General features: G+C 40.1%; 1 protein-coding gene across 2 annotated transcripts; it reads left to right on the forward strand.

The window, feature by feature from the left end:
* Positions 1–4,494: 4,494 nt before the first annotated feature.
* On the forward strand, positions 4,495–151,130 carry LOC126469685 (band 4.1-like protein 5). Of its 2 annotated transcripts, XM_050096838.1 has the most exons (17): positions 4,501–4,756; positions 33,386–33,490; positions 33,695–33,737; positions 41,014–41,190; positions 43,576–43,696; positions 48,888–48,975; positions 57,368–57,456; positions 57,637–57,738; positions 59,664–59,801; positions 59,888–60,007; positions 60,839–61,056; positions 96,488–96,625; positions 115,765–115,911; positions 122,070–122,133; positions 126,784–126,859; positions 127,494–128,201; positions 149,431–151,130. In XM_050096838.1, the coding sequence occupies exons 1-17, from the start codon at positions 4,607–4,609 to the stop codon at positions 149,593–149,595; spliced, it is 2,649 nt and encodes an 882-aa protein (XP_049952795.1). In that variant the 5' UTR covers positions 4,501–4,606; the 3' UTR covers positions 149,596–151,130. The 2 variants fall into 2 exon arrangements, with proteins under 2 accessions (XP_049952796.1, XP_049952795.1); XM_050096839.1 differs by lacking the exon at positions 127,494–128,201 and having other exon boundaries at positions 4,495–4,756.
* The last annotated feature ends 137,228 nt before the right edge of the window (positions 151,131–288,358 follow it).

Consider the following 288,358-nt stretch of genomic DNA (forward strand, 5'->3'; position numbering starts at 1 on the left):
TAGAGATGCTGGATGTAGTCCTGTAGAACGGCTTGCCATGCCATTTCCACCTGGCGCCTCAGTTGGACCAGCGTTCGTGCTGGACGTGCAGACCGCGTGAGACGACGCTTCATCCAGTCCCAAACATGCTCAATGGGGGACAGATCCGGAGATCTTGCTGGCCAGGGTAGTTGACTTACACCTCCTAGAGCACGTTGGGTGGCACGGGATACATGCGGACGTGCATTGTCCTGTTGGAACAGCAAGTTCCCTTGCCGGTCTAGGAATGGTAGAACGATGGGTTCGATGACGGTTTGGATGTACCGTGCACTATTCAGTGTCCCCTCGACGATCACCAGTGGTGTACGGCCAGTGTAGGAGATCGCTCCCCACACCATGATGCCGGGTGTTGGCCCTGTGTGCCTCGGTCGTATGCAGTCCTGATTGTGGCGCTCACCTGCACGGCGCCAAACACGCATACGACCATCATTGGCACCAAGGCAGAAGCTACTCTCATCGCTGAAGACGACACGTCTCCATTCGTCCCTCCATTCACGCCTGTCGCGACACCACTGGAGGCGGGCTGCACGATGTTGGGGCGTGAGCGGAAGACGGCCTAACGGTGTGAGGGACCGTAGCCCAGCTTCATGGAGACGGTTGCGAATGGTCCTCTCCGATACCCCAGGAGCATGAGTGTCCCTAATTTGCTGGGAAGTGGCGGTGCGGTCCCCTACAGCACTGCGTAGGATCCTACGGTCTTGGCGTGCATCCGTGCGTCGCTGCGGTCCGGTCCCATGTCGACGGGCACGTGCACCTTCCGCCGACCACTGGCGACAACATCGATGTACTGTGGAGACCTCACGCTCCACGTGTTGAGCAATTCGGCGGTACGTCCAGCCGGCCTCCCGCATGCCCACTATACGCCCTCGCTCAAAGTCCGTCAACTGCACATACGGTTCACGCCCACGCTGTCGCGGCATGCTACCAGTGTTAAAGACTGCGATGGAGCTCCGTATGCCATGGCAAACTGGCTGACACTGACGGCGGCGGTGCACAAATGCTGCGCAGCTAGCGCCATTCGACGGCCAACACCGCGGTTCCTGGTGTGTCCGCTGTGCCGTGCGTGTGATCATTGCTTGTACAGCCCTCTCGCAGTGTCCGGAGCAAGTATGGTGGGTCTGACACACCGGTGTCAATGTGTTCTTTTTTCCATTTCCAGGAGTGTATTACACTGCACTGATAATTTCATTATTATATGCTGACATTAACAGGAGAGGTATATCGGCATACTTGGCATGTACTTTCTGAATACTGATGCTTTTTGCTGATTGCACTTCGTTTCACACATTTCTTTGCGAATTTCAGACTTACTTTAATACCTTCAAAACTAGGTATGTTTATTTACAATCTTGGAAGTATTTCTTATTGCTGTTACATTGATGACATGGTCCCTTTTCGTATTGGAAAAGTCACCACCACTTTTAGTGACTGGGAAATATGGAAGTTACACCAATAAAAAAGGCAAGTTCTTCGTTTATATCATTCCACTCCTCTGTTACTACACACCACCAGCTTGGAGTGCTAGCATGACTGCAACTGCCAAAACCTTTTTGACAACTGAAGCGACTCCAAGCGGTTGGCGTGTAGCAAATTGACTCAAAATATTGCATTTTTTTTGCCCTATAGAGTTTCGAAACTGCCTATCACGGGGTAAACTCATATGGAGACTCCTGGTAACACTCCTTTGATTCGCCGCCACACCACTTGGAGCACTGCAAGTTTATCAGTCCATCATCTCGCTTTCTTATCAGCTCATTTTTAGTCTTCTATGTTTGTTTTCGTTTAATTGTTAACAGAAGTTGGTTTCATCAAAGTGTTCTGCTGATTACGAGTTGTCCTGCATTGCGTTGTACACTGAAGTGCCAAAGAAACTGATGTGAGCATGCGTTTTCAAATACAAAGATTTGTAAACAGGCAGAATATCGCGCTGCGGTCGGCATACGCCTATAGAGGACACAAAGTGTATGGGGCAGTTGTTACATCGGTTACTGCTGCTACAATGGCAGCTTATCAAGATTTAAGTGAGTCTGAACGTGATGTTATAGTTGGCGCACGAGCAATGGGACACAGCATCTCCGAGGTAACGGTGAAGTGGGGATTTTCCCGTACGACCATTTCACGAGTGTACCGTGAATATCAGGAATCCGGTAAAACATCAAATCTCCGACATCGCTGCGGCCGGAAAAAGATCCTGCAAGAACGGGACAAACGACAACTGAAGAGAATCGTTCAACGTGACAGAAGTGCAATCCTGCCGCAAATTGCTTCAGATTTCAATGCTGGGTCATCAACAAGTGCCAGCATGCGAACGATTCAACGAAACATCATCGATATGGGCTTTTGGATCGAAGGCCCGCTCATGTACCCTTGATAACTGCAACGACACAAAGCTTTATGCTTCGCCTGGACCCGTCAACACCAACGTTGGACTGTTGATGAATGGAAAGATGTTGCCTGGTCGGACGAGTCTCGTTTCAAATTGTATCGAGCAGATGGATGTGTACGGGTATGGAGACAACCTCATGAAACCAAGGACCCTGCATGTCAGCAGGGTAGTGTTCAGGTTAGTGGAGGCTCTGGAATGATGTAGGGTCTGGGCAGTTGGAGTGATATGGGACTGCTGATACATTTAAATTTGACTCTGACAAATGACACAAATGTTAGCATCCTGTCTGATCATCTGCAACCCATCATGTCCATTGTGCATTCCGACGGACTTGGGCAATTCCTGCAGGACAATGCGACACCCTACTCGTCCAGAATTGCTACAGAGTGGCTCCAGGAACAATCTTCCGAGTTTTAACACTTCCACTGGCCACCAAACTCCCCATAAACGAACATTATTTAGCATATCTGGGATGCCTTACAACGCGCTGTTCAGAAGAGATCTTTACCCCCTCATATTCTTATGGATTTATAGAGAGCCCTGCTGGATTCATGGTGTCAGTTCCTTCCAGCACTACTTCAGACATTAGTGGAGTCCATGCCACGTCATGTTGTGGCACCTCTGCGTGCTCGCGGGGGCTCTGCGGGGTATTAGGCAGGCGTACCAGTTTCTTTGGCTCTTCAGTGTAAATTTGTATTCTGATTACGTTCTTCTAGCATCTGTAATATCGGATAGGGTAGATGATTCCAAATTTATTTTTGTTTCAGATAAAACAGAAGCTGCTTTCGTTGCATGACGTTCTGCTGCCTTATATGTATCTGTTATTGCTTACGAATCTGAGTATGAACTGACCGATTTAAATGCATTGTAAATATATTGCTCGTATCTTACGTTATTTTTGTTTGCATCCGTTTTTCAAACTTTCTCACATTTAATGGAGAGCTCCATGTTAGCAGGTTTTGACTGCATTTGTATTCAGCCTTATTATATCTTGCCACAGTAAGAGTATACAATTCTGCTTTGAATTGTGCTGCCTGTTACCACGGAGTGGCATGCATCTTGCAATGTCTTGCAGAGTATGGATGTAGTAGATGTAAATGAGTAGGTCCTGTGCTTTGTGTACTTCCTTGCAAATGGTAAAAATACGACAGGAGTTACGCAAATTTTTTCACGTGTCATTAACAGGTACCACAAACAGTATAACCTAGCAGAAGTCAATGATAATTTCGATGGTTTCCATTTCATGCGAGAGTACGAAATACGGAAGGTAACAAAAATAACGTAGAATACGAGCTGTATAGTTATAGTGCATTTATATCGAGCAGTTCACATACTGATTCGTAAGCGATAGCAGATAGATATGAGTCCACTGAATACCATGTGACGAAACCAGTTTCTATTTCATATGAAACAAAAACAAATTTGGAATCATTTAGCCCACGCAATATTACGGAAGAGGGCAAAAATGAAGTTAGAAGAGTGCAATACGCGCAACAAGGCCGTAATGAGGAACATAGTTTCCACTTGATAACAGCCACACAGTCGAAATTTCAATATTGGGCTTTACAGATAAATACACTTTACCACCAGACGTACCCATAAAATATAAATGAAACATATTATTATCTAGTACTCGTATTTCAAAAAGCAATGATACTGATTTCCGCGCCATATTTCTCGTATTCAAATTTCACTGCCACCCCACTTTGAGCGCTGCCATCGTTCTCGTTTCGTGTCGTTTAACAAGGGCTTTGCTTTGTGATATTTTGGTGTTTTGTGCTGTTTGTTGTTGATTGTGCCAGTACTTTGACTTTCACAGTATTTACTATAATCTCTAAAACCCCTTTTATTTCCAGTTTGTGCTACTTGAAAACGTTTAACTCAATCAGTTACAAAATTAATAACGAATTATCTTTTCAGAGTTCTTATTACCAGAAGAGAATGTTAAATAATATTACGTTTACCTGTAGTTATTTCGTCATAAACAATGACAGGTTATTCCGCTCGACGCTGTTGGCAATATCTGAAACAATCCAAAATGTTTAAGTTTTCATTCTTTCGGTAATCGTAAACTTTGCCAGCGTTGTTTACATATCTTTGGTGTAATGTGTACACAGTGGGTTGTGTTTTGTATGTTAGTGAAAGGATTTATTTGATTTAATGCCTCGGATATAATTAACAATGTTAAGGTTCCTTAGTCGTAGAAAGGGGCGTAATGCTCAAAAGTCCAGTCATATGAAATTAGGTTCTCAAAGATCTGTGGTGAATAAACATTCCATCCAGTGTAGGGTCATTCTTTTGGATGGCACTGACCTCTCAATTAATTTGCCTGTAAGTATGATAAGGAGATTATTTGAATGTAAAATCTATTGTATTAAATTGATTTTGCTTCATTACAGAGTCGATATATCAAGTACACATATCTTATGATAAAGAACGTACGTGTTAGTTAACTTCATAATCGTCATGTTGCGAACTGTTGTTGAAACAAAATTTTGCGTGTTATGTCAGTGTTCACCGTAGTTCTGTTCACTGAATATAAAAATAATTTCGTGGCTTGTGTAAGTAGCATAGAAGCAACTATCGTACCGTTTCAAAAGTTGAAATTATAAACAAACATACTGATAATTGTACTTGATAGCAGTGATATACTAAATTTACGTTTCGGAACTTAATGTATAACCAGTGTTAGCATTTGTATAGTGTAGAGTAATTGGGTGGCTATAATACCATGTCACTCGTTGGAATTAGTTACTAGTTCTCAAGCTTATGTTCACAGTAACAGTCAAGTACTTATAGATATCTTTTGCACAAAACTATTAGATGTTCAGTTAAGTACACACAGTGTGTAGTAGTATGGACCAACTGTCAAAATGCACTTAGTTTTATACCAGGTGCCATTGTTATAGAAATCTTTATAGTGTTGATTTTCAATTTATAAAGTAAGGTTATTATATTACTCAGTTTTCAAACTACAAATAATAAAGTGCTTTGTCTCATATTCACTCTCTAAATCAGATGTGAAAATGAAACTGTGACGTGCGTTATCATTTGCAGTGTGGTAGACTAAGTGATTCAGGAAGCCCGCCACTGTAATCAACACAATCCATTGTGTCAATCACAATGTATTTCACCACTATTTTCCACTGTTTCACTCCTGGTTTATTACCGGCTTCTCACACTTGTTGCATAAAGCTTCTGTAAACTGTAATAGTTTTATCCTTTAAGGAACAGCTAAATGGTGATTGTTCGCCCTTGTTTTATTGCACAATTCATGTCATGTTTGGCATATTGTAAATCTGTGTCAGTTAAGTATTAGTACATTTTGTGAGCCATATTCCATGTGCTAATAATAAGAAATTGTATAGTTAGAGTATCAGCCAAGTATCAACATTATGCTGAATCAACATTTCTACATGTTTCATATCCACCATCATCACCTCTGAATTTTCCTGTTTTTACTTTTCAATTTTGAAGATAATGACTAGGGAACATACTGAAATGACACTTTAAATACATTAATCATATTCCATCAGCACCATGGAGATTATTCTTTTGCATGTTGAAAGAAGTCAAAGATATAAATTTAAGTGCATCACAATGAAATGACTTACCTTTTACACAGACTGTTGCATAATGGTGCTGATTCTAAGTAGAAACTGATCTGAAACCTTGAATTTAAGACTTTCTGTGATTGTACTCTTAAGTAGGAGTTGCAAAACAGAATATTCCTTAATTCCATAGTAAATTCTACCTAGTATCAATGTGACATTTGATGTGTTCTGGCAGCTTGTTAAATATAAGGGACAGTCAGATGAAAATGAGACAGAAAAAAAGTAAGTAAACCATTTATTATTTCAAAAGTCATCGCCATAACTGTTAATACATTTGTCCCACTCTGAGACAATATGGTCAGTGCCTTCATAGATAAATGTTTGTGGTTGCCTACAGAACTGTGTTTGTACCTACACATGCAACTCTTCAAACAAAGCAAGTAGACAACCATGAATGTCTTTCTTGAAGGCTCCAAAAGTTTCTTATCATTTGGGAGATATTATGACTGTATGGAGAATGTGTAAGGGCTTCCTAGTGAGACATCTGCAGCCTAGTCAAAACAACAGGCACGCCAGCCCCGGGAAAGTAATGATGACCTTTTCCTTTGACTGCAAGGGTCAGCTGCTTCACCCTACAAGAGAATGATGCCAATCATCAACCCACTTTTCATTGATTTTCTGGACTATCAAGTCCAAATGCCCAGGAATGTTGATGGATGGTATCATTCTGTTACGGGTTAGTGCCCATTCACATGTTGTCAAGGTTGTGTTGACTGCACAACAGAAGTTTTGCTGGGGAGCCCTTACACACCCTCCATACAGTCCCAATCTCTCCCCACGCGATATACATATTCTTAGAGGCTTGAAGAAAGACATTCATGGTGTCAATTTGCTTGGAATGAAGAGGTGCACGCCTGGATACAGTCATGGTTCTCTTGGCAACCACAAACATTTTTCCATGAAATCACTGGCCATCTTGTCCCACAGTGAGATAACTGTATTAACACTTATGGTGATTATGTTTGAAATAAGCAGTTTCACTTACTTTCTTTCTGTGTGACTCAATTTATCAACTCATTGAAATGTTTGTAGAAATTGCTTGGGCCAAGTGTTGCATTGACCATGTTTGAGAAAAGAGAAATATTGGCAAAAAAAAAAGAACATGAATGAGCATATGTAGGGTAAGGTGGGGTAAATCCGACCTAGTAATTTCTTGTGGCTATAAAATGCTTATCCGAGGTTGGATGTTGACGTTATATACGTTAAATTATAGGTAATATAAAGGAGCAAAATATTTTTGTTAAACCATCAATAGTTTTTGAGATATCCATATTTTAAGAAACTTGCCATTTGCAAAAATGGTGGGGTCAATCCGACTCCTATTTGTTTGGCTGATTTTGCAAAGAAATAGTTCTAAATGAATGGGGTTTTTTTGGGAAGTAATTATAAGCAATTATGTTTTTTACATAAACGAACAAAATACATTAAAAAATAATAGTGTTTAGAGTACTAAATTTACTGAAAGTTAAATTAATGTAAATTTTAATTGAAAAAAGATGATTTCATTGCACGCCGGTGCAACAGCAACGTCGATCTCGGAATGTTAAAACCATGAGCGACAGCTCATAAAGATATTCCCATTTGCATTGCAACAACTGCTCGGCGAATATCGTTTTGATTGTGTGTTGTCATTTTTCATTTGTAATTTTGTACTGTTTTCCAAAAAATAACAAAAATTCACTTTGTTTACATAAATAAACGATTCCATACGCATAAATGATAAAAAAAATATGCGGTCGGATTTACCCCACCATGCCGTGTTTCATTTAACACACATAGAAACAATTTACATGACATTTCCAACAAAAACAATACATACACTGAATAGGTCACTTAATGCACTACGAAAATCACTTACCTATTGTTTTGCGATCATTTTATTTAATAAGGCAAATCAATTGAAGCAATTTGCACAAAAATTAAATTGAAACAATCGAAAACACACTTGTTGCCTTTTGGGTCTCTAAATGTCAAATGCGGCAAAGCTGTCAAGGTGACATTTTCATTATTTCGAATGCTCTATATGGTAACACTAATGCAAAATCACTCCACTTTGCCGTTTCTCACAAATAGAGGGTGGTTGGGTTTACCCACCCAGTCAGATTTACCCCACCTTACTCTGTGTATTGTAGTAGTAGTAGTCAAAGTATCAAGTGATGTTTTTACCAGTCTGCAGGGTGTTCTAGTAGGCAATTACTAAGCTGAACATCTGATATTTAAATTACTTCTGAGAAATTTTCCAAAAAAATTTGAAATGTTGTATGTTCCCTGTATTTTGTTACTGTAATGTGAGACATGTTACATGAATTACACAAATAAAATTTTCTCAGTGTATCTAAGGCTGTATGCAGAATATATACATGCATGAGTAATATTTATATGCGGGTGTCCCTCCTAAAAGTCTTCAGATGTGTTTCCTCTGCTATTTTGGCAGATGTTTGTAATTTCCTTTTGAAATGTGTTGCTAGAGTCAGCCCAAATAAATACTGCTCAACACATGTTTCATTTGATGCCCAGCATCAATGGAAAGCATCAGTTTGTTTCCCATTACAAACAAAATTAGATACGTATTAACAGAAATATTAAAACATGATGAGTAACCAGTACCCTAACAGCAGCTGAGCAACAATGCTGCATGGCAGTAGCATGCATGCATGCGATTGATTGATTCAGTGGGGTTATGGGACTAAATGGTGAGTTCATCAGTCCCTGCAGCATGCAAGTTGATGCTGGAGTACTGGTTAGTCATAAAGTTTTACTGTTCCTATTAATAAAGATCAATGAATCGATTAACATGCTAGGCTAATTTGGGACCACTCTATCAAATGAGCAGGTAAAAATCTGCTTTAAAAATCACTTGTTTGTAATGAGAAAGAAAACAATACTTTCCATTGATGCTGGGTGTCAAATGAAAGATGTTCCAGTAAACAAAATTTGATTGGACTGACTCCAGCCACACATTGTAAAAATGAAATTGCAAATATCTGCCAAAACACTAGAGGAAATGAGCCTGACGACTCTTAGGAGGGGCACTGGTATACAGTACCTGAATACATGTTTTCTGATATTACCTATTCTCTTCCCTTAACAAATTCCTCTGTTAAACAGTTGTCAGGCTATAATGTTTTTATTTGGAGTAGTTGTATGAAGATGGAAGTGCATAAAGAATGGAAATCTACCTATAAATCACATGCTTGTCGGTAACCAGCAAAACGGGCCTTCAGTTCTTGTTCCTACTGGTAATCAAATAAATGGGCTGTCCTATCTCACAATTCTGGAATCTACTACTTCAAATTTTATTTCTTTCCTGTAATGTAGAAATTGAATTGTTTCATTAAGTTCATTGTTTTTAGAGAAGAACTGTAAAACAAAGGTATTGGGTGACACTATGTGAATTGGCAACAGCTGTTAAGGAAATCATGTTGAGGTAATGGAAATTAGTGTATTGTGAAGTGATAAATCTCAGCTGATAGTATGTTTCTTTTAATTTTCTCATTGAAGGAAAGAAGATTGTGCAGAAAGAAAGAACCAGATGCATAAAATGTTATTTCGTGTTTAATTCGAAATAAAGAATATTTTTCTTCAGTTGGTCTTCATTTTTGCACTCAACTGTTCTACAAATTGTTGTATCATAGTGTCATAGGTGCTGGAATTCTAGGTGAACTAGACCCTTATTCATTCATCCATCCATCCATCCATCCATCCATGCATGCAGGGACCATCTCACAGTGATATAGGATTTTTCATCACCATGATAATAAATATCTTCAATATACATAGAATGCACACAGAATGTGTTACTGTGTTTATGAGGATAGGGCAGTGGTCAAATGTGGCTTTGATGAAGGACCCAGCCCAGCATTTGCTTGAAGTGGTTTAGGAAAACTTAAATCAGGATGGCTGTACACAGCAAACTCTGTCCTCCCGAATATGAAGCCATTGTTTTAACAACTACACTGCCTCACTTGGTTTTCCCCTTCAGTACATCCTCTTGGTCATACACAATTTGCACTAAATATCTTATAATGACAACTAGTTTTGCATTGCACATGTCATGGCCCACTGCTGGTGACAACGGGATCACAAACATGTATGACACCATGTACTCCCTTAATTTGATCTGGGAAAACTGAGTCAACATCATCACTGTTGAGTGAGATGCTGAGGTCAGAAGAATGACATGACATTACTATCATGCACTATAGGCATTGGCACTTTTTCTGGTAAAAGCATTGCATTGTGATATATATTTTAATGTGACAGGCTATTGTAGTTGTCCCTTTTCATTACTAACCCCCATTCTTGAATTCTATAATCCTTGTGTCGCATACATTAATTATGATGTATGTTTTAGCTGTCTTTTTAAATAGGTTTATTTTAGCAATCTTTTTCCTTTGAGCAATTTATTATACAAATTTATTCCCAGCGGAAAGTGCTGTTATGGGACTTTTTTTTCCTCTCCTTTCCTTGGTCAATGTGAATCAAAACTGGCACTTGTTTTACAGTTATTTATAGCAAACTATTTTTAAAATACGTACTAATGTTTTCCCTGATATACACAACAGATTTCTAGATGTACTCAATTGACGCAATAAGGATACCCAGTTTTTAAAAATAGTTCTTTATTGTGAGCCTGACTACTATTTTCAGTTATTATTATTGCACCTTCCTGCAGTTAGAAAAGTGCGTCCATGTTTCGCTCCTTTGATTCCTTGAAAAGAAACCCATAGATAAGAATTGAATATATATCTTCGGATATTAATAAAACTAACATTAATAGTAAATTGTCATAAAATTTGAGCACATTTTATATGCACTATTACATGTAAAGTATTGCTGTGGTGATATTTAAACTATGAAGGACATCACATGCAATTTTCAGCTCACTGTTTCAAAATTATTAATGCGTGTATATCTGAAGTGAAGCAACATAATGTAACAAGTAATTGTAGGCATGGGAAAGTAAACATAGTCCTGTGGCCATACAATTAAGCAAGGAGCTTCACAAGCTTGTTTTGACATCAGATACTGACACACAAACGTTACCAATTATAACATTTAACTGTTCTCACATTTTACTTTAAATTTTTTTGTATGAGAACTAGGTTGATTCATCCAGATATGAATTTCAAAGTGGAATGGTTCATTGTGTGTTGCAGCTGAGATAGCATACAACTATGTTATTTGGCACTATTAATTGAGAGAATTTATTGGAGAGCATACAGTTGCTGAAACCACATGAAATTAATGGTTGTTGTTTAATGTTTCCTAATTATTTGCTCGTGTCTGTATGTGACAGGAATGAATGAATGAATCAATTAATCACTCAATCAATCAGTCATGGCTTCATTTATGAAAACTTTCTTAGGAAGGTAATGTGCTTTATAGATAATAGAGGAAGGAAATACATAAAAAAGATGAGTACAGAAATGATGTACCATATAGGAGACCAGTGTCTTTAAACTAATTACTCTCCCTTTTATAAGGGCTTTTACAAACCCCACTGCACCAATGTTATTGTCAAAGAATGATGTGCATAAATTGTGATTTTTTTTATTGTAATAGTGGTGTTACTAATAAATAAGGCACCTGTCAGATGAATACAATACTTAGCAACATTTCAGTGGGCTGGAATGATGGAGGATCAGTGTTCCAGCCCCCATCAAGCCATTCAGCTTCATGTTTTCCAGAGTTTTACCCAATGATTTTGCATTAATATCAGCACTAACTCCTCCCTCCCACTCCATCTTGCCCCAGCTGAGCTAATACTGTCTCTAATGGCCTTAACATCAGTGGGACGTGAAAATCTAGTTTTCGTTTAACTTCTGAAAGACAAGTTGAGCCATTCAGATCTGATTTCACCCAATCTTGTCAGACTTAGAATACCATGGCTTGCCATATTGTCACACACACACACACACACACACACACACACACACACACACACACAAAGGATCATGAAACTGTTGCTATTTCATAACTTATCGCAGTATTAATTTCATGGAGCATCATTAACAAACATATGACTGCAGACACTATTGAATTTTATACTTTATCTGAGTGGAATAAAATGAAAATGCAAACTTAAAGTGGGGCTTAGTAGTGTATTAAGAGCAAAGGAGGGATGAAATTGTACCTATCTATTTACAGTAGTACAGAAAACAATATCTTACAGAAATATTCGTATTGAACTTAGAATCTTAGTGTTTGCTTGAAGTGCATTCTGGTTCCTCCTTTCAATCCTCACTTAGATGTGACTGCAGAATTGAAAATTCAACCAGAATCACTCATCAGAGCAAAACGCAACCAGATGGTATGTAAACTCTTTGCAGTTCTGTATAAAATTATGTAAAATAACTTGCTCTCCATATAACAGTGCTTTATCTTGAGGTACTGGGGCAACAAAGTAAGTGGAAAAAGATGCAGGTGGTTCCCATCTTCAAGTGTAGGCATCGAGCACATTGCTGGAAGCAATTGAAGCAAATATTTGTACTCCCGTATTATGACATTTTTTGATGTCTCCTCTATAGTAATAAACACACATTTCTAAACCCACAGTTGTCTTAAATTCTGCCTTCCCTATTCTTCAAGATCCCACCGTCATAGTGATGTCCTTGTGGATGAAGTGTTTGAAGTCAGGAAGACATTTTACACAATTCCATACTTTTTCGTAGTGGAATAAGTGCTTTGTGTCTGTGAAGATTATTTGGGAAACAGAACTCATTAGTCATATTCAATGGGGAGAAATTGTCTAAAGTGAAAAAAAAGCTTTGGATGTACCCAAGGAAAGATAATAGGATTTTTACTGTTCATATTATATGTAAATGACCTGTTAATTAAAATCAGGAGTTCCATGGTGCTGTGCATATCGGGAAATTGCAATGACTGAAAACGGTAGTAAAATGCAGGAAGATTTGCAGAGAATTGAAGTTTAGTGCAGGGATCAGCATATAACATTCAACATAAACTAATTATGACATGTTGCACTTAAGGACTGTTAAGGAAAGTTTGAAAATATTCTTGCTTAGCAAGAGTGACAGGGTATATGTTGCAGAATGTCTGAGCAGTCAGCATCAAATATTCAGTGCAGACAGTGAAGATGTGGAGCACAAATGGATAAAATTGAAAAGCATCATTCAGTACATCTGAGACACATATGTTCGAAGCAAGGTTTTAAAGGATGAGAAAGGCCCAGTGTATTTTAATAGCCATGTTAGTAAGTTGCTTCAGTAAGTTACTTCATAATCAGAGAGAGCTTCATCACAGATTTAAGTGAAGTCAAAATCTAGCGGACAAACAAAAGTGCCAAAATACTGAATTCAATCTTCGGGAACTGTTTCACCATTCATTCAATTAATGCAATAACATTGAAATAGCAGATATTTATGTAAGTGACCACAGAATAGAAAAGCAACTACAATTACTCAGTAGCGGAAAAGCATCTGGACTAATGAGATACCTGTAAGATTCTACGGAGATTGTGTGAAAGAACATGTTCCCCTTCTAGCAGCAGTTTATTGTAGGCCACTGGGTCAATAGACGGTACCTAGAAACAGGAAAAAAGCAAATGTAATTTTTGTTTTCAAGAAGAGTCGTAGGACAGATGCACATAATCATAGATCCATACCACAGACCTCAATATGTTGTAGACTTAAGAAGCATGTTTTATGCTCACATATTATGATGTTTTCAGAGAACAAAAGTCTCCTCTATAGGTATCAGCATGGATCTTGCAAACAGATATCTTGTGAAACTCAGCTCGCTTTGTTCCTCTGTGAGTTCCATAGCACTGTAGACCTCAGTGCTTAGGTTGATACTGTGTTCCTTGACTTCAAGAAGGCTTTTCATAAAGTTCCATGGTGTCTTTTCATGAAAAAAAAAAAATGAATATTGGACCGGATTTCAATTTCAGAAGTACCCCAAGAAAGCGTGACATGACAGTTATTGTTTACAATATGTAAATAAATGATTTAGTAGATAACATCAGAAACTGCATAAGGCTGTTTTGATATAACATGGTTGCCCATAAGAAGTTATCAATGCCAGAAGACTATAGTGAACTCCAGGAAGATCTGCAAAGGATTGATGAATGGTGCAGAGACTTACAGTTGACCCTCAGAGTAAATATGTGTAACATATTATGCATACCTATTAGGAGAAATCGTCTACTGTACAGTTACATTATTTGTGACAATTTGCTGGAAAGAGTAAGTACCATAAAATATGAAAAAGTAACCATCCAGACTGACTTTAAATGGAATGAGCTCATAATACAAATTGTAGCAAAAACAGTTGCCAGACTGAGAAGGAGACATCATCAAGTTGCCCTCATATTTTGTGAAAAAGAAACACAGCTGCAAGATATGTGCTCCGGCAATTTATCCCACTCAAGCAGCCGCGCGAGGTAGCCATGCGGTCTGAGACATCCGACATCCTCTCACGGCTCACGCGGCTCCCCCTGTGAGAGGTTCGTGTCCTCTCTTGGGCATGGGTGTGTGTGTTGTCCTTAGTGTAAGTTAGATTAAGTAGTGCATAAGCCTAGGGACCAATGACCTCCACAGTTTGGTCCCTCAGTCCTTACCACAAATTTCCACTCTAAAATTTGGGCTGTAATTCTGATAATACACGGCTATGAACTTTCAAAAGTACAGCTTTAAACCTTCGTGTGTACAATTTGTCACCAATTCTGCCACGCTACAGCCACCTAATGCCTGAGTGCAAAGTGCTGTACATTGGAGTGACAACCAAGAACTTCCCTACTCACTGGGTGTTGAAAGCTAGGGAAGAGGAGGTGGAAGATGGACACATCTGCCCAATGTGTTTTGAAATCTTGTTTGAGAACACGTTATTTTACTTGAAAAGTAGTAAGTAATTTGAATACGTAATATGTCGTCCTCACACACATATGCATTCAGTATTATTTTAACCATATATATATTTATATATAATGTCCGAGATATCTTCCCAAATTCCTATATCGATTTCAGCCATGTTTGGCATGGACACAGATGATGTAATGAGTATCAGCACTATGGGATTTATAATGTAGCCCCAATATGAGCAGAGATACGGGGCAGAACATATTTTTCCAGCCCCTAACATATAGGGTGCCCTGCACAACAGGTATCAGTCTGCCAAATCAAACTGCTTTGCAAGGGCAGCCTAAGTATCAGGGGCAAGAACTGTGTTCTGGACCCCACTGTGTAGGATGCCATGCGTGACACATGTTCCGTTTTAGTAGTATCGACCAGCTTTGCATCACAGCCTGTATGTCAGAGGCAAGTAAATGATTTTCAAGCCCATGGTGTGTAGCAGGCATGTTGTGGGAATAGCATTGGCCTGCTGTATTTCAGGGGCTACACATGCCATTGAGCATGGCTGGGGACAGGTTGAGATGAATAGAGGAGGGGATGGACAGAATGAGAATGAGGAGCTTCACAGAGAGAGGAGAGGAGGAAGAGATGCGTGAGACAGGTGGAAGGCGTAGAGGGCTGGTGGAGAAGGATGAGTGAGAATTGGAGATGGAAAGAGAGAAGGGGGAGGAGCATATGGTCAGAGGGAGAGAGAGGAACATATAGTCAGAGAGAGGAAATGGACACGGAGGAGGAGGAGGAGGAGGAGGAGGAGGAGATGAAGAGACAGAGAGAGGGAGTGTAGAGGATGGTGTTTGTTGAGTATATGTGTCAAACGTATATGTGGCCGAAGCCACAGGAAAAGGGCTACTGAAGAATTGTTATGAATTGAAGTTAATGATTTTCAGTGTACAATTTAATCATGGCTGTCATGTTGAGGAATAGCACATCTCCAGCAAGTGTATTTCACTTTACGGTTTTAAAGTCCAAAGAAGATAACACACAACAGTTATGTTAATAATTAAAAAGTGCTACACTACTTCTTTAATCACACACTTGTACATTTACACTGCATTTGTGAATTGCAATATAAAAATGTCCACAGCAAAGAAATCTCTGGTGTCAGCTAAAGGTTAGAAACTGTGCAATTTAACACAATGAACAAAGTATATTACCAACGTCAAAACAGTATTTCATGAACCTCTCACTCACTCCACCATACAGTGCTTCACATGTGGCAATTAAGTGGCTACAGTGGGGCAAAGTGAGTGGCAAACAATTGGTGCATGCAAGAGATTAAAAGCTGTACTTACAGAAGGTCATAACTGCATGCTATCAGAATTATGGCCCAAATTTTCACACAGGATCAACTGCTGTAACTGATATCTTGCTAGTGTACTTTTCTCCTTAAAATATGAGATCAAGTTGGTGATGTTTCCTTGTGAGATTAATAGGAATAATCTTAAGGAACTGTAATTCATGCATGAAAGAAATGTTTGATTGATTCTTGAGCATTGCACATCAGCCTGGGATCCTTACCAGGTTGGGGTAGTAGAAGAGATAGACAAGATCCAAAGAAGAGTGGCGCATTTTGCCACGGGATTTTTTAGTCAGTGTGGGTGTGAGAGCTAAACAATCTTGAGTGGAAAACATGGAAAGAGGGGTGTTGCACACCACAGAGAGGTTTACTATTCAAATTTTGGGAGAGTACATTCTTCCCACATGTGTCTTATGAAATGTCCACAAAGAGAAAATTTGAGGAATTATAACTAATAGAGAGGACTACAGAGTGACTTCCCACACACCGTTTGCAAATGGAATAGGGAAGGAGAGATCAGATAATGGTACCAGAAATACACACCACCACACAATGTCAGATGGCATGTGAAGTATAGATGTAGAAGTAATTGAAATTTTAAAGTACTGAGGCACAATATGCACTATTTTTTGGTCATACCACTTGTAATTAATCACTGGTAAGCCACAACTTGAAAACATCAAAATGTATTCCAAGGGTTTCAAGGTAGGAGAAACACACAAAGCTAAGTGTATGGAAGAGAGCTGCCAGAAGGTTGTATTGGAAGCATCCTGAATAAGTGTCTGCAAAGAAGGTAGTGTACAAGACACACATTCAGCCAGTTCTTCAGTACTGCAGACCACCCATATGTATAAATTTTACAAGGTGAGATCGGTAGAAGAGTTAGGGAATATTCAAAGAAGTACTACAGGAAGAGACAAGCAATGTATTACTACATCCCACAGACATCTGCAAAAATTACCACAATAGTAAAATCAGAAATGTTCCAGCTAATACAGACTCACAGAAACTGGTTCATCTGATGCGACACTTTGATTTGAACAAAAGTGGTAAATGGCAGGTATACATGATGTATCCTCTGTCAGGCTCACCTTCTAAGTTTGCTTGTGGTATATAAATGTAATATAGATGTAGATTTATTTAGACAAATCGCAGAAATCCTGAATGAGAATAGATAAATTAAGTTTTGAATAGAAGTTCAGCATTTTACCAGTAATGGGTGTTCAAAATGGTGATTAATGAGAGCAGCTGGGGCTATTTTCTCAGAATGTACTTTCTATTACCTCACTCATCTGTTGAATGGTATTGATAATCTTACTTGTTTTTCCAGTGTTAAATGCTATTTTGTTTGCTGTAACCTACCTTTTCAGAAGAAAATAAGTCTCTTGTTACTGGCCACTTTTCTGTGGTATGCAAATAATTAATGAACTGCTGTGATTTTGTTAATGATTTACATCAGTTTGTGTTCCAGAGTATAAAGTTCCTGTTAAGTCTTTTCACATCGAATACTCAAAGTATAATACATTTATACGGAAGTTTGTTTTGGATTTATGATAAAAACAAAAATACAGTTAATAATGGCAGTGGTGTAAAACACTCTTTATCTTTTATATAGCCTGTCAACTTTTTACACACTGTTTGCTTAGTTTTAAAATTTTTCCTGGTGTTAATGATGGAAAGTGTAAAAGTAATCCCTTTTAGGTGTGTGAACTAAAACTGGTATACAGTAGCTGCCCTTACAAATTCGCGTTTTCTTCTTGGTACCACATGTGCACCCACAGATGCATTGTCCCAGAGCTGGAGCCCATCATACAAAATCGAGGGCTACCAGTACTACATCGCCCCATCATTTTGTTACTTGGCTGTTATTCTGTACTCAGTACAGTTTTACACTGTTTATTTAGGTTAAAATCAATAGTCGGCATTGCACTAATATTTGTTTATTTACCTGTTTCGGCTTATGTTAAAGCTAACTTCAGAATTTTTGGCCCCCTGTGGCTGGTGCTGGTGGCTCCTCGGTTTTCTCATGATACCATGATCATACACTGTGACATGTTATTCTGGAAACAAGTAATTAAAATGCAGGACAAGGTGGTGTATGCAGCTAATTTGTAGGAGTGGGAGGGAGACTCAGAGTGGTTTGTTTGATTTTCTTGTCATTGCAGAAATAGTGTTGAAGCTCAGATTTGTATTTATGTGAAACAGTGGACCACTGATAGCTGCAGTATGCTGTGAGGGAAGTTAAACTGGCGATAATAGATGAAGCTTCACTCTCCTCGTGATTAAGGAGTGTTTTTGGGTAAGATACAGGTTATGGGTTAGTTTGTTGTTATTTACAAAATGTATGGCTAGGCCTAGATGATTCAGTGGGGTGGTTGGATGCTGGTGAATATCACCTGCATAAAAAAGTAGTGATTATGATAACATGGAAGATACAGTGCTCTCACAATATTGACTCTTATAGGACACTTAAAGGAATGTGCCTTTGTCATATCTTTTCTCCACTGTTCTTCACACATAATTGATAGCCAGTAGGTCAGATTTGCAAATTTTTGTGTTGTGATCAAAAGCTTATCATGATTGCACGGGAACATCAGAACTGCTGTAGTTTTTACGTACTGTGTAGCTGGAACAGGGCACAATATAATTGTCTTTTAATGTCTTTAGACTTTTTTCATATCCACTGCCAACTTGATCAGCGTAGCTGTAGTGCCCTGAAATGTCTTATAAAGTGAGAGCATTTACCCTCAAGTATTTATTTAACTGAGTTTGTTCTCTGTATTCCAGAGTCTACTACAGATAGAGTAGTCTATAATTTGAGGATCAGTTTGGTGTTTCCTTATTATATTCTTGTTGGTACTGCAGCTGGATGATTCAGTTATTTTGACATAATATTTCAGCATCCCATCTGATTGCTGCCTTCAGGTGAGAACACTCTTTGCTGAATCTCACTGGAACTATTTGTTAGAGTTGCAGAACCATTAAGAATGTAATGAATTAATGCAGTGGGAAAGTTTATGTGGTCACATTGGTGTTTCCTTACTTGGCATGGGATTTGTTATATCATATTTAAAAGTCATGCGCTGCATCACTACTCCACAATCCATTGCAGCATGTGTGGCATAATGTGCATAAAACAGCTGCTTTCCCCCATTTACTGTGGTGTCTGGTGAAAATGACAGTTTGTGCACCTTATTGTAAGCCCATATATCTCCATTTTTAGTGTCATCATCCTCATGTGAAACATGTTAAAGGAACTATATTTCTTGATTTTCCTTGAAAAGGTATTGTTGGAATTTTAACAGTAAGCCTCTGTGTGATTTACAGAGTCTTTCTTTCCTAAGCATTTTTGTGATACACATAGACTGAAATGAGTGGGAATATTCATATAAGATGGACATTGGAAAAGTCTTGTGGCAAACAGTGTTGCATTAATAAGTATGATCATACAAATGATAATGCTGTTGTGTCCTGCATATCGGCAGGTTTGCGTATAATAGGTGTAATGAATCTACAGAAGATCTTTTTAACCATTTCTGCGTACATTGTTGGGATTTTTACACTGCTGACTTTAAATGTAAGTGAGAAGCGATTACTGAATTTTTCATTTGAAACTTTGTCAGCGTTTGTGGAAAATAAGTTCCCTATTCCCATACTATGCCTTTTGCCAGAAAATTTGTAGTGGTAGATCATTAAGTTTTAAAATAAATGCACTGTTGTTACAATTAAATTTTAAATAGATCATGCCTACATTCAACAAAATAGTGTCATTCTCAATGGCTGCTGTCATTTAAAATTTGCACATTAATTCTTGCTGTGTTGTCAGTAAGACAGGAAATGAAGTTGCAAATATATCCAGTTTGAATGTAAAAATAATCCACTGTGTAACATTTGTTCATACTGTAAAGGGCACTGACCTATATTGCTATGCAGTGTCTGATATTTTCTATATGATGATAATAAAAACTACTGCACCACATAATAAATAAGAATGGTGCTACTTATGCATAAACTGAGTGAGGTAGGAGAGTGGTTAAGACATTGGGCTCACATTTAGGAACAGTAGTATTCAGCGCTGATGACCTCGATGTTGAGCGCCCATAAGCCCCCCAGTAGCATTCAGATCCCCATCAGACTTTTTTCTAACTTGCATCAGGTGAGTGCTGGAATTATTTGTTCTTAAAGCTCACATTTAGTTCCATCCTGCATGCATCTCATGCTGATTTAGTGCTTCTTTTGGTCGTTGATTGTTGAACAATTCTTACAAATTGGTTGTACCTATAGGTACACCACCCCGTTGACATATTACTGTGGGGACAGGAAAATTTTGCGAAAACGATAATTCGAAATAAGCAGTTTTTAGGGAAGTAATGCGAAATTGGCAGGTTTTATGAGACCGTGAAATTTGTCATTCTACCATATAAAAATTTTATAAATCTGAGGACGGTAGTTCACTAATATTCATAACTGATAGTTACTAAATGTTAAAACTGCATTTTGGATTCCAATCTCCTCAAGACTGAGCCTCATGTATAATCTTAAACTGACCCTTCATTTGCCATGTAACGAACTTTGATGTGATGACAAAAATAGCACCAAAATTAGCAAAACTAATGAGGAATATGGCAACACACTAAATTTGACAAAAAAAAAACAAAAAAACACCAAATTTGACAAAAACGCTGATTTAGGCAAAATAAAGAATTGTGAATTTGGCACAAAAATAGTGCCAAATTTGTAAAAAAAAAAAAAAAAAAAAAAAATAATAATAATAATAATAATAATAATACTGTATTTAACGAAAAAGTAACACAAAATGTGTTAAAAACCAACATTGAATTTGACAAAAACAACCGTGATCTTTGCAGGAAATAATACCAAATGTAACAAAAAACACTGTGAATTTGGTAAATAAATAATAACAAATTTGGCAGAAATACGAACTTATCTAGAATAAATAATAACACTGAATTTGGCCATAAAATAAAAAGTTTTTTTTCCAATTCCTAGATATCAGATGTTATTTTGTTGTCTGTCAGTCACAAGGCAGTTCCCCTTTTGTTTTTTGCACAGGACATCACGACTGGTTTCCTGTAATACTAGATCAATATCTGTGTAAAGATGCTTATTCTGTAGAAAGTCTGATCTTACAGTTTGCGAAAGAATGTTTAATGCCTCCATTAATAAATAAAATTTGTCAGTTTGCTTAAAATTGATATAGATCACATGTGGTCTATTCTTTGGATATCACAGATAGCCAACAAGGAAGATTACTACTTCAACATAAAACAGGATGACTCATACTACTAAGAAAATATTTGTCATTGTTCTTTTCTTCTGTGACTGTTTTTGAATCTTATTCTGTGACAAGTTTAATCAAAATATATCAACTTGCTGACAGTAGACCAGTAGTTTATTCAGTTACAAACTTGCTATTGTGCTCCACTGGAAACCAAAAATGCCAAGTCACCTGTATAATTTCTTGGAAAAAGGTATGCAGATGTGTTTTGAGCAGTGAGAGGAATGAGCGCAGAGGTGTGGACTCGTTGTTTCGTAGATGAGCACCACTAATTGAAAGTATTTGGTAAGTACACAGATTTTGCAGTATGAATCTTATTTCTTTCATTTCAGACCTCATACATAACATTTTGTGGCAGTAAATATGAACACACCCACAGTGAACTGCTCATCTGCTATTTCCGACTTGGTCTGTTTTGATTAAACTTGTCACACAATTGAAATCTGAAAAGCTGTTATGGACCTTCATGCGACTAGAAGTAGTTTCATAGGAGTGCAAGAAGTCTCAGTGGCCATCTTTTTAACTTTCTCAACAAATAACTTATAAAACAAATCAGATTCTGTGGAACTAAAAACTGGCAATTACGTTCACATAACACTACTACAATGTGTTTTGTGGAACTAGAATCAGAGATTAACACAAATTAAAAGAATTTCCTAATTCAAAAGTTGGTCTGGATACCAAAGTGCTGTGCTGTGAATCTTTCCAATTATACAACCTTCTCATCATTGGAGCATTTGTAGCCTCTGTACAATGGAACAAATTGGCATTTTTCATCTCTCTAATGAATATCAGAAATCGCTGACACTGATGTTTATTGGGACATCAATAGTGCAGTGGGCATCCATACTGCACTACAGTTTGGTGTTTTCCATGGACACAAAAGTATTTTCCAAGTTAAAGTCAAAATAAAAACTTCCGAGTCAATCAGGCACTTAATTCTAAAGTTTTGGATTCCTTTCCTGACACTTAGCCTATCAACTAAGCTTTTAAATTGCACATAATAAAAACCGGCAAGCAAGTACAGATGATGATAGAATAATAATAATAATGTTTGTTGTTTATGTATGGATTTTTTGTTAAGTTACTAGCTTTGGTTAAGGAAAAATTGTGAATGACTGCACCATTTACCTATATTAATTTAAAATGCAGTAGTGATAACAAATAGTGCTGCTTTTAAAAATGGTATGTGTGTTTTAAACAGGTGTTATTCAAATCTTCCTCAAACCAGATCTGCTGTAGGTTCACACTAGTTTCTGTAAATCACTTCAAGCAAATAATAGAGTAAGTTCTTTATCAGGGCCGTGATCATCTTCCTCTCCCATCATTTTCTGACAGTTATAGTGTTCTGTCATCAAAGATTTCAATGACAAGGTATTAAACCACAGTGAAAGAAAGAGAGAGCAGGGGGCTCGGAGAGTAATCACAGCACATTTTCATTTCATTACACAAAACTGAAATATGCAATAGTGCATAATATAGGCATAGGTCTTGGGTGTAGTGGTTGTGGTTGTGTGTTGTGCAGATTTGGCACCCAGTGCTAGAGCCCTAGAGAAGGGTGACAATACAGCAGACACATTTGCATGATGTTGCATGTGGCCAGGTTATGGGAAGACTGGAGTCTGGCCACAGGCAGTACAAGATAGAACGGGAGAGCACCCACAGTGTCATTTCAGTAGTGGTCCCATCTGACAGATGATATCCTAACTACACAGGGACAAGTATTTGAGATGTGAGGATGTCACTGGTGTAGAGTGGTGAACTCCCTCTCAGACTTAAGTGCGGTTATATGTACTTGAACACTCTAGGCCAAAAGACTCTACACCACCACCGCCACCACCACCATTGACTATTGCTGACTGACATAGGCAACTTGTGCAACAATGGAAAGCATTACCTAAGCTGTGCAGGAGGAGTGAATGTAATTGAGTTGAGGAGCAGGTTAGGTTTAAACTTATAAACCTACCTGAAATAAGGGACACAAAGGGAAAAAAAAGGACAGGGGTGTCATGAAATAGGAAAAGTGGCAGATGAATGCGTAGAATAGGGACTAATGGCAATTGATACCAAGAGGATTGTGTGACCAAATGATGGTTTTGTACAGTGTTTCCCTCTTGCACAATTTGGAGCATCTGGTGTTGCTTGAGGCATCCTACTGTTGTGGATTTTGAAGCGTGTTCTGCTGAGAAACTTACTCTCCCATTTGTTGTCCACCCTTGTCCTTGATCACACTCAGACAGTAGTAATTAGTACTGGCAGAAAGCTGGTTGATGTTCGTACACACAAAAAGCTGTGCAGTATTTGTAGCACAACTAGCGTAAGAGACTACTTTTTTCAGCAGTAGCTCTGCGTGTGAATAGTGTATACCAGTGACAGGACTGGAACAGGTCTGTTGGGTGGATGACTGGGTCAGGTTTTTTTTTTCTGGATGTAGTCTCAGGGGTTGGGGGACAGGAGTGGGATCCAGATGGCCCAGGTTGTTTTGCATGTTGGGTGAGCAGCAGAGTACCACTTTAGAGAGGTTGAAAAGCTATTTCTAATTTCATTGAACAATGTTTGCATTGTCTGCTCACTTTTGCTAGGATCTTGTAAAACAGTTAACATTATAAATATTAATGATTTTAGCATAACTTTATATCTGACATTGTCACCAAACGCAACATTGAAATTGATATGTCTGTAGAGAAATAGGCTGGATTCCATTTTTTCTTGTTTATTTGTGATCCTCAGAAGCCGCCTTCAGAATTAAAGCAGATATAGAGATTTTTACTTAAAAATATTTTTGTGAATTATTGTTGATCATTTGTGGGCTTGCTTTCAGTTTTCTCAACTTTATAAAATTTATCTGAAGTTTCTGTCCTGTCTTCGTTATCACTCTACCCTCACAACATTGTTGACATAGATGAAGAAAGGCAGTAACATTAGTATAATGTATACCTATAAACAATTAAGTTAAAGTTAGCTGCTGTGTCAGAGAAGCAGAAGTCGTGTTGCTTTAGTATACCATTGGACTATGGCACTATCAGCCCTTGTTGTGGCTCTCTGAGACAGTCAAAGACAAGATGGGCAAGGCATACATCTCAGTACATTTAATCACAGTGAAATGCAAAGTGCACTCTGCCTTCAAGATGTGCTGTAAATTGGCTTTTTGTAGGCTACAAACCTAATCTAAGCATTTACATTTGAAGTACTTGCGATTGTTGCTAGCCACAGCAACTATAGCACAGTACTTGTTTGTGTGCAGCTTATGTTATCACCCATGCAACTGAATAGTCCCTCATTTCTATTTTCATTGTCAGTTTAGCACTTGTTATTTTTTTCCCCTCCTGCAGGGTAGCTATGGCAGTTACAAACTATTTTTAGACTGGTTTTTGTTTTTCAGGTTTCTGTATTAGGTCTTTTAAATTTTCTTGTGCATACCTAATTGAACTTATCATTGAAGGGGGGAGGGGGATTGGCTGCTGTGCACAAACAGCTGGACCAGTATTGGTAGGCTGCTGCCTCAGGATGAGATGACAGTGAGACATCTAGAAGACAGTTGTGACAGTTCATGTGCATCTGATGTCACCTTCCACCTCAAATATTTCTGTGCCATCTGATTTGCATGACACAATCCTTTTCACTTCTAGCTGAAGGTGAATGGCATGTCCAGGTTTTATGTTTCTGGGCAGAAGATGCATGTGGGCACTCGATGCAAAGCTGTGCCTTACAACTTGCCAGTAAATAACAAACCATTGTCTATTACTGAAAAAATATTTGAGTCACCTCATCTGTTGAGATTGAAGATTTCTGCAAGGTCCAAGCATGCTCTCAAATGGCACACAAGTACTTTTTACACAATTTCTGCCAATCTCTGTGTTGTCAGTGGCTGTAGAGTAGCCATGGGTCTGTGAGGCATTATAGACATAAATTATCCCACAACACCCTGTGTGCAGAGTATCAAGAATTGGTATTAAGTGAGAAATCTAGAGATATTCATCACCCCCCCCCCCCCCCCCCACCCTCCCTACTTACTACTTATCACCCCCATAGGGATCATGAAGATGAAATTAGACTGATTACAGCACACACAGATGTATTAAGCAGTCATTCATACTGTGGTCTATATGTGATTGGAACAGGAAGAAACCTTAACATGTGATACGATACTAAGTTCACTTTACCATGCACTCCAAAGTGTAAAGTACGTATGTCGAAATATGTAGTGTGTGTCATCAGGCCTGTGCTGCACTGAATACCCACCACTGTCACTGTGTCAAGGGTGTGAAATCCTACTGGGAAAACATATGTATGTAATTTTCACATTCATGTGTTCTTCTCATCCTGGTCCCTGGTGTCATGTATACCCTGTACTGACAGATATTGGAGGGGGGGGGGGGAGGAGATAGAGATTATATAACAGTTGCAGAAAGTGTGAGAATTTCTTTTAGAAGTGCATGCCATGTCCAAATTGGCAATACATTTGTTCCTGTGTTGATGGATATGGGAGAAATTATTGGGTACAGATGTAACTGAGGGCGGAAGTGAACAGAATGGTCATTATTATCGTGTAAGTATGGTTTATGGATTATAATAAAGTATTTGAATGGATAAAAATTCATTTCGTATAAGGTTCTTGGAAGTAAAAAGAGCTGTTTGTATGACAGCTATAATCAGTGATGAAGTTGGGAACGTTTCAAACAACACTTGTAAGTTCATTGTCTGTAGAAGGCTGTGCTGGTTGAGATCTTTCTGTGGTGAGATAAAGAAACAAAAGTCCAAAGTGATTTCAATGTTGCAGATTATTATTTTTGAGGAGCATAAGGCACAGTTAACTCTGGTCCACAAGAATGTGAAGCTCACTAATTGACAGAGACTAATTACCCAGAAGCCCTTGAAGTGGAGGCACAATTTGAGGCCAGAGAGTGACAAGTCAGTGGAAATAAGAAGTCAGTAGTTACGAGAATTAAAAACTTGTGTGTGAATCACATGTACAGTATAAAATGTTTGTATTTGAGTAATGTTTAGTCCAGTTACTAAGAAACTAATAGAACCTTTAAGAACTGCTATATTATTCTTCATGAACTATAAGAAAACAGTGAAGCAGTAAATAACATCAATGCTTACAAGTGTAAATTGAGTACAGTATGTGCTTTAATGTGCATTGTAATATTGGATTTTCATGCTTATTTCATTATTTAGGGCCATGACCAGATTCTACCAGCACATACAGAAACTGACACCAACCCACTTATGTGGAAAAATTTTGTAATAGAGCCACAAGAGGAAAAGTTATGTAGTAGTACTGACGACAATTATTTAATTCTGGTCCCTTATGTAAAAGCAGTGCCAGTGATGATGATAAATGTTTCAAATCCTACATGTACGTATATACTACACACGCCACGTAATGGTGTATGGTGTAGGGGAAGGTACGTTGTGTTCATTGTCACAACTCCATCATCAGGTTCCAGTCTCAAAAGGTGCATAGCCTCCATGTGACCTAGAATCTCTCTGATTTTATCTTCATGATCTTTTCACAAGATATACATAGGAAGAAGCAAAATATTGGTTGACTCTTCTAGAAATGTACACTCTCGGAACTTTAACAGCAAACAACACCGTTCTGCTGAATGCCACTCTTGCAGTGTCCTCGACTGGAGTTGGCTGAGCATCTCCATGGTGCTTTCACAGTTACTAAATGAACCTGTAACGAAACGTACCTCTCTATTTTGGATTGGCTCTGTTTCCTGTGTCATTCCCATCTAGTACAGATCCCAGATATATGAGCAGTATTAAAGTATTGGTCAAACAAGGGATTTGGAAGCTATCTCCATTGTGGATGGACTACACTTTTTGAGGATTCTTCAAATGAATCTCAGTCTGACATCTGCCTTACCTGCAATTAGTTTTATTGATTGTTCCACTTTGTCATTCCTAATGCATACTCCTAGATATTTTATGGTTGTCATTGTTCTGAAATCATGGGCACTTTCTGCCTATTTATGTGCAATATATTTTATTTGTGTATGTTGAGGGACAACTGCTGATCTCTGCACCAAGTATCAGTCATCTGCTGGTCTTCCTGCATTTCGCTACAATTCCCTAATATTTAGACTTCTCTGATACAACAGCAGCATCTGCAAAAAGCTTCATGAAACTTCTGACATTATTCATTAGGTCCTTTATGTATATTATGAAAAGTAATGGTACTCTAGCACTCCCTTGGGTTACACCCAAAGTCACTTTTACTTCTGAAGATTTCTCTCCTTTATGAATGACATGCTGTATTCTGTTTGCTAGGAACTCTTCAATCCGATCACACATCTGCTCTGATATTTTGTCCATTAGGTAACAGTGCTGAACTGTGTCAAACGCCTCCTGTAAGATAGAAACATAGCATCGAGCTGGGTGCCGCCGGTAACTACTGCTTTCTGGATCTCGTGGACAATCAGGGTGGGCTGGATTTCATACGATCATTGTTTTTGGAACCCATGTTGATTCCTGTAAGAGAGGTTGTTGGTCTCAAGAAATATAGTAATATATGCCCATAAAACACGTTCCAAAATTCTACAGCAGAGCAGCGTCAGAGATGTGGGCATATAGTTTTATGTCTGTTCGGTGATCTTTCTGGAAACCTATATGACTTGCACTTTTTTCCAGTCACTAGGAACAGTTTGCTCCTTCTCCGATGTAACAGTACATTGCTCTTAGAAGAGGAGAAAGTTCTTTTGCATACTTGATGCAGAATCTTATTGGTATTCCAGCAAGTTCAGTAAACTTCCCTGTATTGAGCAATTTCAGTTGATTTTCTGTCCCCTGGTCGCTTCTTTCAATACTTGTCATTTTGACATTATGCTGTGATTTGGAGGAGGATCCACAGTAAAGTCTTCCTCAGTGGAACCACAGTACAGTCTTCCCCAGTGAAACTACTTTAGAAAAATTGAAGAAGTGAAAGGAGTGATCTATATTAAACTTGAAAAAACTTTCTATAGCCAGTGAGTGAGCTTCCCTTCACGGTAGACGAGAGTCATATAGAATTTCTTGAAAGAATTTCCACCATTTGACTATTAATTGTTCATTTATTTTACGCAATCATGATATCGGTCTTATAGCATTTGAAAATGGTTATAAAGCCGAAATCATGATTGTGTAAAAAAATGAACAATTAACAGCAAACAGCAGAAATTTCTTTTATAGAAAATTATAAGCAAGTTCACATGAAGTAATATTTATGAATTACGACCAGTTTCGACAGTTTAAGTCTAAATATTAGGGAATTGTAGTGAAATGAAATGCAGGAAGACCAACAGATGACTGATACTTGGTGCAGAGATCAGCAGTTGTCCCTCAACATACACAAATAAAATATATTGCACATAAATAGGCAGAAAGTACCCATGATTTCAGAACAACAAACTTATGTATAATGTGCTGTATATTCTCCACTATGATGATGACATGGCACGAGTGATAAACTCGTAATGGAACACAATTTATATCCAAAAATATTTTGAAAGTATGAAAACATACAATTTCCATTTCCTTCTTGCAACGTCAAACAGAAAATTTTATCACAAATCGTGATGGTCGATGCATTCTGTGCATTACATTACAGATCAGAAGATGACAGTTTCAGCTGTCGAAATCAGTTCTCAATAATAAATATTACTGAATGCAATCTTGCCTATAAAATTTTTTTTCGAGTTTTGGAAAAAGATGTTTTAGTATTTTGCCTTTCTCTCTGTCATTGTATGTTTCAGTGCCATTATGGTCAGTGTGTGTCCGAACTGTTGGCATTGACCCATTTATTTATTCAACATAAAACCATAACTTCTGAGGATTTTCTGTGAGATCAGGGGATGGAATTTTACTTTTGATTTCATTGAACTCTTCATGCATGGCTCTCATTACACCAATATCGGCTTCAGTCAGTTTTTGTCTGTCTGTGGGCTTTGGCTATGTTTAAATTTGCAGTGAATCTCTCTCTCTCCCTCAAATTTTCTCAGCACATACCTGTCTAAGGAAAACTGCACAATGCTCTTAAACTTCGTCTGTGTATTCTGAACATTTTCGGTCCTGGAAATGAAAGGTTCCTGTTGATCACTCAGGAGATCTGAAATCTCTCTTTTTTACATTTGTTAAGCAGAAATATCTTCCTTTCCTTACATCCTTATTTACAGTTGTACTAATGATGCTGTAATGGCCTTATGATCACTGATGTCCTCTTCTGCATTGAGTGAAAAATATCGGGCCTGTAGGTAACCAGATTCATTCTGATTAACTCTCAAGGTAATTTTTGGATAAGTCATTTAGAATAATTTCACACAATTCCCTTTCCCTAGTCTCATCCTAATCAGTTGAGTCTACCAATCTAACCGATGAATTGAAATCTTCCAGTACTACAACATGACCAGGGACACTTATAACCTCTTCATTGAGTGCCCCTAAATTACATGCACACAACAAGGAAATTTACTCGAAATCCTCTCCAAATTTTCCCTCAAATATTCTGCTACTACCGGTTCTACAAAATCATCTGATGAACCAAGTTTCATCCACCTTTCTGACATATGTGTCAATTGTAATTTAACTCTTATTAACATTCTCTTTCTCTGATGTATCATAATGCTAGTCTGCCTAATTAATAGGGCTGTAACAATATTGTGAAAATGATAGTTGCTGCTCACCATATGCTGAGTCACAGAAGTGCCTATCCACAAATCAGCATCTCCACTATATGGTGAGTAGCAACTATCCTTTTCATAATATTGTTACATTCCATCTTGGGTTTTCCATTATTAAATTAATAGGGCTGTTATTTTTCCCTGTCTGAAATCAGAACTTGGCTAATCGGACCTGTGGAGGGATTTCCCTAGCCTAAAAGACCCGCACCACACATAACTTCATTACCCTACTTCCTAAATGTAGTTCACAGCTGAGCTATTAAGAGGAAGTCAAAAATTTTTCCATCTGATAGCATTTGAAAAATCTGTGTTCAAGGTAGTCACAGAATAGTCTGGGCCTCTGGTTTAAGCCTTCCACTTCGGTCCAAACCAGAGCACCACAGTTGGTACTGGGAACGATGCTGCAAAATTCTATCTCTGCTTCCACCTGCATGTGAGGCTAATTGTCTTCACCAAAGCAGCCAGCTGTCTGTAGGAACTGAGGATAGCCTGTGAACCCATATGGAAAGTGTCATTCGTGCTAATACGAGTCATGACGACACGTGTACCCAGTGCACTCAGTTGCTACTGGCAGAACCCCCTCCACATCTCAAATATGGCACCATACAGTATCAATATTGTGAAAAGGATAGTTGCCGCTCACCATATATCGGAGATGCTGAGTGAGTCACAGATGTGAGATGTGCCTATCCACAACTCAGCATACCCCCCCAAAAAAAGGTCACGGTGGACACTGACCTTGCTTCCCATCCTATTTTGCTTAGGGGCTCCGTCCTCAACCTGATGTTGGAGCTCTCAATGACAAGCTGTCCCCTACTCTGTAGGAATCAGCACGGGTTTAGAAAAAGACGGTCGTGTGAAACCCAGCTCGCGCTATTCGTCCACGAGACTCAGAGGGCCATAGACACGGGTTCACAGGTAGATGCCGTGTTTCTTGACTTCCGCAAGGCGCTCGATACAGTTCCCCACAGTCGTTTATTGAATGAAGTAAGAGCATATGAACTATCAGACCAATTGTGTGACCGCTACGGTCGCAGGTTCGAATCCTGCCTCGGGCATGGATGTTTGTGATGTCCTTAGGTTAGTTAGGTTTAAGTAGTTCTAAGTTCTAGGGGACTGATGACCACAGATGTTAAGTCCCATAGTGCTCAGAGCCATTTGAACCATTTTTTTGAACCAATTGTGTGATTGGATTGATGAGTTCCTAGATAACAGAACACAGCATGTCATTCTCAATGGAGAGAAGTCTTCCGAAGTAAGAGTGATTTCAGGTGTGCTGCAGGGGAGTGTCATAGGACCGTTGCTATTCACAATGTATATAAATTACCTTGTTGATAACATCGGAAGTTCACTGAGGCTTGTTGTGGATGATACTGTAGTATATCAAGAGGTTGTAACAATGGAAAATTGTACTGAAATGCAGGAGGATCTGCAGCAAATTGACGCATGGTGCAGGGAATGGCAATTGAATCTCAATGTAGACAAGTGTAGTGTGGTGTGAATACATAGAAAGATAGATCCCTTATCATTTAGCTACAAAATAGCAGGTCAGCAACTGGAAGCAGTTAATTACATAAATTATGTGGGAGTACGCATTAGGAGTGATTTAAAATGGAATGATCATATAAAGTTGATCGTTGGTAAAGCAGATTTCAGACTGAGATTCATTGGAAGAATCCTAAGGAAATGCAATCCGAAAACAAAGGAAGTAGGTTACAGTACGCTTGTTCACCCACTGCTTGAATACTGCTCAGCAGTGTGGGATCCATACCAGATAGGGTTGATAGAAGAGAGAGAGAAGATCCAACATAGAGCAGCGCGCTTCGTTACAGGATCATTTAGTAATCGCGAAAGCATTACGGAGATGATAGATAAACTCCAGTGGAAGACTCTGGAGGAGAGACGCTCAGTAGCTCGGTACGGGCTTTTGTTGAAGTTTCGAGAACATACCTTCACCGAAGAGTCAAGCAGTATATTGCTCCCTCCTACGTATATCTCGCGAAGAGACCATGAGGATAAAATCAGAGAGATTAGAGCCCACACAGAGGTATACCGACAATCCTTCTTTCCACGAACAATACGAGACTGGAATAGAAGGGAGAACCGATAGAGGTACTCAGTGTACCCTCTGCCACACACCGTCAGGTGCCTTCCGGAGTATGGATGTAGATGAGGTGTCCTGTACTGGCACAAATATTGCCTTCAGCAAAGGGCAACTTCTCAAACCTGTTTTTATAGCCTAAGGGGACAGCCTTATGTCCAGAACCCACTTTTGTCTTCTGCCTATAGATGCACTACCTCACCATTGTTCACTATTCACTGTCAGGTGAGTCTCGAATGGCCAGGACAAATGGCACTGTGACACAAGGGATCATAGGTGATGCTATAGGCATCTAAGGTTCCAAAGCATTCCTCTGATACATCAACACCACTGCAGCCAAGGGCAGCAGCCTGAAGCATGTTGACAATGGTCTACACAGATGGTGACCAATATTCCTACATCCATTCACAAATGCTGTTCTGATCAATCATAATCAATGTTCATCTATACCACAAGGAAAAATACATAAACATGTTTAATAAATTGACACTAGTCAACACAATTAAATACACTGATACTGTTAAGTTCTTCACTGAAGCATGTGGGAACAAACACTAAATTAAACACTGTGTATGAACTTAAATTGTTGCCTCTCCTTTGTGTCCACTTGGCTCTACGGCTGTGACTACTTATAAAGTATAGAAACCACTGAGATGTGAAGTATCAGTTTGTCTTGGATTCCCCCCCCCCCCCCCCCCCCCCCCCCCCCCAGCTTTGCATCATTTGGGGCATCGAAAGAGAATCCTGGGAAAAGGTGCATTATGATTACTGTCTATTTCTGCAATGTTAATTGTCATACTTCACTGGTAAAGAGAGAGCTGTTACAGAATATTTACTATTGTGAAACCAGTTGTTACCAATTAAAAATTGAGAGTTTTATCACCTAATTCTTATTATGTAAAGTTATGGATTGACAAATAATAGTAATCTCTGCATTAGTGAAAGATTTAAGAAAGAGAGAGTGGAAGGGAGGGAAAGTGAAGATGAGTTCTTATTCCTTATTTCTATCGAGCCTATTATGTAAGGTCTGTATTAGATTCGTTTTACTTATAAAACAATTTTTCCTTTTGTTTCTGTAAATTGGATCAGCCATTCTTTTGATGTTCACAGAAAAAAGCTGTTGGGAGTGATCTTTATGAGCAAGTGTTCTACTCCCTTGACCTCATAGAAAAGGATTATTTTGGGCTGCAGTACACTGATGCAAACAATGTGCAGGTACAACACTCGTATATTTTTGCTTGTAACATGGTTTTTTTGGCATTCATTACAGTGCTGATCCTCACCACATTTTTAACAATCTATCTTTACTCACACAGTAAATATTAATATCTGATTTTTTAAATTTTATTTTCACCTGAATTGTGTATCTGGAACACAAAAATTTTTAATACAAACAAGATGTGTGTTGTTCATTTTCAGCATTGGCTTGACCCAACAAAGGCGATAAAAAAACAGGTGAAAAGTAAGTTCTCCCATATTATAAAACTATTTTTTTATTCTATATCACAATTACCTATGAGTTTTGAACTTCAAAGAGTCCCTTGTGTAAAGACTGTTAGTAGACATAACACAAAGATACTTCAGGGAGGATATCCACACCAATGCTTATATGTGACATTTTTACCACTTGGTTGGCACTATTGCACAGGTTTTGCTATATCTGTGAGTAGCCGGAGATCAGCACCCACAGCACCAGGAGAGAAACGGGTGAAAGCCACAGGTTGGAAGGGCCACCTGTGGAAGAGAACATGACACTAACTGGTAGTGGAACCACATATGGCTGAATGATGGCAAATGGAAGACGGACAAGGACAAGCCAAAAGCAACCTATGCAAAGGAGGTACAAAGCAGAAACTTTCGCCACAACAATGGTCAATGGGGCAAGAGCAGACAGGCACAATCCAAATTGCAACCTAAGAGAGAGACCAACTGCCAAGTGAGGTTGGTATCGAATAGTCCAAGTACAGCGATGATAGTAACTGACAGTGTCAGATGTGAATACAGAACTGACTGATGCGATACTATGCCCTCTAACAGCCTTCTAGGTCAATTTTGTCCAGTAATCATTCAACTTTGGCAGAGCCAGATACCAGAGGTTTCTTTGTGAATTATGATGATCACATTAAGAAACACATTGCTTCAAGTTTTTCTAGATTGTGTGCCCAGTGTTGGGCAGCTGGATGCCCATGGGCACAGGTGGGTGGGAGTGTGCAAACAGCTGATCCGTGGACAGGCGGCAGACAGCTGGCCCAGAGCCTATGCGGCAGTTTCGTACTGGCCAGGTACATGCAGGAAGGACTGGCCAAGCGATTCATACATGCGCAGAATCCGTGTAATTGGGCTACTTGTAGAGTAGCCTATATTAACTGCGGCAGTCTGTGAGAGAGTTGAGACAGCATAGGATCAACCTGCATTACATGCTAAAATGTATTTGGACACAATCTAAAAATGAGCATGGAAGACACATTGATATCACTACTTAAGTTAGCTTCCACAGTTGCGAAAACATAGTGCAAGAAGCAAAAGTGATAGGCCTCAGCTCTCTTAAATTAATAAAACTTTTATCCATTCTGGATTTGGAACACTGCAACTGTCTTGTTAAAGGTTTCAGGAATTACTGCAACCAATCACCGTTTTTTCTTCGATTTTTATTTATTCATGACCAGTTTCGAATCGCCTGGCGATTCATCATCAGATGATACAATTTAGTTTGGAGTATTGTGGGGGTCATGCATCTGTGGCAAATATAGACGAGAAAGTGAGCACTGTATGTGGGAAGAATATTAAGATTGTAAGATTAATTTGATGGTATTACTCACCGTTTTTATTCTTGTTGCAAGCACTGCTCTGGAAAACAATGTATGCTTTCCAGTACTGTTAAATATCAAGTGATACAGGCACTTTTCCACCGATGGTGACTCCCACATACTTTCAAAATATAAACTAACCATAGAGTGTGCTGTTGTTGTCTCCAAAGAGTTTTGTGGAGGCAGAGATTTTCTTTGCTCATTTTTCGTTTTGTTTGGCATTCGTAATAAAATATATATTTATTACATAACTTTCTTTATAAAAATTAGTATTATGTTTTTACATTGCAATTTTTTTTTCTTTTATGCTATTTAAAAATCTACAACAAAGTGTATAGGACAATATTTCTGGTAGTGAAGTTATGTTTGGCATGTTTCTCATTGCTGAATAAAGAGGGTAGTATAAATATGGGGAGGGGAGGGGGGAAAGGGGAAGGGGGGAGGGATTGAGAGAGAGAGAGAGAGAGAGAGAGAGAGAGAGAGATATTTTTGTGTGTGTGTGTGTGTAAAAAAGAGGTGGAGAGGATTGTTTTTAGGTGTGGTATGAGCGAGATGGGGAATGGGTATGGGAGTGGATGAGTACAGTATTTATTAGTTTTTCAAATTTAAGGACACTTTAAAATTTTTGGAGAATGGGTTATTTGCTAAATCAATTTGTTCATTTAAGATGGTGCGGGGTGTTTCGTTGTTATGCATGAAAATTTCTAGATGTTCCAAGAGGTCCATTTTTATTCCTTTGTCTATGATGTGTAGAATGCTGATGTTGGTTTTTATGTCTGTGATTGAATGACTGTTTTGGGCAAGATGGGCTTCAAAAGTGGATGTATTTAAATTATTAAAACGGAGTGCGTCAGTGTGCTCTTCATATCGGATTTCAAAATTTCTTCCTGTCTGGCCTATATATTAGCAAGAACAGCTGTCACAAGCTAATTTGTATATACCTGATTTGTGATATAGTGTGCTGGTTGTTTTAATGTTGTGAATTATTTTGTTTTGTATTTTGTTGTTTGTGTGGAAACTGATTTTGACTTTGGGTGGTTTAAATAGTTGTGCAAGTTGATATGATACATTAGCAAGGAAAGACATACAGACACATTTAGTTTCTTCTGGTGCTGAGGAAAGTTTTGTGGATGGTTTTTGCTTAGTTTTCATTTTTGCATCTACTTCATCAGCTATGGTTGGGTCATAAGCATTGTTGTGGGCTATTGTTTTTGAAATGTTTAGTTCTTTGGTTTTTACAGCAGGTTCAGCATGAATTTCATTTACACAGATGAATGCTGATCTGAAAAATGCTAGTTTATGCCAATTTTGGTGGCGTGATGTATTATTTATAACATCTGTTGTTGTGAGTTTCCTGTATTTTTCGAATTTGTGTTTGGTGTTGTGACATGTTACATTTAAGTCAAGAAAATTAATTCCCTGTTGTGTTTGGTGTTCAGCTTTAAACTGTATTTTGGGATGTATATTATTTAGTTTATTGGCTGAGTTTTCTATTTCAGTTGCTGTTCCATTGTATAGTATCAATGTGTCATCAACATAGCATTTATAATAAATGACTTTGTCTTTTTCCATTTCAGCTAGTAGGCCAGTTAAACCACTGCCCATTGCTAAACTGTCTTTCTGAATATAGATTTTGTTATTAAAGGAAAAGTAATTGTGAGACAACACTAACTCAAGCAAATCCATCAGTTCATAGATTCCTATGTTACTTAGCTTTTTATGATGTTATAAGTTCTTTTTGATTATGTGTAGTGTTTCTGTTACAGGTATGTTGGTGTACGGGTTTACTATGTCGAGGGACGTAAATTGTGCTGTTGTGGGAATAGTGATATCTTTTATGCTGTCAGTTAGTTCATAGCTTCTTTATGGAGTAGTTGTTTGTAAATGTGTAGGATTTACAGAGAATTTCATGAAGTTTTTTGGTTATTTTGTATCCAGGACTGTTTATTGAGTTGACTATTGGGTGTAGTGGGTGGCCTTGTTTATGAACCTTGGGTTGTGATCTGAGCTTTGGGGCTGTTGGGTTCATTTATTGTGCAGTGTTTGGCTTCAGTAGTTATTAGGAGGAAGTTACATTAACAGGTTTTTCTATTTTGTTTTGGTAGATTGGGGTAGGATCAGATTCTAGTTCAGTTATGTTGTTATTTTTTTTTTAAATTCTAATGTTTTGTTAATTTGCTCTGATTCATACATTATTACAGCTGTATTGTTTTTGTCACCCTTAACCACAAGATTATTATTATAAACTAGTTAGTAATTCGTTTTAATGTTGTAGCCTCATTATGAGTAATATTTTGGAGTTTTTTTGTTTTCATGTTTTTCTTTATTATTTTATTTGCTTCATGTGCAAGAGCATTTAGGTCATTTTGATTTAGTTTTGCTGATAGGCAGGCTACCTTTGTGTCAGTTATTAGGTCTTTGACAGTGTTTTCATCAAGTTTGGGGGAAGTATTGTGTTTTAGCCCTTTATTTAGCAAATTTAGTTCTGTGTTGTTGAAATTAATGTTTGTTGTGTTTACTACCCTCTCAGAAAAATTATGTTTTCCATCAGGTAAGATGGAGTAGGAGTTGGCGGATTTTTTGGCAATGAGGTTTGAGAGCTTTTTCTTTTGTTTGGATGAAATTTTCAACATTTCCTTATCCACGGATTGTTGAACTAACACTCTGAATGTTACAATTTGGGGCAGCATAAGGTGATTGCTTAACTCTAAGTGCAGCCTGTAGACGTCTTTGTTGAGTAAGTCTTTTTGTTTATAATGAGGCCTAATTTCATTTTTGATCCATGTGACTCTGCATTTGCTTTTGGCTGCCTGAGCCAATTTAGGTCATTGATTACAACTTTGGCATAATTAGGAGTAATGTTTTCTAATATGCACTGCTTATTGAATTTAATAGCAAGAATAGTTTTCATTAACTTCAGTTTATACTTTCGGTATGTATTCGTTGTTCCTTTTACCTGACTAGATAGCAAAATAAAACTTTTATCCATTCTGAATTTGGAACACTGTGACTGTCTTGTTAAATGTTGCAGGAATTACTGTAATGAGAAACATGCCAAACATAACTTCACTGTTATTGTGGTGGTTGTGGTGGTGGTGGTGGTGGTGGTGGTCTTCAGTCCTGAGACTGGTTTGATGCAGCTCTCCCTGCTACTCTATCCTGTGCAAGCTTCTTCATGTCCCAGTACTTACTGCAACCTACACCCTTCTGAATCTGCTTAGTGTATTCATCTCTTGGTCTCCCTCTACGATTTTTACGCTCCACGCTGCCCTCCAATGCTAAATTTGTGATCCCTTGATGCCTCAGAACATGTCCTACCAACCGGTCCCTTCTTCTTGTCAAGTTGTGCCACAAACTCCTCCTCTCCCCAATTCTATTCAATACCTCCTCATTAATTATGTGATCTACCCATCTAATCTTCAGCATTCTTCTGTAGCACCACTTTTGAAAGCTTCTATTCTCTTCTTGTCCTAACTATTTATCGTCCATGTTTCACTTCCATACATGGCTACACCCCATACAAATACTTTCAGAAACGACTTCCTGACACTTAAATCTATACTCGATGTTAACAAATTTCTCTTCTTCAGAAACGCTTTCCTTGCCATTGCCAGTCTACATTGTATATCCTCTCTACTTCGACCATCATCAGTTATTTTGCTCCCCAAATAGCAAAACTCCTTTACTACTTTAAGTGTCTCATTTCCTAATCTAATTCCCTCAGCATCACCTGACTTAATTTGACTACATTCCACTATCCTCGTTTTGCTTTTGTTGATGTTCATCTTATATCCTCCTTTCAAGACACTGTCCATTCCGTTCAACTGCTCTTCCAAGTCCTTTGCTGTCTCTGACAGAATTACAATGTCATCGGCGAACCTCAAAGTTTGTATTTCTTCTCCATGGACTTAAATACCTACTCCGAATTTTTCTTTTGTTTCCTTTACTGCTTGCTCAATATACTACCAGAAATATTGTCCTAAACACTTTGTTGTAGATTTTGTAAATAGCATAAAAGAAAAAAAAATTGCAATGTAAAAACATAATACTAATTTTTATAAAGAAAGTTATGTAATAAATATATATTTTATTACGAATGCCAAACAAAATGAAAAATGAGCAAAGAAAATCTCTGCCTCCACAAGACTCTTTGGAGACAACAACAGCCACACTCTTTGGTTTGTTTATATTTTGTAAAGTATGTGGGAGTCATCATCGGTGGAAAATTGCCTGTTTCACTTGATATTTAACGATACTGGAAAGCATACATTATATTTTCCAGAGCAGTGCTTACAACAAGAATAAAACCAGTGAGTAAACCATCAAATTAATCTAACAGTCTTAATATTCTTCCCACATACAGTGCTCACTTTTTTGTCTCTATATTTGCCACAGATGCAAAACCCCCACAATACTCCAAACTAAATTGTATCATCTGATGATGAATCACCAGGCGATTCGAAACTGGTCATGAATAAATAAAAATTGAAGAAAAAACTGTGATTAGTTGCAGTAATTCCTGAAACCTTCTTAAATTAATATTTCCAATTTGATGGTGAAATGGAAATGTGATGCAGCAATTACAGATGACTCAGCAGACCGCACTTTTTACTTGCAGAGACTGTCAAGTATCAAGAAGAACATTCTGACAAATTGACTACCTTCTGTTGCTGTTTTTAATGAGGAGTTTAACTCTGTGTTAGCATATTTTGCTAGAACTATGTCGTTTTGACTCTTAAGGATGGAAATTTATTTTTTGTGATTTGGCGACTACCCTTAAGCCACACTTCAGTGACGATGTGATGGTATTATAAAACACTGATGAGATGTTGCATGCAGAGCTTACTGCAGTATATTGTGTAGTGTACCGATGTATGCGTGCACACTCTGGATATGTCTTACCAGCAACAGCTTATGGACTGTATAGAGCCCACCAGTGAGGTTGTGCTGCAGAATAGTTTACAGGAGAGAACTATAGCTTGGATACAGACTCACATGGTTAAAATTCCATCTGGACAGTTAGGGGCTGTTTTGAAATGCCAACTTTGTGCCATGCGTCAGTGATCCACATTATATGCGTGGGTTTGTCAGAATTGTAACAGTGAGAATGGGGTTTCTCATGATCATATCCTTGTGTAAATGTTCTGTCTTCTTGTTACATAGAACTAGAGCAATGATTACCTCCCTTATTTTCGTCAGGAGCTGTAGGGGAGCGTTTGTCCACAGTATTGTATCTCCCAGGAGAGTCTATATTGCAAGATATTGGAAGTAGTCTCTGTGTTCATAAAGCACAGAAATACTGCATTTGAAGATATATTAAAAAGTGTGCCATGACATCTACTTGAAAAGTATGTAGTAGTTGAAAGCTTGTTGTTTGATCCTCATTTAATAATTAGACCTCTTTTTTTTATGGGTACTGTTATTTTCACCTCTGAAAATACTTGATGTATGTGAATATGGCCATTCACAACATGGCTCAGTTTCGACGTTAATTTGCAACTAACTGTGAGCAAGTTCTCAGTTTGGAAGTAAGTAAGAGCATACAACTTCCAATAAGAGTATACTCAGTAAGGAACTTTGATGTTCAAACTGACCTGCAGATCATATTGTTATGGATGGTGATAAAGGATACAGTCTCATACTGTACATAGGTTCCACTGGTGTACAAAATAATTAATAAATAACAGACAAGATCCCATTCTTCACCTTGTCTTATTCTCTACTTTTGTTGTACTTTTTTTCAAATTATGTAGTGTTAATGGAATAAATATTAAAGTAACTATGCATAATGGGTGTGGGAGCTTGAGCAGCATAAGGCTCTTAGGGAAGATACACTAGACTGATATATTCAGTGCCACATTCCTTTAATAGTATTATTTGTTTTGAGTGTTAGTTCATTGCAATTGTTGCATTACACTCTCTCATTTGCAGTTGGACCTCCATACACTCTGCGCCTGAAAGTTAAATTTTATTCATCAGAACCAAACAGTCTTAGAGAAGAACTGACCAGATACCAGTTCTTCTTGCAGCTGAAGCAGGACATATTTGAAGGACGTCTAGAATGTCCTTACCAGACTGCTGTGGAATTAGCTGCTCTAGCATTACAGTGTATTTATTTTTTCTTTCTTTTCTTTGTAATTCTAGTTGACTCAAGACTTACAAAAAGGTGGTAAATGTGTCTTCAATTAACAGCACCTGAAATTGTGTAGTAACCTATACTAAATATTTCATGTAGCTTCTGGTATTGTCTGGTGGTTGATGTACTTGCTCATTTCTATGCATGTGTGATAGTTCTCACAGTGATTCAACTCCATGCTATTTTTTATTGTTTTACTACATTATTATTTAAATGTGCTGCTGTTAATTGGACCCTTAAGTACATAAATGCATGTGTTTTATTTAAATATTAAATTGAACAAAATGAAAAGGATAAATGAAAGACTAATCAAACTGTTGTTTAAGTACATAATAATTACTATCTGGAATAACATACAGTGTTCTAGCAAATAGCAATACAAAAAATTTATAAACAGCCAAGCTTCAAGGACTGCGGTTGTCTGCTAGAGTTAAGGGGAAACCTGTAAAATAAGAAAGCCACTCAAAGAATATACCATCTGGAGTGAGGCAGAAAAGGTTGAGAGAGAGAGAGAGAGAGAGAGAGAGAGAGAGAGAGAGAGAGAGAGAGACTGACTGACTGACTGACTGACTGACTTTCTGCTGCCACTAATTCTATTGCTGCTGTGTCTTCTTATTCTCCTCCTCCTCCTCCTCCTCCTTCTCTCCTCTTCTTTGCGTCATTATTCCACCAACACAAAAATCAGCAATAAAGAGGATGAAATACAGATAAAATCAGTATGCGTAATACCTGCTGCAATATTATCATGTATTGAAATTGAGATGACAGTGTGAAATTTCATATTACGATTCTTTGCACATATTATATAGATGAGTCATTGTAAGTGTAGTGTTGGCAGAAGAGCCAACACTGTGTTTCTAGAGGATGCCGAAATGCACGCGTTTAATTACACACTGACTGGCGTGAGGTCTGGAACAGGACAATATCTTGAGAATTGCAAATAAAGTACGTAGATGATATAATACTTAACTTTAATCCACAATTGTAGAACATCTCTCTTGATGATACATGCTTCACATAATAAATATCAATTGAATACGGCGCCTTGCTAGGTCGTAGCAAATGTAGCTGAAGGCTATGCTAACTATCGTCTCAGCAAATGAGAGCGTATTTGTCAGTGAACCATTGCTATGAACGTCGGCTGTACAACTGGGGCGAGTGCCAGTACGTCTCTCTAGACCTGCCGTGTGGTGGCGCTCGGTCTGCTATCACTGACAGTGGCGACACGCGGGTCCGACGTATACTAACGGACCGTGGCCGATTTAAAGGCTACCACCTAGCAAGTGTGGTGTCTGGTGGTGACACCACAGTAAGAACAGCTAAAACAGATAGTAGAGGCTTATGTTTCTATAGTTGGAATTGCAGCTTATTCATTAAAAGTATACACAAAATTGAAATGTAATCCTCCAACTTATAGAATAAATAATTTTCTTGAAGAAACCAAAAACAGAGCTGGTAAGAAAACTGGATGACTGTAGAGTGATTTGGGACCTAAAGTATATGAAGAGTTGAATATTATTTCTATGTCATGAATGATAATTTGTCCTACACCCGAGGTCTTACTTTGCTTTGAAGTGAGTGACACATGAAACCTGTCATGAATGGCAACAAATCTTATGCAGCTTAGTTGGTTTAAACTGTGTCCGGTTTTCCTTTCATAATTTACAATAACCAGCTCAAAACCCAAGATGGACAAAACTCTCATCACTAAAAGTGTTGGAGGAAATAGGGGGAAGGTGATATTCATTGATGTAAAGTATAGTGCAGGACATACCAGATCTATTTGTCTCCCTCTTTTCTTCCTCTGTCCTGCTCACTCATCAGCACTCATCTTGTACTCATTTATTATCATGAAGGCTCTAAATGGTTATTCTACACTCTTCATTGTATGTTAGAGCCATCCAGCACTCACAGTGTTTTCTTATTTTTGAACAATTCCTATCTTTCTGTCATCCTCTCATGATGTTAATAAAATGCTATCATAAACTTTTAGACATTGTCTCTGGCATGCCCAAAATCCAGCATCTCTGGAATTGGATTGATTAATATTACATCTAATGGACATCATAATTTTTTGGCTTCTGATCTGCTGTGTATGGAAATAACCATATTTTTTCTCAAAAGTAAATAATGTTTCTTATTTTCAGGTATTGTCATGAGTTAAGTTAGTGTGACACTTGGATGTCTGTGAACGTCTTGGTGCTTTTATTGTTATGACACGTCTTCCTTTTAACTTCATTCCTTACAAAAATATATGTAGTGCATTAAGTTATAAGCTTACAGACTAGAGTGACTGAAATTTTGCAATGTAAATCAGTTGTCTGCTTTCCTAATGGTGTAATTTCTTTTGGCTGTAGCGGAATTAGGTGATTATGATGAAGCTGTTCATACTCCAGCAGTGGTGTCTGAATTCCGCTTTGTTCCAAATCAAACAGAAGAGATAGAAATTGCTGTGTTGGAAGAATATAAAAAGCTGGGGTAGGTTATCAAAAGTCGATGTAAACAAATGTTTAATATATATATACAAACAACTATAATTTGTGTGTTTCAGCCTTGATATAGTATTATGTTTGTACCTATATCTGGAGCACCTTCTACAGAGATCTAGAAACACATCACACATTTAAATAATATGGATTTCAAACTCTCACAGCTCAGTAGCAGAATACCAGAGTAATTGTTGAGTTAGTGTTCGTATGTTCACAGTTTAATTTTAATCACACTGCAATGGTGTTCACTACTTTCGTAATCTACACTAACTGGTGAGAACCTCGTGGAGCACAGCTGGTAATGACTGAGTGCAATTTGGAAAAACCAGAGATTATTGGCAGTTATCTACATTTGCCACAGAAATTACAATCCAGCTTACAGAATTTATATTTATTTTTAGTGTGTTAAACACCTGTCACTCGCCCAATAGCAAATGCATTGAGTAGTACGTTCCTCATTTTCGGGAATGTTGATAGATAATCAGAGCCCTGGCAAATTATACCCAGAAATGAGGGACATCATAATCAAGAACCTTACCACCCCTCATAAAGAGCTATTCCATCATCCACTCAAACTGCACAACGTCCTGGTCCATCCCTACACCGCTACTACTACCAACACCTTGCCACAGGCCTAGATGCAAGACTTGCCTGTCCACCCACCCAGCACTTCAGACACCATTCTTGTCACAGGCTTGTCCAACACCATTGGAGGCAGGGCCACCTATAAAAGCAGCCATGTCATATATCAACTCTACTTCAATCACTGCACAACTGACCAGCTGTTATCCAAAGTATATGGCCACCGCCAAAGTGTGGCCAAGAACAAAGTTGACAACCCAGTGGTATAACATGCAGCTAAGCACAACATGCTTGATTTCAGTTGGTGCTTCACAACTCATGCCATCTGGATCCTCACCTCCACCACCAATTTTTTTGAACTATGCAGATGAGAACTACCCTTGCAACGCATCCTTTGCTCCCAAAACTCTCTTGACCTCAGTCTCTGTTAACCCACTGTTTCCATACCCTCCATCCAACAGTTTCCCCTTCATATGAAACTTCCTGGCAGATTAAAACTGTGTGCCGGATCGAGACTCGAACTCGGGACCTTTGCCTTTTGCGGGTAGGTGCTCATTTCACTGTCCCCATCCTCTGTCCTGTCACCATCTCCCATTCCATTTCTCCATGTCAGCTTCATCGTGCACTGCACCACACCTTTTCCGGTACATGTGGGTCATTTAGCTACTCACCCCAAACCCTTTTCCTGCTTCCTGCTGCTCCCCATGCCACACCACGCCACTCTATATGACACAACTCCGACCCCACCCCTCCCTGGTACACCTGGCAAAATGCAGTCCCAGTATTGTGTGTCCGGGGGGGGGGGGGGGGGGGGGTTGTGTGCGTGCTCTAGCCCAACAAAAGATTTAGCCTGAAAGCTAGCAAGTTGTTCTCTTTTGTGTGTGCCTGTTGATGAGTCAACACTCTACATTGTACCAGAAGTTTCCTTATTATATTTAAGCGCATATCACTAATACAAAGTGGATGCCAGCACAGCATTGAACATTAGTTGACATCACAGAATATAATTTCTTTCTGCAATTTGCCTAAAAGTAATTTCAGCAATTTGAAAATGTTAGCTACTCATACAATGTGCTGTTGTCAACAAATATGATGAGAGTACAAATACAACAAATTTTGTTAAGGGATCCTAGGTATGTAACATCAAGTTTCATTGCAAAGAATAGTTCATAATGTGCATCTTTCTCCAAATGTGCTGTACTCTGGAATATTTTTTTGTGTATGCCGTTCCACAGCTTCAGTAAATTGCATGAAATGCATTTTTTTATGTGTGTGGTCCACCAGAGCTAGAATTCAATTGCAATTACAGTGGAACACACATATAAAAAATACATTTCGTGCTTTACTCTGTTTGTCTTCCCTTTTCAGAAGAGGTTAAAGTTTGACACACCTCCCACATTGAATATCAATTCAACACATCTTTCTGCACTCTGCAGCAATCATAAAAGGTAACTTTAAGTAAAGGAGCTGTCAACCTCTAGTTTGAATACAACAGTATTTCATTACACATCCGTCTATTGTTGGAGCTTGATGCCTGTCTTCCTGAGACTCAGAAACTAGCTTTTTTAACTATTTAACTACCTGTAGTGGTTAGCACACTGGACTTGCATGCCTTGCTCTCCGTGACCCCCTCCCCACACGCATGCACACGCAAAGAAAGCAGGTGTTGACAGATGCGAAAATTATCAAACTATCAATTTAATAAGTCACGGCTGCAAAATACTAACACAAATTCTTTACAGACTAATGGAAAAACTAGTAGAAACCGACCTCGGGGAAGATCAGTTTGGATTCCGTAGAAATATTGGAACACGTGAGGCAATACTGACCCTATGACTTATCTTAGGAGCTAGATTAAGGAAAGGCAAACCTACATTTCTAGCATTTGTAGACTTAGAGAAAGCTTTTGACAATGTTGACTGGAATACTCTCTTTCAAATTTTAAAGGTGGCAGGGGTAAAACACAGGGAGCGAAAGGCTATTTACAATTTGTACAGTAACCAGATGGCAGTTATAAGAGTCGAGGGATATGAAAGGGAAGCAGTGGTTGGGAAGGGAGTGAGACGGGTTTGTAGCCTCTCCTCCATGTTATTCAATCTGTATATTGAGCAAGCAGTAAAGGAAACAAAAGAAAAATTCGGAGTAGGTATTTAAGTCCATGGAGAAGAAATACAAACTTTGAGGTTCGCCGACGACATTGTAATTCTGTTAGAGACAGCAAAGGACTTGGAAGAGCAGTTGAACGGAATGGACAGTGTCTTGAAAGGAGGATATAAGATGAACATCAACAAAAGCAAAACGAGGATAATGGAATGTAGTCGAATTAAGTCGGGTGATGCTGAGGGAATTAGATTAGGAAATGAGACACTTAAAGTAGTAAAGCAGTTTTGCTGTTTGGGGAGCAAAATAACTGATGATGGTCGAAGTAGAGAGGATATACAATGTAGACTGGCAATGGCAATGAAAGCATTTCTGAGGAAGAGAAATTTGTTAACATTGAGTGTAGATTTAAGTGTCAGGAAGTCGTTTCTGAAAGTATTTGTGTGGAGTGTAGCCATGTATGGAAGTGAAACATGGACGATAAATAGTTTGGGCAAGAAGAGAATAGAATCTTTCTAAATGTGGTGCTACAGAAGAATGCTGAAGATTAGATGGGTAGATCACATAACTAATGAGGAGGTATTGAATAGAATTGGGGAGAAGAGGAGTTTGTGGCACAACTTGACAAGAAGAAGGGACTGGTTGGTAGGACATGTTCTGAGGCATCAAGGGATCACAAATTTAGCATTGGAGGGCAGCGTGGAGGGTTAAAATCATAGAGGAAGACCAAGAGATGAATACACTAAACAGATTCAGAAGGATGTAGGGTGCAGTAAGTACTGGGAGATGAAGAAGCTTGCACAGGATAGAGTAGCGTGGAGAGCTGCATCAAACCAGTCTCAGGACTGAAGACAACAACAACAATAGAAATGACGAGTGACCCATGTTCTGCATTATTTGTGAGGGGGCTTTTTGAAGAGAAATATACCAGAAATCAGAGACCAAAGTTTCGAAAAATGTGTTGTTAATGTCAGTATTGTAGATCATGCACTTGGCATTTAAACAGGCTGCACACATAAAATATTTTTAATTATAAGTCAAATCCCCTCAGATGTATGAGCATTTACTTGTGAGCAGAAAGCTTGTTGCCATAATAACATAGATGTCCTTGGCAAATGAAATAAAAGCTGAGTCTGCCATCTTCATTCAGAGTCAGGCAAAAGTACATGCAAGAACTTCCCAAATCTAAAGAAATTTATGTACAGCAGTCAGTTAGAATACACAAAATGGTTTACTTTATTGACTTCTTACAAATCCATTGTTACTGTAGTCATCTGTGTGCCCTTGGTGCTACGCGTAAAAAGAAGAGCTAGTGTGTCATCTGAATTCAGCCAAAGATCAGCAAGTGGAACTTATTTGGCTTCTTTAGCTCCTTCAGCAGATGGTTGAATGCTGTTTGTGTTATGTAACACCACTTAGCTAATACCTCTTCCCGTTTTCTCTCCAAGCTTTTCTCAGATTTATAATTTTGTGCAGTCTATCTGGACAGTAATTTGTGTACAGTAATTAGTATATGTAACGGATCTTCAGTTCCACAGAATTGTATTTGGTGACCAATCTGACCCCAGCACATAGCTACTGCTGGTTTATTGTGTTGCCTAGATGACAAAAGCTCTTCTTTTTCTTGAAGTGGGTGTTAGTGCTACTTTTGTGAGTTTCAAAGCTTTTATTTTATGATACATTTTTGTTCTATGATGATTTATTTCCAACTGTGACATGAAAACCACATTGGTAAATATGAACACATCTCATAAATATTAGATAATGGGATAAAGACTATGAAAATTTCAAAATGGTTTAAGTTTTTTGTTTCAATTGGCATGAAGTCCCACTGAATTATCCCTTGTAATTTGTTCTTTTTTAAATTATTATATTCTAATTATTTTGCAATTTTGTAGTCCTCTCAACAGTAATATTCCATTTTTACAGTGGGTTCTAGGGCAGTTGAGAATCTAGTTACATTACTTCATGAATTTTTGTCTTATAAACATATTCTATCCAGGTACTACAGTTGCTCTTTCATTCATGCCATTTCACAGAGAATTCCTACCATGGAATCCCCAGAAACATCACATTATTCACGTGGTAGCTTATAAAGTAGAGTATTAAGTGTCCAGAATAAATTCCAAGCAATAAATGCACAATCTAAAAGCAGAAAGCAATGAACATAGCAAGTCTATTACATTTAGCAATGTGTATACCGGCTGTACTGCCATGCCATCTTGTTCATTTTATATAAATGTGAGTTCTTTCAAGAAAGAACAGTGTGACTCACAGTGAAAACTATAGTAAATATTTTATAGGTAAATTACTAAACCATCATTTAACCCAAGGTTTCACTTGATATACGTATATAGCGAGGGGACATAAATAAATAATCTTTCATATAAAATCACAGTTACAGTGGAATTAATTTCATGAAGATGCCTGCCCTCAGTGATTCTGTTGTAAATGACTTTCTGTTTATTTTACTCTTGTGGTTATCTCTTGAATTCCAGAGGACTGACTCCTGCCCAGGCTGAAATGAATTACCTAAACAAAGTGAAATGGCTTGAGATGTATGGAGTGGACAACCACATAGTCTTGGTAAGCTTGAACTACAGTTTTATCCATTTATTATTTTATGAGTCGCTAAAAGTGTTAAACAATGTTAATACAACTACCAAAACAGGGATCAGCAAGGTTGAAGCAATAACAGGAAAATCACACAACCTGAGCTTGTATATGCTTTAAGATGTCACTGTTGCTTTTGGGAGAGTGATTGAAATAATCAGCTGTCCTTCGTCTTACTGTTTCCCATTAGAAGATAAAGTAATTGTTACCTGCCAGTCTTCTGTTCACTGACCATGGAGTCGTAAGAGCTGTTCTCTTACTTCAATATTTTAGATTGGCAGAATTACTGATATAGAGAAATGAGGGAACAGGGGGAAAGCTTCAGGCTAATAACGCAAAGCGCTTTTAAAAAATCAAACAATGTTGTTCATCTAAAAAACAATGAATGGGGGGGTAGTTTCATTACACAGTTAGAACGAAATAAACCCACAAGCCTAGATTACTTGGCATGCAGCAATTTTGCTGTAGGAAAATAAAAATACATGGAAAAAAATTAAAAAGACAAATGATAACTCGTACAGTCCATAGAGAGTGTCATTTGGTGTCTTTATATGAACTTCTGTAGGTAAGTAATAAGAAAGAAGATGGTTAGCCACAAAGAGTTATGGATATGATTGCAAAAATGAACATTGTGACAAATTGTACCACATCACCATTGAAGAAATTGTGGTTCTGGCTGCTTGTGGAGCAAGAGGCATAATCGTGTAGTAAAACTGACTGAAGCAACCATGAGCATACTATTGCAAAGCATCCTAACTAAAACTGAACTGACTCTGTACAAAGCTACTTCCAAGCTGCTGGAAGCCAAGCACATTTCCACTAATAATAAAACTGTAAGACCATCATGTCTCTCTGTTTGAATACTCTTACCTCCAGAACTAGTATACAAATTTTCATAGGGGTTTTGACAGGAAAACTGAGCGTAACTTGGTGCCATGTCTAGGCTTCATTTCAGGAAGGAAGGAAGGAACAAGAAGAAGAACAAAATTGCAATTTAAAGTTTCGTCTGCTCAGATTAGTAGTTTGAATGTTTAATCAACATGACATAGTAAATAAAAGAATGAATAGATGATACTGTTAGTTAAGTAGTACACCAAAGAACCAATAGACAGTGCCGTTAAGTTTTTAACTCAATGAAAGATGTATTTTCGGAAGTTTACATTAGTGACAGAACTAAGTGCTGCAATCTTATTTTTATGAATAAAAACTAATAGCAAATTTACTTGGCTAGGATATATGGATTTACTGATTTTGCTTTCTGTATTAAAAACAATGACATTACTTTGCTCATTTTGATAGGTTTTATATACATTTTTTGTAGGGAAAGCAAATTTATTAAGTTTGCTTTGTGATTTGGGTGCTTGCTGATTACATATTGATTTCGTTTTGTTTATGAATAAAAATGCTAAGAAAACAATAGATTCTTTCTTAATACACCAGAACAGCTAAAAGATAGAGGACAATGCTGGCTGAAGAATCCATTGAAGATCGTGAGATGAGAGTCACTGTGACTCAAGATCATCAGGTTGTAACTCGATCTTTGGAAATTCCTTCTGAAAGCGAGGCATGACATAACTCTGAGAGTGTCATACATAACCTTTATCCCCAGAATTCTTCACTTACAGAAGCTTTTTACCAGTGTTACGTCATATAAGTGGAAATTTTGGCAGGAAGTCGTGAAGGCTAGGAAGTTTTTATACTCCTGATTCCACTTATTCCTAACAGTTTAGCATTTCACTTTAAACGTGCACAATTCCCAGTAAGCTTATGTTATGCCATGACTATAAATAAAGCACAAGGCCAGATGCTGCGTGTTGCAGATGTGGACCTTAGTCAGTTGCTTTGCACATAGCCAGTTTTATGTGGTTCTCTCCTGTGTTAGTGAAGCAATCAATTTCTTCATTCATCTCCCCAGTTATACTACTTTTAAGTGTTGTAGACAAAGACGCTTTATACTATCAGTAATGAAATGATACCTTCCAAGATCTGCAGCCGAATGTGACTTGGAGGGCATCTCTTTGTGGTTTTCTAGACTCGGACATAGCAGAGTAGTGTGTCCCCTCAGATGAAAAAAGGTTCTTGTTACCAGCTTTACCGGGGATGGCAGTGAAGTTGTTTCCTGCGGCTTCTGGCTGGCAGGGTGGTGTGACTTGCTGGTATTAAGGTTGGGTAACGGTTGTGGTGCCAGGTTAATGAGAGAGGGAAAATCTAGTATCCCTACATAATGGCATATCTGCAGCTGAAATGTGAACTTAACAGCCCTAAATCGTACTGATTTTTGCTACTTCGTGTTTTTTTTTTTAATTGATCAGTAGACATGAAAAATGATCCACCCTCATTGTTTGATGGTCCTCTACGTAGATGATGCATTGGTAGTTTCTGATAGCTGGGGAAAAGATATTTATGAATAAATTGGCTGACAAGAAAGTAAGCAGTAGGCCCGTGATATCTATCATTGAACTCAGGAGTGCACGTACTGTATGGCTCCACTATTGGAAACATGATTGTTGTGTAACTAAGATCTTTCTTTGCATGGAAATGTAGTGCACAACACCCGAGGCTTCTCCACGTAGGTTATACAACTCAGAAAATTCTCTGGGTAATAATTCGCAACCATTGTCCATACAACATAACAACCCTACAGATCAAAACTGTGTGCTACACCATGAATTGAGGCTGGAACCTCACCTTTCACAAGCAGTGCTATTCATGAGTCACACTGAACATAGCTCAGTGGGTAAGAGTTATGCCCATGAAAGGTGAGGTTCTGGGTTGGAATTTGCCCAGAACTTTCAGATTGGCACACACTCCACCGCATAGTGAAAATTATTGTGTACCCCAAATTGTACCACCTTACCCCACAACTCTTACCCGTGCAGAAAGCTCCTTGTAAATTTTTCCTGTTCTACACTCCCAGCTTTGGCCAAACATACATTTTTGAGGTAAGAGTGATCCATTGTAGCACATACCAACAAGTAATGAGAATAAATGGCAACAAACATGTTGACTTTCTGTGTACTATTTTGAGTCACAATACTTTGTTTTGTTATCAGAGTTCAGCAGTGTGTTTTGAAGCTAAAATTCAATTTTTAGTTACCACATATAAATTACGTGGAATAAATATGATTTACTTTTTCACCTAGCAGTATATGAGATGAGAGAGCTTTTAATTTTGGAAGAATAGTAGGTCATAAGAAATTATGTGTGAAAAAAAAAAAAAAAAAACAAAACAAAAAACCAGGCTGGAATAATGACAATATTATTAAAATTATAGTTGCTACTCACCATATAGCGGAGATGCCAAGTTGCAGATAGGCACAACAAGAATACTGTCAAACAAGAAAGCTTTTGGCCAAGGAGTAGTTCGTTGTAATCAGACACCCCCCCCCCCCCCCCCCACACACACACACACACACACACACACACACACACACACACACAGGTTGCCAACGCTATAACTGTGTGAATTTATGACAATTATTTCCATTCTGCCACAGATATTTGCCATCTGCAACAAATAAAAATTGCCACATTTGCACTTTCATTTAATGAAAGTTGACATTTTCTTTATGTACTGCAGGAGTCAAATCCCGCTCACAGCTGGCCTTTTATAACTATACACACGTTTTTTGTACACTTACAGCTATTGTTAAGCAATAACTGTAAAATATTACTTGTTATTTTAAATCATGCATAGAGATGAAATAAATTAAAACAATGCAGAGCAGATGAGTGGCAGGGGATGGAAAGACTGTGAGGTATCTTGGTTGCATGAGTGTGTGAATTAATGTTTGGTACTTGTCGCAGAGAAATTACCTGGCACACATTGGCCAAAAGGTGTGCCAGCAACTAAACAGTGACTGCTGTGTAGTATAACAGTTTAAGACTTTTCTGGGTAAGAGGTAACCTGCAGAACACTATACTGTCTCAATGTTCCACCCGAGGACAAATTTGCTGTCTGTTGAAGGGGAATAATGAAAATGCCATTACTTTCAGAGCATTGTGTTCATAAGCATATGATTATCTAATGAAAAAAGTATATCCTTTGGACTGCCATTCAATACACCAAAATGGACAATACTATTTAAATGTCAACCAGACATTTTAAAAGAAGTACTAGGTTTAATTAAAGATAGGTCAACAACATTTTTACACAATTTGAAGCAATGGGATTTGATGAAATGAACATTGATAGTTGTATGAGCTATGATTCATCCAACAGTATGATAATGGGACCACACAAGAATGTTCGTGTAGTTGCGATACAAAATTTATTTTCAAAGTGGAAGTTGCCAATATATTAAAATGCTGATGTCACAATGACAAGTAATTTATTACAGCCAATCATAACACAATTTCAAGGAGTTGTAGTTTTTATCATTTCTGTTACATGTGATATGGTAGCAAGAAATTCAAAAGTGTGGTAACAACTTCGTGTATTCTTTTCTAAGACAATTTTTGTTAAATCAGTGGACAATAAAGGAAAATTGAGTACCAGATTTGCGACCGTGCGGGGTAGCCGCGCGGTCTAAGGTGTCATGTCACGGTTCATGTGGCTCCTTCCGTAAGTGGTTCGAGTCCTCCCTCGGGCGTGGGTGTGTGTTGTCCTTAGCGTAAGTTAGTTTAAGTTAGAGTAAGTAGTGTGTAAGCTTAGGGACCAATGATGACCTCAGCAGTTTGATCCCATAAGATCTTACCACAAATTTCCAGTACCAGATTTGCTGAAATTATTCTGAAATCATTTTATTTAACAGAGTCACCCTGCCAGATAGTACTATGTGTACAAAGACATTAATAGACAATCTCCTGCTCACATATCATATATCAGAAGCTCGTGTCAATGTCGGGGTGTGCATGTCGGAATGGCTGCACAGCTATTTTCACGTCACATTGCCTAAACTGTGGAATATATTCTGCATAAAGATCATGGAGGAAACATCATCATAGTGGTAAACGAAGTTTTTGGTCTGTCGAACTCAGGTACACCCATCAGCAAGCACCTCTGAGAAGTGGTTATGGTATCAACCTCAGAAGTCGAAATTTCTCTGAAAAGGTTTTTGAAAATCTGTTCAGTTGTGCAAGTGGGGGAAAAGGAATATTCTCCCATTTCAGAAAGGATTTCTTACTTCAGTAAATTAACTTTTTGGTCTTTTCATAGATGTGAAAGATACCCAGGCTACCCACGCTGTGACTGCCAGACTGAATTAAGATTGTCTTGAACATTTGTTTTCTTGAATTTGTAGTCTTGGTGTATTTTCCAGTACAAACCAGAGTTTTCTACTAATACTGACTGGCAATATCACTAATATACTTTTCGCTTGATGCCCCCATTGCAGAGAACAGAGATCAGCTTTCTGCCTCTGAAAACTATGCAGAAGAAACTGTGTGAGAATTTGAGAAATTTAGTTTATTGTGCAACAAAGTAACTTAGATTTAATGTCAAAGTACTACAGATTAAGAAGACAACATGAAATTATTTTTGTTTCTTCTCAGGGAGCAAATATTTTGCGTTGTTAATGTGGAATAGAAACCCAAGCAGCTTTAGTACAATCAAGATTTCCCAAAATCATAAAGAAAATAATTGATTTATTTGTCAGAACAAGAACTTTTGTCTGCTGCAGGTATTTAAATAAGAGATCTAAATTAGATGAAATGAAGTGTGCCTCGGCAAAAGAAATCTCTATACTGCATTATCTTGGCAACTTTGAGTTGAATGTTCTGCATCAATGTCATAAAGAAAGTTTTGTTATCAGTCTCATTATGTCCTCTGAATATGTCAGAACTAAATTCACATGCAAAATTCTAACATATTCACTGTAGTTACAAGCTTAAGCCATAAATACTGTTGGCAATCATATGCAGCCAGGTTTGGATAATGGCAAGTATTGTCAACACTACTTCTGCTTAGCGTTTTTCTCTTGACTGTTTCAATTGCCAATTCTTTTGACACATCTAACACCTTTCCAGTGAGATGCTCAAAATGAGATTAAAAGATGTGTGACAAACTGTTTTTACTGTCTCCGATCGACACTAGCAAAGTGCACAGCTGCTCCCATACTGGCTGCCAGATGATGTCACACATCACTGACTGTGAGTGTGTACATACCTGAATGACGTACCTTCGTACTCTGTGTACCTAAGGTACACATAATGTGGTGAGAGTATCACTTGTCAAAATATTGTGCTCTTTAGACAGTGATAAGCGGAAATACACCTGTGGACTGTTCTGTCGACAGGCTTATTGTTTATTCAGACATAAAACCATGATATGTCACCTCCCACTTCCAATTTTCCTTCTCCTCTTTGACTTTAAAGAACGTGTTACCATGAGCAAGGAGAAAATTATTTTGTCTTCTATCGGAAGTCCAGATAATGGTGTCACATTCTGTATATTGAGCAGCTTTGTTTGTTGCATTTATCAGTCTGTTTATTTTGTGCTTAATTTCATAGCATTAATGTTTTTGTATCACAGTCTAATCAGTAGTATTACCAAAACTTGTGTAAATTTTAAGGTCCACGTGTGTGTAGATGGAAAGTTCTGAAAAGTAACTGTTCAGTATTTTGAGCTTGTGGGTGGCTGACAAAGTGGTTTGTGACTGCAATACATTGTAGATGACCTTAAGTGAGAGAAGCATTGACAACTGCCTCAAAATATATGAGAAAGCTAAATCTTAACCAAATTGAGACACTTTTGAAGTTTACTGCTTACAGATCAAAACCTTGAGATTCTTAATATGTGAAGTAACTTAGTAGTTCTTTGTTAAGGCTGCAGAATAAGAGGGCTGCCTTTTTAAGTGTTAGCAAAAACAATTAAAGAAAATGTTTTTGTGTAAATTGTTTTACTGTTTCTCAAAATATTCATCTTTAAAATTCATACAGTTTTGCATTCATTCAAATTAGTTCCAGAAATATTTTCCCCCCTTCCAGTATCAATACCTTGGAAGCGCAATTTTAGGAGGATTCATTAGCTTCTCGAGTGATGAAATTCACTTTACACTTATTTTTCATAGAGAATTAAAAGTCACTCAGCAACAAATCATGTTATTGCAACCAGTGAGATGTCAGTTCAGTTTTTTCTCCATCACGTAGTCAGTCATTGATGTATTGTGAGATAGCTGACATTGCCAGGACAGGGAATGCTGTGAACTTTTCAACTGTGGCAAACAGTTGTATAATAGTCAGCGTCAACTGTTGCTTTAGGGGATAGAAAAGCAGTTAATACTTACCCGTTGTAATTGAAGAAATGAGTGGAGAGTCTTGACTCGCTTCAGAACACGCAGTTTCGTCTCCTATTACAGTGTCATGTACTGATTTTGCAGTTCCTCCATCAAATTGTTCGAATGTTTCCTCATGCCAGTTGATGCAAGCCCATTTTTCGTGTGGAACTGCTGAACATTCATGCAAAACTAAACATACTGCAGTCTTCAGTATAGCTAAAGGCACCTCTGTCTCATGGTAAGTCGTGCCAATCCTCGCCAATTCTGTTGGACATGGGAACAACACTTTCCAGAACAATGGCAGTTTTCTGTCAATCTTCACAAAATTTTCCACTGACGGAAGCACTGCAATGGGGAAATTCTGCATACCAATTTCTAACAGTAGCTTCTGAGGGTGATTGATTATGAAAAGTTGAACTGAGTGATTTGAGGCACTGTTCTTGAGTTAGACCATTACGAAAATCATAAAATGTTGCAATAACTAAAACCTTCATGTGAAATTTCACTTTTTTTTTCAATGCTTGCCATGACTAACTCACTGTTAAATAAATTACTTGGCCAATTTCTGAGCTGCCATTGTTTTAACAGTAACAAAGGACAAATTAAAAAATAGACATGTCACATCTCAATAGCGTTGTTTGGAAAGAACAAACACTGAACAGGCACTTGTAACTAAACTTTGACAGTGTTACAGTTAATAGCAATTGTGGGGTAGGATGGGTAAAGAGATTGTTAGGACTTAATATCTATTTTCATGTTTTTCCAAAGGATACGGTAGTTTAGGTTACACAAACAGAAGTTAAAGCAGCCTCTGCTGATAGCTTGGTTTATTCTTGCTTACCCAGCAGTTAATGGGGCAGCTTACAACTGAGCACAGGTTCCAAACTATGGGATAACTTGGTATTTTTCGTGTAGCCAAAATATTACTAAAGTACTGACTCAAAATTGAGTACCAAATCTTTGGTGTTGCAGCCTGACACCACCAAGTCAGTGAGATACCCTGTGTGATCCCTGTAGTTGCGATTTTCCTACTGTTGTATTCTTACTTGCTTTGCTTCTTTGTAGAGTGATACATTTCCTGTGATGCTATAATTTTTTCTCATATTGTATGTAGATATTTCAGCATTTAAAATACTGTTATTTTTCAGGGTAAAGATGGTTGTGAATATTCTTTGGGCCTGACACCCACTGGAATTTTGGTATTTGAGGGAACACAGAAAATTGGACTTTTCTTTTGGTGAGCAAAACTATGCTTTAAATAACAGTATAGCAAAATTACAGATTTAGATTTTTCTTTTGATGCCTAATAAAAGATTTTTGTAATGCAGATGTCATTGTTTGCAGAATGAACCAAAATAAGTTTTTGATGAAGGAGAGAAGTTTTTTCATTTTTTTTTTTTTGTTTTTTGTTTTTTAGGCCCAGGATTGGAAAACTGGATTTCAAAAAGAAGAAGTTGACTTTAGTTGTTGTTGAAGATGATGATCAAGGACGTGAACAAGAGCATACATTTGTTTTCAGGTGAATGATTATGTCACTGTGTAGTTTCTTAGAGGAGGATGACTGTGTGTGTGTGTGTGTGGGGGGGGGGGGGGGGGGGGATGGGTGGCACACCTGTCTTAACTGGACAAGGTGGCAGAATACTTAAACCATGGCAAAGGAGTAGGGTAGAAATGATTTCAGCCGAATAGCCATGGCGTATTTCCTGCCTCATCCTTGTGCATAAAGTTCTGCTCTTCCTTGTTTTCTTTCACATATTTTTCCTCACCTATTACATTTTGTTGTCTTGCCATGTCTTCATTTTTTTCTATGTCCCTTGCAGTTTGTTTTGAGCTAATCTGACACCTTCACCTTGTTAATTACTTTCTTATCATTGTTAAGCCTCTGCAGTTATGTAGTTATTGTCTTTACTTGATTTCCTGCACTGTAAGTTTCTCCTAGAGTTTGAAGCAATTTTTTTTTCTCCCCTCACCAGCCTCAGCCCTCCTTACCCCGTTATATACTACCTTTCTTTTTTCCCGTTATAATTTCTGGAAGCTAGAGATTGTGCCGACATTCTGTGTTTAAGACCTCTACCTCAGTTTTTCTTTTTTCAGTATCTGGCAATACAGTGTAAAAATATGAATATTTTGGAAGAATTAGAGATACACACATACAAGAAATTTTCTGAAGGACTTAGTGAACAAACTGATCCAAAACACAAGCCCTACTTTGAAAATTTTATCGAAATTTTCGACAAAGAGATAGAATGAATGTATGAAATCACAGATAACACATATAAAGCAAATTTTAACCAAATAATATCTACCATCCCTGTCTCCCAAAGATGAAACATCTGTAAACATTCAGCATATAAAGATACCAACTGAGACAGCTGTCAAACAATTATTACAAACAATTTCATATTGTTAAATCCAAGTGATTACAATATTATTATTTCATAAAAGACAACTCACAGTTGACCCTTGGATACCGTATGATCTTCAACTCCACCTAGATGTAAGGAAAATAGTAATTTATAAAAATGACATTATTGATCATAAGTAAGGTGTAAACAAGATTCGCTATTCACAATATTCACAGGTGCACTGAAAAATGCAAGCTTGTTGTGCAGAAATCTCTAAATACAAGCTAATTGGGTTTACATTGTAGCTAGTGGAACTGATTTCTTAGTAAACATTAGTGAATGTTTACTAAGAGTTCTATACATAATCATGGAACAATAGCCTGTGTGGAAAAATAAACAAAAAGCTCAAATTGGCATATTCTATTGGGGACTAAAACTGGATAATAAATTGCTCAAGGACATGAAAAAATTACTAAAATAAATCTGTTTAAAAAGACAACTAAACATACTTCGTAACTAATACATACTATTCAGTTCAAGATTACTTTGAGGACTCAGAGTAGGGGGGCGAAAACAATGACAACAACAACAACACCCTCTCATGTTACAGTACACGATCACAATGTTACACTTTTACAAGAAAATGTGTCAAGAACTACAGTGTATGATAGTAATGTCTTGTCATTTCCCTGAGTTCAGCATCTCACTCATATCATATTTCAAGTTATACAATTAAAATTACGTATGACCAAAATAACATTGTACAAAAGAGACCAACCAAATGATACAGTGCATTTGTTAAAACACTGACTTCACATTGTTCACCCTCTTTGTCCAGCCGTCTCGATTTAGGTTTTCATAAACCATTTCAGGCAAATACTGGATGGTTCCTTTAGCAGTGCTGTGGCTGATCATTTCTCCTATCATCATAAAACATATCTATATATACTGTGTGTGTGTGTGTGTGTGGGGGGGGGGGGTGCATGCTAGTACTATATTTGGTCATTGTATTATGATGATGACAAACCCGAAAATGAGACAATCTTTGGGTTCATAAATAAATACAAGGAATCAGCGAAACAATGATTTGTGTTGACAGGTTACATAATGAAAAAGCCTGCAAACATCTCTGGAAGTGTGCAGTAGAACATCATGCATTCTTCAGATTAAGAGTTCCTGTGAAAGGTCCATCAGCTAGACAGAACTTTTTCAGAATGGGCTCTCGATTTAGATACAGGTAATGGTAATAAATTTTCTTTTGTGCATTCATTGTTTTTATAAACTTCAGTGACATTGATCTTTGTACTTAATCATTTATTTCAGTGGAAAGACCGAGTTTCAGACAACTCAGCTTAACAGAGCAAGACGAACTGTGCAGTTTGAACGCCGCCCGAGTCAGCGCTATGCTCGGAGACAATCTCACATTCTGAAAGAGCGTCAGAAGTAAGCTGTCATTGTTCTGTACTGTTCATATATTAATTATGCCCATCTTTCCTCTTCTGGAAGGTGGTAATACTTTCACTTTCATAAATTATTTTTGGATACTTTATGTTGATGTAACAATATTAAGTAAACAGCAATAATAAATTTCAAACAGTGTAACTGTTATGCTTAAGATATTATTGATTCTGTTTTTACTACTTGAATGATCTTGTTTGTTAAGAGCACAATAAATAAGAAAAGGTCTAGATAGAATAGGGTTGAATGCACACACATGTGGATATGAATATGTAAAGAGGATGTTGTCAATATAACATTAGTTATTATAGAGCTGCAGAGCAAAAGATGAGAAGATTGCAAATGACATAAGATGGGGTAGGCTGGTACTCCAGACTTGGCAGTCTCAAATAGATTTACTAGAAGCTGGCTAACTGAGTAAACACAAAACCAAAACACTGTATATTTGGAAATTAAATAGGTGAGCTATGTAAACAGGGAGTGTAGAGCACTGGCAAAATAATTGTGGTAATACCAGTTGTAGAGATAGTCCTGATAGGTTAAAATATATACAAAGAAAATTATCTCCAAAGTGAAACCACAATATTATATACAAAAGAAAATAATATACAATTTGTATGTACCAGGAGAAATACACAGCAGAATGAAGCACATGTACTGCTATCATGCGCCCCCCCCCTCACTCTCTCTCTCTCTCTCTCTCTCTCTCTCTCTCTCTCTCTCTCTCTCTCTCTCACACACACACACACACACACACACACACACACACACACACGTAATTCAGATATTTTTAATTGTATCTTACTTTGCTTCCAGGAATCCTGCAGCAAATGAAGACTCAAATTTAAAGCAAAATGAGTGTGGCAATTCTTCTCTTTATGACTCAACTGTATCAGGAAAAACAGAGAATGTATCTGCACTCATCAACACAAGGGATGAGCCTGCAACAGATTTCCAATCAGTGGGCATTTCAGCCACTACTGCTGAAATTACAGTGCAGTCTGCAGATGTAGCAAAACCTAAAAACAGTGCAGGTAATAAACTGGTTTATTCTTTGTGTATATTATTACTAGCATTAAAGTAATTTTGAGCAATCGTATCCCCATGACAAAGGTTTTTTTTCCTAGATTCAGAGTTTTTATGTCTAATATTTGTAATCGAACAAAAAGTCACCAACATTTTACTTTCATTTCTGTAATTATGTAAAATTCTTTACTGTTATCCATCTTCAAACCAATGGACCATTTTGCACTGCACTACTATTAAAGTTGTGTTAGCTCTCGTATTTTGCAAGCTGTTTTGTCTAGAAGTGTTCACTTGGCCTTGCCCTTTTATCCTAACTGTTTGTTGTTTTAAGCCACTACATTGTCAGTGCTTTCATAGTTCTCGCTATTTCAACCTCATCTTCTCTTACTTTCATGTTATTTCTTTTCTAGCCCTTTCATGTTATTTCTTTTCTAGCCATTCCTGCTTTGCGATTTTGCAACTTATAATTTCCTACCTTTCTGTAGTTACTTCACTTTTAATTTACATTTCCAATAAATTATGGCCAGAATCCACATCTGGCCCTGAAGATGTTTTGCAGTTTAAAATCCGTTTTTGAAAACCTTGTATTCCCATTATATAATGTGTATCAAATCACCTGGTGTTTCTTGGTCTCTACCACATATACAAACTTCTGTCATGATTTTCAGCTTGAAAATCTTCAATGGTTAAATTGTGCTCTGTGCAAAATTCTACCAAGCAGCTTCCCTTTCACTCCTTTCTTCCATCCAAGTTCTCCTATTAGTTTTGCTTCTCTTGCTTTTCCTGCTATCAAATTCCAGTCCTCCATCACAATTAAAACTACTTCTCCCTTAACACAATGAATAACTTCTTTTAATTTATCATACTTTCCTTTCAGTTTTTCCATACTCTGAAGAACTAGTAGGTATATAATACTTGTACTATTGTGCTGGGCACATAGCCTAGTGCCTATCTTAGTTGTGATGATTAGTTTATTTATATTCATATTTTCATTATTAGACATTTAATTGTTGTTGTGGTCTTCAATCCGAATACTGGCTTGATGCCGCTATCCATGCTACTCTACCCTGTGCAAGCCTCTGTATCTCTGCATAGCTATTGAAACTTATGTATATTTGAACCTGCTTTACAGATTCTACCCGACACACTTCCTTCCATTACCAAACTGACAACTCCTCGATGTCCCAGAATGTGTCCTATCAACCGACCCGTTCTTTTAGTCAAGTTGTGCCGCAGATTTCATTTTGCCCCAGTTCGATTCATTACTTCCTCATTAGTTATTCAATGTACCCATCTAATTTTGAACATTTTCCTGTGGTATGACATTTCAAAAACTTTTGTTCTGTTCTTGTCTAAACTACTTATCAGACGTTTTTCACTTTTGTAAAAGACTACACTGGGGGAGTACAAATACCTCCAGAAAAGACTTCCTAACACTTAAATTTTTTCTCTGTGTATGCTTTTCTTAATATCGCCAGTGTTCATTATTTATCCTCTCTACTTTGGCCATCATTAATGATTTTTTGTACAAATAGGAAAACTCGTCAACAACTTTTAGTGTCTCATTTTCTAATCTAATTCCCTCAGTATTCCCATTTATTTTGACTCCATCCCATTACCCTTGTTTTGCTTTTGTTGAAGCTCATCTTATACTTCCCTTTCAAGACACCGTTTGTTTCAGTCAACTCCTCTTCCAAGTCATTTTCTGTCTCTGACAAAATTACAGTGTCATCTACAAACTGCAAAGTTTTTATTTCTTCTTCCAGAACTTTAATTCCATTTCCAAATTTCTCTTTGGCATCCTTCACTTCTTGCTCAGTGTACAGATTGAATAACATCAAGCACAATCTGAAACTGTCTGACTCCCTTCTTAACCACTGCTTCCCTTTCATGTCCTTTGACTCTTACCTCTGCAGTCCGATTTCTGTACAAGTTGTAGATAAATTTTGCACCCTGTATTTTACCTCTGCTACCTTCAGAACTTCATAGAGTGTATTCCAGTCAACATGTTCAAAGTCTTTCTCTAAATCTACAAATGCTATAACAAAGGTTTGCCTTTCTTTGGTCTACCTTCTAAGATACGTTGTAAAGTCAGTATGACCTCACATGTTCCTACATTACTCTGCAACTCAAACTGATCTTCCCCAAGAACAGCTTCTACCAGTTCTCTCGTGCTTCTATAAATAATTTGTCAGTATTTTGCAACCATGATGGATTAAACTGACGGTTCAGTGGTATTCACACCTGGCAGTACATGTCTTTTTTGGAATAGGAACTATTACATTCTTCTTGAAGTCTGAGGGCATTTCGCCTGTCTAGGATATCTTACACACAGTACAATTCTACTTTTACAATTTTTCTGATTTATGCTTTATGAAAAAATGTTCTTGGAGAAAAATCTGATATAATTGACATTAAATGATGCTGACATGGCATTGGAATTCGAATAGTGTTTACAGACATTATGTGGTTCACTTTCATGCAGGGCACTCTGCTCAGCAGGTCTGAATTGTGAAAATCGGAACAGTTTGTGCTTTATCTCTTATCATTGCTCGGTATGGTGACTGGTGGGAGTAACTAGATTTGTTTAAATAAAGGTATCATGACAAGTCATCACTTGTAGCGCTCGTTGATACCTGTGCCTCTTTGCATTGAAGACGCATTTTGAGAATTTATTCTTGTTGTCAAGTGCAAATATTTACGTCAGTATTTTTTGTAGTCTCTCACAAACAAACAGTGTGAGTGATAGTTTGCATATGTGTGATTTTCTGTAAAACAGCCTAATGGGGGAGAGACAACACCTTATAACCTCAAAAAGATGACTTCATTCCAAGAGACACAGAACAGCGCACATGCTAACACCACACACAATATTTAATGTAAATATTTGTGCTTGACAATGAGAGTAAATTCTCAAAAGTGTCGTGCTAAGCATTTAAAAATATTTAACTGATACAGTGTGTCATTATTTAAATAATGAATGACTGTTACAGGCTTTCCAAAAACATCGATTATGATGTATGAAGTTAAATCAAGTGTTTCTCCTTCCCATACAGTTAGCAGTTAAGTTACAATAGCAGCTAAACATAATACAAAATTCAGGTTTGATGTCTATTATGTACATATATCATACGTAATTTGTGAAAATGGAAAGGAGGATTCTGTATGTAGCTTTCACCACTTAAAATGTTATTTCTCACATTTTACATTTTCCCACCATTTTTTAAAGTCCCTTGACAAGTGTAAAAGTGGCATTTCACTGTGTTAGGTGGAATAGTTTCATCATGCCTGGATCTCCCAAGGGTCATGATAATCGGGAGAGTGTGTTGTCTACTCATGGGACATTGTTTTAACTTGGGTCTTTCAGCTCTCTTTCAAATTCTTCTCGTAATATCTCATCTCCCATCTCATCTTCATTTATTTTCTCTCCCCTTTATACAACATTGTCTTAAAGTTTATTTTCCTTTTATAGCCCTTCTGTACATTCCTTCCATCTTTCTGTTCTTTGTTTAGTATGGGCTTGCCATCTGAGCTTTTAATATTCTCTCTTCTCTAAAGTTTCTTTAATATCCTCTAGGTGGCATTTATCTGTCCCCTTTTCATGCATGCTTCTAAAGCCTTGCATCTCTGATCTAGCTGTTCCTTCTTTGCCAGTTTGCTCTTGCTGTCAGTCACATTTGTAGATGCCTGGATTGCATTTAGCCTCCTTCATTAACTGAGTTTTTATATGTTCTTCTTTCATCAGTTAGATTCAGTATATTGTGCATTATCCAAGGATTTCTGCTGGGCCATGTATTTTGAATATTTGATTCTCTGCTGCCTCACTTTCTCCTCTTACACTCTAAAATGAGAGACTGACTTTTTTAAAATCACCCTACCAGCTGTTTAACACACTGAAATTTTGAAGACTGATCTTCAGGGTAATTTCACAAGCCTTATCATGCCGTATGTTTCCAGTTACAGGAATGCTGCCAATTCTTATTCCTTTAAACTACTTTAAAGAATATTTTCCATATCACTGAATGTTAACATGCAAATATTCTTCCTTTTGCATCAGAGAGATTGCTGGATTTGGCATGTAAGAACACTTCCTTGTTTTTTTTTTTTAGTGGACCATGAAATAAAGATAGTGCCAGATTTTACTTCTTTGTCATGTCGGAAAGTTTAACATTACAATAGTTGTGAGCTTTTGCTGAATTGTAGGCATTTTATGTTTACAGACTATATCTCTTCAAAAGTAAAACTGACAAATTTGGCAGTAACAAAGGTTACATTTCACGGCTTGTGCTTCCTAACTAAGTGACCATGATGTCAGATCACATTACCGAGGTCACATTGTTGACAAGGCAGAAATCCCTTTCTAATTTGTTAAATGGATTATCTGGTATCGCTACAAAGGAAGTTGAAAGTGCCCAAAAAAACTATGATCTATGTTCATGTTGATCGAAGGAATTGATTACCGTATGTTTACTGTCATCACATGACACCAAGTACAACCTCCATTAAATATATTCACAAATGTGAATATGGACAACTATCAGCAGTAGAATGGAATGATGACAATGAAACATTGTGCCAGACTGGGACTTAAACCTGGATTTCCCACTTACCGCAAGTGGTTGCCTTACCATTTGGTTATCCATGCACAGCTCATGGCCAGACCCAAGCTTCCATACTGTCATCAACCGTGTGTCTACAACCTGTACTCATACATTCACTTACATATATTCCCATACAGGAGAGATACTTTACTTGAAAGTCACTCGCCTTATGTCAACGCATAAATATGATATTGCAGTGCCTGGGGTATTCCAGTTTACGATGCAAAGTTCCTTTGGAGATGCACTCCTGGCCGTGAGTCTTGCACGACTAGCCAAATAGTAGAGCAATCACTCATGATAAGTGGGAAACACTGGTTGATGGTCGTCCATATTTGCAATTGCAAGTACATTTAATATATTTCATGATGGCTGTAGTCACCTCAATATCGTAAGTGCAATCTGTGTGAAAGTGATAGAAATCTGAAGCTTACTTGGTCAGGTTAAGAACTGTGTAAAAACTGGATTTTAATTTGCAGAATGTTTCATGTTTATTCCCTAAAAGCAGACTTCTTCGTAAATCTAGGGGGAATAACATAGTTCTTATGATAATTTCACCGGGACCAACAGAAATATTAGTTAAAAGTGGGATTTCCTTAAAAGCAGATTTCTTAATTCAAGGTTTTACTTTCAGAATGTTGCCCCTGCTACTACTGAAAAAGCTGCTGCTGTTGCTCTTCAGGAACCACATTTTTGTTTGACCTCTCCATAGATAACCCTCCAATGTGTTTGCACGTGATATGATATGACTATCTGTATCTCAGAGGCTCACACAAGCCACTCCACCACCTCAAGGTCCATCGTTTGTTTGGGGGGAGGGGGGGGGGGGGAGGAGCAGCAGCTCCTACACATTATTGTTATTTGATTATCCTGTAGTGACCTGCCCAGAAATCCTGTTCTACCTGCCATTGTATTTCATTAATACCCACTGTATCTAACTTCAACCTATCCATTTCTCTTTAGCTCATTCTATGCAAAGTGGAACAGAAGCCCCCCGACCATCTACAACCTGAAAGAAATTTACACAGATGTTACTTAGAAAATAAAAATAAGCTGCACAAAATTTTTGCTCCAAATACAAACAAATCATAGTATTAAGAGGCGTCCATTGGAGGGCTGCTGAATGTTGTGCAAACTGCATGACACTTTTGGACCAATTTAGGGTGGTTTAAAATTTAAACTGCAGTGGTAGTAGTAATGTAAGAGAGATATCTGGATTAAATGCACAACTTTTAGTGCTCTTCACACTGTTAAAATTTCAAGGCTAAGTTATTTAGTGTTTTCATTTTGCGTGAGGTCAAAGTTGGAGGAAAATCAATCATCATGTTTTCAACCATTTTGTGACTGCAACAATTTTTTAACAAAGTAACTTACAAACCGTTTCGTAGTTCTGGAGAAGTTACTAGTCATCGATTCTACCAACCACCGCAGATTATTTGCAAATATTCCAGATGTTATTAATACATAATCATTCTGTACAGACAGATATTCATGCAAAATACTATTCAACACAGTTTTCTGAAAACTGTCTTGCGCAGATATCACTTAGTTCCAGTGAGATGAATGTAGAATTATGGGCAAAGTTTAAGCAGACTGTAAATTGTCGTCTGGAGAGTTACGTGCCTAGTAAGTGGATAGAGGATGGAAAAGAACCACCCTGGTTAATAACGAAATTCGGAAGATGCTGAGGAAGCAGAGGCTGTTGCACTCTCGGCTCCAAAGAGCACACACAGATGATGACAAGCAAAGTCTAGGAGAGATTTGTGCATATGTGAAAAACTCTCTGTGCAAAGGACACAACTATCACCACCGCAAAGGACACAACTATCACCACCATCACACCTTAGCAAAAGATCTGGCAGAGAACATCAGAAAATTCTGGTCCTATGTAAAATCGCGAAGTGGCTCTAAACTTCCACTCAGTCCTTTGTTGACCAGTCTGGTGTGGCTGTTGAAGATAGCAAAACGAAAGCCAAAGTTTTAAATTTCATATTCAAGAAATTGTTCACACTGGAGAATCATTCAAACATACCATCATTAGACAATCGGACAGACTCCCATATGGACGACATAGTAATAAGCATCCCTGGCATGGAGACACAACAGAAAGATTTGAAAGCAAATAAATCACCTGATCTGGATAGAAGCCCCATTCAGTTTTACAAGTAGTAGTCAATGGCATTGGCCCCTGACGTAGCTTATATTTATTGTGAATCTCTTGCCCAGCACAAAGCCCCAAATGACTGGAAAAAACCACAGGTGACTCCAGCATATAAGAAGGGTAAAAGACTGGACCTGCAAAATCACAGACAAATATCCTCAACTTTGGTTAGCTGCAGAATCCTTGAACTTATTCTCAATTGAAATATAATAAACTTTATGGACACTGAGAAGCTTTTGTCCATGAATCAGCATGGTTTTAGAAAGCATCACTCGTGCGAAACTCAGCTTGCCCTTTTCGCACATGATATACTGTGAACTGTGGACGAAGTGCAACAGGCACATTCCATATTTCTAGATTTCAGGAAAACATTTGACACAGTGCTTCATTGCGTTCTGTCAACGAAGGTTTGAGCATATAGAATAAGTTTATGGCTTGAAGACTTTCTAAGTAATAGAACCCAGTATGTTGTCCTCGATTGCAAATGTTCATCAGAGACAAGGGTATTTTCAGGAATGCGCCAGGGAAGTGCGATAGGACGGCTGTTGTTCTCTATATACATAAATGATTTGGCAGACATGGTGAGGAGCAATCTGTGGTTGTTTCCTGATGAAGCTGTGGTGTACAGTAGGGTGTCAAAGTTGAGTGTGTGAAGGAAAATACAAAACAACTTAGACAAAATTTCTAGTTGATGTGAAGAATGGCAGCTAGCTCTAAGTGTGGAAAAATGTAAGTTAGTAGGAAGAATAAACCAGTAATGTTCAGTTACATTATTACTAGTGCCCTACTTGACACAGTCAACTCATTTAAATATCTGGGCGTAACATTACAAAGCGATGTGAAATGGGACAAGCATGCAAGAACTGTGGTAGGGAAGGCGAATGTTAGAGTTCGGTTTATTGGGAGAATTTTAGAAAAGAGTGGTTCATTTGTAAAGGAGACCACATATAGAATGCTGGCACGACCTATTGTTGAGTACTGCTGGAGTGTTTGGGATCTGTACCAGGTCGGATCAAAGGAAGACATCGAAGAAATTCAGAGGTGGGCTGCTAGATTTGTTACCAGTAGGTTCGAACAACACATAAATTCTATGGAGATACTTCAGCAACTCAAATGGGAAATGATCGGCGGTCGTTTTCTGTTGTCTGTGTGCGAGTGAAACAGGAAAGGAAATGACTAGTACTGGAACAGGGTACCCTTGTCACAAATGGTATAGTGGCTTGCTGATTATCTGTGTAGATGCAGAACCCAGACCGAGAAGCAACACTTCATGAAAGTTACATTCATTAAATCTGTTTTAAGGTAATTCACTGGCTCAAATCCTTTTTTACAATTACAAAAAAAGAGGCCTTATGTTACTCCGAAACATCCAAATAATCAATTGTTCAAGGTGGTAAGTCAGGGCCAACATCTGTATCCATCTGTCCTACACAAAATAATTTTAAGTAACCATTCATACATGATTCTTCAGCTTCTCCCCACATAATTCATGATGAAATAATTCACAGGTGAACGCCCAGATGTCAGTGTCCAATGTGGACGACATTTCAACAAACAACCACGTTGCCCTCATCAGGTGCTATGTGGTTTTATCTCCTCCCCCTCTCCTTCTGAACTGGAACTCTGTGTGAGGTTCAGACCTAGCATCTCCTCTCCCCCCCCCCCCCCCCTTCTCGGCCTCCCTCCCCTCCCCACGCATACTGCCAACTGATTGCTCAGTCCACACTTTGTGCCCAGTGACACATGCTAGTGGCAGTTCTGCTTCTGTTCCGCCTGCCACAATGTAACTTCATTGTGGTATATCAGTTTCATTGGCAGGGAATCGGCCGGCTGGACCCTGGACTTCTGTAGTCCAAGGTCGTCCTTCTGGATAAAGCACCACAAAATGAAATACTCAACGGCTGAATCCTCCTGAGGTTCCTTTTCTGTTTCCTCTTGTTGCTGTAGGACATGGCTCTCTTAATTTGCCATTCTGTGGAGCCATTCTTTTGGAACACCGTTCTCAGATGTTCAAGTTCTTGGTTGAGACTCTCATTGTTGGAGAGCGTGCAAGCCCTGTGTACCAATGTTTTGAGGACTGCGCTTCTTTGCACCCAGTGGAGGCGGCTGTCAGCTTGCACCCACCTTCCCCCTCTGGCCGTGAACTATAGACTTTGTAACCAGCTGGCAGGAGGGGCTGGATGGGCTGTGTGCAGACCTTGCACCCATTATGTTACGTTTTGAAGCTGCCTAGTAAAGTAAAATCTTATTGTAGGTTTAACAACAAAGTTGGGAACAAATATTTCAGTGTGACATTGGACACACAAATTACTAATAGTTTGCTTATAATTATAAAAGGATGACTCACCTACAAGTTTGCACAAATGTGAGTATGGTATGGAGATGTCTGGCAGGATGTAAATAATTCAGGAGTAAAGGTAACAACTCACCAAACAGTAGAGGTGTCGTTGGCAGCACATAAAACAGAAAACGTCACTACACATGTATACATATGTGCACATATATGTACTGTATCTCGAAAAATTATTTGTCTGAAAGATAGCAAAGTTTTCAGTCTTGTTTATGTGCCTGTTTACAACTCAGTGCCTCCACTTCTCCGTGAGGCTGCCTTCACTCTTAAATTATTTATATTTGTACAAATGTACTGCTGTAAGTACCAGTATTAGACACATCTTCACACAGTTGTTTCCTGACATACTGGCTAGTATGTGCTGCAATTTAGTTGTTGGTGGCAGCTGCCAGTGATTCAACACTCTTTGAACAGCAGAGTATAAATCAAGAAATAGGAAAAAAAACTGTACAACACTCTTAGAGGGAAAAAAACTAATTTATTTGAGCAAAAGGGGCTTATGCCTATTCTGAATATATTAACTAGATTTTTTTTTCTTTTCTTTTCATTTGGGGTTATAATGCACAGACATAAATAACCTTCAGGCAGAAGGAAATAAAAGTCTCCTCTTAAACTGTGGAAACTGGACTGATACTCCTTTGCCCAAAGAAGAGTGAATTGCCATAATGACCAGGCTGCCACCAGCAATTAAAACCCAGAATTTGTGAGCCAGTGTGCCCCTGGAAACTACTGTGTTGATATGTCTAGAACATGAAGTGAAACACTTGTATGCTCATCTATAAGTGAGTGGCAACTTGTTCGCCTTTGAATTATTTCCATCGTAGATTTCAACTGTCATAATAATTCCTAGGTCATGATTAGGTATAGATTTTTGAAAATGTTTGACAGTGGTACTTCCAAGCTAATTTCTTTTAAGTCTTATCTAGAGGGTCTCCAAAAAGTAAACCCTTCTGTAGTGCAAAATACATGTCCTTTCTAGTGAAACAAACTACTTTCAGTTTTAAGCTGTCCTAAATTTGGCCAGAACTTTCTTAGATCTCGCACAACATTTTACAGATTTCTGCTGAAAGCCTCTTAAAACATTGAATTTTTTCATATTTTGACCTAAAATTTAGAACAGCTTAGTTTTATTCTATAGAGAACATGTGTGAAAAGTTTCATTGAAATCAGAGATCCGAAGGTGTGATATGGAATGACCCCTTTCAAGTTCTTGAATCAATCTACATGATTAAGGGATCTTAACATTCCCCACTCTGAACACCAGATTTGTTTGTTTCTGATGATGGCATTCTCCTGAGTAGTCACCACTCAGATATCCAAATGGAGGACTGTGGTCTGAATATTTTGCCCAGGATGATACCATCATTATTAAGTCATTCAGGAGAGATCCACATCATCTGAAAATATACTGTAGTTTCCCGTGTTTTCTGCAGTGGTGCATTACCTACATAGTCAGACCATGTTGGCTCAAGTTACAAGGCTGTATAGCTGAAAAAGCTACTGCCTTCAGTGTTAGTCTGATCCCTCTATAGATACTCCTCTGATGCGGTTGCACAACCTACATACATAATCTAAGAGTTCAAACAATACACAGAATTTTAAAAGCTTCACCACAGTTCAAATGCAAACATTTTAGATAAGGTTTTGCCATGGCTATTATGAAATAGCAATTGAAAGTACACCCCGCAGTAGCCAGTCACATTTATTATTTCTAATATGCATTTCAGATGGTTGAACATCTTTTGATTTGTGTCAATTTATAAGGTGCATATGTACTATATGTATGATTTTTGGTTGCTCTATGGCACTATCTGATAGCAGAGGACAGGAAACAAAATACTATTTTAGTGTAGCGCCCAAAGTTATGTGAAAGATGTAATTGTATATTTGCACAGTAATATAAATTTGAATACCTTTCAGTGGTCACAGGATCCTTTTCCTGTCATGTTTGTATCACATACACTTTATAAACGCTGAACTAATAAAGATGGTGTATTAGCAGCTAACAAGTACAAAGAACATATAACAATAATAATGTTGGCAACAGTGGTACATTTATATAATGTTTTTAATATTATATTAAGTTACCATATATCTTCGAATCCAAGACTGCTCCAAGTGCAAGATGACCCCTGTTGATCAACAAGGGTTTACAGAAAATATATATATATATATATATATATATATATATATATATATATATATATATATATATATATATGGCAATGCATTTGTTACCCAGCACTTCTTAAAGCCATTCACAACTGATGCACTGGATATGAGTGTTCGAGTGGTGTGGATCCATTCTGCAATTGGTGATACTGAAGGCTTTATCAGCTTCCCAGTAGGGGCCTGGATTTGACCAATTTGAAGTAACCAGTTGTTATATATATATATATATATATATATATATATATATATATATATATATATATATATATATATACAAGGTTTATTTTGAAAACTTACAAATGGTTGCCTTATTACAGGTAACTGAAGGAGACAGTTAGAGTACTGGTACACAGAAAATAAGATCAGATAAAGACATCCCTTAGTCAGATATAGATGCCACTAAGTCCTCTCCTCTTGGAATGGTTGACAGAATCTGCAGTGTCTTTCACTGTCATGGTTATCTTGCATTTTTCCCCATGGCAATGCATTTGTTACCCAGCACTTCTTAAAGCCATTCACAACTGATGCACTGGATATGAGTGTTCAAGTGGTGTGGATCCATTCTGCAATTGGTGATACTGAAGGCTTTATCAGCTTCCCAGTAGGGGCCTGGATTTGACCAATTTGAAGTAACCAATTGTTGTACGGCTGCTTCATATGGTCTTTAAATGGCTTATTCATCACCACATCCAACACTTGCTGCGAAGTCATGCCTCTTGGAATGACAAGAAGATCTGTGTTTAATTTCAGAATTTCTGCCTTCACTACTGGTGTCAGATGCCCGTCGAAAGCATCAACACCCCACAGTTCTTAAGAAGAGCTCCTGGCCTCTTGCTCTAGACCGTACAGAGCCAATCTATAACCAACTCATTGGTCACCCACCCTTTTCCACCGGAATGAAATATGACACCAGACAGCAGCTTACCTATGGCTTAGTTTTACAATTGAGGATGATGTAGGGTCGCATCATTGTTCCATCAGCAAAAACATGCATCACATTGATTTATGATTTGTCATTGCCCGTATTGTGAACCATTACACTCTTGGCACCTTGCTCCTTAAATGTTATACTGAATGGCATGTCGAAGTAAACAGGAGTCTCGTCGGTGTTCCAGATTTGCCCTTAGAGGTAAGTATGTTTCCTCATCAGTCTTATAATGTCTCACTAATACTCGACCAACTTCTCCAGGCACAATGCTGGAAGACAGTGAGCAAGGGATGTTTGACATTGCAGCACAAGTCTATTGCATCCTGTCATCCTTATACACCACCCAGAGCCGGCTGTAAACTGGACACAGTGTTCCTGTGCTAATTTACATGCTTTATTTTCTGTGATATCATAGGAAACTGCCATTCCTTCTTTGTTTCTCGCACACAAATGCCACTACTTCCATTTCAATATTTTTCAAAAATTACCCTTCATTAGACACTGAAGGCTTTCCTAATCTAAAGTGCATTTTTCAGATGTCCTTTGTCCTTTTGCCACCTTCAGATATGGCTTCTGTGACTCCATACTCCCTCACCTAAGTTGCACAATTGTTTGCTGCTTCTGCATGGTGAACAACCACTATTTAAAATTTGAATCATAGTAATGTCTGTATCCTGCTGAAAAATTCGATGGCAAATAGTAGAATTACAAAACTTCCTGGCAGATTAAAACTGTGTGCCCGACCGAGACTCAAACTCGGGACATTTGCCTTTCGCGGGCAAGTGCTCTACCATCTGAGCTACCGAAGCACGACTCACGCCCGGTACTCACAGCTTTACTTCTGCCAGTATCTCGTCTCCTACCTTCCAAACTTTACAGAAGCTCTCCTGCGAAACTTGCAGAACTAGCACTCCTGAAAGAAAGGATAATGCGGGGACATGGCTTAGCCACAGCCTGGGGGATGTTTCCAGAATGAGATTTTCACTCTGCAGCAGAGTGAAAATCTCATTCCAGTAGAGTTACAGCTTAATGGAAGCTCTAGGTTCTATTCAGTAAAGAAAAAAAAAATCTCCACGTTGTATGCTGCAAATGCAAGGCGACCCCTTACTTTTTGGTACAAAATTTTGGTAAAAAACCTTATCTTGGATTTGGAGACATGCAGTAATGTTGATGGCTTCCCCTCTTCCCTCCACAGTTGCTAAGTATTTAATTAGTTACTTAGTTATTTATATGTTTCCGTGATGATTTCTAAATAAACACTTGTCTGGCATGACGATGAAATCTAATAGATACAGATTCACCCACCCCTGAAGTTTGCATGCTCTGTCAGCTTTGGGGAAGGCTGGCTGACCGCTCAGAGGAAGGCAGCGCATATGTGAGGATGGAATGTAGGAGGTAGAGGCAGCAGGTGCATGAAATTGGAATAGGACACACGAGCACTGGAGCTGGTGAGGTCTTGCTGCGAACAATGGCGATGAAGTGATGTCGGGGATTGGGAGATCGTGATAGAACATTGGAATGGGAGACGCAACTGTGGCCTCTTCTTCCTGCATTCTTCTGATCTTGCACATCGCAAACCTGCTGGCTTTCCCTAAACTGTAGACCACCCTCCCACCACCCTCCCTCCTGCACCCTGTCTCTTTTCCTCACTTCACCCACCCCACACAGCTCATGACCCCAATCTTCATGCCTAATTGCAGCCTCAGTATTGTGCATTCAGCCAGCACAATGTAACTGTAAAGGAGGGGGAAGGATTCATTCGAAAGCTAGTGTTACATTTATTCCTAAGTTATTTACTTTCCATGCCTTGTTTATATCATTGGCAGATATAATCCATACATTACTCAGTTATTTCTTGGATATATGATGCAATAGATGTAAGTTTTCATAGAACTTTGAACTGCTATATTAACCACTGACTTTAGCATTGGTCAGTACATCCCCACATCAGTACTCTAATAAAAGCATCCATTTGCTATTCTTTATATGTACCAATTGTAGAAGTACATCTGTAAAAACACAACAGAAGCCATAAGCTTACTCACAAAAACTGGGAATTTATGCTTAGCAACCTACAACACTATCATAATCCTGCCCCACCCACCCCCGTGCTATCTCTCTCTCTCTCTCTCTCTCTCTCTCTCTCTCTCTCTCTCTCTCTAACTTACACACACACACACACACACACACACACACACACACACACACACAATCAACTTGTTCATTATAATTATTAAAATGTTGTGTAAATTATTATTTTTATTTGTTCTTTGTACTAATGAGCTCCTAATAGTCGATGTTTGCTTAGTTCAGTGTATATGATGTAAATACAACAGGAAAAAGGAAAAGAATCCTGCAGCCACCGAAAGGCATTTATAATGTAATGTTATGTTTATTGGTTCCATAGACGATATACCGGTGGTTATAATTAAAGTACAGCTACTCACAGATGTCCAGTGTAGGCTGTAATTATCGTATGACAGTGAAACTGGGTAGATATTCTAATGCATTCTACATCTACATATGCGTACATACTTCAGGAGCTGCTGTATGGTAAGTGGCAGAGTGTGCCCTGTACCACTACTAGTCATTCCTTTCCCTGTTCCACTTGCAGATAGAGCCAGGGAAAAATGACTTGTCTGTATGCCTCTCTATGAGTCCTAATTTCGCATACCTTATCTTTGTGGTCTTTATGCGAAAGGTATGTTGATGGCAGGAGGATTGTTCTGCAGTCAGCTTCAAGTGGCGGTTCTGTAAATTTCCTCGGTAGTGTTCCTCAAAAAGAACATCACCTTCCCTCCAAGGGAAGCATATCCATAAAACTTGCATGTTGTTCAACCCACTGGTCACAAATCTAGCAGCCGCCTCTGAATTGCTGTATGTCTTCCTATAATCTGACCTGGTACAGATCCCAAACACTTGAGCAGTACTCAAGAATAAGTTGCACTAGTGCCAGGTATGGGGTCTGCTTTACAGATGAACTTGATTTTCCTAAAATTCTCCCAATAAATTAAAGTCGATCACTCACCTTTCTTACCACAATCCTCACATGCTCATTCCATTTCATATCGCTTTGCAACATTATGTCCAGATATTTAAACAAAGTGACTGTGTGAAGCAGGACACTAGTAATGGTGTATCCGAACAATGCGGGTTTGTTTTTCCTACCCATCCACATTAATTCACATTTTTCTCCATTTAGAGCTAGATGTCATTCATTACATCAATTATAAATTTTGTCTGTGTCATCTTGTCTCATCCCACAGTCACTCATCTTAGACACCTTCCCATGTACAACATCAACAACGAACAACTGTAGATTACTGCCCACCCTGCCCACCAGATCATTAATGTGTATAGAAAATAATAGTGGTATTATCACACATCCCTGGAGCAATCCTGAGAATATCCTTATCTCTGATTTGTTATTGCAGAACCAGTTTACACTGGACAAAATACTAGTTCCAGTTTGGCTAACAAGTGCAAATCTGGCAATGTGAATGCAAGAAAGAAATATAGAAATTTTTCCATGTGTAATGGATTAGGAATGGAACATGGGCAGGAAAGTTCAAACAAGTGAGAAAGCATTAATGTTGGTTTTATTATTAAGTGCCACTTACACAGTTTGGTCAGTATGAGCACCAGAGACATTGACAAGATGATGCATCCATAAAATGACTTTACCACCAATTGCTCGCAGCAGTTCCAGTGGAATCTCAGCAATTTGTTCCTGTATGTTGGCCTTCAGACCATCAGGTTGAGACCGAACGTGTCCCTGGAAAATGCATTCTTTAGGATATCTCCAGAGCAAAAAGTCACATGGTTCAGACCAGGTGATCTTGCAGGCCATGCATCCGGAAAACCTGTAGAGGTAATAAGTTCATGGAAGGTTCCATTAAGTAGATCTTTTCCCTTGAGGGTTCAGCATTCATTTGCTGAGTGCAGGCTCAATGACCACAATGTTTCTAAGCTGGGGAATGGTAAGTGCTGCCAGTACTATGTCACTGTAAGCTCTGGCCATGCTTCAATGACCACAGTGTTGCACGGCGGTGGAACATTGTATGCCACAGGGAATGGGGATCTTGGCTTGATCACCCGAATCACAAGGATGGTAGAAACTTCTACAACAAAAACCCTCAATCTCAAGGTGTGCTGTGCGCTGATGAGATGCATGGATATTGAGGAGGAACAGTCATTAGTGGGCAACTTCTGAGGAACGTACTGCACCTCAGTTGTGTAAGGCTTACCTAGGCACAGGTCTCTGCCTAGGTGGACTTGTATTTCCCTAGCTGCTTGTGGGACCTGCATGGATCCTTCGAAATCTTCTCTTCCTCCCACCAGCGAAAAGATGGGTGACTGGTGGGTACCAACACCCACTCATACGAGAGGGCTCATATAGCCAGTCCTTCGGACTTGGGGATTACACAGAATCTTTCAGTATCAGGTAACAGAATAAATGCTGGTGCCCAGAATGTGTTTCTTGTAGTTAAATGGAAAGAGGGGAGCTTCAAGAAAGTTTTGCCTTTTTTACATACAAAAAAAGTTGAGAGGGAATTGCTGGAAGTTTAAAATTTGTCAAGCGCTTGCGAAACGGGACCCTGGTAAAAGAAACATCCAGTTCCCAACAAGTGAAGAACTTCCAGAAAGCCCAGTGTCTCGAGGAGTATACAATAGAAAGTGAACTGCATACCATCTTTCTGCTCTCCAGCCCTTGCAGACTCTGTTTAGTGGGAGATCATTGATGACCTTCATTCCAGCAACCAGTTCACACTTCGCATTCACCTACTGGAGTGAGCACTACTTGAAGAGAAGCCACTAAAATGGATGGTCAATGGGACTAAGTGGGTACACCTTCAATTGTAGCAAAGGTGTTCTTACTTGCAGGTATCTGGTTGACATTCCACAAAAAGAACTGAAAGTGAGTGGTCCCAGTAAGGCATCATTGAGGTGTAGAACATAATGAAACGGGTGGATGGCGATCTCTTGAAATCTGGCTCTTCTGTACTAACTTTCAGCAGCATGAAGCTTTCAGAGCACGTTAAGGCTGGTTTTCTCCACCTCAATGTGTGGCCTTATCTTCCTAACCCAATGCACTTTTTTATATGCCAGTGCTTTGGGTACACCACCTTAGGTTGTAAGGGAGCAGCCACTTGTGGCAAATGTAGTAAGCCTTCTCATGAAAGTGTTCATTGTCCATCTCCTCCAAAGTGTTTAAATGTTCCAGGGATCACCCTGTATGGAGTAGGGACTGCAGCATCTCCCTTAAAGAAAAGAAGATACAAGAGATCAGAACAACTAAGCCTCTCTTGTATGGTGAGGCCACCAAGATCTATAAGGCCATGCAGCTACCGAAGTTTACTAACTCCTTTGTGTCTGTTTTTAAACAGCTGTTTCAGATGACTTACGGTGCTACCCAAACGGGTTGCTGGTGTCAGCACTAATACGTGTGCTACCACCAGAGCACACAGGTGTTGCAGGGAATAAAAGGGCGGATATAGCAGCCAAGGAGGAGTGTCATGATCCACAGCTATTTCAATGTGCCATACACCTTCATCCCTCATGCTATAGCCTTGCTGTTGAGCTGCAGAGTCTTTTGTCAGTGGGAGGATGAGTGGCTGGAAGTGATGGACAATAAGCTCCATCTAGTAAAGCCCACAATACGGCCGTGGCATACCTCCATCCACCAAATCGACAGAACGAGGTCCTCCTTACCCATCTTTGCATAAACCACAGCCATGTGACGCATGGCCTCTTGCACTTGCAAGAGGATCCTCCAGTGTGTGGTGATTGTGGCATCCAGATCACTGTGTGCCACATTTTATTGGACTGGTTTTTTTTTTCATTGCCCCCCCCCCCCCTTCCCTCTTACCAGGGGGCACAATGGATTTGCCGACCAATGTGTCCTCTATTTTAGGCAATGTTCAAACAAACTTAGAGTTTTAAAGTTTTGTGAATTGTCCAACATTTTTCCACAAGATTTCAGGGAAATGATTTTAATGTATTAACGGGCTGACTGGCTCGCCCATGCTTTTTGTAGGTGGTCAGCAAGTCACATTTTCCTGTGCCTTTTTTTTAGCGCCTCTGCCATTTTACTTGTGTTTTAATCTCTTTTATAGCGCATTTTAGTATTTCTTTGTTGTCTTAGCGCATATGTTAACATTTATGCCATTTTATTCATATTCGTTTTTTTTTAACGTCTGTAAGGGCGCTGATAACCTCGCGGTTGAGCACCTGTAAGCCTCAAATGCACACAAGCAGATCTTTCACTGGGTGAGTGACGTGAGGTGCTACCTCATCTTGCACGAAAACTATGCTGTCCACACTGTTGCCCTCTTCCAAAGCAGGATTTGCATGCTCTACAAGGAAGTCTCGGTAACATGCTGACGTCGCGACACACCTGAGAGGCCCTCTGGATGTATTCTCTTTGAAGAAGAAAGTAAATATGCTTGTGAATCCACACAGCATGATCACTTGCGGCAAGTGTAGTGGCTTTTTGTGCACAACGCACAGTTTAACAATACCCCAAATTCGGCAGTTCTGTCTATTCACTGCACCTTATAGTGTAAAATACGCCTCGTCACTCCATAGAATATCACTTGGCACATGCCATAAATTCTGATCCGTGCCATAAGCCAAATTGCAAATGCAGGATGTTGCTGTGGGTCATGAGGTTTCAGTTGTTGCACCATCTGGATCTAATGCAGATACCAGCGTAAAATAGACTGAAAAACTTTCTGAACTGTTGACTATGGAAAGGACAATTTTCATGACATTGCACGAGCACTAAGACTACATGTGGGGCACTGCATGGCCAGTTATAGCAGCAGCATCCTCATCAGTAACTTGCACCAGGATAGGACACCTTCTTCCAGATGCTACATCAAGTTCACTCGTGTTTTCAAATTTCATTATCATCATCTATAAACCATTTAATGACATCATCCCTCTCCTCAGACCTTTCAGTTTGTGACACTCTCTCAATGCAGCACTGTAATTGCTGCTGTTCCCATAAAACGACTGCATTAAGAGCGCATGGTCTCTCTTCTCAATAGCCATATTATTCACTCACAGTAACGCTTGTCTCAAATAACAGCGTGGATGTCATACTGTCACTCAAACAGTGTACACTGCCAAATTTTCACGTGGTGCCCACAGTTGGAAATAATTTGCTTTCAAGCATAAATCCATTCTGGATTAACGTATCTACCAAGTTTTGCCACCATTTGATAATTACAGCCCACACTGGACAACCGTGAGTAGTTGCACTTTCATAATAACCATGCGATGCATTGTATGGATCAACTCAAATTTGTATCACAAGCATAGAAAAAGAATGCATGTGTCCAGTAACTAGCATTTAGCAAGTTATGTATGTCAATATTCTAGGCCTGCACCATAGTAAATTACAGTTTTTGTTACATCATATATGAGTGTGTGCTTAAAAGGGATGCCTTCAAACTTTTTACATCAAAAAGGTTAGAGATTTTTAAATAAAATAAATGTTATTAACATTCTACGTCTCTATTCGTCATGTACTCATATTTATTTCTCAACAGTCGCTCTGGTGACTGACACATTTGTCCAAATGAGAGACCAATTTGTTGATACAGTCACTGTATAATGTTTGACTTTGCTGTTGGAGCCACAACTTCCTCACCACTTCATCACTGTCAAAGTGAAGTCATTGAAGGTGTTGTTTAAATTTTGGAAAGAGGCGAAAATCGCATGGGGCCAAGTCACAATTTTATGGAGGATGATTTACGAGAGGGAAACCAGGCTGATCTGTCGGCAGATGATGGTTGAAGGTATCGCTATAGCAAGCAGAAATCTACTAATACCAGTATTGTTGGCCCCTTTTTTGATCATAACCGAGGTGGAATCTTCCTACATGTCGGTCAGGGGTCTCAATATGATGTAGTAAATCACCGAAACTGGTAGCCAAATAAAATAAGTTTGGAAACTGGTCAGCTGAAAGGTGTTTAGTTTGACATCCTGTAGACAAAAATGTTCTCTGTTTTTCCCAACTTAACGGATTTACACACTCATTCCAACAACTGGTTATTTGGTGTGACCACTTCTGGCAGCAGTATAGGCCTGACAAATGACAGGGCATGCTTTGAGTGATGTCAACAATCTCATGTTGAGACAATAATGCCCATTCTTCATGCAGCGCTGCTCGCAAGTCTGAGTGGATGCTGATGTGATGCAACCCATGTCCCTAGTGCATCCCAGACATGCTCAATGGGATTCAAATTGAGAGAGTGAGCAGGCCACGCTATGGGTGCAATATCTTCTGTTTACAGGAAAACATCAACCACCCATGCTCTATGAGGTCGAGCATTATCATTCAGCAATACGAAGTCTGGGCCCACAGCACCTTGCAACAACCACACAGGAGGTTCCAAGATCTTGCCACAATACCTGACAGCAATTAAACCTTACCAATTTAACCGTACAATTTCATGAAGAGATGTTCAAGTGGTCAACAAAATCCCTGCCCACACTGTTAGGAATCCTCCTTGATATCAGTCTCTTTCCACAGTGTTTGGGTCCAAAATCGTGTTTCACATCCCTCCAGATGCGTATACATTGAGAATCACTGTCCAGACCAAATCTGGACTCATCTGTGAAAAGAAAATTGGCCCACTGTTCGACTGTGCAGGTGGCATGTCGACAGCTCCACTCTAGACGTTCCTTTCTGTGAAGATGCATCAGAGGTACACATACAGCTGGTCTCCGACAATAAAGGCCACTCTGCCGATGCCATCTGTACACTGTTTGCCTCTATACAACATGTCCAGTGGATGTTGCGGGCCAGATGCCAGTTGCCGTGTAGTAGAGTCAGTACCATCATGCCCTTAAAGACAAATAACGGTCCTCTACACACAGTTGACCCCGGGTCTTCGGGATACAGTTACGATCTCTATAAACTGTCACCATATCCGAGAAACAACGGAACGATTCACACTAAGCTATTGGCCCACATCAGTTTGCGACTGTCCTACTTCCATTCTTCCCACAGCTCTCAACTGCAGAGAGCTCGGTAGGCGTTTTCTCTGTATCATACTGCATTGTCAGTGACTGTGTACACAGTGACTGTGGATATGGGACTACCCAGCAAACACTGTCTATTTGATAGGTGCCCTGACGACATCATTGGCATGGTTGTCCTTTGATTGGAATGCCATTTTCCGTGCAGCACACGATCATACTGACATCTGTTGACAGTTTGTGTGATTATATCGTGAATTAACACAGGATAGGGAAATAGTGGTTTGTTACTTTCATTTTGCATGCCATTGTATGCCCTCCATTGCTAGTTTTGCCCCTTGCCATCTGTGAGTGGTTATTGTACATTGTCTAACATAGGCAGTGGTCACAGTAATTTGAGTGTGTGTGTGTGTGTTACATTGCAGTTTGTCTTACATTGCAGTACAGATAAAATCACTTGTATAGGATGGCCTTAATTTGAATTTCATAGTGTTGTCTGGCCTCATGAAAGAAGCTCTGTTTCCTTATGTCATGTTTTGATAGCTCACATATCAGGAACATACACTCTAAGGCAAAAAAAAAAGGCTCAGCGTGAAGGAATTTTCCAAATAGGACGGAAATTGGTAGATGTGATGTACACATGCAGACATACAAGTGATTACAATTTCAGGAAAAAATGCATGATTTATTCAAGAGAAAGAGCTTCACAAATTGAGCATGTCAGGAACAGGTTGGTCCACCTCTGCCCCGTATGCAAGCAGTTACTCACCTAGGCGTTGATTGATTGTTGGATGTCCCCCTGAGGGATACTTTACTAAATTCTGTCTAATTGGTGCATTAGATCATCAAAATCATGAGCTGGTTGGAGAGCTCTGCCCATAGTGCTCCAAATGTTTTCAGTTGGGGAGAGATCCAGTTACCATGCTGGCCAAGGTGGGTTTTGCAAACACGAAGTCAAACTTAGAAACTCTCGCTGTGTGCAGGCAGTCATATCTTGCTGAAATATAAGCCCAGGCTTGCCATGAAGGGTCATAGCTTACAACCAAAGGGGTCCTGCTATGGAAACAAATAGAACCCCAGACCATCACTCGTGGTTGTCGGGCCATATGGCAGGCAATAGGTTGGTAGTGTACTGCTGTCCAGTGCATCTTCAGACACGTCATTGGCCTGGGATCTCATTGACTGAGTATAACTGTTTTCAGTGGTGAGCCCCACTTTGAATTGAGCCCCGATGACCAGCAAAGACGTGTCTGGAGACACCTTGGACAGTGATTGGATACCAATCTGACTGTCACCTACTGTACAGCCTGACAACCAGGAGTGGTAGTCTGGGGTGCCATTTCTTTTTATGGTAGGTCTCTTTTGGTGGTAATCTGTGGTTTCCTTAGTAGCATAGCAGTATGTTGACAATATTGTAAGTCTCATTTTGTTGTCCTTAACGGCAAGCCCTCCTGGGCTTACATTTCAGCAAGATAATGCCTGCCTACACAAGGTGAGAGTTTCTACTGCTTATCTTCATGCTTGCCATACCCTACAATGGCCAGCAAGGTCACTAGATCTCTCTCCTGTTCAGAAGATTTGAAGCATTATGGGTAAGGCCCTCCAGCCAACTCAGGATTTGGACAATCTAACACACCAATTGGACAGAATTTGGCATGATATCCATCAAGAGGACATACAACAACTCAGTACGTCACTGCCAAGCTGAATAACTGCTTGCATAATAGCCAGACATGGACCAACACATTATTGACTTGATCAATTTGTAAAGCTCTTTCTCTTAAATAAATCGTCTAATTTTTTTTTCTGAAGTTGTAATCATTTGTTTGTCTGCACATGTATGTCACATATACCAATTTCCAGCCCATTCTGGTTATTCCTTCATTGTGCATCATTCTTTTGTTGTAGAGTGTACTTCAATTTGTTCAGTACGAGTTGATATAGGCATATACTTGGTAGTATTATCATCTTAAGTAAATGCTGACCTATAAGATTTTCTCCATTTAAGCCTTGCTAACATTATTATTACTCTTTTCTATGTTTTGAGTACTCTCTTAATATTTTGTTTTGGGGATACTGTCCCCACAAGTTGTGTCGTAATGTAATCTAGACTTAATTAGTGCATAATATTTTATTTTCATTAGATTTGTGTCTATTTGGTTGCTGAATTTGTGCACGAATGTAGGTTTCAGCTGAGTTTTCCACTTACATATTCTATGTGCTTATCCCAATTTTCATTTTCATTGATCATTATCCAAAGAAATTTTGTATGTATGGCATTTTTTGCTATTCACACATCAGTGAAATTTTGATATTTTCGTTATGTTGGTTTTTTTGGTCTGAAATTTAAACATAATGTTTTAGCAGTGTTTTTATCCAAAATTTATTTCAGCAAATCTTTGGATAGAGCTATTTCCTTCCAAGTTACCTCTTCCAGATTTTCTGTATTATTACCATTGAATAGCAGAGTTCTATCATCTGTGGAAGTAACTATATTTCTTTAATTTATAGCATTTAAGATGTGATTTGTGTATAAAATGAAGAGCAGTGGACAAATTATGGATCCCAATGGGACAGACGAGTGTAGAATTCTCACTTCAGCTGTTATTCTCTCACTTGACATTTTTGTTACTTCTGTATATTGGCTTCTGTGATGGAATCCAATCCCCTGTCTTCCCTCTTACACCATATACGCCAAACATTTCTAATGTTTTATGGTCTACACAATCAGAAGTCTTTCTTTAGATCCATAAGTACTCCTACACATTTATTTTTAGTCTATCTCAATGAGGTCTATGATTGTATATATGATAGCTTTCTGGAAGTCAGATTGGCTTTTATTGATTACCCCATATTTTGTCAGAAGTGCAACAGTTTCTGTATGTAAGCTCATTCAAATATTTTTGATATGACTGGTAGAAGAACTGTGTGCTTCCATTATTCTGCATTGTATTTGTTTCCATGCATTAGTTTAATCAGTGATGTCTTCAAGCAATCTAGAACATTCCTTCCGTGGATTATGGGTTGATTTGTTGTGTAAGACGTTTTTTGAGCTCCTGCTTCTTTTATAGATGATATTCCATCAGTTCCACGTGGTTTTGTATGTTTTAAGTTTTTATTATTATCTGTGGTGTTTCTTCTTCTGCCACTGTAAACAGTGTCATAGATTTTTTATGGGGATTAATAAATGATTTCCATATATTATTTGATCTAGAAACATGTAAAAAATGTACTCATAGTTGAACATTAGATTTCTACATCTACATCTACATTGATACTCCGCAAGCCACCCAACGGTGTGTGGCGGAGGGCACTTTACGTGCCACTGTCATTACCTCACTTTCCTGTTCCAGTCGCGTATGGTTCGCGGGAAGAACGACTGTCTGAAAGCCTCCGTGCGCGCTCTAATCTCTCTAATTTTACATTCGTGATCTCCTCGGGAGGTATAAGTAGGGGGAAGCAATATATTCGATACCTCATCCAGAAACGCACCCTCTCGAAACCTGGCGAGCAAGTTACACCGCGATGCAGAGCGCCTCTCTTGCAGAGTCTGCCACTTGAGTTTATTAAACATCTCCGTAACGCTATCACGGTTACCAAATAACCCGGTAACGAAACGCGCCGCTCTTCTTTGGATCTTCTCAATCTCTTCCGTCAACCCGACCTGGTACGGATCCCACACTGATGAGCAATACTCAAGTATAGGTCGAACGAGTGTTTCGTAAGCCACCTCCTTTGTTGATGGACTACATTTTCTAAGCACTCTCCCAATGAATCTCAACCTGGTACCCGCCTTACCAACAATTAATTTTATATGATCATTCCACTTCAAATCGTTCCGCACGCATACTCCCAGATATTTTACAGAAGTAACTGCTACCAGTGTTTGTTCCGCTATCATATAATCATACAATAAAGGATCCTTCTTTCTATGTATTCGCAATACATTACATTTGTCTATGTTAAGGGTCAGTTGCCACTCCCTGCACCAAGTGCCTATCCGCTGCAGATCTTCCTGCATTTCGCTACAATTTTCTAATGCTGCAACTTCTCTGTATACTACAGCATCATCCGCGAAAAGCCGCATGGAACTTCCGACACTATCTACTAAGTCAAACTAGACTCAAACAGATGGGGTCACGAATTCCATCTCTTAGGGACTCATGACGTCAGATAGGACATCTGGCCAACAACTATCACTAAGATTGCCAAAATCCATACAAGAATGTTAACTCCATAGAGAAATGCGAAAAGGCAAGGAGAAATAGGAAGAAGGAGAAGAAGAAGATTGTATCTAGAATTTGGTTTTTTTTTTTTTTTCTCTTATTTTGTAGCCTGCTATGGCAAAATGACCATTGAAGAGATTTATTGTGTTACTCTGTTCTGTTATAGTCTTTTGCTGATCATAAACTGTTTTGCTATGTTTCTGTGTAACAGATGGTGTACAATTTGCATTCACGGTAGACCGACAAGCCCTGCCTTTATTGTCAGAACTACTTCTGTAAGTTTTTGCCTCTAGTTGTTTGGCTGCATGAAGTTCATTGACAATTTTTGAAATACTTTTTAAGGGTTTAATCATTGCTAGGTTTGTGAATCCTATACACTATTTTTATCTCATTTATATCACTGTTCACATATGCAATCAAAACCCTCCACATAACTTTGAGCCTAGTACTGAAATATTATGTTGTTTTCTGTCTTCTGCTAGCAGACAATGCCACAAATTAGTCAAAAGTCATATGTACGATATACACTCCTGGAAATGGAAAAAGAACACATTGACACCGGTGTGTCAGACCCACCATACTTGCTCCGGACACTGCGAGAGGGCTGTACAAGCAATGATCACACGCACGGCACAGCGGACACACTAGGAACCGCGGTGTTGGCCGTCGAATGGCGCTAGCTGCGCAGCATTTGTGCACCGCCGCCGTCAGTGTCAGCCAGTTTGCCGTGGCATACGGAGCTCCATCCCAGTCTTTAACACTGGTAGCATGCCGCGACAGTGTGGACGTGAACCGTATGTGCAGTTGACGGACTTTGAGCGAGGGCGTATAGTGGGCATGCGGGAGGCCGGGTGGACGTACCGCCGAATTGCTCAACACGTGGGGCGTGAGGTCTCCACAGTACATCGATGTTGTCGCCAGTAGTCGGCGGAAGGTGCACGTGCCCGTCGACCTGGGACCGGACCGCAGCGACGCACGGATGCACGCCTAGACCGTAGGATCCTACGCAGTGCCGTAGGGGACCGCACCGCCACTTCCCAGCAAATTAGGGACACTGTTGCTCCTGGGGTATCGGCGAGGACCATTCGCAACCGTCTCCATGAAGCTGGGCTACGGTCCCGCACACCGTTAGGCCGTCTTCCGCTCACGCCCCAACATCGTGCAGCCCGCCTCCTGTGGTGTCGCGACAGGCGTGAATGGAGGGACGAATGAAGACGTGTCGTCTTCAGCGATGAGAGTCGCTTCTGCCTTGGTGCCAATGATGGTCGTATGCGTGTTTGGCGCCGTGCAGGTGAGCGCCACAATCAGGACTGCATACGACCGAGGCACACAGGGCCAACACCCGGCATCATGGTGTGGGGAGCGATCTCCTACACTGGCCGTACACCACTGGTGATCGTCGAGGGGACACTGAATAGTGCACGGTACATCCAAACCGTCATCGAACCCATCGTTCTACCATTCCTAGACCGGCAAGGGAACTTGCTGTTCCAACAGGACAATGCACGTCCGCATGTATCCCATGCCACCCAACGTGCTCTAGAAGGTGTAAGTCAACTACCCTGGCCAGCAAGATCTCCGGATCTGTCCCCCATTGAGCATGTTTGGGACTGGATGAAGCGTCGTCTCACGCGGTCTGCACGTCCAGCACGAACGCTGGTCCAACTGAGGCGCCAGGTGGAAATGGCATGGCAAGCCGTTCCACAGGACTACATCCAGCATCTCTACGATCGTCTCCATGGGAGAATAGCAGCCTGCATTGCTGCGAAAGGTGGATATACACTGTACTAGTGCCGACATTGTGCATGCTCTGTTGCCTGTGTCTATGTGCCTGTGGTTCTGTCAGTGTGATCATGTGATGTATCTGACCCCAGGAATGTGTCAATAAAGTTTCCCCTTCCTGGGACAATGAATTCACGGTGTTCTTATTTCAATTTCCAGGAGTGTATATACATGTCTCAGTAACTGGTATAAATTCACGTGACAGTGGAGCTTTAACTCTGCGAAATGTGTAGTGGAAATAAAAGTAAATTGTGAGAGGTTACAACTACTTGCTTGTTTCAAGTGATATTCACCACACTTGTCTTCTTGTTGTCTACATTAGAGCCAAGTCCATACCTACATTTACGGCTGCCTTCCCACTTTGTTAAAGTGTAGTGTTATTGTCTTATGTGCCACAACTTGCGTACAAAGCTATGCCCATTCAGAGGTGCATCAGGGCTGCTGCACCCCATTTGAGTGGCCTGTGTGATTTATGCTATTGAGGTACAGTTCGTTTCACTGACCACAGCTTATAGGCACTCACCACCAGCAGCTATTCCTAGCCCCATTGTGGCATGGTTCATTAATTCAGCGGTGGAATGACTCCCTGCAGGGCAATGGCATATTGTGTTACCTGTAGGTCTCTTTGGCTCTGTTATCAGTTTACCAGTTCCCCCAAGTATCTATGATCTGTAAGATGTAGCAGTAAAAACATACTTCTTACTCCATTTGATGAAAAGGAGAAAGTAGTCTTTTATATCATTTTCTCTACTTGATAATCTTGTTATAGTGCTTGTAAGGCACTGAGGGAATCTGAGCAGATGAGAGATTTCTTCCCTTGATTACGTTTCCTCTACAACAGCACCCTCAGGACTGCATACAAGTCAGCGCTAAACACAGTAAACATTTGGTGGGAAGATAAAAACTTGTACATGATCAAGGAAGATTACTGTGATTACGATAAAATTATGGTATTCATCTGAAACATAATGAAATAGTGTCACATGCTGAGGAGTCTTAATGTTATAGCCATCTGTGCAATAGCATTTTGTTCCTGCTTTTGAATGCAATACAACACCTGTTTTGTGTAGCATGAATTTTTTTAAGTCCGTGGTATGTTTCAAGAGGCATGTGGCAACAGATGTGACTGCACAGGTTGCGCATTTCCTGTAAATTACATTCTGGTGATTTGTGACTGCAAAGCTGGTGCCCAATAGCGTTCCAGATATATTTTCATTGGATTCAGATCAAGCGTATTTGATGGCCAAATCATCAATGTGAGTTCACTTTCATACTCTTCAAACCATTGTAGCAAGATTCTGGCCTTGTGATATGGACAGTTACCCTGTTAGAAGATACCTGCCATCGCCATTGGAGAAAACATTGAGTATGAACGGATGCAGGTGGTTCATAAGAGTGCAGTCATGATCACATAGTCCACAGCCTTCAATTATTACCACATGTCCCGTGAAAGCTGAAGTGAATGTCCCCATAGCATAATAGCGTCCTCCACTGACCAGTACTTGTGGTGCAGTGCATGTTTTGAGCAGCAATTCATCTGAATTATGGCATATCCAGACACAACGATCAAGCCGGTTTAACAAGAAACATGATTCATCTAACCAGGCGACACGTTTCCATTGATCCACATTCCAGTCATCTAGTGCCCACTGCAATTGTAATTGATGGTGTCATTGGGTCAAAATAGGAACACATGTGGTCGTCTACTGTAGAGTCCCATTTTCAGCATTGAGAACTGAATGTTTTGCTCCAAAGTACATTTGCCTAGGCCAGCATTGTTCCCTATCATAAGATCTGTCACAGATAGCCTCCTATCTTTCTTTACGGAATGGGCAAGCTGACTACCTCCACATTCTGTGATCAGGTGTGGACATCCAACATGTTGTCACCTTCTTATGGTTTGATTTCACTGTCCTTCAGCCACTTTCTGCTGAAGCTCATGACATTAGCCCATGAACATCAACTCTGCCAGGCACTTAAATGTGATTTGCAGAGTATCCATGTAGATTGATAACAATGGGGACACAAACGCCCAACCAACATCGCTATTTCCATGTGTCGGGCCATAACAGTCTGCCCTTTGTCAATGTCCCTTATGGCAGTGGATTCCCCTATTTGCAATCTGTCTCACCATTAGAATTGTCTGCTTCATTTATGAACTTTCCTTACTGTGTCACATGCCCACAATGCCATCAAGTAGCATTCAGTTTTACAGTGGGTGGTGGTCATCAAATTTTGGCCCATAAATGTAAAAATTTAAAATGCTGAACATACACTGAAGATAATTCTACAGGTTGCACCTTTACTTTAGCTGCTTTGTAGAACATCAGTATATTGCACATAAATATCTAAAAGAAACCCCATGTGCAGGAATCATGAAAGATCTACTTAGCCACTGACAGTTGTTAAATAATTGTTCTTAAGATGCAAGAACACAGCATGACAGAGATGTCTATATACATAGAACTTCTTGTATGTTTGGCACAGCATGTGAATGAGAGTAATGCTCAATACAGCATGTAGGGAGGGGGCTACTCCTAAATGCCACCCTCATAGTGGTCTGTATCATAATCTCTTTAAATATTAGGGTCTGGCAATGCTTCGTATATCCATAGCGAAACTAAAATCTTACAAAGACTTGATAAAACTTTAAGTTAGACAAGTTATGTATGCTTTCCAAACAATATGTCTAATGTTTATTTAAAATATCAAGTCCTTTTAGAGAACTTGCCTTCAGATTTCTCAGATCAGATGTGGCAACCTTGATAGCTTTTAGCCAAAAATTACATAAAAAACATTGACTCTCACGCAGAGTTGAGGGAAATGAAAAACTGAATGTGAATTTTTGGAATGAACACACACATTTCTCACTTGAAAAACTGTATTTTCAGGCCTCTTCTGCAGCCTCCCAGCTGTCATTTGCAATTGTTGTGTGGTTGTTGCTATGCTGAAAGAAGAACTAAAACTTAAAAAGTTGTCCACGAACTCTAGCAAAATGTGTCGCAGTTGTCTGAGTGACTAGTATTTTGGCAGTGTGGAGATTGCTATTTAAAATTAACCCATGCCACTGCCACCTCTTGACATTTCCGTGAACTCTTTGTAATAGTCTCCCATTCAACTGCACCCTGATGAGATAGTTTATTGTGTCCAGGAATTAATGCCATGATCTCTCTTTTTCTCCTTAACAATTGTGCATCATTTCACCCTCCTCCTCAAAAGATTACAATTTTCTCTACAGTCAGTTGGCATTTGAACTTGCAAAAAGCCACCCTTCTGCCCCCTATTTCAGAGCTACACTAGAGGGCAGAAGGTCTTTTGTAGTTGGGCTGCACACTGTGCAATAGTTATCTCAGTGGTCTTGCAGATTGTCTCTGTAATTTATATAAACACAGGAAGTTGGTTATAGAGTGTACAGCTAGACTTGCTAAGTGCACATATTGATAACTTTCTTGTGGGTATTGTTATTTCTAGTGAATAAATCCAGGTCAAGAAATGGTCACTGAAGTGTAAGTTACTGACATCTTCCTACTGAGAAATTAATGCGTGGGCAGGAGACGTTGAGTTTAGACGAACTTGTAGCAGTACTGAAGTATGTGCTATGCATCATGTTCAGAAAACCTACAGTCATGAATAACTGAATGAGACACATCTACTTGTAATCATGTGGCACTTCCTCTCCCCAGCTTCATTGCGCCATGAACCCCACTAGACAGTGAAAACATTGGAGTGCCACTCTGATCTATGACTGCTCAAACCAGTACCAACAACTCATCAAAATTGATTGGAACTGGGCCCAAGGTGCACATATCTCACTTGACATTGTCCCAGATGAGTTCAGTGGGATTTTGAGGTCGGTCTGTGGAGCATTCCTCAAACCGTTGTGACCAAGTTTGGGAGCAATGAGGTCTTGCTGCAGGTACAGCTCTTCTGTGAATTGTAGCCAAGCAAAAGATGAACATGAGTGGACAGAAGGTTTATTTCATCCCGTGTAAACAATCTCCAGTGACAGTGTCCATCTGTGTTTGTTAATCCCTGTAAACTGTGATGTGCAGTGGAGTTTTAGCTTCTGGGCCCCAGTGTCAGACAGCCACAACTGGTCACACTAACGTGCTGATATTAAGCTTCAAGCCCATCTTGGACTCGACTACATGCACGTAGCCAGTACAGAGATGGAGATGTGATCCACTGAGATGATGATTTTTTTAACAAACAGGGTACCACTCCTCATCACCTGGCTTCCTTCAAATTACCACCAATTTGTTTCAGCCCCTTCTGGATGTACACTCCTGGAAATTGAAATAAGAACACCGTGAATTCATTGTCCCAGGAAGGGGAAACTTTATTGACACATTTCTGGGGTCAGATACATCAGATGATCACACTGACAGAACCACAGGCACATAGACACAGGCAACAGAACACGCACAATGTCGGCACTAGTACAGTGTATATCCACCTTTCGCAGCAATGCAGGCTGCTATTCTCCCATGGAGACAGTCGTAGAGATGCTAAATGTAGTCCTGTGGAACGGCTTGCCATGCCATTTCCACCTGGCGCCTCAGTTGGACCAGCGTTCGTGCTGGACGTGCAGACCGCGTGAGACGACGCTTCATCCAGTCCCAAACAAGCTCAATGGGGGACAGATCCGGAGATCTTGCTGGCCAGGGTAGTTGACTTAAACCTTCTAGAGCACGTTGGGTGGCACGGGATACATGCGGACGTGCATTGTCCTGTTGGAACAGCAAGTTCCCTTGCCGGTCTAGGAATAGTAGAACGATGGGTTCGATGACGGTTTGGATGTGCCGTGCACTATTCAGTGTCCCCTCGACGATCACCAGTGGTGTACGGTCAGTGTAGGAGATCGCTCCCCACACCATGATGCCGGGTGTTGGCCCTGTGTGCCTCGGTTGTATGCAGTCCTGATTGTGGCGCTCACCTGCACGGCGCCAAACACGCATACGACCATCATTGGCACCAAGGCAGAAGCGACTCTCGTCGCTGAAGACGACACGTCTCCATTCGTCCCTCCATTCACGCCTGTCGCGACACCACTGGAGGCGGGCTGCACGATGTTGGGGCGTGAGCGGAAGATGGCCTAACGGTGTGCGGGACCGTAGCCCAGCTTCATGGAGACGGTTGCGAATGGTCCTCGCCGATACCCCAGGAGCAACAGTGTCCCTAATTTGCTGGGAAGTGGCGGTGCGGTCCCCTACGGCACTGCGTAGGATCCTACGGTCTTGGCGTGCATCCGTGCGTCGCTGCGGTCCGGTCCCAGGTCGACGGGCACGTGCACCTTCCGCCGACCACTGGCGACAACATCGATGTACTGTGGAGACCTCACGCCCCACGTGTTGAGCAATTTGGCGGTACGTCCACCCGGCCTCCCGCATGCCCATTATACGCCCTCGCTCAAAGTCCGTCAACTGCACATACGGTTCTCGTCCACGCTGTCGCGGCATGCTACCAGTGTTAAAGACTGCGATGGAGCTCCGTATGCCACGGCAAACTGGCTGACACTGACGGCGGCGGTGCACAAATGCTGCGCAGCTAGCGCCATTCGACGGCCAACACCGCGGTTCCTGGTGTGTCCGCTGTGCCGTGCGTGTGATCATTGCTTGTACAGCCCTCTCGCAGTGTCCGGAGCAAGTATGGTGGGTCTGACACACCGGTGTCAATGTGTTCTTTTTTCCATTTCCAGGAGTGTAGAATGAAGATTCAAAATTGCCATCTTCTCTTTTTACTGCAAAAGACCATTCTGGCAACTAGTTAGCTTTGTGCTCCACCTATTATTATTATTATTATTATTATTATTACTACCACCACCACCACTACTACTACTACTACTACTACTACTACTACTAGTAGTAGTAGTAGTAGTAGTAGTACTATTATTACTTTCATTTTCGTTTTGAGTGCCTCAGTCATCTTTGTTTGTTGGGTCTTTACATTCCTTCTTTACATTCCTTGGTAGTCTAGCTAAGGCATTAGGTGAGTTAGAAAAAAGTGTGGTACATTCCGTGGAATTCTTACAAGCATCTAGAAACATAAACAAGTAGAACAGTTTTGTACTTCTGTAAATTTGACATGACTGTGGAACCAGTCCGAAGGAAAATTTATAATGTAAACAGTGTGTCATTTGAGAAATGGTAGAAAATGATTTAATTATTGACCACCTCACAGATTACCTAATGTGAAGCATTCAGGTAGTCATTGACATTAGAGGCCTTTCTATGATGTAGTAAGCAGTGAAGAAATGATGTGCTGTCCCCTTTTGAGGGTTAAAAATTTGTTGATAAGAACAGCAACATTGCCAGACAAAGTTAGAGAATTATTCTGCTTTTCATTAGCGTTCACACCATCCAGGACAGTGTTCTCTGTATCCAAAATTAGGTGTTATATTATTTAACTTTGTGGCTGAATACCTTTTCTGTTGCTGCAGTCATCAATTTACATAAGGAAGGGAAGTTGTGTAGGGCACTTGTCTTTGAATTGTGTATATTTCATTCTGTGTGTGATTGTATTTTAATTGTTTGTGTACCATATTTACTGAGGTGGAAAATGGGACCAGCCCAGCATTTTCCTAAAGGAAAGTGGGAAACTATCTAAAAACCGCTTTGAGGCTGGCTGGTGCACAAGTCATGGTCGTCAATCTACTGCACTGATTAGATCCAGGTCTGACCCACCTTCCTACCTTGCAAGCTAGTGTGCTGCACGTTGCACTACACAAGCAGGTAGTTATTTTTATGTTAGAGAAAAAGTAAAATAACCTAGTTACACAAAACTTCTGTTGAAGACAGGATTTAAAACTAAGACTGGCATCAGTCCATGACATTTCAATATGTTGACCAACTTACTAACAGACTTTGACATTATGCCAGTCATTGCCGCATTGCTCCATCCCTTCCTGCACAATGCTATATTGTCTTGTCAGATCCTTAATCTTACAAATTATTTTGAGTGTATGTAACTGTGTCCATCCTTTGTGCAAAGTGTAAAAAAATGTAGTTGTATCAAAATGTTTGTTTTATGAGCAATGCTGTACATCTAATCTGGGTTGCCTCCTATTTGTTTGTATAAAATTTTTACACACACACACACACACACACACACACACACACACATTCACTTTCACTTTTAGATGGTTTTATTACCTTATCAGTGCTTAAATGGTAGTTTCACACTACACAAATGATTGAGGCTTTCCTGTGACTTTTATCTTTTTGTTACAATGTGCTGGAAATGAAATTGGTAAATGGGAATCATTATTTAGTATCCCTACAGTGACGAGATCATTAGAGCCAAACGAAGTGGAATTGAAGAACTGTAGTTGTAAGGTAGTAGCTCTGCAGTTTATTTTTACTTTCTGAACAGTACTGGTTAAGCCACACCTTCTATACTGCCCCCTTTCTCTCCCCCCTCTCCCCCCTCTCTCTCCCCCCTCTCTCCCCCCTCTCTCCCCCCTCTCTCCCCCCTCTCTCCCCCCTCTCTCCCCCCTCTCTCCCCCCTCTCTCCCCCCTCTCTCCCCCCTCTCTCTCCTCTCTCTCCCCCTCTCCCCCCTCTCCCCCCCTCTCCCCCCCCTCTCCCCCCTCCCCCCCCCTCTCCCCCCTCCCCCCTCTCTCCCCCCTCTCTCCCCCCTCTCTCCCCCCCCTCTCCCCCCTCCCCCCCCCCTCTCCCCCCTCCCCCCTCTCTCCCCCCTCTCTCCCCCCTCTCTCCCCCCCTCTCTCCCCCCCTCTCTCCCCCCCTCTCTCCCCCCTCTCTCCCCCCCTCTCTCCCCCCTCTCTCCTCCCTCTCTCCTCCCTCTCTCCCCCCTCTCTCCCCCCTCTCTCCTCCCTCTCTCCCCCCCTCTCTCCCCCCCTCTCTCCCCCCCTCTCTCCCCCCTCTCTCCCCCCTCTCCCCCCTCTCTCCCCCCCTCTCTCCCCCTCTCTCCCCCCTCTCTCCCCCCCGCTCTGTCTCTCTCCCCCCGCTCTGTCTCTCTCCCCCCGCTCTGTCTCTCTCCCCCCCGCTCTGCCCCTCCCCCCCCCCTCCCCCCGCTCTGCCCCTCCCCCCCCCCCTCTCCCACGCACACAAACAAAAATCACCTATCATGATGAGAGGGAAAGATAATGAAGTTGATACACTTGGCTATGAGAGCACCATTCACTCTTGTTTTCCATGTATTTCACACAAAATGGTCCTAGTATTACTCATCATATTTGACATGTGGGTTTTTCTCTTTCTTTTTTTTGTTTTAGGTACTGCTTTAAATACAGCTGAAGACAGACTTGACTCATTGCTCAAAACTCTGGCAAAAGAGACAATGGGTGTTGCTAATTCTGAGGATTCAAAAAATAATGCAGCATCAATGTCGAACACAACTAACAAGATTGATGGTGAGCAGTTTGTAGATATACATTTTGACAGTAACTATACTTGCTGTGTAAGATAGCATAGTACTAATGTGGCTAAAGAATCTGTGATCAGCTATTCAGATTTAAGTTGTCAATTCTTTACCAAGATAATTTGAAGTTAAATGCCCCCTTCCTCTCTGCCAGGGGCTCTCAACTCTTGTTGAGTATGTATGTGGCAAGCCATTGCAATACTTCCTCCTTTCCTGTAATGCAGTTTTAGTCTCTGACTATATCTTTTCTCTGACTTATTCTTAGGACAGATTCCCTGCTGACAACATAGAGCTTTCTTGTAGAACATCGATTCTGTCTTGTCAGACTTTGTTCCCTTATTATACACCATATATTTTGGTTAACTTATGCTCACTCCTGATAGCTGGGTTTAGTGATCATCCTTTAAAATTTTTTTTCGTGTTGTGTGGGTCATGCATGGAAGGTTGCCCATTACACAGCATGGCAGCCAGTCCATGGGGGGTGCTGTCAGGTATCTATACGGTGGTAGCCCCCAGTGAAGCAGTGATTGCACTATTGATGCCCTAGCTGTCACCTGCTTGCACTTGCCATGGAGTAGATGTATGTCCATTTGGAGGCACTGTGGCTGGGGCACTGACCACTACATCAGGTGGCCCTTGCTATGTCTTGGTCCATTGATGTTGCTAGGTCATTAGCAGTACCTTGTGTATTTATTCCCTCGACGTCAACATCTGGTCGCATACATAAACTTTACCAGGGGTGTGATAGGCCGTCCCTTCTCGTGGTTCCTATAGCACCATCTTTGGGAATCCCTCCTTGAATCCATCTGGAGAAGCAAAATCCTCCTCTGGCATCTACCGGTGACACAGCTGCCTCTCAGAAACCCTCTCCACGGACATCCATGGATCAGAGACCCAAGACCAGCCAATCGTTAAAGGAGCCATGAACTGTGGGTCCCAGGGCTGCCTGCCCTTCTTCCGTTCCTACACCCACAACAGATAAGCCATCAAAAGAATATCAGCTGCTGAAAATTGTGAAAGAAGAGGAGGAGGAGGAGGAGGAGAAGAAGAAGAAGAAGAAATCTTAGAAGAAGGCTACTCTGAAGACCACAGAGGTTTCAGACATTCATTGATGTTGTTCCACCCCCAATGGTGACAGACAATGATGCTGGTGCGTGACCTGTCCTCCTCAGGGACCCTTTACGTCTAACCAGGACACTCTCAGCATGATAATCAAATGGAACTGCAGCGGATATTACTGTCACCTGCAACAGCTACTGCTAATATCCTCTTATTCTGCAGTCTGTGTTGCTCTCTAAGAAACACACTTAACTGATGACTGTTCCCCAACTCTTTGAGGTTACCATGCATTCTGTTGGAACCATACTGCCCCTGAGAGAGCATCTGAAGTGGTCTGAACATTAGTTCACATAGACGTCATAAGTGAATGAACATGCTTCCTTGCCACTTTGGAAGCAATAGCAGTGCAAGTGTAAACTAGACTTGCAACCACCATTGTAATGTTTATTTACCTTCATGCAGGACGCTTACTTGCCTTGAGATGACCACCATAGTCTAACAACATTTCTCCTGCTTGGAGATTTCAGTGTGCACCACCTCCTGTGAGGAAATACACTTCAGGAGGCAGGTGCCTTCTGATTGCCTAGCTTCTTTCTGATCTCTCTCTCTCTCTCCCCCTCTCCCTCTCCCCCTCTCTCTCTCCCTCCCCCTCCCCCTCTCTCTTTCCCCCTCCCCCCTCTCTCTTTCCCCCTCCCCCCTCTCTCTTTCCCCCTCCCCCCTCTCTCTTTCCCCCTCCCCCCTCTCTCTTTCCCCCTCCCCCTCTCTCTTTCCCCCTCCCCCCTCTCTCTTTCCCCCTCCCCCCTCTCTCTTTCCCCCTCCCCCCTCTCTCTTTCCCCCTCATCCCTCTCTCTTTCCCCCTCCCCCCTCTCTCTCCCTCCCCCCTCTCTCTTTCCCCCTCCCCCCTCTCTCTCCCTCCCCCCTCTCTCTCCCTCCCCCCTCTCTCCCTCCCCCTCTCTCCCTCCCCCTCCCCCTCTCCCTCCCCCTCTCCCTCCCCCTCCACCCTCCCCCTCCACCCTCTCCCTCCCCGGCCACCCTCTCCCTCCCCCTCCACCCTCTCCCTCCCCCTCCACCCTCTCCCTCCACCCTCTCCCTCCCCCTCCACCCTCCCCCTCCACCCTCTCCCTCCCCCTCCACCCTCTCCCTCCCCCTCCACCCTCTCCCTCCCCCTCCACCCTCTCCCTCCCCCTCCACCCTCTCCCTCCACCCTCTCCCTCCACCCTCTCCCTCCCCCTCCACCCTCCCCCTCTCCCTCCACCCTCTCCCTCCCCCTCCACCCTCCCCCTCTCCCTCCACCCTCCCCCTCTCCCTCCACCCTCTCCATCCCCCTCCACCCTCCCCCTCCACCCTCTCCCTCCCCCTCCACCCTCTCCCTCCCCCTCCACCCTCTCCCTCCCCCTCCCCCTCCACCCTCTCCCTCCCCCTCCACCCTCTCCCTCCCCCTCCACCCTCTCCCTCCCCCTCCACCCTCTCTCTCCCCCTCCCCCCTCTCTCTCTCCCTCCCCCCTCTCTCTCTCCCTCCCCCCTCTCTCTCTCCCTCCCCCCTCTCTCTCTCCCTCCCCCCTCTCTCTCTCCCTCCCCCCTCTCTCTCTCCCTCCCCCCTCTCTCTCTCCCTCCCCCCTCTCTCTCTCCCTCCCCCCCTCTCTCTCCCTCCCCCCCCCTCTCTCTCCCTCCCCCCTCTCTCTCTCTCCCTCCCCCCCCTCTCTCTCCCTCCCCCCTCTCTCTCCCTCCCCCCTCTCTCTCCCTCCCCCCTCTCTCTCCCTCCCCCTCTCTCTCCCTCCCCCCTCTCTCTCCCTCCCCCCTCTCTCTCCCTCCCCCCCTCTCTCTCTCTCCTCCCCCCTCTCTCTCTCCTCCCCATCTCTCTCTCCCTCTCTCCCCCCCTCTCTCTCTCCTCCCCATCTCTCTCCCCCTCTCTCTCCCCCTCTCTCCCCCCCTCTCTCCCCCCCTCTCTCCCCCTCCCCTCCCCTCTCCTCTCCCCTCCCCTCCCGTAACGGTGACCTCTTTCCCGTGATCGTGTCACTTCCTTGTCATCACCCGATGGACTGATTACCACATTTGACCCTTCAAAGAGCCAACTGCCAGATGTGTTATTCTGCTGTCACCTTCAGCCCTTTCTGTCAGACAGCATCAGTGAGGTAATGGGAGGCATCTCCAATGTAATCACATGCACCACTGGAACTGCTATGCCTCTTTATACAAGCCCCATCTTCTGCCACCTGGTGCCATGGTCAACGAAAGACATTGCCACAGCTATTCAGGATCGTTGAAGGGCTCTGCAATGTCTCGAGCAACATCATTCACAAATCACCCTTCTCGCTTCTGAACAGTTTCTCACTAAAGCTCACTGTCTTATTAACCACAGTAAGAAGGAATGGATGCACTATGTCTCCTCCATGGGAATGAATGCCTCTTCATCCCAGATGCAGCCAAACTCTGTATTCTTCTGGGCTACCAAAGATCAAGAATTGTTCTGGGCCTCTTCCTTTGTGGGTACCAGTGTGTCACTTCTTGCTGACATGCCTTGTAATGCCCTACATGACAGCATTGGCATCTTCTTCTTATGCCATAACCTTTCGAATCCATAAACAATAAATTGAAGACATCTTCCTATCCTTCACTCTGTCATGCCAAATTATATAATGAACCTTTCACTGACAGGGAGTTGCTTCAGGCTCTTGACTTGTCACACGATACTGCCCCAGGCTTTTATTTGATTCATAACCAGATGATCCAACATCTAAATGTTGTTCAAAGGCTCCATCTACTCAGGGTCTTATTTGGCTAGAAAGTGGTTTTATTCCATTGGAATGACAAGATAGTATCATTGTCCCAATAATTAAACCAGATACAGGGACTGGGTGTTGTGTAGTCCTAATCATCATCATTTCATCCCCATCGACGCGCAAGTCGCCAAAGTGGCGTCAAATCGAAAGACTTGCACCAGGCGAGTGGTCTACCTGACGGGAGGCCCTCGTCACACGCCATTATTATTATTATTATTATTATTATTATTATTATTATTATTAAACCAGACAAAAACCTAATGTCCATCAACACCTGCTGATGGATTAGCCTCCATAAAACACACTGCAAATTACTGGGAAGGATGGTAGCCCAACAATTATGCTAGGTTCTAGAATTGGAGGGGGGGGGGGGGGGGGCAGTGGCTTTTTTTCCCTTATCAGCATGGTTCTAGGTAAGGGCTACCCACAACCGACCATCTGGTTAGGTTGGCAACAACAATCTGATAGGCATTCTTCTAAATGCCAACATCTCATTGTAGTCTTTTTTGACCTATATAGGGCATACTACACCAGTTGGCACCATCACATGTTTCTCACCCTTCATAACTGGGGCTTTCAAGGCTCCATACAAATTTTTATTTGTCAGTTTTTATCTTACAAGTTGTTTTGGGTTAGAGATGGTACATTATTCAGCCTCCTATGGGTCCAAGAAGACAGTGTCCTGCAGGCCTCTGTGGTAATTTTGTACTCTTCTTCACGTCCATCAATGGGCTAATGACATCCGTTGGACCACTGGTCAACCCATGCTGTATGTATACGACTTTGCATTTGGTATAACTCGCAGTCTGTAGTCTTGGCTGAACGCCATCTCCAGGTGCTAGCTGAGGGCCTCTGCATTGACCCTTCCCCGTGGTTTCCAATTTTCTCACACAGAAACATGAGTTGTGCGTTTCTGTCATCATACCATGGTCTATCCTGAGCCAGAACTCTACATGTGTACCTAGTGCTTGGACGTTGTTGCACAGTCCCGATTTTTGGGACTCCTCTTTGGTAAAATGCTGAGATGGCTGCTCAATATTCATCAACAAGAGACTAGTTGAATCCAAAAGTGTAACACTCTCAGCTTCCTTGTCCACACCTCTCAGGGTGCAGACCTTGAAACTCTCCTCTGTATTACCAGGCCTGGTCTTGTCCCAGTTGGGCTAGGGTTGCCAGGCGTATGGCTCAGCAGCACTCTTAGCTTTGAAACTGTTGGACCAACTCCATCATTGTGGAGCAAGACTAGCCACTGGCACATTACAGACATCCAGAGTGGTCCCGTAGTCAGTCTCATTGATGAAGCAAGGTTCTTTTCAGTTCCAGCAGTACCAACTCTTGCTCACTTAGGCAAACACCATCCGACAATTCCCTAATCGTCCAGCTTATCAAATTCTTTTTTGTGTGCAAGGGACACCAACCCCCTGACTTTAACCATCAAGTGGGATTAAAAGTTGAAATGCACCTTGAGATCCACTGTCACGACCTCTGCCTACCCCTGCTTAGAATGCACTCCTTAGGGAGTAGCAGGGTGCTACCGTCATTTAGACTGATGGTTCTAAAACTGGGGATAGGCTGGTATATCCTTTTACATCTCCAACTGGTCAGGAACAACATTTGTTGTCAGAAATGTGTAGTTTTTAATGCCAGAGCTGATGACAATTGATAGAGCTCAATGGTTTTTATTAAACAAACCTGTCTTGACCATGTTTTAATTTGTAGTGACTCAGTGCGTAGTCTGTAGGCTATTGACTGTCATGTCACCCTGTGATATCAGCTATTCATGACTTTCCTTCTGACCTTGGTTGTATAGCGTGCTCAGTTGTTTTGCTCTTTATCCCAAGTAATTTGGGTATCCCGGGAAATGAGCAATTGCTCATCCAACATTCATTTTGACAGTTTCAAGTGCAGATTTGAAGGTGCAAATGAAACCTCTCCTCAATCGGAGATGGAACATCATCTCGTGGGCTACTGCACCCCTCTAACGAACTTCACACTTTCAGCGAGACTACTGCTACATCGTACTCGGCCTTCCATTCCTCTGAGAAGGAATACACCATCCTATGTAATCTCCACATCACTCAACCAGATTAACCAATAGTTTTATTTTATCCAACTAGCCACCCCACACTGTAAAGGTCTGTGTAGGGAAAGTACGGCCAGCTTGCCAGTGGGCATACTGCATCCTCCATTTTGGGCATACTGCACCGCTGGTGATACAGTGACTTCTGCAGCATATTTAGCTGTGTATATTAAATAAGTGCACTCAGCTATCTAATGAATTGCTAAAACTGATCAGTGGCCTCAAATGGAACATGTCAGATATTTAGCAACAAAAAATCTCAACAAATTTAAGCTAAACAAATCTAAAAGCATTTGTCGTCGTGAGCATGAAACACAGTTTTTCCCTGCTATCCTTAAAAATGTCTGTTTTGTTATACGAAATAAAACATTGGATTCAAATATATATGCACAGAACCTTAGTAAATAGAATTGATAAATGTGCCTATATGATTATGTATGCTTTATATTTTGTCAGATCTAGCCCATAAAATTTTGTCTGCAACTTGTTCTATGACGTTAGGAGAATAATTATGAAAGTACAAGAGAATACAATATTTTTAAAATGTGTTTGAATAAAATTAGGCTTACAATCAAAAGTAGGCTGTAGGAAACAGTAACGACTGTATTCCTTTTGATATAATATAGATTGGCATCAAAGTTGCAACCGTAATAATAGTCTCCTGGTAACATTAATTGTTACTGAATGAAAGGTCGTAAGTTCAATCCTCGTGTAGTGCAAAAGAAATTTTCTTTTCTTTTTGTACATCATATTGTGTGGAACAAAGTACAATTTATTATTTTGAGCACCCTAAATGAAAGTTTAAGCCATAATGTACAGTCAATCAGGTCAAATTTTTTACCAGTCATGATAACTTTGTATAGTACCATTCACTATTTTTTGTTTTATGTGCCAGCAGTGGCAGTTTTACATCTAAGATTTCTATTTGTAATGAAATTACCACTAAACTATCCTATTAGCTCTTGTGACTGGGTTGGAAACTAGGTAACAGAAAAGTAAAAAGGAAACAGTCGGCCAAAACCACAGCACTGAGGCATTATTCTACTTAAAACTTCGAAAATACACAACACTTCATATGCTTCACACGTAACTCTTGGGCCCACAATGGTGCTAATGCCACATGATGCAGTTTCAGCCAATCCTGAACTGCGGACAGCGGCAAACGCATGGGAATAGGATGGCCATACTTTCACTTATACAGAGGTTTACCACATTGTTGTTGGGAAGCCTTACATACAGTAGCTCACATCCTGGTGGAACACCTACTCCTTCTGCCTCTCCAGGTTAAGTGAGGTCTTCTGGATTCTTTTCTTCTAATATTACCAGATGACTCATGAACAGATGTACTGGTTCACAGTTTTTTCCATGAAAACAGTTTCCATTTTCAGAGATAATGCTTAAAACTTCTTTTAGCATAGGTGCGAGATGGATGCGGTTGGGACTGGGACATCTCGCATGCCATGCTGGGTGTGGGAAACCCTCAACCCTACCTCCTTCGCCAGCTACCTTGGTCATCCCTCTTTTACTCTGTTTTAATTGTTCTTAGATACAGTTAGCCATTTTTCCACTGCACGCTCTTTTTCCATTTTAGGGGTAGCCCTCTGATGAATAGTGGATGCTGTTCCCCTCTTTAATATTTTGATCATAACAAATCTAAGGTGGTACATCTGTGAGAGAGAAGGACCCCATCTCATGTAGAGCCCCAGATGACTCTCACCTGGCCCAATCTGCCCACTGACCTGAATATTTGTCTTGCCTTGTTTTATTATTGTTAGTGCAGCTGACGTCTATTACGTTTCTATCCCTCTCACTTTTACTATTATAAATCTTCTGGTTAGAAGGCATGCTTTACTCTGTAACTGCCTTCACCTGTAACCGTGTTGACAAGATGTCGGATGTTCTGTTGACTATCTATCATAACTAGTCTCAAAATCTGTCAATGCATAACTGCTCTGCACTTGAATGATGTACCCACTTTCCCTCCACCCCTTGTAAATGTTTATATCTTTGCTTAATGACTTAGTATGTTAGTGGAGATCTCCATTCATACTGTGCCCCTCTGCAAGTTTCAGAGTATTTCACAAACACACAAGTTATGTTCCATTGCACTATTGCAGAATCTCCTCAGTGGAGTCAGGCTGCTATAACCCCCCATTTGAGAACCCTCTTAAAAACACACCACACACACACATGTGCAAACGTGTAGAGGCTATTATGTACAGTGGTGCCTTAGATAGATGACATCTTGAAATATGTTCAGAAGATGGTATTTTGTTTGTATGCATCTGAAAACATAACATGAGCATCAGTAGAGGAGGATCGCTTGGCTGATATACACACGCTGCATGGAAAACAGTAATTTGTTCCCTTTAGAGGACACACCCGGTACGGAAGCATGCTTTGAAATTTGGGCACTGTAGTTCAAAAGTATACAAGCTCTTGAAAAAGCTCCATGCCCATTGGTACAGAATCTGTTAACAGTAATTAATGGGCAAGTGGGAATAAAAGTGCTGACTGCAGCCCTGTCAACTGAAATGAATTCAATATTTTGGGTAGCATGTTTTTAAAATCAGACATACCTTTGGAGAGTATCCCATAACTACTTAATGGTACTGTATTCTAGAAAGTGTGTTATATTTTGCTGAGAGATTATGCATATATTTTGTACATCAAAAATGCAGAAAGTGAACTATATCATGAAGGACTTTGAAAGTGAACAAAGAGACTCTAGCTGTTTGCATTAAGATTGATTTCATCTCCTTGTTGACAACATTTTTTCCAGAAATGTGTAAGGGATATGATGTCCAGTTTATTCTCCATCCACCAATTTCAGCATGTGTGTCACACTCAAGTGGTTATGAAGCACCATAGTACGTCATAAAACTGAGTCCCAATATGCCAAAATATTGGACACCGTCAGAGTTCGTGGCTGTACACAGGATCATCAAATGGAGCATGTGCTGTGTCCTTACAACATTTTACAAACTACTGTTACCGAGTTAAGAAAAACAACTCCTAGATGACCTCAAAATGACAACCCATAGATCATACCAAAACCTCATGTACCGAACATGTTTTAAACATTACATTCTGAAGGGGGCATAGGGTGAGTGGTGGGCTGGTGGGTCCAATGGAAACACTGTTGACAGTTAAGAATGACTTTTAGTGACTTCCGTACATGAGATGCCCTCTCTGTTGTCCCTGTCCGGCATTGGCGTACGGGCAGCGACTTCCACCCTTGCTGAGGAGCCAGTGCCGTGCATTACTGAAAGCAGGCCCATAGTGGACCAGCAGTCTTTAGAGGACAAGGCCGTTGATGTCAGTAGTGAACTACTTTCCTCAGCATCGTGGAGCCTGAATGGCCCATCACTCTGTTTGCATCACTGAGGTGGTGCACAAAGACGGCTGTGTACAGTTTATGACTCTCTGCCCTCTGGCAGGAATGAGATGGCATCTAGTGCAGTGGCACCATGTCCCACCAGGAACTCTGCACTGGTGGCAGCAGGTCGGATGACCAGTCGGTGGGACTGTGGTGTGAAGTCCCGGTGAAGGGCTTAGTGCTACTGGCAGGTGCAGCCTCGTCTCAACCCCATGGTTGCTGCTGGTGGTGCCAAGTCATCTCACTGTCCAGCGTAGCTCTGGTGTCGTCATGGTGCTGCTGGTTCCCGGCAACAAGAAGTGATCCCCTGCCTTTAAATTCAGACTTATTAATATGCCTCTGGCGTACATCTGTTTCACTGAAACACAACACCTAGACACGTCACCCATAATAAGATACTTGCCCTAATGTGGTGGCATCACCCTGCTCGCCACTGTGCAATACAGTTTACTGCTTCACTTGGCAATTCTGGCTTCACAATCCCCTTGCATGTCTGTTATTGTGACCCATGTTGCCACACTGGCGGCTGCCAACTTGCAGCTGTTAACACAACACTCCACATTGGTTTCCACACTAATCTGCAATATTTTTGCTGATCACCCTGTGCTCTAAAGACTGCATAGCAGCACTACGCTGCCCCCCTCCACAGAGAAAATCCAATCCCTGAGGTCTTTTCCCAGCCCAGTTCCCTGCTATAATTACTTCTACCCTTAATCTGTGAAACAAGTAAATAATACTAAATTGGCTACTCTTAACTATTATGCAGTCACTGTATTAGTGTGCATCTGAAAAATCTATCTTTCATCCTTAGCTTGTACTGCTTAGTCTCTCACATCTCACAAGGGTCACTTGCCCTGCTCATGAACTCACATACTACGAAACAAATTTGACTACTTTGCCATGCTTATGCACAAACAACTTCTAACTCTCCATTCCACACCTACAAACTAAAATGGCTCTCTCTCTTAATAAAGTATCACTAATATATCAGCTTCAACAAAAAATTATCTGACTTCATTAAACACTTACACTTGGTGTCTAATCTTTCTACTGAGTGTTTCTTAACTCTTTGTTTTGGAACAACTTTCGGAACTTTGTCCTTGTGACAACAGTTCTCCTTGTTCTTCCCAAGATAACATACTTCAAAAACAATCCTTACAAGAAAACCCCATACAGCACTACCATTCACAACACTTTGACAGTTAGTCCCACTTATTCCTCCCACTGTAGTGCTCCTTACTGACTATTTTTTCTTGAAATGCCCGGTTGTGTGGTACTTCTGCTCACCCAAAACAGCTTCTTGGTGTCTGGTGCCACTTTGTTATGCGAGTCACTTGTTAATGTATTTGTACACGGTTTAAGTGGTTTGTATTGTATATGAAACATACCTTGTGACAGCTCTACACTGGCAACAGCTTTATGTCACCGAAGGTTAACTTTGATATAGTGTTCAGTCAGAAAGATTACTTTAGGCTCGTGTTGCACACTTCTCTCACTTCATACTCATCGTGTACACTAGACCATAGCTGTGCTGTAAACAGTTTGCTGTGCACATCAGCTGCTTTTCCCACAAAGCTGTGACTAAGTGCTTACTCTCGCTGCACATTCTTAACCTCTGGTGTACACATTCCAACAGATGCAGCCTTGTCGACTTGATCATCCATTCTGCAAACTGTCTCCTTTTTCTTTTCCTCTGTTCATCCTGCGTCTGAGGAAATACTTGTGCCTTTACAGTTTCTGCCACAACATCTGCAGCATAACTACCCTCAAATCCTTGTGTATTACCTGTAGTATGTAAAACATTGTTTGCAGTTACACTCTGCACAACGCAAGAATCATTGGTGCTGGCACAGGCTCTCTGGTCTCAACACAACCGCCTTCCTCACCCAATTGGGCAGTTACTACTGCATTTAAATCAGTCATGTTGCTATTCTGACACTTAATCACTTCGGTACAGCCCACAGTCATTCCTGCTACCTCAGACTCCACAGTTCCACTGGATATTGGACCTAGCACTTCTGCATTACTCACCTTAACTTCAACATCATTACACTGTTTCTCACATGAATTCAAATGAACTTGTATTATGACACCATCTACTACTAATTTAGTCTTCCCACTAAAAAAATGACCTAACCAATGGGGGCATTCTGTCTTACTCTTCACATAACTGACAGTTTTATCTATATTAAGGGTAGTCGGTTGACCTGCAGGAACTGCTAAATTATCCACAAGTTCACTCCTCTCCCTTTCAGCTTTTTCCTCCTCCTCCTCCCCCTCCCCCTCCTCCTCCTCCCCCCCCCCTCTCCTTTTCCTCACTTTTCTTTCTTTCTATTCTCTCCAAAAACCAAAATATTCCTCATGTCCCAAGGCCTGATTTCTATTATCCATTCCTTGTGCTCTTTCTTCAGCTTCTCCTTTTACTCTGGAATTTTGTGAAAAGTCATTTCCTTCATCTCACCATCAAGTGCTTCTAAATCATTATTGCACTCCACATTTCTGCCTGCAACTTATCTACTTTCCCTTGTAAGATCCCCAATGCCTCCTCCCTAGTAGCTCCTTGCAGTATCGACAGTGCTGCTACCTGTGGTACTGACCTCAACATGACTATCTCCTATCAATTACACAATTGTAAACAAGGAAAGAAAACCCACTTAAACGTATTGCTATCCTAACACTTCTCGATACCTGACACGCTTAAATACTGAGCCATATTTCTTGCTTCGCATGAAACAAAATCAAATTGTGAAAACACTTAACTGTAACACTATCATATTACTCCCTACCATAACTTAGTCACTCTTACCTGAGTGGGTGCTCATACTTATTATTATACACTGAAACAATGACTGAACTTAGCCTCACCTCCCAAATCACTATTCGTGGTTAACAGCGTATATACAACTAGACAAAGAACCACATGTCTTGCTCATGACAGCCACACTACCCATGTCAACGATATGAAAACTAACATTTGTATTTATGCCTTTTCAAAAAATACCATCCATGTTCCCCTGTCACACACTGAACTTAAACATGATAACCTTGCAATCAAACAAAAACTGCACCCACCCCACAATGAAGATATTGTAGGCATTGTTGCTCCTTCTACTCTCACCAAACGGCTTGGTGTCAGGATCAAAGATCCCCAGCTGACATCACTCTGAAGGGTGCAGTGATGAGTGGTGGCCTGGTGGGCCTAATGAAAACACTTTTGACAGTAAAGAATAATTTTTATTGACTTCCATATGTGACATAGTGAGCCAACCACTCCTCTCTCTGCTGCCCATGGCCAGTGCTGATGTATGAGCGGCGGCTTCTGTCCTGGCTGCTGAGCTGACGACTGATAGTCATGAAGTAGTTGAAGTTAAGGAATTCTGCAAATTAGGCAGTAAAATAACAAATGGTGGATGGAGCAAGGAGTACACTAAAAGCAGACTAGCAATGGAAAAATGGGCATTCCTGGCCAAGAGAAGTCTACTAGCACCAAACATCGGTCTCAATTTGAGGAAGAAATTTTTGAGAATTTATGTCTGGAGTACAGCATTGTATGGTAGTGAAACATAGACTGTGGGAAAACAGGAATCGATGCATTTGAGATGATGCATTTGAGATGTGGTGCTACAGGTGAATGTTGAAAATTAAGTGGACTGATAAGGTAAGGAATGAGTAGGCTATGCACAGAATCGGAGAGGAAAGAAATATGTGGAAAACACTGATAACACGAAGGGACAGGGTGATATCAAATCTGTTGGAACATGAGGGAATGACTTCTATGGTACTAGAGGGAGCTGTAGAGGAAGACAGAGATTGGAATACATCCAACAAATAATTGAGGACACGAGGAATTCGTGGCAGGCCCCATCAGACCAATCGGAAGACTGATGACCCCCTCCCCCCCCCCCCCCCACACACACACACACACGCCAACACCGCCACCACCACCACCACCAAAAAAATGCTGAATTCAGCTTCATGGAGGAACTCCTTGATTTATTATCAATGCATGATACAACTACACTCAGTGACATATTTCCTTGCTTAGGAGACATTATTGATAAATATGACATTTGTGGGGGAAATTTTCATTGATTGCAACAGATGGAGTGCTGCAATGGTTGGTCAAAAGCCTGGTCTCATTACTTTGATAAGGAACAAGGTGAAAAAAGTGAGTATCCATCAGGGAACCCCAGCAATACACTGCATTCTACTGCACATCGTATGAATTTCCTTGCAAAATGTGTCAAAGTAAGTGATGTCATCGACGTTGTTGTAAACAGTTGATCAGCTGAGATTGCACGGTTTGGGACGTCAGCAGGTGAAATCCTTCAAGGCAGAGATGGGGTGTGATTGTGTGATGTGCCATATTTTTGTGGGCTATGCTGGTTGTGCAAGGTGTTTTAAGGCTTGTGTAAAGACATAGCATTATTCATGGACATGAAAGGAATGCCAGTAAAAGAGTTAAATTACCTCTAGTGTATATTAAATCTTGTATTTCTAACTGAACTTGTCAAAGCACGTGAATGTCTTGAGGACAACTTCTCAGGGTAGTCATTAACTAGTTATTGATGTTTTTGACACTAGCTTTGGGTTTTTCTTTTTTACATATTACTACTTTGGATAAAAGAACTTCCAGAAACATCACTTTTTAAATATTGCACCAGTTATAAAAGAAAAAAATATTGAAAAGGAGACATTGAGTGAACATTTTGAGGAATTTATTACTGTTCGACGGGCTCTGATCATGTATACAAAACTTTAATAGATTTAAAGTCTTAAATCACTTTGAACTTGATTTTAGTGTTCTTGCAACTTGTTATGCAGTGACCGATGAAAGTTTGCTTTCCAAAATTAAGTTGGAGCTCATTGACTTTCAGTGTAGTTGTGTGCTAGGGAGAGGTTCAACACTGCGGAAAATACTGAAATGTTTTACAAGAACTTTCCTCGTGAACAGTTTCTGCAGCTGTTTTGAATAGCTGCTTGAGTCTGCAGTATTTTGGGACCACATATTTGTGTGAAAGTATTTTTTCAGCGCTGAAATTAACAAAATTGGATCTTGGGAATAGTTTTACTGCTGTTCATGTGATTGGAGCAATGCATGTAATAACCAGTCATCTCACTGCAGACATAAAGATGCTAGTGAAAAAAACATTTAAAGACAAAAGTAGAGTGATGAAAATAGATGTTTCTTTCTTTTTCATAAGTAGTAGGCCAGCTCCAAACTTAACACTTCTCAGTAAGATTATATGATAGATGTTTGATTTAAAAAAATCATGTATTCTCTGCTTACACTTTCTCTATTGTATTTGCGAGCAGGAAATTAAGTCAATGAGAGCGGAATGTTATTCCCTTTTTGTTGATTTTTTTGTGCCACTACAGCCCTCTTCTCCACCCTTCCTGACCCATTCTTTAGTGAACGGAATGACAGTATTTTGAATTTTTCATACAGTTTGTAGTTTCTGGCAACCTATGCAATTTATTACTTTGTGGGGCTGTAATGCTCATTATAGCATTAGACAGTTGAAAAACTATCCTTTATCCCTTTGTGTGTCACTATTTCAAGCCTCTATCAAACTGCAGACAGTCAACCGCTTTTCTGTCATCTGCTGGTGCTACTTGAACATGTGACCTGTCCTTAGATTTTTTTTTTTTTTTTTTTACAAAACTGGAGCAATACATTCACACTCAGAAGAAAGTGGAACTTGAACTACAAGCTGGTTACTCAGGCAGAAAATCAAAATTAAATCTCATTTACTGGCCGGCCGTGGTGGCCGAGCAGTTCTAGGCGCTTCAATCCGGAACCGCTTGACTGCTATGGTCGCAGGTTCGAATCCTGCCTCAGGCATGAATGTGTGTGATGTCCTTAGGTTAGTTAGGTTTAAGTAGTTCTAAGTTCCAGGGGACTGATGACCTCAGATGTTAAGTCCCATAGTGTTCAGAGCCATTCAAACCATTTTCTCGTTCACTGACAAACACTTGAAAACAAAATGGCTGTATTACAACTTAATAAATGACGTGCAAAACCTTATGTGACAAGATAATTCATAAAAGCATGCACGTTAGTGTAAATACAATTGCTTTTCTTCATAACAGAATTCTTATAAGCTAACTATTACTACTTTTTCATTCGATGAAATTTTTATGTAATGGAGGATTGATCTTTAAGGCTACACTTCTACAAATACTTTGCAGGTGTTTTATTGTTTCATAAGTATTCACTGTATTGTCAAAGTCTAATAATTACGACAATGGAAAAAATACTAAGATGATTACAAACTCGAACATCAGCTGTCAGTCATGTATTGTCTTCAGTCCTGTTCACGAGTAAGGGAATGCAAGCTGTGCATGCATCATGCCTGCATGGCAGTACATACGTCTACAGCACATGTGGGCAGCTCATACGTCCAGCCCTGATGTAAATGATATTGGGAGCTAGGCATGTATAGGGTAATGGCAGAAGTGGATTTCATGACTCACTCCATAATGAGTCTGTTGTCACCAATCACTAATAATAATAATAATAATAATTAGATCAAATCACAAGCGGATGTACAATACTAGTAAATACAGAATACACCAGAAGACATGACAATGTAGCAAAAATAATACATCAACGACTTGCCATACAACATAAACTAATAAAACAACACGTTCTCACATACAAGTATGCACCACAAAATGTACTGGAGAATGGTGAATACAAATTATACTGGAACAGAACCATTATAACAGATAAAACACCACCACATAACAAACCTGACATCATACTCATCAATAAAAAGAAGAAATTAACACAACGAATCGAAATATCCATACCCAATACAACAAATATACAGAAGATAACAGGAGAAAAAATTGAAAAATACATCCAGCTGGCTGAGGAAGTCAAGGACATGTGGCATCAGGATAAAGTTGACATTATACCAATTATACTATCAACTACAGGAGTCATACCACACAATATCCACCAGTACATCAACGCAATACAGCTGCATCCAAACGTATATATACAACTACAGAAATCTGTAATTATTGATACATGTTCAATTACCCAAAAGTTCCTAAATGCAATGTAACATATACCGTACAGTTAAAAGGAAGTCATGCTTGATCAAGGTCTGCATCACTTTCCATTTTTAACCAGACATAATGTCTGAGAAAGGAAAGAAATAATAATAATAATAATAACAGTAACAACAACTGAAAGAAATGACATCATAAGTGAACTACTGGCAACATCTTTTCAGGTAACTGATACCACAACATGTAATGATACACTTCAAAGAAGGGTGCTTATCCTTATTTCTAAGTCAGAAAGATTCCTCAAAATAACTAGATTTCTTTAGAAACATTGTGTGTATGGGATAAAAGCACACAGGCACCTGAAAGGAAGGGGGAATCTTTATGTGAAGATTGCAGAAGAAAATAGTGTGATACACTGCAGCTGTAGTGGTGGAATAGAATTCTGTGCATGGAGTTTTGTTTGAAATGTAGGAAACTAAGTGCGACAGATGTCTGATATAGATTTGATGCACTGCTATAGATTTGATGCACTGCTATTTAATTTGCGTACCCGTGAGTGAACTTCAAGGCTGAACTGCAGTAAATTTCTTAACTAAAAATGTAAAACTTTTGTAACATTGTAGATAACACATCAGTGAAAAATTCTTGGTTAACATGAAAGTAGGGATGGGAAATGAGAACATGTCTCAAGAATGCTTCTGTGCTTTACAAATAAAGCACACCTTACAAGACTCTTGACAAGATCATCATACTTCTTATATCGTGGTTATTTGTAGACTGAAATTGGCAAGAGGTCTAGATATCTTGCCCAGTGATTCAGTAGGCTGAATGATGCATAGAGGTTTGACCTACTCTTTTCATTGAAAAATGTTATGCATGCAAGCTGGTATAAGATCTGCAGCATCGTATCATCCACCTCCCATACTCCCCCCTCCAATTACCAAATTGACAATTCCTTGGTGCATCAGGTCTGTCTTATAAATTGATCCCTTCCTTCTTCAGTAATGCTAATATTTGCCTTATTGAATTTTTGTGTGATATAAAATTCTGAGAATTATCCAGAACATTGTACTGGTGAATTATAATGCTGCTTGTCACTGTGCGTCGCCCCACCCCTCACCTTATTATGTGCACACCACCACAGTAACAGAGAAAATAATTGCACAGATACTTTGTCAGGAATTATTATATTTTGAAAAAGCTTTTCAGTCATCTCCAACTAAATTTGTCTCAGCAGTTCTGAGAAACAAGATAAAATATCCACCTTGTGTTAATATTTCAAAAAATATATGGACCTATGCTGCAGCATTAATTCGACTTTAGGACAGTGTAAAATTGAATTGAAAGAGAAGGTGGGCAAAGGATTCCATTCACTAAATTTATTTTCAACAGCCCTGGGGGAAGCTTTTGGATCCGTGAACTGGGAAAAGATGAAGGAGTAAGTGTTAATGCAACATACCTGAACCCCCTTCATTTTCCTGATGACTTTTTAGTTTTAACAACTAAGGGAACAATTTAACCAAACAATTTTTAAATGGAGCCAGAAAATAAATTATAGTAACACTAAAATACTATTTGCTCAGCACATTAGGGGAAAATACAATTAACAGGGAAGAAATCAAACCATCGATAAGTTTTTGTGACTAGGGTAGTTCAAGATGATGACTAGATGGAGAGGGAAAGACATAAACAGAAGATTGAAATGGGGTTCTTTTGGTAAACAAAGTTGAGTTTGCAGAATCAAGCTTTCGATGTGTGGAGAACAGTATATATCCGTAGTATTTACTTAGACGCAAAATGCGGAACCATTCACAAAACTGAGGTTTGATAAGTGAAACAGAGATGCATCTTGAGAAAAGAGACACAAAAATGAAAAAAAAAAAAAAAAAAAATCAGTAGACACACTGTAGTGGGAGGCGTAATTATGACTGTAATGGCAATGAATTGGAGGATACAACATGTAGCCATGCAAACAAATGGCAGATAAATGAAGTGAGTTCTATGCAGGATTGCAGAGACAAGAAAGGACTGAAAAGGTAGCCAGATGAAAGGTGCGCAGGTGTCATTGGAAAACATGTAGAAGCAGCAGGAATAGGTAAAGCTGAAGACCAAAATGACTGTAGAAATCAGGTGGTCTTCAGGCAGCAATGAAAACTGAATGGCAGCAGCAGCAGCAGATGATGATGATGATGATGATGATGATGACAGTGATGATGCCACCTCACATATAGTATACCATTAGTTTAATAATGACAGAAGGTTTATTTGTATGAACTAATTTCTTTCTCTTTCTTCACTGTACTCTTCTCTTTAAAGATATACTTAATAATTTACTTGCTGAATGACTAAGTTATGTTATTGTAGTGATTTTTTGAGGCACATCAGTGAAACAAATTTCATTATATCACATTGCCCCAACAACACTTGCCATCTCAATGAATAGAAGTCTGAATTCTTTTAAAGTAAGAGTGTTTAAGACAGCCTGATTAAGAATCAATTACAATGTGAGTATCCAAAAGTCTCAACAGTCATAACAGTTAAGGTAGAAACCTTGTGTGGTATCTGTCAGAAAGAACATAATTATTCACTTCTTGTACTACACTGCTATCAATAAATGTTAGAGACAGTTGACATACATAGGAATGATAGGAAAAGAAAAAAATGCCAGTCAGTGAAAGCATAAATATATGTGGCTTGGAACACTCTTGTAAAATGGTCATGTCAGTATTTAAGTATACTTTCTTAAGTTTGTTAATTGCTTCAATTCATGACATTTGCTTCATGTAACTTATTTATAACTCTTATTTCAGAGCGTGAGTCACTTTCGAGTAAAGTACTAGCTGCTGAATCTCCATCTCAAGGCCGTGTTGTGCCAAACAATCAGAATTCAAGATACATTGTAAGTGGAAATACACGTCCAATTCCTCCAGATCAGTTGAAGTGCAACATACTGAAAGGTAAATACATACTCTGAAAATTATCTTAAAAAGAAAAGCTGCAAAAAGTAGCAGTAATCACAAAAGTGGTCAATCACACAAGGACTGTCAGAAACATGAACATTTGTACTTAAGCTTTATATATTTAAGTTGCTTCTGTTTTGCTACAAATAGAGTAATGAACAAAAGAAAAACATGGAAACTGACATACATGACAGTGGAAAGATAAAGTTGGGTCTCACGTCAAGGGAAGCTTCAAGGTACAGTTTGAGAGAGAGGGAGAGACTTCTGAAGCAGGAATTATTAACTCTGAAGCAACACCATTGGCTGTTGACTTTTTTGATTTTGCTGTTATTCAATTATGTTTTTGACTGTTCATTATTTTTCTATCATTGTTGTAGCGTATAATGTAGAAAATGTAATGTTCCTCCACACAAAATATTGGAACTCTGTTATGTTATCAGCATGGCAGACACGGTTAAGAAGAAATAAAACAAGGTGTAATATAGTCTGTTGGCAAACTCATGAGTGAGTGAGTGAGTCCACACTCTGCCTACCCAGCCATGTCATAAGGCAACCACTTCTGAAATGCTTTAATGTCTTCCTGTAATCTGACCTGGTGGGGATCCCAAACACAGGAGCAGTACTCAAGAATGGGTCACACTTGTGTTCTATACAAGGTCTCCTTTACAGATGTAGCACACTTACCTAAAATTCTCATAATTAACTGAAATCAACCATTCACTTTCCCTACTAAAATTTGTACGTGCTCGTTCCATTTTGAGATGCTTTGTAGTGTTACACGTAGATATTTAATCTATATGACTGTGTCAAGCAGCACACTACTAATCAAAAGATGTAATTGTGGAAAAAGTGAAGGAATGGTGATGAAAGATTGCTAAATCAAAATCATAGAAGAGGCTTTTGATGTCGGCTTATCAACTGGCTCATACCACGAAATCTTTCAGATGTTTTGTGACATTTTTTTCAAAACTTAATTTTAAACAAAACCAGCAGTGAATGCAAGCTGCTCAAGTCACTAAATGAAGTAAATAATGATACAGAACTACTGAAACAGGTCACAATAGATGATGAAACAGGAGTTGACAGATATGATGTTGAAAATAAGAATCAGTCGATCCAGTGGAAGCAATCTGGATCACCAAGATCGGAAACAGCTTGACAAGTGCAGTCAAGTGTGAAGGCAATGCTCACATTCTTCTATTTTAACAATATGGTGCATGATGAGTTCTTGCCATAAGGTGAAACAAACAAGAAGGGAACTGCTTAAAAGTTCAACGCCATTTATGAGAAGCGATCTGGGAAAAAGTCCAGATGTGGGACAGAATAATTCACGCTTTTGCACCACAATAATACACCAGCTCACACTTTGTTGTGTATTCATGAATTTCTGGCCAAAAACAATACTATAATGATGCCCTAGCCTCTACATTTGTTCCATGTGACTTTTTATGTCCCAAAAAGTAAAGAAAATCACAAAAGGCAGTCTTTCATAGGTATAGATGAGATATTTCCTTACTTGTATCAAGTATTTGCATCACCAGTCAATTGCAGAAATTTTTTTTTACAGACGTCTTCCATAAGAATCCCATTTCACACAGCGTCTTATGCGAAACATTTTTCTGCCCAGGAGAAAGGATTGTTTCATTTTTCAGTATTAAGTAATTTGCATAATACTTGCACTAATTTTTGGTTTATGTAAAAGTTCTCCATCATTCGTCAAATTACTGATTTTGTGAAGCTGTCAGTAGTGATAGGTTTCCTCCCAAAATTCGTAGCACTCTTTCTTGGTGATTTTTGCAAACCATATGGCTTATTTTTACATTCCTTTTTGGTCCATCATGTTGTGGTAATACTGATTTTTGTATAAAGGAATTGCACAATAACAGGATGTACATGACCCGGTTCAACCAAAAGATCTGGGAAAAGCCCGAGAATTTTTTTCATCCGGGAGAAAACTGGGAAAAACCTGGGAATTTTTCATTGTTTTAGTTTTCAATTAAATTCTTGCAATTTTGACTGGTAGGAACTAATAGTCTAACAAAGGGTATTACTGTATCTCACTACTGCAGAATAATACTGCAGCAATAAAACATGAACGAGGGGGGGGGGGGGGGGGGGCGGAGTTGAAAATGCAAATGCGTCATATACAACAACAAAACACGGTGCTCATACTAGCATCATCTCCCAACAGCAAAATGTGTCAAAGGCTATAGGAAGACTTGGTGGAATAACAAATTGTAAACGCAAAGAAAACAGGTACGGAGACTGTTTAATATTGCGAGACGTAAAGGACAATGGGCTAAATATCGTGAGGCCCTTGTCAGTTACAATCTTGCAACAAGACAAGCAAAGGAGGCATCCTGGAAGGCATTCTGTGAGGAAGTGGAAGGCACGGCTGCACAAGCCAGACTTCACAAGATTCTCACTATAGTACCAACTAATCCAGGAGGTACTTTGAGGAATGAGGATGGGGAATATACAAAGACAGCAATGAGAGGCTGGAATTGCTCCTCAAAACTCATTGAGGAACTTAATTCCAGACAATGCTTCTGCCAAGGATACGCAGGTGACCTTGTCATAGTAATACTTGGCAAATTCACTGACACAGTCAGGAATATGGCACAAGGAGGGTTGGAAAGTGTGCAAAAATGGTGCATTAAACAGGATCTGAGAGTTAATCCTAAGAAGACTGTTGTGGTGCCATTTACGAAGAGACATATTCAGCATGCACGTTGGACTCTAAAGCTCTTCGATGAAACTCTACCTGTGAAGGGGACAGTGAAATATCTAGGGGTAACCTTGGACGAGAAGTTAACTTGGACCCCTCATATTAAGAGTATCTGCTCCAAGGCAAGAAGCACTTTAGTGAATACGAAGAGGGCTTGTGGCAAAAACTGGGGCCTAAGCCCCAGGGGTATGCACTGCATATACACCACAGTGGTTAGACCTAGGATTTCTTATGGGTTCATAGTGTGGTGGAAGAAGGTAGAACAGCGGGTTGCTGCTAAAGAGCTTGCTAAGGTGCAGAGATTGGCCTGCTTAGCCATAACGGGCGGAATTAGCAGCACACCAACCGCTGGAATGGAAGCCATACTGGATATGCCTCCACTTCACCTTTGAGTTAAGATGAAGGCAGCAGCTGGGGCATACAGACTTAAAACTGGCCAAAACTGGGTCTCATACAGATATCCAGAATCACACACTCACATAGTGAGTGAGGTAAATATAGGTATGGCTGGGGAAATGCCCACTGACTATATAGTAACTCCCTAACTGCTTCGACAAGCCTTACAACATAATAATTGGAAGTAGGGAGCAGTGGGAGAAAACAGTTCGACACCGTACAGGGGACATCGTTTGGCTCACCGATGGGTCGAAAACAGATCAAGACATTGGGGCTGGGTTGTACGGGGTTCAGCCAAGACTGGAGAGCAGCATCTCTCTAGGGAAACTGACCTCTGTCTTCCAAGCTGAAATTACTGCAGTCAGGGCATGTGTGAAGGAGAATATGAGTAGGTGCTACAATGACCGTAGCATCTACATTTATTCAGACAGCCAGGCAGCCCTGAAATCATTGGCAGCTCCTCCAACAAGATCTAAGATTGTTGCAGATTACCACAGGGCTCTGGTGGAGCTAGGGGGGAAGCAATAGGGTGTACCTGGTGTGGGACCCTGGCCACTCAGGGATCTGTGGCAATGAACAAGCCGATAGATTGGCTAGGATGGGGGCAACAACTCCATTTATTGGACCAGAACCTGTCTTGATAATCCCCAAGGCTATGATCAAATTAGAACTACGGAACTGGCTTAGGAAACAGCACGTAGGATATTGGACCAAGGTCCATAAACAAAAACATTGTAAGGTAATAATGCTTAAGCCACGTTTTAAAAGAAGCTCTGTAATCCTAGGATTGAACAGGAAAGAGATCAAACTCATGACTGGACTGATGACTGGCCATGGGAACTTCAAAAAACACCTACACACAATAGGTATAATGGAGGAGGACCCTAAATGTAGGATCTGTGATGAAAGTGAAGAAACTGCATCACACCTAATCTTTGAATGCAAGGCATTGGAGAGTAAAAGATACAGACAACTAGACCTGAAGAAATTGTGTCTAACAAAAAACTGGTAGAGGGACTCCTTGCACTATTTAAGGGCACTGGTTGGCTTTACTAGATATTCAGGGAGCGATACCGCATAATAAACCTAGTTTCAGTGCGGGCAGTGGCGGGTCAGACCTAAGCTGTTTTAGCTCTCCTGTTAAAATCAATCAATGCAACGCTTCATAAAAGGAAATTGCCGCCGCTGAGTGTGACTTCACAACTGTTTACAATATATTCGTTTGAGCAGTTGCGAGTGAACTCCTGCCCATTTGCAGTTGGGTCGCGTATGAGTAGTACCTTCTACCGCTTCTGGCCACTTTCTAGTATTGCCCCAATTTGGAAATATCATAGATCCGGGGCTGATGCACAGAGTAGTCTGAATTGTAGGGGTAGCTGGGTAGTCTCCACGTGACCCGTGTTTACGTTTAGTGATTTTTGTGTTTCCTCTTCGTTTGGGTCTCTCATGTCAAATGAAAACAAAATGGATTTCTGTGGCCAGGAGCCATCAGGTGAGTTAAAATACATTCACATAACTACGGAAGCCTAAAATATGTTATTAGTTTCAGATTATATTTTATTTCCACCTCTCTAGGAGTCAAGCATTGATCTCTTTGCAGAACAATGGAGTTATTTTTGTTGGTTTGCTAAAGAAATTTGGCTTTTATTAATCTTTTCTGCTGAGGCAGTCAATTTATTTGAAACAAAGTGTTTTGATTCCACACTATTGGCCAGTTTCAACTGTTCGCTGCATTTCAAGTACACGTTTCTATCTTCTAGCATGTAGGGCATTATGCCATAATAAAGAACCAAACATGAAGTAATACAGTACTGATACCATAAGAAAATATACATCAGAATCTGGACATACGAATTATGCATTTTAGTATGGTTCTTGAAATTCCCATGCTCTTGGAGTCTTGTTTCTTTTATGACTTTTGTTCAGTGGAATTCGAATTTATACTTTCTTAATGTGAAAAATGTAGTGTACATGTTGCTGCACATCACAGATATTTCCAAAAAATGTTTTTTCTCAAGTTTCATTTTCTGAAGTGCCTGGAAATTCTGCCCCATTCGTAAAACCATAACCATTCAAAGGATTGATAGTTTTACAGTTCTGAGGAAAAGTATACTGTCACTTAACACGGAAGAAGTGTATTTTCACCCAGGAGAAAGGATATTTTTATCTGGGAGAAATCCAATTTTTTTTCCTCCTTCTTCTTCATGTGTACATTTTGAATAATCCATTTTTTGTTTTGGCCTCTCTAGTGATGTCCTGTGGTACCATGGGTTGGGGACTTTCTTGTGTAACAGGACTGCTAGCATGTACCTGCAAACAAAAAAAAAATTAATTACCTAACTTTATTTTTTCAATTTGATAATTTTAAACTTTATGATTGTCCTTTGTAAGTTGCTGTTTTTATATGTGTGGTGATAAAGAGAAGTTTTGGCTTTTCTTCATGAGCCTCATTTGCTTGGCTGAAGTTATCGCTCTCCTGCCTCCCACATACTGAAGGGTGGAGGCAGATGATAACATTCTCTTGTTTTTCTACATAGAGAACAAGGGCCTAAAGAAACACTAGTGTGTTGATGCAGTGGGCACTTTGCAGTGAGTGAAGACCTGTTGTAGACATGATGAGTGTAAATAATTTTGTACTGCAATGTTTTTTGCATATACCAGTACTTGCATAACACAGTTATTGAGTTCTAAGCTGATAAGTTGAGATGATGAGGGGGGAAACAGAGGAAGAAGAGTGACAAACTAAAATTAATTTAAATATTGATTAACTGTTGTATTACATTTGTACATGTGGCCCACTCTGTTAAAAACATTAAGTTAGTCTACCATTACATAGCACTAGACACTAATATGAATCTATTTTTATTTTTGTCACATTAGTTGTTCATGCTTCCATCTAAATCATAACTTGTGCATGTAATATGTGTTTTTTGAAACACTTTTTCAGTTGTTATCTTTGTTAAGCAGATATGATTAAATGACCTTTGAGGTATTTATTTGTTTACTGAGATTTTGTTTCCTCTGTTTTCAGCCAAAATTGAAGTAGAGTTGAAAAACAACAAAGATGATTTGGCAGAAAAGAACTTCATCCTTGGGTAGGTATAACATTTTATATAGGACTTCATAAAATATACCAAGTATTAAATCAGTACAGTATATTAAACCAAAGTTGAAAAATCCAGAACTAACAAAGCCGAGGAAGATAACTTTTGCTGGCGAGGTCAGTGTGGGTGCCTTTACAAAGATGGGTAAATAGCTCAATTTATTGCAAATAATGAAAATATAAAACACACACACACACACACTAATGAGGCGGGGGGCTGTTATCTCCTGGCATTGTAGCCCAACTGGTATGAGTTGCAGTCTTGACTGTGCAGGATGGCAGGGAAATGGAAGGGGTGGGAGATGGGAAGAGGGATGACTAGAATGAGGGGACCCTAGGAAAGATCAATCTGTTGTGAAACATGTTGATGCATTCGTGGAAGTGGCAGTCACCTATTCAGGTAAGTGAGGGCCTACTAGGTGAAGAGTTTATGAAAAAATGAAGGGTTAAGGTGGGCATTCAGAGTAGTAGAAGGAAATTAGGAATAATTACATTGAATGAGTTAGGATGGAGTAGAAAAGTAAAGGGGAGGATATATTGCAGGTAGAATTCCCACACATATGCATTGCAAAAGTTGTTATTTGGGGAGGGGGGGGGGGTTGCTACCACTCAGATGGCATGGGCTGGGTGAAGCAGTCATTGAAATGACATTGCACAGCTTAATCTGCAACTGAATGATCAAGACACTCATTGGCCACAGTTTGCTAGGGGAATAGTTGGTTCGTTGTTATATTTAATTTCATGCATTTGAAAACGGTTTTTGATGTGGCTGTTGCCTCTTATGGCCCAGCATTTGATGCCTTTGGGGGTTATGTAATGACAGTGGCATGCGTGGAATAGGAAGATGACTGGCATGTGTATTGGATACGCCATATATCAGGGTCTTCCACAGTGATATAACCCCCGGAACAGAGGATTAGGAGCAGAGAAGCGTAAGGACAGGGTAGGATATTGTGTGATTTGGGTGGCTGACTTAACGCCAGTTTTGAAGGGTGGGGAGAATGTTCCTCATTTCGTGGAATGCTATGAAGTAATCAGATATATGGAGGAGAATGTGACACCCGATACCACCCAGGCCTCAAAAGGGTAAAATTATATTCTCCACTAACATTCTAGAATGTTTTTATTGTCATGAAGAGAATGAAAAGCACCTTCAAAAAGATAGTCAAGTCAGTGATGAGGAACGGACAATACAAAAGATACAAATTAAGAAAGGAATACAGAATGCGCAGATAATGAAAATATGTTAGGCACAACAGGCACCAATCTTCTCATATTTGATAAAGGTTGTCAAGGCTTTTAACATTCCAAACGAATTCATCAGGATAGACCAATTCTTTTGAAATGAGTAAAGGAGGCACATAATGAAAATGCAGAATAGTATGTTTTGGAAAAGTTAACAGTGTCAAATAGGGTAAAGTCCAGAGGGCAGAGATTCATCCATTACTACAAGATAAAATCAAAAGCAATGTGTCCACATCTAGAAATACATTGACTTTCACACGGGGCTGAATTTGTCAAGTGAAAGATGCTCTCAAGATATCTTATAGCAGAAGAATGGTATTATCAGAGCTGAAAATAGCACCAATGTGATGGATGTATTGATTAGGTGCACGCATTTGTAGCATTTTTCCACAAGTTTAATAAACACAACAGATACAAAAAACACAGATTTTAGTCATCAATAATATACCCTCCTTCACTATTTACAACAGCCTGCGAACAGTAGGGTAACTTTTCAATTCTATGACTGTAGAAATCACATGGTTTTGAGGTGAGGAACTTGTTGAGCCATGTTCCGAGCACATTTTCATCCGAAAAGGAATTTCCTTGAAGGTTCTTTGATAGAGAGCGGAAAATGTGAAAATCTAAGGTTGCAAGGTCAGGTAAATAACATGGTTGTGGAATAACTCCCTAACCTAATTCCTGCATTGTGTTTTATGTATATAGTGTTTTTTGAAAGTCTAGCGGAATGTAGGTAGGTGTTATTGTGGAGTAACATCGCTTCATGCAGTCATCCTGGTCGTTGTTCGTGGACTGTGTCTGCAAGGTGTCTCAGTTGTTGACAACAAATGTCAGCAGTGATGGTCAAACCTTGGGGAAGCAATTCGTAGTACACCACACCGTCACTGTTTCACCAGATGCATAACATCATTTTTTGTGGATGTGCGTATGTGTTTATATAGGGAGTTGCTGCTTTCTTTAGGTTCCATCATTCATTTCTTTTCATTATGTAAGCATAAAAAAACTACTTTTTGTCACCAGTAATGATACAGACTTGGAATGGTCGGTGTTGTTCACGAGCCAATTGATGATGAGCAAGCAGAGGTGCACATGCGGCCACTCGCTGATATTTGTTATTTTGGCTTAAAGCATGTAGTACCCCTACACCCGATTTCTGAACCTCCCCCATTGCACAATGGTGAAATGATCACAGTTCATCACATTTGCCAGTTCGTGAGTACACCTATGTGAATCATTGTGGACCAATGTGTTTAAATGATCTTCATCAAACCCTGAAGGTCTTCCTGAATGTGGAGAGTCACTAATGTCATAACAATCCTCCTTAAAACTATTTTCTTGCCATGCTCTATCCAATAGCATTATTCTCATACACGGTGCAAAAGTTTCTGACTGCCTCCATTGCACACTCAAAATATCTTAGTTCATCCATGCATAAAAGCAGAGGTCACACTTCACAGTTTACTAAATATTAATCGCTTTCCTGCATTTTCCCACTTTATGTCTGATATATGTACATAATAGGCATCAAAATACTTGCCAGGGACTTTTTTATTACCTGTTCCCATTGTGTTACAGGTGCAAAAATAAAATTCACAAGTAAGAAAACCCGAATTTTATAGAGGGTACTCAAATGAATTCAGGATGAAACTGGAAGAACTTTGCTGATACTTGTAAGACCTTTTTGCATCTGTCTTACAGAGAATCTTTGCAAACTGTGTGGTGAGAGGGTACGTATTCCACAGGAAAAGTGACATTGGTGAGGGCTCTAGGATGGAGGGTGGCTGCATTCATAAGTGTGAATATCATGTCACCTGTTGCCCTCACCATAGATTTAAAAACAGTTTGTCACATACATATCCCAAGCAGAAGTTAGAAGTTTGTGCACTGTACCATCTGCCAAAAGAATACTTGGACAACACTTTGAAAACTTCCATTGGTCATCTTTCTGTGTCATTCCTCCTGGTTGATGATGTTATTACACAAAATGTGCTGTGTAGTTCCTCCTCTATCTGACACAGAGCAAGAATCAGAGTTTTACACAGTCTGAGGACCTGTGCTTCCTAAGTACTCAGCATATGACTTATTCTGTCACTGTTTAGGGGTCATTCTCTGCTACTGACGTTTCAATATGCTGCCCATCTCTCATAGATGTTGCTCAGTGGGAACAGGGTACAGACCATCACGAAGCAATAACTTCCCCTTTTGGATATACCTGCAAGACAGAACAACCCCTGAAATGGATGCTCATCAGGGCTAAGTGGATGCTATGTGGTCATACAGCACTGTTCAACCATCAAGACAGTGAGCAGGACTGGGTGGCTCACTTCACAAGCATGAACCACCAGGATGCTGCCTCATCCATACAAAAATTCTCAGACCACCACAGAAATAATCCTGTCCCTTTGTGGAATAAATAGTGCCACTCTGCAGTCAGGGACAGTTATGTGCCACTGCGAAGTTTCAAGGGTGCATCAACCACAGACAAACTCTCGAATTATTGGATTGGAAGAAAGGAGAGCAAGGAAAGGTCATGTCAGAAGTTCCTGAACTCAATCAAAGAATAGATCCACTTATGTATGGAAAGCTGTCAGAAAGACAACACACAATCAAAGGCACCAATACCAACTATACATTCAGGAGGCTACACACAAGTAATGCAGACATTGTCCAAACAATGGCAGAAGACATTGTCCAAACAATGGCAGAATATTTTACTAACATAACCACCACAGTTATCACGGAAAGAGGTAGTTGGAATTAAATTTACATAAATGAGGAAGTGATAACAGCCCTCCTTTGTGAAGGAGTTGGTGTCTGCTACCTTTAAAACTGATAATTTCTTCTAGTAGTACTCAGATTCATTATGATGATGAGTTACGACAGCTTAACAGTCAATCAGAGGAAATCCTCACATACTTTTAAATCAAATTTGACATGCAGGACAATAACATTCCTGAAATAAATCCATAATTACCCCCTTCTGAAACCAGGACTAATATATTCTCAAGTAGGTATCGCAGTGTCATGCTTAATAGATGTGTAGGAAAGTTATTGGTACACATAGTTCATGTACAGCTGACTGTAACTGTCAAGACAAAAAGATACTGTGATCACTTATAGTCTTGCATTAATGCAGGTTGCGTGCCTAAAGGAACCTAAAGGCAAAGTACCTAAAGGTAATGACTTCACCAGTACAGTGTGATGGAACTCTAAAACATTTCCTAGCAGCTACCTCACTGAGTTTTACATTAAAAAATTATTATTATTTCAGCCTTTGATCAATTTATAGAATGAAAAAGGCATATTATAGACAGCTATAAAGTCTGACACATATTGTATAAATAATATTTTATGTAAACTATTTTAGTATGCTATACATGAGATTGAATTGTTACAGAAAAAATCAGTTCCTGGATGATGATACTGCAACATCTTTACCAGCAGACACACCAAGTGCTACATTTGTTTCTGTGGTAAGTTTCTCCTGCAATGTATATGACTTTATCACAAATTTCATACTATGTCCAAATCTTTCTCTTGGGTAGGCAATCTAATCATATAGTTAAACTGGTGGTAAATTTGTTGTTGAGCTGGTGCAGTTACTGTCCTTTTTTTTTTCCTTTGACAGTCTGACCTGCAGTAATTCTTTTATGTTCCATCATGTCTGCTTGATTGTGATGTATTGCAATGTATTTCCTACACTAGTGTTTTTGTTGTCATTTTCCTTATTCATACATGTAAAACAGTTGTTACTTGTAAATGTGGTAATTAATTGACACCCTACAAAAGGGAATATTTCTGTGGAAGTTGTGGGATTTGATGTTGTAATTGCTAATCGGAAAAGCTGAGAAATGATTAATGTATTTATTTATCCAAGTATTATTTTTGCACTCCCATATTCTGTAATAAAATTCACTTTCTAGGTAAAGAACCATTAGTTTAAAAATCCACTTATTTACTGTACGCATTTTGTGTGCTTAGATGTGCATGTTTTTGCCTCCTAAATGACTTTGTTGTGGGCTATATTGTAGTATTGCTGCTTGCTTCTTAAGTTTTTTGTTTCCCATCTCATGGTTTCAAATAATGTGCTTCCCTTGGCTGTGCTAGGGTGGAGACAAGCTTACTCTGTCCTTGGGAGGAAATAACACCTCAGTTGCTGATACGGGCGCCGTCGACTGCAAGGACGATTCCAACGATAGTGGATACATACGTAGTACTACACCAGTCACTGTTACCCATTTTTCCTGGTCTGACCGAGGGAAACTTGAACAAGTTATTTTACCTTCTCCTGATGCAAAAGAAGACTCAGAGGCACCAACCAATATGAAACTTTTGAATTTCAATGTAATTAATACAGTAAACACTCAGGCAGTCCCTTGTATGTCACCAAATATTGTCACACCTACACCACTTTCACCACTTTTGTATCACTCTCTAACAGTAGAAACAAATGAAGACAATATTTTCACCAATTCTCCAGTCTCAAGTTATAATTCAAACAATCCATTTATTAGTAGCATTTCATCTTCCACAACTAACCCATTCCATTTATTATCCGTAGAAAAAACAAGCCTCAGTTCTAATCCTTTCAAGGATCCTGAAACAAGTCCTGATAAACTGACTGAAAGCATCAACTTCAACAACTACCAAGAACCAAAATCACCTAAGCTTCTTGAACCTAACATAACTTCAGAAACAAAGTTATCAGAAAACTTACCGTTGTCCTCATCCTCTCCCTTCACAAAGAATCACACCACATCTTCAGTGATGGAAAATGTGCCCAAGAGTCATGCAAATCAGCTCAAAGTTACAAAGGTAAGTGTCACACCTTGTGTTTATTTTCACTATATAAATACGGAATCTTTTCTGCACATGCTTTTTGTATGTACTGCTCGGGTTGGTCTCCATTCTAATAAAGTAATGTACAGTAAGATTTGCAAGTGCTGTTTCTGTGGGACTGTTACAATGTGTTTGTAAGTGTATGTTATGCTTTTTTCCGTTTTTGTGAATCACAACAGATTTAATGTATAATGTAAAGTGTATATTAAACATGAACTGTAGTGCCAACAGTGCTTGATTGGGCCCGTTTTACACTGTCAAAGATTGTTGACAAATCTTTTGTAAAAGCCAGGAACGTGCCCTAACTTGTACAAAGAGATATGATAGAAGTACCCAAGGGCACTGTCGAATATTTTAAAAAGTTCTTTTATAAAAGATATTTGACAAAGTTTGGGAACATCGCCCTCTTAAAAATCGTGTAAGAATTCACACAACTATTTCAGCCTGAAGAAGAAGTTGGGCAAACCAAGATCCCTGTTCTCTGTGTGACACAGCGATACATTACCCTGCTGCTTTGTTGTCACTAAAACACACCAAGAGTTAATGGAAACAGATGGCTACTGGCTCAGGCCAGGTCTGAGTTCAGGAAAAGCCAGGTTTAGCAATCCGTTCACAACCGAGGTACGGAGTTCCCAGAAGTGCTCACCAAGTGCCACAAGTGCAGCAAACATTGCCCCCTGCTTGTGTAACATAACAGTAAAATATGCTAATAAAGAAAGCAGGGAGAGCATTGTACAAGCTAAGTTTGATACTTGAACACCACACACTGTAGAAAACCAAATTGATAATCAAGTGTGAGTGTGGGTAAATTGTACAATGCAGATAGTTTAAATAAGCAGAGTTGTGATCAACAAACGAGATAAGAATAACTCAGTGGTTGACCTTCTTATTACACCTGAAGTCCATAAGGCTGACCATGTTATAAAATGAATGCCAACCGCTGTGCTGGCAGCTGCATAGCACTGGCAACAGGCATGCGCTCTGGCGAGGTCTGAGGTGACTGGAACATTCTTAAGTGCTGGGGAAGTATTTCTGTTCTGCCACAAAATGCACTACTGCTCATAAACTAAATATTCTAAAATAATAAGTTACATTTGACTTTTACCTAGATGATGAAATTAAAGCTTAGAATAGAAGTACAGTATATTCAGTAGATCAGTGATGAGAGATCCTCAAAGATGTCACACATGTGGATAATAGTGCAACTGAGCTTAACACATTTGTTGAAAACCTTTTAGATGGCATCAGAAAGACAGCGTGGTAGACACCTTTTTTGTCTCAAAAGTGGTAACGAATTAAAAAATTCTGAAATATGCAAATGGAAGGTTAGTTCATACGTAAACATTACATATAGGGAGGTGGATGAACACACACTGCCATAAAAAAGACAAAACAAATTTTTTTTTTTTCCAAACGTGTTTTACTTTCAGTTGCAACAGCACACAATAATATAGGACAGAAACACAGACCTGAAACATCTTATGAATCCCTCAGAATAGTCTCTCAATGAATCCATCACACACTGCCAATGTTATGGAAGACACCGAATACCCATGGCCTCACCATGAGTGATTCGTCAGATCTCAATCGTCACTGCTATGACAGTGTCTTCATGTGTTCAAAAGTGTGTTCTACACAATAGCTCTTTCAGTTTTGGTAGGGCTCATAATTGCAAGATGATAGTCTGGTGAATGTGGTTGATGCTCCAGTACTTCCTATCCCCATTGCGCGAGCAGATTCCACATACACGCTGCCATATGGGCTCTTGCGTTGTCCTGAAGAATTAATGCATTGCATAGGTGTTCAAGACATTTCTCCCAAATAGCCCGTCATAGGTGTTGTTGCAGGAAAGTAAAACAGTTGTATAGTGCATTAATAGTGTGGGACGAAATGGCACAAAATCACTCCTCTTAATATCATAGGCTACGATAACCATTAACTTGACAGGGGAGGGATTGTGGACCTTTGTGTCTGCTACCAAGATGACCTGATGAATAGCAAAATTCAGTGGCATTTTCAATAAAATAATTTAGGGTATTTGGCCACGTCATTATAAACACTAAAGCAACTAAATTTCCACTGTTTTAACCACAGGGTGTATACGACCCGGGACAACCCGGAGATTCGGGAAAAACCCAGGAAATTTTCCATCCGGGAGAAAACCGGGAAAAACCCAGGAATTTTTTAGAATTCCAGGAATTTCTCATTGTTTTAGTTTTCCGTTAAATTTTTGTAACTTTGGCTGGTAAGAACCAATACTCTGAGAAAGAATATTACTGTATCTCGCTACTGCAGAATAATACTGCACCAATAAAACAGGAACGAGAGGGGGAAAAAAAAAAAAATAATAAAACTTAAGTTGCAAGGGAAAAGTACCATATACAAGAACAAAACACAGGGGGGCAAATTCATATTATTCTTCAGAAGCTAGAGAGTATGAATGAAATGTGAAACTATTTCCTAACATCAAATTTTTTGCTTGTAGTAGGCCTGATAGCATTTGATATTGGTACTTCGTTCATTATATTCTGTCGTGTTATAAAAATTACCATTTGTGCCAAAACAGTCTCGTTTATTTGGTGTGTGTAACAATTGCTGCAATATTAGGCCGGCCTATTTCATTTTATCTAGCAGTGACAAAATACACGTAAACAGATCGAGAAACCACACCAGTCTTGGGTACTATTTGTATTAACAGCTTTTCTAGTATTAGTCAACGACATTTCGTTCTTTCATGTAGCAAAACGTTGACGAACTTTAATGAGATGCTAGACTCTTTTTCCAGAAAGGAAAGTACACCATATAAAGATGTGGTAAGATTAGAGAGAAAAAAAATCAAGGACTTGAGGATTAAAGAAATGTGTACCATCTTGCTTGTCTCATGTCTACTCATTTTATTTATCCTATATTTAATTTTATGTCACACAAAACAGCAAGTTATTAGCTAATAGGCAGTAAAAGACTGCAAATTTTCTGAAGAGTTCTTGTTCTGCCGGTTGCAGATAATCCTATCCGGTATTAATTGCGAGATTTTTTTAAAGAGGGGCAGGATGTCAAACCGGCCGACTGGTAGCAGGAGAGGCACCACAGGACATTTTAATTTTCACTGGCCTGAATAAAGTTTGATGGCACCCATTACAAAATATTAGACGTTTGAATTCCACAGAGCGAAATACAGAGACATGCGATGGAAGAATGCTGTGTGAAAAGTCGTGGCACTGCACTTTGGCACACATACTAAATAACATGTCTTACGTTCCCTCGAACATATATGTTTTATCTATCAGACTCTTCAAAAAGATGTGCACTACAAAGTGAAGATATTTTTGAAAAATCGATTTTTTTTTTTTTAATTTTTGGCATCCTACCTCAAACGCTGGAGGGAGGGGGAGGGGGAGCGCCACTATCTAATATTGCCCCGGATCGGAAATATCATAGATCCGGACCTGATGCACAGAGCAATCTGAGTTGTAGTGGGGAGGTGGTAGCCTCCACGTGACTCATGTTTAAGTTAAGTGATTTTGCTGTTTCCTCTTCGTTTATTGCTCTCACGTCAAATGAAAACAAAACGGATTTCTGTGTCTGGGAGCTATCAAGTGAATTACAATACACTCACATAATTACGGAAGGCTAAAATATGTTATTAGTTTCAGATTTTATTTTGTTTCCACCTTTCTGACAGTCAAGCATTAATCGCCTTGCAGAACAATGAAGTTATTTTTGTCGGAAAGTAACATGTGGTGTTTGATGGAATTCGAATCTATACTTTCGTAACACAAAAATATGCAGTGTACATGTTGCTGCACATCAGACATCTTTCCAAAACGTGTTTTTTCCCCTGAGTTTCGTTTTCTAAAGTGCCAGGAAATTCTACGCCGGTGTATGAAACCACAACCATTGAAAGGACTGATAAGTTTTACAGTTCCGAGGAAAAGTATACTGTTACTTAACACAGAAAAAGTGTATTTTCATCCGGGAGAAAGTGTATTTTTAGCCGGGAAATCCGGAAAAAATCCAGGAATTTTTTTTCCTCGGCCACGTATACACCCTGAACCAACTTGGTGCGGTTCTCTTTTGTGTGAGATAATCAAGGAAAAATTCTTGTCACATATTTTTATATGCATTTTCTGGGATGTAGCTGTGACAGATCTCAGAATTTATGTATTATAGTAGTTGTAGTAGTAGTAGTAGTAGTAATAATAATAATAATAATAATAATAATAATAGTGATTTAAATGTGTTGGTAACAAACAAAACTTACAGCTTTGATGATAATTTTGAGGCAGAGATCAGTTGCAGTCTCCCTTCAGACTGAATGATCGGAGGATGCTACTTCTTCTGAAATCAGTGTGTACAGGTGCTGAAGGGACCTTTTCAGGTTGTCAAGGATGTGGACATTTGAAAGGCTTTTTTCAAATGAAAGATTTGGTTAAAAATCACATATCACATATTTTCAGTACAGGAAATGCTGACAGGTGTGTCCAGGTTGGTCTATGAAGCAATTAGCCAGTCTTGGTGGCCATAAGATGAAGTAAATTTTGTGTGGAACAAAGTCCGAAAAAAGATGCAGAGTGTGTGTCCAGCTGGGAACTGATGCTCCAGGCAGTGACCAAGTGACCGGTAGACATGTTGTATCACTCCCATGCTCCCTGTTGACTGCTACTAGTGGGTGTATAGTTGGCATGTTGTCAGAAGATAATGATCCTTGGTGATACTTGAATATTACGAAGAAATATTAAAATGAAAAATTTAAAATAAGGATCGGAGTGTGTAGATGTCTTGCACATTTCCTCCCCCTTCTATAAGGCCAACATATAGGGGGAAGGTGACCCATTGGAGTGCTTATAGTTAGGGGTAACAAAGGTCTGGTACCTTGCACCGTGGGTTTTGAATCCGTGCCAGATGACATGGACCTCGATTACCCCTGCCGTCGCGCAGTAAGCCGTGGTTGCGCGCGCACTCCTGGCCCGCGTATAATGTGAGGGCGCCACGGTGGAGCACGTGGTCCCAGCTTCCAGTAGTGATGTACTCTATCATGTATTTAAGCGCCTGCCTCTCGCCCAGCAGGCAGTCTGACATTCATGTTAGTCTATCGACATCTCGCCTACAGACAGCTTGTTTACATTGCTTTGTTTCCGTGTACAAGTGAACGTTTTGGATTCGTGAGGTTTCGCTTGTGACCCCATTGCTATTTGCGTGTTGTTGTTCATTAGGTCTTGCTCGGTCATCTGGTGTTGTTGTTGTCCATCCTTCCCTATTCGTTTTGTTTGTTCACGGGCCGCTGCCGCACTTTCGGCAACCCCGCAACCAGAACGTTCACGGTTACATTTTGTTAACGAGGTAAATGGTGGTAGTTGTTAGCATGGAGGCGAAGTTGGTCTGTCTTCTGGAGCTACAGCAGCAGCTCATGCAGCAGCAGCAGCAGCAGCAGCAGCAGCTGCTCCAGTTAGAATCTTACAAGTTGCTACGGTTGCTAATGGGCAAAGTCAATGCCCAGGACGCATTACCACAACAGTTTCCGAGTCCTTGGGTGTTCGATGCTTTCGCACGTCCGCTGCCGTTCCCACCATTTAATGACACTAAAGAAGACTGGGAAACATACTTACATCAGCTGAAACAACATTTCATGGCTTTTCAAGTCACAGATGACTCCTTGCAGCGGTCGTTGTTTTTGTCTAGGGCCTCTCCAGACACATTCTTTCTTCTCCGCAAGTTGGCACCGTTGTCCGATCCTGTGGCTCTTTCTTTCCAGAAGATATGCCTTTCGCTGATGAACTATTGTTCCCAATGCTACCATGTGGTCGCCTCTCTGCTGGAGTTCCACCAGTACCATAAACAGCCTGGTCAATCATATTGTTCCTGGGTCATGGAGTTGCAGGCTCTCAGCCATCGATGCGATTTTACGTGCACCAATCAGCAGTGTAAGGCTTTGTATGCAGACTCCCTGATCCGGGATGTGTTGGTTCAGCTGGCTTCCGATCCTGAGGTCCGTACTGCAGTGTTGAAACTCGATAACCCCTCCTCGGAAGAGATTCTCCGCATTGTACACTCCTTTGAAATTGCTCAGGTGGCTAATGAATGTCTTATGGGGCAGCCGCAAGTGGCAGCGATCGACGTGTCTCAGCAGTTTCCGCCCTCATGATGTCGACGTGGCCCTGCCGACAGAGGCCAGTGCCGTCGGGACTCCTCTTTGTCTGACATCTCTATGGCATCAGCACCTCCAGTCGCCCCTAGTCGCTGGTCCTGCGGCCCACTTCCATCGTGCCCACAGTGCTTTAGCGCGCATTCTCGAGCTGGTTGTCACCACCACTGGAAAACATGCACGCTATGTAACAAGGAGAGCCACATCTGATTGGTTTGTCGTAATCGCTCGACTCGCTCCAGTCCTGGGCATCAAGATACCGTCCATGCTCTGCAATCGGTAGTCCCACAGAATGACCCATCAGCGCAGAAGCTTTTCCTCACGCTCTGCCTTTTCACTGAGGATGTCAGTTTTTAGGTTGACACTGGGGCCACCATCTCCCTGATTAATATGGCAACGTATACCCGCCTGGGCTCTCCTGAGTTGTCCCCTCCCTCTCAGCGTTTGGTCGCCTACGGAGACGGTTCCATTCCCCTTCATGGGCAGTTGGACGCCCAGGCAACGTACAAACGTGTTACCCAGCTCCTTACCCTATTTGTCATCGACCATCCAGCAGCTTCGAATATTTTTGGCCTGGATGCATTTCACCTGTTTGGCTTTTCAATTTCTGATGAAGTTAAGGTCGTTTCCATGGCTGTTCCATTTCAGGACTTGGAGAATCTGTGCTCCGCTTTTGCGTCATCGTTTGCAACAGATCTCAGATGTGCTTCCAATGTGCACATCACATTTTGACCAATGCGCAACCTCGCTTTTTCCAAGCCCGACCCCTTCCGGTGGCCTTACGGCTGGCAGTCAAGCAAGAACTTGATCGGCTCCAGGCCACTGGTGTTCTGGAGCCTGTGACATACATTTCCCTTGGCAACACCATTGGTGGTCATACGGAAACCCAATGGGTCCCTTCTCCTGTGTGAGGACTTCGGCGCTACTGTCAATGCTCAGTCCCTCATCGACAGTTACCCCATTCCCCCACAAGAAGACCTTCTCGCCAAGCTTGCCGGGGGGAGAGTACTTTCCATGATCGACCTGGCTGAGGCATACCACCAGTTACCCTTGGATGCCGATTCCCAGAACATCTTTTGGATTGTACAAGTACATGTGCCTTCCATTTGGTGTCTCTTCAGTGCTGGCCATTTTCCAGTGGTTCCTGGAGCAGCTTACGCGGCCTATCCCTGCCTGCATGAATTATCTGGGTGGCATCTTGGTCACCGGGCGTTCCCGCCAGGAACATTGGCAAAACCTCAGTGTCTTACTTCATGCTCTGTAATCTGCAGGTTTATGCTGTCGGCTGGACAAGTGTTGTTTTTTTTTCATCCGGAAGTGGAATACTTAGGCCACTGGCTTAGCAAAGAAGCATTCGCCCTTCAGGTCATAAAGTCGAGGTCATTGAGGCCCTTTCTCGTCCCAAGGACTTATCTGAACTCCATGTCTTTTTGGGCAAGGTTACTTATTACTTAAAGTTCTTACCCCAGGCTGCCTCCATTGCTCAACCCCTCAATCACTTGCATTGCAAAGGGGTGCCTTTTGATTGGACTCCTGCCTGTGACCAGGCTTTTCTCTGTTTAAAGGTGATGCTGAAGTCCACCCATAGCCTCACTCCTCCCTTCTCTCTGGACCGCCCTTGGTTGTGGCGGCTGGCACGTCACCATACAGCATTGGGGCCATCCTCGCGTGTCGGAATGCCGATGGCTTCGAACAGCCCATCGCTTATGCATCTAAGATGTTGACCCCAGCCCAAGAAACTACTCCCAGATTGAAAAGGAGGCCCGGGTGATCGTGTTTGCCATCCAATAATTTCACACCTATCTCTTTGGGGCAAAGTTCGCCCTCCTGATGAACCATAAACTCTTAGTTATGTTTTTTGGACCCCACTCTCACCTTCCAGATTGGACGGCTCAATGCGTCCAGCACTGGGCGTTATTTTTACGAAATTGCGCTTACACCTTACCGGTATAATCCCACCGGCCACCATGCTAATGCGGACGCTTTGTCACATTTCCCAGCAAGCCCCGATCCTGCGTTTGACCAACAGGAAGTCCTCTGCTTTCACATTGATTCTGCCTGCCGGAATGCGCTAGACAGTCTGCCTCTTATGGCTGCTCACAATGCTGTGGCTACCTGCCACGACCCTATCTTGCGGCAGGTTCTCCGCTATGTGGTCCATGGTTGGCCCTCCTATATTATTCGTCGGATGCGGACCGATTTCAGCCCCTGGTGCTACCTGTCCTACAGGCTCTCCGTGGTTGTCGATGATGTCCTTCTGTTAGGTACGGAGTCAGATGCCCATTGGGTGGTCATCCCTCCAGAGTTGCAGCATCAAGTGCTCCGTTTGTTACACCGGGGGCACTGGGGTATGTCCTGCATGAAAGTTTTGGCTCTCCGGCATTGATGGCGATATTGACCACCTGGTCTGCGGGTGCACTGTGTGTGTGTGTGTGTGTGTGTGTGTGTGTGTGTGTGTCACCAGGCAAGACCCCTCAGTCGTTCACACCCTGGCCTGTGCCTCACTGGCCCTGGGATCGCATCCATCTCGGTTTTGCTGACCTGTTTTCAGGGTCCATGTGGTTACTTATCATTTATGCCTACCCCAAATACCAATATGTTATCCACATGGCGTCCACCACTACAGAGGCCACACTCACAGCCCTGGCCCAGGTTCTCGCCATAGAGGGCCTGCCTCACACATTGGTCTCCCAATTCACAGCATCCTCCTTCCACGACTTCTGTGAGGACAACGGTGTCAAACACATCCATAGCCCACCCTTCCTCAAATGGCACGGCAGAGAGGCTTGACCGCACATTTAAACAACAGTTGATGAAGGCGGTCGACACATCTCCAACCACGTCGGCCCTCACCCTGTTTTTGAGCACCTATCACACCACGCCAATTGATGGCCGCAGTCTGGTGGAGCTCCTCCACAGGTGACAGCCGCGGACCCTGCTTCATTTGCTGATGCTGTCCCCCTCCCACTCTCACTCCTGGTCCTCTCAGCGTTACGCCCACGGTACAACCATATAGACCCGCATGGTCATCATGGCCCATGGGCAGCGTGTCACATCAGTGCAGACGTCGAAAGGGTTGGAGCGCTGTCGTCATAACCAGCTCCGCCCACATGCCCCCGCAGGACTCCCACCGCCATCTCCTCCTCCACTACCTCTTTCGGGTACAGATGTGCTCCTCGAGTTGCTGCCACTGCCCCCGGTTGCTGCCGCCCCGCGGGCCTGCCGCCGGCCCTCCCCGCCCCCAGGTGGATCGGTGGCTCCCTCCACTGCCCTGGCCTTTGGCTCGGCCATCATGGACACATCGGACATCCCTTCCTCCTTGCGATCGGTGGTTGACCAGCCTGGGTCTTCTCCCATCTGCCGACCGCCTCGGCACCATCCGGGGTGTTTCTGCCCCTACGCACAAGTTTCAGGGGGGAAGTATCTGGTATCGAACACTGCAGGTTTCGAATCCATGCCAGACGGCATGGACCTTGATTACCACTAGAGGTCTCTCGAGCTGTTGCGCCGTAAGCCGTGGCTGCACACGTGGTCCCAGCGGCCTATAGCGACGTGCTCTATCATATATTTAAGCACCTGCCTCTCGCCCAGCAGGCAGTCTGATATTTGCATTAGTTTATTGACATCTCGCCAACAGACAGTTTGTTTACATTGCTTTGTTTCCATGTACGAGCGGATGTTGTGGATTCGTGAGGTTTCGCTTGTGACCCCTTGTTGTTCGTTAGGTCTTTCTCGGTCGTCCATCGTTGTTCACGTCCGTCCTTCCCCATTCGTTTTGTTTGTTCGCAGGCTGCTCCCATTTGGTTCCGCTGTGCTTTTTTTCTCAGCAACTCCACAACCAGCATGGTTGCGATTACAACAAAAGGTGTGATAATCCAAGTTTGCCAGGAGGACTTAAAAAAAAAAAAAAACCTACGGTATGTTGTGTTACTGGTGTAACATTAATAGGATGGTGTAACATTAATAGGATGGTACTGTTGTTGAGGATGGAAGTGAAAGGTGGCGATAGTAGCTCAAATTGCCACAGCAGTGGATTAACATAAGCAACAGGAACATTTAGTTATCTGCATCACTTTTGTAAAATGGTATGAACATGATGCCAAGAGAATACAAATACAGTCATCATGGAAATAATACCTTTTAAATTGTCTTCATTATATAAAAATAAATTTTGGGCTGGAGAATATATATTAAGCTAATAAGCAGACAAAAACCTAACTTGATTGGCAGTATCCCACAGCAGTGAAATAAATCTTTTATTACTGTTCATTAAACTTCGATTGCAAAATACAACTAACTGAACCCATCAGATGGTAAGAACTATAACACAATGGAATCCCATGTGGGCATTAAGAACAATCACACACAGCAATTGTGAATCAACAGAAATATTTAAAAAACAGCTTAGAAATCCCGTTGCTAAACTCATAGTGATAGTAATAGTTTGGATACAGATAAACATAGACATTATGATTTACCTGGGGACAGGCAATTATTCAAAGTCAAAATTAACCTTTTAATGCAGCTAAATTAAAGCACACTGAGTCAATAAAAGTTGAATAAAATACGTAGTTCATCATATTGTTTCAGAGAGAATGTGAAAGTTACATGTAAGCATAAGCCACTTATTTAAGGTTGAAAGCTGCAAAAATTACTTCCATGATGAGCAGCTTAACTGGATAAATGTAACAAAATTTTAGTATACACAGCATATAGCATGGTTCATTGTTTTTCTAAGAAAATATGAAACTTACGGTTCATTGTTTTTCTAAGAAAATATGAAACTTACATTAAGCAACAGGAGGACTATGGTGCAGACTTAACCACGTTCATGAGGTTGTCAGGCACCCAGAAAATGGAGTAAGACTGTGTAATTGATAAATGTAATCATGATTGCCAGAATGAGATTTTCACTCTGCAGCAGTGTGTGCACTGATATGAAATTTCCTGGCAGATTAAAACTGTTTGCCGGACTGAGACTCAAACGCAGGACCTTTGCCCTTTGCGGGCAAGTGCTCTGCCATCTAAGCTACCCAAGCACGACTCAAGACCCGTCCTCACAGCTTCAGTTCTGCCGGTACATCGTCTCCTACCTTCCAAACTTCGTAGAAGCTCTTCTGCGAACCTTGCAGAACCAGCTCTCCTGGAAGAAAGGGTATTGCGGAGACATGGCTTAGCCACAGCCTGGGGGGGTGTTTCCAGAATGAGAGTTTCACTCTTTCACTCCACTGCAGAATGAAAATCCCATTCTGGAAATGTCCCCCAGGCTGTGGCTAAGCCATGTCTCCACAATATCCTTTCTTCCAGGAGTGCTAGTTCTGTAAGGTTCAGAAGAGCTTCTGTGAAGTTAGGTAGGTAAGAGATGAGGTACTGCCAGAATTGGAGCTGTGAGGATGGATCTGAGTCATGCTTGGGTAGCTCAGATGATAGAGCACTTGTCCATGAAAGGCAGAGGTCCTGAGTTCGAGTCTCGATCCAGCACACAACTTTAATCTGTCAGGAAGTTTCATAAACGTGATTGCATTGTAAATAACTAACTTAGTGTTGATAGTTACAGCATTATTGAAAGCTAGGTCACTAAAGGCTACAAACTTAAATTCATGCTTTGATAGAATGGAAATAATGGTGGGAATCCAAAGGAATGAACTCCCACCTCTTACTTGACTTAGTTTCTCCTGTGTTAGGTAGCATATCACACAAGTTTCCGCCACCAAACTCGATCAGCTGCCAGGTTTGTAGCTTCCTCCCATTTCATGTCCATATATTGAATATCCTCAGTAAAACTTGGTTTCCAGGTGTTAAAATGTCTTCCTCTATTTCTGAATGCATCCATTGGTTTCCACAACAGTGCTGGTTTTATGCATACAACTGTCACTAACTGCTAAATTTATATCGCTTTTATGAGCATCTTGCACTTTTATACAGTCGCTTACCTTGCCCCCAAGTTCCATCTGTATCTTATCTATTTTTTCCCCAAGATCTTTTCCACTGATTTGATTTTAGATTTTACTATTACAACTTCGTCTGTAATTTTCCTCATATCCACTCGGACACATTTTAATTTATCATCAGTTGCTTTTTCAAGGTTACCCGTAATTTTTCAACTTCATTGTTCATACTGGAACCTATTTCAGTTCACATTGTACCCACATCAGTCCGAATTGTATCCGTAACTGTTCGCAATGTACCTATATCTGTTTGAATTGTACTGATATTATTTGCTATTTTATTCATATTATTTCCCAATCCCTGGATCATTTGCATTAGCTGAGACATCATATCTCCCTCACATTCATTCCCCTTGCCTGAATTCCCGCTAGCTACACTTTCGCACTCCGATTTCGGGCTAACCGGCTCACTTCCGTTTTCAGAATTACGCATATTAGGTGACTGTTTTATATTCACAAGATCTATAAGTGGAGCTTGAACTTCAGAGTTAAACAATATCTCACTATTTGCGCAGGCACTTATCTAATCTGAGATGGTTCCCTCTTCCATGGTGATGCCGTAAGTTGTAGTGGAAGTCGACATTGAAGACTGCCCTGGAGTACTCGAAGACGCTGCCGTCGTACTGCTATTGATATGCGTCCGCCACTGGAAGTTGCCTGATGTAACTGTTGCTGCTGCCGGTTACCGCATGTTCCAGCCGTCTCCGATACCGCTGTCCGTTAAACACGCTAACCACTGCCGTTCCCTGCACTCAACTTATTTAGACTGTGAGCCCCCACGCAAATTGCCTTTAACGTGACAGATTAGGGCCTCTATCGATAGCATGTGTTGTGAAAATTACTACATAATTTCGCTATTTCCAAATCCCTACTTACGGGGAAAAAAACCGACCTCACACTGTGTTTTGTGAGAGGATCACTTTGCATAGTACACTGAATAACAGAGAGCAAAGGCATTACCACTTTGCAGGACACAAATTCCAGCCGAGCCCCCAATTCTGGGCTTTCAAATAAAAAATGTGGCCCTCAACTAAGTACCCTCTGACTCAGATTTGAAATATTAAAAGTTTTGGCTGGTTTCGTTGTCTAGGGGGTAGGATATGTAGTAGCCATATTATATGCCAAATACTGTTCAGTCCACAGTATACAATATGAATACACGCATGAATCAAATGGTCGAAGGTTCCTATCACTGGGCAATTGCAAATTTTGAATGTAACATAAAAATTTATAAATGAAAGATTGCAATTAAATAAAATCTGCATGTCCTATCTTAACAACTTTAAATTATTAGTACAATAACAGAAGTACTTTTAAGAATGCTGTTTATTTCTGCAAAACATTTATTGGTGTCAATGGCCCAGCAATTAAATAAAATATAAGTTGAATAACAGGGAAACAATAGATTCCTACTTCACGTAATTAGTTATGAACAACAACATAGCTCGCGAGATATTCAGTCTAAATGCATACTACGTCTTCACTGCAGAAGCCACAGAAATCTCACAAGTGAACAAGTCGGCACTACGAAATATTTCTATCTCCTGCGACCAGTCGTAAACATATCCACACTCTCCAAGTATTTTCTGCGACCATCCGTCGCACCTTCCTGTCCAGCACTCCCTCGTGTCCTGTGTGACCCGATGTTCCTCCCCTCTTCCATACAGTCTCTCCATTGACTTCAGTCGCCTACCGTAGAAATGAGCGCTGTGATTGACTAGAGCACTCGCGCCATGTCTCCAAGCCAATGCACACTCACAAACATATTGAAACACGTACAAAATACTGGATTTACATTTAACTAACTTGAAATTAAATAAATATTCCTACAGCAGGACCATAAACACGCTCTCCCACACATTACTAAATACATAAACAAATTAAATAAACATATATCAAAGGAAGATTAAAACTGTGTGCCGGACCGAGACTTGAACTCAGGACCTTTGCCTTTCGCGGGCAAGTGCTCTACTGAGTTCGAGTCTCGGCCCGGCACACAGTTTTAATCTGCCACAAAGTTTCATATCAGCGCACACTCCACTGCAGAGTGAAAATCTCATTCTAGATATATCAAAGGAATAGAAGCAAAATTAGGCCAGTAGCCTAATCTCTCTGTGCTTTCCAAAATACAGTAAATATTTGACCAATTTCTTCATGAATAGTATATATCGGATATAAACAAAGACATAGACGAATAAATATATATTTATAAGTATATTTATGGCCTGGTGCGATCAATAATAATCGGCCACTTTGACCTCCAATAACTCAAGTTACATGCCTGTAATTCATACCAATGTAGGTTCACACTAATAGCTTTCTAAAGACACATCAGTTGACAAAATGGGATGTACCGTTTAGATTTTGGAAATTTGTTGCTGGGTGTTACTTGTATAATTTACAGTCAGATACTAAACATTAAACTAATAAAGATATTGAAAATCTGATTACACCATCAGAATCGTCATGCAAATAATGGCAATGTACATGTTTCTTTTTGAGGTATCATGATTCCTCTGGCCACTATTAATTTCTACGTGAACTGTGAAATGTCTGCCATTATGGTTTCACAAAGTCCACCATCTTTGGCACTTCAGGCATACAAATCTCCTTCATCGACACAAAGCACCTTCCTCAACACAGTGTCAACATGGAATTCCCAGCCACACGGTCGGCCTGGACCAGATGCTGGGGCTGCCCCACTTGCTCCGGGCTACTGTTCAGCACCACATGGTCGTGGTTGCTGACAGGCCCCGGCTTGCCGAGTAGCCCGTGCCAGCCATGCCAACTCCAAACTTGAATATTTTCAGGGTGCCCCAACTCACCCGTTACCTACACACACACACACACACACACACACACACACACACACACACACGCGCCTCTGCATGGTGTCAGCTGGATACACGATACACATGCCAGTGCTGCATTTCACCTGGTGGACTAGGTTGCGTGAGGTGGGTAGAGGGAGAGAGAGGCGGGAGGCAGGAAGAGGGGTTGGGGGTGGGTGACTAGTGGCTTGGAGGGAGGCAGCTGGTTTGCTGCCCAGGAGTGTGGTAGGGAGGAGTGGCATGCAGTGAAGGTGACATGGAGACATGAATTGGGATAGGGTGGTAGGATGGAGAAACGGAAAATGTTGGGTAAAGAATGTGAGGACAGTGAGTTACCAGAGGTCAAGGCCAGGACGGTTACAGGAGCAAAGGATGTTTCACAAGAATAACACCCATCTTCGTAGTTCGTGCCATTGGATACACATCCTTCATCTTATGGCAGTGTTGCTGTTACTTTTTATGCAACCCTAGCAGTTCACTGAGAGTTGGATTGTAAGAGGCTCTGATGTTTGTGACCATAGATTCTGAAAGTACTGCAACCCTTTACTTAGAGGGATGGGATTCACATTCACATTTTGTTTTATCTCCCCGTTTAGCTTTTTAATAGTTTCGAACACCTGTGTTTGGGATCTGCATATATCGTGTTCTAAATGGAACACAAATTCTTCCCAACTCTATCTCTGTGTTATATCACTTTTCCTATGATATTCTATTTTATCTTCATGTTTTCATGTTGACAGATATTACACAATGCTTCTCATTTGTCTTTCAAAGCCTTTTCATCAGAATCTACTTCACACATGGAACAGTTTTCTTACTGTGTTTACCACATGTGTATATCTCTCTATTGATGCAGAGTATTGTTGATTTGTTCACTTTGCCTCGCTATTCTGCTTTTAACTGGCTTTTAATAGTACGCAGATGACATATACCTTCATGAGCATACTTTGCACTGAAGTTCTTATTGATTTTCTGTCGGAGAATACACTCTATTGCTGAAACCACAGACTTATGCAGTCCTGCAATATTCTGGCCATCAGTGCCATAGAATCATTTCATTTCATTTTCTTATTCCAGCCTGGGAAGTTGAGTAGAAATAATGTGTAATCGTTTATGGCTGCTATATCCACAAGAAGAAAAGGTAGATAGAGTTTAACATCCAATCGATGATGCCATTAGATATGCAGCAAACCTTGAATTTGATAAAGAAATTGCCCATGCCCTATTAAAAGGAGCCATCCTGTCATTTGGCTTCAGCAATTTAGGGAAATCACGGAAAACCAAAATCAGGATTGTGTGTCGGGGATTTGAACCAGTTCTCCCAAATTTGAGTCCACTGGGCTAACCACTATGCCACAAGACTGTAAACAGTGGAAAATAGCCACCTGCTTGTAGCTCTCTTATTTGAATATTTCCTTACCATTTTGTCAGTTGTCTCATCTGTCTGTCATAAACCAAAGAGAAATGAACCATGCCCATTCTGAAACTATTGTTGCTATGCACACAGAGAAATTTTATGTCTGGGTTTCTCATATTACCGCAGCACTATTATTTATTGTATAAGATATTTGTCGAGAAAAGTTACACCCACTACTAAAGGGAGGGGGACTTATGACCACCTCTGTTAGGCTAAAATTTTTGGATTAAGTTTAAGTTAAGAATTTAAAACAATTATAGACTCTGGTAGAGGACTTCATTAACAACAGCATATTTTCTCAAAATTGTAAAATATAAAGTACATGACTACATTACAGTGAGTACAAAAGGCTGATTTAAAGTATCCTATGACCCCCTCCCTTCCTTGGTTGGTATTGCTGGGTTAATGAGCACTAAGTGAAGCCCCAGCGTGGAAGCTTGTAAGGCCATTTGGCAGTCGAATTGTAAATATCCTCAAGCTGTAATAGTTAAATTTGAATAAATTGTTTGTGGCTCATGGCTGTATTTAAGTTACAATCTTTCTAACTCTTATCACATCAACACTACAGCAACATTTCTCATAATGTCTGCTCTCAACAAGATAGCATTTTTGTCTTCTTTTAACGGTAACATGTGCAAGGGAAAGGGTATACACAATTATTCTGCTGCAAATAAAGATAGAAAATTGTCAACCAGCCATGTTCAATGCCACGCCAGACGTAGACACAAACTTAAGTGCTTTCTGCCACTGGTAATTTCTTGGATTTCTAAATTTCACCTGCTGCTAGCAATTTATTAGTATCTCATCTTGACTCTAATGACTTACCTGCATATTCTCTTAACAATTTCATTTGCAATCCCATTTGTCCTAGATGTAGGAACCTACAGATCTCTGTCTCCTTTCACTTAATTTTCTCATTTTTAGAAAAATGAAGGAGAGATCGGTTTTACTTCCTAAAAACATTCAAGAGCCAAGATCGCACATATGTTTATCGGTTTCGACAGAAGTTGCTGCCGTCTTCAGGTCTCACAAAAACTTGCCGTTATGAAATATGTGTGTGTGTGTGTGTGTGTGTGTGTGTGTGTGTGTGTGTGTGTGGGTGTGGGTGCGTGCACAGACATTTTATAATGTATTGATTCGTATCCACATGAGAATATATCCAACGTAAAATGAACGTGTTTCATAACAGAAAGATTTTGTAAGATCCGAAGATGACAGCAAAGTCTGTCGAAACCGCTTGTTTTAAATAATGAAATGTTTATGCGATCTTGGCTGTTCAATGTTTTTAGCATTTCTTCTTTCCCTTATGCCTTGTATACTGCTGCCATGTAATTAGAATGTTATTTAAAGCTACAGAAGTTGATTTTTCTGGAAAATATTGATGGAATAGTCATAATTGTAATTAATCCAGTCGTACAAGTAAGACTGTTTAGTATCACAACAGAAACATTTACCATTGGTGAATGTTCGTATAAAACACCAACACAAACAACCTAATAAGAGTCTATCATAACAACTAACTCCACAGTTGGGTCAAGGGTATTGTGTCATTCTGACTGAACATCACTTGATCCCCTACATAAGTCACTGGACAGCAGTATGGAGATGTATATGATCAATGCATAATTTTACTGGTCATTAATATCAACTTTCATAATCTCTAGTAACTGTGTTCCCCTCAAATAGCATCTCAGTTGTCCTCATATTGCTGAGTGATCCTCACTCCATTCCTGGAAAAAAGCAATCCATAACAATACTGGTTATCGAATCAGGCTTTTCCATGAGAACAGCAATGTTAATTGCTTTAAAAAGGGGAATAATAACAATAAAAACCTTGCAGATTTAAGACTCAATGTTAATTAATTCTTAATCAAACCCATGTGTGTGCCTTTTTTAGTGTCTTGTGTACATACACTCTTGTTTGTAAATCCTTTGCTGAAAATAAGTATTAATTTATATTGAGAACTAATATAATGTGTACATAAACTGTAACAATGGGTCCATGTTCTCCCTACTCAAAATGTGTTGTAATATAATTGTCATCAAAGTTGTAGTGTGAGAAACCTTTTTCAGTATTTAAAGGCTAGCAGATGCATGAAAGTACTTTGATTTGTGACCTTCAGTAGTTCACTACAAGAGTCAAATGTAGAAGCTGCAACACTATAAAATTGTCTTAAGATGCATGACCGGTTGATTAATGACACTTAGTGCACGGACTGGCTGTTGACCCTCAGTACAAACAAATATTTATGTGTTGCTTGTAAATAGATGGAAGTACCAGTTACTAAGAAGACATTTCTGTACTCATTAGTGGAGTATGTTCAAAAAACAGCTATTATTGTTTGATAAAACAGCAGCCAGTTACTGGGAATAGCCACAACTGTAAAATACCTATGACATTGCATCTAAATCAGTTTCAAGGGGAACAACCACATAAAATTAATTGTAGGAAAGACATAGGAATAGACGAGATTCAGAGAAGAATTTCATGTTCAATTATATTTTGTTTAATTATTGTGTGAGCATCATAAAGATGCTTGTCTGGTTGCATTGGCAGATGCTATAAGAAAGGCACTGTACGTAAAGGAAAAGCATATTTTGAGGTTTCATTTAAAAAAAAAAATTGAACAACGTATTGTTTCCTCTCCTATGTTGTCGTGGTCTTCAGTCCAAAGACTGGTTTGATGCAGCTCTCCACACTACTCTATCCTATGCAAGCCTCTTCATCTCCAAGTTACATCAGTTTGGACCTGCTTATTGTATTTGTCTCTTGGTCTCCCTCAGGATTGGTTCGAGAACATTTTTCCAGATCATTTGGCACCCCCTCCTCATTTCCCTCATACACTTTCACCCCTACTAACTGTGATATGCATTGTATACAAGTCTTGTACTTGGGCACCCCTGCCACCCATCTCAGCGTGGTACCCAAGCAAGTGTCCTGTATAAAAATCTTAACAGCGGCAGTGTCCCTCTCAGCTTGGCACCCCAAGCAGTGGCTTCTGTCACTTGGACCTTACACTGGCCCTGGTCGCCTTCTACAATTTTTAACCCCCACACTTCCCTCCAATACTAAATTAATGAGTCCTTGAGGTCTTAGAAAGTGTCCTGTCAACTGATCCCTACTTGTAGCCAAGTTATGCCACAGGTTTATTTTCTCTCCATTTATATTCAGTACTTCCTCCTTAGTTACATGATCCATGCCCCCAGTCTTCAGCCTTTCATTTCAAATGCTTCTTCTATTCTCTTCTTGTCTGAACTTTTTATTGTCCACATTTCACTTCCATACAAGGCTACACTCCAGACATATGCCTTCAGAAAAAGACTTCCTAATGCTTAAATTTGTATTCGATGTTAACAAGTTCCTCTTCTTTAGAATCACCTTTCTTTCCATTGCCAGTGTACATTTTATATCGTCTCTGCTTTGGGCATTGTCAGTTATTTTACTGCCCAAATTTTTAGTGTCACATTTTTTGAATCGAATGCCCTCAGCATTGCCTGATTTCTTTCAACTACATTCCATTGCTATTGTTTTGCTTCTGTGAATATTATCTTATATTCTTCTTTGAAAACACCGTCCATTCCATTCAACTGATTTTCCAAGTCCTTTGTTGTCTCTGACAGAATTATAATGTCATCAAAAAAACCTCAAAATTTTTATTTCTTCTCCCTGAACTTTAATTCCTTCACCAAATTTTGCTTTCATTTCCTTTATTGCTCGCTCGATGTACAGATTGAATAACACCGGAGACAGGCTACGACTCTGTTTCATTACCCTATCAAGCATTGCAAGATAAGTCTTCTGGTCAGTATTGCTTTGTGTGTTCCTACATTCCTCCGGAACCCAAACTAATCTACCCAGAGGTCGACTTCTACCAGTTTTTTCATTCTTCTGTAAATAATTTGTGTCAGTATTGTGCAACCATGACATTTTACATTGATAGTTAGGTAATATTCACACCTCTGCTTTCTTGTGAATTGGAATTATTACATTCTTCTTTGACATCGTGCACATCAGGTTGAATTTTTTGTCATGGCCGGCTCTCTCATGGATATGTGTAGTTCTTCTTTGACATCGTGCACATCAGGTGGAATATTTTTGTCATGGCTGGCTCTCTCATGGATATGTGTAGTTCTGAGGGAATGCCGTCTACTACATGGGTCTTGTTTGAGTTAGTGAAAGTGCTCTGTCAAATTCTTCTTGCAGTATCATATATCCCATCTCATCTTCATCTACTGCCTCTTCCCTTCCTATAGTAATGGCTTCAAGTTCATATTTTATGTATACCCTCTCTATATAGATTCCCTCTGCCTTTCAGCTTTCCATTCTTTCCCCCTCCCCCGTATGTCTGATAAAACGACCAATACAGTAATATCAGAGATTAGAGCCAATAAGATGCACACTGTTAGGTGGCTACTGGAGTATAAATATATACGTACACAGTTAATGAATGAGATATTGCATGCCATGAAACATAGAAACTTTATGTCAAAGATATGCAACATTGTATGATATTTCAGTCTAGATCAGTGGTCTGTTCTTGGAAAGCTTCTATCTTGTTATCCAACTGCAAAGAGCTTATGTGAAATCTTAAGTGTGTAATTGATACTGGGTGTAGGAAAGTGCATAGTACATATGAGATGCTATAAAAAGTTCTGGAGTACAGGTTTTGCAGATGATTTAACTAAGCTGATTTAGCGTATATGAATATGTTCATGTTAATAAATTGTAATCAGTTTTTTACAACATCAGATAAAATTGATTGTTTGTGTCTCTCATATATTTACATTGGAACATGTAGTTTTAATCTGTTTTGTGTAATATGCATACTGATTAGTTCAGATGGTAATGTATTTACTTTAATTGCAGGAATGTTCAACTGCTAGCAGTAATTCTCCAGCTACTAGCATATCTCCAACACTCAATCAGCTATCACCCTGGCTTGTATCATCGGAGTCTGTCTTTCCATCTAGTGTTAAAAACAAATCAGAAACCATTATTCAGAGGAAAACTGTGATTACCACAGAACTCTAAATTGTAGTATAATGTTTTCAACATCACATTCTACATTTAGTATTTTGGAACTATACCATGTGTATGTCCTCATGAAGTATTACTGAAGGAGATTTTGTTTTGTATTTCCATTTCTTGCTATTTATGTTTTGAAAACAGTGCATACGTTTGTTCATGTGGCAGTGGATGCATGTCACTTCAAATTTTAATATATATTGTTTTCCATTGGATATGTATTAGAAACATACGTAACTGTGATAAATTATTTTTGGAACCAAGATATTTTCTGAAATAAGACACATTAGGTTGCTATAGCAAAGAGAATAGTAATTTAAATGTTATGTTTCCTTTATGAATCTCATGTACTTAATGTGACCCCTTGGCAGCCCAGTCTAACAGGGTTTTGAAGGAGTTTTGTCTCTGTAGAGTAGTTTATTATAGTTCATATTCATTCCATAATTATTTATATTTTTCCAATTTCCACTGATAATGTGCCTTGTACTAGTCCTTTATGTGTGGTACCAGTAAGTGAAAATTTAGTCCTTAATAATGTGACCGTCCATATTATAGCAGCTATAAAACTTACCTTCAAACAATGTGAAAGACTGAAATGACTGCAGTTATTTTTACTACATTGACAGATACATCATTTATCATTTTTTATTACACAGAAACACATTTTTGCAGATATCGAATGAGATTAGAATGGACAGAATAGGAGGTGAAGGAACTGTAGGTGCTATTAGCTTTGATTTTTAGTATTTCTTGTGTTTTTATGTCAATTTTTATTTTCTTGTAGCTTGTCATGAATACTTAGTTATACCACACTTGTCCTAGAGTTTACAGTAACTTGTAGGCAAAGTGCCAATTAAATTGTGATGTTGTTTATTTTGTTGTGTATACTTTGTGCAAAATCTAAACATTTTTGTTATTGTCTGTACTGATGTTGGGATATGTTAAAAGACCTATCCACATCAAAATAATAGGATATGTTTTGCACACTCTTCTTTTGAGAGTAAAGCAACTGAATTCTAAATCTTTGTATTGTGCCGATTCTCCATTTTGCTTTCTAAACCCTGTTTTTACTGTAGTAATCTGTGTTGTTATATGGTGTTAATGGTTCAATGAGAAACATTCCTGAATTAACCATAAAGAGGTTATTACCGTCCTTTGATAGTTCTCTATTTCTTGCTTATCTCTATACAATAATATTTTCTGATATACTGTAGTCAGTGATTTTGAACAAACATATACCTTATATAGTCTTAAGAGAAGCAAGAAATGTTGCAGTACTTAAATAAGAGAATCTTTGTGATATGACTCCTCAGAGTATTTTAAAGTATATAGTTGTTTCAAGGGAATATTTTATTATGTGTTTATATTTAAAGCTGTCGGTATGTACCTTCAAATCGACTGCAGATGAGATTTTTCCATTTTAATAGATTTATAACAGAGTTCACAATAGAGACTTTACATTCAGATGTGCGCTATATAAGCATGATATATGTTGTTATGCCTTATAAGTGAATAGAAACCAATAAATGAGTTTTCAATTGTGTTTGTAATTATTATTTCCTCCTCTTCATGTAGAAAGTAGAAGTGAGTTGTCATTGATCCAGAAGTGAGTCATCATTGATCTGCTACGCAAATCCAATGATTACACAAATAATTACACACTGCTGGCCATTAAAACTGCAAAATAAAGGACAAAAAATAACGAAATTTTACTAATTGTGTATGTACAGTATACTAGGAGAAATGCGTGATTAAATTAGTATGTGATTGGTGGGTCTAAAGGGTGCAAAAGTTAGTACACACAGCTGCTACCTCTGGCAGCAACATTGAGTCTAACTCAGCTGAGCATAAAGTCGAACTGAGTTTGGATGTCAGATACAGATGTGACATTCCATGCTGCTTTAGCTCTGTGCCAGAGTTCATTGATCATAGTGGCCGATGAGTGACGATGTGCCATTCACTTAGGAATCTGTGACCACATGTTATGGTTGAGAAATCTGTAGATGTGCTGGTCAGGGCAACCGTCAAAACATCATCTGTATGGAGATACATCAGGATCGTACAGGCAACTTGCAAACTTACACTGTCTCGTTGAAAGACAATGTCGAAGACAGAGCACAGCCACTAGCCTTAACTGGTCATAAATGCAATTACTGGCTTTGTGAGCCATAGATGCTTGTGTTGTGTACACAGTGACATCTTGTACCATCACACCAGGTAGTGGACGACGACAAACAAAATGTGGCAACTTTCATTCTCCTCAGGGCTGCTGTACAAAAATACATCCATCATAATGCTGTTCCGATAATTGAAAGTTGTTTTAAACACGACTTGCCACTCCCACGTCCAGTGTTGTCATCGCAAGTACCACTGTCAGCGCACCTCTCTGCTGCCACGCTGAGGAAAGCCGTGACTGTGTTCCCTGTCCTGACAGTCTAATGCTTCAGACATTGCCACACTGGATCTGATACTTGTCGTGCTTTGAGCAGTTTTATTTCCTGACTTGAGCTATGTGATGTAGATGCAGAATTGAGCAAATGATACTTGTGTCCTCTTGGGCACTAGTGCATGGGACATTGATCCTGCATAACATTGAGTGTTGCCCTCTCGAATCTGTCTATTCTGTATTTGTGTGACAGTCGTGGGATCACGACTGTCACAGGAGGAAGTAGATAGGTTGAGGAGGGTGAAGGGTGCTGGGAGAATGGGAAATGGCAGTTGGCAAGAAGGCAGCTAGGAAGAGGGGGTATTCAGACAATTTTACTTTGCGTATATGCAATAGATTTCACCAACTGTAAGAGTTGAGTGGAGAGGAGCCTCGTGTAGCTGTAGATGTAGGGAACATGCAGCAGTCCTTAGCAGTTACGAGTCCTAGGTTAGTTGCAAAGTCTAACAGAAAGAAGTTGGTTCTGCTGCTAGGTTGTGCGGGCCAGCAGTTGCAGGAAGTGTTGGGGAGTGAGTACCAGGTCACCAGCATTATGAAGCCCAGTGCAGGGTTGGCTCAAATGACTGACAGCATAGGGGAGTTATGTCGGAATTTTACGAAGGAAGATCAGGTAGTGTTAGTGGGTGGAGCAGGGAACAGTCTCGATAGGGACGGGGAATATGATGTAGGTGGTGACCTGGCAAAGATAGCTACTCAAACTCATGGCACCAATGTGCATTTCATGCAGCTGTTTCAGCATCACGATTGGCCTCACCTTAATGCGGCTGTTAGGCGCATTAACACGGGGCTGCTGAGAGCGCCGATACCTGCTTAAAGGAAGTCCCTCTAACTAAGGGCTCACCTTCCGAGGATGTAATGTTTCCAAGTAGAGAAGGAATTAGCATATTTCATCAAAATATAAGAGGTATTAGAGCTAAAGTTAGTGAATTGCTTATAGATGTTGACTTTGAGATTATTGGTACATCAGAGCACCAATTAAATAATTTGACAATTCAGAGGCTTACTTTGCCAGGATGCAGATTAGCTGACTGTTTCTCAAGGAATTCCTTGTGGGGTGGGGGAGTGGCTGTGTACATAAAAAACAGTATTCCATTTGAGTCCACAGGCGTATCACGACACTGCAGTGAACAGATATTTGAATGTTGTGCAGGGCAGTTGAATGTAGTGAAACTAAACTTCTAATTGTTGTGGAATCGGTTGTTGGTCGAGCAGTTCCCAAATCTGCAGTTAATTCAAACTTCTGAGGTCACGTTCTTCAACCTCGGTGTGAAAAGAGGACCTCTCCATATTTATTTAATGTGTCAGTACTCGTGAAGAGCAGCAGCACTTTGCTATTGTCTACAACTGTAATGAACACTGATACTTGTGTTTCAACCATATGGTGCCATACTAGCACCGGTGCCTAATGACAAGTCATGGCACTAACACTATAAATCCTAAAGCATACAATCCTACATCATTCTAAAAAAATTGGTACCCACAAGGTAAATAGTTTTCCATCTACACTGGCTCAAATAGCAAAACACTGTATTTCTTAGTGGCTTGAAGACAAACAAACATCATTGGTACTGCAATGTGATGCTAGCTTAATGCTCACCGTCTGTTCACTTGAGTACAGCTAGCCAGTTTTCTCACTTTCATCCACATAACAAAGGCCTGAGGATCACGTAAATACACCAAAGCACCAAAAAAACTGGTGTAGGCGTATGTATTCAAATACAGAGATTTGTAAACAGGCAGAATACGGCGCTGCGGTCGGCAACGCCTATATAAGACGACAAGTGTATGACGCACTTGTTAGATGAGTTACTACTGCTACAATAGCGGGTTGTCAAGATTTAAGTGAGTTAGAACGCGGTGTTGCAGTCGGCGCATGAGCGATGGTACCCACCATCTCCGAGGTAACGATGAAGTGGGGATTTTCCCGTATGACCATTTCACGAGTGCACCGTGAATATAAGATAAAACATCAAATCTCCGACATCACTGCGGCCGGAGAAAGATCCTGCAAGAACGGGACTGTTGAGGCTGGCGGAGCCTCTGTAATGGTGTGAGGTGTGTGCAGTTGGAGTGATATGGGACCCCTGATACATCCAGATACGACTCTGACAGGTGAAACGTACGTAAGCATAATGTCTGATCACCTGCATCCATTCGTGTCCATTGTGAATTCCGACGGACTTGGGCCATTCCAGCAGGGCAGTGCGACGCCCTACACATCCAGAACTGCTGCAGAGTGTCTCCAGGAATACTCTTCTAACAAGGGAATGGTCCAATGAGACATGTCAAAACCACCCTGAAATTTTTTACACAGGAAGAAAACAACGAAAGAAATGCACTGTTGAAATTTTAGCTGCTAAGAGACACTGCAAGTATTAAAAAAGAAAAAAATTGCTGAAAATTGCCAGGCAGCGATAGAAATACACACCCTACTGGCGCTGTAGCAACTGCGCATGCGCAACAAGCAAGGCGGACACACACACACACACACACACACACACACACACACACACACAACCGAGGTCGGCGGTACGTTTGTAAACAGAAGACACGAGACAACCGGATCTTCATTTGTAAAGGACGTCTCATGTTGCCGTTCGTTGATAGTTTCTTTTACACTACAGTACACAGTTACTATTCTCTCGAATTAGCCACTCAGGCAACATCTGCTTTTTTTTCAGTATTGACAATACAGATAAATGATGATGATGATTGGTTTGTGGGGCGCTCAACTGCGCGGTCATCAGCGCCCGTACAAATTCCCAATTTTCACACAGTCCAATTGTTTCGCTTTCTAATCTAACCACTGTCACGAATGATGAGACTGTGGCTGTGTGTGTTTGTCCATTAGGGTAATTTAGGTTAAGTAGTGTGTAAGCGTAGGGACTGATGACCTTAGCAGTTAAGTCCCATAAGATTTCACACATATTTGAACATTTTGAAATGATGCGGACAACACAAACACCCAGTCCCCGGGCAGAGAAAATCCCTCATCCGGTCTAGAATCGAACCCGGGACCCCGTGATCTAGAGGCAGCAACATTAGCCACTAGACCACGAGCTGTGGACAATACAGATAAAGCTGAATTAAGATTTATCGTGATTTCGTAAGGCATGCCTGCTAATAGTACCCTTTTTTCCTCCAGTTTCACAATAATGTGGAATCCAATTAACCTCAATTTAGCAATGATGAAATATGCAGAACGTGGTTTCCAGCCGAAATCACCTACTTCTCCTGAGGACGTACATATGTGTCATTAGTTAGTTGATTTCCTTGACATTCATTCGGATTATATCGATATTTCGTTTGAAACTGTGGATACGTTAGAAGAAATAGGAAATAACTGTGACAATTCCATGAATTGTGGTTCGGACGACGTCTATTGTGCCAGTAACAGTTCTGGAAAAAAAACTGGGCAGCTTTCAGCGACAAAGAAAAGGCAGTGAAATACTGGTTAAACGAAGGAGGGAAAAAACGCTCGAAGTTACGCAGTGTGCAAAGGCGTTTCCGTTTCGTAAAATCGGAGCGTGAACTATACGAATAGAAGAATCGATTACATGAAGTAAGAAATATGTTCCAAACGGAAACCCGAAACCATCCGAATAAAAAACTGTTCGAAAGATTTAGAACTGCTCGTGAGAGGCTATGCACCGTTACCGTGATCTATGAGACTGGGGACCTCCGAATTGCATCTGACATGAACGTTGCTAATTTCCAGGATTCGTCTACCTAGCTACGCAGGTTCAAGAAATCGTACAGAATAGGAAGTCGCAAAATTACCAAGTTAACGTCACGTATACGTGTAGAGCAGCTGCCAATGATACACAATGCTATAGAGAAATTCATAGCTGACATAGAGATGAAACGTACTGCTATGCCCGCAACTGCTGTTTATAACGTTGATGAGTCAGGTTTCGTGAAAGAACTGCGTGTACATCGCACTTTATCATTATCCGGGTGAAAAAAAAGACGGAGTCAGTTGCTCAATCAATGAATGCAATGATACATTCATATACGATAATGCCAGTGATAAGTATGTGTGGTTTACTGTTTCCACAGCTGTGTATCTGTCTTCAAGAACCGCAAGGCAAATTAGGACCAAAATTTAAAAAATTGACTATTTAGTGTAAAAAATCTTGTAATCGGCGTATCAAAATCTGGAAAAATGGGAAAGAATAATTTTCAACATTTCGTTCGAAACGTATTCCTACCAGCTCCAGAAACTAATTCATTGCATTTGTTGGATACATGGTCTGGACATAATGACGTCTCTTGTTTTTGTGGAGGACGACGAAAAATCTGTAGATGTAATGTGGATTCCGCCTAGAACTACTAGTGCAATTCAACCTCTCGATAAATAATTTTTTCGACAGTGGAAAGCATTTGTCGGGAAATTATCAGACAACATAATTTCCGATACCTCTCTGTTATTTCCGGTTTGTCAGCGGAACAGTATTCTTAAGCTCCAGTCATTTCTGCATTACCAGTTTTCTTCGTCACGTTTTACGAATTTGATCAAGCATGCCTGGTATGCAGTGCAATATGCAGAACAACGGCCGAGACCATTTCTGACTCCAACCCAGTTCTGTCTAAATAGATCTGGTGGTTACTGGGAAGTTGCTGACTGCATCAATTTTTCCTTTGTCCAGTGTGCCTGGTGCAAGAAAAAAGTTTGTTTATGTCATTCAATAGACACTTCGCATTTTTGTGACTACTACAGGGAATAAAGAAAGAACTATTTCACTGACAGTCAACTGTACAACACTCAAACATTACTATAAGGAATGGCCTACAGTAATTATTAAAAAACCTAGTACGGCAACACACACTTAATTTCAACAAATGACAAGTCCTCATTGATGGAAGTCGTCTGTGACATCTAACACAGCCATGATTTTATTTTCTCTGCTATCCACTTTTATCAGAATTACATGTGCAAGAATTGAATTGTCGATATTAAGTTATTTAAAAAACTGTTTGCATAGTTTAAGCCAGGTTTTCACCGGAGCAAACAAACTAACAAGCACGAGCAAAAGGGAATTCTGTCTGGTGTATCCGGTAGGCCTCTTGTAGGTCTTTCAACTGGACGCCACTGCAGCTACTTACGTGTCCCTAACCTTACCCAGTTACCTAATTGGAAAATGGAGACCTGCAGTTTAACGTGGAATCCGAACCACATGTTTTTCGTGGCCACTCCAACACCTGTGATAAGCGAATGCTCAGTAAAAAATCATAGTAAAAAAGTTGTGGTCTGAACGGGATTTGATCCCGCGCACTCTAGATCACGAAACGCGCGCCTTACCACCTTCTTTCTTTTGTTGATCTCATTTTGTTCTATATTGTTCGTGGAATTTGTTCGGGGCAACGTCCGATTATACCCGTTTAGGATCTTCGTTGATTCGTTCACTCAGTTTTTTATTAAAGAGAATAGCTAACCCTCTGACCAAACATGCTGAGCTACCGTGCCGGCAGTACCACTAGACCATTTTTGTTTTAGAAAAAAAACTAAAAACCATAATATGACCATTAGACCTTACACGCATAGCGGAAACGCTAGCTGTGTCACCTCTTAAGATGATGCTCGACGTCGGTAACTAGTGCTCTGTTTATAAATTTCCCCTCAATGGTAATGAGAAAACAGGGAAAATTTTTGACAAGTGCTAAGGAGAGATGGAGATGTTATTCCGCGTAAAGTGCACTATCTCCACGCATGTCACGCTTCCATACAAATTGAGACACTTAAATTCTTCCTTCATTTTGCATACTCCCTCAGGAACAGTGTGCTTGCAGTAGATATGTTTTGTATGTTCTAGCTCACTAACTCACTCACTAACTCAATACCACATTTTCTGATTAACTCAACCGATTTTTTAATTCATTCCAACCGATTTTTGAACTTTAGCTCAATGCCTCAGTTTTTGGTTAACTCTACCAATTTTAGATATTTACGTCGTTACCCTCGTTAACCAACCGATTTCTGAGTTGATTATTTTATTTAAAAGGTGATCGTAAGAAAAAAGTGCGCACCATTCTATAAAAGGTGATCGTAAGAAAATAAATAAAAATGAATTAGCTAACAAAGGTAAATTATTCACTTTTAGTTTTTACTTTCCAAAAATACTTCGAAAGGAAATGTAAACAAAAAGTTAACACTTCTATAATTTTTTCTAGTTTTTTATTCATTATCATAATTAACAATTTTCAGTAAGTATTTAATGTTGTGCATCGTATGTAAGATTCTTCTTTCCATACATAACTATATAAGCAAGTGTATCATTTGGAAGTTTACCATTAAAAGTTGCACAAAGTTTCATAGTAGTTTTCTGTGTAGTTACAATATTCCTTCTACAAGTCATATTGATTACATAAATTGGATAATTCGTTATGAAACTAAATGGGTTAATATCAATATCTGATTTTAGTAGAGTAATTTGTTTAAAATCGAGAAATGTATTGTAAGCTTTGAGATAATTATTTGGTGGATTAATATTCCACATTTCCTGTGGAAAAATTTCGTTTCTACCATTTTTCAAATACATATTCTGTAGTTTAACATGCTGAAATAATGATAAGTCAACTAATTGATTATTTTTACGATTTGTCTGAAATGCAACAAACACAAAATATGGCATATCAAATTCTGTCGAGTTATAGTAATTTGTGATATCAAGTTTAAAGCTCTTCTTGCCAGATAAGCCAGAAACTTCTTCAGTTTGAAGTTCCTAAAAAGAGGTTACACTTTTACGATTTTTCAGAATATTTTCTCGTTGTTCAAGTTCGTAATTTCGTTCATATTTAGCAACAGAAACACGAATCTCTATAGATTCTACAACAATTTTACCTTCTTCTGGAAGTGTATCTTTTATTTCAACACTAGCATCATTTTTATCAGCCCATCGAAGAATTGTGCCTCCAGAAATTGAACTACATGTAAAAATTACAGTTAAATCTCCTTCCCACATAATTTCTTTGTCATCTTTAAAAAATCCGCCAAGCATTGACAATGGGTAAAGTACTTCATTTCTCTTACTATTTATTTTTCCAGTGTTAAGAATATGTCCTTATAAGCTTATTTTGTCAGCAACAGACGAAGTCAGATGTAGTAAAACTGACGAGAAAATAAAAAGATGTTCAGTTGTAGATAAAATATTGTTCCCTTTCTTTACTGTTATGAAGTCAAACAGTTTTGCTACATAATTATCGATTCACTTCTTGTTTGATTTTCCACCATACACTGGATAATCCATTCTATCATTTCCAATAATACTAAAATTCATGTACAATTGTGCATGATGTGGATGAAGCCACCTATCTCCAATATTTATTTCAATTTCTGTATCTTTGTTGTGAGCATTTAAATTATTTTTAGTTTTTTCATTCACAGGCAATGAGCAAAACTGGTAACTCTCAATTTTATTCATAATCTATTAAGGAAAAATTTAATACGACTTTCTAAAGCAATTGTCGCTGTAGCACCATTAAAGTCACTAAAATTTTCGTTTTCATCAGTTACAGTAATTTCTAAGTCTTGAACAGGATCAAAAATAGAAATATTTAGAGGATAATGTGGTTCACAAATTATATGTGTCGAGCAAATTCTGCATTAGGCTTGAATGAAGCAATAATGTTAGCTTCTCTATGAAAATAATCATCATGCTTTACAAACATTCCATCAGCAAGATTGAAATTTATATTGATCAACTTGAATGGAATAATTTTAGAAACATCTTTAGCCACAGCTTTTTCTTTAGCCTCAATAACTTGATTACTGAAGCCAAGCAAACTTCCAATACTATCTGCTATATCCATAAACAATTTTACGTCACTCTTGATAACAATTCTGTTTAAAATTTCATCTGCTTTGATGTGAATATTTGGCTTCTTCAAATGAAATTTTTTTAAATTATACTGACCTACAGGAATTTCTGTTGTCTCTCCATCACAGTAAAGTTTGTTATTTTTCGATGTAATATTTGGAGTTTAAAAAGTTGAATAAAAATCGACTAGTGAAACATTAGTATAATTGGCGCAGTCAATCGTTTTTTCAGAACAGATGACTTACCACTCAGTTGAAATAATCTACTCATTTACTACTGAAAAAATTATTAATAAATGAGCAAAACTGATTGGGAGTCAAAAATAAGATTTCCAGAAAAGAAGTTGAAAAACAAACATGGTAAGTTTTTGCCAAATTCTATTCGATGTGCAGTAATTGGACCGAGTTGATGTGGAAAAACAACATTAATGATTAATAATTATATTTTACCTTCAGGATGGTTGAACTGGGATGAAATTAATCATTTGTATGTTTATTGAAAAAGTTTAGATGAACCAAAATATCAAGAATTTATAAAAAGATGCGAAAAAATTGTAGATAAAATTATTGAAAATAATGAAGAAATCATTCCATTAGATGAATGTGATGAAAATTCAGTTGTTGTGTTTGATGACTTCATTCTCAAAAAATCAAGATATCGTTAGAGATTATTTTACTAGAGGTAGACACAAAGGAATAGATTATTTTTACTTAGCTCAAACGTACAGAAAATACCAAAACAGTTAGTCAGAGATAACATAATTTTTTTAAATATCTTTAGACAATATGATACAAATATAAATCATATTTATCATGAGTTTGTTGGAGGAGATTTAAAGTTTGATAATTTTAAAGAAATGTGTAGTAAATGTTGGAATGGTCCAGCCGGTTGGCCTTGCGGTCTAACGCACAGCTTTCTGGGCAGGAAGGAGGACATGGTCCCCGGCACGAATCCACCCAGCGGATTTGTATCGAGATCCGGTGAACCGGCCAGTCTGTGGGTGGTTTTTAGGCAGTTTTCCATGTGCCTCAGCAAATGCGGGCTGGTTCCCCTTATTCTGCCTCAGTTATACTATGTTGGCGATTGCTGTGCAAACAAGTTCTCCACATACGCGTACACCACCATTACTCTACCACGCAAACATAGGAGTTACACTCGTATGGTGTGAGACATTCCCTGGGGGGTCCACAGGGAGCCGAACTGCACAATAACCCTGGGTTGGGTGTGGGGCGGCGAAAGGGTGAAGTGGACTGTGGTAGTCGTCGTGGGGTTTTGGACCACTGCGGCTGTGTTGGGGACAGAGCCTCTCTGTCGTTTCCAGGTCCCCGGTTAACATACAATAGAATACAATACAAATGTTGGAATGATGAGTTTGGATTCTTTATGATAGACATGACTAGAAAACCAAATGAAGGTAAGTTCAGAAATAAAATACAACACTTTATAACAACATAAACATTAATCATAAATGTAAAACATAAATGTAAACATCAAACATAAACATAAACATTAAACATAAATATGATTAACGGTTTTTCTTCCTTAATAAATGTTTGCAAAGTAAGATGAAGAAGTTGTTAAAAAAGCTCAGTGAAATAGAAACAAAGCTGAAGAATTGAAAGAGCAATTCGAGTTTTGGGAAAAACATCCAAGAACAGAGTATGAAAAATATAAAAAAGATGATCTTATTGATGCTATCGAAAAAGTAAAACAAGGAATTGATGGTTTAGGTGCTAATGTTTTGAAAGTAATTGAAGAAAACAGAGAAGTTGAAATCAGATGATTCCATATCGTTATCATATAGAAGATTTTGGAGATTTATCACCAATTAGACAATTAAAAGATTGGTCTGATGGTATTCCTGGCAGGCATGACTACACATTAAGTAAATCAGAAATTCAGGATGTATTGAATAAATACCAAGAAGAGAAATAATCTCAGACACAGTCCAGCAGTCATCAGAATGAAGCTAAAAAGATAAATGTTAGTGAATGAATATTTGAGTATATTAACCATAGTTAAGCTAAAGTTTTCGGATTGAAACCTGTTGACATGTTTAAATATGTTGGTAATTTACCAGTTGAATTCAATGGAGATAAATTAACAATTGGTGGACAGACATATGAAGGAACAGATGGATTAACAAGCCTCTAGTAGAAACTCGAATTGCTCTTTCAATTCTTCAGCTTTGTTTCTATTTCACTTAGCTTTTTTAACAACTTCTTCATCTTACTTTGCAAACATTTATTAAGGAAGAAAAAACGTTAATCATATTTATGTTTAATGTTTATGTTTATGTTTGACGTTTACATTTATGTTTTACATTTATGATTAATGTTTATGTTGTTATAAAGTGCTGTATTTTATTTCTGAACTTACCTTCATTTGGTTTTCTAGTCATGTCTATCATAAAGAATGAGTAGATTTATCAATTTATGCAGATATATTAGACAGTTCTGGAGCATTATATTCTGATAATAATCCAAATAAAATGAAATGAATAAAATATAAATATTTGATAAAACTAATTGTTGATGACTATTTTCCAAACTTAAGAAGACCAACTATAGATTCTGCATTCGAAATGCATCTTCCTGGTTAGCGATTGTGTGGTCCAAGAACGAAATTAGAAGAAAGAGCAGCTAGAGGAGATGAAGGAATAAATCCATTAGATGAAGCTTATAAACAACATTATATTACATACAGAGATCATAAAGATTTAGAATCTAGACACCAAGCTGATAATGAACTTCAGTTAGCTGCAAAAGAACGAAGTTGCAGGAACAGCAGTTAGAGGAATAATGTACGGAAAACGAAAATTAGGAATGGTACTTGATCCTGATGAAAATGGCTGGGGTTTATAAAAATCTTTATGAATTTTTAATCATTATAAGAATCTTTATAAATTTTTAATCTATATAAAAATCTTTATTAATATTTAATCTATATAAAAATCTTTATAATTTTTAATCCATATAAAAATCTTTATAAATTTTTAATCTATATAAATGAATAACTTAACGATCGATTATACTTTGTTGTCTAGTGGAGACCAAACCAACATTAATTAAATTAAAGTTGAATAATGAACAATTAAATGCGATTGAACCATTTTTGACTGATGTTCAAAAGAGAAAAAAAGAAAAGAAAATTGGTGTAAATTTACTTGTTACATTAGCTACTCCTGTTGTGAAAAAAATTTTTGAATATCTAACAAAAAAGAAAGAAGCTAAAGGACTAACACAACATGAAAGTGGGTTTCTTCCATTATTATTAGCTGCATTTCCATATCTAGAAACTGTTGGTTCACTAGCCGGAGGATCTGCAGCAATTGCAAATGCAGTACTAAACAAGAAGAAAGCTGATAAAGAGTTAGAAGAACAGAAAAGACATAATCAAGCAATGGAGAAGAAAGCTGGAACTGGACTGAACAAAGCAAAAAAAAATCGAAGAGTTGATTCAAAAATTTAATATTCGTTTATATACTTTTGACAGAGAAAAACTTGCTAAGTAATTGAAAATTAAACACTTCCATGGTGTATTCACGACTGATGAATTACCAAATAAACAATCAAAAATTGAATGTGGAATAGTAAATTTAGATATATGTGATCATGTTGGTACTCACTGGATATGTTACTATAAAAATGATAAAAAAATTTATGTTTGATTCATTTGGTGGTAATATAGCAAAACAACTAGTTAAATATTTGTGGAAAAATGATCTGTACTACAATAGTGAGAGAATACAAAATTTTGATGAAGTAATGTGTGGCCATTTGTGTCTATTTGTTTTAAAATTGTTATGAGACAATTATAATTTTAATGATATTTTAGATTTAATAAATTGGCATTTTTGGAAATAAAATAGGTCAAACTAAACAAACTAAAGAGCTTAGCGCGCCTGCATTCGATCTATAAAAAATAAAAAGTGATATTGATCCAAAAATAGAAAAAATCAAAAGTGAAATTGATCCAAAAATATAAAATATGATTAAGCAATTTCAATCATCATTAGAGACAAAGATAGGCGATGCAATTAAACAATTTCAGAAAGAATTTAATGCTATTTTTAAAGTAACTAGAGGTTATATTGGCTTTAAAGGTAGAAGACTTGCACATGTAAATGAACCAATTGATGCAAAGGATTCAGTGAACAAACATTACTTCTATAATGAGTTATCAAATGTTGTTGCAAAGTCTTTATACGCAACACAATTCAACAACTGTGTCACAACAACAGACTTTGATGAACAAATAAAGCAGAATAATGAAAGTTTTAAACAAAATTTAACAAGCATTCTAACACAATTCGATAATTAAATTACCAGGAGAGAAATAGAAATACTTTTTACAGATATCATAAAAGATATAGTCCAAAACTCTAAAGACATGAGTAATCTTACAGATAAAGTATATCATAGATAAACAATTGAATTTACATTCATGACTGGAGGCGAGCAAAAAATGTACAATTTCGAATACGATTCCATGCTTAAAAGAATTATTGTCGATGGTAAGAATATAAATAGAGACTTGAAATTTGATGATTTTGATATTAAAGTAAGTGTGGCTGATAAGCTATACCAAATAAATAATAATAATCAATCCATAATAGTACACAAATCAAATTTTGTAACTGTAAGATTCAAAGATTCTGTTAAAACCGTTCCTGTAGATGTAAAGTTAATTGTATTTGGTGAAATAATTTAAAATTTAATAAATTTTATCTGTATAAATGGATAACCATGCTTCGCATTTAGTCCTGAAGGAGGATCACATTTATTGTTTGAAGTGTGAAAAATTTAGTGAGAGACATAATCCACACAGAGTAACAACAAAAAATTGAAGACAAAGAATTGAAGGACTTTGCACAGTTTGTAAATCTACAAAGAGCAAATTTGTTAAAAAAGTTTGTAGTCCATGAAGGTGTAATTAATATTCATGAAGAAATTATTAATGAATTACATAAACTGATGAGAAAATTTTTTAAAAGAAGACAGGTTGTCTCTCTAGGTATAGATGATTTATGGCAAGCTGATCTAGTTGCAATAGACTCAGGTAATCTAAAGGAATTTCAAAAATAAACCAAGGATACAAATATTAATGACAATCATTGACATCTTTTCTAAATTTACATGGGCTGTTCCTGTTAATGATAAAAAAGGTAAAAATGTGGTTGATGCATTCGAAAAAAATTTCATAATTTTCTAATCTAATTATCTAATAAAACTTATTTCTTATAAATGGCGAGCCTCAAAAATCTGTATGTCTGCAAACTGGATGTTAGAGCAAAAGAAAATAGTGAAATTGACTGGAAATATGCATCAATACATTGTGAATTATCTGAAGATTTTATGAGAAAATTTCAAGACAAATTACATTGAAATATTTTATCATAGTGTAAAAAACTGACTAAAGATTTTATCAGAGAATTTCAAGATGGATTAAATTGAAATGGTATATCATCTAACCAAGTATTCTCTGAAGGATTCATTAGAGTGTTTTAAGATAAAGTAAATTGGGGAGATATATCATCTAGCTATGTACTGTCTGAAAACTTTACAAGAGAATTTCAAGAAAAGTTAGACTGATCTTCAATACCATCATTTAAAAAAATTATCTGAAGATTTTATGAGAGAATTTCAAGATAAATTAGACTGGGTTATTATATCATCTAGACAAGAACTGACTGATGATTTTATGAGAGAATTTCAAGACAAATTAGACTGGCATGAAATAACAATTGAGCAACACTTAGCTGAAAATTTCATTATAGAATTTCGAGATAAACTTATTTGGGAATAATTTTAAAATATCAGTACATATCAGATTCACTCTTACAAAAAATATTTCATCCTTATAAACTAATTGAACAACGTGACGGCATTGAATGTTCTATATGTTTAACTTATGAAAATCATTAATTTGTAAAAACAAAGTGTAATCATATTTTTCACAAAGAATGTATTGATGGTTGGCTAGAGGAAAGAAATAATTGTCCACTGTGTAGAAGTAATATTAAAGTAATTATTGAAACTCATATTGGATTATGAGTCTGATGATGATTAGGTTAAATTGTAAACGATTGCAAAAATTACTTTTTCACAAATCTAATAAATTTTTTTCTATATAAATGGAGCAGGTTCAACAGCAGTCTTCTGTGAAATCCAAATTTTGCATATACTGTAATACTGAGAAGTCAATTGATTATTTTACATTACAGAAATACACAAAAGATGGTTACATAACGATATGTAGACTATGTATAAACAAATATCACGTAAAAAATTACAATGAAAGTCGAATATCTAGCATATGTGGAAAAAGTGTTGCTAAATATTATTACAAAGAATATTTACGTCTGATTCCGAGTGAAGAACATTCGGAAATATTATTATCAATGAATAATGAAGAAGCTGTCACTGATCAAGTATCCACATCTACAAGGAAATGTAAAAGTTGTCAAGAAATTAAAGATATAAGTTTTTTTACATAAATCCTTCACATAAAGACAACTATAACAATAAATGTAAGAAGTGTACTTTAGATTACATGAAGAATAAGAAAAGCAAAGCAGCTGAAGCAGTCAAGCATATTTAACTTAATGATTAATTATCTATTAAATAAGAATTCTTAACATCTATTAAATAATTATCCTTACCATCGATCTAAAGCGAGGAGGCACTCAAATCAGCATGCACTACAAAAAGGGGAATGCTCCTGATGGTGAGAGTTGTTAAATTGTAAGATTTTTTCCCTTAATGGGCATTTAGGACACATACCGGTTTCCTGGTAGAGCAATCCATAATATGCTTTGATAATAAGTCGCATGTGGAAACAGTGTTGAGACATCTTAGGCAAATGTGCTTTTTACCCTTACTCAGTTAGGAGGAAATGAGTCACAACATATCTCTGATTCAAACAGAGTGATAATCGTCTCCTGTAGAGATTAGCAGCATGTTTACATGCAGCTTACACTGACCAGAAAATTCAGAGGAATGATGGGCTCCAACAACTTTGTTTGTAGCTTTACAATCTTTATCTGGGTTGTCTCTTTCAGGGTATAAACATGAACCAATATCCCAGTATTCTGTGCCTCAAATTTAGGAATGTACTGGATTTTAACGGGGAACTCTGTACTGTCAAAGCTATAGAACATATGAACATCAGTATCTCTGCCACATGAAGATGTGCACTCTGGATTTTTCTTATTATTTTTCTCAGAAGCAGGGATTGACGATTCAGAACAATAGTTGTCTTTCTTATTTTGGAGGTTAATACATACCTTATTATCAGATACATCATTAAGGAGCTCGAAATAGGTGGCCCCCCGTTTATCGGATTGAAGACATGTGTATATATGTCGAGGTGTAGTACTCAGCTGAGTGCTTTACCTGAGCCTCTAACTTCCATCTCGGAAAGCTTGGCCTGCATATCACTCAAGATGGAATCATGAAACCACTTAGTAAATGAGGTGCCCCACAATACCAAGCCATTTCCCACCCAAATGTACACAATGCTTGTTTCCTCCACACCTGAGTCCTGCATGAGCTCACAACGTAGCTCACTCGGTACTTTATGGCGGGGTACTGCCGATCATTGATGATTTTGAGGAGGAATGCTTTCAGAAAACTAATTGGGTCTCTGTGCTCTACTGCTGGGTTCCCTATATGAGAAAACGAGATGAGCTCCTCAAATGCAACCTCAATCACCTCAAAGTTTAGCTGGTGTCCGTGTATAACAGGATGAGTGAGGGAACTGCCGCTAGCCACAGGATCACTGAAACCATCACTATGACTAGACTGCAGCCATCCTATCAGTGACACTGGATGTAGTGAGGAAGAGGCGACACTCAATGAGGTGCACCATTCTTCGATGGATTCTTGGGTGGTGAGCATGGGATGGCACTGGATCTGGCCTGTGAGAGCAACCTGACTGCAGGGATGGCTGCCGGCGAGGAGTGCTGGCAGCTCCCAGCCCTGGTCTGGTAGCCAGCTGGAGGGATGGAAGCCCATGGCTGCCAGAGAGATGGAACTGGTGTCACAGTGGCAGTGGCAGTAGAGGCGGTGGGGGTGCTGTAAAGGAGTAGCTGTAGAGGGAAAGAGAGAGAGAGAGAGAGAGGGGGGGGGGAAGAGATTAAGTACAAATACATTATAAGCTCACCTGCTTCTGTAAAGGAAGAAAGGACACAAAAATATTAAGCTCCTCACAATCGCCTGCCAATACAGAAACAGTAGACTGAATTAGAAAACAAAACCTATACAGCAGAGGGAAAGACATACAAATTACTATGAAATTTTTTTAACAGGAATGTGTGTTTACATGGCTCAAGCTGTGATGAAAATCATTTATCACAGGTAGCTGTTCTAGGATGGCCTGCTGTTGCTTCTCCTCTCTCTTGGCCACCAGCTGCTGGTCGAGTTCAGCCAGTATCTGGGGTATCAATGCTACAAGAAGAAGAAGAAGAAGAAGAAGAAGAGTTGCCTCATGCCACGGAATCAGCACACGAACTACAGGTAGGCAGCGCCAGTGGGCTGCCCTCTGGTGGTAGTGTGCAGAACTACATCATTAGCATGTCTGACTGTGGCAGAGGCACAGTCACTGTCCACCGCCTGCAGTCCCAGCGCAGTGTAGTAATGTTGCTTGTACTCAGCTCTCAGTGTAGTGCAGTAACAATATTTCTGCTCGGATGGTCAGTGGACAGTGTATGTATCTCCATTTGTAGTGCGTGTTAGGCGGTATGATTAGAGCACCATTAGCGATGTTTTTGGATCTTCATAGACGTGGTTTTTTTGTGATTTGTTAGTCCTGCCGATCTGTAGCAGCGTTATTAGAGCAGAACACGACTGAAATCTGTAGCAGCGTGATTACATGCGGTGAGTGTTTTATATACCTGTGACGATGTTTTTAACTACCATTTCTTTCTGATATGTATGATTTACCATACAAAAGACCTTTGTTTTGCCAGATTCGTTTAGCGCAATATGTAGAGCGTTTAATGTTGATTTTGACGCCAATTTCGTAGCGGTATTGTATACGCGATCACAAAAAAGGGATCCATTTACACATTTAATTACTTTTTAATAGTTCGAAATTTTTTTCAAGATATTGCACCTATCAACAGCAGGAAATGGTGAGCTCTTCCCGGCAAGTAAAGAGATCCAATCCCTGGAAATTGAATTTTGTAAATAAATAATATATTGTTATATCCTCCGCAAGATAACTGACATTGATTTCAATTTCGTGTTATGAGATCCTTCCAGTCCAACAGGTTGGCACAGACTGAGTGACATTTCCCGCCCGGAGCCTTTCCCTCCAATTTACAACAGGGTAACACCTAGAATAAAGGAAATAACCACCCTATATCCTCCCACACCAACAGCTCACGACAGACTGAGCATTTTTTTCTGCCAGTTTCCAAGTGTGGAGGGGAGAAAAAGGGGATAGGAGGGGAACTGTTGGAGGGGAGGTGAAAAATTGGGGAGGGGGAAATCCCATGACATCATCCAGTGACATCATCAGTGGGAAGTTGCCATGTCTACACCACAGGGTGGGGGCTGGGGATTTTCCAGAGGGGGAGGAGAGGGGAGGGTCCGCCACCTTTAATAAATGAAAACTGTGCCAGAACTCTCTTTACCCCACTAATTCCATCTCAGTAGACGTGTAGTCAACGTGGTAGATTGCTAAGTGAAGGAGCCTGGGTTCGATTTGTGGCTGGGTCACAGATTTTCTCCACTGTGGAACTGGGTGTTGTGTTGTCCTTATGTTTGTATCATCATGACATACTATTTAGATGGCTGAATGGGCACATTCCGAAGGTCAATAAATTGAAAAGAAATGTTGACCTAGTCAGGTCACTAGCATGCTCCAGGTCAATTAGTTACATACTGACAGTGGTCGTCAGAGTCACACATTGGCCAGAAACCTTTCTAATAGCCTACTTGGCAGCAGAAACAGTAGCACTGGCCTTAGTGTCAGGCTGGATTGTGAGGTTTGGCATGCCATAAGTTGTAACGATAGACAGAATAACAACAGACAGTTTGAATCTGTGCCTTCTCATGAGCGTTTATCTCTGTATGGCTCCGCACATTTGAGAACCACCATCTACCATCCTGCCATCAATGGGATGGTAAAAAGATTTCATAGAACTTTTAAAGCAGCTTTAATGTGCAGTGGCGAGAAATGGACAGCCACGCTACCATTGGTTCTCTTGGGTCTACAAACTGCGATTAGGGGCGACCTAGACTGTTCAGTAGACCAGCTGGTTTATAACGAACAACTAATGCTGCCAGCGGAGCTCTTTTCTGCAACACCGGGGCAGCTCCAGTCATATGAGATGACAGCGGGCCTTCAATTTATAGTTATAACACAGAATGGCCCAATTTCGGCCAAAATCGCTGCAGGGACATAGAGATAAACCAGTTTTCGTCCATAAGGATCTGTGCACCTCTTCACATGTTTGGCTCTGTGATGTAGTAAGTGTAGTGTAGTGTAAGGCTTCCACTGTGACCAACTTACACAGGTCTATACAAGATACTTCCGTGGCACAATAACACGTTTCGCATTGATTTTCATGGCAAACAAGAAATAGTCTAGATCGAAAGATTGAAATCAACCCACCCAGATGAGGATACCACTGAAGAGTATCAGATGCCCCCCGATGGGATTCAAGAGTTCAAACACACAGGCTGAGCAAAATATACTGGCAGCATAGGACGACGCCAGTAGCGGAACAAACTATGTTACAGTTAGTGCTGGTTGCCTACATAAGGGGCAGGTACGCACTTGATTGACAGTTCCTTAACCTGTTGTTCCTCCACCCCTCCCACTCCCCTGCCCATCTCAGGAAACCACCCCCCCCCCCCCCCCCTTGTTGCTACAGGTACACTTTCAGGTCTGAGTTATTGGAATAGCCCCTCTCACTCTTATCAGTTTGATTGACTACTTAATTAAATTGATAAAATAATTAACCTCTCCCCCTCGTCACCGTTTCGGATCCCGACCTGCTTGGTTGCTTGCTTTCTACACCAATTACAAGACCAAATGTAATTTCACATGGTTTGTCAGAATATCATAGCATTTTTTTCGTGATACTTTTCGATATGAAGCACATAGCAGTATGGTACCAATCGCTTGCACAGTGTAATTCCGAAGATACAAACTGCAAAATTATTTCTCTAAAAACCCAAAACTTAAGCGAGGTGGAGAGTGCTGTAAACCCCTGAGTAAATAGAAACTTATCCCGCCTGCTAAAATCTTTACGTGAAAACTCGAAATAAATAGAGGATACTGATATTTCCATTCACGAATACCGATGTCGGTGATATAGCAGATTTGAAATCATCCTGATAGTTTACAAAGTCAAATAAGGTGTGTCTCTTGTCTAGAGAACCAGCAAACATGTCTTCCATCCATCTTTCACCTGCTCGATGCATACACTGCAATCGCTGTTCTCTCAACTAAATAAAGAGGGGAAATGTGAAGAAGTAGTCAACCAGAATATTTACATGGGAGGGATTAGTGGTCCAGCACAAAAAAAAGGCCATATCGAATCTTCTCAAATTTCGGTGGGATCACGAAAGACATCCAACACATACTGGGTGTTAGTTCGCTATTCAGACGTCTAGAGGACGACATGGTTAAGTCAGCTACAATCCTGCTTCCCAACAAGCCTCTCCAGTCAGGCAGCTCCTACTGTTAGCCAGAAACGTGAATCATTCCCGCCACGGGCCACCGCCGGCGCGCCCCGCACCCCTGGACAGAACTATCCTAGGAAACCAGTCACAAACATATTTGATCGCTATACTTACAATTAAAAGTTACGATCGCAGTCCCAATTGAACGACATTCAGCAATGAACGAAGTACCGGAAATACAACCTGCTGACGGCTGCAGCCCTCTAAATTGAAATATCAGTACCATTCTTATAACTTGACATACTTATCCCTTTCCTATAACAGTACACCACGTCAAATCCATACCTTCCTGACGACCACACATTTTCATTCCCTTTACACATGTCGGACCACACACACATGCTTTATAAACCTTATGCTTATGGTGAACCTATCACAATCCCCTACTACTAAGTATGATACTTCGCCAATAAATGACTGCTGACGATGCGAAATAACACTGAGAGAAAATCAGCGATGGGTGGATGTGTCTCATAAGTTTCTCTTGCGAGTGCTACCACTGTGTCTTAGAAAGATAGATGTAACCGTCTTACAAACTGCCAGATGTTAAAAAAACACAATCGCAATAACTACTGTATGTTACTGTCACAAGCAGTCTTGGTTCTACAGGTGCACACAAGTATCCATGTTAAAAGCTAAACTGGCTTTATAAATCGGGGTATGGCATTACCTCCAAATGACATGGTTTTTCCAAATACCACGATACTGAATATAGACGGTGATCGTAGGAGTGTATATTATCAGACCAGCAGTGCGGTTACACGTCGCCGACGGTAAAATTCCCTATGCATCTTGCAACTGCCCTCAGACTCTGCATTTCCATCCCTGCAGCTTTGCGCATGTGATATTCCAATGTAAGTCAGAACTAAGTAAAAATCGAAGAAAGTTGTATCTACCACCTTCTGCAACCTATGTAGAAACAGGCTAATTTGTGATACTGCAACAGGACTGTGTTTTGACCATTCGATGGAAACGGGAACATGTTGCCATAGCCCCGCCAACTGTGCATGATGTGTAATGTCAGCATCAAACGAAGCCTGCTCCTGCAATATGAGGTAGTATAAAAGACAGTACGGGAACTTGGGGAAAGATGTGGATTTTGTTACTACATTGTGGTGCTTCTCTAAACTACAAACAGGTCTTCATCCGATAGAGAACTCGATAAGATTTTTACCGCATCTCTCTTCTCCCATATATCGAAAACAAATACCGCATGCATCCCGGCATCGAGTACATGTGACGATCCTATTAAATATACAGGTATTGACCCACTGCACAGACCAGTTTAAAGTTTCATCACCTATACTGCAGGAGGATGACCGTATCCCACAGAATATACTGTAAATCACAAGAGACGCTCCCTGTGACCCTGTGTCATTGTTTGAAACATTGTTTCTTTCTGCTGTAACACACTTTGTACACTGCCATTTATTTTGTTTTGCTGCCACGACTTTGAGGTCTGTGTCAGGTTCTAAACTGACATTAACACGATATGATCCATTGCCCCACACAGAAAACTAGATATCGCACGGTGTAAATCATGTTGTTACTGCTGCTACCATAACATACCACACACAATATATGATTTTACATAAAAGACAGTTACAACATAAGGGAACTGGAAGAGTTTGGCGGCGTTGTGGAGAGTTTGCAAACATCAGTCCAAAGGTAATTGATGACCTCTACATTTCAACTCACCTGTCACAGTGATGGGGTAGCTGATGGCTCTGCATTCCGTTTCGACTGATTCCTCACACTGCAGTCATGTACGCGATCCGTGCTAGCCATCCCAAGAAGGAGTTGCCCCTCCACCAAAACTCTTTCTCGAACTCAAACAAGCGATGTCAGTCAATCATTATGTGGTAACCGACAGCGTGTCAGTGGATGGATGATATGGAAAAGACACTGGTTGTGTACTGAAATAATAAGCATCACAGTTGATAGTGCAAACAGTTTTAGCAAGTAATTTCAACACTAACCAATGTTGCGACAGCATATTTCCCAGTTTCAGTATCATAGCTAAACCGCCCCTTCTCTACTTTGCGAGTATCATTACGAATGTAGATAGATGACTGTGCAGTACGTTCATTCATTGTTAATTGTCGAACACATACATCATCAAAGTATACCAGACAGCACTCTAAATATTTCTAGCACCTCGAGCATAGTGCATCATTTACGATCTATCTCTATGCGGATGGGAGTCACAGAGCATTCTCGCAGTCTTAGGATAAAATTAGGGAATAAAATGCCTCCCCACACTGTCTTTGACCAGCTTGCCTTGAGGCACCATTACCAGTTTAATCTGCAGCTGACCGGAAGTAGACCACTACATTCTGCGTCTCGAGAATGAATGGAGCTAGCCGAGACCTCACCCATCCAAGGGCACAAAATTTCTCCAGATGCTCCCATGTCGAGGAGATTAACAGCCGTTATAGGTGTATAGTAACTGATTTGAAAGTGTTGTGATGCAATAACAGATGATTAAGAAGAACAAGAAATGGGTGATTTTTATGCATGATGGATCTCCAGACAGATCGAGTTCAAAGCATTTTTCGTAAATCAACTAGACTATCAATTTTAAAGTATCGTTCTAGTGTCTCGAACCAGTACCAGGAGGGAATTGGTAAAAGAGAACATAAACACACTCCTTAGGCTACACAGTTCTGCACTTAAAACAGGCTTTAATGTTAGATCGCTTGTGTTTCCGACTTATCAGTCATGTGAAATGCAGCGCTGTTAATATTCCAATGTAAGAAATATATTTCCAGTGCATGACATACATCCTTCTTGCATGTTTCTCTACGATAAACTGTGGTAACAAACTGTAAAACGAAAAACCTACTTCCTCAAAACAGTCGTCCTGTGTGATACATGCACAATATAGCTCTCCACAGATGTATAGCGTCCACTGTTCACATCCGATCATGGTTCAGTCCTATACAAACTGATCGTTAGTAACGAAGAATACCTCTTACAAGGAAACAGAGAAATGCACAGCAGCAGCATCCGACATGTGAAATTACAAGTCATGTTGCCACTAATTCTGTAAACAACACATCTGTCAAGCGGACATTTACACAGTAATTGCAGTTTCTCACAAACACCTATTACTAACTTAGATTCATCTTAGTTATGAAACTTAAGTACCGATTTTACACTTAACATGCGATAAGGGAATGGAGTACATTGTATAAATCTTCGTTCGTTTAGAGGAATGTGTCACATTTCATCAGACATGAGATGGAAGTCCTCTGATGACCGAGAGGTTTACTGTTAACGATCGCAAGTAGACACTTCTCTATGACCCACATAAAACACGTGGTTGTATACAAGTCGAATGTAGGCTACGTCACACAACTGATGCATCCTGACAGAAGATCAGGAAAAAATGGTCAAATGAGCTACAGCAACTTCCCAAATGGTTCAAATGGCTCTGAGCACTATGGGACTCAACTGCTGAGGTCATTAGTCCCCTAGAACTTAGAACTAGTTAAACCTAACTAACCTAAGGACATGACAAACATCCATGCCCGAGGCAGGATTCGAACCTGCGACCGTAGCGGTCTTGCGGTTCCAGACTGCAGCGCCTTTAACCGCACGGCCACTTCGGCCGGCAGCAACTTCCCAGTCTCTCTCTCTAGAATGCATCGTCAGTCTACCATTAAGTAGTACCTCGTTACAAAATCCTTCTTATCTGACCACTCCATCCACTCTATGTCATCCTTTAACGCAGATGAAAGTAAGTTTAGAGGCAGATGATTCTCTGTCTCCCTGAAGAGCGTCAAACATAGTAGTCAACTCGCGTGAACCACTGTTACCTCAATAGAGATACATTAGAATGCTGCCTAGACGGAAAAAATGTGACTGTTTCCCCAGTTCCCTTCTGTTCTATATTGACATATCCTCGGATTCCTCTTGCTGTCGCATACTTGTTCTCATGTCCAACAATTGTTCTGCGCCAAGCAGAAGACATGGATGCACCTCCTCAGTTTCCCCACATTTCTGTGCATATTCCCACAATTTATATGTCTTTTCCACAATTCTATCGATTTTTTTATGTCAGTGCTACCCATGGGATCATGGCATAACCTTTTGTTCCGTGTTCTAAAACTGTTTGTAAATATAGTACAGCTGCCCACACCTAGCGAAAATTCACTGATCGGGAGGCATAGTATAGCACTGTAGTAGATTGTATCCAGTCGCATCCACCCTGTATATTCCACATTTGCAGACCGTCTGCTCTATTTTCTGTATGTCTATGTATGTGCATGTGTCGTAGAAAATTATGTGTACTATAGATACTGATATTCATTCCATAACCACTGTCGTAAAGAGGAGATATATCCAGTACATTGCTCGGTGTCGGACTGCGGCAGCAATCCTAATATTTAATTGTAGTTACACTGATAAATATGTGTCTCGTTCCCAACATTCTTGAGAGTTTGGAGATGGCCTTAGAAAGCACAGCAGCAAACGAGCATGCCGTTCAGAGAGTCCAAGAAAGTTTTCGACTTATGATGATTTGGCTTGCGGCTCCCACTGGACGGGTAAATAGTGAACTAATACCCAGTTTGTGCTGAGCTGCCTTCAGGACAGCGTATGTCGCGTGTATACTCTGCAGAAATTTGAGATGATACAATATGACGAGTGTTTGCGCTGGGAGCATTGATAGTGTTCTCCCGGGAAGTGGGGTCGTCCATGGCCGGCTGGCTTCTGTCTCTGGATGACATGTTCTTCCATAGCTGCGGTCATCAGCCCCGTTTACAGTGGTAGTTCCCTCGGTCGGCGCTGCACAGCAGCACGGTGAATACGTGGAATTTATTCGACGATCAGTAGATCACTTTTGCAGCGTTTAACTGTCAGTGCAAGATGACCATCTGTACAAAATAGTTTTTTGCCACTGAAAGTCTGGTCTGCAGAAAACAATGGTGGACAGTGCTTTCACACCGGCAGCATCAGTAATTTGGCGGGTAAATTCAGTGACAGATGGGGTGTCCTGTTAGGATCATCAGGAAGAATGCATTCTGTGTTATTCGAGGCTATTTTCGTAAACAGGTCCTGTTAGGACAAGAATTTCCATGCGGACAAGCTGAGTCATCACAAAAGCTCCTACAAAAGGGACTATGAACTGTTTCTGTGACACTTTACGAATTCCGAGATGGGACTGATAAGTAATGGATGGGCTGTCCTGTTGGGACTGCTAGGGAGAATGTACCCTGTATTATTCTGGGAAGCATTGCAACAGATTTCTATAGCACGTTAAGAGGGAGATTTTGCTGTTATTTACATGGCCATGTGATGTCAGTATAACACTGAGAACATTTGGCAGTGGTACGACAGCCACACTGGGTAGGTAAATGCGTGCACGGCTAGACACAGCTCGCATGTCCCGTTAGGATCGCTAGGAACAATGCACCCTGAGATATTCTGGGAAGCATTGGAAAGGATTTCTATAGTGCTGGACCTGCAGCTCTGCCTCGTGGTGACAGCAAGGGTGCCTAGGTGAAAATATATTTCGACAGTTATTAGTCAGGTGTCACCTATCAGAGGGATGCCGCCACCTCATCCTTGCCGGGTCCGAACTGACACATGCATGGTTCGGCAGCTGATGGCTGCATGCTTTGTGATCGAAAATTTTTTAACTGAGTGTAATTATGTGTAATATGTTTCCTGACGGTATTCCTTACGCAATCGGAATAAAAATAGAAATGTGATCGGTATATTTACTTCTTTCACAAGACCTGCATCTTTCCAAGCAGCAGAGAATGATGAGCAAGTGAAATCCAAGCCCCGCAAACTGACTTTTTTCATAAAAGAACAATACACCCTTGAATTTCCCTTTCTGAGATCCTTCCTCTCCACCACAGAGCCACTAATTTCCAGGTGAAGGAGGGGAAGGGGAGAGGGAAGGAGGCAAGGATGGGGATGAGGATGGGGTGGCGTGGTTGGTGATTGCTTTCCTGAAAAATTCTTGAAGTAAATAAATAAACTATAGTCCATACACTGCCATAAATAATAAGCAATATTCCATACATTGCCTAAATTGTTTAAACAATATTTCATACACTACAATCGAATTGCCTCCAAATGGCCGATCAACAAGCTCTTTTTCCCACCAATTTCTGGGAGGGAGGGTGGGAGGGCAGGGGTTTTATCAGAGGGGGAGAGGTTAATTAATTGATCAATTTAATCAAGTAGTCTATCAAATTGATATGAGTGAGAGGGGCTATTCCAATAACTCAGACCTCAAAGTGTACCTGTAGCAGTGTCGGGGGCAGTTTCCTGAGGGGAGAAGGGGAGTGGGAGGGGGTCAGGGAACAACAGGTTAAGGACCTGTCAATCAAAAGGAACGATCCTTTTAGCAGAACAATAGATTAAATACCGGTCAATCAAAGGAGAACCATAGGTTAAGTACATGTCAGTCAATGGAGAACAATAGGTTTGCCCCTGAGTGAATACCTGCTGCCGATGTAGCAACTCACTCTAACAAAATGTGCTGGAACATAGTTTGTTGCACTACTGATGCCATGGCTGCTGCTCTCCACCGCTTACAATCGTCCTCAACTGCATGTCCAGCTATGATCACCAGGCTCAGCACAACAGTGACGCATCAGTTTACAGACGTTCTGAGCAGTTGCAATTCTAAATAATGGGGCGGGGGCTAGTGTAGTGACCACAGATAACGATGTTTGAGACAAGATAATTTAATTCATGTGTTTTATCTTCTGTTCCCCTGTCTTTGTTTACTGTTTTTAGCATGCTTTGCCTGTACAACCTGTTCGTTGTAAAATGTGTTTTTACGTGGAAAATAGACTGTGTTCTCTGGATCAGTGTGGATTCTAGTTTGGTTTACCTCTCACATTCATTCCTTGCTACCATAAAATCCTGCAAGGTTAACCTTCTCGTCTACTGGTGTGGAAAGAAACTGCTGTTACAAGAGGCAGAAAAGCAGAGATAAAATCATCTCCACAGAGTGGTGGAATCTAACAGGGGTGTTTGGAACTATCACTACATAATCGGTTTTCTGGCACATTGCAACACCCAAGGACTGATACAGTTGAGCATTTTACCTGCTTCCACGAACAGGTTCAGTCACAACCCTGCAGACAGTAGACTGTAGCACGCTGTCTCCTGGCGAGTAGCAGCAGGAAAGGAACCCACTGAGTCTGACCGGAAGATAGCAGCCTTTATTAGTTTATTCCAAAGCACTAGGACGTTTAGAATATTTTAGAGGATATGTTAGTTTTATTAAACTAAAAGATTAGAAGAAAATGCGCCGAACAGCCATAAAATTACTAGGAATTGTGCAACAATATCATGCACCACTACTGGCTTACAACTATTTCTGCAGGTCGCACCAGTGTTTAAGAAGGGTAGTAGGAGTAATCCATCGAACTACAGACTTATATCATTGACGTCGGTTTGCACTAGGGTTTTGGAGCATAAACTGTATTCAAACATTATGAATCACCTCGAAGGGAACGATCTATTGATACGCAATCAGCATGGTTTCAGAAAACATCGTTCTTGTGCAACGCAGCTAGCTCTTTATTCGCACGAAGTAATGGCCGCTATCGACAGGGGATCTCAAGTTGATTCCGTATTTCTAGATTTCCGGAAAGCTTTTGACACTGTTCCTCACAAGCGACTTCTATTCAAGCTGCGGGCCTATGGGGTATCGTCTCAGTTGTGCGACTGGATTCGTGATTTCCTGTCATGAAGGTCGCAGTTCGTAGTGATAGACGGCAAATCATCGAGTAAAACTGAAGTGATGTCAGGTGTTCCCCAGGGAAACGTCCTGGGACCTCTGCTGTTCCTGATCTATATAAATGACCTGGGTGACAATCTGAGCAGTTCCCTTAGGTTGTTCGCAGATGATGCTGTAATTTACCATCTAGTAGGGTCATCTGAAGACCAGTATCAGTTGCAAAGCGATTTAGAAAAGATTGCTGTATGGTGTGGCAGGTGGCAGTTGACGCTAAATAACGAGAAGTGTGAGGTGATCCACATGAGTTACAAGGGGAATCCGTTGGAATTCGATTACTCGATAAATAGTACAATTCTCAAGGCTGTCAATTCAACTAAGTGCCTGGGTGTAAAAATTACGAACAACTTCAGCTGGAAAGACCACATAGATAATATTGTGGGGAAGGCGAGCCAAAGGTTGCGTTTCATTGGCAGGACACTTAGAAGATGCAACAAGTCCACTAAAGAGACAGCTTACACTACACTCGTTCGTCCTCTGTTAGAATATTGCTGCGCGGTGTGGGATCCTTACCAGGTGGGATTGACGGAGGACATCGAAAGGGTGCAAAAAAGGGCAGCTCGTTTTGTATTATCACGTAATAGGGGAGAGAGTGTGGCAGATATGATACGCGAGTTGGGATGGAAGTCATTAAAGCAAAGGCGTTTTTCGTCGCGGCGAGATCTATTTACGAAATTTCAGTCACCAACTTTCTCTTCCGAATGCGAAAATATTTTATTGAGCCCAACCTACATAGGTAGGAATGATGATCAAAATAAAATAAGAGAAATCAGAGCGCTGTTCGGGAGTGGAATGGTAGGGAGATAGTATGATTGTGGTTCGATGAACCCTCTGCCAAGCACTTAAATGTGAATTGCAGAGTAATCATGTAGATGTAGATGTACAGGTAAACTCTGCAGACCACTGTGAAGTGCATGGGACAGGTTACATCCTATACTATTTATACAAGCCCACTCACATGTGAGTGTAGGACAGTGAAGCTAGGGGAGCGTAACCCCACTTCCACTGTTGCCAGATTATCGAGAATGGTGGCGATGACGTCATACGTCTGTAGATTTGGCAACAGCGCATGACGTCATAAAAGATGACGGATTTGGGTGGGAAGATAAGTCAATTGGGCTACCTCCACTAACCTAACCCTCCCACCCCTCCCCTCTCCCAGAAAATTGCGGTAAGTTCAAATTACATCAGGACAATGCAACACACCTTTACTAACGTAAGAAAATGGCGGGAAAATAGGTCACTTGGGCTACCTCCACTAACCTATTTAGAATTAATTTTAATACCTCAGCTGCTGATGGGCGTTGATATATACCAACGGGGACAGGTGAAAATGTGTGCCCTGACTGGGACCCAAACCTGGGATCTCCTGCTTACATGGCAGATGCTCTATCCATCTGAGCCACTGAGGACACAAATGAATAGCGCGACTGCAGGGACTATCTCGCGCATACCTCCTGCGAGATCCACATTCTCACCTTGTATGCCCAAACACTACATTCGTAGTGTCCCACCCCAACACACTCATTACTCGTGGAAGACATTCTTACCAAGTCCCATAAGAGTTCGGGGAATATGTGTGCACCCACACAGAAGAAGAAGGTCATGGCCGGTCGTCGCTGTCGATACGAAATAATACTGACCGAATATCAACGATGGGTGGACTTGTCTCATAAGTTTTTCTTGCAAGTGCTACTACCGTGTCTTAGAAAGAGAGGTTTAATCGTCTTACAAACTGCCAGATGTTAAAAAACCTGATCGCAACAACTACTGTATATTACTGTCACAAGCGGTATTGGTTCTACATGCGCACACAAGTATCCATGTTAAATGCTATACCGGCTTTATAAATCCATGTATGGCATTACCTACAGATCACATGGTTTTTCCAGACAAATACCTAGACAGTGATCGTAGGAGTGTATATTACATGACCAGCAGTCCGGTTACACATAGCCCACGATGCAACCTCTTCATAAAATCACTGAATTTTGAAAGTGATTCGGCTAAGGAATGTGGTATTAAACCGCTATTTGCAACCCCCTTACGCCGCTAGATATTTCTCCAGTAGTTGTAACGTATTCTGTCTCAATACGATGTCAGTGGTTCGGTGATATATCCACTGAGTTATATGCAATGACTGATTGAGGATGATCACAAACAGTAGTAGATGTTGTGCTGATTGATGGTGTAAGAAATATGCACTAGCTTTTAAGATCTCTAGTGTTACGCTATCTGCTAGACGCTCACTGTGACACTGTGGCGTTGTTTGAAACACAGTTTTTTTTCTGTTCTAACATGCTTTATACACTGCCATAGATTTTGTTTCCCCGCCAGGTCTGTGTCAGGTTCTAAACGGACACTAACACATTCTGATCCACGGCCTCTTGCAGAAAACTAGACCTCGCACTGTGACATGATTGACATCATTCAAGAGGGCTGCTGTGATGTCAGCTGATGACGCGACTGACGTCGTTCAAGATGGCCGCCGTGATGTCAGCTGATGACGCGAGTACCGTAACCCAAGATGGCGTGAAATTCTCACCCCCCCCCCCCCCTTCTGACGGGAACTTTCAGTTTTGGAGGGAAGATAGCTCAACTGGGTTAAACTCATCTGCCACAGTGACAGAACAGCTGATGGCTCTGCGTTCCATGTCGATTAATGCCTCATATTACACTCGTGTATGCGTTCATAGTTGCGGTGCTAGCCATCCCCAGAAGGTGTCACCCAACCACAAAACACTTTCTCAAACTCAAACAAGTATTGTCAGACAAACATTATGTTGTAACCAACAGCGTGTCAGTGGATGGATGGGATGGAAAAGACACAGCCGCTGTACTGTAATAATAAGCATTACAGTTGACAGTGTGAACTATTTTAGCAATTTTACAGTAATTTCAGCACCAACCATTGATGTGACAGCATGTTCCCCAATTTCAGTATCATAGTTACACCACCCATTCTCCACTTTGCGAGCATCATTGCGAATGTAGATAGATTACTGTACAGTCCGTCCATTAATAGTTAATTGCCGAACACACACATTATCAAAGTATACCAGACAGCACTCTAAATGTTTCTAGCACCTCGAGCATAGTGCATCATTTACGATCTATCTCTATGCGGATGGGAGTCACAGAGTATTCTCACAGTCTTAGGATAAAATTAGAGACTAAAATGCCTCCCCACACTATCTTTGACCAGCCTGCCTTGGGGCACCATTACCAATTCAATCTGCAGCTGACCGGAAGTAGACTCTAGAACTATACCTTGGAGTTGATAGCGTAGTTCATTTACGTAAAATGCTTCGAACTCTGTATGTCTGGAGTTCCATCATACATAAAAATAACCCATTTCTTGTTCTTCTTAACCATCTGGTATTACATCACAACACTTTCAAATCAGTTACAATACACCTATAAGGAGTGTTAATCTCCTCGACATGGGAGCACCTGGAAAATTTTTGTGTCCTTGGATGGGCAAGGTCTTGGCTATCTCCATTCATTCGCGAGACACAGAATGTAGCGGTCTACTTCCGGTCAGCTGCAGATTAAATTGGTAATGGTGCCTCAAGGCGGGCTGGTCAAAGATAGTGTAGGGAGGCACTTTAGTCTCTAATTTTATCCTAGGACTGTGAGAATACTCTGCGACTCCCATCCGCATAGAGATAGATCGTAAATGATGCACTATGCTCGAGGTGCTAGAAATACTTAGAGTGCTGTCTGGTATACTTTGATAATGTGTGTGTTCCAGTCGCCTCCACCCCGCATATTCCACATTTGCAGAGCGTCTGCTGCTTTCTGGACGGACTGTACAGTAATCTATCTACATTCGCAATGATACTCGCAAAGTGGAGAATGGGTGGTGTAGCTATGATACTGAAATTGGGGAACATGCTGTCACATCAATGCTTGGTGTTGAAATTTCTGTAAAATTGCTAAAATAGTTCACACTGTCAACTGTAATGCTTATTATTACAGTACATCAGCTGTGTCTTTTCCACCCCATCCATCCACTGACACGCTGTTGGTTACAACATAATGTTTGTCTGACAATACTTGTTTGAGTTTGAGAAAGTGTTTTGTGGTTGGGTGACACCTTCTGGGGATGGCTAGCACCGCAACTGTGAACGCATACACGAGTGTAATATGAGGAATTAGTCGATATGGAACGCAGAGCCATCAGCTATTCTGTCACTGTGGCAGATGAGTTTAAATGTAGAGGTAACCCAGTTGAGCTATCTTCCCTCCAAAACTCAAAGTTCCCGCCAGATTGGCTTAGAAGGGGGGGGGGGCAATTTCACGCCATCTTGGGTAACGGTACTGGCGTCATGCTGACAGAACATCAGAAAAAAATCGTCAAATGAGCTGCAGCAGCTTCTCCCTGTCTCTCTCTCTCTCTAGAATGTATCATCAGTCTACCATTAAATCGTACCTCATTACAACTCCATCTCAACCGACCAGTCCATCCACTTTCTGTCATGCTTTAACACAGATGCAAGTAAGTTTAGAGGTAGATGGTTTTCTGTCTTCCTGAAAAGCGACAAATACAGTAGTCATCTTGCGTGTATCACTGTTACCTCAATGGACATGCAGTAGAATGCTACCTCAACGGCAAAAAATGACTGTTTCTCTGGTTCCCTTCTCTTGCATGTCGATGTTTTCTCGGATACCTCTTGCTGTCACATGCTTGTTCCCATGTACAAATTGTTCTGGGCCAAGCAGAAGACACACAAGTACTTCATCAATTTCCCCGCATTTCAGTGTATATTCCTTCTATATATACATATTTCCGCAATTCTATCCTTTTTTCATGTCAGTTCTACCCATGTGGTCATGACATAACCTCTCGTTCCGTATTCTAAAATTGTTTGTAAATTTAGTACAGTTGTCAACACCTAGCACAAATGCACTGATCGGGAGGTATAGTATAGCACTGTACTAGATTGTATCCAGTCGCCTCCACCCCACATATTCCACATTTGCAGAGCGTCTGCTGCTTTCTGAATATTTGTGTAAGTGTCGCGTGCAACGCCGGTGGCCTGTGCCGGGATGATTCACGTTTTTGGTTAATGGAAGGATCTGTCCGGATGGAGAGGCCTGTTGGTCTGTAGGAATGTATACGACTTAACTGTGTTATCCTCTAGACAACCGAATAGCGAACTAATAATTAGTATGTGATGGATAGCTTTTGTGATCACATGGAAATTTGAGAAGATTGAATATGGAGTTGCGTTTGCGCTGGACTGTTATTCTCTCTGATTTAAATTGTTCAGATGACTGCTTCTGCACATTTCGCGCCTTTATTTAGTAGAGAGAAGATCGATTGTGGTTTGTGTATCTAGCATGTGGAAGACACGTTTGACGGTTTCTAAACATGAGAAACACCTTACTTGACTTAGAAAATTATAGGGCTGATTTCGAATCTGCTACACCACCGATATCTGTATTCGCAAGTGGAAATATCAGTTTTCTCTATTTTTATCGAGTTTCCGCGTAAATGTCTTCGCAGACGTGAGACGTTTCTAGTTAGTCAGTGGTTTACAGCACAGCCCAATTAGCTAAAGTTTCACGTTTGTAGACAAATAATTTCCAGTCCATATCTTCGGAATTAAGTTGCGCGAGCGATCGGTAGGATACTGCTGTGTGCTTGATATTGAGAAGTACCGAGAAAATTGTATAATATTACGGCAAACCATAAGAAAATGCATGTGCTCTTGTAACCCCGGAGTCTGGAGATGGGTGTAGAAAAATCAAGCAAGCAAGTAGGTCCAGACCAGAAACAGTATTCCGTTTGTGCCGAGGGGCAACGAGGCCGAATTTGTAGAACAGCTCTGAGCGTGACTTTTGTCCTCTCAGGGTGCTCTGGTCACCTGTCAGGGGTGTATGAACGCCGACCTCACAGGGAAATATCTAGTACTGCAAAAGCTTTATATGGTGCTGTCTGTCTTTGTGGTATATGTACGAATGACGTAAAAGGGATGAGTTTGTATAGCACAGGATACGAATTGTATGTTTACTACATCGACACAATATGCGGTGATATATTGCTGGGTTGAAGATTTGTTTCACGCTCTAATATTCAAGCTCCTGTCCTAAGTGGGAGAGCAGTGTAACTGAGTAAGAGTCTTTCCGTATTTGACGATCTGTAGGCCACTTTGCAGGATTTAATTGTCGGTGCAATATGGTGATCTGTGCAAAGTACAATCATAATGCACTATTCATTCACAAGACTTCCTTTTTGCCGAGACATAGAAGTGTCTACAAACTGATTTGAACAAGATGGAGGCAACGTATGAACGGGAAGTTCTGAGAAAGCAAGTGTTCAAAGACAAGTTGAAACAGATCACCCATCTCTGGCGGGGATACCGTCACTCATCCACCACAGTGGCATTAGGACATCTCAAGACCAGTAGCTGTAGGATGCCGAAAATTCTGGTCATTTTTTTCTCTTCTGTAAGACAGTGCTTCGAATTCTGTGTGCATATTTATTCTGATTTCCCCCCATCTGTGCTTGGAGAGTGCTCTCCTTCCAAACAACAAGAATGCTTTTATGATTAACGATGTTTTCGCAAGTGTGCACAGGCTTTTAGTGGTGAGAACGTTTAACGTTTATGAGACGTATACTGATAGCAGGACGAACATTTCGCGCGATGCAACATCCACACTGGGTACACGTGCACGGCTAGATGCAGCTCGCAAGTCCCGTTAGGATTGCAAGGAACAATGCACCCTGTGCTATTCTGTGATGTCAATATCCACAGGTATAGCTTCAGCAACAGAAAACACACATACTGCCCAGATGTGTCTCATGTATGGGACCATCATGAGGGCTCCTTGGAGTTCTGTGACATCAGTATAACACTCGAAGAACTCTATCTGTATACCCGAAAGTAGACCCAACTTTCACCTGCTCGCTGTATGCAACAGCAGCATGAGTGCAATGGCTCGCGCTGGCTTGTGTCCGGTGGTGGGTCGTGGTTGTGTCGACGCGCCCGCGCCCTGAGAGCGTCCATGCTTTGGAAATAGGTCTTTGCTCCTGTCTGATCGTGTCAGCAATAGTGCCTAGGTGTTCACGTATTTAGACAGGAATTTCTCAGGTGGCAAGTATCAAAGGGATGCCACTGCCTTATGTTTGAGGGACCAGAAGGGGACCTGTGCGTGGCTTGGCAGCAGATGGTCGCATCACTTTGCGGGGGCTGCAGTGCATCCCAACTTCTGGGAGCATGTGTGGTAGCCTCCTGTGTGGTCCAATGGACAGGAGACAGTGGGCAGTGCCTGCGCACATTGTTTTTATTCCTGTTGGATTATTTCGCGAGCAAGTTGGTAGGCTGTGCTATGCGTTATTTGTACAGTTTACAAGTTGTTTTCGTGTCTGCACATCAGTGTACCACATTATTTAGGGGGAGTTTGCATGTATGTGTGCTGTGTACTGAAATTATTTCGGTAATTTAGGAGTCGTTTGTATGTCTGCAGAGCGTTATTTCCGTAATTTACGAGTAGTTTACAGGTTTGTAGGCCTTGTGGCGTGACCCCAAGCATGTCAGAGAGTGTGTTTTGCATCAGTGTGATAATATCGTGTCTAAACTCCATCCTTAAATAAATTGTTCCTAATTAAATAAAGTTCACTCCTTCCTCTCTTCAGCAGTCCAGCACCGGCTGAGTCATTTTCCCCTCCAGACAGCTATCTTGGGTTACGTCATGGAACAGACAACAGTGCCTTCTGGTGGCAGTACTGTGTACTATGTCAGTTGGACTCTGGACCCCATAGCGACCACACTGTTTCCCGCCATTTCCCCCCACCTCAGACCGCCACCTTGGATTATGTCACAGAATGGACGGCAGCATCCTCTGGTATCAGTACTGTGTACTAGGTCAGTTGGATTCCAGGCCCCATTGCGACTACACTTCATGGTGGTACTGCCTCTAATTGTTTAAATAAATAGTGCATGCAAAATAATGACTTAGTCCAGCAAAGGACGAGTCCTCTTGCCGCAATTTCCTAGGATGAGGTGGCAGTCAGATGACTTAGGTTAATGGAGGTAGCTCAACTGCCCTTTCTTTCCTGCCATTTTCTTACGTTAGTAGAGATAGCCCAATTGACCCATCTTCCCTCTAAAGTTCAAACTTCCTGCCAGTTCCTAGGAAGAGGTGGCGATCAGATGACTTAGGTTAATGGAGGTAGCCTAATTGACATATCTTCCCACCAAAATGCGCCATCTTGGATGACGTCATCGCCGCCATCTTCGATACATCTGGCAACAATGAGGAGTTGGGTAATGATCTCCTAGCTCTATTACTGGAGATGCAATGGAGTGGTCCTGTAGTTTTTCTTGGCCGTAATGACACATCATTAAATCAACAGCCATTTATTTCTTAGAATTCTACAATAACTCTGTCTTCTTTGCAGTGAGGCCTAGCAGAAGCCTTGCTGAGCCCATGTTGCACAGAGACGCGAGTTAGTTCTTCAGTGCCTGTTGAGGAATCTGCCATCTTGGCCCTGCCATTGTCCAGGGTCAGTGCCATGGCCTTGTTGTAGGAGGGTATGTTTGCCAGTGCAGCACCACATCATGGTGTGGCTGTGAACGTCCGTCAGAGCCCCAGTGCTCTCGCTGAGTGAAACTACACTTAGCCTTGGCCCAAGAAATCTACACGCCCCTGTTGTCGGTTGCAGAGGTGGCATATAGAGTGGAAGGCTCAACAGTGACACAAAGGACAGTCCAAGAAATGGTTCCAGCATACAGTTGATAAGGCAGTACTTACACTGCTCAGAAGTGGCGCCGCAGCACCCTGCTCCCAAGCTGAACAGCTCGCATGTGGGCAGATCAGGTCTTCATTCATGGAAGATCAGCCTGGCCCTTATCTTTGAGTAGTCACAGGTATCACTAGAAGGAATGCAGCTTGTTGAGCTGAAGTTCGCTCCACAACTGGATGGCTGGCAATAGACTTCAAGCTGGCGATGGCAGACGACACATTGTCATAGTAGCCAGGTCATCCTGCAACTAGCAGAGCTGGCCTTCCATTGGTATCAGTTATGCAGATGGAGTGGCCAGACTCTGAGTATTGAGGGGAGGAAGGTAAGAATTTTAGAGCAGTCGATGACATGATACCCTTGTACTGGTAACTGAACGTGTTCCCGTATTCTGAGCCTGTCTATGTTCTTGGCTAGCCTAATGTTTAACTTCAGATTTTCAGAACATTCCTTTATGCAAAGTTTGCAGCCTGAAAGGCGTTCTTGCGTCATCCCTAGGTGAACTGACTACACGTAGGCCCATCACAGAAGAGCATTTTATCTTCTCTGCACTGTTCTCTATAAGCTGAATCAGGTGTTCTCGAGATTCTCTCTCTCTCTCTTTCTCTCTCTCTCTCTGTCTCTTTCTCTCTCTTCTTTCTCTCTCTCTCGCTCACACACACACACACACACACACACACACACACATTCTGAAGAACTGAGCTCCCTGCTTGTTTCTACTGCCGCTCTTTCGAGCGTTGTCATTGGTTATGCCATCTTTGCATACCTGAGGGGCGTGCTTCATTTAGTGCTGTCCTTTGCGGTTCCAACATAATGTTATTGCTGTATTTAACTACTATTCTGCTATGCAGCATATCAGTTATTAGGACTTTTTCCCATTTCATTCACATATGGAGTGTGGAAAGAGTGATTGTTTAAATGTCTCTGTGTGCATTATAATTAGTCTTCGTGATCAGTATTGGAGCTATGCATAGAGGTTGCAATACATTCCTAGATTCAACACTTAACGTTGGTTCAGAAACTTTCTAAGTAGGTTTTCACGGGTTAGTTTGTGTCAGTCTTTAAATGTCTTCCAGTTCAGATGTTTTAGAATCTTCGTGACATTCTTCCATGGATCAAACAAATATGTGACCATTTGTGCTCCACTTCTTTCATTAACCCCTGTTAGTCCTGCTTCGTTAGGGCGCTACAAACTTGAGCAGTAATCTAGAATGGGTCGCGCAAGTGTTTTGTATATAATCTCGTTTGTAGGCTGATGGCATTTTCCTAGCACTACACAGATTAACCGAAGTTGCCACCTGTTTTACCTGTGACAATTTCATATTTCTACAAAATTTTACGCTCAGGTATTTGTATGAGTTCACACATTCTAACTGTCACTCATTGATATTGTAGTCAAATGATGTGGTACTACATTTTTTCGTGTTGCAAAGTGCGCTTTTTTAAGTTTCTGAACATGCAAACTGACCATCATTATTGAAACTTACTACTAATTTGCAGTATAAATCTAGTGGCAGACTGCGAGGACACAAGGCAGTAACAACAGTAGTGAGAAGAAAAAACGCGCTTAGTCACTATCGAGCATCTGACTTGCATAGACAGAGTAATTATTGACCCTCACAATACAAATTGGGTGGGGGTACTTTGTGTCTGCCTTTTGGAAATTATTGTAAGCTAGTAAGGTACCTAATATTTTAAAATTTTGAATTTTTTTTGGTTTTTAATGAAGCATTGTAGCAGGTTCCATAAATATTTTCAGTTAAACTTAACACAAAAATTTAAAATTTAATATAATAATAAAGGAAATTTGTATTTTTAATTTATTTCTGATGGGCATAAGGTAATCTCATTCTGTTAACAGTACATGCTATTGAAAGTGCATTGGTATAGGTAAGAGTGTGCGAAAAGATATTTTCAATTTCTGGACCCTACTTATACATCAGCATCTCTTTAAGTAGTATGTTGTTAATATAAACCAACAACAATTAGCGAATTTAGTTTTTTTTAGTTTTTTACAGTGGGTATAAAGTAACCCCCCCCCCCCTCCTTGGTATACATGTTAGTAAAAATGTGTTACGATTGCAAGGCTTGCAGTAGAGTCAGCACAACTGAAATTAATTCAAGTTCCAAACCAGCGTAAGTTCTTAAACCTTCCAAGGAATTCACTTATTTTTTTTGTTTTTAAAGTTAGCTTGAAACCCTATGAAATCTAAATAAGGTTCTACCACATGATTTCTAACAAAAACAATGTTCAAAGTTAACAACTGTACTGCAAGCAGAAATAAGCAGCCTTCCAAATACTGTCAGAATTCTTCAAACTCTTTGCACAGTTGCCGCTCAGGGTAGCCATGGGGTCTAAAGCGCCTTGCCACGGTTCACGTGCCTCCTCCAATTGGAGTTTTGAGTCCTCCCTCAGACATGGGTGTGTGTGTTGTCCTCAGCGTAAGTTAGTTTACTTAGAGTAAGTAGTGTGTAAGCTTAGGGACCGATGACTTCAGCAGTTTGGCCCCATAGAAACTTACCCCAAATCTCCAAAAATTTGCACTATTTCACAGTAGAAATGTTAGTGTGTGAAACCAATGTTCATATGAAATAATACAAGTTTCTCAGCTCCTACGCCATCTAGATATCATAAGTCCATAGATGTTCCTCAGTAGGAATGCGACAGGCAATGTGGACAAAAATTGATCATTGACCTATGGCTTGCCTAAATGCCAGGGACATATGCATAAAGTCATCAATGACCTTCGGGATTTACCTCATCGATTCATCAATGATCTTGAACATATGAAATCACCATGCCCATTTCCTCCCCCTCCCCTTTCCTCTCCTCTAATCAGAACCTAGTAGTAAAACAACAGCCAATCACAGCCTAATATTTTAAAATGAAACAGCCAATTGCAGTGTTCAAAAGAGTTCAGTGCGAAGGTGAAATAGGAAGATTTTTAACACTGTAATTACGTGTGACGAATATTTCATGACAATACTCCTTGTGTGATCGGAATAATTAGGCGCCACAATTGTTTAAATATCCCATACTGCCTTACACCCTAAAAATGTTTAAATAAATGGTATTCCATACACTACAGTATATTTCCCGACAAATTCTTTAAATAAATAAACTATATACCAAACACTCACTTGCATCATATAAATTGTTTAAATAAACAATATTTCACACACTGCCTTGTCTACCAGAAATTGTTTAATCAATATTCCATACACGGTAATCGATTTCCCGACAATCAGCCTATCAGCTAAATCTTTTTCCGCCAACTTCCTGGTGCAGGAGTGGAGTGGGTGTGGGAGGCAAGGGGTTAATTAATTGAACAAGTAATTTAATTGGTCAATCAAATTGATAGAGTAGGAGGGGGCTATTCAACTAACTCAGGCCTGAAAATGTGCTTGTATCAGCGAAGGGAATGTTGGAGATTTGGAGGTTTCCAAAGAGATGTTGGAGGTGGAGGGGGAGAGGGAGGGGTGGTTTTTCTTCTGAGAACGACACATTGTCCCCAAGGGGCCATAACTCAACTCCCCCCCCCCCACAGGTTCATAAATCATTTAACAGAACAGTAGATTAAGGGGAGTGGAAGGGGGTCATAAATCAGTCAAGTTCGCCCCTGGATGTATTCTTGCCCCTGATGTAGGCAACCTGCAATTGGGGATGATATCCACTTTGACCTACTACTTATGTGCCTACCTATTGGTTAGCCTACCACTATATTTCAATTATAGTAAATAATTACTCATTCTGGTATGCATCTGAAAAACAGTATTAATGTAGTGTGGTGTGCAGCAAAACAGTCTAGAGATAAACCAAATAATAATTATAGCCCATCTGAATTCTACAATATGCAAAGCGCTGAAAGTGCAATGTCTGATTTAGATTACTAGACACATAGATATTGTTATCAATAACAGTTTTTGCATTGGGTTATTATTTGTTACTGGACGCAGGGAATGCCAAGCCCCCAAAGTTTTTGGCAGTATTTGTGGTTTGTAAGTATTATTATAAAACATGTAAGCGCCAAGCTGTTTTATTAACCAAAGAAGCACAGTGTGGGGGAATACATCACTTTTTGCTTTATTAGTGTTAGCACTATAGAGTACCAATCTCCCTACATTTCTGTTCCTTGCTATTTCTGCCTCTCTCAGCCCTCCTCTCTTCTTTGCTGCTCTCACCTGAAGTAGTGAGTAAACTATTTCTTTTGCATTTTTGATTTCTAGTATTTCAAGCATTTGAAGTGTATTGAAATGCTTGGCTTAGGACAGTTACTTGTCTGGTTGTAACACAGCAAGTTATTACAAGATAACATTGGTTGCAGTAAGGCACGCAGCCCTCTAGTACGCTGATGGCAGGATGGCTATGTTTTTTTTCCGCTCTGCTCACAGCACTGCTGACCCTGCCTGCCGTGAGAACTACATAGCGTCACATTCAGTCGATATGAAGATTCATACCCTCTACGAATCTAAATAGTCCATATTAGTTATTATCAGATTTTATTCAAATTTGGTACACAGCCTTTTGTTATTAATGGAATGATGCTGTCAAAATTTCAGATTTTTATTTATTATAGTTCCGGAGATTAAGAGAATTTCCTAAAAGTTCTAAAACATATGCTTGTTTTTTTTAAAAAATAAGTTAGGAACTATAAGAGATTGACTTTCACTGTCATTTGAAGTCTTTACAAAGTTGTCAGAGCATAAAAATCAATTAATTAGAATTTTCTTTTTGAAACCTTAGTCACTTTGCATTACGTAATACAAAAATCGGTCAAAATTATTTTTTCATTATATTTTGTTGTGTGAGTGCGTGAGAATTACTGAGAGAGTGTATGTGGGACATACGTTAAAATTTATTTCATTTTACATAAAACCTTGTACAAAGAAACTGTGGGAAAGTTATGTAGCAACCACGATTCAGGTGAGACATATGTCTGTGTGAGCATGCTTTTGTATAAAAGCAGACAGAATGGCAGTTAGACGCGGAATAAGTTTATTTCTCATTTTGAAGAATATTTCGCACATTGCTTATTTTGATTAAACATAATACAGGAAATTGAAGTTTTGCTGACATTAATTACTATCAAATTGGTGACTGGATAGGGCAAGATTTGCTACGAGAAGGTTTAGGAAGGGACGTTCTGTTAGGTCGTTTAGATCAACAGCCAATCAGAATTAATCTGATCCCACGTGAATAGAGATGTGTGCAGAGAGGAGAGTACCTTGGGAGAGTCGCTTGTTAGCCGGTCTACAGATAACACAATGTAAGATCGCTCCTTAAAAATACTCTGTAAGATGACGAAATAGTGAACTAATTTCAGTTCGAACATATCGTGACTGAAGCGACTGGAGTTACGATCATTTTAATGAAATTTGGGTGTTTCTAAGCTAAATAGTTTGAGAGATATGAGTGTGTGAACTTTCTGGTCCTAGTAACAGCTCCGCGAGGCGTGTTTCGTGCTCCGTACGGAATATCTTGGTGAGCAGTTCTTACGAAGAAGACCACTGAAACGACTGAAGTTTAAACCGCGAATAGTTGTGGATCTGTGACTGGTAGAACGTGAAAATTAGTCGGGTCGGGCTTGCTAAAATTCTGGCTGCTTTTTCGAGTGAATATTTGTTATACAGACAGTAAACTTTCAATGATAATGTTTCACCATATTAAATATGGACTTGATAGCCATTTAATGTGTTTCAATATAAATAAAAACAGAGTGAATCTAAGTTTAAACGCTTTTCTGCAAGTAGACTGAGTATCTCGAACGCCCGATTTTTAAATGATGAACTTTCAGATACGCTGCCTCTGTGGTAGGTATTATGTAGTGGTTTCATCAACGCTGCTTTACACTGCCTAGCACGTATCTGATACCACAGAATGAAGGGACATCGGCAAGAATCCTATCGAGGTAGGTGGATTGAAGGATAGCGTCAACAACAACACAGACGACCGACGCAGCCCCACCACATTGTTTCTGACCAGTGCTGCATTAGAGTGGATTCAGTTTTTTTATTTCCAAAAGCTTCAGTCTGACATAGACTTATCTTTTTGTTTTTCTTGTACATAGTGTCCCAGCCTATAAAATAAAATTATATGAATGTTTCAGGGTCCTATCCTGAGTCCTTTGAGAAGTGGCACTTATAATGAGATATGAATATCAAGTTATTTATTGGCATCCGTTGACAGAACTGAGATCTGAGTTCAAAACTGTATAGTCCCATTCGTTGCATACAGGATTCATGGTAAGGGAGCAATTCTGAACAGTGATAAACCCTAATGTGGAATTATCACACTCGAGTATGCATTGTTTTTGAAGGTTTCACCACAAGTCTCATTGTTCAGAACAGTTGTTTGTTTTGAAATGTGAGCAGTTTATAAATATGTTCCCCTCATGTGTCGTTCACTCAAGGCCAAAAATATTAATTTCCAAGCATTGTTGCCTCATAGTAAAAATACTCTGTTTAGAATCTTCTGCCATTTGTATAGTACTGGCCCTAAATATTTCAGGCTCCCTTTATAAGAACGAGCTATACTACATGTAAGTGATCAGTGATGTTGTACATTCATATGATGTACAGTACACAGGACTCCGCTGCCAGTACTGTATTCTGATAACTTGCTATACTTAACTAGGACTTTGCATGAGATATAGCAACATCAGTTTTTTATAAATTGTATAATTCCAATGTAAACTGCTCAAAAAACGTTTTACACCATATGAATATGTATAGCATGTGATTGAAGGTGAACAGGGAATGAAATAGTAGTCTTATGAAACTAAAAACCAAGTTTTATTGTTAAATTAAATCAAAACAATAAACAAAATTAAGCCAGTCTGTTCAAAATTACTCATTTGTATTGTAATGACGCAGGATTGAGGCATTTTTATGGAGCATGAGAAGTCTCGTATGTGACCTAAGGTGCAAAAAAATCCTTCCTGGACGTACAAAAAAGCTATCTTAATGGATAGGCTGAGATGTCGACATACCTGGGCCTCAAATCAGTGTCTGCTGTGTGTTGGCAGCCTCTGTGAGACCTCCAATGTTCTTCCTGCTGCAGACTGCAACTTCTGAGTGTCGAATCATTACCCTCCTAGTCACTGAAGTGCAAGTGGCTCCTGGCATCTGTCACTCGCCTCAGCTAGGCAGACCACACCCACCCTAGCTGCAATGTAGCAGTAACTTACAGCCACTGTATCTGCCGCAGCATTGCCAAGGTATGCTGACCGTGCAAGGCCTTGGTACTATTGAGGTAGCATCTGCCGCCACCCTCGTAGCACTGCTTCCTAGTACTATCGGCTGTGGGATCAATGGCTGACCCCACCTCTAGAAGTTGGATGGCATGTGTTGATACTTGGCTGCACTGTCAGATGACAGTATGCACCTGTAACTTATATAGCTTGCTGGTGTTATAAAGAGATAACAGTCTTGCTACTGCCATCTCCAGCTCCAACAGACTCCTGTAGACCTTTCCACACTTTGAACTCACAGTGCTCAGGTGGTGGAGCCACTGATGTCCTGATCAGCAGCGGAATGGCTCTTCCTTCCCTCCATATTGGTCACTGACTGCATCCTGACTACTCCAGTTTGGCCCCCAATATGAGGCCCCATTGCACAGCAACACTTTGGTGCCCATTGGGGTATATGAGGTGTTCCATCTTGCTGTACTGCTACAGTAAGATTATACCATGATTGACCCATATCCCTGCTCTACCTTGTAATGTATCGCTCCTTCCTTGTTCTTGCTACTGTCCACTATGGTATAGTCTTTTCAGAAGATTCGAGAGGAGTAAGATTTACAATTATCTTTTTCCTTATCTTTTCTAGCACAGTTGGCTCCAGTTCTTCATGTCTATATGTCTGATGCTTTAAGCTGAAAGTCTCACAATTTAGGTTCTCATGGTTCAATTGATCCAAATAATTTTGAAGAATGTCATTGCAGAGTTTTTATTTTTAAGATAATTTATTGTCTCACATTTTACTATATCGCATTGTCTTTTGAATTTTCACATTAACAAAGCTGAAATTACGTTGTTTGTTCAAAATACAAATATATGCCCGATCACATCAGAGGCCTGCTTACCACTCTTTGGTAATAACAGTATTCCAAAGGGTTTACAAATGTTCTTTAAACGTGAATTTCTATTAGTTTAGATTATTAGTTTATAAATGAATCCAGAAATGAACACAATACACAGTACTACATTGCGAATTACTAATAGAAATTTTAAGTGTGCCAAATATCAAAACGGTGACTCCAGATAAAGACAAAACGATAAATAACATAAGTAAAGTAATAGTGTTGGCGGACACCCATGGTCGTGGACTAGCGGAAATTTTCAACCAGACAACACAACTAAAATCAACACGAATTACTAAATTCAAACGCCTCATTTTCTGAAGTAGGGAAGCTAGTACCATCTGCCGATTGTACCAGTCTTAGTCAAAATGATTTTGTTCTATTATTAGGAGGGTCAACGATGTATATAAAAATGAAACTAAAAAGGCCATACGAAGTCTGAAAAGGTACTTACGCCACCTTACTCACACAAACGTGGTAGTATGCAATATTCCACATAGATATGACTTACCAAAATGGTCTTGTGTGAACAAAGAAATTGCAGAGGCAAATAAACGTCTGTTAGGAGTACGTAAGCATTTCAGAAACGTGGTGACTATAGACTTTAGCAATATTGGTCGAAGATTTCATACTGCGCATGGCCTACATCTTAAATTTTTGGAGAAACAGGCGATAGCCAAACGAATAGCCAGTATTGTGTCAGAAAGGCAGAAAAATCCTGTGATAAAAAGCTGATTTTTCGTTGAGATTACCCTCTCAATTCTAGTAAACAGAAAAATTCAACAGACTCTAAATCAAAACTACAAAGCCATTCTTCATTGGAGGAAACAAAAAAAATGGAAAACAATACAAAAAATATAAACCAATCCAATGCTACTGATGAAGTGAATCTGACATCAAAAATATCAAATAATCCTCTGCAGGCGAAAAAGAAGACAGCAAAATCACCATCTAACGATGAGCAACAGAAGAGGAATAAGACAACAGTTCCAGTGTCGAGAGGGAAGATTACAGCCTCACCAGAAGAGAAGTGATCTGCATCAAAAGAGACAACAATGGTTCAGCTACAGAAGAGGAATACAGTAACTCCTGCTCACTTGAGTGATTTTTTCTGATGGGTGCCATAAAAAGGACAAAAATTTAAGTACAGGAGGAGTAAATACCTCAGTCAATACATTAATAATTGCACATCAAAACATTCAATCAATAAAGAACAAACTCTTAAACTTACAACTAGCTATAGAAAGCAGTGGTATAAGACATACTGTTCTCTGTGAGACTGAAAATCAGCTAAAAAACAATGAAATAATGTGTATAAACTTAGGCAATTATAAGTTAGTATCATACTTTCGCAGAAAGAATTTTAAAAAATGGTGGTAGCTGCATATTTGTTAGAGATTGCATCTCCTGCCCTGTAACTGCAATTCCATTGTAAAGGCATGCAACTGAAAAACTTTTTGAGTGTAGTGGTATAAGAATTGAACAGCAAAGTGTAGCCTATGTAATAATGTCTTTATACAGAGCTCCCAGTGGTGATTTCAGTGTGTTGATAAAAAACCTTTATAGGCTGCTATCACAATTTTGGAAGAACAAGTTAATTTTATGTAGAGACTTGAATATTGACTCCCTATCTAAACCAAAATATAAAATAGAACCAGAGAGCTTACTTAAAATGTATGGTTTACATAACACTATTCAAAATTATATGAGAATAGGTATGAACACTCAAACTGCCATTGATTACATAATTAAAAATATTCAGTCTGGCAGAGATAATTGCCTCATAGAAGGCCTTATAGAAGACATGAATTTATCACATCACAACTCACTCAATAGAAGAAATAGGGAAATTAGATTCACTCAGCTGTATCCCTTACAGAGATATGATAAGTTCTATACATAACAGACATAAAGATGAAACTACAAAATGAAAAGTGGTCAGAAATGTACTTATCTAATAGCATTAATGATAAATATAACAGTTTCCTTCATACCTATTTAAAAATCATTGAAGAGTGCTTGCCAACCAAAACTAAACCAATAAAGAAAAAGCGAGGAAATCTGCCATGGCAAATGAAAGGTCTATTAGTATCCTGTAAAAAGTTGAAACTTCTTCATGTAATTTGGAAAGCTTCAGACAGGCCTATTCATTTTGTCGAATATTATAGAGCCAATAAAAAGGTTTACGATAAAACTGTAATAGCTGCAAAAAAAACTGTATAATGGAAATGTTATTACACAAGCTCCTAACAAAGTCAGAAGCACTTGGAAGATAATAAACAGAGAAACAGGAAAGTCTTCAAGAAATAACAATAAAAGCTTAAGCCTAAAAATCAATAATGTTGTAACAGAAGATCCAATAATCATTAACAATACTTTCAACCAATATTTTACCAGTATCTGCCAACAACCTTCACAGGGTAACAATAGTGATACTCTGCAAGCCCAAAAACAAGTTGAGAAGAAACAAAAGTCACCCAGCAACTCATGTTACATGTATCTAGCAACTGAACAAGAGATAAGAAAAATATAGAGAAACTAAAACATAAAGTATCCACAGACATAAATGGCCTGTCAAATAAAATTTTGAAGCTAACTACTAGGGAAATTGCTAAACCCCTTTGTCACTTAGTCAACTCATGTCTCGAAAAAGGAATCTTCCCCAATAGAATGAAGATTGCCAGAGTACTACCACTTTTCAAAAAAGGTGATCACTTGTGCACAGATAATTACAGACCAGTTAGCCTCCTTCCCATTTTGTCAAAGATCCTAGAATGAATAATATTTGTTAGGTTAATGGCATTTTTTGATAAAATTCTATCATAAATGATAGACAGATTGGGTTCCAGAAGGAAAAATCTAAAGTGTCAGCTGCATTTGAACTTATTAATATAATCTCTGCAGGCCTAGATCAAGGCCAAATCCTGGTTGGTGTCTTTTGTGACTTATCTAAAGCTTTTGATCTTGTCAATCACCACATATTAACAACGAAGCTACACCACTATGGAATTAGAGGAACTGCTCTTGATGTCATAAAGTCATTTCTGCAGAACAGAAAACAATCAGTGGAAGTGTCACACAATCAAGGGAAACAGCTTTCAGACCTACAAGATATAAAACATGGGGTGCCACAGGGTAGTATTCTAGGACCCCTCCTTTTCCCTTATATACATAAATGATTTACCTTGTAATGTAGACAGTGAATTGATACTCTTAGCAAATGACACAACAAGCATGACTGTGAGACCTAGCTTACATGAGGCCATAAGTAAAAGTAATCAAACAGTTGAAATTATCACCCACTGGCTTGAAGTGAATAGCTTAATTCTCAATTATGAGAAAACTACTGCAATCCTATTTAGGAACAACAAAAGGAAAACAAGTGAACTAACAAATTTGCAAGAGCTAGCTGTAAGAGTAGTTGTAAGTGCTAAATTTTTAGGGATCACCGTGGACAGTTGTTTAGGACGGAAAGATCATATATCGAATATAAGCAATAAACTTAGCGGTGCTGTTTTTGCTCTGAGACAAATTAAACCACTAGTAACTGAAGATGATGTGCACATGGTGTATTTTTCATACTTCAATGCTATAATGAGCTATGGTATAGAAATCTGGGGCAACTCGATTGAGGCAATTAAAATATTCAAATTACAAAAGAGAGCAATTAGGATAATATGAAACTAAAGAACAAGAGATAGTTTCAATCCTCTTTTCAAAAAAATATAAGATTCTAACCTTCTATAGCTTGTATATATATAAAATTCTGTTTCTTGCTTGGGATCATCAAGATAAATTCAACAAAAATGAAGATGTACACCACCACCACACCAGAAACACCAAGAAATTAAGAATTCCACAGCATAACACAGCTCAATATGAGAGAAGCAGTGGTTACATTGCTGTAAAGTTGTACAACTTTTTACCACCACACATCACTAATGCCAAATCGAAGGATAAGTTTAAACAGTCAATCAAAGAACTGATTTTAGAAACCCCTTTATATTTAATCAGAGAATTTCCTCCAAAGGTAAATAATTGGAGCAAACAGGCATAGTACACTAAAAGAAAAATGTTAACAGGTAAAGAGAAGAAGAAAAAGTAAAATGTATTAACTTCTTAACAGCATTGTTTTATCTAAAGATTTTGTTTTTCTACAGTATTATTACTGTTAAATTTTTTTGTAAATCTAAACAAAATGAGAGCTAGAATATGTATGTGCTATGTGACTATATTATACCATATACATAAAATGATGGACCCATAGCATAGAATAACTGCAATTAAATGTTCTGTAATTTAGGTACTAGATTATGTATGCCTCATAAAATCCGTTCAGTTTACAGTATCTAAAATTTTGTAACTATGATGTTAATTTTCAGAAATGTGGATATAATGTATTAGTTATCTTAGCAAAACTATAGTTAGAATCAGTACAAGTACTGTATTTTATTGGAAAACTGACAAAGCAAATATGTACTTGGACTTATTCCATAAATGTACATCATATGCTGAAACTTCCTGGGAGATTAAAACTGTGTGCCGGACTGAGACTCGAACCCGGGACCTTCGGCTTACACGGGCAAGTGGTCTACCACCTGAGCTACCCAAGCACGACTCACGACCCGTCCTCACAGCTTTAATTCCGCCAATACCTTATCTCCTACCTTCCAAACTTCACAGAAGTTCTTCTGAAGACTTTGCAGAACTAGCACTCCTGGAAGAAAGGATATTGCGGAGACATGGCTTAGCCACAGCCTGGGGGATGTTTCCATAATGAGATTTTCACTCTGCAATGGAGTGTGCTCTGATACGAAACTTCCTGGCAGATTAAAACTGTGTGCCGGACCGAGACTCGCATTCTGGACCTTCGCCTTTCGCAGGCAGGTGCTCTACCAACTGAGCTACCCAAGCACGACTCATGACGTGTCCTCACAGCTGTAATTCCGCCAGTACCTCGTCTCCTACCTAGTTCTGCAAGGTCTGCAGAAGAGTTTCTGTGAAGTTTGGAAGGTATGAGACGAGGTACTGGCGGAATTAAAACAGTGTGGATGGGTCCTGAGTTGTGCTTGGGTAGCTCAGATTGTAGAGCACTTGCCCACAAAAGGTGAAGGTTCCGAGTTCGAGTCCCGATCTGGCACACAGTTTTAATCTGCCAGAAAGTTTCAATCAGCGCACACTCCACTGCGGAGTGAAAATCTCATTCTGGACACATCATAAGGTGCTAAATAAATAAATAAATAAAGATACATTGTCCAACAGATTCCTTAGGAAATGTCTTGGATTTTATTGAGAGAACGGACCAGGCAATGTGCTATAAGCCAAGCTCAGGGGGTAATAATTTAGGGAATAATCAGAGGAATAATGAAGAGAGAAGAAATAATGTGAATTGGGGTAATAGCCACCATAATTCAAGCAGGGAAGGAAATCAGAATGGTAATTGGAGAAAAAACAGAGATAGAACTGAAAATGAAACTTGGAGGGATAACAGGGAAAGATTTAATGATGATGTCAGGTACCAGAGAGGTGCATGGGGAAATGGGAACAGGTGTGATCAAAGGCCAATGCAAGAACAGAGAGATGGGAGAGGAGAAATTAATGCAATGGGACCACAGGAACGAAATTCTTTAAACTGAGATTTGTTCCAAACAGGGTCCAATTTGGGACAATAAACCATGCGCGAAATAGGACCATGAGATGGAAAAATAATTGTGGGAGAAATAATGGTGAATCTTTTAATAGTTTTAGGCAAAATAATGAGGGGGATTTTAATGAACGCAAAAGCAGTGGAACAAGGGAAGAGAAAGTATGGAGTAAAAATTATAATCAAACTAACAGGGCATCTGTCGATCATGTTGAAAATAAAGACGTGGGAGATGAAAGGATTTGTGGAACAGGCAATTATGAGTAATGATGAAATGTTTGGAGGCTGGTTTAATCAGCATGATAAGAGGAGGGCCTTTAGAAATAAAAATATTAGGAAATGAAGGAATCAGGAGGAAGAAATAAATGTTGGGGGTTTGTTAAATCAAAGGGATCAAACTGTGGGGGATAACGATTCAAATAGTATTGGCTTGGCAATTATGTTATGTAATGAGCATGTATCATCTATGCAACCTGTGGGAGAAAATGTGTGCTCTGATGTTGAGAGCTTGTATGTGAATGGCAGTGTAAATAGCAATGTGTTGAATGCGATGGAACTTTCACCAGTGGTAAGAGGAGGAGGAGGAGATTAGTGTTTAATGTCCCAACGACAACAAGGTCATTAGAGACGGAGCACAAGCTCGGGTGAGGGAAGGATGGGGAAGGAAATCGGCCGTGCCCTATCAAAGGAACCATCCCGGCATTTGCTTGAAGCGATTTTAGGGAAATCACGGAAAACCTAAATCAGGATGGCCGGAGACGGGATTGAACCGTCGTCCTACCGAATGCGAGTCCAGTGTGCTAACCACTGCACCACCTCGCTCAGTACCAGTGGTAAGAGATATAAATTATGTGGAGGCCACAGTGCCTGATTCAAATGTGTTGATGGAGATATACAGGAAGGTATGTGCTCCAGCAGTGTGAATGTATTAAATAGTGAGCAGGCAGTAGATCTTGTATCAGATGTTGTCATGGGTAATGATGTTAATATGCAGCACAAGGCTACAGGATGTGTTGTTAATGTATCTGGAGGCACTCACTCCAGTAATAATAGGGAATGTGCCACTGAGCAGGCTGTAACCGATGAACGAGCAGCAGTTGCGGGTAAAGTTTTTAATCTGCAGAATGGAGCTGCAGGTGTTGATATTGTGGTTGAAACTGTGAGGTATTCTCTTGATTCAAGTATGTTTATGTCTGTTGCTAATAGTATGACGGAAAAAGTTGGGCAGACGCATTTTTTCATGGAAAAGTGTGAGAATAAGGCAGAGAGTGATTTTGATTCTGATGATTGGGTAGCCAGGGCAAAATGGTTTCAGATGTGGGCACCTGAGAACTGGGAGATTAGCAAACATGATTATGCCAGGCAAACTGGGGATTCATATGGAGAAAGTGAGGTGTTCAAACATGCTCACAATGAAATAGATAATGGGAATAAAGATGTTAAATCATTGGATGAAGAATGTGTATTTATGATGGGAAAAGATGGTATAGATGATAATAATGCTGTGAATAGTGATACAAATAGTGAGGAAGGTGAGGATGTTGATGTAATCCTAAATTTCATAGTGTATAATGATGAACAACAGATAGCCATGCATGCAGAGCAAAATACTGAATGGATGGGGAAAGATGAGTGTGATTATGATAGTGATGACTGGGTTAATTTTGCAAAGTTGCACCAGCAGTTAATACCAGAGACCTGGATGGGAGACAAATATAGGGTTGCTAGAAGGCTAGCCGTGGGGTTGAGTGTAGGAAACTCAGGAATTAAAGAGACCTTTGATTTCAGGGGTTAAGGATATTGAATCTTTTAATGAAGAGCAGCTGTGCACCATGATTGCATATATGAGATAGAGGAGGACTTGTTGACTGAAACAGAATTGAAGCATGATTTTATTGAAAAGGTACATCCGATAATAACTGTTGGTGTGGCAGGGTCTGTGAAACTGCTTTCGTGGGCACTGGAAGTTCTGTGTCTGGGGTAGTAGAGAGATTTTATGATTATATTAATAACAGGGAAACAGTGGCATTTCCAGTAACAGGAACTTTCAGTATACCAGTGGAAAAGGAGATAGTTCTAGATGTAAACATTGGAGGTGAAGTATTTAGTCACTCATTTTTGGTGCTCCCAAATGTAAGTATGAATCTAGTGTTGGGGACTTGATTTCCTGAGTAAATAAAAATGGCTCTGAGCACTATGCGACTTAACTTCTGAGGTCATCAGTCGCCTAGACCTTAGAACTAATTAAACCTAACTAACCTAAGGACATCATACACATCCATGCCCGAGGCAGGATTCGAACCTGCGACCGTAGTGGTCGCTCGGCTCCAGACTGTAGCGCCCAGAACCGCACGGCCACTCCGGCCGGCCCTGAGTAAATATGAGGCATATGTAGATTGTAAGGACCAAATGGTGGAACTGAATACTGTTGAGGGAAGAAAAAGGGTTAAATTCAAAAATGCACTCAATGGTGAAAAATTGGTGGGTAGTTAACATGTAGCACAATGATTAATGGATGAGATGGAGGTTGAGAAAGAGATAAGGAGTAAAGTAAATGGTACAAAGGAGATTTCTGGGGATGAGAAGGCAGAATTATATCAATTATTGAGTAAAAACGAGATGTGTTTTCTGAAAAACCAGGGAAGGTGACTGATGTTGAGTATTCACTCAAAGTGAATCCACATGAACACACTGAGGTCAGGCAACATCCTATAGCACTAGCAGAGAGGGAAGCAGTTACATGATAATTTGTCATGTATATGTTAGCTAAGGGTTTTTTTTTTGTTTTTGCAAGGGACTTCTTGCTGTATACTATTTACATATGTGTTTAGTTTTAACAATTTTCTGGATGGCCTAGTGGTTTTCATGTTCATCTTGGTAAAAGTATACTGATATTTGAAGTTGTGGAACAACTGGATGACACAGCTAATTCTGTGACTCTTCAAGCTTTCCCGGCTGACATGTTGTAAATAGTCTTCACGGGTTTGCCGCCGAATCACGTTCTGCAAATTCCACGCACAGAATACAACAGTAAGATACACAAACTGCTCGATGATCCTGCATATAGTAAATTAAAAAGTGATCCGATGGGTAGGATCCAGAGAAAAACTGTGGAACTCATCAGGAAGAGCTCGATTCCAGCGAAAGTTGCTAAGGGTTTGCGTCAACAGGCTGCAGTTCCTCCTGGACTTTACAGCCTACCCAAGATCCATAAGAATGGGGTGCCTCTCCGTCCCATTGTAAGTAACATAGGAGTACCTCCTTATTTTGTTTCCAAATACCCGACATCACTATTGGGACCTCTCGTAGGCAAGTGTGACCATCACATTCGAAACTCTGAAGATTTCATAGGTCGCCTGAAAACTCTTAGATTGCAATCATCGGATCTGTTAGTGAGTTTCGATGTTGTGTCTTTATTTACAAAGGTGCCCTTGCAGAACTGTTTGGAGCTCATTAGAAACAGGTTTGAAGAGGACATAGTAGCATTATTCAAACACGTGCGTACTTCAACATATTTCTTATTTCAAGACCAATATTTTGAACAAGTGGACGGTGTCGCCATGGGGATCCCTCTGTCTCCTGTGGTGGCCAATTATTTTATGGAGGACTTTGAAGAAAAAGCACTACAGTCAGCCACTCTCAAGCCCTCTTGTTTTCTGCAGTATGTGAATGATACATTTGTGGTGTGGCCACATGGACTTGATACTCTACCTACGTTTCTTCAGCATCTGAATTCCCTCCATCCGAATATAAACTTCACAATGGAAGTGGAAAAAGGTGGTACTTTTCCTTTTCTTGATGTCTTGGTGCGAAGGAAAGCAGATGGAACATTGGAACACATCGTCTACTGCAAGCCAACGCATACAGATCTATATCTGCAGGCCACAAGCTACCATCATCCTGCACAATGCGGTAGTGCATTACGTACGTTAGTTCATAGAGCACATGTGGTATCTGATCCTGAGAGCCTGTCGATTGAATTACAACATTTGAAGACAGTGTTCCGACAAAACGGTTATTCTGAGAGACAGATACGTAACGCATTCAGGCCCAGGCGAGTTCAATCTATGGAGCAGAATGAAGATACGAAGACACCCACCACTTTGGCCTTTTTGCCGTATTTTGGTGCCATGCCGTCAAGAATCGGAAGAGTCCTCGGGAGATACAGAATTAAGTGTGTTTTTCAACCATCTGCAAAACTGAGAAACCTGTTGGGTTCGGTTAAGGATGACCTTGTACTGAAGAAATATGGTGCGTACAAGATTCCTTGTCAGTGTGGGGCAGCGTATAAAGGCCAGACATGCTGCACAGTACAAGAACGCTGCAATGAACATCAGCGTCATACACGCCTTTGTCAACCGGAAAAGTCGGCAATTGCGTAACACTGCTGAATACAGGACATCGTATGATTTATGAAAAGACGGAAGTTTTATACCCGGCATCATCTTTCTGGTACTGCGTCATAAAGGAAGCAATACATATCCGTACATCCAATAATCTCATCAACAAGAATACGGGATTTCAACTGAGCACAGTCTGGAATCCTGCATTGGCTGCTATTAAATCACGGCGCGAAAATCAAGATTCTTCGCTAACAGGCCCGTCATAAAGGCCCGTCCACACGCAACGATCTGTCTGCGCACATCACATCTGCGCAGACAGATCGTTGCGTGAGGACAGAAGGTTTGCACCAGCCTGAGGTGTGTGCAAACCTGGAAGTTGGAGTTGGAGGTTTGAGCGAAACCTCTCAGATCTGTGGGTTCAAACCACATCTGCGCAGACAGGCTGGAGCGTGTGGACAGGAGATCGCCGCAAATCTGGCGCGAAACAGCTGTTTGCTCAGTCTAGTGTTTGTATTTGTGCGCACAGGGCATTAAAATGGCTGATACTCGTCAGTGTTCTCGAGAGTTTGTAAGTGAATTCATTGAAATATACAGAATCCACCCATGTTTGTGGAAGATTAAAAGTAAAGAATGTAGTGACCGAGACAAAAAGACAGCAGCATACAATGCTCTAATAAAAAATTGCGGGCAGTTGACGCCTCGGCAAACACAGAAACGGTAATAAAAAATAATTTAGTTTCGAACTGGCGAAATTATTTGCGGATGGATGTCTAAACTTATAATTATCTCTTAAAGCTTGTAACCCCTCATATTATGAGAAAAAATACTTGTATGAGAAGGGCAATTTCTCCTCATGAACGGCTGGCGGTAACGTTAAGATTCCTAACAACAGGAAGGAGCTACAAGGATTTGGAATTTTCATCTGCAATATCGAAACAAGCATTGAGTGAAATAATACCCAACACATGTGAAGCTTTTTACGCTTTCCTGAAGGATGAGTTCATGAAGGCAAGTCAAGTAAATTAAGTCTGTCAGCGAACTGTTTACCGAAAAGAGTTATCCAAAGTTCAGAGGAGGAGGAGGATATTAGTGTTTAACGTCCCGTCGACAACGAGGTCATTAGAGACGGAGCGCAAGCTCGGGTGAGGGAAGGATGGGGAAGGAAATCGGCCGTGCCCTTTCAAAGGAACCATCCCAGCATTTGCCTGAAGCGATTTAGGGAAATCACGGAAAACCTAAATCAGGATGGCCGGAGACGGGATTGAACCGTCGTCCTCCCGAATGCGAGTCCAGTGTGCTAACCACTGCGCCACCTCGCTCGATAAAGCTCAGAAATCTAGAATATCTGGTGTAGGAGTAGATCAAGTATACCAGCCAACGTTATGGTATTTTGGTCTGCTTGGCTTTCTTAGTGATCAAGGAACGCCAAGAGCAAGCAGGAGTACAATTGAAGACGAAATTGGAGTGTCAATGTGCGAGGAATTGGAACACGAGGTAATGTAAAAGAAAACAGGTTCGCCCTGCAACTCTCGCAGTAAATTTGCGTGAGAAAACTGCTTTCGCTTTAGCAGCCACTGTCTACACCATTTTGACCGCTTTCTCTGTTTCCTTTGGCCTGAATGTTTTTTTGCAACACAAGCTGCGAACACAGACCACAACAGAACTTCCTCCATTTCTATTTTTCAAAATAACTGAATTAAATTTTGACGTTTACGGGGAGCGTAGTCGCTTGCCACTGATAGTTCTTTTCTACACCGACAGATGGCGGGCGAGTAGTAGATTGGGGTTTGTGTCGTGTGAACACACCACATTTGCAGCGATCTTTTGCATGTACAGACATCTGCGCTGATGTCTGCGCAGACAGATCGTTGCGTGTGGACCGGGCTTAACACTGGCCTAGTACGGCCGTTGGTGAGTAACGCCTGGCCGCTCAGCTGACAAGCGCAGCATACAGCGCACGCGCGTGAGAGCCGCTCTGCGATTTTCGGCAGCGGGAGTTTGAATAGGGCAAGTCACTGCGCATGCGCGATATCCCCGGCTGCGCATTCTTCGCGCGCGTGTTCTAAAAACGGGGTCTCGGTGGGCGGATACCGTCAGTCGTACCCAGGGGGGTGAAACTCATATAGGGATTTCCGGTAACACGACGTTGGTTTGGTCCCAGGCCACTTGGAGCGCTGCAAGTTTAGCAATTTATAGTCTCGTGTTCCTATTGGATGACGTAGTCTTCCATAATTGTTTTGGTATCGTAGCAACGTGATCGTGATTTTTCGTTTAAATTGCAGTGTAAGTATGTTGCTATTATTCTGCTTAATTTTTGGATGCATTCGTAATATTTGATGGTGTGATGATTCAGTATTTACTTTTTTACTTTTGTTTCATATAAAACACGAGGTTGTATCATCACATTACGTTCTGTGGACTCTTGTATATTTGTTCCTGCAAAGAAATACAATTTCCGTTGCTCAGTTTACTTAAAGGGTAAGTATATTTCTCATTTCTGTTAATATTTCCTTGTATTTCATAGAGAATCCCATGCTAGCAGCTTTTGACATAGTTTGTATTCAACTTTCCGAATCCTGTAATGAAATATAATTCTGGCTTTGATTCATCTTCCTTTTTGCCACGAAGTACTCTTAGTGACATAATAAGTATCATTTATTGTGCCGTTTACTACATACCAAATATTGGATGTGTTACAATTGATTCGTAATGCCTTGAGTGTGTTCTATTTTCCGTTTTCGACAGTAAATATTCTGTACAGTACATAACACTCTATTCAGGTAAAAAGTGTTTGTTGCTGTTGTATCGACAAAGGTTGTGTTCTCACATAAGACATTTGTTTCGAAGTCACACAAAGCAGGTCCTTCAAGCAGTTGAACATTTACACGTATTATTGTGGCAATATCCAATGAAGTAGAAATCTTCTCGCACTTTAATGCTCAACACAATGTAATACAGATTTACAGCTGTAACTGTTACTGATAATGTACAGTTGAACTTGGTATCTACCATGGTATCTAGATGCTGAAATATACTGAAATGGTACAATAACCAGTGTTTCTACCGCCTGATACCACTGTTTAGCACTGTTTAACGAAGTAGTGTTGAATATAGAATATAGTGCAACTACCCTCACACAGTTATATATAGAGTGATGTAGAAATGAGAATTTGTTTCGTTTTTTCACTATTTTGTAGTAATAACACATCAGATTACAAGCCATGACAGCAGTTATCAATACTTCAGTACAGGATAGCTGCATTTAGACATAAGCTAATTTGATTTTTGATAGTGAAATTAATTTCACATTGAGTTTTCTTTAACATTAATCAATGTAAACCATACCTGATCTTTTTTCTCGTTACTAATTTTTGGTTTGAATAACATTTCAGACACATGAGGATGGATCATACAGGAAGAGAAGAATCCAGTTTGAGATTGAAATTGAAATACTCGTGCAAGTTTCCTGGATGCAGGAGTAGTTATTATGTAAAAATAAATTCCAAACACAAGAATAAACATTTCTATAAATTTCCAGCTGCATCAAAAAGTGAGACTTTAAAGAAGTGGAAATTGATCTGTAATATAGATGAAGGTGTCTACTGTAGTTATTATTATGTGTGTGAGGATCATTTTTATGAAGCAGATTTTGTGAACTTTACTAGACACAGGCTAAATCCTGGTGTTATACCAAATCATATGGAATTGGTGTTGTATCATCCTCCCCCCACCCATCTGTGTTACACTGGTGGTGGTGGTGGTGGCGGTTTCACCACATCGGGTGCAAATATAAGTGTGCACGAGACAGGTCACAATGCAAAATTTACAGTAATACAACGAAGCAGTCCCCCTTTACAGAGCACAGATGATGGTGAGTACAGCTTTTTATCCTCACCTGTTTATGATGTTGAAAGGAGTGCAGGTGTAATGGGATCTGGCGTTTCTAAACGTGATTTAACTCCAAGGAAACACAAGATGTATAAATTGCATAGAATTACAGTTTCCAGAGTGTGTAAATTGAAAAAACAGCTACAGAATGAGAGGAATACATTGAAAATTCTAAAAGAGTTGTATGATGACAGGAAATTTCAGTTAATTGAAGAAGAGTTGAATGATGTGACTAAAACTTTTATTAATAGTCAGTTAAGAAATGCCAATATGCAGCCCACAGCAGTACAGTGGTCTATACAAGATAAGGCATTTGCTTTATCTATTTATAAGCGTAGTCCCCGGTTGTACAGATATTTGGCCACATACTTCTCCCTTCCATCTGTCAGGCTGCTCAAGGGAGTGCTTTCCCACAGACCATTTGATACAGGACTTAATCCAGCTTTATTAAACTTTTTAGCAAGGGAAGTAAGTAATATGCCTGAAAATGACAAGTATTGTGCTCTACTTTTTGATGAAATGTCTCTGGATGATGGTATGTACTACGATGCACACAAACAGCTAATCTATGGGTATCAGGACTTGGGTCATTTAGGACGTTCACCTGAAGCTGCTAGTCAAGCATTGGTTTTTATGCTGAAAGGCATTCACAGAACTTGGAAACAAGTTCTAGCATATTACTTTACTGCAACCACTTTCCATTACACCCATTTGAAATCACTCATTGTTCACATCATAAGTGAACTACAGAATATTGGGTTTAAAGTGGTTTGTACTGTATGTGACCAGAATGCAACAAATCAAAAGGCCCTTAAGCAACTGTGTGAAGCAAATTTGTTGAAGCCCAGTATATTTCATTTTGTCGTCAATAATCAACCAATTGTTACCATTTATGATGTACCACATCTGCTCAAAAACACTAGAAATGCTTTGATAGATAATAAAATTCAATTTGAACCTCACAAAGCAGCAAAGTTTGAGTACATCAGTACAGTGTTCTTTTTGGATAAAAAAAACGGTTCAAAACTCTGCCCAAATTAAAAGCACAACACTTTAACTTTTCTGATTCCCATGTCAAAATGAAGGTAAAAGTTGCTGCTGCACAAATGAGCCATACTGTTGCAGCTGCAATTGAAACATATGTTTCTACTCACACATTACTATCTGAAGCTATACACACTGCTGAGTTTGTGGAAAAGGTAGATAATCTCTTTGATTCACTCAACAGTAATGAGCAATATCCCAGGGATGGAAAACAATTTAGGTGTGCTTTATCAGAAAATTCGCCACATTTAGAAATGTGGTATAGCATATTGAGGGAAATAGGCAGCTGGCAAATAATAGATTTAAAAACGGGAAGAAACAAGACTAATGTGTTTAGCTTCATAAAAAGTTGGCAGATTACATTACAGTCTATTATTTTCTTGTGGAAGACCTTGAAACTGGTTGGCTTTAAGTACTTAAATTTAAAGGCGTTCAATCAAGATGCTTTAGAAAATTTCTTTTGTTGTATAAGACAACATGGTATTGCTAATACAAACCCAACTTATTTTCAGTTTGTACAAGCTCTGAAGACTTGTGTTGTCGATCATATGACTTTCCTTTCAAAGCCATGAGTGTAAGTAACTGTGAAAATGATGATTACACTCCCTTGAACAGTTTGTGTCACTTTTTGGCAGCTAGTGGTAGGAGTGAACATTTAAGTGAATGTGAGATGAAAGACACTGATACACCTGAGCAAATTTATTCTTACTCAGATGGTATTATCGAGTCTGTAGAAGATCAACAATCCTTAGCCTATGTAGCAGGCTATGTACTAAAAGCCATAGATGTACCAGATGATTGTGAAACATGTAATACCAGTCTCTACTCCTCTGTTGTGACTGAAAATCATTTGTTTACCTCATTTAAAGAGAATAGTGAGGAGCATTCTCATTTGAAATATGCAGGTGAAAGAGTCATGATTTTCCTAAGGGCACTCCATGATCAGCTGTATGAGTATCTAAATAGTCATGGTCACACAACAAAACTACATGATAATTTAAAAAAAACATTTGTTCTGTCTCATACAACAATTTGTAATAAACATGACATTGAAGAGAGACTTCTGAAGACAAGTATTCCATTTATAATATACAAGTATGTGAAAGAAAAGAAATTTACAAACAAGAGGAAATTGTGTGTGCAACAACTTAAAAAGAAGTTCAAATCATGTTAAAAGACTTTGTATTTTGTTTATTATGTGTACAATGAGAGTAAGCTCCCTATACATATACAAATGTTCTTGTATCAAAACCATGCCTTTGGTTTGTTATGACAAAATCTGGTAATTCAGCAGGCACATAACTTAACACTTTCTAGATGTGATGATTGGATTCTAAAAGTATAATGAATAAAGTGCTGTCAAGGGGAATTTGTGTTAATTTTCAGTAGTGTACCAAACAGTGTTTTCAAAGAGGAAGTAAATAAATAAAAATGTTAAAAATAAATGTTGTACCAGTGTCTTCTTTCATTATTTAAACATGATGGGTGTTGCAAAAATAACAGCCTTGTTGGGGAAAAAAGAAAAAAAAATGTTGTGTTGCAGTTCATTTTCTTTATATGTCTCATTGGCAAAAACATTTGGGCTACATTCGTCTACCTGCTCTGTTCCCAATTTGTTTTTCAGTTTTGTAAAGTAGTATTTTGTGTGTTTCATAAATTTATTTGAACTGTGCAGAAGTTCAATTACAGATGACTGAATATCCATAAATAACAATCAACAGAAAAAATAATGAATCGGATTTTGTAGATTTTACAGTACATCCTTGGTTTGTAGCACAGATTTTTTTGTAAATGACCTCTTGGTTATCCATTAGCTGTGTAGTTATTCATTTGTGTAACCTACTATTCCACTTTCGATCATGCGAGTGGACATAATGTGCTTTAGGGTATGTGGAAACGTAAAAATCATTCATATATGCATGCAATGTCAGATGATTTTTGCCTGCCATGTGCTAAAGCTCGTTTATTTCCACATGATAATGGCCACACGGCCAAAATCGCAATATTGAGTTTTACAAAAAAAATTCACAGTCAAAAGGTGACGTCGTAATTTACGAAAATTTTCACAATGTAAACTGCAGCTATAAGTAGTTAATGTTTGTTTTTGATTGAGATTTCTTCTATATATTACTTTGCAAGATCTCAAAAACCTTTATTACTGCACTATGCGGCCCACATTCAAAGATAAAATGAAAAATATTGTCCTCTAATTCGCGTATTTAGAAATAAACATAAGAGATTTTCGCGCCATATTTTTTTCGTATGGAAGTTCACAGCCAGGCCACAAGTAGCACTGGTGTCGTTCTGTGTTTCTGTATAATAATGTGGTCTTTGCACTTCTACTATATTGGCGTACCTAGCCACGAGCAAGGTTGAACCACCTGAAGACGTCGGACAGTTGTTCCGAGGAAATATTATTGAATTTGCACAATGTGATCCGGCGGCAAACCCGTGAATACTATTTACAGCTAATTCTCTCATAATGACTGGAGATACAGGCTGCAACAGTTGTAGTCGCTGTTCAGCACTTATATGTACATGATAGGATGTGATTGTGAGAGATGGACATTGAGTGGCATTTTTCTTATTGTTTATAATGATACGAATATTGATTCAATTTTTCATTAGTGGTGATTGTGATTTGGTCACACACCAATTTTTTTTCTTTTTGTTCAAAAATGGTTCAAATGGCTCTGAGCACTATGGGACTTAACATCTGAGGTCATCAGTCCCCTAGAACTTAGAACTACTTAAACCTAACTAACCTAAGGGCATCACACACATCCATGCCCGAGGCAGGATTCGAACCTGCGACCGCAGCGGTCGCGCGGTTCCAGACTGAAGCGCCTAGAACCGCTCGGCCACCAGCGGCCGGCTTTTTTTTTTTGTGCATGAGGGAGGAGATAGTTCAGCATGGGGCTGAGTGATGAGAATATGGAATTCAATGGCATTTTTCTTATTGTTTATAATGATACGAATATTGATTCAATTTTTCATTAGTGGTGATTGTGATTTGGTCACACACCAATTTTTTTTTTTTTTTTGGTGCATGGGGGTGGAGATAGTTCAGCATGGGACTGACTGATGAGAATATGGAATTCAATGGTATTTGTATAATATGGTCTTGTATTCATTCAAGAAATTTTTAGGTTTGGAGGGATTTATAATTTGTTTTTATTTTTGTTTATATGTTTAAGATTACTGTACTTAGTTTCGGGGGAATATAGGCTGATTTGTGGATTATGTTGTGTCATGGGGTATTTTGTATATTTGATTTTATTCAGTTTGCAGTGCTGTAATTTTCAATGGTTATTGAGCAGAAGTTAGATTATTGTTTGAGTTAAAACTAGAAACAGGGTTGTTGCTGGAACCTACCATGGAACCCATCATATAATAAATTTTTGAGTACTATTCTGGTCACATGTTTTCTTAGTTTCACTTTGGTTAGAGAAACCTTGTCTCAATGTTGTACAATTGCAACGATTTGGGCCATTTCTGTTCTTGAATGGAACAAACTGTTGCATTCAAAGAAAACTCTGTAGCCAGCGTGTGTTTCTCGGTAACGCTACCATCTGTATGTTTGTGTCAGGTTTCGCCCTGAAATTTGGCTTTAACTGTGTCAAGTCTGGATAGCAGAGGGGTGGGTTTACATCCGACTGGTTCTTGGTACCCAAGACACCTTTGCTGATAGGAAATTGATTGGGCGAATTTTGTTTGTTCCTGGTAGAATCGGGTTAGCTGACTGGCAGGAGAACTTGAGAAACGGCGCCTGAGGTCTGAGCTGCAGTACAGATGCAGGTCAGAGGCACACAACAGAAGACAACAAAAGGTTTAGTGCTTACTGTATGTGCTGTGTAATTTCTTCTAAGAAATATAGTGCAACGAAATAAAAAGACTGAAGAGAAATGAAAAGGACAATATTTAGAGGACTTTAAAAAATTGCTGGTCCACCTTCGATTCGTTTGTTTTGTTACTCACAATCCGTGGCAAGTTATATCAGCATTATGGAAGTGCTGATGAATAAATGTATTTGGCATAAGTTTAGTTAAGTTAGAGTAGGAAGTGCTGCCGTATAAGATAATATAAGGACTTGCTCATTTCGAATTTTCTGCTATCATATGTAGAGTTTTTTTGTGTATTATTTCGTTTCTGAGGGCAGATATTGAGTTTGGTGCTACTTGCGGAATCATGAACTGCGTTTATGGAGTAGCAAGTGGGGATAATTGTGACCTTACAAGCTGTGGGGGAGATCAGAGCGGCAGTTTCTCGCCGCAGAGCACGTGGCTGGCGGTTGCCACGGAGCCGTGTCGAGCAGCCGTCGTCTACGCGACCTTGGAGAAACTCGAGCGCTTGGCGGGGGCGCGTATGGCCGTGTCTGTGCGCTTGGAGAAATTTATATGCCAGAGAAAAGTTGATAATAACAAAACTAACAGTGACACGGAGGTGCGAGTTGGCACTCACGGACAGAAAAATATGTAAAGCTAAATTATCTAGACGCGCGACAAAATTATATAATAGTTTAAAAGTTATTGTTGTCTTAAAAGTGTAAATTTATGAAAGTTCGAAAGCTAATACCTCGGCAATGCTTTGACCGATTAAAATGAGTGAAGTATACACGGATGCGGCTAGTAGATCTGCATCGATCGATCATAGCCGATTTAGCATAGTGTGTAGCACTTTGGAATGAGAGGTCGGAATTAGGGATTCGACTGAGAGAAACTATGTTTATGGTAATAAATAAATTTAAAGAGATGAAACTAGCGGCAGCATTCTAAAGTTTAAAGAGGTAGATGAGTAATTAAGTATGTATTTTTATTTGTTTATTTACGTTTAGTATCAAAAGTCTGGGAAAAGCAATATCACGCCACAAGAACATTATTTGTAAAAAGACAGTGGCAGATACAGAAAATTGGACTTTAAATTGTTATTGCCTGGGAAATTTCCATATTTTTCAATATCTCATATATTTTTTTGTGTTTAGTTTTAGAATATTCCTAATTTTGTCAAACATTATTCTGAGTTAGGCAGTCATTTCGAGGGTGGATAGGGCGGCGATCTTTGAAGACAGGGGAGTTGGTTTTGAGCGACACTAAGAGCCGGACGTGCCGCGCATCTGGGGTTAGTAGAGGGCTGGTAGCCACGTTCGGGGACAAGAATGTACGTAGCGACGTTCGAAAGCGATCAAGTGGAGCGCAATATGGTCGTTTAGGACAGCAGACAAGAGTGTATTTCGTGAATTGTGAACAGACTGTCGAGTGCTGTGATCGCGCCCTATGAATTTTATAGTGAAGTGTTGTAGCATCAGTTATCAACGGCCGCCCTTACGTAAGAGCCCCTCAAACTTCATTTTAAATGTTTTGTGAATATATTGAAGAAAAATAAACTACTTGTTCAAATTATAAATCAACGTGCGTGACTCAACATTTTAAATTTCACCGCAATACCTTCCTGCATTGTTTTGCTATATTTTGTTTCAGCTTAACAACTGAGTTCACGACAGGTGTGAGCTGGCACCCTACGATGAAAAACGTAGCCAAAGATTGAGACCAGCCGCACCTCTGGGTCACTCAATTACTCAGTTAAGCTGAGTGTAACACACACACACACACACACACACACACACACATATATATATATTCAAGAAACTAGGTGGCAGGGGGAGGGTAGCATAAAGAGGGGTAACTATACATTTTTCTATGGAGGTGCGGAAGCTCCCGGTTTTGGAACATGTTTCGCGGTACAGAGAAAAGTGCTTCACGCAATCAGAGATATAAGGTTCATTAGTGACCAACTATCAGTTATAGTGCTGTCCGGCAGGTGGAATAGACTAATAGTAATTAATGTACATGCACCAACTGGGGACACTGAAGAGGTTGTTAAAGACTGCTTTTTTGAAGAACTAGATCAACTGTGGGATGAGTTTTCCCTGTATGATACAAAATTATTCATAGGTGATTTTAATGCGAAGATAGGGAAGGAGGAAGTATTCCGGCCTACAATTGGGAAAGAAAGTTTGCATAACGTTTCGAATGATAATGGCACAAGGGTGGTTAATTTTGCTGTTTCAAAAGACATGATTGTTGAGAGCACATATTTCAAAAGGAAGGACATTCATAAAGCAACTTGGGTCTCTCCGGATGGACACACCCGAAACCAAATTGATCATGGTCTTGTAGATCGGAGATGGCACACTAGTATAGAAACTGTTAGGACTTTCAGGGGAGCAGACTGCGATTCTGATCATTTTCTTGTAGTTGCCAAAGTTCACCAACGGCTATCTACAGCAACATCAAGGTATCACAATGCAGAACTTGTTAGGTTCGACACTGACAAGCTAAATGATGAAAACGTTAGAAGAAGGTACATGATAGAAATTTCAAATAGGTTTGATGCTCTCAGGACACACGAAGAACAAGACGAGGATGTAAATAAACAGTGGATCACTGTGAGGAATAATATCAAAGAGGCAGCGAAGGTCACAATAGGTACAATTAAGAAGAACAGGAGGAAACCGTGGTTTGATGAGGAATGCAAGAAACTGGTAGAGGAAAGGAGAAAAGCGCGATTAGATTGGGATAGAATGGGAGACAGAAAACGAGAGGAGTTCTTGAACTTGAGAAGGGAAGTTGGTCGTAGGCTACGGGCAAAGAAGAGGGATTATTTGAACAATCAAATTACAAAACTGGAAACAAACAGTAAAACAAAAACATTAGGGAACTTTACCTAGACATAAATGGGTATAGGAAGGGCTTCAGGGCTAGGACAAATGCACTTTGAGGGGATGCTGGGGGAATACTGACAGACCCCAGTGCTATATTAAGTAAACGGAGGGCGCATTTTGAGCATCTATTAAATGTACACCAGGAAGCAGGAAATGAGTAGGCGTACGAAATACATACAGTAGAACCCCAGATACCTGCGCCAACGTTAAAGGAAGTAAGAGATGCAATCAACAAATTGAAAAATCATAAAGCACCAGGATCAGATTGCATAACTGCTGAATTAGTTAAAAATGGGGGACAGAAATTGGTGGAAATAGTTCAAAAAGTGATAACTAAAGTATGGAGCTCTGAGATGATACCTGAAGAGTAGCAGGAGTCGATTTTGATCCCAATTTTTTAACAAGGGCGACAAAATGGATTGTAGTAATTACAGAGGGATATCGTTATTACCAGTATGTTCCAAAATTTTCTCGAATATTCTGCTAAGCAGGCTTACACCATATGCAGATGAAATTGTGGGGGATTACCAAGCCGGCTTTCCGAGGAACAGATCAACTATAGACCAAATATTCACCCTGTTCAAATTTAGGAAAAGAAATAGGAATACAATAAACCAATTCAAAATCTTTTCATAGGTTTTACGTAAGCATATGATTCAGTATTGCAATCAAAATTGTACAGAATTCTTTTGGAACTTGGAATACCAAAGAAGTATGTTAGACTTATAGAAGCGAGTTTGAAAAACACAAAAGGTAGAGTACGCGTGGGGAAATTGGAGTCAGAAGAATTTGTAACAAAGAACGGACTTAAGCAGGGAGATGCCCTGTCTTCGCTACTTTTTAATTTAGTCCTACAATATATTGTACGAATGGCAGCAGATAATTCAGAGGGCGTGAAGTTAAATGGAAATATTAAGATATTAGGGTATGCAGTTGGTCTAAACATCATTAGCGATAGGAAAGAAACTGTAACAGCAAATGCGAATGCGTTAATCAAGACTAGTGAAGATGTAGGTCTAAGGATATGTGAAGACAAAACTAAATACCTGGTTACTAATAGAATGCCAACAGCAGTAGATCAGGAAATGTTAAGAGTTGGAGACATGCAGTTTGAAAAAGTGAACACATTTAAGTATCTAGGCGTGGACATCACTTCGAGAAATGAGATTGAATCCGAACTGAAGAAGAGATTACGAGCGGGAAATGCGGGCTACTTCTCACTGAATAGATTACTTTCATCACGGATATTGTCAAGGAATTTAAAGGTTAGAATATACAAAACTATTATTCTACCATTTATGCTGTATGGGTGTGAGACTTGGTCTCTCACTGTGCAAAATAAAAAGCCGTTTCGAGTATTTGAATACAAAATTTTGAGGAAAATTTTCGGAGCAAAATGGGATGACATTATCGGAGAGTGGAGAAAACTGCATAACGAAGAGGTTCACGAGCTCTATTCAAGCCCTGACATAATCAGTATTATTAAATCACGTAGGCTGCGATGGGCGGGTCACGTAACTCGAATAGATGAGGGCAGGGCAGCGCGCAGAGTACTGGTAGGGCACCTAGAGGGAAAACGTCCTGTGGGGAGACCGAGGTGTAGATGGGAGGACAATGTGAAGGCTGATTTGAGGAGCCTAGGTATTGAAGGTGAAGGGAAGGAAATAGCCCAAGACAGGGACAGATGGCGAAAATACATTGCTGCAGTAATGGACTCTCGAGTCCGGTATGATCAGTGAGTAAGTGTGTATATATATATATATATATTCGTGCCATAACACGTGGGGGCTCGAGCCAAACTATTCAGACTTCAGTGGGAAATGCCCAGTCCCATCTTAAACTTCATTATTAGTCAATTAATCCCTGACAGGCCCCCACACTTGTAATCTACCCCTCCTTCCTTTTTCTTGCTACTGTGCACTATGATAAAGTCTTTTCAGAAGATTCGAGAGGAGTAAGATTCACAATAAACTTTTAACTTATCTTCTATCACACAGTTGGCTCCAGTTTCTCCTGTCTAGGGGTCTGATTCTTGAAGGTGAAATTCTCACATTTTAGGTTCTCATGGCTCAATTGATCCATATAATTTTGAAGAATGTCGTGGCAGATTGTTTTTTATTTTCACATTAACAAAGCTGAAATTACATTGTTAATCCAAAATACAAAAACACCTCCGATCACATCAGAGGCCTGCTTACTACTACTTCACTCTGCGGGTAATAAAAATACTCCAAAGGGTTTCCAATTTTTCTTGAAAAATGAATTTCTATTAGTTTATATTATTTTTTTATAAATGAATCCAGAAATAAACACAACAAACAATACTACATTGCGAGTTACTAATAGAAATTTTAAGTGTCCCAAATATTTCGTAATGTCAAATGTTTCTAAAAAAGAAAAAGGAAAATTAACTCTACATTCAGAGCTAGTACATAGCCAACGTAACAACGATAATAAAGTAATTCCTTTTTATAAATTTTAGCTTGAAATATAACTTATGGTGTATAAAATAATATGAAATTTTTCAGACAAACCGCTAAGAAAATATTGACCTGTCCAAAATTCGGAAAATGTTACTGCTATCGACTACTCCTGTTGAGGAAAAGTAATGCTAGATGAGGATGTCCTTTTATAACCTGTAGGACAACATGCTCAAGATGCATACTGGCATCTGGTTACCCCACACTCTTCCATGACGATCATCAAATATCCAATAATTCTGCATTTATTGGTGAAAAGAACTTGCCATTGATCCAGTTTCCATTCCTGGTGTTTCCTTGCCAATATTCTTCATGTAACAAAGCCCTGTTTTTTACTATTCTTTATAACAGACACCTGCAGGTCAAATTGTTCGTGTGGAGATGTTTACATACTCTTTAGGTTGACATAGCCTTCCCATTTGTCTGCAATTAGGCAGTGCACAGTTAGTGGTAGCAGTAATAGTAGTAGTAGTAGCTTTATTCATCCATAGATCTTTCTTTGCAAGGAAATAGGACATGTCAAACCATTTAAAAATTTAGACCAATTTTAAAAAGGCTCATTCTTCTACACATATAATTACAGACTTCTACTTAGAGACAGTCATTAGATCTACTCCTAGTTGTAAGTAGGCTGTTTAGGTTTTTTATTGGTAACGCCACCTCTGTATGAAAATCACTGGCTGTGCTGTGTGCAGTCTGTGGCTGCTTTGCATTGTTGTAATACTCGCCATTGTAGTGTTGGGCAGCTGGGCTGTTAACAGCGCGTAGCGTTGCGCAGTTGGAGGTGAGCCGCCAGCAGTGGTGGATGTGGGGAGAGAGATGGCGGAGTTTTGTAATTTGTCATGAACTGCTATATATATTATGACTATCAAGGTAAATACATTGTTTGTTCTCTATTAATATCTTTCATTTGCTAACTATCCCTATCAGTAGTTAGTGCCTTCCGTAGTTTGAATCTTTTATTTAGCTGGCAGTAGTGGCGCTCGCTGTACTGCAGTAGTTCGAGTAATGAAGATTTTTGTGAGGTAAGTGATTTCTGAAAGGTATAGTTTAATGTTACTCAGGGCCATTCTTTTGCAGGGATTTTTGAAAGTCCAATTGTGTTGCGCTAAAAATATTGTATGTCAGTTTAAGCACAGTCTTGTATAAATTGTTCAAAGGGGACGTTTCATATGTCGACCCTTAGCCTAGGATACCTCATTGGAATCTTCTGATTTTTATCTTGTAGTTTGTGTAATTAGTGTAGCTATTGTTTATTGCTAGTGCGTAACTGTAGAGAGAATCTCCTTTGTAGTTGCAGTCTTTCATTGTTGTACAGTAAAACAGTTGTGGCATGCATGTAGATTTGCACCAAGTATTTCGCAGCTGCGCTGGCAATTAAGTAGACATTATTTCCATTGCTGTGTTATTTTATTTTGCTCTTCAAATTGTGCTTTTCTGTGTTATCGTGTGAAATATTGTGACAATTATGGCGTGTGAAAAACGTAATACTAGGCTCCAAAGTAAACTGAGAAATGACAGTGAAGACGAAAGCAGTGTGTTAGCGCCGCAGAGTAATGAATTAACTAATGTTCAAAGTAGTAATTTGGTAATTGCGCATAGGGAAATGGAGCGGGTTGCAAATAATGGTGTACACAGTGAAACAGTTAGTGAACAGGGAAGCATTATCGATCGATCGGTCGGCAACAGCTCGCCTCAGGAATCCGAAATGACAGGAAACAATCTCGGAAATATTGTAGATTCAGGTTTTGGGTCCTCACCGTTTTCTCAAATAAGTCAAGACACATTTTCTGCTTGTCAAAATGTGAATGTTGCCGGTGCAACTTCACTGCCGAAAAGCACTGAGGAACTTGTTTCAGACACCAGTGCATTGTTATTACAATTAATGCAACAAATGGGACAACAGCTCAAAAAGTTAGACACAGTGGAACAAAATCTCAAAAAGTTAGACACAGTGGAACAAAATCTTAAAAAGTTAGACACAATGGAACAAAATCTTCAAAAGCTAGACTCACTGGAACAAACTCTTGAACAAACGCGTGAAGATTTAACTACTGAGTTACATAACATTGAATCGAAATGTCAAAAAGTCTGTAATGACGTAAAAACACAAATTTGTGAGCATTTTCAACCTATTTTTTTGCGGCATGAAAATACATTACAGAATCAAGAAGCAGCCATAAAAGAACTGCAAACTATTGTTCATGAAAATCATGAGACCTTGCAAGCTAAATTTGACTCAGTTGCATCTACCGATTCGGTTACGCAACTTGCAAAAACTCAGGAAAACGTAAAGGACACAGTAGATACTCTGAAACGTGGTTCAGAAAAACACACTGAGGAAATAAGTACACTATCGGAGAAAGTAGCCGAACTTTCGGATCAATTCACTAATTTATCTACGAAGGTAGATGATAATCTGAATGACACAAAACCGGCAGCCTTTAATGACACAGAAGAGAGCGAACAAATTAGGAAACTGAAACAAAATCTGAATCAAATTAGTACGCAACACCAAAGAGAAATCCGGGAAGTACAAGATCAGCTGACACAGGTAATACAAGAATTACGTATTTCAGAGGACACTCGTGCTCCAACACGGGAAGAGGGACTTAGAAATACGGAAAAGCCGCAAAATAATAACACAGGGCTTTTCGGAAGTTATGAAAGAAATTGGCAATGTACACCGAATTTTGAGATGGAACGGCCGACACGACCTAACAATGACCGATATGCGACTCGCCGACATGATGATTTTGACTATAAACTGTTCATTACTACACGTAAATTCAAAACATTTAAGAATTCTGGCAACGACATTCATCCACAAGCATGGCTCCATCAATTCTCTCATTGTTTTCCTCCCAACTGGTCGTTAGAACACAGATTAGAATTTATGTGTGGCTACTTAGAGAATGAACCAGCTGTAAGAATGCGATCGGTCATTCACGATTGCCACAGTGAAGGAGAATTTTATCATGCCTCCCTTTCAGCATATTGGTCTCAAGCCACACAAGACCGAGTAAAACATGGCATCATAATGATGAAACATTTCGAACAATCTGAATTCTCCAGTCTTGTGAAATATTTTGAAGACATGTTGCACAAGAATCAGTACCTGTCAAACCCATACAGCCCCTCAGAACTCATCCGCATTTGCTTAATCAAATTACCTGAACATTTACGACATATTATTTTAGCAGGACGTTGCAAAGAAGACATTGAGGCTTTTCAGGGACTGTTACAAGAACTGGAAATTGACACTGACAATCGGGGAACGCGGAAGCAGGAGCACAACAATTACAGGTCACATCTGTCACAATTCCGCGATGAAAGAAATAATAACTGGACACGACAAGGCTATTCTCACAACACATATCGTGACCAAAACAGACACCACCCGTATGACAACCGTTGGCAGAGTAGTAATAATTACGGGGAAAGATCACCTCTCCGCAGTAGTCACTATCACAGAGACAATCAGAGAAACAGACAATATGGGAACCAAAATAATTATTATCAAGGGAGACAGAATAACTTTAGACGCAACGGTCCAGCGAGCAGTTACGATTCAGGGAGAAATTCTCCACCACGTGACCGACAAGAAAGAAACTACGGGAACTACCGACATGACGACAGACGATGTGATCGTAACGACAGACCTGAATTGCATCAGAACTGGCGGGATTCAAACAGAGCAGGGCCCTCTCGTCACGGTGAATTTGTAGAAGTTAGGTCTCCAAACCCCAATAACGACGCGCGCCAACAAAGAGACAATAGGCAATGACTCATACCGCTGGCAGCCACAAAACGTACGTATGACACTAACGACGCAGCTGCCGTAGCTAGTAATTACGTAAAAATGGAAGACATTAGGGACATCTTATTCCAAGAACACGACGTAAAACATAACAACATTGCATATCCTGTGATTCACATTACTGTAAATGACGTAAAATTTACGGCAGTACTTGACTCTGGCAGTCCCATTTCAGTAATTAGTGAAACAGCTTTTAGCAAATGCAACAAATCGAACGATTGCCCCACACTTCCGTTACGTAGGATTAAATTACAAGGTGCAATCTTTGGAAAAAGTGTAGATGTACGCCAACAAACCAATTTAGAATTCTTTTGCCAAAGCCACAGCTACTCTACGAACTTTCTTATTGTTCCATTATTGTCGACGGAAATTATATTGGGAGTAGACTTTTTGAATGAATACAAAGCAATCTTAAACTTTCACGATGATGAAATAAGTTTAGAGAAGGAAGGTAAGTCAATAGCTTTGAAATTTGAAGATTGGCTCTCGAACCATGACGAAGAAATTAATCGGCTTTACCTCTTGTTAGACAACAGTTCGGAATTTTCGACGGAACTTGACACTTACAATCACTCTGCAAGTACTGACAGGGATGATATCGACGGCATATTTGAAATTAATGAGTTAATTCAGAATAAAATTCAAACAATTGAGAATTGTAATGACACTGATAGGCAGGACCTTTTTGAGATTTTACAAGCACATTCCACAGTTTTTACTCACAAAACAGGAACAATCAAGGGATTTCAATACCAATTTCGTGTTCGTGAGCATACTAAATTTTGTGTTAGACCATACGTAATTCCAGCACGTTATAGGGACCGTGTTAGAACAGAAATACAATCTATGCTTAATGAGGGCATTATTGAGCCTGCAGTAAGCTCGTACAATAATCCATTACATGTTGTTGAGAAGAAAAATGGATCGATCAGGCTTGTCTTAGATTCGAGACAAATCAATACTATCATCATTCCTGAAACGGACAGGCCGCAGACGATGGAAGAACTTCTTCAAAATTTTAATGGTGTAAAAGTGTTGTCTTCTATTGATCTCAGATCCAGCTTTTATCAGATCGAACTTCATCCAGAATGTGGAACATACACACCTTTCCTTTGTTTCGGCGTTTGTTATCAGTTTCGGAAACTTCCTTTTGGTTTGAACATTTCTTCAGCAGCATTCATTCACGGGCTAAATTCCATATTACCTGAGTTCTTAAAACGTCACATCACCTTATATGTAGCCAATATTCTGATAGCAGAAGCCTCATGGGAACAACACAATCGCATTCTCAACAGCGTGTTACATATTTTTGCAGAATCTGGAATTACAGTTAACTTGGAAAAGTCTGAATTCGGTAGGACAAAAGTGAAGTTTTTGGGACATATTATTTCTTCTGAAGGCATTCAGCCGGATCCTGAAAAGTTAGAAGCAATCAGAGCCATTCTAGTTCCATCCACAAAAAGACAAGTCCGCAGTTTTCTAGGTCTCGTAAATTTTTACCGTCGTTTTCTGAATATGCAAATTCTTGTTACACCAAAACTTTGTTCTCTCACTGGAAAAAATACTATTTGGAACTGGGACGAACAAGCACAGTTGGAATTCAATTCTTTGAAATACACTCCTGGAAATTGAAATAAGAACACCGTGAATTCATTGTCCCAGGAAGGGGAAACTTTATTGACACATTCCTGGGGTCAGATACATCACATGATCACACTGACAGAACCACAGGCACATAGACACAGGCAACAGAGCATGCACAATGTCGGCACTAGTACAGTGTATATCCACCTTTCGCAGCAATGCAGGCTGCTATTCTCCCATGGAGACGATCGTAGAGATGCTGGATGTAGTCCTGTGGAACGGCTTGCCATGTCATTTCCACCTGGCGCCTCAGTTGGACCAGCGTTCGTGCAGGACGTGCAGACCGCGTGAGACGACGCTTCATCCAGTCCCAAACATGCTCAATGGGGGACAGATCCGGAGATTTTGTTGGCCAGGGTAGTTGACTTACACCTTCTAGAGCACGTTGGGTGGCACGGGATACATGCGGACGTGCATTGTCCTGTTGGAACAGCAAGTTCCCTTGCCGGTCTAGGAATGGTAGAACGATGGGTTCGATGACGGTTTGGATGTACCGTGCACTATTCAGTGTCCCCTCGACGATCACCAGTGGTGTACGGCCAGTGTAGGAGATCGCTCCCCACACCATGATGCGGGGTGTTGGCCCTGTGTGCCTCGGTCGTATGCAGTCCTGATTGTGGCGCTCACCTGCACGGCGCCAAACACGCATACGACCATCATTGGCACCAAGGCAGAAGCGACTCTCATCGCTGAAGACGACACGTCTCCATTCGTCCCTCCATTCACGCCTATCGCGACACCACTGGAGGCGGGCTGCACGATGTTGGGGCGTGAGCGGAAGACGGCCTAACGGTGTGCGGGACCGTAGCCCAGCTTCATGGAGACGGTTGCGAATGGTCCTCGCCGATACCCCAGGAGCAACAGTGTCCCTAATTTGCTGGGAAGTGGCGGTGCGGTCCCCTACGGCACTGCGTAGGATCCTACGGTCTCGGCGTGCATCCGTGCGTCGCTGCGGTCCGGTCCCAGGTCGACGGGCACGTGCACCATCCCCCGACCACTGGCGACAACATCGATGTACTGTGGAGACCTCACGCCCCACGTGTTGAGCAATTCGGCGGTACGTCCACCCGGCCTCCCGCATGCCCACTATACGCCCTCGCTCAAAGTCCGTCAACTGCACATACGGTTCACGTCCACGCTGTCGCGGCATGCTACCAGTGTTAAAGACTGCGATGGAGCTCCGTATGCCACGGCAAACTGGCTGACACTGACGGCGGCGGTGCACAAATGCTGCGCAGCTAGCGCCATTCGACGGCCAACACCGCGGTTCCTGGTGTGTCCGCTGTGCCGTGGGTGTGATCATTGCTTGTACAGCCCTCTCGCAGTGTCCGGAGCAAGTATGGTGGGTCTGACACACCGGTGTCAATGTGTTCTTTTTTCCATTTCCAGGAGTGTAATCGCTACTTAACGCGCCAATACTAGCTCATCCAGATCTGTCACAAGATTTCTGCCTTAGCACGGATTCTTCTAAAGTCGGTCTTGGTGCCCATTTATATCAAGAAGCCATAGAAAATGACACTACCATTCAGAAAACCATTGCTTTTGCTAGCCGAGACTAACAAAATCTGAAAAATATTATTCCGTTACTGAATTAGAAGCTTTAGCTATCGTTTGGGCATTTAACAAATTCCGTTTCTTTCTTTCTGGTAAGCACGTAAAAGCATACAGTGATCATCGTGCATTACAATTTCTTATGTCTTCAAAATTAAATCATGACAGGTTAAAACGTTGGGCGTTGTTTCTGCAAGAATTCCACTTCACAATAGTCTACATTCCCGGCAAGGAGAACATTGTTGCGGACGCACTGTCACGCGCACCGGCTGGGCTGGCGAAAAGTAACACAGAAGGCAACCTCGAAAAAAACTTCAGTATTCTTTACATTCAGAAAGTCGCCTTTGAAAACTTCATTACCACTTCTTTAAAGGACATTGCTCATGAACAAGATAAAGATCCGATTTGGAAAGACATCACGAGCAAATGGTATGAAAAGACACACACACAGATTCGGCATTATTATCTGGTTAGAAACAACATACTGTTCAAACGCTGCACTATTGATGACAAGCTATGGGTACTTTGCATTCCTGACGATTTTGTTAATAAGCTCATTTGGTACATTCATTTCAGCTACGCACATTTTGGTCCACGAAAATGTTATCATATTCTTCGAACGACTTGTTATTTTAACAATATGGAAAAAAGAATTCGAAGAGTCTTGTCTATTTGTAAACTTTGTCAAAAGGCGAAACCATCTACAGTCTCACATCGTGCTCCGTTGTTTCCTATTATTCCTTCTAAATTAAAAGAATTTGCTGCTGTTGATCTCTTGGGACCGCTTGTCAGAACATCTAATGGATTTTCGTACGTTCTAGTCGCAAATGCAAAGAAATTGTATATTGGTCAGAAAGTTCTCATTAAAGCTCATTCATTGTCACATAAGAAGAAACACTTGAGTCACAAATTCTTTCTAGTTTACAATGGACCTTACAGAATCCGACGTATACCACATGAAAATTGCGTTGAAGTTGAAATTCTGCGTACTAGGAAGAGTAAAGGTTTACACCACATTTCACATGTAAAACCGTTTATTGAAAGATAATCTGCTTTTAACTTTGTCTTTGCCATATAACTTTTCACTTTACATTGCTAGTATGCTTTGTCAGACTTAGAATCTGTTAATATACAACAATGTTTGAAGTTAAATATCCAGTCAAGAACCAAGAGAACTTATTTAAACAGAAATTACGAATGCATTGTTATTGTGAACAGAGGACACAGTGTTATTGTGTGTGTACATTCTTGCTTGTTAGTTGCACGTTTACGTAACGACTATAAGGCTCACATACTTAGAACATTTACCAGTACTGCTAATGAGATTTTAATGCAACATTTTGGTTTACTTGCAAATACATTATGGATTCAAGGTGCTTTCTGAGAGATACCAGGTGACACAGTGGTTAGTTTATTTGACAGCTACACGACTATATCACGACACTACTAATGAGTGACAATTTACAATGTTGCTTTTGCGGTGTATCTGTTTTATATCTGCACAGTTTTTCTGTTTTATTCTGGAAAGTAAAACATGTTTTAGTAGTAACTTTTGTGGTATAGCTACAATGAGACTGCCTTTTCCGTAGCACAACAATACGTTACAGCACAGTAATTTCTTCATCACGGCAATAAGCGTAATAACTAAGACATCTATATGCAAAGCATTTCACTTTTGTTTATCATGAGGTAAGTACATTGACTTCTGCAGAACTTAGCTTTCGAAGGACAATGATACAAAGGTTTTCCGTAATACAGTTCATTCCATTGTTGTAATCTGTAACACCTGAGGGTATAATTACATTAATCCTCAGGGGGGTACACGCCTACTTTGTGTACCATGCGTTTGGCAAGCACAAGGAGCCCTAGCTAATTTGATATTTGCTTATACAACTTTACACATCGGTACCATATTCCTCTAACACATAAATAACATAGCTATCTGATCATTTAACTGAGAGAGACAAATATTGATTTTAATACATCAGTGACAGATGTTTACGTAATTACACAGTTGGATAACTTACGAAATTGTATTTTTGTCTGTACCTCGTGAATTGTTCATATTTTTTCGGAACCATTGTGATACTATAAGAGCTTTGAATGATATATTTGGTATGGGATCACGATTTGTAAAGTACGTTTGAGGTAGATGACACTTTTGACATGAGCAGAGAATTTTTTTTAGGTTTTGAAATTATTGAAGGAAGCTACGACGATTTTGAGATTTGGCTGAGGTTTCATGATGTTATGATAACGATGTGTATTACGCTGTTGCGGTATGTTTATGATCAATAAGCTGATGCTGTATGAGTTATTTTATTATGCTACTTATCTGTGATGATGAAATATTGAAGAAGTGTCGACGAATAAGGTAAGAAATAATGAGTAGTGGTTAGGGACGCCGATTTGTGAAAAAGGTTGTTGGAAACCAAGAATCGTACTTTAAGAGTTATGAAATGTGTATAAATGCATGAATGTATCACAATGCCGACGAAAACGTTTTGAACACTGTTATATTCGTAGGATTTTGTATCTACACATTTGCAACGAAAATTCTCGACCTCTGAAATTTTTTATATGAGACTGCCACTGTAGCGGAAACTGCTGTCGTAAATATTTCCGCAAGAAAGTTAAGTAACCACCTGCACGTAATGCGTTTTGGGCGCCCAGCTGAGAGGTAGACGTCTGACAAAAGAAAGCCATTAGAGGCAAAAAAAAAAAACAAAAAAAAGGGGGAGGCCATATCCTCGCTATTGACATTCCTTTGTAGAAAGCATCGCCAATACGACACTCTCAAACTTGATAACATATGATTACACTGTGGAACTCTTAATTTATGATATTTACTGAAATGCCTAATGAAATGACGAGAAATATTTTTATGTCTATACACCTGATTATGACTACTGTCTCTCTAGTTGAGTGATTTTTCTACTAACTTATGAAATGCCTCATGACTACTGAATGATGTTCTTATGCTTTACTTTGTACATAATTGCTCATTGTGTTTAATATCTAGTTTCTAGCTGCACTGCAGCATTGGTTAAAATAAAATTTTATAGATGTACTAATATAAATATTTTCTGTCTACAGATCGAGTAAATAATAATTTTTTCAAAAAAATGAGGGAGCGTAAAAAGACATTTCCCTTCACAAGAATTGCATATGGAATTTTCTTTTCAACTGCTTGGTACTTTTTTTGGTAGAATAACTTCTTGTGGTGCACCACTTTAATGACATAGATATTAAGATGTGAATAGACATTTCCCTTATATGCGTTGTTCTCTTTAGTGTACTATTTTTTCTGCTTGAGTTTTGTCATGTATAGGGATAAGTTTTTGCTTTTGCTTCTGCTGCTTGCCAGGCATAGTGCTACTAAATTTCACTTTACATTACTCTGTTAAGCCAGTTTTACTACTGAATTATTTTTCTTGTTTGCTGCGCATTGCCTCATATTAGTTGTAATGTTGAATTGCTTGGTAATTTAGATTTACTGTAGCTTGCTTTGCAAATTTCCATTTTTTTTTTCATTGCTGTTTGTGTTCATTGTTTTGTGCTGCTGCATTGCCTCTTCCCTTAGTTTAGCATCTGAGCTCAGTAGATTTAAGTTAGCTTAAGAGGGGGTAGACTATAGAAGAGAATGAGTTGCGATGAATTTGAAGAAATGCACTGAGAGGCTATACGAGAAAAGTACAGAAAGCAGGTCTAGATAGGACTTTTTGGGAATAATGACGAATGAAGGGAGATCTCCGAGAAGTAAAGAAAGTTTTGTTTGCAAAATACTGCAGTAAAAGAAACCCTGTCCTTTCCTTGTATTTTCCCACTATGTGTTTGTGTTCCCTTATGTATTTGTGTTTTTCCTGTCTTTATGTGTTTAGCTAATAAGATTTATGTTGTAGAATTTTTCAAATACTATGTTATTTTCTTCATAAAGGTGTTTAGACATTATTTATTCTGTTTTGTTTTAATGCTCATGTGTAAAGTTGATGTTCCAAAAGTTACTCTGATATTTTATGTATCTACTTATCTCATAATTCCTGTAACATTGATGTATATGTTTATTTCTATTCTTTTGTAAAGCCCCTATTATCTACAAATGTTATCTGAATTATTATGTTTTAATGATGTTTTCTGTATCTTTGTCATTGTATTCTCATGTTATAAAATTGTACTTGACACCAGTTCATCAAATTAAGTAACTTGTGAGTTACATTTCACTGCACACGTTTCTGTTGGTCATAGTATATGGACAATATGTGAGAAGTAGGGACTGATAGTGTTTGCACATGTGTTAAAAATTCAGCAAGGGACTGGATAACAGCATTGCTGGTTCTAAGGACATTTCAAAAAAAAATTTTTTTGTGAGTGCACGAGTGGTGGTTTATGGACTTGCTATCTTCTCTGCAAGACTCTTCGATGGTGATTGTGCACCTGCACAGTCGCAATAGATGGCTGCTGGTCGTCTATACAAGGACTATAATGGGTCTGCATCTTTGATGGCCCACCAATACCACAATCTCTACCAGGACTACAGTGGGTCTGCTCTGTGATGACCTACCTACCAATATTCTTCAAACCTTCGAATGACTCTGTTGTGGGTTTGCTCTGTTGTGACCCATTACCTGTCTGCATGTCGAGAGTCAGCGCTGTCTTTCCGTTGGAAGGACAACACTACTTCTTCAAAACTGCATGGAAATCCACTACTTCTGTGTGCAATTTCTTTTACTAATGAGACTTTGCGAAAAAAAACTGTAATTACTATTATGATGAATGATCAGGACTGTCTTTATGGACTGTGACAAAATTTTAGCTTTTGACCAACATTGTATCAATAAGTGTGTGCATTTGATTTCTTTGTTATTGTAATTATGAAATTTTTTTTCAAATCTGTATTGGCCACTGCCCAAACCAATTTGTAAAATTTTTTGTGGGGAGCATGGGGGCTATGTAAGTAGGCTGTTTAGGTTTTTTATTGGTAACGCCACCTCTGTATGAAAATCACTGGCTGTGCTGTGTGCAGTCTGTGGCTGCTTTGCATTGTTGTAATACTCGCCATTGTAGTGTTGGGCAGCTGGGCTGTTAACAGCGCGTAGCGTTGTGCAGTTGGAGGCGAGCCGCCAGCAGTGGTGGATGTGGGGAGAGAGATGGCGGAGTTTTGTAATTTGTCATGAACTGCTATATATATTATGACTATCAAGGTAAATACATTGTTTGTTCTCTATTAATATCTTTCATTTGCTAACTATCCCTATCAGTAGTTAGTGCCTTCCGTAGTTTGAATCTTTTATTTAGCTGGCAGTAGTGGCGCTCGCTGTACTGCAGTAGTTCGAGTAATGAAGATTTTTGTGAGGTAAGTGATTTCTGAAAGGTGTAGTTTAATGTTACTCAGGGCCATTCTTTTGCAGGGATTTTTGAAAGTCAGATTGCGTTGCGCTAAAAATATTGTATGTCAGTTTAAGCACAGTCTTGTATAAATTGTTCAAAGGGGACGTTTCATAGTATACAATACTTTCCTCACATATAACTTATTAAATAATTTACTGCCACATTGTTCGCCCATATCTCACATTCAGTCACTATACACACATTGTTTCATAGCACTTCACTCACTACACACACACACACACACACACACACACACACACACACACACACACACACTGGTGATCTCTGGGCCATTTTCTGTACCACAACTTCCCATTTGCTATCCTGTAAAACTGAGTCAGCATCCCCCCATAATGAGTGAGATGTTGAGCTCAGAAGGAGGAAGAGGTGTTAGTATTGTGCCATGCATAGCTTGGGAGCAAGTATTTCTAGAAAGTAAAAAAGGAAGGAAAAAAACATAAAGTGACTTTGTTATGTAGAATTTTGGATATATTATAATCATTATTATTTGTTTATATAACATTTTTAATCAAACCCCTACCCTGTTTTAGCTAAGTAATCCTTCAATGTATAAAGCGTATCGCAAAACAGGTACTTTTTAGTTGCCTTTTTAAATAAGTGTACTTTTGCATTTTCTTTAATCTCTTTTGGTAGTTTATTGTACAGTTTCATTTCTTGGTAGAAAATGCTGTTGTGAGTTTTGTGTTTATTTTTTCTAGGTAAATGTAAGTTGGGTCTATCTCTTGATGCATGGTCATGGACAGAGCTGTTTGTGCAGTAATTACCAATGTTATTTTTGAAGTGTACAACTGACTGGTAAATGTATTCACATGGAGCAGTTAAAATCCCCAGTGTTCTGAACAGATCTTTACTAGGAGCTCGACTAGTATTATTGGTTATTATTCTTATGGCTCTTTTCTGGAGTTTGAAAATTGTGTTCATATTTTTTGTGTTTGTTCCCCAAAAAAGAATGCCATAGCTAAGAATTGAATGTACATATGAATAATATGTAACTAAAAGACACTGCATGTTACATACTGATGATAGGATTCTAAAGGCATAACATGCTGATGGCATTCTGTTTGCAAGTACCTTTGTGTGTTCACACCACTTCAACTGAGAATCAATATTCATTCCTAGAAACTTTGCATTTGTTACACAGTCTATAGGGGTGCCATGTACATTTAATTTAAGATTGTCATTTTTCCTGTTCAAACTGAAATCCATGGCATTAGTTTTCTTTATGTTCAATGTCACTTTATTACTTATTGACTAATCATAAACGTCCATGAGTGTTTCATTTTCTGTCTTGGCAGGGAGTTCTCTTGTTTTCTCAGCGACTATAATATTGCTGCCTTCAGTAAAGAGGATTTTTTCACTATGAGTAACACTACTGGGAAAGTCATTGATGTATATCAGGAACAGTATTGGTCCTAATACACTACCTTGCGAAACCCCTATATTAATGTATTTTGGTTCTGATAAGTGTTTTACTAAATGTTTGGATCTATTTGAAGTATGTGTTATCTCTACTCTTTGCACCCTATCTGTTAAGTATGATCGAAACCAGTCATTAGCTACCCATCTTATTCCTAATGCTTCCAATTTATTTAAAAGAATCTTGTGGTCGACAGTATCAAATGCCTTAGAAAGATCTAAAAATGTGCTTGTTACTCACTCATCTTTATCAAGAGCATCAAGCACAACTTTTGTGAATTTTACTATGGCTGACTCCATATTTTGCCATTTCGGAAACCAAACTGTGATTCACTTAACCCTTTCCAGCCCAGTGATGCCATATAGCATCATAATATTTAACTTTTTCACAAGGCCAAACTATTTGTCCAAAGATTATAAACAAGTGTGCAGGGCTTTCTAAAGTTCATTTTTCTTAGGTTGGCTACCGTGAATTCGCTAAAACAGAGAGCACCAGGCTACAATGCCTTGACAAAAGTATTGTTGCATGGTGTCTGTGGTACAGTGCACCCAGCTGGACTTTCAAAATATTATATCAAGGTAAAGGAAGCAAAGTAATATAAAAGTTACGATACTAAATTATTGTTGAAAGTGTAAATTAACTAGTAAACACTTTGAAAATAATGCTAGTTATGGTAATTTTCTGCTTGGAAGTCACAAACACGTGTGATTCCATTATTCATCATTGGGCATTTGTTATGTTACCAAATGTAGTACATGCAATAACTTCGACTAAAGTTTACCATAATATGTAACTCTAATATTTTCAAGTTTCTTTTGAAGGTTTATTATATGAACTAATATTAATATGTTAAAATTTTTATTGATATAATTTACCAGTTTTTTGCTACTTTAGTAAAAAATTCCTGGTTTGTTTACCAGATGATTCGCAATCATAAATCATTATCAGAAGAAGAAATATTGTTGCTTCGTGAAGGTGATTTATTTGATTTGGACCTTGATACGTCTGATGTGGAGGAATAGATTGAAAATGCTCGGCAGCAGGACCCTTCTACACTGGATATACAGTTTCTTCAAGGAATGGACCTTGATATGGTTGAAATTCTGGGCCCTCAAGCCAATGATGAAGATGATGTTCCCTTAGCCTCAAGATTACTTGCTGAGCCAAACCTTGCACCAAGTCACTCAGCTCAGAAAATTCAGTGTGATACACACCGGGATCTTCGGTGGAGAGTGAAGGACATTGAAGAAGTGGACACATCATGTAATGCAGTTTTTTCTGACCCTCCAGGAGATGAACTGGCACCCTTGCAGTATTTCAGAACAATGTGTAGTGATGACATTATCCAGAACCTAGTCGAGCAATCTAATCTATACTGCACACAGAAAACAGGTGCATCTTTAGATACAAATGTTCGTGAAATAGAAAAGTATATAGGGATAAACATCCTAGCAGGTGTTGTGAAAATGCTTAGTTACAGAATGTACTGGGCAGAGGCCACAAGATTTTCTCCAATAGCTGACTCAATGCCTAGAAATAGGTTTGATAAGCTAAGAAATTATTTACATGTGAATGGCAACACTAAAATGAAACAAATAGAGGACCCTGAGTATGACAAGCTGTTCAAGGTGAGACCATTTGTTGACAAAATCAAACAAGGTTTTTCAATTATTGAACCTGAGGAATATCATTCAGTGGATGAATTAATCATTCCTTTCAAAGGTCATTCATCCCTGAAACAGCATGTAAAAAGCAAACCACACAAGTGGGGTATAAAAGTTTTTGCCCGTGCTGGTTCTAGTGGAATTGTATACTATTTTGAAATATACTGAGGGAAAGGAACTGTACATAATGATACTGGTCTTGGTATAAGTGGTGATATTGTGATAAGGCTTGTGGGAGGACTGCCAAAATATAAAAATTTTAAAGTTTTTACAGACAATTTGTTCACCTCTTACAATGTTATTTCTGCCCTGAAAAACTATGGAATTTTGGCTGTTGGCACTGTTAGACCTACAAGACTTCAAGGCTGCAATCTAAAAGCAGATAGTGAGCTGAAAAAGCAGGGACGAGGATCATACGATTATCGAACTGAAACAGAAAGGAACATCATAGCGCTGAAGTGGTATGATAACAAGTCTGTCGCTCTTGCATCATCATACAAAGGAGTAAGTCCAGTAGAACCAGTGAAACGTTGGTCAGTGGGAGAATGAAAATATATTGATGTTCCAAGGCCAGACATTGTTAGAGAATATAACCATTCGATGGGAGGAGTTGATCTGCATGACATGCTGGTTGCTTTGTATAGGAGTAATATTGGTGTGAAAAGATTTTATGTAAGGATCGTATTCCACCTCCTTGACATGTGTGTTGTGAATGCGTGGCTCCTATACCGCCGACATTGCAGACAAAGAGGAATTAGCAAACACATGTCTCTGTTGATTTTTCAGTCTGATGTAGCTCATGAACTACTAAAAGCAGGAGACATTTTGGTATGAAGACGAGGACGGCCATCAGATGACAGTCCATCGCCTACAGTTGTGAAGAAACGAGCCCCATTGGTTCCCAGCCCAGTTGATGATGTAAGGTATGACAACATTGGACACTGGCCACAGCATGTAGAAAACAAACAGAGATGTAAATTGTGCATTACAGCATATTCTCGAACGAAATGCATCAAATGTACTAAACCTCTTTGCTTTACCAAAGACAGGAACTGTTTCTTAAATTTTCATGTAAAGTAACAATTATGCTCTAAAAAAACATAAAATTGTCCTGAAATGCAAGTTGCATTATTGTATGTACTAATTTTTCTTTAATAAACTGCATCAAATTGCGTAATTAAAATATTCATTCAAGTTCCATTACCAAGGACTATGACATCCCAACCACCTGACTGAAGGAAACAAATCCTGCCCAATGATGCGATATGGGGTCATCCCAAATTTCCCTCCAAAAACAAAAAAATAACAAAATTTCTTATAAATATATATTATTCCAATCATTATGTAGGGAAATACGCGAAAAAATAATTTTTTCCACAAGTAAATAAAAGTTGGGCTGGAAAGGGTTAAAAGATTGTATTTATTCAGGTAATTCATTAATCTGTCTTTCATAATTGCTTCTATTATTTTTGAGAATGCTGACAGCAGGGAAATGGGCCGGTAATTTTCTGTGTCTTCTGCATTACCTTTCTTAAACAAAGGTACAATATTTGCCTGTTTTAACTGCTCTGGGATTGTCCCTGATGTGAAGGATTCATTTATTATATTTGTTAAGGGGCCTTGTATAGTCCCTATGCATTGTTTCAGTACACACATTGATACTTCATCTAAGTGTACTGACTTTTTATTCATTAGTTTTTGAATTGTTTTACTGACTCGCCGGGCAAGGACTTGCCTTTATTCACGTATAAGTTACGAGAGGTACTGTGATTCTGCTCCATTCAAATATATACTTCGGCTGAAGCACTCGGGAAACGCCATACTGGAATTTGTCAAACTCGTATTTGGTGTGTTTTATATTATAACTTATATCCTATTATATATTCCAAAATACTGTCAGTGGGAGATACAGGAAGATGTCAGTTAGATTACATCGTGGTCAGGCAGAGATTCCGAAATAAGGTATTAGATTGTAAGGCATACTGTAACGCCCCAAGGACAGAAAACCCCAATTAACAAAGTTTGTGGAAACTTAAAGTAGGGAAGTGAGTCATCTTGACACTGACAGCAACTATTGACGATAAAATCTATACTGGTAATATTTTGATTAACACCTATGCCATTCAAATACTGAGAATAGCATACAAGAAGCGGCGATAAATGGAAAGGATTATCATAGATTCTTTGTCAAACATCTATAGAATAAGTTCAAAATTATATGAACGAATGTTAGATCCAAGAAAGTAATTCAATCAAAGATAACATTTACCACGGAAGAGAGCTGTAGCCTAATCGAAAAGGAAATTCAATGCGACTACAATGCAACTCGGATATGGAAATGTTCAGTTAGTTAGTTGCCCTTGAGTCGCTCTAGAGTACTTTTGCGATAGTTGTCTGGATGCTAACGCTATTATATTGTTTCATTTTTGGAATTTTGATAATTCGTGAGATGGAGATTGAGGTATTGCTCGGTCGTTCGACTGAAGAAAGTTAATCTTTACCGTTCACAGCGCGACGGTACAGTAAGACGAGTGTTAGACTTCAATTGAGTGATATTGGTTTATCGGACTTAGCCCCCGTTCTGATGAACTGTTACAAACCTTGAGAGCAATGGATCAACGACAGAAAAACAATTCGTAGTCTCGAGTAGGACCCAATAAAACAAAGACACGAAGAAAGACAAGAACGCCGTTTAGTCAAAAGTTGTCGTCAGCGTCACGATTACTGAACTGAAGTTAATCTTGAATAATATAACGGTGTGCGAGTGTTGTAGGGACAAACAATCAATTACAGAAAGAACGATAAAATCTGAGTCAAAAGATAAATGTTACGTGTTGCCTAACTCATTAAACGGACACTACAATGTGTATTAATGCAAGTTGATTGACTCTTTAAACATTTTAAGTGAGTACATGAATAATGGACAATGAAAAGTGATTAGTTTAAACCAGTATTACGGCATATTAAAAAAAAATTACTCCAACATAAGGGATCTCTGTAGTTACGTCGGACCGTTGTTAATAACTTGACGTAGCAACGGCATAGCAATGGAATAGTAGACAGCAAAATTTCATCCTCGCTATGTATGATGTGAAAAACGACCGCAATGATGAAATCAAGAACCAAGATTTTATTTCATCACGGAACTAACCGGGCATAAAAATAAAACTAAACGATTGCAGTTTACCAGTGCGCAGAAGCTGAGAAGGCTGTTGGGGACAGATAACAGAATATTTCTAAACTACACGAGGAGTTGTGTTCTTACTAGAGTTACAGGTGCTGTTCCACGTCACACCGACGGGGACGAACATCGTTACGAGATGTGTCTCCTCCCGGCAAGTGAAGAAGGAGAGAAGGGACGTCACAATGCCCAGGAGCAGATATAGACTTAGATAACAATTTAGTATTGATGAAGAGTAGACTGAAGCTTAAGAGACTAATCAGGAAGAATCAATGGGCCTAGAAATGGGATACAGAAGTACTAAGGAATGAAGAGGTACACTTGAAGTTCTCTGAGGCTATAGATTCTGCGATAAGGAGGAGCTCAGTAGGCAGTTCAGTTGAACAGGAATGGGCATATCTAATAAGGCCGATAACACAAGTTGGAAAGAAAACAGAATTTCTAAAATCATTAGGGGAAGTGGCAGCAAAATGACTATTCACGTTGGTGTGTAGAATGCACTTGTCTTGCGATATACCATCTGACTTTCGGAAAAACATTATCCACCCAATTCCAAAGATTGCAAGAGCCCACAAGTGCGAGAATTATCGCACAATCAGCCTAACAGCTCATTCAGCCAAGTTGCTAACAAGAATAATATTCAAAAGAATGGAAAAGAGAATTGACGATGTGTTAGATGACGATCAGTTTGGCTTTACGAAACGTAAAGGCACCAGAGAGGCAATTCTGACATCGCGGTTGATAATGGAAGCAAAACTAAAGAGAAAGCGACACGTTCACAGGATCTGTCGCCCTGGAAAACGCGCTCGACAGATAAAATGTTGGAAAATGTTCGAAATTCTGAGAAAAATTGGGAAAGACGGGTAATATACAATATGTACAGGAACCAAGAGGGAATAGTAAGAGTGGAAGACCAAGTACGAAGCGATAGGGTTAAAAACGATGTAAGACAGGGGTGTAGTCTTTCGCCCCTACTGTTCAATCTGTACATCGAAGAAGCAATGACGGAAATGAATGAAAGGTTCAAGAGTGGAATAAAATTTCAAGATGAAAGGATATCAGTGATAAGATTCGCTGATGACATTGCTGTCCTTAGTGAAAGTGAAAAAGAACTTCAGAATCTACTGAATGGAATGAACAGTGTAATGAGTACAAAATATGGATTGAGAGTAAATCGAAGAAAGAGAAAAGTAATGAGAGGTAGCAGAAATGAGAACAGTGAGAAACTAAACATCCGGATTAGTGATCATGAAGTAGATGTAGTTAAGGAATCCTGCTATCTTTCTCTCCGTCCGAACAGGTCTCGGATGACTCGGTACTGACCGACCGCCGTGTCATCCTTAGTCCTTAGGCGTCACTGGAGGCAGATATGGAGGGGCGTGTGGTCAGCAGACCGCTCTCCCGGCCATTGTCAGTTTTCGTGACCAGAGCCTCTACTTCTCAATCAAGTAGCTCCTCAATTTGCCTTGCGAGGGTTGAGTGCATCCTGCATGCCAACAGCGCTCGGCAGATAGGACTGTGACCCATCCACGTGCTAGCCAAGCCCGATGGTGCACAACTTCTGTGGTTTGATGGGATCCGGTGTTACCACCGTGACAAGGCTGTTGGCATTTCTGCAATCTAGGCAGCAAAATAATCCATGACGGACGGAGCATGGAGGACATAAAAAGCAGACTAGCACTGGCAGAAAGGGCATTCCTGTCCAAGAGAAGTCTACTAGTATCACATGTAGACATTTATTTGAGGAAGGAATTTCTTAGAATGTACCTTTGGAACACTGCATTGCATGGTAGTAAAACATGGACCCTGGGAAAATCGGAAAAGAAGACACTCGAAGCATTTGAGATGTGGTACTACAGAAGAACGTTGAAAAATAGGTAAACTGCTAAGGTGAGGAATGAGGGGGTTCTCCGTAGAATCAGTGAGGAAAGGAATATATGGGAAACACTAGCAGAAAGAAGGGACAGGGTGGTAGGACAACAGTTAAGTCATCAGGGAATAACTCCCATTGTTCTAAAGGGAGCTGCAGAAGGTAAAAGTTGTAGAGGAAGACAGAGATTGGAATCCATCCAGAAAATAGTTCAGAACATAGGTTGCAAGTGCTACGCCAATATGAAGAGGTTGCACAGGAGAGGAATTCATGGCGGCCCGCATCAAACCAGTCAGAAGACCGTGACTCAACAAAAAAAAAGTTCTTTAATATTTGGTGTTACATACACATAAGAGCGATCTCTAAGGAGTGAGTTGCCATTATCAACTATTTACAAATCAAGAATGAAACACCGAAATGCGAGTAACCATTCAGAACACGTTGACTATCTGGAAAAATAAACTGCCACTTAGGATAAAAAAAAAACAATGGAAAAGACTGGCACAATGAAAGAATTAAAAGATTAGATAATCTCAGCCATCTATAAAGTATAAAAGAAAATTTACAATCTAGTTATTTTAGGATACTTCTTTCTCAGACAAGAATGTCTTCAATTAATGTACATATGCATGCAAACGATATACAGGGTAAGCACAAAGTCTTACCCTGATTATAAAAATTTATAACAGAATAACCGTTTGACATAATAAGTTACATTTGATGCCTTTATATAGGTTAGTGTTTCTAGTCTTTTTAAGACCACTTACGTTAGTAAACCTTAACGTGTGCTCCCTTGTTAACTCGGAGAATGTCGAGGCGGTATCCGAGTTCCCGCCAGGTGTTTCTAACCTGTGTTCTTTCACAGTACCCACAGCAGCTAGTATCCTAGCTTTCAGTTCGTCGACGTCAGCAACTGGTGCGACGAAGACACTGTCCTTGATATAGCGCCAGAAAAAAAAGTCAAGGGCCGTAATGTCTGGAGGGCGGGGTGGCCAGGTTGTTGAACCGTTCCTTCCAATACACCGATATGGACATTACTCCCCTCTCCAGACATTACGCCCCTTGACTTTTTTCTGGGGCTATATCAAGGACAGAGTCTTTGTCACACCAGTTGCTGACGTCGACGAACTGAAGGCTAGGATACAAGCTGCCGTGGGTACTGTGACAGAACACATATTACGAAACACCTGGCGGGAACTGGAATACCGCCTCGATATTCTCCCAGCTACCAAGGGAGCACACGTTGAGGTTTACTAACGTAAGTGGTCTTAAAAAAACTAGTAACACTAACCTATGCAACAGTATCAAATGTAAATTATTATGTCAAACGGTTATTCTGTAATAAATTGTTATAATCAGGGCAAGACTTTGTGCTTACCCTGTGTATTCTGGTACTGGTACAAGAATATTCTATTGGTGTTTTCCTCGTTGTTTTAGTTACTTTCAAGTGCAAAAGGAAGACGTTTACATTTCTAGCAGTGAATTGTAATTTTTGCGCAAACTGTAACGTGTTTCACACAAATAGCACATTTATTTAGCATGTGGGAAGCTCCTTAAGTACTTTTCCTGCTACATACCATTACGTAAATCACTAGAATGAAGATGGCAGGCTCTCAATTTAAAAAAAGAAGAGATAGCAACAGTTTCCAAAATTGCAGTGACGTCATCAGCTGAAATAGTTAGAATGGTTAGCTCAGTCTCGACGATATCTTGACAACAAAGACATCTATCAGTGCCTTCCTGAAGGACAAAGTATATCATGGAAAGGAGTGGAGATATACGTCCAGGTCAGGATGTCAAACTGGTTTCTGAATGGAGCAGCAATGGTCAACAACTTTCCTGAAACTTGAGCTGTTGTCAGTTGCTTTAAGGTCTCCTAATAGAGCCATCTCTTAGAGAACTGCTCCTCATTTACACTGTTTCTCCCACACTGTATATCTACGACTACATTCACATTCATACTCTGCAAACCATCATGAGTGCACAGCAGAGCGTGCTTCACATTGTACCACGTATTAAGGTTTCTACTTGCGTACGGAGGTTGGGAAGAGTGACTGTTTAAATGCCTCTGTGCACTTAGTAAAATGCAGTTAGTCTGCCAAGGAAAAGCCACCCGGGGTGGCCGTGCGGTTCTAGGCGCTACAGTCTGGAACCGCGGGATCGCTACGGTCGCAGGTTCGAATCCTGCCTCAGGCATGGATGTGTGTGATGTCCTTAGGTTAGTTAGGTTTAAGTAGTTCTTAGTTCTAGGGGACTGATGACCTCAGAAGTTAAGTCCCATAGTGCTCAGAACCATTTCAACCAACCATTAGCCAAGGAAATTACTTAGAAAACACTCCTACAACCCATTCTAGGATATTGCTCAAATGTGTGAGGCACATGCCAATAGGACGATCAGCAGATAATGAACATCTACAAAGAGGGTCAGCAGTATTGGTCACATATTTGTGTGAGTCATGGGAGAGCATCAGGCAAATACAGGAGAACTTGAGCTGGCAGGTACTTGAACACAAGGTAAAGATTTTCTCGCCAAAGACTACATACAAATTTTCAAGTCAGGATGGCAATCCACATTCTCTGGGGTGAATCCTGACGTGTCTTCGGCGTGGACTCTCATTGACTGGAGTAGAACTGCTTTCTGTAATGAGTACTTCTTGGAAGTGAGTCCCAATGACCAAAGATGTGTCTGGAGATACCCTGTGAGTGATGGGATACCAGCCTGACTGTCGCATTCCATATGGCCTGACAACCAGGGGTGATGGTCTGGGTGTCATTTCTTTTCAGAGCTGGACCCCTCTCGTTGTCATCCGTGAGTATTGGAACAAAGTTCGTATGGCCCCACTCTCCACTGTTGCCAGATGTATCCAAGATGGCGCCGATGACGTCATCTGATATGGTGGTGTGTAGACTTGGCAACAGCACATGACATCATCCAATATGGCGGCCATGACGTCAGATGATGATGCAAGTACCGTTATTCAATATGGTGGCTTTTGGCAGGAACGTTCCATGCCCCTCTCCCTCAGAAAAATGGCGGGAAGTTCAAATTCCAACAGGATAATGCATCATACCACGGTTATCTCTACTAACCTAAAAAAAAAATCGCGGACAGATAAGTCACTTGGGCTAGCCCCACTGACATAAGTCATCCAACCACCACTTTTTCCTATGAACTGGCGCCAAGTTTGAATTTTTGGCTGTAGATAAAGGTCAATTGGGGTATCTCTACTAAGCTAAGAAACTGGCGCGAAAGAAAGGACACTTGGACTAATCTCAGTCACCCGATCGCCACCTCCTCCTAAGGATTCATGGGAAAAGGACTCGACCAGTGCTGGACATAAGTCTTTATTTAAACAATTTCATGCAGTACGGCCATCCAGTGTGTTCACAACGAGGTCCAGACTCCAACTGACTTAGTACACAGTACCACCAACAGAGGGCGCTCTCATCTGTGACAAAATCGAAGATGGCAGGAAACCGTGTGTTTGCTATGAGTTCTGGACTCAAATTGACCTAGTATACAGCGCCACCACCAGAGGGTGCTGTCGTCCAAGATGGCGGCCATGACGTCAGGTGATGACACAAGTACCGTTATCCAAGATGGCGGCAAACAGTGAGTTCACCACGAGGCCTAGTACATACTGACACCACCAGAGAGTGCTACCATGCACTTGGAATGAATTCTCGCGAGTGCCACGCCCACCTGGACTAGGAAGGAAATAGTTAAGGTCCATACCACGATCCTCAACCAACCGCCACGTCCCCTTACCAACCCATGTTGTCAGGCTAACATGCACTAACGTATTATAATGTGTACTAAGGTGTACTAACGTGTATTAATGTGCACTAACGTGTACTAACATGCACAGCGCATGACATCATCCAAGATAGCGGCTGTGACGTCAGTTGATGAAGCAAGTGCCACACCCCCCTGGCTGGAAGTTTGAATTTTGGAGGAAGATAGGTCAATTGGGCTACATCCACTAACCTAACCCATTCCCCTCCTAGTCCACAGAAAAACGGCGGGATTTTCAAATTTCAACACGATAATGCATCACACCACGGTTATGTCTACTAACCTAAGAAAAATCGCCGGAAAATATGTCACCTGGGCTACCCCCACTAACCTAAGTCACCCAACCGTCACATCTTCCTAGGAACTGGCACCAAGTTTGAATTTTGGTGGTAAAGAAAGCTGAATTCGTGTATCGCTATTAAGGTAAGAAATTGGCGCGAAAAAAAAAAGAACACTTGGACTACCTCCACTAACTTAAGTCACCCAAACACACCCTCATCCTAGGAACTGGCGCAGAGTTTGAATTTTGGCGGCAAAGGAAGGTCACTTGGGGTTTCTCTACCAACTTAAGAAAATTGTGGGAAACAAAGCTCACCTACACTAACCTAAGTCACCCAACTGTCACCACTTCCTAGTAATTGATGGGAAAATGACTTAGCCTGTGCTGGGCTGCTGGAGAGAGGAAGGAGTGTGCTTTATTTATTTTGGAACAATTTATTTACGGATGGAATATATTTATCACACTGACACATAACACTCACTCTGATGTGCTTGTGGTCACAATACACTATCTGCTGACATGCAAACTACTCGTAAATTACGCAACAGACACGTTTGCTGATTGTCGACTGTCAAAGTAATGCATTCCACAGCCTACACACATGCAAACTACAGCACCGAAATAATTTCAGTACTGACCTGCAACTCCTCCTAAATAATGCAGCACAGTGATGTGCAGACACAAAATCGTAAGCTGTCCAAATAACACGTAGCACAGCCTACAGGCCAGCTGCAGTGGCCGAGCAGTTCTAGGCTCTTCAGTCCAGAACCGCACGACAGCTACGGTCGCAGGTTCGAATCCTGCCTCGGTCATGGATCTGTGTGATGTCCTTAGGTTAGTTAGGTTTAAGTAGTTCTAAGTTCTACGGTACTGATGACCTCAGATGTTAAGTCCCATAGTGCTCAGAGCCATTTGAACCATTTGAACAGCCTACAGATCTGCTCGCAAAATAATGCAATAGACACGCAGTCAATCCACGCAAGCACCCTCAGCCACCCCCTGTCCACTAGACCGCACAGGAGGGTCAACGGCAGCTATCAAACCACACACAGGCGCCCGTTAAGGTCCTGCACACATGAGGCTGTGGTGTCCCTTTCATACTTGACACCTGAGAAATGCGTCGTGGAATACGTGATCACGTATTCACTGTTGATGACGCCATCAGACGCATGTGCAGTCACAGCTGCGAGCCCAGTCGACCTCGCAGAAATTGTATAGTGTCCCAGGAATAGTTAACGCTCGCTTTCCTGATGTCTCAGCTTGTATGCACGAAAATACTTGCCCTAACAGAACCTGTTTACGAAAATAACGCAGAATGTCATAGAATGCAGTCTACCTCGCGGACCTAACGTAGTACCCACTCCATCATATGTTACCTTTCCTGCATTCAACACATACAAACGTTCGCTCGGCTGTTTAGAGTCTTCTGTATCCCAGCACAAAGGATGTGAAGAACCGAGCATTATCATTGGACCTTAATCAGGACATCATCTACTACTACTGTTTGTGTTCCTTCTCAATCAGTTGTCGCCTATAACTCAGTGGATATATCGCAGAACCTCTAATATGGTATCGAGACAGAATGCGCTACAAATACTATAGAATTATCTAGCTGGGGCGGTGTGAGTGAGTCGCAAATACCGTTACATACCAAGTATTATTATACTTACAAGGGAACCTCCCCATCGCACCCCTCTCAGATTTCGTTATAAGTTGGCACAGTGGATAGGCCTTGAAAAACTGAACGCAGATCAATCGAGAAAACAGGAAGAAATTGTGTGGGACTATGAAAAAATAAGCAAAATATACAAACTGAGAAGTCCATGCGAAGATAGCGAACATCAAGCACAATTTGATCGCAGGAGCGCCGTGGTCCCGTGCTTAGTGTGAGCAACTGCGTAACGAGAGGTCCTTGGTTCAAGTCCCCCTCAAGCGAAAAATTTTTTCTTTATTTTCGCAAAGTTATGATCTGTCTATTCGTTCATTGACGTCTCTGTTCACTGTAATAAGTTTAGTGTCTGTGTTTTTCGACCGCACCGCAAAACCGTGCGATTAGTAGACTAAAGGACGTGACTCTTCAATGAGAACCGAAAACATTTGATCGCAAGGTCATAGGTCAACCGATTCCTCCACAGGAAAACACGTCTGATATATTCTATACGACACTGGTGACGGCATGTGCGTCACATGACAGGAATATGTTGTCGACCCACATAACTTGTACACTTGGCGAATGGGTAAAAACATTCTTCTACGTTGCCCGATTTAGGTTTTCTTGTGGATGTGATAATTAGTCCCAAAAAAGTGATGAAAACAAAAGAGTTTGTCACATAAACTGCAACAAATGAATCCAACAGTTTCACAGTCGCTCACTTTTCCTTGCGCTCTGTCAAAACATATGTTCTCAAATTTTTCCGTGTGTAGACCGTCAAATCCTGCATATGTCAAAGCAAATCTGAACATGTCCTGGAATTTTGGAGAGCGAAGTTGATTATGCGTGAGTGCCTGAACTTTGATAATTGTCTGAAAATAAAAAATTAAAATTTTCGCTATAAAGAATACTTGAACCAAGGACCTCTCGTTCCGCAGCTGCTCACGCTAACCACGGGACCACGGCGCTCCTGAGATCAGTTCGTCCCAGATGTTGCCTATCATGCGCATGGATTACTCAGTATATTTTTCTTAATTTTTCAGAGTTCCACACAAGTTCTTCCTGTTTTCTCGATTGATCTGTGTTCAGTTTTTCAAGGACTATCCACTGCGCCAACTTATAACTAAATCTGAGGGGGGTGCGATGGGGAGGTTCCCTTGTTAGTAGTAGTGAAGGATGCGTGATAGGTTCGCATTTGAGCATCAGGCTTATAATGTATGTGTTTGTGTTCCAATATGTGTAAAGGAGATGACTATGTCCAGTCATAAGGAAGGTACAGATATTTCCATTTCCAGAGCCACAGCCATCAGCAGGGTGTATTTCCGATACTTCGCTCATTGTCCAATGTTGTTCAACTGAGATCGCGATTGTAACATTTAATTCTTAGTATAATGATAAAACATATATGCGACTGGTTTTCTAGAATGATTCCGTGTATGCATGGCCTGTGGTAGGAATGATTCACGTTTCCCGTTAACGGTAGCAGCCGTTGAATGCAGAGGCCTGCTGGAGTGTAGGAATGTATCTAGACGACCGAATAGCGAACGAATACTTAGTATGTGTTGGGCGGCTTTCGTGATCAAGTGGAAATTTGAGAAGATTGTGTATGGAGGTGCGTTTGGGCTGGACCGTTTTTCCCTCCCATGTAAATTGTTCGGTTGACTGCTTCCGCAAATTTCGCGCCTTTATTTAGTTGAGAGAAGGTCGAGTGTGGCGTGTGCATCTAGCATGTGGAAGACACGTTTGCCTGTTCTCTAGACATGGGAAAGACCTTAGTTGGCTTGTAAATTATAGGGATGATACGGAATCTGTTACATCACAGACATCGATATTCGAGAGTGGAAATATCAGTTTCCTCTATTTGTTTCTAGTTACCGTATTTACTCGAATCTAACCCGCACTCGAATCTAAGCCACACCTGAAAAATGAGACTCAAAATCAAGGAAACAAAAAAATTTCCCGAATCTAAGCCGCACCTGAAATTTGAGACTCGAAGTTCCAAGGGAGACAAAAGTTTTAGTACGCACATCCAAACAAAGTTTGTCCACTGTAATATGAGACACAATTTAGGTCGAATGAATGACTATACAGCTACAGTAGTTTGGTTCGAGTCTTAAGCTTAGCAGTTAAGCTTTATCATGCAGCCATTGCTATGCGTCAGGTGCTCCGTCCGTTTTTATACTCCCGGGTTCGATTCCCGGCGGGGTCAGGGATTTTCTCTGCCTCGTGATGACTGGGTGTTGTGCGATGTCCTTAGGTTAGTTAGGTTTAAGTAGTTCTAAGTTCTAGGGGACTGATGACCATAGATGTTAAGTCCCATAGTGCTCAGAGCCATATTTATATGGGTACCATTCCTTTTTCCCTTTTTACGTGCTTCGTCTGGTTTGAATTGATTGCTTATTTTTCTTTGATCTGGTAAGTGCCGTTCTCTTTGTTATAGATGTTTACGTCACTCTAAGCTGAAAATGCATTACTGTTGTTTGTCATGCACTGTTTGTCGCATTCTGGTAGTGAGTGTTTACGACCTGTCGCCGCTCGCGGCATGGCTTGCTTTTGTGCGCGCTACCGCCGCTTTACACAAAAAAAGAGGAGGAATCGTCTCATTAGCGAAACAATAGCAAGAGACTGCTTGCTGTTTGCTGTTACTTACACTGCTGCTTTCTTTGACAATGATCAACAAGAACCAAATAATAGACTGCGTATGATAGAAGATGTTCTGAACGAGAGTTTAGCGAAAATTTTTCTCCGGTTGAAAATCTTTGCAGACGCCTCTGTAGTACATTACATTCTGCACAAGTCATCTTAGATTTAAAAATCTAGTCAATTGCCGTGTTTCATTTCTGACTGTATCACTATTAGGCATAAGAACAATACGAATATAAACATGACATGATATGTATATTATTCCGAGTTTCGTAGTTTATTAGGCAGACAGGATTTAATTGAGATAGCAGCAAACACGAAAGAATACATGGCAAAATGTTTATATTCGTACGGTATTATTCTTATGGTGAAAAGAATACTGCATGCGATTCACAATTCATAAAAGTTCTTATTAGCAACGATCTCTTGTCACAAGTAGGAAAAAATTCAGAACGTAGGGTTGGCCATATTGACAAACATCCCAAACAATCTTGCCAGTCGGATTTTCGTAGTACGCTGAAATGCTGCTACATTCGAAGATGAACAACACGAAATTTGTATTTACTTCGTTGGATAATGTATGAAAATGCAGTGGTCGAAACTCGGGGCGGTGAAAAAAACCTCGTCTTCCACCTTTTTTTTATTTTATTTACTGACGCAGAGGTTTTGTCGCCAGTATTTATCTTTGTGCCTGCAAACCATGCCTGTGTAGCGCTACATAATTCGACGGCAGAAGTTAGTTGTGGCGGCACCTACCAACATTTTTTCAGAACTTTCGCTTACTTTGCACTCGATTCTAAGCCGCAGGTGGGTTTTTGGATTACAAAAACCGGAAAAAAAGTGCGGCTTAGATTCAAGTAAATATGGTACTCAGTGGTTTACAGTACGCTGCACCTAGCAGAAGTTTGGGGTTTATAGAGAAATAATTTCCAGTCTATATCTTGGGAATTATGTTGCGCTAGCGATCGGTAGGATGCTGCCTAGCGCTTGACATCGAGAAGTACCGCGAAAATGGTCTAATATTATGGTGTACCATGTGAATATACCTGTGTTCTTGTAATCCCCGAGTCTGCAGATGTGCTTAGAAAAGCGCGCAAGGAAGGAAGCAGGTTCAGAGCAGAAATAGTATCGCGTCTGTGCTGAGAGGAAACGAAAAAAAATGGTTCAAATGGCTCTGAGCACTATGAGACTTAATATCTGAGGTAATCAGTCCCCTAGAACTTAGAACTAACTAAACCTAACTAACCTAAGGACAACACACACATCCATGCTCGAGGCAGGATTCGAACCTGCGACCGTAGCAGTCGCGCGGTTCCAGACTGAAGTGCCTAGAACCGCGCGGCCACATCGTCCGGTGAGGGGAAACGATCCCAAATTTGTAGAACAGTTCTGAGACTTCGGTCTGCTGAGGGTGCTCTTATGTAAAAGGGGACGATTTTGTATGGCACATGATATGTATTGTATATTTACTACATCGACATGGTATGCAGTGATATATTGATGGGTTGGATATCGGTTTCAAGCTCTAATATTGAAGCTCCTGTGCTCAGTGAGAGAGCAGTGTAATTGAGTAACAGTCTTTCCGTATTTCACGATATGTAGGGCACTTTGCAAGGTTTAGTTGTCAGTGCAATATGGTGATCTTTGCCTGACCACGACGTAATCTAATTGACATCTTCCTGTATCTCCCACTGACAGTATTTTGGAATATATTCATAGGATGTAAGTTATAGTACAAAACACACCAAATACGATTTTGACAAATTCCAATATGGTGTTTCCTGGGTGCTTCAGCCGAAGTATATATTTGAAAGGAGCATAATCACAGTACCTCTTGTAACTTATATGTGAATAAAGGCAAGTCCTTGCTTGGCGAGTATAGTAGCAAACAGCGTGGGGAGCAGCGACAGTGCAGGTTAAATGTGCTGGAAAGTCTCGGAGGCTCACTTCACTTTGGTCGAGCTGTGCCGGTAAGGTGCAAGCGGAGAGATGTAGCACCAAACCAACCTGGGATTTAGCTCTGATCAATCTCTGTGAGCTGAAGGCAACAGCTAAGTAGTCATTGATCAAGATGACTCTACAATACTTATGGTATCTCATGGAGTCTGTGATGCATCATGCTGCCCCTGTGACTGGAGTTAAATCAGTTACTAAACAGCTACTAGCTAGATATGGGTAATTCAGTTGCTCATGACTGTTGTAGTCTTCGGTCTTTTGCCCATGATTCGGTTAACGCATATTGCATTTGACATAGGTTTTGCATTTAGATTGATTTTTACAGCCTTCAATCATTCAACAAGTGTCGTGAAATATGAAGCATTGAATATCTCCCTAGTAGTGATCGTCTGTTGAAAACAACAGCAGATGATAGCTGCTACCTGCAAATTATGGCCCACATGTATCCTGTGAAGTTCCAACCATAGAGAATGAAACTAAAAAATAAAATCAGTAGGCTTAGATGAAGTACCAATGTGTGTACTGAAACAATGCATAGTGGATTATACAAGGCCCCTTAACAAATATAATAAATGAATCCTTCATATCAGAGACATTTCCAGAGCAGTTAAAACAGGCCAAAGTTGTACCTTTGCTTAACAAAGGTAATGCAGAAGACATAGAAAATTACTGGCCCATTTCCCTGCTGTCAGCATTCTCAAAAATAATAGAAGCAATTATGAAAGACAGATTAATGAATTACCTAAATAAAAACAATCTTTTAAGCGAATCAAAGTTTGGTTTCTGAAGTGGCAAAAATACGGAGTCAGCCATAGTAGAATTCACAAAAGTTGTACTTGATGCTCTTGATAAGGATGAGTGTGTCACAGGCAATTTTTGGATTTATGTAAGGCGTTTGATACAGTCGACCACAAGATTCTATTAAATAAATTAGAAGCATTAGGAATAAGATGGGTAGCTAACGACTGGTTTCGATCATACCTAACAGATAGGGTACAAGCATACTTCAAATAGATCTAAACATTTAGTAAAACACTTATCAGAACCAAAATACATTAATATATGGGTTCCACAAGGTAGCATATTAGGACCAATACTGTTCTTGATATACATCAATGACTTTCCCAGTAGTGTAACTCATGGTGAAAAATCCTCTTTGCTGATGACAGCAATATTAGGGTCACTCAGAAAACAAGACAACTCCTTGCCGAGAAAGAACTTATTTAAGAGGAAATAGTGTCAAATTTAAATTTGCTTTGTTTTGTATACTTGCTGTAGTGTCCATTCTTGTCACACAATGGAATATTAGCGCCCCAGATGGGCTTGTTCTTGAAAAAACTTGTTTTCTAGCTGAAGTCCCAATAATCGCGACATAACTCGAAATTTTGTGTGACATAAACACAAAAAATTCTATTCAAGTTTTCTTGATAGTGCAAAATTCGTTTTGAAAAGACTGCTACTAGTTTTATCAGTGTCTATTGTCGCAATAAAAGTGTAATTAAACGTTTCTAAATCGTATTCAACTAACACATTACGTATTGTTTACTTGTAACGCCGGAAATGCATATCCTCCTATTTCCATCTATTGTACTATAATTTTTTCCCTATTTTGTTACCTGAAGAAATGACATTTCGGTGCCTTTATATATTGTAATTGTTTTACAATTTGTATATATGTATATTTATGCATTTATGTCGATGTATAATTAGTTTGTTTTGTAAATATTATTTATACTTCTTTGCTGGGTCTTGCCTAGGGAAAACTACGCTATCGAACGATTACATCGATAGGTCGTGTGGAGAACCAAAGTGTTTAGGACCTTTGGTAGTGTTAACTCTGCCGCATGGAGCTCGGGCAGGGGGAGTCTGGCTGGAGTAGGGCGGTGGAGCAGGTGTGTTGTGTGATGCTCCCTCGAGTTGCCGCGCTTTCGGGGTTTGGCAGCATGTAATTGCGCTCGAGTTGCTATGATAGTTTCTGACATGGTGCGCAGACGGGAAGTATTAGCTGGCGCACATCAAGAGCCCGTTTCGCCTGGTGACCGTGTAGAGAAGAAGACGCGCCAACATCCAGCTTCTGCAACAGCGACGGCCGACAATGAGTGACTGTCGCCACCTCCTCTATCGACGACTTCCAACCTTCAATCAACGAACAAGGAAGACTAAAAGCACGTAAAGTTTTAGAACTGTATGGCAGACCTCAGCTTTTCAAACTGTTGCATCAAAAAATACAGCAACTTGGCATGAACCTTTGTTGCGCATTGTCCCAATTGCATTACCAAGCAGGGTCCCTTCCTTTTCTGGAATGAACCCGAGTGTCCTTGAAATTCATACGCCAGCGTTAAAGTAATATCATTCCATTTCACTGCTTTAATTTCAAAGTTCAGTTAAAGTATTCATAGCTGGCTACAATATTTAGATTACATGAGCAGAAATTAAGACTGCAGGTTTTGTTACGATATTTTAGCTTACTTGTGACTGCAGCTCAGCTTGGTACGTACTAAATTTTACTGTTGTTAATTGTTCAGAATCATTTAATTCAAGTTCAAAGTTAAATCTCTTATTTCTAAATTGCATAGATTCAAATAGCTTTTGAAATGATTGTTGAGGTAGCACAAGACTAACCTTATTTTATTGAATTTCGTAGTGCTTCAGAAACAAAGTTCACTATTAATTACAGTCACTAAATTAACTTTCAATTTTCTGGTTATATTAATTCTTTTGCTAAATTAAGTCAGAGTGTAGCGAAATTTATTTCTTCTGACAAACATTCAGTTTTCACACAACACGTGTCAACCTTCAGTTGCCACGCCTTTAGTCCTAATTATATGTGATTAATATTTCATTTTCAGTTATTATAGTAGCTGTCCATAGGACTGGCGACCATAATTTTCCCCAAATCTCAAATATCTAATTAACGCCAGTTGATTGTTAATGTAACGACCGCACATTTACATTCTTTATTAATGTTACCATATTCTCAAAATTAATTTTCACCAATTTCATTTGCATTTTTCCTTTAATTTCGATGTAACCCTTTCCTCCCTCTTTACCGACAAATTAACTTCGATGACGATTGCTTTTCCCAAATTTCCATTAGGTGCACACAGTTTAATTTTCACTGTCATTAAAGTCGATAAGTGAGGGGCAGGTTACATACTAGTTAGATAGACGAGATCTACACCTAAATTTTCGGAGTTATAAACGTTTAAAAACCTGACCAAACACGCCTGATAAAGTAAATTCTCTAAAAGCAAATTCATTGCAAATTCATTATTCTGTCACTGTATCTCTAAATCAGTACAAAAAAAACAACCACCGTACATAAGACCTTTGTGTCGCTTTTTGTATACACACAGCCAACCTCGCGCCCTCGACAAATTTAAAACATTCTTTAAACTTAATTATCTTTCGAAACCGACCATGAGTGAGAAATGTGGGAGCTGTTATAGGGTAGTGAGTAGAGGGATTTGTTGCCAATCTTGTAGGAAATATTTTCACTGGGGGGGGGGGGGGGATGCATTGGGGAGAATTTTGAGAGAACAGAAGAGGTTCTCTCTTGAAACTACAGAGTATGCAGTAGGAACATTTTGATTGGGGAATGGGAAAGGAAAATCTGTGCCCTTCAGGCACAGTTGGAGGAAGCAAGGAAGGAACCCAAAAGGATCAAGGTAGTGGGGGGGGGGGGGGAGAAGGGTGGTTGGGAACTGGCAGCTGGTAGGAGGATAGGAAGAAAGAGAACGCCCTGTGACAGTTTTATCATCAACATCAAAAACAGGTATCTACCACTACCAGAGTTACGTGGAGAAGAGCCTCAGGTAGAACGAGGAGCAGGAAATGTGCAACACACTTCAGCCGACGCCAAGAAGACTAGGAATGTACAAAGTGTTAGGAAGAAGAAAGCGCTGCTGTTAGGTAGTCATGGGCGAGGTGTAGGTCCTCAGCTACAGGAAAGTTTAGGGGCAGCGTACCAGGCCACCAGTATCTTCAAGCCAAATGCAGAGCTAAGTCTTGTGATAGAGGACTAGGGTTTTTATGTAAGAACTTTATAAAAGAGGACCATGTAGTGATAGTGGGTGGGGAGGGAAACAGTTTGGACTGGAATGGGGCATATGACATAGGTGGTGACCTGGACGAGATAGTACACTTTCTTGAGCTGTTCCGGCGTCATGATCGACCACACCTTGATGGAGCTGTGAAGTGAATCAATGTGGGGTTAGGGATGGCTCTGAGGACAGCCAGCTTTGCTCATGTTTCTGTGGTGCTCGGCTGGACTATCAATAGATGGGGTTTCACTAGACATGGCCTTCACCTAAAGAGGACTGGGAAGGGAAGATTGGTACAGCTGATTCATGAAAGTATAGGGCATGGATCTCGGGCCATGCATGGTCAAATACCTGTTGTCATAAGTAGTAAAAGTAGGTCTTTTTTAGGATAAATACAGACAACAGGTTCCCCTGCCTAAAGAGTATATCCAGCACTTTAAAAAATACAGAAACAATCACTAACAAGACAGATTTTAACACCTCAAATATCACATTTACCAGATGTCACAAAGAAAAACGATCCACTGGAAAGAGTAACATGGGGCATTTCACAGACTTAACAATCCTCCATCAAAACATGCAATAAATAAAAAATAAAATACAACTATTAGAAGTTGAGCTCCAATCTTTGAACTGCACAGTAGTTTGTATTACTGAGCACTGGTGCAGAGACACAGAAATACAACATGTAGTATTATCACTGTATGAAAAGGCAAACTCTTACTGTAGAACTACTTCAAGGGGTGGAGGATCATGCATTTATATCAGAAAAGGAACACAGTTCAAATCAAGACATGACCTCGGTACAGTAAGTGAAGACAAACACTTTGAAATAACAGCTATTGAATTAACAGGGCTTGATATCACCAAGAAATTAATGATTTTGTGTGTGCATAGATCTCCCAGTGGTAGTGTGGGCACTTTTTTCAATAAGTTAACGGAAGTTCTAGATAAAGTCTCAAGTATGAAGGCCAATATAATTCTGTGTGGGGACATTAACATCAACACTAACATCATAAATGAATCCAGCAGCAACTTAATAAACATCCTTCAAAGTTTTGGCATGTCTCTAATGGTCAATAGGGCAACAAGGGTTACCACAACGACTTCAGCAGTAATTGACCATGTGGCCACAAATATGGACAGGGAAAAATGTGATGTAGCTGTAAAAGATCTCGGACGATCAGACCATCTCTGTCAAATAACAACAGTAAAGTCAGGCACTGAACCATTCCCAAAACTACAAAGCTACAAACGACATCTATCAGAAATCAAAATAAAAGATTTTTCAAAGGAACTTATAACGTAGTTGGTTAATTTGCTATGAAAGCGGTGCTGATAGCCAATAAAAGTGGGTTAAAAGCTGTGAGCTGTCTGGGGAAGTTAACCTCGCATTACTGAGCAACTGTTTCACCAGGTATCCAGTCTAGCTTACCAAATTCCCAACCAGACTAACATTAATTATAATCTTTTAATAGTCATATGACAACCAGTGATATATATATATATATATATATATATATATATATATATATATATATATATATATATATATATATATAAAAGAGAATTTAAATAAAAAGAAATAAACCAGTTTATATTTGGAAATTTATTTTAACATTGATCATTGAAATTTCAGCATATTAAAGTTGATTCATAACTAAGCTGGTGCCTTATTTAGGATTGTGAAAATGTGAGTTTGTAATCTTACAGAACACATCAAATATGGAGCCAAGATTGGGAGACTGCATACAACACTGCATTCATAAAATAACACACGAAGAACATTGAAACGTATGCAAGAGGAAATTAACCACAACCAACCGATTCAATTTTCACACAAAGAAATTACGTTCGTAGCACAATCCTGTCCATCGTGTAATTACCACACACTGGTATACTAAATTCATACTAACTCTCTGTGAAATATTCCCAAAAAGAATAGCTGAGGGCTACTTTGATGATTACACCACATGCTTCACGTGGTCAACTTGGTTTACACAAAGCGTATAACACCACAATAATTTTGATAATTAAAATAAATTAGATCGAAAAGCAATTTACAAAAGAAAAATCTCGAACTGGTTACTAACGTCTTACTATTAACCTGATGAGTCAAACAATTATATAAGCACGTGGTAGTGGTCTCACAAAGTGCACCCCACGTGGGTTGAACATAAAGAAAAGTTGCTATATTGAAAAATATTGTCAAGACGAGAGGTTATAATCTCACGCAGATTCGCATTTAAGATTGATGAACTTAGTTAGAGTTACTGATCAACACGTGGTTCCACTTTACTCACAAAGTAGTGACAAAGCAACTACCGGAATATATTCTGAACTTCACACGAGAATTACACTGCGCTGCAATTTAAGATAACATTAGATATTTTAGAGCTAAACCTGAAATAAAGGTGATTAAATTTTCAGTTAGGCTGAACTTAAGAAATCCATTGTCCTACGGACTTAGCAGACACGCGCTTAGCCGGAGATCTTACCACTTCAGACGCCCACCATGGACAGACTGACCTGCGCTCCTACCGAGCGTGCTTCCCAAATACGAACGGAAGTGACCAGAGAGGCAGCTTCCTATACCAACATGACAAGGGACAGACAGGACCATACTAAGCATAGAAACCTCTCTGCTTTTAGAAAGCGTAGCTACCTGTTCCGACGTTGGTCCTACTGTTCTCTAGCAGACAGGCTTGTCTGCTATCCTCAAGCATGCAACTAGAAACACATTTGCTCATTCATCCTCTCACACAGAAGGGAAGGGGGATGACAGTATCTTATCATATACAGTATATAAAAGAAAGCGGATGTAGGTTCTGTATGAGACTGTGTGACATGAATTACATACAAACTGTGTTTTTTAAAGTGTAGTAGTGTGACAGATCGTTCTTGTTTACGTGTAAAAGTAACACGTTTCACTGCTCAGTCTCCTCCCAGATAGTCAGAAATACCACAGTAAATTTAGAAGAGGAATTTATGCCGTAAATGACAACAGATTTAAGAAATTAATATGAAAGGAATCCAACAGAGACCTTTCAAACTAGAAAAAGAAAGCTGGGAAGAAGTGTATAAGGAAACCAATGTGAATGTGAAATTCTCTAAATTCTCCACATTGTTTAAATTGAAGTTTGAAAAGGCATTTCCAAATGTATCAACATCTCACAAAAACAGATGGATAACATCAGGTATTAAGAAGTCCTCCCTAACACTTAAACACCTCAGTTCCATGAAAAAGATTTGGAATGATCCAGAATTCTTGGATTCCTATCATAGATACAACAATATCTATGGGAAGGCACTGATTGCTGCAAAAAGTCATTTAATGACAACATAATATATAATGCAGACAATAAAAGCAAAGCAGTCTGAGGTGTTATAAAAAAGGAAACGGGGAGAGGCAAACAAATGCAAAATAACATACTGCTAAGGGAGGGGGATAAAGTAATAAATGATCCACAGCACTTAGCAAACTATGTAAATTAGCATTTTTCAAGTATTACAGAGAAGTTACAGCAAAAATTCCCCCAAACAAATACAGCACATGTAAATAATGTTGCACTAAATACAATGATGTTACTTCTAACCACAGAGAATGAAGTCAGTAAAACAATTCAAAACCTATAAAATAAGGAGTCACTAGGCTTAGATGAAGTACCAACGTGTGTACTCAAACAATATATAGCGATTAACAAATATAATAAATGAATCTTTCTCATCAGGGACATTTCCAGAGCAGTTAAAATAGGCAAAAGTTGTACCTTTGCGTAACAAAGGTAATGCAGAAGATATAGAAAATTACTGGCCCATTTCCCTGCTGTCAGCATTCTCAAAAATAATAGAAGCAATTATGAAAGACAGATTAATGAATTACCTAAATAAATATAATAATTTAAACGAATCACAGTTTGGTTTCCGTAGTGGCAAGAATATGGAGTCAGCCATAGTAGAATTCACAAAAGTTGTACTTCATGCTCTTGATGAAGATGAGTGTGGCACAGTCATATTTTTGGATCTTAATAAGGTGCTTGATACAGTCGACCACGAGATTCTGTTAAATAAATTAGAAGCATTAGGAATAAGATGGGTAGCTAACGACTGGTTTCGATCATACCTAACAGATATGGTACAAAAAAACTTCAAATAGATCTAAACATTTAGTAAAACACTTATCAGAACCAAAATACATTAATATAGGGATTCGGCAAGGTAGTGTATTAGGACCAATAGTGTTCCTGATATACATTAATGACTTTCCCTGTAGTGTTACTCATGGTGAAAAAATCCTCTTTATTGATGACAGCAATATTATAGTCACTGACAAAACAAGAGAACTCCCTGTCGGTTTGAAGAGGAGAAATGACAATCTTACATTATATACACTGTGTAACAAATGCAAAGTTTCTAGGAATGAATATGGATTCTCAGTTGAAGTGGTGTGAACACACAAAGATACTTGGAAACAGAATGTCATCAGATTGTTATGCCCTTACAATCCTATCGTCAGTGAGTAACATGCAGCGTCTTTTAGTTACATATTATTCATATGTACATTCAATTCTTAGCTATTGCATTCTTTTTTGGGGAACAAACACACAAAATATGAACACAATTTTCAAACTCCAGATAAGAGCCATAAGAATAATAACCAAAAATACTAGTCGAGCTCATAGTAATGATCTGTTCAGAACATGGGATTTTAACTGCCAAAAAGCACCTGTTTTGCAATACATTTTATACATTGAAGGATTAGTTTGCTAAAACAGAGTAGGGGTATGATAAAAAAATGTTATACAAATAAATATTAATGATTATAAAATATCGAAAATTCTACACAACACCTTCACTTTATGTTTTTTTTCCTTCTTGTTTTCCTTTCTATAAATACTTACATCAAGCTATGCATGGCACAATAACAACACCTCTTCCTCGTTCTGAGCTCAACATCTCACTCATTATGGATGGATGCTGACTCAGTTTTTCAGGATAGCAAATGGGAAGTTGTGATACAGAAAATGGCCCAGAGATCACCAGAGAGTGTGTGTGTGTGTGTGTGTGTGTGTGTGTGTGTGTGTGTGTGTGTGTGTGTGTGTGTGTGTGTGTGTGAGAGAGAGAGAGAGTGTGTGTGTGTGTGTGTGTGTGTATGTAGTGAGTGAAGTGTTATGAAACAATGTGTGTATAGTGTGTGCAGTGACTGGTAGTGAGATATGAGCGAACAATATGGCATTAAATTATTCAATAAGTTATATGTGAGAAAAGTAATGTGTACCAGGAGTAAATCTAATGACTGTCTCTAACTAGAAGTTTGTAATTATATGTGTAAAAGAATGAGGCTTTTTAAAATTGGTCTAAATTTTTAAATGGTTTGACATGTCCTACTTCCTTGTAAAAAGAGATCTACGGACGATTAAATCTACTACTACTACTACTAACTGTGCACTGCCTATTTGCAGACAGATGGGAAGGCTATGTCAACCTCAAGAGTATGTAAACATCTCCACACGAACAATTTGACCTGTAGGTGTCTGTTATAAAGAATAGTAAAAAACAGGGCTGTGTTGCATGAAGAATATTGGCAAGAAAACACCGGGAGTGGAAACTGGATCAGTGGCAAGATATTTTCACCAATAAACGTAAGAATTATTGGATATCTGATGATCGTCACGGAAGAGTGTGGGGCAACCAGATGCCAGTACGCATCTTCAGCATGTTGTCCTAAGGTTATAAAAGGACATCCTCATCTAGCATTACTTTTCCTCAACAGTAGTAGTCGATACTAGTAACATTTTCCGAATTTTGGACGGGTCAATATTATCTCAGCGGTTTTTCTGAAAAATTTCATATAATTTCGTACACAATAAATTATATTTCAAGCTAAAATTTATGAAAAGGAATTACTTTATTATCGATGTTACAAGGGCTATGTACTAGCTCTGAATGTAGAGTTAATTTTCTTTTTTAGAAACATTTGACACTGCGAAATATTTGGGACACTTAAAATTTCTATTAGTAATTCGCAATGTAGTATTGTTTGTTGTGTTTATTTCTTAATTCATTTATAAAGTAATATTGTACACTAATAGAAATAAATTTTTCAATAAAAATTGTAAACCTATTGGAATACTGTTATTACCACAGAGTGGTAAGCAGGCCTCTAATGCGATCGGTCATATTTTTGTATTTTGGACAAACAACGTAATTTCAGCTTTGTTAATGTGAAAATTCAAAAGACAGTGTGATATAGTAAAATGTGAGACAATAAATTATCTTAAAAACAAAACCTCTGTAACGACATTCTTCAAAACGTTTAGGATCAATTGAACCATGAGAACCTAAATTGTGAGACATTCAGCTTCAAGCATTAGACCCCTAGACATGAAGAACTGAAGCCAACTGTGCTAGAAAAAATAAGGAACAAGTTTATTGTAGATCTTACTTCTCTCGAATTTTCTGAAAGGACTTTTCCATAGTGGACAGTAGCAAGAACATGGAAGGGGGGATGCATTACAAGGTTGAGCAGGGATATGGTTCAATCATGGTACAGTGATGTGGCGTGTATCATTTACAGAATTTTGACAACTCTCGTTGCCAAGGGCTGTTCAGTGTCAGGACTGGATCCCCCAACTTGTTGTCCGGCATTCAAGACAGCATTTTGGCGATGGATTCGTCTTTCAAAGCGATAATGCACAAGCATGCCACATCCAGCTCATGAACATCTTCCCTCAGGAGTCAGAAATCAATTGAATGGAATGGCCAATGGTATCTGCTGACAAGAACTCGATTGAACATCCTTGGGACCAGTTGAAACTTGCAGCATACCATCACAGGAATCCTTTTCACACACTGATTGTCCTCATAAGAACTGCGCTCAAAGAACTAGGGTGCCTGAACAGCAACAGTCTGGCAGCCTCGTGGGAAGCAGGCTAAGGAAGATGCAAGCATGTTACTATGCACATTATGCAGCAACAGTATATTGAACGTTACACAATAGCAAATTTTAATCTTACTGTAGCAGTGCAGCAAGGTGGAACACCACATGTACCCCAACGGGCGCCGAAGTATCGCAGTGGAATGGGGTCTCACGTTGGGGGCCAAACTGGAGTGGTCCAAGTGCAATGACCAATGTGGGGGAAGGATGAGTCCTTCCGCTGCTGATCTGGACATCACTGGTCACTGGCTCTACCGCCGGAGCACTGTGGGTTCAAAGTGTGGAAAGGGCTACAGGAGTCTGTTGGAGCTGGACATGGCAGCAAGCTATATAAGTTACAGGTGCATACTGTCATCCGACAGTGCAGCCAAGTATCAACACATGCCATACATCTTCCAGAGGTGGGATCAGCCATCGATCACACAGCCGATGGTACCAGGAAGCAGTGTTACAAGGGTGGTGGCAGATGCTACCTCAGTAGTGCCAAGGCCTTGCACGGTCAGGATACCTTGGCAATGCTGTGGCAGATACAGTGGCTGTGAGTTACTGCTACACTGCTGCTGAGGTAGCTGTGCCCTGCCTAGCTGAGGCGAGTGACAGATTCCAGGAGCCACTAGCAGTTCAGTGACTAGGAGGGTATTGGTTCGACACTCAGAAGTAGCAGTCTGCAACAGGAAGAACATTGGAGGTCTCACAGCGGCAGCCAACACACAGCAGACGCTGATTTGAGGCCCAGGTGTGTCGACATCTCACCCTATCCATCCAGATGGCTTTTTTGTATGTCCACGCAGGATTTTTTTGCACCTGAGGTCACATACGAGGCCTGTCATGCACCATCAAAATGCCTAAATCCTGCGTCATTACAATACAAATGAGTAATTTTGAACGGACTGCCTTAATTTTGTTTATTGTTTTGATTTCATTTCACAGTAAAACTTGGTTTTTACTTTCATAAGACTACTATTTCATTCCTTGTTCACCTTCAATCACATGCAATAGACATTCATATGGTGCAAAACCTTTTTTGAGCAGTTTACATTGGAATCACACAATTTATAAAAAAACTGATGGTGCTATATCTCATCCAAAGATCTAGTTAAATATAGAAAGTTATCAGAATCAGTAGTGGCAGCGGAGTCCTGGGTACTGTACATCATATGAATGAACAACATCACTTACAAGTAGTATGGCTCGTACTATAAAGCGTGCCTGAAATGTTTAGGGCCAGTATTACACAAATGGCAGAAGATTCTAAGCATAGTATTTTTAATATGAGGCAGCAATGCTTGGAAATGAATATTTTTGGCCTTGAGTGAACGACACACGAGGGTAACACAGAAACTGCTCACATTTCAAAACAAACAACTGCTCTGAATGTATGAATGCAGAGTCTCGCGGCGATAACATTGAATAAAATGTTCTCGGGTTTCCAACTGCGTCAATTGCTTAAAACCTGCTCTTAAGCAATTGACACGGTTGGAAACCCGAGAACATTTTATTCAACTGCTCTGAGCATTGATATTTGTGGTGAAACCTTCAAAAACAATGCATACTCGAGTGTGATATTTCCACATTAGGGTTTATCACTGTTTAGAATTGCTCCCTTATCGTGAATCCGGTATGAAAAAAATGGGACTATACAGTTTTGAACTCAGATCTCAGTTCTGTCAGTAGATGCACAATAAATAACTAGATAATTATATCTCATTTATTAATTATTAATTATATCTCATCATAAGTGCCACTTCTCAAAGAACTCAGGGTAGGATCCTGAAACATCCATACAATTTTATTCTAAAGGCTGGGACACTATGTAGAAGGAAATCAGAAAGATAAGTCTATGTCAGACTGAAACTTCTGGAAATAAAAAAAACTGAATCCACTCTCATGCAGCATTGATCGGTGGGGCAGGGTCGGTCGTCTGTGTTGTTGTTGACGCTATCCTTCAATCCACCTACCTCGATAGGATTCTTGACGATGTCCCTTCATTCTGTAGTACCAGATACTTGCTAGGCAGTGTAAAGCAGCGTTGATGAAACCACTACATAATACCTACCACACAGAGGCCGTGTAACTCTACTTGAAAGTCAGTTCCTGAAAGTTCGTCATTTAAAAATCGGGCGTTCGAGATACTCAGTCTACTTGCAGAAAAGCGTTTAAAATTAGATTAACTATGTTTTTATTAATATTGAAACACATTAAATGGCTATCAAGTCCATATTTAATATGGTGAAACGTTATCATGGAAAGTTCACTGTCTGTGTAACAAATATTCACTCGAAAAAGCAGCCAGAATTTTAGCAAGTCCGGCCCGATTAATTTTCACGTTCTACCAGTCACAGATCCACAACTATTCGCGAGTTAAACTTCAGTCGTTTCGGTGGTCTTCTTCGTAAGAACTGCTCACTAAGATGTTCCGTACAGAGCACGAAACACGCCTCGCGGAGCTGTTACTACGACTAGAAAGTTCACACGCTTATATCTCTCAAACTATTTAGCTTAGAAACACCAAACGTTCATTAAAATGTTCGTAACTCCAGTCACTTCAGTCACATTATGTTCGAACCGAAGTTAGCTCACTATTTCGTCATCTTACAGAGTACTTTTAAGGAGCAATCTAACATCGTGTTATCCGTAGACTGACTAGCAAGCGACTCTCCCAAGGTACTCTCCTCTCTGCACACCCGTCTATTCGCGCGGGAAAAGCTTAATTCTGATTGGCTGTTGATCTAAACGACCAAACAGAACGTTCCTTCCTGAATCTACTCGTAGCAAATCTTTCCTTATGCAATCACTAATTTGATAGTAATTAATGTCAGCAAAACATCAATTTCCTGTATTATGTTTAATCAAAATAAGCTAAGTACGAAATATTCTTCAAAGTGATAAATAAACTTATTCCGCCTCTAACTGCCATTCTGTCTGCTTTTATACAAAAGCATGCTCACACAGACACATGTCTCACCTGAACCGTGGTTTGTTTATACAAGGTTTTACGTAAAATGAAATAAATTTTATCGTATGTCCCACATATACTCTCTCAGTCATTCTCACGCACTCACGCAACAAAATATAATCAAATAACAACTTTGAGGGATTTTTGTATTACGTAATGCAAAGTGACTAAAAGTTTTAAAAAGAAAATTCTATTTAATTGATTATTATGCTCTGACAACTTCGTAATGGCTACAAATGAAAATGAAAGTCAATCTGTTATTGTTCCTAACTTGCTTTCAAAAACAAGCATAGGTTTTAGGACTTTTGGGTAATTGTCTTTATCTCCGGAACTATAATAAATAAAAATCTGAAATTTTGACAGCATCATTCCATTAATAACAAAAGGCTGTGTACCAAATTTGAATAAAATCTGATATTAACTAATATGGATTATTTAGATTCGTAGAGGGTATGAATCTTCATATTGGCTGATTGTTACGCTATGCAGTTCTCACGGCAGGCAGGGTCAGCAGTGCTGTGAGCAGAGCGGAAAAAAAACATAGCCATCTTGCCACCACCGTACTAGAGGGCTGCGTGCCTTACTGCAACCAATGTTATCTTGTAATAACTTGCTGTGTTACAACCAGACAAGTAACTGTCCTAAGCCAAGCATTTCAATACACTTCAAATGCTTGAAATACTAGAAATCAAAAATGCAAAAGAAGTAGTTTACTCACTACTTCAGGTGAGATCAGCAACGAAGAGAGGAGGGCTGAGAGAGGGAGAGATAGCAAGGAACAGAAGTGTAGGGAGATTCGACTCTGGTACTCTATAGTGCTAACACTAATAAAGGAAAAAGTGATGAATTCCCACTTCTGTGCATCTTTGGTTCATAATACAGCTTGATGGTTACATGCTTTATAATAATGCTTACAAACCACAAATACTGCCAAAAACCTTAGGGTCTTGGCATTCCGTGTGTCCCGAAACAAATAATAACCCAATGCCGGCCAGTGTGACCACGCGGTTAAAGGCGCTTCAGTCTGGAACCGCGCGACCGCTACGGTCGCAGGTTCGAATCCTGCCTCGGGCATGGATGTGTGTGATGTCCTTAGGTTTGTTAGGTTTAAGTAGTTCTAAGTTCTAGGGGACTGATGACATCAGATGTTAAGTCCCATAGTGCTCAGAGCCATTTGAACCATTTGAATAACCCAATGCAAAAACTGTTATTGATAACAATATCTATGTGTCTAGTAATTTAAATCAGACATTGCACTTTTAGTGCTTTGCTTATTGTAGAATTCAAATGGGCTATAATTATTATTTGGTTTATCTCTAGACTGTTTTGCTGCACACCACAATACATTAATATTGTGCTTCAGATGCATACTAGAATGAGTAATTATTTACTATAACTGAAATATAGTGGTAGGCTAACCAACATGTAGGCACATAAGTAGTGGGTCAAAGTGGATATCACTTCCAATTGCAGGTTGCCTACATCAGGGGCAAGCATACATCCAGGGGCGAACTTGATTGATTATGACCGCCTTCCACTCCCCTTAATCTACTGTTCTGTTAAATGATTTATGACGCTGTTGGAGGGGGGGAGGGGTTTGAGGTATGGCCCCATAGGGTCAATGTGTCGTTCTGAGGAAAAAAACCATCCCTCCCTCTCCCCCTTCACCTCCAACATCCCTTTGGAAACCTCCAAATCTCTAACATGCTCTTCGTTGATACAAGCACATTTTCAGGCCGGAGTTAGTTGAATAGCCCCCTCCTACTCTATCAATTTGATTGACCAATTAAATAACTTCATCAATCAATTAACGCCTCTCCTCCCACACCCACTCCCCTCCTGCACCAGGAAGTTGGCAGAAAAAGACTTAGTTGATAGGCTGTTTGTCGGGAAATCGATTACAGTGTACGGAATAATGTTTAAACAATTTCTGGTAGACAAGGCAGTGTGTGAAATATTGTTTATTTAAACAATTTATAGGGTACAAGGGAGTGTTTGGTATATAGTTTACTTATTTATGTAAATAATTTTTCGGGAAATATACTCCAGTGTATGGAATACCATTTATTTAAACATTTTTAGGGTGATAAGGCAGTATGGGATACTTAAACAATTGCGGCGCCTTATTATTCCGATCACGCAAGCAATATTGTCATGAAATATTCATCACACGTAATTACACTGTTAAAAATCTTCTGATTGCACCTTTGCACTGAACACTTTTGAACACTGCAACTGGCTGTTTCATTTTAAAATATTAGGCTGTGATTGGCTGTTGTTTTACTACTAGGTTCTGATTAGAGGAGGGAAGGGGAGGGGGAGGAAATAGGCATGATGATGTCATATGTTCACCATCATTGATGAACCCATTAGGTAAATCTCGAAGGTCATCGATATCTTTATGCATTTGTGCCTGGAATTCAGGCAACCCATAGGTCAATGATCAATTTTTGTCCACAATGCCCTTCGCGTTCCTACTGATTTACACCTATGGACTTATGAAATCTAGATGGCGTAGCAGCTGAGAAATTTGTATTATTTCATGTGAACATTGTTTTCAGACACTAACTTTTTCACTGCGAAATTGTGAAAATTTTTGGAAGTTTGTGGTAAGTTTCTATCGGACCAAACTACTGAAGTCATCGTTAGGCTTACACTTACTCCATGTAAACTAACTTACGCTGAGGACAACACACACACCCATGCCTGAGGGAGGACTCAAACCTGCAGCTGGAGGAGCCGCACGAACCGTGGCAAGGCGCGGTAGACCACATGGCAACATCGTGCGGTAACAGTGCAAAGAGTTTGTAGAATTCTGACAGTATTTGGAAGGCTGCTTATTTCTGCTTGCAGTACAGTTGTTGACTTTGAACATTGTTTCTGTTAGAAATCGTGTGGTATAACATATCGAATGAATGTTACGCTATGCAGTTCTCACGGCAGGCAGCGTCAGCAGTGCAGTGAGCAGGGCGGAAAAAAAAACATAGCCATCCTGCCGCCATCGTATTAGATGGCTGCGTGCCTTACTGCAACCAATGTTACCTTTTTATAGCTTGTTACAACCAGACAAGTAACTGTCCTAAGCCAAGGATTTCAATACACTTAAAATGCTTGAAATACTAGAAATCAAATAATGCAAAAGAAATAGTTTACTCACTACTTCAGGTGAGAGCAGCAACGAAGAGAGGAGGGCTGAGAGAAGGAGAGACAGCAAGGAATAGAAATGTAGGGAGATTCGACTGTGGTAGTCTATAGTGCCAACACTAATAATGCAAAAAGTGATGTATTCCCCCACTCTGTGCTTCTTTGGTTAATAATATAGCTTGATGGTTACATGATTTATAATAATACTTAAAAGAAACAAATACTGCCAAAAACGCTGGGGTCTTGGCATTCCGTGTGTCCAGTAACAAATAATAACCCAATGCAAAAACTGTTATTGATAACAATATCTATGTGTCTAGTAATTTAAATCAGACATTGCACTTTTAGTGCTTTGCATATTGTAGAATTCAAATAGGCTATAATTATTATTTGGTTTATCTCTAGACTGTTTTGCTGCACACCACACTACATTAATACTGTGTTTCAGATGCATACCAGAGAGTAATTATTTACTATAATTGAAATATAGTGGTAGTCTAACCAACAGGTAGGCACATAAGTATTCGGTCAAAGTGGATATCATCCTCAATTGCAGGGTTGCCTACATCAGGGGCAAGCATACATCCAGGGGCGAACTTGACTGATTTATGACCCCCTTCCACTCCCCTTAATCTACTGTTCTGTTAAATGATTTATGACCCTGTTGGGGGGCAAGGTTGAGTTATGGCCCCTTGGGGACAATGTGTCGTTCTGAGAAAAAAAACACCCCTCCCTCTCCCCCTCCACTTCCAACATCCATTTGGAAACCTCCAAATCTCCAACATGAACTTCATTGATACAAGCACATTTTGAGGCCTGAGTTAGTTGAATAGCCCCCTCCTACTCTATCAATTTGATTGCCCAATTAAATTACTTGATCAATTAATTATCCCCTTGCCTCCCACACCCACTCCCCTCCTGCACCAGGTCGTTGGCGGAAAAAGACTTTGCTGATAGGCTGTTTGTCGGGAAATCTATTACAATGTATGGAATAATGTTTAAACAATTTCTGGTAGACAAGGCAGTGTGTGAAACATTGTTTATTTAAACAATTTATAGGATACAAGGGAGTGTTTGGTATATAGTTTATTTATTTATTTAAAGAATTTGTCGGGAAACATACTGCAGTGTATGGAATACCAATCATGTTAGGGTGATAAGGCTGAATGGAATATTCAAACAATTGTGGCGCCTTATTATTCCGATCACGAAAGCAATATTGTCATGAAACATTAATCACACGTAATTACACTGTTAAAAATCTTCCGTTGCACCTTCGCACTCAACACCTTTGAACAATGTAATTGGCTGTTTTATTTTAAAATATTAGTCTGTGATTGGCTGTTGTTTTACTGCTAGGTTCCTATTAGAGGAACGAGAAGGGGAGGGGGAGGAAATGGGCATGATGATGTTACATGTTGTACGTCATTGATGAATCCATGAGATAAATCTCGAAGGTCATTGATGACTTTATGCATTTGTCCCTGACATTTAGGCAACCCATAGGTCAATGATCAATTTTTGGCCATAATGCCTGTCGCGTTCCTACTGAGGAACATCTATGGACTTATGAAATCTAGATGGGGTAGCAGCGGAGAAACTTGTATCATTTCATGTAAACATTGTTTTCACACACTAACGTTTTCACAGCGAAATAGTGCAAATTTTTGGAAATTTGTGGTAAGTTTCTATGGGATCAAACTGCTGAAGTCATCGGTCTCTAAGCTTACACACTACTTACTCTAAGTAAACTAACTTACGCTGAGGACAACACACACACCCATGTCTGAGGGAGGACTCAAAACTCCAATTGGAGGAGCCACGTGAACCGTGGCAAGGCGCTTTACACCCCATGGCTACCCTGTGCGACAACTGTGCAAATAGTTTGAAGAATTCTGACAGTATTTGGAAGGCTGCTTATTTCTGCTTGTAGTACAGTTGTTGACTCTGAACATTGTTTTAGTTAGACATCGTGTGGTATAACCTTATTTAGATTTCATAGGGTTCTGAGCTAACTTTAAAAACAAAAAAAATTAAGTGAATCTCATTGGAGGTTTGAGAACTTATGCTGGTTTGGAACTTTAATTAATTTCAGTTGTGCTGGCTCTACTTCAGGCCTTGCAATAGTAACACATTTTAATAACATGTATACCAAGGACGGAGCAGGGGAAGATACTTTATACCCAACGTAAAAAACTAAAACAAAAAACATAATTCGCTAATTGTTCTTGGTTTATATTAACAACATACTATTTAAAAAGATGCTGATGTATAAGTAGGGTCCATAAATTGAAAATATCTTTTAGCACACTCTTACCAATACCAATGCACTTTCAATAGCATGTACTGCCAACAGAATGAGATTATCTTATGGCTATCACAAATAAATTAAAAATATAAATTCGTTTATTGTTATTCACTTCTAGTCTCAACATACTTTTGAAAAACATGTTGATGTGAACCCGAAAATAATGAATACGACATTCATTGTGAAAAGTCACAGGAGTTAGTGAAAGAAGTACAGCACAAATGGTCACATGTTTGTTTGATCCACGGGAGAATGTCACGAAGATTCTAAAAGATCTGAACTGGAAGACATTTGAAGACTGACACAAACTAACCCGTGAAAACCTACTTAGAAAGTTTCTGAACCAATGTTAAGTGTTGAATCTAGGAATTTATTACAACCTCTATTCATTGCTCCAATACTGATGACGAAGACTAATTACAATGCACACAGATACATTTAAACAATCACTCTTTCCACACTCCATATGTGAACGAAATGGGAAAAAGTCCTAATAACTGGTATGCTACACAGCAGAATAGTAGTTAAACGCAGCAATAAAATTTTATTGGAACCGAAATGGACAGCACTGCGTGAAGCATGCTCCTCAGGTATGCAAAGATGGCATAACCAATGACAACACTCGAAAGAGCGGCAGTAGAAACAAGCAGAGAGCTCATTTCTTCAGAATGTGTGAGTGTGTGTGTGTGTGTGTGTGTGTGTGTGAGAGAAAGAGAGAGAGAGAGAGAGAGAGAGAGAGAGAGAGAGAGAGAGAGAGAGAGAATGTCGAGAACACCTGATTCAGCATGTAGAGAACAGTGCAGAGAAGACAAAACGCTCATCTGTGATGAGTCTACGTGTAGTCACTTCACCTAGGGATGACGCAAGAACGCCTTTCAGGTTGCAAACTTTATAAAGGAATGCTCTGAAAATTTGAAGTTAAACATTAGGCTAGCCAAGAACACAGACAGGCTCAGAATACGGGAACACGTTCAGTTACCAGTACAAGGGTATCATGTCATCGACTGCTCTAAAATTCTTGCCTTCCTTCCCTCAATACTCAGAGTCTGGCCACTCCATCTGCATCACTGATACCAATGGAAGGCCAGCTCTGCTAGTTGCAGGATGACCTGGCTACTATGACAATGTGTCGTCTGCCACCGCCAGCTTGAAGTCTATTGCCAGCCATCCAGTTGTGGAGCGAACTTCAGCTCAACAAGCTGCATTTCTTCTAGTGATACCTGTGACTACTCAAAGATAAGGGCCAGGCTGATCTTCCATGAATGAAGACCTGATCTGCCCACATGCGAGCTGTTCAGCTTGGGAGCAGGGTGCTGCAGCGCCACTTCTGAGCAGTGTGAGTACTGCCTTATCAACTGTATGCTGGAACCATTTCTTGGACTGTCCTTTGTGTCACTGTTGGGCCTTCCACTCTATATGCGATCTCTGTAACCGACAACAGGGGCGTGTAAATTTCTTGGGCCAAGGCTAAGTGTAGCTTCACTCAGCGAGAGCTCTGTGGCTCCGACGGAAATTCACAGCCACACCATGATGTGGTGCTGCACTGGCAAACATACCCTCCTACAACAAGGCCATGGCACTGACCCTGGACAATGGCAGGGCCAAGATGGCAGATTCCTCAACAGGCACTGAAGAACTAACTCGCGTCTCTGTGCAACATGGGCTCAGCAAGGCTTCTGCTAGGCCTCACTGCAAAGAAGACAGAGTTATTGTAGAATTCTAAGAAATAAATGGCTGTTGATTTAATGATTTGTCATTAGGGCCAAGAAAAACCACAGGACCACTCCATCGCATCTCCAGTAGTAGAGCTAGGAGAGCATTACCCCACTCTTGCCAGATGTATCCAAGATGGCGACGATGACGTCATCCAAGATGGCAGCCTGTAGACTTGACAACAGTGCATGACGTCATCCAAGATAGCAGCGATGACGTTATCCAAGATGGCTGATTTAGGCAGGAAGATATATCAATTGGGCTACCTCCACTAACCTAACACACCTCCCCCCAGAAAAACCTGGGAAGTTTAAATTTCATCAGCACAATGCAACACACTTCTACTAACCTAAGAAAATGGCGGGGAGATAGGTCTATTGGGCTACCTCCACTAACCTAAGTCATCCGATCGCCACCTCTTCCTAGAATCTAGTGGGAAGTTTGAACTTTGGAGGGAAGATAGGTCAATTGGGCTATCTCTACTAACCTAAGAAAATGGCAAGAGAGTAAGGCCAGTTGAGCTACCTCCATTAACCTAAGTCATCTGACCACCTCCTCGTTATAGTAAATGGCGGCAAGAGGACTCGACCTGTGAGATGTGCTGTAAGCCACTGACTAACTAGAAACATGTCACGTCTGCGAAGACATTTACACGGAAACTCGATAAAAATAGAGGAAACTGATATTTCCACTCGCGAATACTGATGTCGGTGGTGTAGCAGATTCGAAATCATTACTATAATTTTCAAGGTCACTTAAGGTGTTTCTCACGTCTAGAAAACCGGCAAATGTGTCTTCCACATGCTAGATGCACAAATACAATCGATCATTTCTCAACTAAATAAAGGCGCGAAATGTGCAGAAGCAGTCAGCTGAAGAATTTACATAGGAGGGAACAAGAGTCCAGCCCAAAAACAACTCCATATTCAATCTTCTCAAATTTCCACGCGATCACGAAAGCCATCCAACACATACTAAGTATTAGTTCACTATTCGGTTGTCTAGAGGGGAACACAGTTAGCCGGCCGCGGTGGTCTCGCGGTTCTAGGCGCTCAGTTCGGAACCGCGCGACTGCTACGGTCGCAGGTTCGAATCCTGCCTCGGGCATGGATGTGTGTGATGTCCTTAGGTTAGTTAGGTTTAATTAGTTCTAAGTCCTAGGGGACTGATGACCACAGATGTTAAGTCCCATAGTGCTCAGAGCCATTTGAACCATTTTTTCAACACAGTTAAGTCACCTACATTTCTACAGCCTAACTGGCCTCTCCATTCGGACAGCTCCTTCCATTCAACAAAACCGTGAATCATCCCTGCACAGGCCACCGGCGATGCACACGACACACAAATATACAGAAAACAGAGCGGACGCTCTGCAAATGTGAAATATGCGGTTGTTGTTGTTTTTGTGAAGCCATCGATCCATCTCGCAGGAGTCGCCTACGACAAGATATTGATTATTAGAAACAACAACAAAAAACTTGTACTGAATTTGACTACCGCGTGATATTGATTATAACTAAGAAAAAAAATTAAATGAATAAGTAAAAAGTTTATACCAGATGGAAGTGATGGCTCCAGGTCATCATTCTGGATGTATACCTCCATAGGAATCCCATTTTCCTCTTGAGTAGTAGCAACATCTACAACAACGAATTTATATATACCTAACACAACTGTATACGATAAAAAAAAGTCTAGTGGCAATATATTACGACTGTACTTACTTTCTTGCTGCATTTAAATCCAGCAGCAGCAGCTCAATGCCCCATCTGCTGCTTTAACGCTGCGACAGCGAGATCAAAAGTTTTATAAACACTTGTTATGATCTGAAGAAATCAAGAGCTGTTTTCTGAACATGTAAACTATCACACAGAATTTGGAGATGTACTTCATGATGCTAGCACAAGCTCTTCCACTTGATGGGGATTTTCAAGTTTCCAGTTGCTGCTGCCCTAATGCTAGAACAACAGTAGAAATGTTATAAACACTTGTTACAATTTGAACACTTTAAGAGACGCTTTCTGAACATATAACTATCACACACAGAATTTTGAGATGTACTTACATGATGCTGGCACAACCTCTTCCGCTTGCTAGAGACTGTCAGCCTCGAGCTGGTGCTCTAATTCCTACTGCATTTCGGGAATGAATGCTGTAATAGTAAGAAAAAAGAACTTTTGTAACCACTTGTTACGAAAATGCATCACAATTTCGGAAAATTTTGAATAATTTGCTACGAAATTTCATAACTGTTACAATTTGAACTCATATTTTTTTTTATAAACACTTACGTGACAATTGACCCAAGTTTGCCCGTTTCCCACCACCACTTACGCTGGCATCTCTGCTGGCTGAGCGTTTGATGGTGTAGGAATCACACTATGCAACATCTATGGTCATCAGTCCCCTAGAACTTAGAACTACTTAAACCTAACTAACCTAAGGACATCACACAACACCCAGTCAGTGCCATACCGGCAAGTTGTAACTTGTATTCTTTTTTTTTTTCTTCAAGCAGGCTTGGTGCAGCTGTTTGAGGAAATTATCACATCTGTGGGGGGAGGAAAGAAAGATCTGAGACAAACATCCTGTATTTGTTTGCAAGTGGATGGAATATTGGATGCAGCTGCTAGATTTAGAAGAACACTCTTTCTTCATTCTGACGCAGATGGATAGTCTGACACACCCATCCTGTGCTTACCGGCAAGTGGATCGAACATTGGATGCAGCCTTTAGCTTTAGAAAAACATTCTTTGTTCAGTCTGAGACAGATGGAAAGTCTGACACATCCAGTGACAGCTGCTTACCTTGAAAAATGTTTTCCTTAGGACAGAGCTGTGGCAGATGACGCTAACCTCCGAAGCCGGTAATGACCAACAAAGCGCGCCTTGGCAGCAGAATTGTGTACAGATTCCAGCTGCCCTCTGTCACGTCCCTGACCGAGGCAGACACGTGGTCACCAGTAGACCACCGGACACGTGGCCGAGCGGCGAGCGGCGCATGTGTCGCGGTTGCGTCATTAGACCGCCTTAACGCCACTCGCGTTAGCTCGCGTTATGCGGCGCCTTTGATGTCAAAAGGGCCACAGCGGGCTCCTACACCTGCGCAATAGCGTGTATAGTCAACTAAACAATAGGAGATAAAAGGACGGCCACCTCAAGTGCAACTTGTTCGTCTAAAATAGAGCCCGCACGCACCGCCCCTGGGCAGAGAGCGGCTGTGTCCGGCGACCGCTTTGGCCCACTCGCGATACACTGCATGTCTTTAGACAACGACGCTAGACCACACAAAAGGGAAATTAAGTAGTATAACCCCACTCAACCGGGGGATGTTCCAGATTTCTATTTCAAATGTCAGCTGTTTGCGAAACAGAAAACCCCTCCCACATAGAGCGAACGCAGCCATACACCGGTATCCTCAGAACCGTGATAAATGACTGCTATCCTGACTGAGGGAGAGCCACGGCCTCGTAGGGAACTCGCCCGCCATTCTGCACTGGACTGTTTAACATCAACTCGACTCCTATAACAAAGCAACCATTAAAAAAGAAAAACACAATAATTTTACATTCGACGACAACAGTTGTACGGCATCGTCAGATTTTGAGCTGTATTGCGCTTTTATGCCGTCCTTGTGTAGCGTTATGCGTGTAGTTGTGTAATCAGTACGGATCTTTGTGATTAATTACGTAATTAGGATCGATCTTAGCGTCAGTTTACCCACCAAATTAAATAAAGTACACTAGCATACCCTTCCTCTCCCGCATCTGGAGAGTTTCCATGTGTTAGGGGGTGCACTTAGGCTTTCCATCCAGGATCACCAGGGCTCGAGTCCCAGAAATGGCACCGCCATTTTTAATTTCCCATCAATTCCAAGCGCCTCTGATGGTTTAATTGTGTTGGGGGGGGGGGGGGCGGAGGGGTATACTTGGGCTTTCCGTCCAGGAGAACTAGGTTTCGAGTCCCAGAAAGCGGACCGCCAATTTTAATTTCCCACCAATTCCCAGGTGGGGGGGGGGTGGGGGTGGGGGGGGTGGAGTGGGATGTCACCACAGCCTTGGGACAAAGAAATTCCCGCCAAAATTCGAAATTCCCCACAAAATTCGAAATTCCCGCCAATAGGGTAGGTTGAGGGGGCAGGGGGCAGGGTGGGGAGCATGGAGGGGGAGGAGGGGGCTGGGGCACACGTGCAGCTGAGAACATACGTGACATCATCTGGGGGTGGGAGTGGGCTTGGTCGAGAGCGGGGGTGGGCAGTGAGCAGGGGTGGGCTTGATCGGAGATGGAGGTGGGCAGGGGTGGGACTGATTAATTGATCAATTTAATTCATTTTGATATCAATTTGATATCAGAAGTGTCCTGACACCTCCGCTATACTACTACTATTGTGAATTGCATAATAGTCATATTGTGACAAATAAATTAAAAATTACAATAACTGTCGAAAAATTAAATAAATATCATAAATGTAGGTCACTGTGGGTCAATCATTCAAATACTTCAGTGTTGAAGTCGTAGATGTCTTGTGATACAACCCTTGAAGGAAGTACTGAGGCAAACCAGGGTCAGGTAGGCGATTGTTTACTCTTCAGCCCCAAATGGGTTGCATTGGGGACGTTCTCATGCTCCCCATTGAGTCGGGTTCTTGTTGCAGATACCATGGTTTGTGCAAATCCTGTTGATGTTGATGTCATTGAGATGGTTGGCGACTACTATGGGTGGATATCTTGACTTCAGTCTCAGTTGCCCCTGGATATGAAAACCTGCATTTACATATATGGAAAGCGGTGGGTTGGCATTACATTTATCCAACTATGGTTTGAGGGCTGCCAGTTTTCTACTTTGGGAGATACAATATTACTCAGTAATGGTAGCCACTGCAGCAGAGTTGTTCAATAGTTTTCATTGCCTGATTTAGCTGTGTGTTGACTAGGTTGGTATGACTGCTTCTGATCCAGAGAGGAGCACAGTATTCTGTAGCTGAATGTACAAGGGCTATTGTGCTAACTCTTAAAGCTTTGGCTGTAGCACCTCATGGCATGTCGGCCAGCTTCTGAATAAGGTTAGTTATAGTTTTGATTTTTCCTGATAATTTTTTTCACGTATTAGTTAAAGGTGAGTGTTCTGTCAATAGCGACACTGAAGTATGCAGTGTCTGGATTATGATCCAATGTGACTCCATCATAGTGCACAACAAGAGTCCTTTGAGCTTCTCTGTTGTTAAAATGAAGTGATGTGACATCAGTTAAATACGGATTAGGTTAGAGCCCCCATGTTTTGAAATACTCACTAATTATGTCAAGGTCTTCTGTCAGTACATCCCCAGTTTGGGCAAAGCTTGAACTTTGGGTACCAATGGCAATATCATCTGCGTACATGAATTTCTGAGATGTTGTTGGAGGTATACCTGAGCTGCACATACACTCCTGGAAATTGAAATAAGAACACCGTGAATTCATTGTCCCAGGAAGGGGAAACTTTATTGACACATTCCTGGGGTCAGATACATCACATGATCACACTGACAGAACCACAGGCACATAGACACAGGCAACAGAGCATGCACAATGTCGGCACTAGTACAGTGTATATCCACCTTTCGCAGCAATGCAGGCTGCTATTCTCCCATGGAGACGATCGTAGAGATGCTGGATGTAGTCCTGTGGAACGGCTTGCTATGCCATTTCCACCTGGCGCCTCAGTTGGACCAGCGTTCGTGCTGGACGTGCAGACCGCGTGAGACGACGCTTCATCCAGTCCCAAACATGCTCAATGGGGGACAGATCCGGAGATCTTCCTGGCCAGGGTAGTTGACTTACACCTTCTAGAGCACGTTGGGTGGCACGGGATACATGCGGACGTGCATTGTCCTGTTGGAACAGCAAGTTCCCTTGCCGGTCTAGGAATGGTAGAACGATGGGTTCGATGACGGTTTGGATGTACCGTGCACTATTCAGTGTCCCCTCGACGATCACCAGTGGTGTACGGCCAGTGTAGGAGATCGCTCCCCACACCATGATGCCGGGTGTTGGCCCTGTGTGCCTCGGTCGTATGCAGTCCTGATTGTGGCGCTCACCTGCACGGCGCCAAACACGCATACAACCATCATTGGCACCAAGGCAGAAGCGACTCTCATCGCTGAAGACGACACGTCTCCATTCGTCCCTCCATTCACGCCTGTCGCGACACCACTGGAGGCGGGCTGCACGATGTTGGGGCGTGAACGGAAGACGGCCTAACGGTGTGCGGGACCGTAGCCCAGCTTCAAGGAGACGGTTGCGAATGGTCCTCGCCGATACCCCAGGAGCAACAGTGTCCCTAATTTGCTGGGAAGTGGCCGTGCGGTCCCCTACGGCACTGCGTAGGATCCTACGGTCTTGGCGTGCATCCGTGCGTCGCTGCGGTCCGGTCCCAGGTCGACGGGCACGTGCACCTTCCGCCGACCACTGGCGACAACATCGATGTACTGTGGAGACCTCACGCCCCACGTTTTGAGCAATTCGGCGGTACGTCCACCCGGCCTCCCGCATGCCCACTATACGCCCTCGCTCAAAGTCCGTCAACTGCACATACGGTTCACGCCCACGCTGTCGCGGCATGCTACCAGTGTTAAAGACTGCGATGGAGCTCCGTATGCCACGGCAAACTGGCTGACACTGACGGCGGCGGTGCACAAATGCTGCGCAGCTAGCGCCATTCGACGGCCAACACCGCGGTTCCTGGTGTGTCCGCTGTGCCGTGCGTGTGATCATTGCTTGTACAGCCCTCTCGCAATGTCCAGAGCAAGTATGGTGGGTCTGAAACACCGGTGTCAATGTGTTCTTTTTTCCATTTCCAGGAGTGTATTAAATATTAGAGGAGCTAGTACAGAGCATTGTGGTAGATCATTTTGTAGGTTATGGAAAATACTTGACTTCTAGCTGAAATGTACTTGGAAAAGTGTGTCACTGAACATCTTTTCGAAGTATACCTCAATGGAAAGTCTAGTATTTTCCATAGCCTACGAAATGGCCTACCACAAGGATCTGTACTAGCTCCTCTAATGTTTAATGTAGGTGTAGATTACAATTCTCTTTCAACACAAGGATGCATTGACAATTCCAAGCAACAGTTTTCTATACATAGAAGGAAAATCTGTGGAAAAGGATGGAGGACCTACAATGACATCGCAACTTACATGTAATTCTTTTACCTTCCTGTTTCAAGAAATAAGATAAAAACTGAATTGGATCGAAATAGACTGCACAAGGAATGGTGGACTCATATCAACCCTTAAAACATAAGATTTCTGCATCGACTTTGGAGCTGAATGGTTTACCAAATATTGGATGGTTCATAGATGGGATTGACAAGTGACTACAGTGCTCGAGTGTGTGTATTCCACTCAAGATGCTTATGGGATACTTTGAAGACATGAAATGCGTCATAATGAATTCAAAGCAGGAACTAATTCTGGTATGAGGTAAAAATGGATAATAACTCACATTTATGAACAACAGGATCAGCTTGAAGAGAATAATATTGTGTTGGTAGGAATGTATGAAGTTTTTAAAGGTACTGAATGCTGGTATTCAATTGCCAATAACTTTCTGTTCATAGGAACCGTCTGAATTTCCAATTTTACCAACTACATCTGGGCAGAGATGGGTCATTAAACCAGTTGTTCAAACAGAAATGTCTTAATTCCCTGTGCTGGTGGAGCAAACCAACAGGAAGCGGAACCTAGAAAAGGGTTGGAACATGTTAAACAGTTGTAAACTAACCGATACTAAAGTTTACTTCAATTCAGAGTTTTACCCGTGTGGTAAACTTATAGCTAGACTGGAGGAAAAACGTGTATGGCCTATTGTATGACATGTACATTAGATTTCACCCTTCCTACTGTGAGGGTGATGATGCTGAATTAGGATGCATGCTCAGCCCACAAAAATTTAAAGCTTTTGTACCTATCATCATGACAGATTGCTCAAAGCAGAATGAAACGTTTCAATCAGGAACAAGAGATGTCCATATAGAATTTGAATCATCATAAAATTTTTATAAGGATACTGCAGCATACACATTACTGCTACATGAGCATGCGATTATCCAAGGCATTTCATGATGAACCCTGAAAGTGCCAACAACGTTATTAACATTGAAGACTTCTATAATGAATGTGGACAGATCGTATTTTAGGCTGTTGCTGCAATAACATTTACACATGTTGGACGTGTTGTCAACAATGTCTCCACAAATCTCACATAATTGAAACTGTTCAGTTTCCCTGCATTATGCTGGGACGACCTTGAAATGGTTACAAAGATATGCTGAACCGTTCGAATTTTCGACCAGATAGACCTGATCATGTACGACAAAGGTAGTGAGAAGGCTTCAAGAATGCGTAAGATTTACGAGGATGCTTCAATTTCTAACCTGGAATCGTAAAACCGCCTATCTATCCAGCGGCGAAAGAAGATGTATGGAGAAGAAAAAGAAAATATTATAGCATGTTCATGAGATAATGTAAAATTACTTTTAAGTGTGCATGATGGCCGGTAGTAGGATCTGTAGGCATCCAGTTAGTGAGAATGGCTGAAATGAAGACCAAGTGTTTCCATTATAAAACCAGCCAGTCCTCCAGCTTTATTCCTAATAAATAAGGTATACATCAGTGCTTTGGGAGGCCACTGGAGGACTACGTGGACATGGTGTCCATGAGCATAGGAAATGAATGTCTGTTCAGATCAAGAGCTGGCTGACAAGAGAGGCAGAGATCTAGGCTCCACTGTGCTCTTCAGCCAACAACCGGCCCCCATGTGACCATTTTCAACTCTTTGATGGTGCACTGGTTCTTCTGACACTTGTTCTGAAAGTGTTACCTCATCAGTGACCCTTTAGAAAAAATATCACTTCATCAGCATTGCCAACAATGCGAGTGGTGCTCGCCTGGGCCGTGAACAGGGTGTGGATTGATGCTGGCATCCAGTTAACATCTAGTACTGGCTAGCCTGATTCTAGCCGCAGTTCGGAAGAAAAGTTAGTTACTTCTAATTTCGAATAAAATCTTTGCTTGAAATAAATTTATTTTCCATATAGTCTGCCGGCCCACCTGTCAACATCTACCCTTTCCACAGGAGCAGAGAATCTGGTCCAAACAAAGAGAAAAGTTAGTTATCTGTGATGAAAATGCTCCCTTGGACAGATGACATTCATTAAAGAGACTATCCAATGAGGGGATAGAATTAGATTTTACTTGATTTTGGTAACCAAAGGTGGATCATGGTATAAAATACTGTAGATGATAATTTTGGCAATAGTAATAATAATAATGTTGTTGTCTGAGGTGGCTTCTGCTCGAGAAGAGTTTTACAGTAATAGCCACGAAGCTGGCGAGGCCTGGTGGTGGTAGTGTCTGTGGCGGTGTGATGAGATGGTGAGTGTAGTGATGGAGTATGGGCACCAACAACGACAGCATATTGGCTGCTGAGTAGGGGTGGCAGCTGCGGTGGCCAGCCTTCGCACTGGAGACAGAGCTGTAACACTCCACCGAATGAGTGCATCATTTGAGGTTCAGGAGGCTGATTTCAAACGAGGGGGAAATCGAACAGTTTGGCAATAGCTCTAGAGGTCACTAGAACCTTTAGCAACTAGCTTTACTTTATAACTAACAGTGAAGATTAATACATTCAATAAGACATGAAATGTTGGTAGTACAGCTTCTAATTTCTTACATGATAATCATCTAGTCGATTGTCTTCCTAGGCTGTTTAATAGTATAAAAATCTCTTTTGCAGTTCACATAACCCTTTAGCATGTTTATTCTGGATTATTACCATTATTTATCCCAATGTAGTATCTTATCCCAATTACATAATACAATATCAAGTGACAGTATATAACACTATTACTGCATCACTCTTTGGACCCACTAGGTCACAATAACAGTTTAAAAGGGAAAGCTTTATTCTCAGTTACAGAACCCAAATACATAAGGGAAATAAGATTAACATACTAGCACCATAATACTAGGGCTTAAGATTACTGGAGCGCTGGCCTTGACAACTGCGCACTCTCCTTGTCAGTATTACACATTCCATGTGGTAGTCATCTGACGATTGCTGTTTGGGGACAACAGGTTTTGGTGGTCTTAGCTGCTTACGATATCCCCGTTTTTACAGGATCCAATAACTAGTCGTAAGACAGTTCGAGTAACAGATACAGTACTTGGTAGGCAATATAAAAAGCTCTATATAGCAATTTTGCACATACGTTAAATTATCTGATAATATAACAGAGGGTGCAATCAAGTCACAGCTGGAACTTTTATAAATAGTCCAATGCCAGTTAAAGTAACCTGTTAGTTCTCAGACACAAAAGCGTGATCGTAAGAGAGGAGTGCCATTACAGGAGCCCATGCTACGGTGTACATAAGCTAGTACCGATGGGCACGAACAACAGACCGTGCACTGCTTATTATTATTATTATTCTCACGTCAGAAACATACAGGTACACGTACATACATTTTACACAGTCATGACTAAATTATTTTTGACCAACACTTGGCCACTTCCAGTGCATTTTCTGTTGCTTGTTGAAGATCATCGTCCGTACAGGAGACCAGGCACAATCGACACTGAAGCATGTGCCGAACTGTCTCTTCTTCTCCACAGTCGCACCGAATATCATTTGCATCAGTGTATCTCCATCTTGCCAAGTTAACTTTTGATCTTCTAACTCCAGATCTTAGTCTATTCAGGGACTTCCAAGTTGTCCATTCCCCGGCATGGCCTGGAGGTAAAGCTTCAACAACTCTTTTCCAACCAGGAGGACGGTAGGTCGCAGCACTCCATAGCTGTAACCTAGCTTTTTCAGCAGTGGTTCTAAGTTCCTTTGATGTCCTAAGGAAACTCTTCCTTGACTTCTGCCATTGCGGATGCGGTTCATTCCCATACAGGGGATGGGTAATTTCCTGTTCCACTGCCACTGCCTTTCTTTCCTTGTTCGCAGCGTGCACTGCTACGACCGTATGAGAGCAAGAGGTTGTCTTTGTTTTCGCAAGGAAAAGTGCGATTCCACTACTAATGACGCCACCGTCTAGTGTTAAAGTAGAGCACATGCAACAATTTACGTGAATACAGGATTGAAGTTCATTGTGTTGCATAACACAATGGGTTTGGCGACCTTCGCTAACAATCAAGATTTCCTTCATCTGCCAAACATTATGCTTCTGCGCAACTGTCCAGGCTATGGGGAAGTGTGAAGTCAGTAACACTCAAACTCGCAACTGCTACAAGTGACTGGTAAAAATATTTGTGTATTTAAAGCACGAGAGAATCGAGACAAGTGTATCTTAGCGACGGTGTAATAGTATGATAAAAGTTGATTCCCCGGTGGGATAAATCATTTCCATGGATGATAACAAATGAAACGAAATATTTGTTAAGACACTTAAGAAAGACAAAGTGGGCAGTAGATTAGAACTAAGTTTTTGTTGTAGTTCCGGTCGAATGATGGACTGCAAAGTGCTGACGCGTAACTGGGTTGCATGAGTGTTATATCAGACTGACGTTTTTGTTTTGCGTATTGGTATTCCGGTTACTAAGAATTTGTTTACCAATTGTCATTTTGTATTTGTGGTTCACTGTTGCTATCTGAGTTGAAATAAAGTAATTTTCTCATTTGGAGATAGTGAGTGGAGCTGTGAACGCTAGAGGATGGAGTGCCAAGTGGAGATATCGGAACATTTCTGACATATTATTCTGTGTGACTTCAACAGAGAGTGACAGCAGCGGAGACAACCAGAAACATTTGCGCCCTGTACGGGGATAATGTCATTGGACAGAGCCCGGGAAGAAAATGGTTGTCTCGTTTCAAGGAGGATAGTTTTGACATTAGTGGCTCTCTACATTCATGAAGACCTTCGGACTTTGATGAAGAGTGTTTAAACGCATTACTCCACAATGATCCATGTCAGTGTACTTGAGAATTGGCAAATGTGATGAACTGTGATCATTCCACCATTGTGTGACATTTGCATGCAATGTGGAAGGTTCAAAAATCGGATGTATAGGTATGCAAACTTTAAGCCGAAATCACAAAAATCTGTGGGTGGCCAAATGTGCATCTCTGGTTGCTCATCAACTGGCTCATGAAAAACACCGACCATTCCTATACTGTATCGTTACTGGTGACGAGAAATGGTGTGTTAATGCTAACATAAGGAAAAGGAAGGAATGGTTGGGCCTAAACAGAGCACCAACTCCCTGTAGAAAAACGTGCGCTCATCCACAAAAGGTAACGTTATGCATGTGGTGGAACAGAGATGCCATGATGTACTACGAATTGCTTCTCCGAGGTTTAACTAGCACTGCTGACATCTGTTGTCAAGAGCTGAAACGTCTTGCAGACACTATCCAAGAACAACGACTAGAAAGATTGCGTGAGATGATGCTACTCCATGACAGAACGCGCCAACATTCTGTTAAACTGAAAAAAAAACAAAAAAAACAGTATACATGATTTGGCTTGGGAAGTCATTCCGCACTCAACTTATTTGCCTGGTCTTGCACCCTTATTTACCTGATCTTGCGTCCTCAGATTTTCACCTATTCCGCTATCTAACAACCTTCGAGGTACATTCTTTCCGGATGAAAATGCGCTCCAAATATAGCTCGACGAGTTCTCCGCTTCAAAACCATGTGATTTCTGCAGTCGCGGAATCGATAGTTACCCCAGCGTTTTAAATAGTGAAGAATAATATATTATCGATGACAAAAGTCTCTGTTATGTGGATCTGTTGTATTTATTAAACATACGGAAAAACGCTACGAACTTATACACCAACCTAATGCAACAGAACTTGCATCGTTTTTGTTATCTCTAAGGTAGCTGTTCAGTTGGAGATCTCTTAATGGATGATCACTAAGTTGTACTGGATCGAATTTCTAACCTCTTCGTGCTGCTATACTAACTCAGCAGCTACACTTCGGATCTGCCTAATCGTAGCTAATATGTTATCCTCAATATGGGCAAGCCATACACATTAACGAACAAGAATGTCATGATTTTCAAGAGCAAGAAACGTAACCTGATGAATGGCTTTATTCCAGTGATCAGTATCCAAATGATCAGGAGTACCGAATAATGTCTTCGACACTGTTCCACCAGCACTGAACCAGGCTCGATGAACACAGCGGGACGATAGAGCGTCGGCAATGGTTCGCAATTATTTAAAAAAAAATTCAAAAGCTAACAGACATTTTGTAAGTTGTAGAAATGCTAGTTCTTCTTCCTTCAGTAACATAAGACTAAAGTTGGTTATTATCACAAACCGCTGAGGGGTATACAGTAAAATGTTCAGCCGTTCAAATATCATACACAAGATGAAGGAGGTTTTTGAATTGACGGGGTGCCAACGACACTAATGAACAAAGTAAACAGAACAGACCGCCTCATTTCATTTGACTGTCAACGACGTGCGAACACAGAGTCGCTCAGGTATTTGAATTAGCAAATAAGGCTGTCACCATTTTGGGGTATATCAGTGCTATTAGGTTGGTTGGTTGGTTTGGGGAAGGAGACCAGACAGCGTGGTCATCGGTCTCATCGGATTAGGGAAGGATTGGGAAGGAAGTCGGCCGTGCCCTTTCAGAGGAACCATCCCGGGATTTGCCTGGAGTGATTTAGGGAAATCATGGAAAACCTAAATCAGGATGGCCGGACGCGGGATTGAACCGTCGTCCTCCCGAATGCGAGTCCAGTGTCTAACCACTGCGCCACCCCGCTCGGTCAGTGCTATTACTACGACAAAATGCCTACCTAAAAATGCATCAACACAAAGTGTAAAAGCGTGAAAAGGGACGCCCACGACTGGGTTAGATTTAAAACAGTGAAGTGGTATGTTCCACACAAGACATCTGCCGTAAATAAAGATGTTAGTGATTACCTGTAGTATGTTATAGCAAACCAGTTACGTTGTTCAACGGTTATAAGCGTGCGTGGCTGAACATTCGAAAATTCAAGTGAATAATCGTGAATCGATCACCGTCCATAATACAATGAAAGGAAGCAAGTCAGCATCAATGTGGGCCCACTGCCATACTGAATGTGCTTACATTCGTCGAATAGTCTGCACTCGGGAGGAGTACCAGTTATAATAGAATACATGGGGCCCTATCAGCTCTCGCTCCTAATGACGAATCAGCAAAATATGTGAAATAACAGAGGAATTTAGAAATTCCACAATTAAGCAAAATGTCCACATAGGCTATGAGGGCTGATATTTCGCTACAGTTCGCGAAGTTTACTCACAAGGAACCTCTCGAGTGCGAGGTCGCAAGTACAATCTTTAGTAAGACTCATTTGAAATGTTGTGTTAACAATTATGAAAAGAAAAAATATTAGCTGCTAATGATTCAGATCTTTAGTAAGACTCATTTCAAATGTTGTGTTAACAATTATGACAAGAAAAAATATTAGCTGCTAATGATTCACCACGTGCATCAGGAGGACGACAGAAATCGAGTGTTTGGGAGGCGCAGAGGTCAACCTTCTGTGAGTTGTATGTATTACACTTCACTAAATGGACATCATCAACATTCAAGAAATGTTCAAAACAAACCATTAACTTGCACCATGAACACCCAATGGAAAAACTGCGCGCCACAGTGAGCACAAAGGTTCGCACCATCAAGATTGAAGGTGAACTCCTTAGGAGTTAAAAACCGTGCAGGATGTTCAGCTAGGTATCCACTCTTAAAGATTGCACACAGATTCATATTGGTGTAACGCGTTGATGAGAACTGATGGAATTTGATGACAAACAACCGAATGCGAAACAGTCTGTCATGCAGCTGTTCGTGAAACTGACTATCCTTTAAGGGTTAGCTGCAGATAGTGCGACAATATGTTTTATAGGCACTGAAAGAACAAACATCCAGAACCTGAATTTGTTCTGTGGTTTCAGGTGGTATGAACTGCAATGTCACACATTTTTCAGGAGGGATAATTTGTTGTAAAGGATTACGATTCTTGTACGCAGACCAGCAGTCAAGCAAAGATAAGTTATTTTGACCAGCTGTTGGGCAAAATCAGTGCTCATACCATATTTGTAGTTCTGTTACACCCATTTTCCCTGTGGTGTCACCGCCAGACACCACACTTGCTAGGTGGTAGCTTTAAATCGGCCGCGGTCCATTAGTACATGTCGGACCCGCGTGTCGCCACTGTGTGATCGCAGACCGAGCGCCACCACAAGGCAGGTCTCGAGATACGGACTAGCACTCGCCCCAGTTGTACGGACGACTTTGCTAGCGACTACACGGACGAAGCATTGCTCATTAGCCGAGCCAATAGTTAGAATAGCCTCAGCTAAGTCCATGGCTACGACCTAGCAAGGCGCCATTAGAAACATTGCATGTATCTATGGAGTCTCACTTATATCGTCAATAGCGATTTACCAAGGATGGATTAAAGTTAAGTATTAGAGAAGCTACGTACTTTTCTTTATAGCATTCATTACGTATCCTGTTACAGACCTCTCTCTTGCCTGCTAAACGCGTGCCTTTCGGCTACTTCCGTGGCGTGGCTGTCTTTCTACGCCACAACATTCCCACTCTTGCTTGCTGTGATGTAAATATTACCTACTGCCCCTGCAAGATGATGCACACGAGAAAGAATCGTAGCAGGCGCCGACCTCTAACTTCTCGTAGCACAATAAATAATTTTATGGCTAATTTATCATCCAGATTGACAGTCAGAATAACTGTCATGCGAGCGCGTTAAGGCACTGATGTTAGTTGATTTTGATACAACTCTCTTGGTACTTTTAGTTTGCAAGGTTTCTTTCATATCTATTTCCTTCTAAAATCCCGATTGATCGGATTTGAAAACAAATTTATTACTGCACGATGGGATAACTTTGTTTACCTCATCTATAAATTTTCTGGACGACTCCGCAGATTGCTGTGCATCATGAAGTTGACTCTTTGTTTGAAATTGCATTATCTTACGTCTTCCATTTCTGTAGCACTGTTTGAAGGTACGCAGCCAATCTCTGCTTCCATTGAAATCTCTGTAATCTACATCGCGCGCAACTTGATGTGCATAACGTAGTAGTTCACT

This window comes from Schistocerca serialis, chromosome 3 (genome assembly GCF_023864345.2).
Source record: "Schistocerca serialis cubense isolate TAMUIC-IGC-003099 chromosome 3, iqSchSeri2.2, whole genome shotgun sequence".
Classification (NCBI taxonomy): Eukaryota; Metazoa; Arthropoda; class Insecta; order Orthoptera; family Acrididae; genus Schistocerca; species Schistocerca serialis.

Coding starts and splice junctions, on each gene's coding strand:
- LOC126469685 (XM_050096838.1), top strand. CDS start 4,607: ATGTTAAGGTTCCTTAGTCGTAGAAAGGGGCGTAATGCTCAAAAGTCC. Junction 96,626..115,764: donor CACAACTAACAAGATTGATG/GTGAGCAGTTTG, acceptor CTCTTATTTCAG/AGCGTGAGTCACTTTCGAGT. Junction 115,912..122,069: donor GAAGTGCAACATACTGAAAG/GTAAATACATAC, acceptor CTCTGTTTTCAG/CCAAAATTGAAGTAGAGTTG.